Source organism: Clarias gariepinus, chromosome 25, assembly GCF_024256425.1.
Source record: "Clarias gariepinus isolate MV-2021 ecotype Netherlands chromosome 25, CGAR_prim_01v2, whole genome shotgun sequence".
NCBI lineage: Eukaryota > Metazoa > Chordata > Actinopteri > Siluriformes > Clariidae > Clarias > Clarias gariepinus.
The window spans coordinates 7,983,741-8,272,098 of record NC_071124.1 but is presented as its reverse complement, the minus strand read 5'-3'; the positions used below and the strand labels follow the sequence as shown (position 1 = coordinate 8,272,098).

The 288,358-nt window shown below is 38.3% G+C and overlaps 16 protein-coding genes across 23 annotated transcripts in view; 10 read left to right on the top strand and 6 right to left on the bottom strand.

The window, feature by feature from the left end:
• LOC128512837 (claudin-4-like) overlaps positions 1-3,001 on the bottom strand; it is a 14,265-nt gene extending 11,264 nt beyond the window's left edge. The window contains exon 1 of the mRNA XM_053486265.1: positions 2,464-3,001. Coding sequence (XP_053342240.1) covers positions 2,464-2,948 — 485 coding nt within the window. The 5' untranslated portion in view covers positions 2,949-3,001. The remainder of the gene's footprint in view (positions 1-2,463) is intronic.
• Positions 3,002-4,958: 1,957 nt separating this feature from the next.
• On the bottom strand, positions 4,959-5,743 carry LOC128512987 (claudin-4). Its single transcript, XM_053486559.1, has one exon. The coding sequence runs from the start codon at positions 5,673-5,675 to the stop codon at positions 5,022-5,024; it is 654 nt and encodes a 217-aa protein (XP_053342534.1). The 5' UTR covers positions 5,676-5,743; the 3' UTR covers positions 4,959-5,021.
• Positions 5,744-15,649: 9,906 nt separating this feature from the next.
• LOC128512963 (claudin-like protein ZF-A89) lies at positions 15,650-16,771 on the top strand. Its single transcript, XM_053486519.1, has one exon. It carries the CDS (start codon positions 15,719-15,721, stop codon positions 16,340-16,342), a length of 624 nt encoding a protein of 207 aa, XP_053342494.1. The 5' UTR covers positions 15,650-15,718; the 3' UTR covers positions 16,343-16,771.
• A 6,533-nt stretch (positions 16,772-23,304) lies between these two features.
• LOC128513429 (claudin-4-like) lies at positions 23,305-23,859 on the top strand. The gene has a single exon (XM_053487183.1). It carries the CDS (start codon positions 23,305-23,307, stop codon positions 23,857-23,859), a length of 555 nt encoding a protein of 184 aa, XP_053343158.1.
• Positions 23,860-28,597: 4,738 nt separating this feature from the next.
• On the top strand, positions 28,598-33,453 carry LOC128512964 (claudin-4-like). Its single transcript, XM_053486520.1, has 2 exons — positions 28,598-29,126; positions 32,133-33,453. Exons 1-2 carry the CDS (start codon positions 28,636-28,638, stop codon positions 32,878-32,880), a joined length of 1,239 nt encoding a protein of 412 aa, XP_053342495.1. The 5' UTR covers positions 28,598-28,635; the 3' UTR covers positions 32,881-33,453.
• A 1,543-nt stretch (positions 33,454-34,996) lies between these two features.
• On the top strand, positions 34,997-41,114 carry LOC128512965 (claudin-like protein ZF-A89). Its single transcript, XM_053486522.1, has 2 exons — positions 34,997-35,535; positions 38,803-41,114. Exons 1-2 carry the CDS (start codon positions 35,057-35,059, stop codon positions 39,488-39,490), a joined length of 1,167 nt encoding a protein of 388 aa, XP_053342497.1. The 5' UTR covers positions 34,997-35,056; the 3' UTR covers positions 39,491-41,114.
• Positions 41,115-42,521: 1,407 nt separating this feature from the next.
• Positions 42,522-43,157, top strand: cldnj (claudin j). Its single transcript, XM_053486708.1, has one exon. The coding sequence runs from the start codon at positions 42,525-42,527 to the stop codon at positions 43,155-43,157; it is 633 nt and encodes a 210-aa protein (XP_053342683.1). The 5' UTR covers positions 42,522-42,524.
• Positions 43,158-45,111: 1,954 nt separating this feature from the next.
• Positions 45,112-46,055, top strand: LOC128512764 (claudin-4-like). Its single transcript, XM_053486174.1, has one exon. It carries the CDS (start codon positions 45,136-45,138, stop codon positions 45,808-45,810), a length of 675 nt encoding a protein of 224 aa, XP_053342149.1. The 5' UTR covers positions 45,112-45,135; the 3' UTR covers positions 45,811-46,055.
• Positions 46,056-46,168: 113 nt separating this feature from the next.
• sbds (SBDS ribosome maturation factor) lies at positions 46,169-51,191 on the bottom strand. Its single transcript, XM_053486173.1, has 5 exons — positions 50,994-51,191; positions 50,703-50,832; positions 48,937-49,137; positions 48,211-48,375; positions 46,169-46,995 (listed from the first exon to the last, which is right to left on the bottom strand). Exons 1-5 carry the CDS (start codon positions 51,119-51,121, stop codon positions 46,867-46,869), a joined length of 753 nt encoding a protein of 250 aa, XP_053342148.1. The 5' UTR covers positions 51,122-51,191; the 3' UTR covers positions 46,169-46,866.
• Positions 51,192-53,185: 1,994 nt separating this feature from the next.
• Positions 53,186-78,405, top strand: porb (P450 (cytochrome) oxidoreductase b). Of its 2 annotated transcripts, XM_053486460.1 has the most exons (16): positions 53,186-53,328; positions 59,347-59,518; positions 68,189-68,237; positions 68,841-68,969; positions 69,104-69,253; positions 71,793-71,917; positions 72,026-72,115; positions 72,551-72,649; positions 72,786-72,902; positions 73,334-73,452; positions 74,014-74,195; positions 74,732-74,881; positions 74,963-75,230; positions 75,816-75,961; positions 76,218-76,303; positions 77,071-78,405. In XM_053486460.1, exons 2-16 carry the CDS (start codon positions 59,349-59,351, stop codon positions 77,213-77,215), a joined length of 2,025 nt encoding a protein of 674 aa, XP_053342435.1. In that variant the 5' UTR covers positions 53,186-53,328; positions 59,347-59,348; the 3' UTR covers positions 77,216-78,405. The 2 variants fall into 2 exon arrangements, with proteins under 2 accessions (XP_053342435.1, XP_053342436.1); XM_053486461.1 differs by lacking the exons at positions 53,186-53,328; positions 59,347-59,518 and adding an exon at positions 64,001-64,519.
• A 1,216-nt stretch (positions 78,406-79,621) lies between these two features.
• On the top strand, positions 79,622-86,035 carry taf15 (TAF15 RNA polymerase II, TATA box binding protein (TBP)-associated factor). Of its 4 annotated transcripts, none has more exons than XM_053487092.1 (16): positions 79,622-79,702; positions 80,387-80,420; positions 80,617-80,686; positions 80,809-80,821; positions 80,953-81,049; positions 81,139-81,305; positions 81,434-81,596; positions 83,208-83,242; positions 83,778-83,810; positions 83,888-83,997; positions 84,083-84,212; positions 84,305-84,409; positions 84,487-84,562; positions 85,139-85,218; positions 85,322-85,475; positions 85,755-86,034. In XM_053487092.1, exons 1-16 carry the CDS (start codon positions 79,693-79,695, stop codon positions 85,792-85,794), a joined length of 1,317 nt encoding a protein of 438 aa, XP_053343067.1. In that variant the 5' UTR covers positions 79,622-79,692; the 3' UTR covers positions 85,795-86,034. The 4 variants fall into 4 exon arrangements, with proteins under 4 accessions (XP_053343067.1, XP_053343066.1, XP_053343069.1 ...); XM_053487091.1 differs by having other exon boundaries at positions 80,809-80,875; XM_053487094.1 differs by lacking the exon at positions 83,208-83,242 and having other exon boundaries at positions 79,625-79,702; positions 85,755-86,035.
• A 474-nt stretch (positions 86,036-86,509) lies between these two features.
• Positions 86,510-107,663, top strand: mmp28 (matrix metallopeptidase 28). The gene is made up of 8 exons (XM_053487002.1): positions 86,510-87,052; positions 90,811-90,887; positions 91,420-91,607; positions 100,002-100,223; positions 100,430-100,675; positions 105,196-105,339; positions 106,433-106,600; positions 106,713-107,663. Exons 1-8 carry the CDS (start codon positions 86,951-86,953, stop codon positions 107,102-107,104), a joined length of 1,539 nt encoding a protein of 512 aa, XP_053342977.1. The 5' UTR covers positions 86,510-86,950; the 3' UTR covers positions 107,105-107,663.
• Positions 107,664-109,206: 1,543 nt separating this feature from the next.
• On the bottom strand, positions 109,207-116,124 carry LOC128512802 (protein FAM124B). The gene is made up of 4 exons (XM_053486225.1): positions 115,949-116,124; positions 113,233-113,264; positions 112,151-112,899; positions 109,207-111,120 (listed from the first exon to the last, which is right to left on the bottom strand). The coding sequence occupies exons 1-4, from the start codon at positions 116,020-116,022 to the stop codon at positions 110,566-110,568; spliced, it is 1,410 nt and encodes a 469-aa protein (XP_053342200.1). The 5' UTR covers positions 116,023-116,124; the 3' UTR covers positions 109,207-110,565.
• A 3,153-nt stretch (positions 116,125-119,277) lies between these two features.
• cul3b (cullin 3b) lies at positions 119,278-135,211 on the bottom strand. Of its 2 annotated transcripts, none has more exons than XM_053486764.1 (16): positions 134,997-135,211; positions 129,626-129,823; positions 129,215-129,328; positions 128,965-129,125; positions 128,752-128,866; positions 128,401-128,629; positions 128,135-128,280; positions 127,825-128,001; positions 127,331-127,501; positions 126,175-126,282; positions 125,902-126,026; positions 125,642-125,756; positions 124,919-125,053; positions 122,151-122,337; positions 121,615-121,760; positions 119,278-120,807 (listed from the first exon to the last, which is right to left on the bottom strand). In XM_053486764.1, exons 1-16 carry the CDS (start codon positions 135,057-135,059, stop codon positions 120,676-120,678), a joined length of 2,322 nt encoding a protein of 773 aa, XP_053342739.1. In that variant the 5' UTR covers positions 135,060-135,211; the 3' UTR covers positions 119,278-120,675. The 2 variants fall into 2 exon arrangements, with proteins under 2 accessions (XP_053342739.1, XP_053342740.1); XM_053486765.1 differs by having other exon boundaries at positions 125,660-125,756.
• Positions 135,212-136,967: 1,756 nt separating this feature from the next.
• Positions 136,968-152,318, top strand: LOC128513428 (guanylate cyclase soluble subunit beta-2-like). Its single transcript, XM_053487182.1, has 16 exons — positions 136,968-136,979; positions 139,995-140,068; positions 140,388-140,482; positions 141,590-141,750; positions 142,757-142,856; positions 144,111-144,334; positions 144,420-144,513; positions 145,457-145,560; positions 145,696-145,912; positions 146,500-146,820; positions 147,033-147,181; positions 148,826-148,972; positions 149,447-149,601; positions 149,750-149,964; positions 151,354-151,470; positions 152,149-152,318. Exons 1-16 carry the CDS (start codon positions 136,968-136,970, stop codon positions 152,316-152,318), a joined length of 2,355 nt encoding a protein of 784 aa, XP_053343157.1.
• An 11,579-nt stretch (positions 152,319-163,897) lies between these two features.
• On the bottom strand, positions 163,898-280,340 carry dock10 (dedicator of cytokinesis 10). Of its 3 annotated transcripts, none has more exons than XM_053487128.1 (56): positions 280,057-280,340; positions 224,341-224,460; positions 219,124-219,213; positions 215,566-215,648; positions 211,825-211,897; positions 211,518-211,658; positions 207,175-207,309; positions 206,816-207,002; positions 204,500-204,585; positions 204,322-204,405; positions 202,935-203,087; positions 202,057-202,311; positions 201,773-201,895; positions 199,249-199,331; positions 198,875-198,997; positions 198,698-198,777; positions 195,987-196,174; positions 193,879-193,944; positions 193,686-193,778; positions 193,479-193,602; positions 193,242-193,363; positions 191,545-191,628; positions 191,358-191,450; positions 191,146-191,264; positions 190,464-190,533; positions 188,558-188,671; positions 188,370-188,441; positions 188,050-188,196; positions 187,812-187,895; positions 187,595-187,691; positions 187,451-187,483; positions 187,050-187,228; positions 184,501-184,617; positions 183,185-183,302; positions 182,754-182,875; positions 182,563-182,677; positions 182,307-182,373; positions 180,863-180,910; positions 177,898-177,999; positions 176,391-176,500; positions 176,088-176,203; positions 174,886-175,023; positions 174,525-174,707; positions 172,322-172,432; positions 172,007-172,222; positions 171,859-171,916; positions 171,367-171,465; positions 169,694-169,800; positions 169,488-169,610; positions 169,278-169,391; positions 168,313-168,459; positions 168,003-168,213; positions 167,627-167,817; positions 165,186-165,286; positions 164,892-165,030; positions 163,898-164,748 (listed from the first exon to the last, which is right to left on the bottom strand). In XM_053487128.1, the coding sequence occupies exons 1-56, from the start codon at positions 280,165-280,167 to the stop codon at positions 164,701-164,703; spliced, it is 6,513 nt and encodes a 2,170-aa protein (XP_053343103.1). In that variant the 5' UTR covers positions 280,168-280,340; the 3' UTR covers positions 163,898-164,700. The 3 variants fall into 3 exon arrangements, with proteins under 3 accessions (XP_053343103.1, XP_053343102.1, XP_053343104.1); XM_053487127.1 differs by lacking the exon at positions 280,057-280,340 and adding an exon at positions 240,377-241,105; XM_053487129.1 differs by lacking the exon at positions 280,057-280,340 and adding an exon at positions 229,871-230,005.
• Between the last annotated feature and the right edge of the window lie 8,018 nt (positions 280,341-288,358).

Genomic DNA, 288,358 nt, shown 5'->3' with positions numbered 1-288,358 from the left:
GGGTTCAACTACAGTAGAGTGGTCGATAATCTTAAATCAGAATCACAAAGAAAGAGGTACATCACTTCTTCTGATAAAATGCAAACAAATACAACAAAATTGTTTAAATAAAACATACTATTTCATGAACTGTTTAAGCAAACATGTGGTACATGTACAAAGAGTATCACATAAGGGTTTATTTGGCTAGTAATTAAAGTGTCTGTAATTTATCATTTACAGGCAAAAAAAGTACAATTTGTTGTTTAAACATCAGTCCATCTAGAAACAAATTGCCTAATAAAATACAAAGTTGTGGTTTTGCCTGCGCATAGGGTCTTGTCTAATTAACTTAAATGAAAAAAAGACTGATGTATTTCATGATTTGCAGTAAATGAAAAGTAAAAAAAAAACATAATGATAAAATTAATAAAACTGTGTACCGATGAAAAAAAAAACGTTTTTTGAACCAAAAAGTTCATCATTGGACTTAATTCATTCTTCATAATTTATTCATTCTTGTAAATTATTTCCCTCAGGATGACAAAAATAGAAAATTCTAATTTGAAAACCACTGTATATCTCCTTTTTTTTTAAAGCATTGAACATGAAGATTTGTGGCAAAACACTAATAAACGCATTACAGGACCAAATGTGATCCATCTTTAAAGAACAAATCGCATTGCGTGGGGTATTTCTGTCATGTGATCAGTGAATAAACTAAATCAATTTAATGAACATTTGTAGAATGTTGAAGCCAAGAAAAATAAGTTATAGTCTTTTATAAAGAGTCAACAACTGAAGTCATGGAGGTGATGATGATGATGATGATGATGATGCAATATAAACTGAATCTTTTCTATTGTTTTTTAATGTTTCTCATGACCATCCATCATATTATTTTGTCTATTCACACTGGCACAAACATGATTACCTGCCGAGTTATCAATTTTAAAGAAACTGTAAGAGATGCTGTTATTCCATAGGAAAAAATGCAAGCAAAGAGAACATTTCTCTGTTTGAAGACCACAAGCTGAGGTTGTGTGGTTATTTGTACCTGTCTAGACCTTCTATTCTGATCTTTTCACATTTAGTCTCATTGTTTGCTTTGTGAGTCTCTTATGACCCTGTGACCTTACTTTGTTTGTGGAACATACAGGTGTTTGATCGTCATTTCAGCAGCCTTGAGGCTTTAACTACAGGGAGGGGCATTAGATATGGCTCAGAGACTCAGATAATGTGTTTTCCTGACATTCCACAGTATCAACCCCCCCACAACTGACCTCTGCCTGGCTACACTAAAACAGCTTCATTGTAGTGTGGACAGTTGGATTGAAGCCCTAACAAAGGCAAGATTCTTGTAGAGAAAGCTTGGAAAAGCAAAAAGATAACGAAAGGTCTGAAGCTCTAAATCAGCACCTTGCTGAGCACATTTTTAGGCTGTGTTCCCATATTCTGAACCAGTAGAAACCTGTTTTGAATCATTTTAGAGGACAAGTAGTGCAAAATGTACTTGGGTATCAGCATTTTGTGTGTGTGTGTGTGTGTGTGTGTGTGTGTGTGTGCGCGTGCGTGTGTTATAGTTGTCTCTTGGCAAGACAGACCAATAAAATGTGCGTGTTTGTCTATGCATGTTGCTTGGGTGTGTGCAATGGTGCATGTGTGTACTAGAACATACAATTTAGACCTGAGCACTGTATATTAAAAAATAAACCTAAAGTATTAAAAGAAATTGTGGCAATGTATTTAACACATTACCTGTATTTAACAATTATAGTCAATTACTTGTATTTAAATAAGGAACATGTCATTATATCAGTGTAGTTTATTATATTATGACACACAGCACAGTATATTAGACACATGGATTATATACATAACACACACTTAGTCGTGTTTGTTTGTTTGTTTGTTTGTTCATTTAAACATAATATATTTTTACATTTTATTTTAAAAAGCTGTTTAACCAAAAATATGTATTCATAAAATAAAGCAAGCCACATTTAAGTCTTGAAAGAATATTTAAAAAAACAAATGTTACAGTTGCGATCATTGCGATCATGCTCTACACTCCATATGCAAATCCCATCCAACATATACAAAAACAACGATTTCATAACATAACACAAACAAGACAAGCAGATAATCCAGTCAATCATGAAGGTAACCCTTACTGCATTTCTCAATTTTGACACATTGAGACGTCTTTCTCTCTGTTGGGCCAGAGTGATACCAGTCTCTCCTTTCCTTGTCTGATCAAACCAAGTACATGGTCAGATTCTAACTCTTCCTTCTTTATCAATCTCATTCGCTCAGACATAATCTTTTCTGTCGTAGGTATTGGAGGCTGCAGATCGTGTGGTTGAGTAGACCATCCTGTTTCCTGCACTGTACCTCTTCTCTTGATGAGGTGGGCAGCTGCAGCACAGAATCGCTCCACCTGTCAGCAGCAAAGCGGCAGCCGCCCATCCCAGATAGAGAGACGCTCCAATCTCTCGTTTCTGTGCCTGTGTTATTGCCGGGTTGTAGAAATCTGTGATGATCGTGTGGGCCGACCAGGACACCGGAATCAGCTCCATGACCGCAGCACAGATAAATGTCACCCCAGCAGAAATCATCACCTTGGCCTTCGTGCCTTCATCATCTATGCAGTTGGTGCACTTGGCCCCTGCGACAGAAACCAAGACTCCCAGCACTCCCAGCATGATGGCGATCACGCACAGAGCTCGAGCTGCCTGTAGGTCTTGGGGCAATGCCAGCATGGAGTCATAGACCTTACACTGCATCTGGCCCGTGCTCTGTACCACACAATCCATCCAGATGCCCTGCCAGATTATCTGTGCTGTCACAATGTTCGACCCGATGAAGGCAGTCACCCTCCACATTGGCAAAGCGCAGGACACGATGCCAACTATCCAGCCCAGTGTGGCCAACGTGACGCCCAATATCTCTAAACCCAGAGCTGCCATTGCGTTCTGCTTCACTATCCCAGAGAAATGAATACACAGGTCTGAGATGCTGAAGGAGGTTCTCGGCAATGACCCAATACTTTATGTACACTGGAAAAGGTGGAGTCTTGGGTAGATCTGGTCATGCAGTGATTGGTCAAATATTTTAAAATACTGTGGGGATTTTTGCGAGAATAACCTTGCCACAGAGCCTTTTTTTTTTTAATGATTGAACTATTTTAGACAAAGTAAGCACTGAAGTGATAACTGTAGCCTAGGGGTGTCTGGTTAAAACATAACTGCTAGGTTACACTTAAACCACAAAACAAAAAAGGCTCAGGAAACAGGCATGACCGAGGAGGAGGATTGAAACGTGAACAGGGGCGTATGTTGACACTGTGTCAAAGATGGTCATGCTATAACCTCTGAGTAATGTTGAGCAAAGCCACATAAAACTGCCATATAATGGTAATTGCTTGGCAGCGGTCAGTTTTAAGTATTGAAACTTAACTCCAATAGAAACTCACTGAATGAGAAGTTTCCTTGGGGCCATCAGATGATAGTTTCCACTAAAAAGTTAAGCAAACAGTAAAATGGTACAAATAAGAGCTGAGTGAAACTGAGTAGCTGATAGTGCTGGAATCCTTTCTCCAGTCTTTTTGTACAGGAAAACAAAACACAGAGAAACCAGTGTCCGTCAGCCACATCAGTGTGATTCTCAGTGACATAGAAACTCAATGATGTAGAACTTAATGTAGCTAGCGTTTTTGGTTTACAGCTCAAAAGGGTCATGTGGGTGATATGGAAATGTTGTTTTGCTTAAAAGCCCACATCCTATTCTAAGGTACTTATTGGCATAACTATACTGAAAGGTAATCAATTTACCGTTTTACACTCGAGAGGTTTACACACTGAATAAACTCATGTGATTAGAAGAATTTTCTCTTGTTTACGTATAATTGTAACATTACAAAGCTAGCAAACATTATTCTAATAATGGCTGAACTTACAGAGGTTGTGTGTGTGTGCAGAGTGGATTTAAATGAGAGAAGCCTTTAACACAAAAAAATGCAATGGGTTATTGTATATAAAGTTGGGTAAAAAGTATTTCTAACCTATGTTTGCTGCATAGGAGAATCTGACTTTAATGTTTCACCACACAAAATCTGTTATATATTACTGTTTTTTGTTATTTAGACTTCATCACATTTTTTTCCATTCCTTAATGTATTCTTTGCTTTAAATAGACCAAAATCTTAATATATTTAAAAATCTAAATTTCTAATTATAATGACTACAGTATTGACTAAAAAGTATCTTTTTTTTTTTTTTGTTAAAACTGAATTTGTCTAACAACTAAACAAGTGAATGTCACATCACAAAGACTTTGCAGTCTTAGCCCCAACAAAGCAAAAACTAAGGTGCTTTCCTCTCATGGCTAGTTTCAGTTACGCTCCCCTGAATTTAGGAATTGAGCAGTGGACACAAAGGAGCAAAAGAAGGTCTCAGAACAACGGTTGTATTGTACCCAGTCCTGTCTCCACTGACACAGGGAGGTAATTTCTAATGTGTAGCAGCCTCTCAAGAGCTGGGTAGATTTCATATGATATGGAACGCTTTGGACTAAGAATTCCTTTTTTCGGCTCATCCAGCTTACCTTTGCAAAGTCTCAGGTTTCCGGGAACGGTCATCCGTTTAGAAGTAGAAAAGCAGCTGAAATATATCAGGAAGCATTTATGTGCTGACAGACTTGTGATAAGAACTTTATTAACCTTCAGAAAATGTTTTATTACTAAATCGTGCAATGCCCATTAGCCATAACCATGTAAACTCTGCAACATAATAGACATGTGGGATACCTTTTCAGTCAATGTTGTTAACAGAAAAACCTATTACAAACCTTTTCACATTATTTTAAATCTACAGACAAAGGAACGTATGTATTTGCTTATTGTTGCTGACTGAATTTACTCTATGCCATAGCTCAGTCATGCATAGCCATTCATATGTCTCTGGTGTTTGTCCTAGTAAGTACATTTTCTGGCGCAGTTTTTATTGTCACTGAAAACACGCTTATTTACCAACCTACACCATTCAAACATAGTCCCTTCTGCAATATCCATTTGCAGACATTGATTTAACCGCTGAGTACTGTGCTCCAGTAGACACAGGATCCTTGGATGCTCTGGAAGGACACGAACAGGAAAGTATGGCTCCCCCTAGGATGAGCAGGCAGGAGGCACCCCAGCCGAAATACAGTGAGTTTCCAAACTCCCTCTTCTGCGTTTCCTGCAAAAGTGGGTCATGAAAGTCCAGCACAATGGTGTAGGCCGACCAGCAAATAGCCACAAGCAATAACAGCCCAGTGCTGCCGAACGATGCACCTGCACCCAGCATTATGCGAGGTTTGTTGGACACGTCCGATGTACAGTTGGTGCATTTGGCGCCTGCTACAGCCAGCGTCATGCCCACTACGCCAATAAACACAGCGATGACAACCAGCGCTCGTGCCGCCTGCAGATCATTGGGCAGCGCCAACATGGAATCATAGATCTGGCAATGCATCTGACCTGTACTTTGCACCACACAGCTCATCCATAGGCCCTCCCACACCACCTGTGTGATCACGATGTTCTGACCCACGTACGCCGCCACACGCCACATGGGCAGGCAGCAGGCTACCATTGCACCCAGCCAGCCAGCCACAGACAGAATCATGCCCAGGATTTCCAGGCCGGCTGAAGCCATCGTCTCGCCAGAGCTCTGCACACTGAGGTCCTCTGTGTCCAAGCACGATATTGGATTTCTCCAGCTCGCGGCACTGACTGGGGCTGAGATGGGAGGGAAGGAGAGGTAGAGAAACAGATTCTACCTTCTTTATACTTATAGTTCGAAGGTGGAGTCAGACCTTGATGGCATCATCTTTGCACTGGTATAAGAGCAGGGATTTGAGGATTCACCACTTTGTGACAGAGTAACATTATTAAAACAGCTTGAATAGTTAATGTACAGAAAAAAAGTGTTGTATTATCATCTTGGATGATCGAATAACAATAATTAAATTTTTAAAGGTTCGTTTTTTAAATATAATATTGTGGGTTTTGTATTTGTGCAAGTGACAATTTGTGCAATTTAATCTGATATTTTATAGCAAATCTATGTTGACCAGCAACAACAGGCTATTTCCAAAAGATAAAAAAAAAGGTCTCTGCCAGCACTAAAAACCCACAGTCAGGAAGAAGTTATGGGGAAATCTGAGAACAACTGTTCTTTAAACTGAGGTTTGGTAACAACCAAGCTAATTTCTCCAAGTAAAGTTTTTCATTGTGAATTTGGATGCACAGTTCTTATATTGTCCTTGAAGAAAAGCTGCTGTATCACCTTCTCAATAAGACATGTATAAAGGCAGGACAAGTCCACCCTTTGTCTCTGTTATATGATCTCATGCCTTCATCTTATGTCTGGTCTTTCAAGCTTCTACTCGCATCATTTAAAAAAAACTATATTTTTAGTCTGGCCATCATAAATATATTTTTTTATGTTTGTTATAAATAAAGTTTTTTGTTTGTTTGTTTGTTTGATTTTAATTCATTTTTTAGAAAAAGTTAAATTATGTAAAATCTGTTGTGACTTTTTAATCCTACACAAAGAAGTTAATGACCAATTCATGGTCAAGGGGGGCCTGGAGCCTACCGCCGGAGACTTAGCACACAGTACAGGTATGACTGCAGATGAATCCCTGTTATCTTTATCACGTTAATGAGGATGGGTTTCCTGTTGAGTCTGGTTCCTCTCAAGGTTTCCTCCTACTGCCATTTCAGGTAGTTAATCCTTGCCACTGTTGCCGTCGTCCTTGGCTTGCTCTCATAATGATTCATACATATTTACATTTCATACGAACTTCAATGATTCTTTTGATTGTGTATAGCTGCTTTGTGATAATGTCAATTGTTAAAAGGCCTAAGCAAATAAAATTGAATTGAATTGAATTGAATTTCTTTTTTTTCTGCACACACACACGCACATGCTTATTCACAAACTATGGACACCAATTAGTTTAATCTGCATTTCCTTGGACTGTGGGAGGAAACCAGAGTACCTGGAGGAAAACCACCAAGCACGGGGGGAACATGCAAACGCCATGCACACAGGCCCTGCAAGGCAACAGTAACCAACTACACCACCATGTCTCCTGCTAGAGTAAACAAACTCCTACAATTTGAGGTGTCTCCTTTGTGTTCCTTTGAAGAAAGATAAAAGATTTGCAAAAGTTAAACATTGAATGTTTGTAGAGACTTTGCGACAGTTTGGCATCACTTTGGCATGATTCATAGTGGAGTTGAAAAATAGACTTGAGGAAGACTCCATAATTTCATGGCTAATGCATAGCTCATTTATAGAAGATCCAGAATGTGATGTGACATGTAAGTTCAGTGACCAAGAACTATCAACAATTTTAATTCAGCATAATTTGGCACACTCTCACACAGGAATGTAAAAAAAATTTTTTTTCATTTTTTACATAATAGTTTACTTCTAAATAATTCTGGGTTAGAGGAAAGTCATGTAGAGTTTTGCCATGCTTGGTGGATTTTCTCATGGTCCTTCAGTTTCCTCCCACAGCCCAAAGACATACTGATTATAATAGTTGACATTTCCAGATTGCCCGTTGCATGTGAGTGAGTGCAATGCTTTTGCCCTGAAATGGACTGGCACCCCATCCAATGTGTATCCTGCCTTGTGCTCTGAGTTCCCTGGAATTGACTCCAGGCCTCTCCATGACCCTGTACAGGATAAGCAGCACAGAGAATTAGTGAGAGTAAGTAAGTTGACTTTATTAGACAACTTTGTAGCATTATAAAAAAATGCATTGTAGTATTTAATCATGCACACAGTATATAGCAAGCACATATAGACACTGATGAATGAATAATGTTTAACTACTGCTTTAAAGCAAGAATCATTTTAAAATTAATAATAACTACTATTAACATACAACATACATACAACATGGCAGCGACTTTATTTTTTTTAAATACATTTATTTTTGAAATACTTTGCTACATTTAGAAGTAGTAACTTTAACATTTTAATTTGAGAATATTTTTTATCTAAATAATGGAAGATTTTGATATACCTGTATTACATATATTTTCAATAAGAATTTTGAAAAAAAAAAACAAATTTTTAAGTATAATTTCAGTAAGGTTTCCACTCGCTATTCCTATATAACCTTGAGTCACAATTTAGAATGGTGATTTAAACTCCACAATTTAACAATGATCCATAATTATATTTATTCTAGATTCATGAAACTAAGATCAGGCCTTTAGGAGTAAATAAACCTTTCACTGTGTATCATTATCATGGAATGTTTAATTCGAACAGCGGTTTTTGAATCATCACAGCCATGCTGATTGGATGAGAGGGTTTGCTTGGGAGGATCTGTCTAACTGCAGATGGCACCAGGTGGAAGGGTATGCACACTCCAGCTGCTAAGTTTTCAGACCATTCACACTAGATGTTTTTCTTTAAATTTTACCAAGCAAAAATGTCTTATTTTTTAATGGCACCTTTTAGCATATTATAGTTTGAATTCATAGCAAAAAGTGTAAATATTAAACTCAAGCTTTTGTTCTGCATGTATTACTCAACCTGAGACTGCTTTTTTATTTATTCTTAGACATCTCAAATATTTGAGATTTAGGCCAGTTTCTAGCTTGGCAGAAAGAAGATAAGATAAATTTTCACCTTATCTGTAAATTCTGATAAACATTTCGGGAAAACCTGCGCTGTACTCTATTTATCTAGGCAAGCTAAGCTTTGTAAGCAAAAAGTATAAAAAATATTAAACTTTTAATACATCAAGAGGATGCTGTTTTTTTTTCCTGTCCTATGTCATCCCAAGTGTGTATGTGAATCAAATTAAATTTTGGTTTTCTTTACGTTATAATTACATATTACATATTATATATATAAGCATATATTCGTTGAAAAAAGGGATGTCACTCTATACTGCACAATTTTGAAGCCTATAGGTGTTTATTTAAAAAGAAAAACAGCAAAACAAATAATGGCTTTAACTACTTAACCCTAATGATAATGTACAACACAGCATGCTATAAAGCTGATGGTAATAATAATGGTGATAAAATACAACTGTCTATAGATATGAGAGTTTTTTATACCCAAGTTACTTATGAGTTCTTAGACCAGAAACAAATATAAATATGAGATTTTAATGTTTGAAACATTGCTGACAGGCATAAACCATAATGAGCATGTGATAACTGATGGATGTCCCTGTTGTCTGCTTTAAAAAAGCAATCCAAGACATATGTTGTTTTTTCTGTTTTGTTAAGTGAATATTTAACACAGCATCAGGACTGCACTTACTAAACCTTTCACATGTGCTTTAAAACATTTTGTGCTTTGAAGATCTTAGTTAAAAAAAAGCGGAAGGTTGCTCTTGTGTTCTTTAAAAGCCTGACTCCTTATTCTGGTCCATTTTCCTGTTCAGTAATGAATTTAGAAAAGCAGTTGTGTAGTTGCAAGTTTAAGGAATATAAATAAATGTTTTTCCAAAATAGTTATACTGGTAGCCCTCTGTTCTTCCACAAAGGACTGATGAAACCTTAAATGTGCCTAATTGTATGATGTTTATGACTGACATAAGTAGCGGATCATGCAGTGACTTACAGAAACAATAAACAGGGATTCTAAGAGCTTTCGTAAATCTGTTTTGTATCACACAAGGACATGTGTGTCTGATCAGGTACGCAATGTCATCTGTGTTAACACTGCTTGATTTACTGTGGGAATGGAAACCTGATTAGCCTGACTTTTTTTTTTCCTCTGGTGCAGGTACATTAATAAGTAACTGCCAGGAGCACTATGCAAACTTAATAACAGCTAGATGGATGACAAAAGTGATGGCCTATTTAGCCTTTATGTAATTAAAATACTACAGCAATCTTAACAGCAGAGGACTTGAGGCTGGTTAAGAAATAGGGGTTGCTGTTAAATAATGCAGGGTTTATTTCTCATTTTTCGATCGTCTTGCAAGTCCTAAGACAAAACGCATGAAGTTTGTCATGTTACAAGTGGAAATTCTGCCCTTCCTAACAATGTTTTGCACTTGCTTCTGCAGTATGTTTGTTGCTGCCAGTTACTGTTACTTTGCAGTTTGTAAGTCACAATAGTGACTCAGACGATAAGCTTTCCATCTTCTACATGAAATTTTTTTTAACATTTATTTAAACTACTGAGCAAAAAAAAACTGAGCAAAAAAAAAAAAAAAAAAAAACAGGTCACATAAGCTAAGAAATAGCACAGGTGCACATGATCACATTTTTTGTTGTTTTTGCATTTTTCCAACGTCATACCTATACTCTGCTAGTGGTAAAATTTACCCTTTATAAAAGAGTGATAACTTTTGTACTATTTGACATATCCGAAAACCCAAAAACACAGTTTGAAGCCTGAGGCCTCCCCATTAATACACACCAGCACTAAACAATAACAATGAACACCAAAGTGAAAATAACTGACAGATTGGAGCAAGACATTGTCATTTGTTTTTTAACCATCGGCATTATTCTATAGAACATGGGAGAGGTCATGGAACATGTAAGTTTTATACTTTGTGTAGCCAATTGAGTTAGTATCCTAGAACATAAACCATTTTCGTTGGACTTACAGTATGAACAAATTGGACTTATGAACGAGCTCTCGGAACGAAACTCAATCATATGTGGGGGACTTACTGTATTTATTTATTTATTTATTTATTTATTTATTTTTATCGTTATTGACCTATGCTGTGTTGCTGTGTTATATGTATGTGATGTGTATGTGCTGCTTAAATGTTCAATATCCCTCAAATCACTGCAATTTATTGCATTTTACTGTAAAGCAATTCACTGTACTTATTTCTCAATCATTTACAGTATCCTACAAAAAATCCTAAAGAATTCAAAAAAAAAAAGAAAAATTCATATAAACTTTTAATTATTTATCATTTTATATATTTTTACTGTGCATACAATGAATGATCAGATAGTAAATGGTAATATAATAAACCAGCGGTGGCTTTTAATTTAGTGACAGTACTGTATGTACAGTAAAATAATTGGTCTGTGTTCATTGTTGTTGTTGTTGCTTCATTATAACCTGAGGCGAGAGGTGGAGTAAGTATTATTTGTGTTGACAGGTAAATGAAGTTTACTATAAACTTTAAGTCTCGTAATGGCCTTGACTACCACTTGTAAACATAGTGACTACATCAGAATTTTTTTTTATTATGTAACAAAGTTAAAAAGTGACAATTCCACTTAAATGACAAAATATAACAAGCAATAACACAAGGCAATGAGGCATGCTGTTTTAGGAAACTACACAATAGTAAGTGGAAAGTATAAGCCAAAGCTTTCCATTTTTTTATTCATAAGTTGCCTTCACATTAAACAACGACTTATGATGAAATTTTATTCTTATTTTTATGATGAGGACTTTAGGCATAGCATGTTGATCTGAATCTTAGCCACAGTAACATATAAGAATGGTGCAAACGATTTAAAGAAGACTGTGCAGTATGTCCGTCAATGATGATCCCGCCCAAGGTGTCTCGGAACCAACTGCAGTCGTTCCTGTGGAGATTCAGCAATGGAACCCATGACTCTTAAAAATTGACAGATTGTCACCAACTTGCAGAAGAACCACCGCTGTCTGTGGGAAATGTAGACATAATCAATCATGAACACATTGCGCAGGAGATTGGCTCATTGGAGTTATTGCCACATTACCTGTACTGTCCTGACCTCGATCTGAGCAGTTTCAACATGTTTAGGGCCTTAAAGGAGTTTCTGGGAGGTCATCATTTTAGATGTGAAGCAGGCAGCCTGGCTTACTAAAACTTTTTACCTTGATTGTATCCAAGCATTCGTGTAGCAGGGAATTATATAGAAAAATAAAGGGAGTTTTAAAGTTATTCTGCACAATCAAAAGCCCTGGTTTGACCTGAAGACCCTTCGTATTTTAAAATCACAGCCTATAAATTATGTCTGTTCATGTTGTTGAATGTGTGCAAAACAACATAACAAAGGAGCGGTGAACAGTCTCGTCTTTATTCTGAGTCTATCTTTTAAGTTGGTACTGTATGAAAAAAACTGCAGCTTGTCATATCCATATCTATCCTGATGATGTTGCCATGTTCAGTAAACATCACAGGACATTTCTTTACAGAAGTTTGTACCAATTTCAGCAATTGCATTGTTATTCATTTACACTTGCACATACAGTAAACCCAAGATTTGCCGAAATATTAAATCCGTCTGTTTTCCCATTATCAGTAAGCATAAAACATGCTGTACATAACATCACATTATTTACGAGAACTGTTTACAGGAACTGTTATCTTCCAGAGGAAATACAGGTCAGAATGCAGGGGAAGTTGAATATTGATATCAACTTCTTAGTTTTATCATTTGTTGTGAATCTTGTCTTCTCCGAACATAGGCAACCACTGGGAATGTTGACGATTCATGGCAACAGCAAAGCCTCCTGTCAGTTGATGTAATTACTCACACTGCCCTACCTACTGTTCAACCCCTCAGGCATAAAAACCTAGTGACATCACACACACACACCGAAAGCACACATGATAGGAACCATTTAATGCCAGAGTTTCGTGACAAAAACATGACAATTTACACATTTTTAATCAGCAGTGCCGAGGAACATCAATTTGCTTTTTATCTTCATATATTCACCTTTCTAAGCCTGATATCAGCGATGATTTTATGAAAAATGTGTGCCAGACTTAGGCTTTCCCTAAGGTGTGTAATGTCAATGTGACTTGCCATAGCATGTTGTTTTTGTCACTGATGTGTTCCCCTTATAGGTATTTAATAATAAACCTGTTCTGTTTCACGTGCTTCTAAACATCCAGCTATCTGGGAACATTTTGGTATAATATAGTAAAAACTATTGAAAAAGTTGACATTAAATTGCCATTATTGCTGTTTTCTGTACTTTGACTATTTTCTTTTATTAGAATGTTTTAACATATGACAACTTTTTCAGCAAGAGAAATTTTAGATACATGCACTGTTTATAATAACATTCTGTGGCAAGAAAATAATTCTTTATAATAATAATTCTATTAAATAATAATAATTTAATTCATCATTTATAACTGTTATTTAAAAAAAACAACACACAAATATTATAAACTTACAATAAAAATAAATAAATAAACAGCATAAAAGCCAGACCTTGGAAGCTTGGAATTTATACTCCAAACAATCTAATACCACCCCCACCCCCACCCAACACCCCTGACACAACCATACACACACACACACACACACACACACACCCAACCACACATAAATAAATTATTAAATAAATAAATGCTGTAGATTTAACATAATATGTTTACCCCAAGAAGTTAAAAAAAAAAATGGGTTTACCCCATTTAAAAAATATACTTAAAAAAAATTATAATAATATTTAAAGAAGCATTCTGTGGCAAATATATAACATTATTATGATCAGACTAATAACATTCTTTTTTATATTATAATAACATTTTTAAAAAGCAAATACTTAAAATCGTTTGAAAGTGAATTCTACATTTTTTGGCTAATTTTTGCTTTTTTGTTTCATTTGAAAATATACTTTTATTTATTTATTTTTTTTACACTTTGTGTCCAAGGTGATTTTAGTGTTTGCATCTTAACATACGTGCAAAGTGAGTTAGCGAAATGTATTGATTTATTTACTTTAGTGTTCTTTAGTTCATTGTTTTTTAAGCAATATAAACGAGTTATATTGCAAAATCATACGCAGCCTAAAACACAACAAACAGTAACAGTGGAGACTGTATCTAGTGGAAGGCCTATATAACCAATTAAAGCTGTTTGTGCAGGCTTGTAGATCAGGTAATTTTTTTTTATTACATAACGTTATTACTTTACATAATAAAACAGGTGTTTAAGCATTGCGTGAATGGTGGACTGTTGTTATTGATGCTTTTTTAAAATATATATTTGTGTATACAGGTATATACATTTCAGAAAACACTTACTTTGTTAATGCATTTATTCTTTACTCTGGACTTCAAGTTAAAGGTTCAACTCATTTGTTTTTTTAAATTCACTTATGCAAAACACTTGAATTGTTGTTCCCTCTATAGTGAAGTATCCATAGTATCATTAGTACGTATTCAATTTTGTCTTACACATAAGTGTTGCATCAAAAAAGACCTTATTAACTAAAAGTATTTTAGTTCTGGTGGAATGACATGAATGACCAAGTATGCTAACGTGCACTCTCTGGTGTCTCACATTTCATCTGATATCCGATATTGTAGAACTGAATGAAGGTGATATTCTCCAAGCTGTCTTTCTTCAGCTGCTTAATTGTGGAAATTCCTTACCTGTTTACCTGTGCATGGAACTCTATCCACTGACCCTTTGCCAGGTAGATTTTAATGAGCTACCGTTCAAAAAAAAAAAAGAAAAAAAAAAAGAAAAAAGAGCCTTTATTGTCCATTTGGCTCCTGAACAGTGCTCTCTTTCTTTAATGAATGAATCAATATCTCTTACTCTCTCCCTCTCCTTCCTTTATTCCAAAGGAGCCAAAAAAACCTTGATTTGCTTTTATCCCCCTCCACCATGTCCTCCCTGTGTCCTTAATCTGCAGACTGCTGGACGACGAGCACTTAAAGCATATTGGACCGTTAAGACATATAGACTCTGTGGCCGGGATTTTCGAAAAGTCTGCATCCCTCAGGACAACGACTAAAAGGTCAGAATTTTTTCTCACTTTCTTACACATTTTTATCAGTGCTATTTTGAAACTCTGGCATTCTTTAGCAATGCTATCATTTTAAGTAATGAGATTAGGGAGGATACAGAAGGACAGCAAGCATCACATGCTTAATTAAGAAAAGGATGTGGTTGTGGTCAGATTATGAGGGAGAGAGGACACAAAAAGTTTGCTTTGACTTCCTGATGATTACTGGATGTACTATATTGTAGATAAGATATTACATTTGCCTTGTGTATGGTGTATAGAAAACAAGGTTTCACATATAAGTACACAGAAATAATATGTGCTAAATTGCAAGATATTTAACATTTTAAAGTCTTAGATTATTACTTAGTATCATAAAGCATCTTATTTATTTATTAATAGGAATAATTCAGCAAATCTAATAACTTAATGAATGTAAACATAAGAGTTGTACAGTATAGTTATATATCATGAAACTAAACCTTTTTTGCCATTTGAGTAAAAAAAACTTTAAAGAACTGTTAAAAATATGTAAAAAAAAATATGTTGAAATAAATATTAAAAGTAGATATTTAAGTTTGCAAGGTGGTATTACACTGACTGCATTCAAAAGACTAAAGATGGTATATAATTAGAATTGTATATATAAAATATAGAACCTAAATACTGGGAGTTACTATCTAATATATTTAGACTCTGGTTTTGTATGTCTGGTTTTGATGTGACTCACACAACCCATGTTTCCACCCCTCATTTTGAAATAGAAAAACCTGAAACTTGAGGGTTTTTTCAGGGTTGTGTGAAAGGGGAATGTGTGAGCAAATGAGTAAGTGAGTGAGTGAGTTGGTGCTTGGCCCCTCCCTATTTGAAGCATATAAAGGTATCCACTCTTACCCGTTGTCTCTGTCAATGCTTTTGGGACAAGACTACACATATATCTGGACTCCTTGTTGTTTGGACTAAGCCAAAAAAAAAAGAAAGAAACGGGAAGCATGGTATCTGCCGGGCTACAGATGTTGGGCACGGCCCTGGCCATTATTGGCTGGGTCATGACCATTGTGATTTGTGCCTTGCCCATGTGGAAGGTCACAGCTTTTATTGGAAACAACATTGTGACTGCACAGACCACTTGGGAAGGCATCTGGATGACCTGTGTTGTCCAAAGCACTGGACAGATGCAATGCAAGGTCTATGACTCTATGCTGGCCCTCAGCTCAGATCTGCAGGCTGCCCGTGCTCTTTGTGTTATTTCCATTTTGATCGGCATCATCGGGATCCTCCTGGCCATCGCTGGTGGCAAGTGCACCAACTGTGTGGAGGACGAGAGCTCCAAAGCAAAGGTGGGCATTTCGGCCGGCGTGGCTTTCCTCATCGCTGGGCTCCTGTGTCTGATTCCTGTCTGCTGGACAGCCAACAGCATCATCAGAGACTTCTACAACCCTATGATAAGTAACGCTCAGAAATATGAGCTCGGAGCTTCTCTGTACATCGGATGGGCTGCTGCTGCTCTGCTGTTAATTGGAGGAGGCTTGCTCTGCTGCAACTGTCCACCCAAAGACAACTACACAGCAAAGTATTCAGCACCCAAATCAGGAGGATCCAAAGGCTACGTGTGATCTTTTGACGGATGCCTCAATTCTGGACTTGATCTTCGTGATGTGCTATATTTTGAACAGCTGATATAAATGGTGCATTTTAATGTTTTGTGTATTATTGGCTGCTCACCAAAGTCATGAGAATACAAAGGTGTAGGGAAACATGCAGTGCCGTGACAAACCACAGGGTTTGTCAAAGTTGGGTGTTTCCCTTTGGATTTTTTTTATTTGTTTTTTGTTTTTTTTTAACCAAATGCTTTAACATAATGCTGTTTTGTTTTATATTTGACTCCATTTCACATTTGAACTGTATTAACTAATACACATGTACAACATTTACATTCTATATTTCATTGTTTTGATGGTTTACATTTCTGTGACATTCTGTATTGCAAGATTTGCATTCTATGTCTTTTGCTTTTTGTTACTGTTTTTATTACAATTCCTTTTAAATAAATATAAATAATTTTTTGAATTGAAAAACAACATTTGAATTTATTGACCCCACACATACGGAGGAAACCTGCACATCACTAGGTAACACCAATTTAATTGTTTGTGATAATTTACGTAACTTTAAAATAATGTAGTTTTATTATTTGATGTGTAAAAAATCAGTAAGAATGGCTAATATTTTTTAAAGAAAGGAATGGAAATGCTAGAATGGAATAGGAGAATAAAACATATCATATCAAATCATAAGCAACGCACCAGAAACTGAAATGCAGGCAGTGATATTTATTTATTTATTTATTTATTTATTTATTTGTTTGTTTGTTTGTTTGTTTGTTTGTTTAATTCATGTTTAATATTGGTATTTAAAAATTAATGTTTAAGACAGGTATTAAACATTAATAAATTAGATTGAAATTCCCAAATCATAAAATGTGTGTGTGTGTACACTGAGGGGTTTATGGGTTTTTTTTTTAGTAGTAGTTGAGCTAAAGGTTGATAATTTGGTACGGGAAAAAACAACTTTCAGGGATTCCTCAGAAATATGTACAGTATACAAGAGTGACACCCAGTGTTAGTTTAGCTGATCTTCAGGGGTCTCCTCCAGCAATAAGTCCCAAACCACACCCTAGAGTACATACAGCATTACTGCACTGTTTTTGACCACCATTTTGTAATCACATTTTAAAACAAACACCAGAACATCAGAAGTTTATTCCTGACAACCACTCATGCAGTAGGTAACAGGGAAATGGGAATATGTTGAAAAAAAACCATTCAAAGGCAGATACAGACCCCCTATTTTAATATTTACTACTGCTTACTCTATGCTGCTACAAGACAACTCAGACTTGTTATTTATTTTAAAAGCCCCATCATTTCTAAATGGTTGCTCCAAAGTGACTAAAACATATACAAACACAGATTATGTATTATTCGTATATTACCATAAAACTGTTTAAAGATAACAAAAAATAAGATCAACATATCTAGAATTTATTTGACCCCTTTACCTATTCCAGATAACCACCTGAGTAAAATCCCCAGTGTTGATTTGCCATTCTCATTCACTTGAGTTCACTTGAGTCTAACTGGACCTATAGGTTTAGTATATAAACATGGTATTTAAACACTGTACACTGTTTATTTACCATTCTGGGTGTTAATTTAACACTTTGAATACTGCTGTGTATTTATAAGAGTAAGCATAACTATTTAAATATTAGGCTCATTATTTGAACGTGTACAATAATAGTTCTTGGAACCTTGGAAACTTTTGTTTTTGATTTTTTTCCACCAACAGAACATACAGTATAGTTGGCCCATTTTGACAATATTTCCTAAATATTTTATGGTTACTAAGGTATAATCCATTCCCATTCAGTTCTGAAGGAAAATGCTAATATCTATATAAATATATCTAATATAACACATTAATAGTTATAGCATTAGCAATAATTTTGAATAAACTGATCGGCCATTACTATAACACATTACAACATTAACACAACAATACCTATCACCAACTATACACCAGCAAACTACAGAATTATAGGCTACAGGCATAGGTTATAGGATCATAGGCACCCAAGGCTTATATATATACTGTATATGCCCGCTATTACCAAAAGCCAGCAAGGCTGATCTGATCCCACAGAAAAGCCAGTGCCATAATAGGAAGGCACCAAAACACCCTGTGCACCACAATACAGCAGGCAAAGAGCCCAAGGCCACCAGCCAGTCCTAAAATCTTCTCAGATTCCAATTCATCACACCCATGGGATGCACAAGTCAAACAAGTCCCAACCCACAGCACCAACATCCTGATGCCAAACACCACAGCACACCCCAGAGGCCCTGTGATGCCAGTACCCAGGGGCTAGAACTTGCATCAGGAAGGACATCTGCTGTAAAGCCTGTTCCAAATTTTGTGTGAATTGAAAGGTCTGCTGTGGAGGATCAGGACAAAGCAGGACAGGATCAGCCTAAAGAGAAAAAAAACAGCTGTAGCCTTTCTGTCAACTCAAACTACTCTTGCTTTTCTTTTTTGACTTTTCCCATCAATGACGATTTTCTGTATAGAGTCCTTGTGGAAAGCTGTTTTCTTTACATAAAAGATTATGCCATTGAAATACTCAAACCAAAATCACTGTGATCTTTCCATCATTCTAATGGTTGATGTAAATCTGCATGGTTTTATGTATTGCACTGCTGAGATATAACTGTCTGATTAGATAATTGCACGAATAAGCGTGCAAAGAATACCTTGTGTTCGGAGATAAGGCTGTTACCTTTGGTTTCCAAACACTCAGCTTTCCCCAGTAATTTTACAAGCTCTCTTATTTTTGCCTCGTTCACTTCAGAGAGCAAAAAAGAGAGGGAAAAAAATAAAGGTTGATGAGGGAACTAGTTTTTAGATCTTTTGTGATGTAAGAGAAGACAGGAGAAAAGAAATTGTGATATTCTGCAACATTAAAAAATACTGAAAATAAGATAAATTCTGTATTGGAATAAGAGTTATAAAACTTCTTTTTTGCCATCTTGTAAGATTAATATCTTTACTTTCAATATCTTCATACTCAATACCTTTAAGCTTTGCATAAAAGTAAAAACTTTGCTTGTCTTTTTTGTTTCATCCTATGAGACCCTAGTTCTGATGCACACACCAATGTCAACAAGAATGTTTTTGGCAAACTTTCTAAAAAGACAAAAAAAAATTATTTGTACTTTCATGCCAGGATGAAACAGAAAAATAAAAACTAATAATATTCATTAACATCAATGATGCACAAAGTGTTTCCATAGTAACTGCCTGGTCAGAGTCATAGTTTGTAGCCCTTAAAACATCAAAGCATTTTAGCCATATTTTTGTAAACATATATAGGGTTTAGGATTGTGCAGTATACAGTAGAATGATGTCCTTTCTTCAGCACAACCTACAAAATATAATGAACTGAATTTTATTTCATTTTAACCATACAAACATGACATGCGAAAAAATAAAAGCAAGGCCCTTAACCCCTTAACTGCTCAGATGTATAATGAGATTTAAAAAAAAATAATAGTAAAAAAAAAAAAAAAGTGAGTCGCTCTGGATAAGAGCATCTGCCAAATGCCTAAATGTAAATTCACAGCTTGATGTATGAAGCCTCCCCATTAACACACACTGGCAAGACTTCCATATAAGCACATATTTTTTTTTTTCATCATTGACCTATGCTGTGTTGCCAGCAAAGATCTGCTTGGGTTTTAAGGTTATTAAATTAAGCTACTTGTTGTGCATATTTTGGGAACTGTTTAAAAAGTCATTATTATGAAATGATGCAAATGTGTACAAACACAGTTATTAAAAGTAATGAGTGAGATTAAAATGGGGGATAAGTAACAGTGAGAGTCCGAAGTCATAAACAGTGCTTGCAGTCCTACCTCTGTGTTCCTGTTTATCCAGTGTTTATAAACAGATATAAATATTATCAAGCATCATGAAGGCAGCAAGTAACTTAGCTTATTTGATGTCCTTCACGTTCTTGTTTTTGACTTGCAAGAAAAGGTTAGGGTGTGGTAGAGTAACAGGGTTGCTTGTTTCAGCACTTCCTTCCATAACGTTTTAGTCACTCTATTTCACGATACTTCACCCTATTATCAGACACAATCACTAGACTGTAAATGTAAAAAAAAAAAAAAAAAAAAATTTACAGACGCTTTTACAATGGCTTTTTTTTTATCTAGAATTTGTAGATATTTTCATTACATTCCTTATAGTCATGGTTTGAATTACGAGGAATTCAAAATCTCGCAGGCTTAACAGCCTTCCCTGAGACTTTTAGGGGGAGCTCTAAAACTTGTCCACTTTTGTGTTATAGTTTTTTTTTTTTTTTCTGTAAGCTCCTGAAATAAAAATAATAGTATAATAGTAAAATGTCAATGATATTAAAATGTCAATACCTGTAAAATGTCAATGTTGTGTGTTTATTTGCTCATTATATTCTATTTCCAAAAAATCTGTCTTCACCAATTCTCACAATTCTGTGTCTATTCCTGCTGCTGCATCTGAGCTTGGGGGCGTTGCCCTCGAATTACTGCCCTCGAATTACTGTACTAGATGTAGCCACCTGAGATGTAGCCACTTAAGTGGTTAAATTAAAAAAAAATCTTTTCATTCAATAATTTATGTAAGAATGAACATATGTACAATTCATGTATGTATTAATGTAAAAACAGAAACAACCTTGCCTGTTTTACATTTTGAAGCATTTAACAAAGACAACAACGTGTGACGAAGGGTTTTGTATAAGAAGCAGAAAGATATGTGCTCTCCTGAGGGAAAGAGATTTAAACAGGAATTTAAACAGGGCTAGATGGGATGTGAACTTCAGCATGAAATCCAAAATTAGTAATTTAGACTAGCAAACTGTTTAGCAGGACTTCCCAAGTGGCATGCACATTCACATACACACACACACACACACATATGTATATGCAATACCACATATTTGCATATTTGTTGCGCTTAAATGATTGAGATCAAACAAATTTTAATATTATAAAACGATAACCTCAAGTAAATACAAAATGCAGTTTTCAATTGATGATTTCATTTATTAAGGGGAAAAGGTTGCCCAAACATACTGTGATTTTTGGAAAGATGCGTCAAATTTTATATTTCTTGATTTAACAGATCTGGCAGTAATCAGGCCTGAGTGTTGGAGGTTCTATTTAAGTCATTTCTTTATTCAACAGATCTAGCAGTAATCAGACCTAAGACAAATTTCACCTTCCACTGATTACTGCCAGACCTGTTGAATAAAAAAAATCACTTATGGAGAAAACATAAAACAGTGGTGAACCTTCCCAGGAGTGACCAGCCTAACAAAATGACTCCATGAGCACAACAACGACTCATCCAGGAGGTTATGAAAAAAAAAAATCATAGAATGACATATAAAGTACTGCAGACCTCGATTTTCACAGTTTCACTGTTCGGTGTTCATGATTCAACAATAAGAAAGAGCCTGGGCAAAAATGGCATCCATAGGAGAGTTTTAAGTCACTGCTGACCAAAAAGAACATAAAGGCTCATCTCACATTTGCCATTAATATTTTGATTATCCCCAGGACTTATATAATTATATAGAAAATATTGTGTGGACTGATGAAACAAAAGTTACATCTGAAGTAAAACTAAAAACACTTGGTGGTGGTAGTGTGGTCTTGATGGTCTGGGGCTGCTTTGCCCCTTCAGGACCCGGACAACTTGCTATAATTAATGAAATCATGAATTCTGCACTCTTCCAGAAAATCCTGAAGGGGAATGTCTAGCCATCAGTTTGCGTTCTTAAGCTCAAGCGCTTTTGGGTAATGCAGCAGAACAATGATCTGTAACACACTAGCAGGTCCACCTCTGAATGTCTCAACAAAAGAAATGAATGTTTTAAAGCAGCCTAGTCAGTGGTCCAGACTTAAATCTGATTGAGATGACCTTAAACAGGTCTTGACAATGGAACATTGGAGGGTGCTTGAAAACCCCCCAACGTGGCTGAATTAAAACAATTCTGAAAAAGAAGAGTGGGCCCAAATTCCTCTATGGCGATGTGAAAGACAGTTATCAAAAACGCTTGATTGCCGTTGTTGCTGCTCATTATTAGGATTAGGGGGCAATTACTTTTTTGCATAGGACCAGATAGGTTTGGACAGCTTTTTTGCCTTATCAACTTAAATAATACAGTAATTTAAAATAGTTTTTTGTATTTATCTTTGTGTGATGTTAATATTTGTTTGATGATCTGAATCATTTAAGTGTGACAAATATGCAAGTTTCCTTAAAATTGCCTTTAGTTCTGCAGGTTTTTTAAGCATTAATTACAGCAAACATAACCCATCCTTATGCTTTTACAGTATGTACATTATTTAGCTGAGGCCAGCTCATTAGAAGCCATGGATAAGATAGCCTAGCTTAACAAAAAGTACAGATTACAAGCTTTCATAGATTTATCATTTTGTTTACCATCTCTGTCCTCTTTAGTGAACTGAAAAAACCCAGAATGTTTACTGATGAGTGAACAGACAAGTATGTGTTTATTCTCCCCATGACAAATGAGTTATGAGTCCATGGCGATTGAAAAAGCAATATACTCTACAGCCACTTTAAAATGTCCAATTTGTAGCCATGAACTAAGATTCATGGTTCGGAATTAAAATGTAGCTGTTGTTATCAATTACCCATGTTATTTTGTATAAAATAATTTTAATTTGACTAACGTAATACAAAAATGAAAGCTCTGGAAAATGCTCTGATGCACATTTCATTAAAAAGAAGCATTTATTTCTAAGATGACCTTGTAGCTCTTTGTTTGCTGGGGCCATTAGTTTATAGTGCATACAGAAGCCTTAGGAAGCATGAGGGCAGTGGTGTCAAGTGGTGTCAGATCATCTTGATCAAAAAGAGCTACATCAGCTCATAGCTATATAAACTGATGCTCTGCAGAACTCTTTATTTGGTTGTTGTTGTTGAATTGCTGAAAGTGAAAAGGATGGCATATAAGGGAATTCAGTACGTTGGTATTATCACAGCTTTCTTGGGATGGTTGGGAGTTGTCGTCGCCTGCAGCCTGCCTCACTGGAAAGTAACTCCATACATTACTGTAAGCTCTGAGTCAAGAAGGGTTATCTGGGAGGGAATTTGGAAGATTTGTGAAGTGCTGAACACCGGGAATATACACTGTGTGCCGTACTACGAAGAACAGGGTCCCAGCACGGACCTGCTGGTCATCCGAGCACTGATCCTTGTCTCCATTTCAGCTGGCATAATTGGCATCATGATGTTCATCCTGGGTGGAAAGTGCACCAAGTGTATTGAGAATTCACGTGTTAAACCCATAGCATCTATCCTAGCTGGAGTGTCATTCATAATCTCGGGTGTGCTCGGCGCAAGTTCTGTATCCTGGACAGCTTATGGCATCATCAAAGATTTTCATGATCCCCTTTTGATGAATGAACCACGCCGTGAACTGGGGGCTTCCTTGTACATTGGTTGGATAGCTGCAGGTTTTTTGTTGGTGGGAGGTGTGCTGGTTTGCCTGAACTGACCTACAAGAAAGCAACCTCTGACATACTCTAGACAGACTGGAGTATTCTGCCCAAATTGACTTTCCGCTCTCACAATGTACTGTACATCCGTGATTTCGCTTTCAATTTTTTAAAATTTTTGCTTTTCTTTTACAATAACTTATCCCCTTTGAAAAAAAAATATATTACTTGTGTTTTTTCTTTTGAACTAAAACTTTTATTAAATAATGTCTCAGCACAATATATGCTTGTCTGAGCTGGAGCATTAAAAAAAATAAGGATTTTGTGTATCTATATAAATAAAGGAAAGGTTTTGTCTCTACATTGGTCAGAACTCACTTTTTCAATGATATCTTTACGTTTTATACACTGAAGGACCCAGTTTGAGATTTTCTGTCTGTCTGTCTGTATATCTGTCCAGTCAGAATTTGTTACAGCGTCACACAAAACTGACTAGACAGAATTTAATTAAACTTTGCCAGTAGTGAAAGAATTATGAGTAAAAGAGAAGTTAAGAGAAATTATATACCAGATTTTGTCAGAGCATCTAATGTTTTTTTGTTTTTTTGTTATTCATTTAGCACTTTTCCCTTTGAGGTTTGGTTATGAGCATCACTCCACAGAGCGAATCAATGCAATAGTGTACAGAGAATGAGGAAGACACAGAAACAATGGTAATGCACTGCCAAAATCCTCAAGAAACAGAAATGATAGCATGACACAGCATGGCTTACTCCAAAAAAATATATTTTTTAATTAAACTATGAAAATTAAACCTTCGAAGATGAGTACAGATCAATTTTCATTTATTTTTTTAAGTTTAAAACCATTTTGTCTCATATGTTTCGAAACTGTGGCTCTAATTAAATCAGTAATGTGGAGCAGTACTAGAAGATAAAATAATATCGTTAGTTCAAACCTGCAGCAATCCGAGGTGAGAGCATGTAAAATACATGAATTAAGAGCGCTGAGCTGAATATTATGTACTGGGATTACATATCTTCACCATAAATAACGCTGGACTCGTTACAAAACCTAATCTTTATCTGATCTATGTTTTAGATTTCTCATCTGTGATTCACTCTCTAAATTACCAAACAGGGAGTGTTTTTGGCAGACGACAAAAGAAGTAATTTACTTAATAAAGGCGTGAGAAACCTTTTTGTGGGATTTTTATGGGAGCCGAACAGAAAGAGAGGCTTCATGAGCTTCAACCTGAAATAATAAGATCACTGATTACATTACAAGCTTTAACCTTTTAAAAAATTCTACAAACTCATTGCCGGTCAACAGGTACTTCAACTTTCTTTAAGATACACAAAAGGGACTTCAAGCTACACAACATAACCAGATGGATTAACAACATTAACAACTTGAATGTGTGGTATAAAAGTGCAACTCTTGCAGAAGCTTGTGGAGACCAATGGCAGAAATCAATACTCGAGACAACCTCGAAATGTTTGTCTATACTGAACATTTAACAGATTTATATTTTTCTCTTTTGGTGAGAAATAAGGATAAACATTTATGAAAGGAAAATTCAAAGAAATTTAAATAAAAATAGAAAAAGGAATCTATAAATATCATACAGGGAAATGTATCAGCAGGAGTTATGATTGTCATGACAAAGTGCAGATACGTACTGTACAGAGTATGTTCATGTTTTGTATTCTCATGATTTGTATGTTCATGTTTTGTTATATTTTTAAATAGAAGAGATCGCTGTGCAAAATCAGACTGAGGGACTTGTGGTAAATTGCCAAAATACTGTATGTAATGAGTAAATATTTATACATGTGGGGGAAACTTGTGTATTATCAATAATGCAGTCGGTGTTATGGGTGTTGTTAAAGCAGTCCAGGAGTTAAGTGCAAGGGCTGGTAGCTAGAGATGAACGAATCTGGATTCATCCGCATTAAATAACCCAATCATAAATATGACTCATGTATCACAAATCCTTTTCTTCATTTACTCGGATTGGTTGAGTCCTAGGTTATCTTGTTGCTAACAACAACATATATAAATATAAACTGAAAATTACACCATTCTGTTGTTCTAAGTAGTTTTTGGATAATAACTGTAGGAAAAAGCAGCTGACTGAAATGTTTAGAAAACTTCCTGCATGGTCAGAAATTCAATTCAATTTAATTTAATTCAATTTTATTTGCATAGCACTTTTAACAATTGTCATTGTCGCAAAGCAGCTTTACACAATGAAAAGAATTATGAGATTGCAATATGGAGAAACCTTGAGAGAAACTGGACTCAACAGGAAATCCATTTTCATTTGGGTGAAACAGAAAGCAGGAACTGATCTACATAATTAATTAAGAAACATAAGAGACTGAAAAATTGCAGGTAGTGATTTATCAAATTTATCTTCACCGTGATTCGGAAGGATTTGAAGCCGTTAATTGATCCGGGTTTCTACTGGTAGCTCCTTTGGTGTTGTTCAGGTGGAGGTTGTTTTCCTGGTACCATTTCTTCATTTTTTTTAGGTATTCCTTCTCTTCATTATCGATGATCAAACCATGTGGTCAGGAAACTTGATGGGGGTAGAGAAGTGGCCAGGTAGTTATAAGTGTACAATTAGTGCAGCAGGGGGTTCAGGACACAGACCTGGGGGCCACCAGTGCTGTGGGTGTGGGAGGGTGAGACATGTCTGCCCATCGCTACTGCTTATGGTCTGCCACGATCTTAGTGATCCACTGACACAGAGAGTCGCAGGTCCTTCAGCTTGGGGCAAGCACAAAGGGGATATTAGTGTTAAATGCTGAATTTTATTCAACAAAGAGCATTAGAATATAATTTCTCTTTCTGCTGTCCAAATGGCTCCGGCCTGATGTGTGTGATGGCATCATCAGTTAGTGATTTAAATAGCATGCAAAATGTAGTGGGTATTGTGTTGAGTAGTAAAGTGGTAAAGTGGTGATAAAATCTTAGACCAAACTTTCACAGCATTTTATTTTGTGAGGTTTAAGACAGGAACTATAATGGACTGTTTAAAGCTTATGAGGATTACCAGTTGTGGCAGGGAGAGATTGAATATCTCAATAAACACTGTGTTAGCTGGACAGAGCAGTCTCTAAGGACCCAACCTCTTAGATGCGACCTGGCCTTGCTGCCTTACAGGTGTTTACTTTCCTTAAGGCTTACCTTATATCATGATCAGAAATTATGAACACATTTCCCGAACACACTCGAAGCTGCCATTAGCATGTTACCAAAGCTTCTGAGAAGGCTGACAAAGACATTTATCATGCTTGCATGCTTGCCTAATCTCAAACTGCTTAATATAAGTTAAATTCAAGTTTAATTAAAAAATAAATAAATGAGAGTGTGATACATGTCGGTTTGTATCACATTATCTGTTCATTTTGAATATACATTACAAATCCAGAAACATCCATAATGTATACATAAATTTTTTTATCAGATCACCGAAATCTGCTATTTTTAATTACAAAAGTTAACTTAATCACCTTGTGACATTTCAAGTTGAAGTGTAACTCAATTCCAATTGAGCAATATCACATAAGGGGGAGCAATATCTAACTCAAGGTCGAGCTGTTGTGCTGAATATCAGCACGGCTGTGATCAAAGCCTTGCTAATATTCAGCACAACAACTCGACCTTAAGTTAGATATTGCTTTAATCCAACAGTTCCACAATTTGCTTATTTATGTAACCATTTTTTTTTTTGGTCACCTTTTTTCGCAAATGGTGAAACTGACAAACCACGACCGGTGGAGCTGGCAGCTGTAGCTGAAAGATAAGGAGAATAAACCATGTAGATGGTGGACAGTCCTGTAAATCTTCTATTTATCAAGGTTAAGAATATCAGCTGCATTAACTTTTGAAGATTCAGGGTTGAATCCCGTAAAAATGCGTAAAAATGGAAAGCAAATGTGCTATGTATGCTGCATTTTTACTTGTTCCACCCACAAAGTATTGTCCTTGATCAGATGTTAGAAAGAAGCAATTGTTGTTTAAGATGGCATCATATTATCAGATGTGTTTTCTTGCTGAAAGTGCTTCCATGACTAGTTTTAAATGTGGGTTTTGGCAGCACATTGCTCTCTCCTCTTCCCAGTACTGCAGACCATACTGACCTACTTTCACCCATGCAGGCAACCAACACTAAGTGTAGGTAACAATTGTTCAAACACCCATGAAACAGAGTAATATTTTTAGTTAAACCTCCCAAGGCTGTTACAGTCTATTATCACCACTTGTGTCATGGCTCTTGTCCAAACAGATTACTATGATTACTTTATTTATAGCACTTCTGACAGTAGATGTAGACAGAAAGCAGCTTTGCAAAAAAGCTGAATACTGATGTTCCTCTATATCAGTTTCATTGCACAATTTAATTCCAACCTTTCATGTTTGGACCTTATACCACCTTTCAAGCCAAATCTATGCTCACGCTTTAAGCAATCCTTTCAAGAGATACAAACAAATAATAAATAAGTCCTAATTCACTTTTTGGCAATATCCTTTTCAGCGAGACAAGCTGAAATGCACTTTTGCTTGTGCAACTCAAGCAAGATGGATGACCTTGAAGTACTTTGTCTATGTTTTTTAAACCTGTTACAGGTCATGTTTGTCATGTATATAGAAACCTAAGAAGCATGCGGGCAGTAGTGTCAGTTAGCAGTTTCTTGACCAAGATGAAATAATCCCACCCACAGCAGGCTCTACTCTATAAATACAAAATCCCAGCTAAATGCATGTATTTGGCTGTCTAAAGAAGATTCTCTGTACTTTTGTCTTGAATAATTGAAAGCGTGAAAATGGCATCTCAAGGAGTTCAGTTCATTGGCATTCTCACAGGATTCTTGGGATGGTTAGGAGTCGGGATTGCGTGTGGCCTGCCTCAGTGGAGTGTAACAGCATTTATTGGTGCAAACATTGTAACAGCGCAAATAATCTGGGAAGGAATTTGGATGACTTGTGCAGTTCAGAGCACCGGGCAAATGCAATGCAAGATTTATGACTCCATGCTCGCACTCACGCCTGACCTGCAGGCTGCCAGAGCAATGATCATCATCTCCATTTTGGCTGGTTTCATTGGATTTATGATGTCCATTGCTGGTGCCAAGTGCACCAACTGCATTGAGAATTCACGAGCAAAATCTATAGCATGCATTGTGGCTGGAGTGTCTTTTATAATCGCAGGTTTGCTCTGTTTGATCCCTGTATGCTGGTCAGCCCAGAGAATCATCGCTGATTTTTATAATCCTCTACTGGTGGATGCACAGCGAAGGGAATTGGGAACTTCCTTGTACATTGGCTGGGCAGCTGCAGGTCTTATGCTGTTGGGGGGAGCACTGCTCTGCTTGAACTGCCCTTCCAGAGAGGAGCACATCTACAACCCAAAGTACCCCAGTACAAGATTAACCTCTATCTCCAAGGAGTATGTCTAAGAGTGGCAGCTAAGAAATATCCTTCTCAAACTTGACTTTCAACTTTTACAATACCCCAATATATTCATCAGTTCTTTTAAGACTTATTATGACTTGTATTGGTTGGCATTCAGAATGCTTTCTTCTCATTATTGATCACTGTGTGTTAGGATTTGGTTGGCATTATAAATGTTTTCTGAAAATGTTCTTCTCATTACCAATTATTTGTTATTCATTATTCATGCTCTTTAGCTCTAGCTGTGGTTTAAAGAGAATTAAATAATAATATTAATTGAACTTATGCTTAAAGACTTCAATTTATATTAAAGCTTTTTAAATGTAAATGAAAGTAAAAACAATCATATTTTTCTACAATTATATAACACCATTTGAAGGACTCTTTAGAGGCAAAAAGGATAGGAAGGGAAAAAATGAGAATATGTTCTTAACTAATAAAGGTTAATATGTTTTAGTAAAATCTTCTTCTAGACCAGTGGTTCTTAATGCTGGTACAGGAGGGTCACATTTCAGCTCTTAGTTTAATTAATCGGTTAATTAACAAAGTGGGTATAATAAAGTAGGCAAATGCACAAGACACAGGATATTCCAGGACCAAGGTTGAGAACTATTGTTCTAAACCAGGGGTTAATGGATTGTTGTCTGGATGCAAGACCAAGTGAAAGTATACTTCTTAAAAATGGGTGTAACAAAGCTGTTAAATGTAAAAGAAAAAATGTAGTTGAGCAGCACATTTTGATAAAAAAAACAGAAAGGTTTAAGATTAAAGAACAGAGAAAGGTGTTTTTTCTTTTCTTTTGGTTACCAGTATGTATAAATAGATAAAAGTTGTAATGTGAAGTACATCTGCAAAACAAAACATCATCATTTTATATCTTATTTGTAGAAATAAATTTTAATCATTAATCTACTGATTTATTTTTTTATCGAACTTTGTATAACTTGACTTTTTTTTGGGGTTAAATTTCCCTGCTTTGGACAAAACTAATATAAGGTACATGTAAGAAAAATCAGAATCAGAATCATGCATTAGTACTACAGTATAATTACAGTATATGACCAAAATTAAATGTCCATGCATAATCATTCTATCGCAACAATATTTGCCTTCTTGGAAGGCTTTTCACTAGATTCTGGGATTTTGCAGGAGGGATTACACACATAGACAGACACTTAGTGAAGTTAGGCACTGATGTTTAATTAGAAAGACTCCTGCTCAGCTGGTATTCTATTTCCTACCAAACCTGTTCAGTGTGGATAAGGTCAGGGCTCCCTGTGCATGCTACTCAAGTTCCTCCTCACCAACCTTGGAAAACCATGGCTCCTTTATTAAACTAAAACGGAAATCTAAACCGTGCTGCATGCAAAGACATTTTAGATAATTTGTGGCAAATGTTTAAAAAGAGAACCACATATGAGTGTGGTGTATACATCAATTAGCCATAACATTACAATGCAAAACATTGTTATTTAATATCTTGTAGGTTCCCTTTGTGTCACCTGGGCAGGTCTGGACCTTTAGGGCATGACTCCACGAGACCTCTGGGATGTGCTATGGTGTCTGGCATGAGAATATTGTCAGCAGTTTTTTGGGGCTGCAGGGTGGGGCCTCCATGGGTCATGCTTGTTTATCTGGTGCATCCCATGGGTGCTTGATTGGGTTGGATTCTGGGAAGTTCGGAGGTCAGGTTGGCAGCATTGGGCTTTTTGTTTGTTGGGCCCATGTGTGGTTTTATGTGGTGCACTGGGTGTTCTGGTGCCTTTTTATCATGGCCAGCATTGACATTTTTCAACAAATTGTGCTGCTTTGACTGTTTTGACTGGTCTGTCTTTTGTCCCCGCAGACATGGGTAAGCCTTGGGTGCCCATGATCTTGTCACCTGTAATGAATTAATGTTATGTGATGTTAACAGTATGTCTTATCCGCATACTACATAATACATACAGTATTGTCATATAGTGTACATTATTATTCTGAATGACTTATCTAGTGACTTGTAATTTGGCTTGTTTTGTTTTGTAGGGTTAAAGGGTATATTGTGTGCCGTATGCCAATTCATGTTCACAGCTCCTTGATTCATCTGATTTGCATTTTTTTTTAAAAGAGCCACTGTCTTTTTTTCTTAATTTTGATCTTTTGATGTTCACTCTGCATAGACAACTGACTTTTACGTGCTGATGCATATTCCTTAAGTTATGTTGTGTCTTAACAAGTTTTTAAACCATGTGATTTCCTAAAAAAAAAAATGCATAAATAAATTTAAAAATAATTAACATGTCCAAGAGCCAATTGGTACATGGATCATTTTTACTTTTGCAATAATTTAACCAAACCTAAACCTTAAAGATCAACTCTCTAACACTTGGAACAGGTTCCATTACTCACTTTATTACCAATTCACTGCAAAAAGTATCATAGAAGGTTGTAATTAGAAGGTTCCATATAATCCCATGCTTGTCATATTTAGATTATAATAAGAAGTGATTGTTTGTGACCTTAACTTCCGATTTACATAATGAAACTAAGAAGAATAAAAAATTAAATAAAAAATTAAAAAATAATAATAATAATAACAAAAGAAGAAAGAAAATAAAAGAAGAAGAAGATAATGTGGACAGCACTTGATGTACTATAGTATTATCCTGTAAGAGCAGGCTATACGTGTGTAAATGTGCTTTTACTGGGATTCGTATTGCAAATGCTGTGTGCTGCTCAGTCTGTTGACAATGTGTGGAATCTGGCTTATCAGGAAAATTCGCTTTTACAGCTCCTCCCTGTGAAGTCCCTGTCTAACTGGCTGTCACTTCCTAATAGTCCCTCAGATTTGACTGTGGCACCGTGACAGCTCTGGTTATTTTTACCACAGAGCTTTGGAAATGGGGAGAATTGGCAAGGAGGTCTCAGGCCAGGTACTATGCATGTTAGGGGTAATCGGCTTGTGCGTGACGTGTGGCGTACCCATATGGCGTACAACCACCTACATTGGCGCCAACATCGTGACAGGACAGATCATCTGGGACGGCTTGTGGATGAACTGTGTGATGCAGAGTACAGGCCAGATGCAGTGCAAGATCCAGTCGTCCATCATGAGCCTGACGCAGGACCTGCAGGCCGCGCAAGCCCTCATAGTCATCGCAATTGTGGTTGGTTTTGCTGGAGTGCTCATGACTTTAATTGGTGGACGATGCACAACTTGCTTGAAGAATGAGTCCTCCATGGCCAAACTGGTCATATTAGGAGGTATACTGTGTATTGTCGCGGCTGTTCTGTGCCTTATTCCTTGCTGCTGGTCTGCAGCATACACAGTCTCCGATTACGACAGTCCTCTCGTACCTACGACGAGGAAAAGGGAGATAGGTCCTTGCATATACATCGGCTGGGGCACTTCTTTTCTTCTTCTTCTCGGCGGCATCATTTTGTGTACTGCGTGTCCTCCAAATGATCTGAATAACCCAAACACTTACCCCTACAAAGGACCTTACATGGCACCACCTGGATACTACATGCCTCCAAAACCACATCCACAGAGTGTTACATATTCTGGAACGTACGTTCCGGGTAAGACATACGCAGCTCCACGAGTCTATTCACCTGTTCCAAGGCAATACCTCTAAGCAAACAAATGTGGACTTTAATTTTTACTTCTATTTTAAATCACTGCTCCTTGATATGTTTTTTCTTGAATGATATGTGTGTCTCCAAATGAATGTTAGAACTAAATTAAATGTGTATAATATTGCTGTGTTCAAACTGCTAAAATGTTTTGTTGTCTTCGTTTCTAAACTTTGATTAGGAATCCTGTGTAAAGGAAATTGTATTAATTATTATTCCCTTATTATTAAATTTCCCTGAATATTTTTCTTTTTTATGTAAATCTCAGTGCTCATAAAAAAAGCTTTGTTGCTTCTCAACATCTACTTTAAGAATGGTTAAATAGCTCATGTATAAAGGCATATTTTTGAAGACTTTTCTCTTTATAGCACTGTGAAAAAAATAATCAAGAAATTGTTGTTTTGTACAGTAGATATGAGTTTTCAATATTTGTGTTTTTACTGTTACCTTTAAACACACTTCTCGTTGTTGATAACCAAAATAAAAAAAGGGTTGTCATGGAGAAGTGTGCTTATTCAGCTTTTCCTTGTAAATAAACACATTTCTTTTATAAAAATGCATGAGTATTTATTTTTATGATTAATACTGTATGTAATACAAAAACAATAACAAAAACAAATTTATCCTTACACAAATTCCTATCCTTGTTATTACCACATTAAAATGTAAACATTAGTTAGCCTTAACGTCTTAATGTTTAGAATGTTTAAACATATTAAAATACTGGAATTTGAATCATTTGGAAAAAGTACTTTTTTTAGTTATTTGAGTGCAGCTGCTTTTATTTAATGTCCTTGTTTAAATAATAGAGTTCACATACCTGGCAAACATGGTAAGATGTTTAAGAAACGACACAAATAAACATAGCATACAAAATAGGAAGCAAATGTAAAAAAAAAAAAAATGAAAATAATGTATATTTCAGTGTTTTTTTAGATATCTTCTCTGCAGTTTCTATTTGCCCTAAGAGGAGAGTGCCACCGCTCTCTTCTAGTAAGAATAAGGGAATTTGACTTAACAAATTTATAAGGTTGTTTTTTAAAAAACATCAATGAGAAAACCACTTGTTAGTGAAACTAATCAGCAAAAACGGGTTTCCGTTTGCTTGGGAGCATAAAGATTGGAGTTGATGGTCGTGTCGGGGTATGAAGGGAAGTGCATGGAGCGATGCAAACATCATGCATAGTTCCCACTGTACAAGCCTTTGGAAGCAGTGTTATAATCTGGGCTTGCTTAAGTTGCTCAGGTCTAGGCTCAGCAATGTTATGCAGCAATAAAATGAAGTCAGCTGACAACCTGAATGTACTGAATGACCAGGTTATCACATCTATGGGGTTTTTCATCCCTGATGGCATGTATTCCAGTTTTATATTCAAGCATATTCCATTATGAAAGTGTGTTTGTGGGAACATGAGGCATAATTATCACACATAAACTACACATTTTAAGAAAATGAAATGGAATCTTAAAGCGTGCGACTTTTTGGGGGCCAACAGTGTCGAGCAATTACAGTGACTCCAAAGCAATGGGGCAGGTTAAAAATAGTTTGTTTGTGGATATAAATTTTCACTGCTTATGTTTTTAGTTGTTATTACAAACTTTTCGTTGTTGAAAACCAAAATAAAGAGGCTTTATGGAGGAACATGCTCTCCCAGTCCTTGCAGAGTTTTTTGTGACATGTATTATTTTTTTTATAAAATACCAAAAATTAAACCAACATCTAAATACAATCCTTACGCCAAAAAAAAAACCAAAAAACTTTTTTTTTTACTGTACTAAAAAATTACTCATGATGACCTTACAAAATGTTTGGTAATAGTATACATGAGCCAGGAATAAAATTAAAAAACAAATACTACAACATAATTTTTTTTTATTATTTATTAGTTCACTTCCGTTTGAAGGGAATTTTTGCACCAATTACTGTTTACCTTCAAATGTAAGTAGACGGATACGCATCTCGTCGAAACTGTTTTGCATTTGGTGTTCCAGTGGAATCTCGTCTGTCCTGAAACCAAGCCTTGCAACTGGTTTCTGGCCAAACTATTAACTCCACCCTTCTTAAGTCCCATATAACCCCTTGGTCAAAGGATGCTTCTCATAGTTCTGCAACTGTAGCGCATTTACATAAGACGAGAATCTTTCAGAGCATCGAGTTCGCTCTTAGAGGAAACTAAAATGGTGTCCATGTGCAACCAGATGCTAGGCTTTAGCCTGGGCGTCATTGGGTTCTTGGGGGTCATCATTGTCTGTGCTCTTCCCATGTGGAAGGTTACAGCGTTCATCGGAGCCAACATTGTGACAGCGCAGATAATCTGGGAGGGATTGTGGATGACCTGTGTTATGCAGAGCACAGGCCAGATGCAGTGTAAAATCTACGACTCTATGTTGGCTCTACCCCAGGATCTGCAGGCTGCCCGAGCTCTGGTCATCATCTCCATCATCGTCTGCCTGTTCGCGCTGCTTCTGGGAATTGTTGGAGGCAAATGCACCAACTTTGTGGAGAACGAGGCCTCTAAGATTAAGGTGGCCATCATCAGTGGTATCACCTTCATCATTGCTGGAGTCCTGGTCCTTATCCCAGTCTGCTGGTCCACCAACACCATCGTTCGGGATTTCTACAATCCAGTCCTCACGTCTGCTCAGAAGAGAGAGCTGGGGGCTTCACTCTACATTGGCTTTGGTGCTGCTGCGCTTCTATTAATTGCTGGAGGTCTTCTCTGCAGTTCCTGTCCACCACAAGAAGAGAAGGGTTATAACGATGCCTACAAGTACTCCCAGCCACGATCCACCACCACCAGCAGAGCCTACGTCTGAGAGTGGAAACAACAAGCAAAGACTTTTTCTTTCTGCATTAATATGCTACTCCTTTTTCTTTTTGATCCAGCAAAGAACTGTGAAAGAGGATGAAATATGGATATCAGATGAGTGCCGTAAAAAAAACGTGTTTGTTCCAGAGCATTGTGTAGACTTTTATTTATACCAAACATAAGGATAATGTTGAAAGGAATCAGAAGGATAAAATTGTAAGGATTACAGAATGTGATAAGAAAGTATGACATAAACATAATGTAACATGGTATATGTAGTATACCTATTTATACTGTAAATCTGAAAAAGACTTTTATTTCACTGTTTCTTGATGTAAGAAAATGTTGATCAACAAATATTTTTCTGTATGTTAGAAGTTTTTATTTTAAAATTAAACTGTTGTACTACATGAACAGCTTTGTGTTGTGTTGTGTTGTGTTGTGTGTTACTAAATCTGCTTTAATCTTTGTCGTCAAATTGTGAGAACTTTTAAAGGAAAGGTGTCTGGGAATCCATATACAGGGTTTCTTTATGTTCAAAAGTACCAAAAGTGTTTGTTTGTTTTTTTGTTTTTTTGTTTTTTTAAATCTACATGCAATCTGAACCAGTTTTTTATTTTTATTTTCATTTTTGCATGATTGCAGTGTTTTTTCCTCTCTGTTTTTTGGTTGTGTAGATACATTAGCTTTAGTGTAATATCATTAAAATTCCAATGTTGTTGACAGACTTGTTTTTGAAGCTTTCAGAAACCATTCCTGCCAAACCAGTCTAACTTTACTCAATTACATCAACTGTCAAGGTACCATTGCTGTGCAAGCACAGCAATAAACAAACATAGCAGTTAGACAGTCTACTAAGTAGTGTAACATACTTTTTCTTTACTATCAACTACCAATCATCATATTTAGTTTGGTTTCATTGTTTGTGGTTCAACTGATACCACTCATGGTGTACTGACTCTAATTCCTGAGTTTCAACCATTAGCTTAAGAACAGAGCTCTGGTACGAAGTGTGACACCTCCACCCCCAGCCTACATTGTTCATTGTTCACACAGCAAAGAATCTGGTAAAACTGGTATTGTAAAGACTGTGACAGCCATAAATGACATCACAGAACTCTTCCTTCTAGCTGCACAGACCCTTAGGTTTGTAATGCACGTCATGGTTATATTGCAGTGACTGGCTACAAGAAGGTTGTAACTTCAGAAGGTTCAAATTGTTAATTTGCATCAAGAAAAGAAGACATTAAAATTACTGGAAAATAACTGTTTTAAAAAATATAATTGAATTGTCAACTTTGTGGAAGCAATGTGGTGGGGAGGATCATTAATGACTTGTGAGGTTGTGAAATCACAACAAACCAGAACTCACAGGACTGGGACTAAAGAGCTGAGTGACCATTAAAAAAAACTTGTTGGCTAGACTAATGAGAAAAAGACTTTGGTCTTCTATGGAGTAAAAAGATTGAACTTTGAAGCAATGGACCTTTTGAAAACGATCATGTGGTCTGACGGCTCCAGAATGACTCTGATCCAGACAGATGTGTGCATCAGGGTAAGAAGGAGCATAGTGCCCACTGTACAAGCTTTCGAAGGCAATGTTATCATCTGGGGTTGCCTCAGTTGGACAGGTCTAGGCTAAGTGATGTTATGTGTCAACAAAATGAAGTCAGCTCACTATCTCAATGTCCTGAATGTCCTTAATTTTGAATTAATCACCACATTGCATAAAGGCTAAATAAATAAACAAACAAAAGACTGGTTGGATATGTCACCGCTCTTCTTGACAGAACTTGTAATCCTTTCACTATCTAAAGGGCTTATCTTGTGTATGGTCATGGGGAAGCCTTGAACAGGGAAATGAACGCACAAAACAGGGAACACCATGGCACAAGCAAACATATTACATCACATGTTCCACTAAGCATGGGGGGAAAAATGCAAATCCCATGCACAAACACCAGAGGTAGAATTCAAACCCTGAACCATGAAGATGTAAGGCAACAGTGCTAAACACTGAGATGCCATAACTGGTGGTGTTCAATCAAACTTGTTGGTCTCCTGGCATGGACCTGCCTTTTAAGGATGATTCACAAATTCTTGATAGCGTTGAGGCCTCAAAAAAGTTAGCCTGACCTATTGTTTAAACTGATAAAGCTAGCCAGTTCCAGTTGTTTGAATGGATCTTGGAATCTGCAGTTTGCAAAAGGGGTTTAAGAGCAATTCCTGACCTAAAGTTACCATTCACTTTCTCAGATTTTTACTGAGCTTGTTGAACTTTTTTTCCTTTATATGTATGTATAGTTTTGATCTTGTGTGGATCACATTTATGTTGTACACTCAAAAAGTTCAAAGAAATAATTAAAAGCCCAATATTGCTAATGCACTCATGTTCGTGATGACTGTTTGCAAACCTCTGCCTGGAACTGTATCTCAGGTTGATTCTATGTCGGAGGGAGTAAAAGTGTGAACATGTGCACTGACGGGTCAGAACCTGCTAAGCACTATACGGCTACAAAGAGGAGAGCACTGTGTGTGGTCAGTTCATGTAATAGACCATACGTAAAACACTTGCATGGCCCAAGTGCAATGCATAGTCTATGATTTTGGTCAAAAAAAAAAATCCTTCTAAACTAGTTTGGCTTGCTCGATAGATCAACCATAGAACTGCCTACACTGGGTTTTGTTTTAATGCTGATTACATATAACATGGTAACTCAAAAATAAATATATCCATTATATCTTCTTGTTGCTTTCAACTCAACTAATCCACTGCATTTACTTATGAAAGTGTGTTTGTTGCAGACACGGTAAAACCAAAACTGGTCTAACTGCATATTTTGCACGCTAGCTGGGGGCCTTTTGAGTTTCCGTGAAGAGAGTTTCAACCACATGCTGGTAAAATGATCAGTGAGTAAACAGAGGGTGACCCCCACCCTGCATTGTCCATACCATAAAGAATCCAGTAAAGCTGGTATTGTCGTGGCTGAGACAACCCTAAATGTCAGCACACACCTCTTTCCTTAGCACTAATAGTCATCTGAACACAATCTCAAGCTGATTCTGTGCTGCAAAGAGAGATAGAGTATATCACTGCGTGGTGTGTACATCTAACGTGGAAATGGCTTCGATGGGAATGCAGATGCTGGCATGCACGCTGGCTATAATCGGCTACATCGGGTTGATCATTGTCTGTGCCCTGCCCATGTGGCGGGTCACTGCCTTCATCGGAAACAACATTGTGACGGCCCAGATCTACTGGGAGGGCATCTGGATGAGCTGCGTGGTTCAGAGCACAGGTCAGATGCAATGCAAGGTCTACGATTCCATGCTCGCTCTAACTTCGGACCTGCAGGCTGCCCGTGCACTGACGGTTGTTGCACTGGTGGTAGGGCTTGCAGGAGTATTTATGGCCTTTGCCGCCGGAAAGTGCACAAACTGTATTCCTCCTGGAAATGGCAAAATAAGGGCAGCTGTGGCTGCTGGAGTTGTCCTTATCATTACAGGCATCCTTTGCTTCATTCCTGTGTCCTGGACAGCCAGCAGTATCGTAAGAGATTTCTACAACCCCTTACTGGTTGATGCTCAAAAGCGTGAGCTGGGGGCTTCATTGTACATCGGGTGGGGAGCCGGACTTCTCCTGATGCTAGGAGGAGGACTTCTCTGCAGTTCCTGCCCGTCACAGGAAGATCAGGCACCATCTATCAAGTACCAGTCAGCCAAGTCAGCTGGGAATAATTCGATGCACAGCTATACCGCACCATCACAGAGGTCTATGACGCCACCTAAGACTTACATCTAAAAGCTTGTGAAGGACTTTATGCATATGACAATGCACACAATAATATTACATCAAGTGTCTTTTTAATTGTGAAGTCATTTTATACTATTACAACTGTCCACTGTAGTTTTTAATTTCTGTCCATTTTCTCACTGTATTAACTTTGTATATGTGCATATATTGTATGTATTTCACTCAATGTACTTTTTTTAGACGAACTCCCGTGACAATTAAAAAAAAAAGTTATTTTTAGTTTGGTTTCACTGTTTGTGTTTCAACTGATACCACTTATGCTGTACTTCATCTAATTACATCAACAAAACCTGCTTAGCAACCTGTATGGAACATGTGATAAGACACACCCATGCCACTAGCCATGTTAAGCTTTAAAAGTAAATAAATAATCAGTTTTGGAAAAGCTTAAGTATAGTCACTTAGTTTAATCTGAACAGTTATCAGGTAAACAACAGAACAGATAAAATAATTATTGCCATTTTTGGTTACTGGATGGTTATTCGACTAAAATAGTTGAGATGATCTTTGCTTTCATTCTTTTGTTCAAGAGGAAGTTTTTAAATGGCACCTTATTGTGTGTGGGAGCTAATGCATTCATTCGCAAAAAATCTGGGCCTTCTAGTTATATAATGATAAAAGAAGGATGACATCAGCTAGCATCAGTTTGGCATTAATCCATTATGTGCCTCAACACATAAGCTTTCAACAGGGATTATATCCAAACAAATGTAAATGACTTAGGATGGTCAGGATGTTGATTTCTATCTCTGAGGCTGGTTTTGCTACTTTTACATGTAACCTTAAGCCATGAACAATAATGACTAGTGTGTTGTAGGATAACAATCAACAAGACGATTTGGTAGTGTGACAGGCATAGCACTAGAAGTTGATTATTATCCAGTGCATCACAATGTCTTTTATTCATGCACCTCTATCACTGTCTGGTTTGAAGCAGCTACAAAACAGGCCAGGGACAGGAATCTCTACAGACCCCTCACACCCCCGACACAACCTTTGTCACCTTCTCACCTTCTCCCCAAAACTGCCAGGCACAGGAACAGTTTCTTATAAACAGTTAAACTGGACTATATGCAATACGCTTTAAAATGGACCAACATGCTTTTTACAAAATTTCTACACCCTTTTGTACATTACTGTTATTTTACACTAATCAAACATCTGGTACTATATATTGTGTAAAAGCACCACCATGCTTCCTAAAAACTCCTTGCCTCCTACTGCATATTTCTGCTACTCGCTATTTGTACTTATTATCATATATGTGATGCCACTTGCACTACCTTGCACACTCACTTTATGTACAGTTTATGTACAACTGTAATATGCTTAAGATCTTTATTTAATCTATAAAGTTGTGCACTTACTGTCTATAGTGTTTTGTCTACAACATATGTACAGTGTTTTATGTTGGTCTGTATTTTGAAAGCCACAAACAGCTGGAATATAATTCCTTGGGTGTCAACATACTTGGCGAATAAAACCCAATTCTGATTCTAATATGTGGACGCAGTTTAAAGCAGTTGTTCTGAACCCTAGTATTGGCGGACCCGCTGTTCTGCACATATCAGTGTTTTCCACAGTCAATTCAATTTAGAAAAAGGCTGTAAGCTTGGAGCTGAAAAATGGCTAAAATATGCAGGGCACTGGGTCCTCCAGGACCAAGGTAAAGTATCACAGTTGTATAAAACTGTAGGTTTCAAACCTTGTGATAAATGTTTGGGGGGAAAGCCGGTGTCTGTATACTTTTTACTATTAAATTTATGTTATTCCACATCTGTGAAACAGGTGTTGTTGTTTTTTGTCAACTTTACAGTATTGGAGCTATAAATAGTAATAGATGTCTCACCGCTTCCATTTATATATTTCTTTTGAAAAGTTAAGACGAAAAAAAAAAGCTTTTTATCAAGAAACCAAAAAGTCCACGGATGTTTAGACCCTTACATGGTGAAAAACACTAACTTCAGAGAGTCCTTCCATAAATAAATCTAATAATCTAATAATACAATAAGAAATGAAATTCATTAAAATAAAATAAAAAAATAAATAAATAAATAAAATATTTGCCATATAAATTCCTGTGAATACAAAGTTACTTCAGAGACAGTAACATGTCAGGCTTGAATTATAGCCATCCATGCTGTCAAAGCGTCTGTAATAGAAGACTGATCGATATCTTTTGACTGATCAGATTTAAGAATTTAACAGTGTTGTGCCAGTTGACGAGGGGTGCAAAAAGAGATCAGTTAAACACCCATACATTTTTATACAATACTGTCATCTAGTGGTTTAAAACCATAGTAGACTCCAAACCACAGCATATGAGATACAATATCCTTTTATTTGTTTAGATTTCTTACAAATATAATATGTATATTTCTTTTTATTGTATTGTATTTTTCGGTGATTGCATTTGTTGGGTTTATTTTAAATTATGCTACTTACTTCAGCAGCACGGTGGCTTAGTGGTTAGCACTGTTGCCTTACACCTCCAGGGTTCGAATCGCACCTCTGATCTGTGGTGCATATACTATTTTGTCATAATATACAAGTGAGTGTGTGTTTGTGACCTATAATGGGTTGGTACCCAATTAAGAGTTCCCAGGGATAGGCTCCAGGCCCCCAAGACCCTTCACAGAATAAGCAGTATACATAATGGATAAATGGGCCTTGTGCACTGAGTTCCCTGGGATATGGACCATAGGTTTATTCTATATCTTTTAAATGCTAAGTAACATGAAGCTAAATGAATAGTTAACATAGCAAACAACAGACTTATTCTTAATTTCTCAACTATACTAACCTTGACAATACAAACTAGCAGAATGCTAAATGCTAGCTAACGTTTAAGAGAACAAAAATTAGCCGAGACTAAATGAAACAGCTTTAGTCCCACCTGCTACTTGTTAGCTAGCATAATGGATGTCACCCTACCAAGTAAATTCCAGATGTCTAATGTCTGGAATTTGATAACTAAATGCATTTTGATATTTTATCTCATTTTTTCTTTTCTGTATCAGGTATGGCTCTGCAGGTGCTGGGCATCACACTATCTATGATCGGCCTAGCAGGTACCATCATCATCTGCGCCCTGCCCATGTGGAAGGTGACAGCGTTTGTGGGCACCAACATCGTGGTGGCGCAGGTTTTCTGGGAGGGCTTGTGGATGACCTGCGTGTATGAGCGCACAGGCCAGATGCAATGCAAGCTGTATGATGCTCTGCTAGACCTGGACCCAACACTGCAGGCCTCGCGTGGTCTTGTGGTCACCACCATGGCACTTGCATGTCTCGGGTTCCTCATCTTCCTGCTGGGAGCTGAGTGCACCAATTGCCTCAACAATCCGCAGGCCAAGGCTAGGATCGTGGTGGCATCTGGGGTCACTTTTATGCTCTCAGGGCTTGGGGCCGCAATTCCCGTTTCCTGGACAGCTGATAATATCATCAGGGACTTCCATAACCCTGTTGTGCATGAGGCACTGAAGAGAGAGATGGGTGCTGCAATATATGTGGGCTGGGTGACAGCAGGGTTCTTATTTGTCGGAGGGGCAGTTCTCTGCACCAGCTGCCCCCCAGAGAGGATCACACACTTTTCCAGGTATACAGCAACAAAGTCAGGCACCCACAGCAGCTATGCATTTAAAAACTATGTGTAAGTAAGACATAACGAGTTCATCGTTAAGGTGTAATGGCTTAAATGAAAATTCCAAGTTACATGTTACAAAAGGACATTCTTACAGACTGCCAGATGTTTCACAACAGACATTAATTATGTTTTTCCAGATTTAAAAAAGATTGTTTTTGCATTATACCATGATCACAGAGGGTGAAATCATGTGGCCAAAGGTTTAGGTTACTGTTTTTTACACTTATGCCTATTGATAAAACCTTATATAGAAATACAGTATATAATGTATAGTGGTGGCCAAAAGTATAAAGACAACATATGCCATGTATTGTGCACAAGTGATGTACCTAATGAGTTCTCGAGTACAGTATTTGGCTTAAGAGTTTTGCTAATTAGAATCAGCTGTTAATGAATGAAACTAATATGTGGCAGGACTTTTAAGCAAACCGGGGTGTCCGCACAAAAATGGCTAAAACAGGGAAATCTCAAGTGCATTGCAAACTTATGTGAATTCTACTGCGTTTCTGCTTAAAGGTCTAGACAAAATGGTGCAGAAAGGAAATCTTAAGATCTTAAGATATTGTAGTGCTCAGCGCTATAGGAACCACACCACCAGTACAAAACAATTGAGTTTTATTAACTTGGCTGTTGTCGGCCACAGCCACGCCAAAAACAACAACAACCAGAACCAGAATGGTATCCTGTCTCTCTCACTCAAAACCGGACATAACTTTCTCACACACACAGAAACTCTCACACGCATACACGACACACACAAAAGTGGTCCCTTTCCCTCTCTGCTCTACCCTTTTACACAAACTGTGCAGTGATAGCTATACTTATAATTTATAACCATACAACACTATTTAGAGTCATCTGCTGGTGGTGAGGCGAACTGCAGGCCAGAAGCCTTTACGTACTTCCCAAATAAGTAGATAGATAGATTGATAGATTGATAGAGTACTTAATTAATTCCAAAAAGGAAATTGTATTGACTTAACAAATTACTTCACTGCAACTTGCTGACCTGTAATTTGCCTTTCAAAGATATGGCAGGACATTCACTTTATGAAGCCGGGGTGTCCACCACTGCGCAAAAAAAAAAAAAAAAAAAAGGCTAAAAAAAAGCAAATCCCCAAGTGAATTACAAAGTTCTGTGGCAAAATTCTGTATATTCAGAAAGCTATCAAGCCGGCATGGATTGAGCAAGAGACCATGAAAATAGAAATCATTATTCTCTCGATTGCAAATTTTGACAGTGACATTAGGACCATGGATTTTGGTCTCAATACTTTTGGCCACTACTCCCAGATATTACATTTATGTAACATACAACTTAGAGAAATAGAAATAGTTATTAGAATTATTCTAAATGTTTAGATCTTTCCCTTTTTATAGAATCAACTTGAATTCTTGTCTTTATATGTGAAATATTTTGAGATGGTGTTAGATTTGCTTTATCAGTACAAATTTGATCTACCACTAAAAAAGTATTAAAAAGATATTACATTTTAAGTGATAGTGACAAGTTGGATTTTTTTTTACACACAGTGAAAAACAAGTTTACTGAAATTACAGGCGTTATATTGTTAATACTGTTTTCTTTTTTTTTATAAAGTGGAAGATCTTTTCTTCTTTTTAATAAAAAGGATGTTCTTTGTTAAGTACTTCCACCTATAAACATGTGTTCCTATTTGAATAAAATTTGTTTCCATTTTCATACTGTACGTTGTGGTGTTTTGAGCTTGCAACGAATTGTTGTGTCTCTGCTCACAAAAGAGGTCAAGTGAGAGGAGGTTGTTGATTTCACACAGTGACATCATTGTTAGCCTCCAGGCGAAAAAAAAAAAGAGAAAAGAGCCACTGAAAATGTTTTGAAACCATGGATGAAAAAACCCCAGCAGTGAATACTCTGTGGTTTCCACACCCACAGCTGGAATGCAGATAGGCTGGTTTGCTCCAGCAGCCAGCACTGTGTTTCTTTTTGTTCCTTACGGAATCTAAGCATGGAGAACTGGCGCAAGTGGTTCGAGCAGGCCAGTGTCTTGGTTTCCATCTCTGGCTGGATCTGCGCTATCTTTACCCGGACGTTGTCTGTGTGGATCGTCACCGGAGCTGTCGATAATTCCACAGACACTCTGTCACTGTACTGGGATGGAATCTGGTTGAGCTGGCAGGACCCGAGGATAGGAGACTTGCACTGCCACTTCTATCAGTCGCTTTTGTCTCTAGCTGGGCGCTTTAACTCCTGGAAAGTGTCGGTTAATGTTTTGATTGGAGTGGGAGTCATTCCCATAGTGCTTTACATCGTGGCCGTTTTTATGTTCTCTCAGAAGGTGAGAATCAAGGCAATAGCTGGATTTGTTTTCATTTTATCCGGGTTGCTGATGCTGGTGATTATGAGCTGGATCACTCATGCCACGTACAATAGTCTGGACACCCCGGTTCCTTTGAAAAGGGACTGGGGAGCAGCTTTATATTTCGGGTGGATTGGAACGGTGTTGTTTCTGATTGGAGGAGGAGTGCTGAGTACTTGGTGGTTTAAAGCAGCTCCAGAGCCACAGGAACAAACACGGACAACACAAGCAGCAGCAATGCCAGAAGCAGAGGATCCACTTTTTGCAAGGCATCATGCTGCATTCATTCCGAGTCCATACAGACAAACCACCAGACCGGTTTAACAAAAGACAGAGCTTGAACTCTTGCTGAAGTCATGATACTGTAACATCTGGGTCTTGCACTGCTGATGTAATTGTATACATTTGACACTGGTTGAATTGACTGAAACCCTGATAAACACTACTGATTATTTCATCTGATTATCCATTTCAAAAAGCTGTTATATTTGAAACTTTAAGATTTAAAACGTCTTGCTTTTTGTTATTTACCGGAGCAGTGTCCAATATTTCTAAAGGTTGGTTAAACTGCAGCTTCTAAATACATGGATTTTCTTATTGTAATACAGCCACTTTAAAGCAGGATACACTGTATGTAGTTTATTAATAAGTGGTGTGTAAAGAAGTAAGACATGGGAAGTGATGTACTTTAATGTTTATTTGCACGTTTCTGTACATTTTTATCCTTTATTTTGGATAAACAGATATATGGCACAAACTGAGATGCCTATACAAGGGTGCAGGATAGAATTCTTAGAAAGCAGCTTGTATTGTATTTAGAGCCATCTGCTGGCGGTGAGGTGAACTGCAGGTCTGAAACCTTTATGTACTTCCATACTGACTTTACTCCAACTGTTAAAACTTTGTCATTTGCCTTTGAAAGAAAAAGAAAAGCTGAGCAGTTCTATTCCTGCACCTTTAAAATTTAAAACAGCAGGGGGACAAGGTGTCAAGGGCAAGCGGGGTAACTACTCTCAGAAGTATCAGTGCTTTCTATGCTGCATGTTTGCATGTGTACTTGTATTTATTTTAATAAATCAATATGTCTAGCAGTCATACAAATCACTTTAATTTTCACAGAAAACAAACCTTTTCATTGTGATTTGAGTTGTGTTATTTATTTATTTTTTTTATTATTATTATTATTATTATTATAAATTCCCACCCATAAAAAACATCACAAGCTAGAAATTTCAGCTGATACTGCTTAAGGGTTCATTAATTTTCAGTTCCTTATAATATAAATCTTCTTTATATTAGTCTTGATGCATAAAAGAGAGAAATAATTTAATGTGGAAGTAGTTAGTGTAGGAAGTGGTGTAAAGGCAGATTCAGGACGGGTTATTCGAGCTTCTCATCGCCTTCTTCCACATCTTTCAGACTGAGGACCTCCACCGACCCCTTGCCTTTCGTCTCGAAGCGAATGAGATCATCGATTTCCCGGAAGCAGCCCGGATCTATCAAACAAACCTGTGGGGCGGGAACATGTAATTAAGTTTGGAAAAATTCTGTGAATATAAAGTTTAAGGTAGTCATACATGCTAGGTGAAGCTGTTGTTATTTTAGGACACCAACAGCGTTCTCACTTGGAAACACTGGCTAGACGATAAGGCAAAAGAAAAAAGAAAAATTTGTTTATGATATATTTTGCCATATTAATATTTATCAAATTATATATTGTGATAATTATCAATATGGCAAAAAACTACCATGTACATTTTTTTTGCCATATCGTCTAGTCTGATAATGAATAAAACCTTAAGAAATATGGTTTATTAGTTAAACTACATAATGTTTATTAAGGAAAAAATAATAACAGAAATCCTTTATCTGCCTTAACAAAATAACAAGCTAAATTGCCTAGTAAGTTATTAAAATAATATAAATAAAACTAAATGTTAGTTTAATGACTATTAAAATCTTTTTTGTCAGGACTGTAAACTTTTTTTTCTGTAGTTAAGGACAAAGAATTGAAATCAACAGAATTTTAAGTTTAATAAAAGTGATTCAAAATGGGATCATTTAATACGTCATGCAAGACAAACAATAAAACAACCTGAATTGTCTATGATCTCATTAAATTTTCAAATATTTTATTTAACAAAAAAATAATAATAATAAATTGACACACATTGCAAATGTGATTTAAACCGAGATGTGTAATAATTAAATGTCCTGTTTGGTATTCTCATATACAGTATGTATTGAAGCTAATTTTAATTAATGGCGCAAATGATCTCATTAAGAGGACATTTGGCAGATTTCATTAATCAGCTCAAAAAGTATTTAAAATAATAAGCAAATAGTTAAATCATTTAAGTATACATAAATTTCAGATGATGTATATATTCCCTGCATTTACTTTTTTTGATAAAATAATTGCACATGTTCATATTGCGATTTATATGTGATCGTGCAGCACTTATGTGTGTGTATGTGTGTGTGTGTGTGTGTGTGTGGGTGGGGGGGGGGCAGGGGGTTGAGACTGTGCTAAGACTTTTACACAGTACTGTATTTTTCACTATATGTTTCCATATATATCTTATATACATCTTAAAAAAAAAATTATATATATATATGAGAGAGAGAGAGAGACTGGAATGATAAATGAATATATAAATCATTCAAGTTTAAAAAAAACAAGAAATTTAAATAAAATAAATATATATATTTTTTTTAAATCACCATTTCCAGCTGTTCATCGAAGTCTTCACTCTCTACAACCTTTAGGATTGGTTTGAGCTTCTCCTTCACCCTTTTCCCGTCTTTGGCAGGCAGGATGAAGCGAAGTCGCATGTGAGCTCTCTGAATCTGGATGGATTCTTTCAACTGTTTAATGACTTCAAGTGCCTAGATGTTAAAGAGAATAAAAATAGTATTTAATTAAAATGATGCCTGTCATTATTAGTAGTTAATAAGTCTTTTATCAGGATAATAAGGTGTACCATCATTGCTTTGGATTTTATTGTGCAGCACTTTATTAACTACACATTATAGTAGCATTTAATTAATCATTTTGTTCTACTTAACATATTAAAAAAAGAACATTGTTGTTTTTAAAAAAAAATTAAAATAATAATAATAATAATAATAAATAAAGTCATAAACCTAAGCGCATACTATTTATGTCATAGAAATCATTCTTGCTTCCTCTTACTCACTCATGGGGCAGTGGTGGATCAGAGGGCTTAGGCACTGAGTTTACCGACCGGAAGATCGGTGGTTCAATTCCCAGCTCCACCAGGTTGCTGCTGTTGGGCCCTTGAGCAAGGCCCTTAACCCTATCTGCTTCAGGGGCGCTGTATCATGGCTGACCCTGCGCTCTGACCCCAGTTACGCTGGGATATGCGAAGAAGGAATTTCACTGTGCCGTAATGTATATGTGACAAATAAAGGCTTAACTTAACTCACCTGCTGTTTCGTGCTCTTAGTGGCCTTTACTGAGTAGTGAATGTCCTTCATAGCTCTTTCTATTAAGTTCACTGTATAAGGGCGCTTAGTTTCTGGATTTACACATTTCTCAGCCACGATCGTAGCGATGTCCCGGAACATCTGCTCTAGCTGAGTCTGTCGCTCCTTATCAGAAACCTGAAGTTCTCCTTTTGCTAAAATCTGGAACAGGAAAACCCAAGAATCACAACCAAGCTTAATAAAACTATTAGACTTATATCAGAGCTGCATAATTAATTGGTTTTTATTTCTAACCACTATTTTGGGCTTCCAATATTAATTAAAACCCTGTATAGGGTTAAAAGTGTATACACATTTTATTAGAAACAAGTAAGGCACAAACGCATAAAATCATGCACATAGAGATCATCCGGTTCCATTTGTGTTACCATTAATATTCATCATTAATATTCTGCTGTGGTGTCCCCTCACATGAAGCAGCCGAAAGACCAACACCACCATGCATATCAGACTCAGGAGTACAGATAGCAACTTAAATAATCATTATATACAACAATAATAAGCAGGAAAGCATCTCAGAACACTGAGATCAACGTCAAATGGTTAAGCTATAACAGCAAAAACCCACATCAGGGTCCAGTCCTGTCAGCCAAGAAAAGGAATCTAAGGCTAAAATAGACACAGGATCAATAAAAGTGGACAACTAAAGATCTGAACTGATGATTTACATTTGTGCTGCTACATGCAGATAGCAGGTTCAGAATTTGTTCTTGTTGTCAACAGCATGAACCCACAGACTCAAACTGCCTTTTGTCAACAGTTCAAGCTGCTGGTGGTGGTTGTGTGATGGTGTAGCCAAAGTTCATCAAGCCGCTCAACACCAATTCGAATGCTACAGCCTTCCTGAGTATTATTGTTGACCACTAGGATATATTTATGCAATGTACATTGATGGCTCAGTGGTAGGTTACACGCCTGCAACGCAGAAAGCCCAATTCCCACCCATCCAATTCGCACACAATTTGGCACAGGTTTTACACTGGATGCCCTTCCTAACGTAATCCTCCCAATATTATCTGGACTTAGGACCAGCACTGCATCCAGTGACTAGAGTTTGGATGGAAATTGCGTGGAAATTAACGGGAGCAGTTGAAAGACTAACAACAACATAGATATCTTTATGTGCGCGGAGTACCACTATAATGAAAACATGTTATACGCCTTCTAGCATGATAACAATACAAAGCACAAGCTGTTTCAGACTGGTCCTGTGCACAACACAGTGACTTCAGCACACCCCACATGGCCTTCCCAGTTTCCAGATCTGGATCCAATAGTGCATAATTACATGGATCAGAATCTCAAAATCAATGCTTACAAAAAGCTGAGAAACCTATGACATTAGGAAGTAAAACTTAAAAAAAGGGGGGTCATATACAGTAATTGTGTGTGATAAAGTACCTTTTAGTGTAGCCAGTTTGTGTTTGTACTAATTAGCAAATGGATCTTAAAGACTTTTAAAGAAATATCGATACACACTTAATAAACAGAGATGGCAAATCACATTGCGTTGCTTATACATGGTTGTAATAAGAATATTTTGGGTTCAATAATGAGAAATAAAGAAAAAATAATATAAAAAAAAAATATATATATATATATAACTGTAACTGAGATCAACTGTAACTATAATGAAGCCTTTCTATCAAAACAACCTTATCTATGAAGAACGTAAACATTTTACTTTCATCTCCAAACATAGTTACCTGTCTGCATATCTCTGTGACGTCATCTGTTCCGAACGCTTTAGACAGATCGTCCTTTTTCGCCACTTGGCCCTTTGACACGTTTATAAACACTGTGTGCGTCTGTAGTACTTCATCCAGGTCTTTCTCTCTGGCAAGGATAAAAACATTACACAACACAAATTATAAATCAATCGGATTGCTACACTAAATCGACAGATCAAACGCTGATACGTTGCTGCGTAATTACGTCATGTTTTTGACGTAGCTCGCTAAACTGCTAACTACAACTAGCAATAAAGCTCTACTTACGCTCCTGATCTCCAACTCATCACTTTATTTTTGTAACACGCTATTTCAAATCGTTTCCCTCCCTTTTTCATTCTGACGACCGCCACGTTGGTCAGGCGGATTTGATTCGTAGGCGTAAATATCGACATTTTGTCACCAGGTAAGTATAGACGCGACAGGCACTTCGCATAAGTATTTCTCTTCTTCTTATGAGCGTTAAGTCGGTGGTGCGGCGTCGGCCAAAAACGCCACAGCGCTCCCTAGTGGACTGGATGTTATACTCAATAACACGATCTACTCGTGACGTGTGCTTTACACTCTCAGCTTCATCCTTTGTACAGGGTCGCGCGGAGGGGTGCGGGGGGGGCAATCCATGGCAGGGCACACACGTACACTGATCAGCCATAACATTATGACCACCCTCCTGATATAGAGTAGGCAACAAAGCAGTAATGACCTGTATGTTCTGACACCTTTTTATTGTAACCAGTATTAATCTTTTATTTACACAAGCTCTTCTATTGGATCGGCCTACACGAGCCAGCCTTCGCTCTCCATATGCATCAGTAAGCTTTGGCCACCCATGACCCTGTTGCCATTCCATCCTTGAATCACATTTCGTACGTCCTGACTGCTGTACACTGGGACGCTGTACACAAGTTTTGGAGTTGCCATGACCCAGTGTCTAGCCTTTACAATTTGGCCCTTCTCACAGTAGCTACATTTTCATTATTGCATTAGTGCATAAGTGTGTGGGATATATTAGGCAGCAAGTGAACCTTTTTTCCTAAAGTTGATGTTTTGGAAACTGAAAAAATGGGCAAGCATAACGATTTAAGTAACTTTAACAAGTGGAAAATTGTGATGGCTAGAGGTGGTTAAAATAGATGGTCAGCACATACCAAAAGAAATAGAAGGAAGGAAAACTCATGAACGCAACAGGGTCATAGGTGGCCAGGTATGGAACTCCAAAGTGTTCAAAATTAAATAAATAAATAGGGCATGATAAAATAAATAACTCTATGAATAAAGAAGACACATCTATGTAATATGAGAATGATATTGTAAAATAATGGAACATATTTTGAAAAAAAGCTTATTATTGTGAAATATATTGCACTCTGCTATATAAATGTACTTATTATTATAAAATAATATTTCATGGTCATAATTTTTCCCAATAACAGAGATTATTGCAGAGGCTTTTTACTTAATTCATGCTGTTTTTATTTCAAAATGTCATTTAGAAATATTATTTTATAATAATAAGTAAATTTATATAGCAGAGTGCAATATATTTCACAATAATACGCTTTTTTCAAAATATGTTCCATTATTTCACAATATCATTCTCATATTACATATATGTGTCTTATTTATTTATAGAGTTATTTATTTCATCATGTCCTATTTATTTATTTAATTTTAAACACTTTGGAGTTCCATACCTACTGCGCTACTGTAGATCAAATTAATGAAAAGATTAATGATGGCTGTGATAGAAAGCTGTTATAACACACAGTTATGGCTGATCAGTGTACACACACACACACACGCACACACACACACACACATTTATTCATACACAACAGGCAATTTGGGAGGACATTGGAGAAAACCCACCAAGCACAGGGTAACCATGCGCACAGACCCCGAGTCGAGAACTAGTCTCAAAACTTTTTGATACCACCTTTGGTATTTTATTTAGCAGTATTATCTTCATTGATGATGTGAGATAAAAGTCAGATTTAAACAGATTTTTAAATCTGCAACAAAAAAAAGCAATAAAAAAGCATATATTTAAAGCATGACAAATGGTTTGTTATAATGAAACGTGACTGGGATTCAGGGACATGAAGACATATTGTACCGGCGAAATGATTGCTTAACCATGACCTCTGTCTCGCTGCACTTTGCTCAAACCAATCCGGTGAAGCCTCAATCCAGTGTGAAACACAACTGGACTGGTCCATTCTAACGAAAAATGGAAGTGCTGTTTATTTCGAAACTTAATTTAAAATAAACACAATTTTACAGTTGATATATTACACATGGATCAAATTTTCTAGACCTAGAGTTTGGTTATACAAATCATCATACATCCCCCAAAAAAGTCAATTAAATAATCTATCAGCCTGAAAATGTTCCACCCGACACCCCTGCTACAGAGTGGATCGTTCCGTGATTGCGTGTCGAGGCTGTGATGTCAGGCTTCCGTATCGCCGTGTAGCATGCCTGACAGGGGGGCAATTAGGCAGTAGATAAGATATCAACACCGTTTACAATTTTTTTATTCGTTCTCCGGACGGACACAGTTGGCGTCTGGTTAAAGGCACGGTGCACGCTCCGTATTAAGGTACGTCTAATTACCTGTTCTCCTTTGGTTTATCGTGTTTTTTTCCTCCGAAATACTAAGTTTACAATGGTTGTCAATGGTTACTTAATCACCAGATTTGCTCTTACAATCAATGCGCTATTAAAAAGCGATTTAAACACGATATATACTTAGTTCACTAAGAGAATTCCAGAAGCCGGGTTTTTTGGAATGCGACCTTCCTAGCCGGGCTCGCTAGGACAGCTCTGTTTACTGTTTGCGAAATTTAGCATTTTAGCACACAGTTAAAAATGTAACTGTTTAAAAGAGAAGACAGCTGCGTGGGAATAAACTACACAGCGGAAATGTTTGAGAAACCAACTTAGCTCGTTTAGCAAGTTCAATTATTTTGAAATATTTGGGAATGAGGAGCTAACCGGCTAACTTAGCGAGTTAGCCCTGCGTTGATTGTGGATGTTAGTAACTGAGCCCAAGTACTTATATGCAGTGGCGGGGGAGGGGAAATAATCTAATCTTTAATTAAATTATAAATAAAGAAGGAAAAATGTGAAACTAGGGTATTTGTTTAAAGGAGAAATATTTGTATATCTGCACTTCCTCTTTCTAATACTAATGTTTCTAATATTGTTTTGCTGTAATTATTGTTTATTTTATTTATTAAATTTATACATATAGCACTTAAAAGAGAAAAAAAAGAATAAAAAAATAGTTCACAACTATAAATGATCTATAAAAGATACTGTAATAGACCTGTATTTTTTATGTGATTTACCAAAATAGGCTTATAATAGATTATCAATATCCAATTATAGGGAAAGCATCCGGCGTAAAAACCTGTGCCAAGTTGTTGTGCGGACTGGAAATTCCGCTTTGGCGACCCCTTGTTGGGAGCAGCCAAAAGACCAACAACAACACAGGATGAAAATGTGTAAATAGTTCAGAGTGTAACACCTGTAGGATTATAAAGAAACAGCAACTTTTTACTGCCTCACATGCCTTTATCGGACTGGGTCGGTGTGATTTTATATTATGCGACGCCATAAAAATGCATTTTTGTCTTGCTAGCTTCTATGCTTGGTAGAGAAACATTTATATCTAAGGCTGATCAACCTATTACCGCTCACAGGAATAAAAAAAATTGAATAGTGAAATTCGTGAATCCCCACGTAATTGAATTAAATTCTTTTATGTGTTGATTCATGTATCGCTGCATTGACTCCAAAATTAAATTTATAATAGAGAAACACCGGTCAATACGCTAGTGACCTGAATTGCTTGTCACATATGTCACATTTTGGCTGTCAACATGTTTATATTGCTTTACATTACCCAAAGTTGCGCACCTTAAAAAGGCAAAATTGATTCCCTGTACTTTGCGAGAGAAATGGTCTTGAAACTCATTCATTACACACACACTAGTCTCAAAACACCACAAGCGATTTATTCTGAAACACTTGCATTAGCCAAGCCGCATGTGCCTGCATTAAAAGCTGTGCATTCTCACAAAAAGTTGTTTGCAGTGTGTTGACAATTGCTTAAGACCTTGGAGGCATTTGAGTCCCCTTGGTTTTTAAACGAGAAAAACAACATTATAAGGACTGGGCTTCATTTAATTACTTGTGTTTAATTCAGTTGTGAAGATGTTGAATAAAGCTAATGTACAACTTTAAAGTAATGACCACCATTTTTAAAGGTACATGGTTTTAAAAATTGTAACAATCGGGGGAAAAAAAAAATAATCAGGATATCTACAAAGTAATGATACTTTGAAACATCACCTAAGTATCGTGATAATATTGTTTCGGGTGGTGACTGGTGAGTCCCATCTCGTCTTAATAATAGTCTTAACTAAAGCAGGCTTTATACTGTATAACTTGGAAGTTGCGTTTTACTGATGCATACAAAATACACTCAATGGAAATAGTTACTTGTTCAGGGTTCTGAGGTCAGTGGTGGTATTATTATTATTATTATTATTATTATTATTAATTTGACATGCTCACTGACAGCAGGTTTAGTGTCACTGTGACTACGCAACGTACATCTGCTGTCTCTAAAGGTTAAAGGTCACCATTACTTCCCTTGTTCAAATCTGTTATTGTTTCTATTGTTACAGCTTACACAAAATTCGATTTGAATAATACATATTTAAAAGTGTGTTTTTCTACAAAATCTATTATTTTTTGATGTGATGGCTTTTTGTCAGGAATCATTTGTTTAACATCTTTTAGTAGGAGTTTTAAGCCTGGTTTATGATTCGTATGGAATAAAATCACTGTCAAAAATAATCGTGCATTAAAAAAAGGTTGGTGTAATTCTGTGTTTTGTCCGAGCTGGATTTTAAAATCTACGGCCACGACAGTTTACTGATACGAGATTTTGTGTGTTTGTTACAGTACAACTCTAAAATATATGACTCTGATCGTTTACAGACACAAAGCTCATTTTTACAACTTCTCTGTTGCCAAATTGCGAAATTACGCCCACAAATGTAGTGTGTTGCACCACTGTCAAAAATACGTCATCAAGGCCACATGCACAGGCACATTAATATCCGAGAAAAGAGGAATCGATTCGGCAGATGCGCCCCAACACTGTTTTAAACCACTGTCAGCAGCCGAGCGCACTCTCTTATTGTCTCGGGTAAATTCTTTTTTTCACAGATTTGGACATGTCACAGAATTGCACAGAAATATTTTTTTAACGCGCAGTTATTTTTGACAGTGATTTTTCAGTGACAGTTTTTTTCATAGATTCTGCGCCAAGTCTACACAGAGCCTGCTTTAGGTTACCCAAGTGGCCTGTGATGTGGGCATTTATACTTCAGTTTTGTCGCTCTGCAATTACACCGCCTAACCACTAGTTGGCGGTGGAATTTCTGTGCCTCTGTGTTAAATCTCTTGCCAGAAATGCATTGATACCTGAAGGACTAATCAGTTATTGCGGTCAATACAATGAATCTGATTTGATCCTTAATAAAAAGGCCAGAAGCAGTGGACCAAGGGAAAACACTATGATGTAAGGATTACACTTTTAGAAGAAATAGGAGCTGAGAGTTAAGAAGACAAAGACAAAGTGCGAGCATCACCTTCAGGAAACATAACCAAAATAAAGAGCACATAACAGTGTCACAATGCCAGCTGAATGTGCTCATGAACTCCCAAAGTCTTGGCCTTTACCTGGGAGAACAAATGCTTTGACTAAACAATTAGATTTTTACCCTAGCCTTAAAGATTTTGAAGTCCTGAGCTGTGAGCACTATTTTAAGGGCTGGTCTAAAACTGTGGACCATAACTTGGTAAAGAAATGCTCTGCTCCCTAATTATTCAAAGTACCAACAAAGAGCCTGCACATTTTTGATCAAAGTAGGATTGAAACCATTCAGTGCTTTGTAGGTCAATAGTAGTACTTTATAATTCATTTGAGTTTTGATTAAGAGCCAATATGGTGTGGAAAAGTAGGGGGTTATTATATATGTAAATCTTTGTTTTATTAAGGGCACTCAGCACTGCACTTTAAAGCTACCAAATCTACTGGAACAAACAGACATCAAGGAATTACAATGTTCCAATTTACAAAAGTGGCAAAAGTATGAGCTAGTTTTAATGTTCTATAGAGATCTTATCTTTCTTATCTTAGCATTATTTCTGAGATGAAAGAGATCCAGCAGGAGTTTCTTGAAACTGAGTTTTGCTGATGTTAATCGTTTACCCCAAATGCAGATTGGAATGTACGTCTTAACAGCACTTGAGGTACACTATGTACATCAAATGCTGTAAAGTGTCACGTTGTAATCTGAAATCTTGCTCCTAGTTGCCAAAATACACTGTGTCAAAAAATAAAAACCAAATGTTATACTGGTAAAAAAGAAAAAAAGAAGAAAACGACATGTTACTTGGGAAAAAAAAAAAAAAGTTTTTCCAAACTAGAAAAAAACTACTTGGGCTAAGAGACAAAGCAGTGCCTGTTTATGTATTAATTATTATGAGAACTAAGGGTACATTTTTCTTGGCCAACATATTAACAGTCAGTAACTGGATAATCATAAATAACAAATGATGATTAGCGCACATTTATTTTCTGTTAAAGTTTTATTTAAACTTTTCTAGAGGCACCATTCCAACTATTTAGTTATGTGAGATTGAATTAATGAAGCCATAACAGTTTAAACAAATAGAATAAAGGATGCTGCTTTTGTTTCTTATTATTAATTTAAAAATTAGGCTGGTAAAAATACTAAGTCTAATACTGCACATTACATAAACTGCAGGTGCACCCTTTTGTGGGGCACAAGCTAATGGATTTACAAGGGATGGAGGAATATTGTGTAAAAAAATATTTTTCAATTAATAAATTTTTTTGAATTGGTTCTTGTAAAACTTTTATCTTTCTTAGCAGCGTTTAATAATTCCTAGTATTATGAGCCTGTGAAGCTTTAGCGTCATGATCATGGTGCAACATGTATAGGCATGTTGTGTGTGTAAGTGCATGTGTACAGTAAGTGCGTGTGTCTATCCTTTCCTGTGTAAAGTGGGGATTTTCAATAAGACATTATTGGATTGACTCGCTGAGGGGATTTTTGCTTGTGCTAAGTGGATGACCAAGCTTTAAACCAAAAAAAAGGAAGTGTTTTTTTTCTTTTGTAAACTGTAGTACAGAATGATCCCACTCTTATATTTAAGTGAACCACTTAAATACTTGGTTTTTTTTGTGTGTGTGTTTTTTTAAAACTATTCTTTGTGTATGTGGTTCAAGTTCTGTCTTGCTGAACATAAGGAAACCAGTGTTTTCTAGTCTGGATTGGAATTTTAATCCTTAAGCTTTTGTTACACAGTTGTTCAGTTTAAAAGACGATTTTCTAAGAGCCAAGTAAGATGTGAGAAATGTGGTCCAACACAGGAAATACTAGTCATATGATATCACCATAAAATAGTACAGCAGTAGATTTTTATTTTAAAAAAAATGTAAATAGAAATAATATTATATCAAGATACTCTCTACTTGCTGATTCTGTAACACATGCACTCAGCTGCTGAGAGTGCAGCAGGATAGTTAATATATAAGTAAAAGTCATCTTTTTTTTCTTTTTTTAACCCCCAACTTGTCATTGTAGTTCATGGTCACAAAGTTCACAGCAGAATAGAAAGATCTCTGTTTCAGTTCCATACATGGGGACCTGCTTGAAAATATGTGTCTCAAGTAAATAAAAGTGTGCCTCAATCATTGGTGTAAATATTGGCATCATGATGTTGGTAACTTCACTGTTATATAAATTTATTGTCAGACTTGAGAGAATTTAAACCACAGATCGACTGAATTCTCAACTGATTGGTCAGAAGGTTAGAAAGTAAATCGATTGATTGATGAGAAAATCATTTATATGAACTTTTTAAGGATATATTTATTTAATATTTAAGGGAGGAGATTGTAACCATCACACAGTAAATGATAGACCATGACTGTGTATTGTTTATATCATTCAGCTATGTGCCCTAACTCGTCTAGCTGTTTCACAAGATCAAACCTGACTATAGATTGTTATAATGTAAGACATGATGTTGATAATGCATTAACATATCACTGTACGCAGAATAGCACACTGTAGATGAATGTGTGTGAGTATGTGTGCTTGAATGCACATGATGCCCTGGCAAGAACTGGCCTTTCTTGCCTGCACTGGATTCTTGCATCATGCCCGGAATTTCCGGTGTAACCTCCAATGATGAAGTGGTTATGAGGACTAAATGAATAACGATTTATACTTTTTTTTTCATTCAGTGCCTTAGAGCTATGAAGACTAACATCTTACAGAAAGCTACTGTTATATCAACACTGACAGCCAAGGTTTCATAGAGTTTAAACTTGTAATAGATGCAGCTGTTGATATATGAGCTGCATATACAGTAGTAACTTTAAATTTGCTGTAGTTTGGAAGTCAGTGTGCTGGGTTTGAATGAAATGAATATTTTTATTAAATAAAAATATTGTTATTTTTATACATTTGTTTTTCAATCATAGCAAAATCTTGTTCTTTCACAGAAATGGCGGATCAACAAGCAGAGGAGTCGGCGCAGGCCGAGCTAATAAACGAGCCTTTTCTCAGCAACCTAGATATCTTCCTTTTCTCCCTCATCGTTGGCCTGATCATATATTGGTTTGTGTTCCGTAAGAAGCCTGAAACCATCCCTGACTTTCGTCCCCTCGAACCCATGTGAGTACTGATGGTATAGTAGATGTAATACTATCGACTTGAGAAAGATCAAACCTCCTGTGTCTTTTTGTAATTGATGGTCAGTGTGTGAACAACTATCAATATCTATGGCAAGATGACTAGAGCTCAAACATCGGGGCTATATATAAAAAAGGGACAGAATCGCCTCTGTTTCCTGAGAATGTTCAGGTCCTTTGGAGTTTGCAGACCAATTTCGGATGCGTTTTATGCGTGTGCAATTTTTATTTATTAATTTAACTATGCTGTAGTGTGTTGGGGGAATGGTGTGAGTGTGGGAGATGCCGTAAAGTTGGTCTAAGGAGTGTTATGGGAGGTGGTTTAAAATGAAAAATGACTGATGTACTTGCATCCAATTAAATGCTCTTAATAATGCATTTGTTACACCTCCTATAAACACCACGCAGGTTTTTACTTTACGTATACAAATAAGTGTATACGTTTATATTCTACTTAATTAATTTCTTTCTCTTTCTCTCTCTCTCTCTGGGGAAATCTAAAACTGTGTGTTGCTTACCACCTTAGGAAAAAAAAATATTGGTAAAAAAAAAAAAAGACCCATGGCCACATGAGAAGTGGTTAGATTGGCAGTGAGACATTTTGTCCAGCTGAAAACAAGTTTGACCGCATTATTGAGTGAGTTTAAGCTTTAGATTTAGCAGGAGGTGTGTCTTGAAAGCTATTGGCTATTAATCAGAATCCTTGATGGTGTTTACATTTGTTCTGGTTTTAATGGAGCACCATTGTGGTTTTCTCTGACCATGATTTATCTTCCTTCAAAATCAATTATATGCATTTAGATGGTAATTACTGTAAATAGAACAGACACATTAAATGGCTACTGTAAAGTAGCCCACCGTTGACTAAGGACATGGGATCATTTTACCCAGCATATTGTTTTGTGCTGCATGTTTGTGCTATGTATTGTGAGATATTTCAGATTTCATATGCTGTTCTTAAATCATGCTGCCTTTTTTTCATTATAATGTCCTTATGTATTTGGCAAAACTGTATAGCTTAGTTGATTTATAATTTAGGAGTAAGTACTTGCACTGCTGGTAGTACTCTCGAGCATCTTTACTGAATAGGACCCCAAACCATGCTGTTAGATTTTGTTTCCTGCCCCAACTTATTAAAACATTAATGAGCTGGAGTGTTTATTACTGCGTGAGAGAAGGAAGAACAGTAAAATAAATGTCTGCTCAGGGAAGCCAGGAGAACTAGTAATTTTTTTTTTTTTTTGGGGTGGGGGGGGTACTAGGTTCAAATATTTTGTTTTACTAATGAAACTAAAATGACTATAGTTTATTATTAAATATTTGAATTGTATTTTATTCAAATATCTAGTTATTTTGCAGGTAATTGCTCCGATTCTGCTCTGTAGTGTTTAAATATGTCATTTATTTATTTGATAAGGTCACCAGAGTTTAATCCAGGTAGAAAAAAAAAAATCAATAAAGGTCTTGGCTTGGAAATTTTTCTGTGTGCACAGGTCGGGTGGGTTTAAAAAAAAGTGTGCTTTTTAAACATCCCATTGTACCTTTCACTGGATTTTGTGTGTAGGTTGTGTGCATTCATCAGCCAAAAGAGCGTTAGGAGGAGGCCTGTTATGTGTTGAGTTTTAGTTTATGCCAAAGATGTTCAGTGGGGTTTAGGTCAGGGTCCTGTGAAGGCCATTCGAGTTCATTCAGTCCAATCTTGGCTAACACTTCATAGAACTTGTTTTGTGTATTCGTTTGCCAAACACTTAAATCTAAAGCAAAAAAGTAGCAAATACATGGTTATTCTTGATCATTACCAGGTAGCATGTGTTGGCAAAAAATTTTAGTTACATACCTTACTGTGGTTGTATTAATGCTGAATACTGGCAAAGTGTTAAAAATTGCCAGGTTGTCTTCTTGGATGATTTCGTATTTGTTATAATCTCAGGTGGAGCACCACTCTCTAACACCTGTTGGACAACACATGGCAATCGACCTAAAACTCTGGCATTGAGCATAATAATCCCCAGACACACACACCCCCAACCTCCCAGTATGCGCACACACACAGACACACACATACGGGAGGAACTGTGTGGCTGGCTTTCTGAATGAATCTAGCAGCAAATCTTCTTTGATGTTTTGCCACATGTGTGCATCTGCAGATCACTCATTGTGCCAAAGACATGCTGGAGGACTTTGATTAGCCTTTAAAGGAAAACCTCAACAAGAATCTGTGCCAGACACAAAGGGAAGACATGAAAATATGCACTAATCGGTTCCACTGGCATATGACTGATGATAAATGTTATTGTTAAAAAGGAACATAGACACTTTCTGTAACCAATCCAGCTCTGACTAAGTGTATTAATGTTCTATATTCATAATTCTGTTACGTTGTCCAAGGTTTACACCTCTTTTAAAGTAATCAACGCTGTACAAAACATGGCAAGAGGTGTCTGAGTTTGTACAGAAAGCTTTAAATCATTTACAGAGTTAACCCAGTGCTGGGTTAATACTGCACTTAGATGTGTTATTAGTGAGGTGGATGATACACCAATGAGTGTGTACTTATGGGTTTTTCCTCCCTATTGCACCTGGTTTTACATTGCGCATGTCTTGGGACACACACACATACACATACTGGATCCAGCAACAAACTTTCTAACAGAGAAAGCATAATTGATGGATGCTTTTCACCTTGGTAAAAGTGGTGCTAATGTTTTGTATTGTTTGCTGTTGTCTGTGGGCTCATGCTTTATTGAACTCCTTTGTAATTCTATTGGGGTGTAACCACAAAAATGTGACCTACGATCCCCTCCGAAAGTATTGGAACAGCAAGACCAATCCTTATTTTGCTGTTTACTGTAGACTTTTGGGTTTGAGCTCAACAGATAAATATAAAATGAGAGATCAAAGGTTTAGCATGCCCTTTCTGATATATAACTTGGAACATACAACCCAGTTTCTGCCAAGCAAAAATATTGAAACAGACAACCTTAAAGTAAATAGCACTAAGTATTTGGTTGCATAATATCTGCGTCAAGCCAGTAAGCCCAATGAATTCAACAAATTGTTGAAGGAGTTTCTTTCAGCTGATGTCCAGTCTCCTCTTCAGGAGATAAAATGTCTGTTCAGTTGGGTTAAAGATTATTTGATCACAAACACAATGTTTGGCAAAAAAACAAGGCCTTGTTGTGCCAATACCTTTAAATAGGACTGTATACAGTATAATATGGCTAGGCTGTCAATGCAGGCGTTGAAGAGCTAGCGTTTCTGACATCATAACAAGGATCATACTTTAATTCACTGTTATTAGTGTTACACTTAATATTTACACTAATATTTAGTCCACAAGCTTTAGGTTTTATTGAGAACATGTGAGAAAGCACAAACATGTAACCATGTAAAAGCAGGAAGGGATCACACTTTGCTAGGGTGTCAGTAAGTTGTCTGCTGTTTCTTTCTCCCTTACTTTACTCAAATTTTATCAACCAAATTGAGGATAGGTTCCCTGATGACTCTGGTTCCTCTCATGGTTTCTTGCTAATCAAACTGATAGTTATATTTTATGCTTTTCTTTCTGCATGTTCTATTTTATTTTCAAAAAAAGTTTTAATACTGTAAAACTGCATTGTAACAATGACCACTGTTAAAAGTGCCACACAAATAAAATGTGATGAAATTTAATTAAGGTATTTTAGAAAAGCAGAAACCTGTATTTCCTTGGAATTCCTACATTAAAAAAAAAAAAAAACTACTAGGCTAACTTATTCTGTGCTTCATCTGTACAGTTTCCATTTTGTGCTTGTAAAATCTGTGTTAAGTCTGGTCTAGGCCCCCACTTGGTTTTCTTGTGTTTGAGAACCCCATTTGAGTGTTCCCTGGAGAGCGCGAGAGGAAAGGCCAGCCAGCACTTTTGCCAAAGGTGGAAAGTTGAGCAGAGAGACAAGCACACCATTCTGTTCTCCCTCGTTCTGTTTTTCTTCTCCCTCCTTTCTCAGAACAGACCATCGCTAATTTGCTCTCACTGCGTTCCTGAATGGCGCGGGGCCTGGCTTGTTGCGAGAGACTCCTTTTATGACTGATGGGGTTGCTATGGTAGTCCACGGCATCCAATAGGAGGGGAGCTAATGTGAGCGAGGGCTGGCCCTGGAAGCCTGGGGCATTCAATCATTCTCTCTCTCACAAAAAAAACAAAAAACATTAACATTGTCTTACTACTGTTGCCAGGGTTACATAAATGTAGGTTTTGTGCTGTTCTTTTTGTTTTTGAATGCTTCATTCCATGCAAAACAAGGCAGGAGCTGGTTGATTTTGAGTTTCTGTGTTAGAGCGCAGCTCTTGTTATTCGAGATTTCATTAAGCAGTCTGGGTTTCTTTCCCGGCATTGCAGCCATTGCGGTTGCCAGATGTTGCACACACGTGCATGTGTGTGCGTGAGCATGGAAAACAGAGAGGCTGCTCCTTCCTGCTCCAGCTCCTTTTCCTTCAGCTTCTTCAGTGACGCAGGAAATGAGCACTGTGCGCTCACTCGCTTCCTCTATGGCTGCTGAGATTGTGGAGCTCTTTTTTTGTCAAAAGACTCAACTAGTCTTTATTTCTGGATTTTGTTCATGACATCATCCCTATTGTGGAATACTGGGACAATTCCTTTGAGAGCATATGCTTGCATGACTTTTTTTTTTTTTTTTTTTGAATCCTCAACTGAAAAACTCTTTGCTCAGATTGCAGCTGCCATGCCAGTGTTGTACATCTCCTATTTTCAGGATCCAGCTTCATTGTCTTCGAGGTCTTAAGTATACTTTTAGGAGACATTTTTTCTGTGTCAGCATGAGGAAACTGACATACACATTAAATGTCAGCTTTGATCTTGGGAAATTTTAGTTCCCGTTTGAGTTGTTTTTATTGTTGGAGTTTCTCGTGTGGACTTATCAGGGCACTTTAAGACTATGGGTTGCGTGTTTAGCTTACCTGAGGAACGACTGGCCGCTGCTAACAGGTGGGTAATAAATCTGATTTCTTTAATAAACGTAGATTGAAGCTAAAAGAGCAGGTTAATAAGCCCATATCACATATGTGCTCATTGCTTACAAAGAAGTCCTAAACACATGGCTTGGAGTTACTGTTTCTTTGCGAATGTTTAACATTAGGGCGTTTTATATTTTGGCATACACTGCACAATATTCTTTAAAGTTCACAATGGCCATAGTCCAAAGTTAGAAGGAAACTAGGCCTGAACTGGTATGCAAAGCCAATGCGCTGCTCTTCATCCTGTTCTGTCTATTTGAATAAAATGATAGATTAAATAGAAAAGCATGGCTTTAGGGTTAAATTATATAAAGTGTTTATAAGCTTTGTGGATTTCACTTGTAAGAGAACTATGGCTAGCTATTTGTACTTTCTAATTCTTACTAATTCTTTGTACAGTTTTTCAACTCTTAGTAGAATTAGAGTAGAGTGCAAACCTGATTTCAAAAACATACATTTTATTTATTTAAAGGCATTATCTGTTTAAATGTTCAACCAACTTGTTTAAATACCTTAATATATGTATTTTAAATCATTCCTTAAAAGGTTTGGCATTCAGTGTTGGCGAAGGGTTATTTTTAAAGATGCCTATAGTAATGATTGTAATCCAAAACAAACAAACAAACAGTTATGTTATAAAGGACTTTTACAAAGATATAGAGAAAAACTTGACAGAGAGTAAAAAATAAATAAAAACCAGCTGATGTGAAATTTTTTAGGCACATCTTGAGCAGTGTTAACTTTTGAACCAGCCATTAAACCAGCTGTGTTTAGTAAAAGGATTGTTTGGTCTGATGAGATGAACATTTGGCTGTTTTTCGGCATAAAAAAAAAATCTGCCTGAATATGGTGAAGGCTCCCTATTGTTTTGTTTTTTTTGTTGTTGTCTGCCTGTCAAGCGCTGAGGTTCTGCAGAAAGCCAGTGATGGCAGGAACCCAGTACAAAATTAAAAGAAGTCTTGTATTCAGTCAAGAAGTTACAAATGAAGTGTGGGAGGATCCAGGAGCAAGACAATAATTCAGAAAGAGAGACAAAGCCTCTGAAATCCCGGCCTTATGAAATTCATAAATTAGGAAATCTCTAAAACAATTTGATTTTGAACAATGCATGTGAAAGATGGTGTTAGAAAGAATATTGTCATTAAAAATATGCAAATATTACAACTGAGAAGATCCATTAGTGGAAGGTGGTTATGAAGGAAAACAGTTTATTAGTGAATATTTAAACTACTTACAGACAGATTTTGCAAACTGTTAACTGATCTCATTTTAATCATTTGAATTGACCCTCGTTATGACTTTTGTTTGTTTGTTTTTTTAAGCAAAGAAACATTTAAATATAAAAAAAATTTAAGGGTTTTTGGGGTTTAAAAAAGGTGGGGTGCAAAAAAATGGGGTTCTTGTAAAATAAATAATTTATTATTTATCATTGGTATATGGTTGGTTAACATTGAGCGTTGTTAATCATTAATAAAAAAATATATAAATTTAAGTTAACATGTTAAAATGTAACTGTTGAATTAAAGCTTAGTTAAAACTTAAAATTGATTCATTGAAGGTGAATTTCAGTCACTAGTTCAAAGGTCATGAGACCGACATTTAGTGTCATTGTGCATGAAATTCACACAAAATGAATTCACAATGAAATGAAATGGACACCTGTTTCCTTGGTCTTTGTTTTTGTGTTTCAATACTAGGAAATGAGACTGCTTGAAAGACTGTAACAAATGAGGTATACTGTTCGATACATAATCTACATTTATATTACAGTATACACTCTGCGTTTAGTCTGCACTGGATGGTTTGGATTAGACAAAAGGTGTTGAATTATTTCTTGTAACATCGGCTCTTACCATGGTGCCAGGTCTAAGGTTCATATCAATGGGCTTGTTTTAATATGCTGTCATTTCTACAGTAACAACTTAAAAAAGCTGTATAAATATATGCGTATTGTGAATAATCTAGCTGTCCCACCATTGATTATTTTCCTATAGCACAATGCCTCCTAACAAGCCGACACCCACGCCCTCCGTACATCTGATTTCCACAGCCTTATATATAAATTTGTAATTATAAAGTAAATATTCCACTTAGATGCTGGCACGTAGGTTAGATGCTAACTGCATTTCATTGTCTTTTTAAATGTACTTTCCACAATGACAATTAGGTAAAATTTAAATAGTTCTAATAAAACCTATATGACCAGACTAGTCAATAATAGTTAAAAATCTAAACATTTAAAATTCCCTAGATTGTACTACTTGCTAGTTTAGTTTTAAATGCTCCTTTTGTGACCATTAATTTCCCAGTTTTACTTCCGTGTCCTCACCATTACCCAGCATCCTTGAGCTTCTTTGTTGTGTGTGACATTCGACTGAATGTTTAACAGTAAAATAAAACCAGACTGCTGATGAATGTAAAGACGTCCATAGTGTTGTCCCGCATATCTCGATCAGCTAGACATTTGTATTAAACAGACTGGTTTGTGTTTAACTGTTGCCCTCAAGGCTGTTGAAAACTGACTGCGTATTATTTATACAGGTTTAAGCATTTTCAGCTACATTGTATTTATTTGTGTTTTTGTATGACTAAAAGTTGAAGGATTAATCTAAAAGCCTATGGGAACTGTATTTTTTTTGTCATGGTACCCATCGTGACATAATAGATTTTTTTACTTGTTATAATTGAAAAACATGTATACAATTTAAATATTATGTTAAATTATTGTGAGACATTTTTTTCAATATCCTGGGTGTTGTGATGAAATTTCTTGTGAATGAAGGCATAAAACCGATTGACATTTACAGATGACTTCGAGCTCAAACACAGTGATGAGACACAGAGCTCCACTATTGCAAATGGTTTTTAGAAGGCTGACGATCCCAGTCGAGGTGGCTCTGAGCCCACTGCAGTCGTTCCACTGAACATTCAGAGAGTGGAAAGTCTTATCCTTGAATATTGACAGATAACTTGTTGGCAGTTTGCGGACGGGAGGTGGGAACTGTACACAATCATGCAGAAACACCCCTTGCACATTATAGGAACTTTTGCTGGGAGTTATTGTTACACCCTTATACAGTCCTGACCTTGATTTAGCAATTTCAACATGTTTGGTCCATTAAAGAAGTTCCTGGGAGGCCAGAGTTTCAGACGTGAAGCAGGTGGTCCCATCATGGCAAGATTTCTGCTTTGATGGTATCCAAGCACAAGTAAACACTGGGATGAGTGCATTAGCGTAGCAGGGTGTTATATAGAGAAGTAAAAGTTGTTTTTGCCATCATATGTTTTGTTTTAATGTATGTTTGAAATCAGGGAAAGACCTGATGCTGCACTTTATTTTGTGTATCTTAGAAGTGTCCTCTGATATCCTAATGTCATATATATTTATTTTTTTTGTCACATTAGCTGAGCTGAGTTTCTCTGTAGTTGTTGGCGAGTGCAGAGAAAAAGATGATTGAGTTTCTTTTTATATTTTTACAAGATCCCTTTTTTTTTCCCTTTTGACTGTTAAATGGCTTAAATGTAACTGATACTACTAATTGATAACTGATTACTGATTTTATGTATATGCATATGTATGTACTATATACCACACCAGTGGCGTATACTGTATCTTTACCATTTCCATTTTTTTTAATAGGCCAGCAGCTGCCAGGGACACCAGTTTCATTGAAAAAATGAAGAAAACAGTAAGCATATGTTTGCTATATATTTTTCAGTTTATACAGTACAGTAGCATTTAACATTTATGCTGGTTTTACATCAGGTCTACAAAGGGAAAAGTGCATTGTGTTTTATGTGGCTTGTATTTATGTTTGGTCTGATATTATGTCTGAAAACATCCTTTATAGATATAGACACTAGAAACACAAACAAATGAGACTGGTCTAAAAGAAACAGAAATGATGCATGTATAAGCTATTCCACAAGGCAAGTAAAGTGCCAGGATGCTATCAGGTCATATTTTGGTTGACATGGTGGCATGTCTTTTCTTAGCATGACATTCAATTTATTTAGTAAAACCTTCAGCTAGCTTACGTTCAGTGTGTGAGGATTTAAAAATGTGCTATAGTTATAGAGTGATAGTCTTAATGTTTAAGCATGTAGCTACAAATAAAGAGTCCAACAGTTGAACAAGAAATCTGCTTGTTTGGGATGCCTAGGCATTTGGTTTATTATTCAAGGCCATCCTAAATAATGTTGAAAATGTTGAACATTGTCTCTTCAGTTTCATTTTGTCCTTATTAAGTTAACTGGTATGGAATTAATGTTTTTTTGTTGATGATTACCAGGGCAAGAATATAGTAGTGTTCTACGGCTCACAAACTGGCACTGCTGAAGAATTTGCCAACAGGCTCTCTAAAGACGCCCAGCGTTATGGCATGAAGGGTATGGCAGCAGATCCAGAGGAATATGATATGGTAATGGCACAGTACTTTGATTTACCATCAGTGATGAGTATTTGAATGCCGATGTGACTCATGTTTAAAAGCAATTTCAAATTTTTCACTTAATGCAATATTCCTGTAAGCTTTTTTCCCCTTTCTTTTTACAGAATGAACTTTCTCGTTTAAAAGAAATCGACAACTCTCTGGCTATCTTTTGCATGGCCACATATGGAGAGGGGGACCCCACAGATAACTCCCAGGACTTTTATGACTTGCTACAGGAGGGAGACCTTGACTTGGATGGAGTCAAATTCACGGCAAGTGAAATTTGATTTCTTTTTTTTTTTTTTCTCATTTTCTGTGAGATCTTTTGTTTCCATAAACAGTGAAGTCTCGGTTCACGAACTTTATTCGTTCCTAAGCCCAATTCATTTTTTTTATAGAAATACATGTAAATAGAATTAATCTGTTCTCATATACTATATTTAACTTTTTATGTGTTTTGTTTATATCACAGAATATAACAAAACATGTGAAAAAGCCTTAATTGTAGCTTAACGCATTCATGTCTTTGTTAAGCTGGTAGCGGCAGCTTGGAATGGTGGTTTCTGGGTCGTATTCTGAGGAGAGATTTGTAAACAGAGACAAATTTTTGACAATTGTTTTGACCGTATACCAATTTGGTTGTACCCTTCGTGAACCAAAGTTCCATTGTAGTTTTTTTTTTTTTTTTTTTTTATTGGTAAAACTCGCTTGTGTAGTGTTGCACCCTTTTGGAATTTAGGTGTGACCATAAATTGCCAAAACAATTGGGATATGTCCAGTCATTACCCATTTTTTTTGCTGTAGGACAGGCAGGACAGTGAGACACGGAGTCAGAGTTATGTCACACTAAGAAAACCATTTGTTCTGTACAAAGATCTTGCGCAACTGCACAAAGCGTAAACTAAGCACAAAAAATGGAGGTTTAAGCAAAAATGGAAAGTTCATGCCATATTGTAGTGATTAATTTCAGTTGAAGGCAGACGGGAAATCACGTATTGCACATAGCATTATGACTGTGGAAAATATGGGCAGAGGAGGGTGACTAAGCAAATTTAGTTTCCGAAGACAAGAAGGGTGACTTAGCAGAATAAATGGCCTTTTTTTAAAGCCCGTAGTGTCTTTGCACATGTACAAAAGTGCAAGACAGCACAGAGCCACAAGCTTTGTAGTCATGAGACACAGGAACATGTGAGTAGAAAGGTGGACACGGCACCCTTGCTCAGCGTTGGCTCACAGCCCAATGACACAACCATTCTTTGAACATTAATGCCGGCACCATCTACAAAGGTCACAGTGTGTCGCAAACAAGAACTCGATGATAAAACGCCAGCTGTTGCTTTGTCTGTGTGATTTATTTTGCTTTGAGGCAGCTCAGCATCGCACACCAGATTAAAGATGAGCTAGAATGCATTAGCATCCGGAGATGATCAGCGCTCGTTGAAATCAGATTACAAAGGATTTTTCCTGGGTGTCAGGCACACTAGCCTTGCTCTGCTTAACTTAAAAACAGATCTTAAACTGGAAGTACTGACCTCTCTGTTCTACCCCGGTGTGCCTTACTCTTGCTTTTTACTGGAAAAATTAATTATTCTTAATTGGAGTTCATGGTATCCATGAAACTGGTCAGTGTTCTCCTGTTGAATTGATATTTATTGTGTAATTTTGAATTTTTAGGCTGATCATGGTCCTCATGCTGTTAATTTTTAAGACAGATTTGCATTTAATAGATTATTTTCCCACATACACAATGATCAGCCCTATATTCACCCGTGTGTCAGTGGATAATCTCAACTTGATATTGGAGACATTTAACTACAAACTGCTGCTGTAATCGTAAAGACTGTTATGTGCTCATTCCAGAACTCTTGATCACATTGTGCTCACATAGTGAAAGTTCTTTCAGTGTGTTCAGCAATATTTGTCATTATAGTATACAACTGTAGAGGAGTAAAGATTTATAATCACGCTATTCAGTTTTACCCAGAAGACAGAGGTTTCAGTTTGGAGTCTTGTTACTTTTAAGGTTTTTTCTGGTTGCCTCTCAGTCAATTGGTTCTTGTGACCGTTGCTTGGGGATCTACATTTATATCTGTTTTGTTAATCAACTTTCCTAAATGGAGTAAAAGTCAGCACCCTTAAACTGTTATAAACTGATATTGAGTTTACTGTCTTTTTTTGACAGTATTTTAAAAAAATATTTTTTCCCTCTCTTTTAAAATGATTTTGAATTACTGTTCTGCTGAAGTACAGCGTTCTATTCCTTAAGCTGTTTTTTTTTTAATGTTGCTAATCTGTACACGATTCTATTCTCGGCAGAATTTTATAGTAAAAAATATAAGATAAAGTATTCTTCATATTGGATCATACTTGTAAAATCATAAAATAACAATAGACTAAAATGTTTCAGCTGATGCTTACATTGTCAATCCAAACACCATCCATGTGCATAAACAGAAATGTTTAAAGTGCCCCTGAGGGAATAAAAACATTATTCATATGTTGTGCATACAGTTTGCATTCACCACTTAGTTTTGTAGCCATCTCATGGGTTCTGCTTAATCTTATTCCATTTGTGGATTTTTTTAGCAGTGCTCACACAAGTTTTTTTGTTGACTGTCCTTGGTCACGATGGCTCTGGAACAATATGTGGTTATTTGTTTTAGTTTTTCCCTCTTTTCTCCGTAACAACAAATTGAAAATGGATATAGTGTAAAATCAGTGATTAAAAAAACACTCCTTGTGAGTCCTTTGTATAGATTGCAGAAGCTGTACATGACGGTCAGTTTCTAAAGTGATGCTTTCTTTCTAAAGGTGTTTGCACTTGGCAATAAAACGTATGAGCATTATAATGCCATGGGCAAATATGTGGACAAAAGGTTAGCCGAGCTTGGTGCCCAGAGGATCTTTGACCTTGGCATGGGAGACGACGATGGCAAGTGAGTCTTAAACTTTTCGTTTCTGTCATGTGTTGGAATACCTGCAAATTCCAGTTAAAATTGTGCTCAGCTATAAGCTAACCATAAGGGACTTTTTTTCTCTTACAGCCTTGAGGAGGACTTTGTGTCATGGAGAGAGCAGTTCTGGCCAGCTGTGTGTGAACACTTTGGTGTTGAGCCTACTGGCGAAGAGTCCAGGTACATCACAGCAGTCATAATTTTATCTTCTTTTTTTTATGCTGTCCCGTTGCCTGGTCATTTCTTTAAAATGTTACTTATGTGAGAAGGGGAAAAAATTCTTATTGAATAATACATTGTTCAAGAGTCCTCCAATGTTAAAAATACATAACGGGACCGTGTATTATAGACATTTAAATATTTATCTTTGTATTTTTAATCTCGCCTCTCACTGGTGCCCACCTACAGTTTCTTCCCTTCTTACTCTGCTTTAGACCAAAGGTTGTGTTAAGGAGTTTTTGTTTCTAGTAGAGACTTGAAGTGGCAGCTGGAATGTACATTTACTTTCATTACGCAGTTGTTGTTGTTGTTGTTGTTTTTTTGTCCTCATGATGCAATCGCAGACAAGGACTCTCAGGATTACATCTCATATGTGGACTTTTCTTTCCCTTATAGCATTCGTCAGTATGAGCTGAAGGTCCACGAAGACTTAAACATGAATAAGGTTTACACCGGTGAACTGGGACGCTTAAAGAGCTTTGAAAACCAGAAACCGTACGTAATACTTCAGCAGTCTACTTGATTTTGTCCTGTGTGTGTTCTGTGCTACCACACCAGGTCAAACAGATCCACTGATTTATTCAGAGAGCATTTATTTAAGTCATTTAAAAATATATATTTTCTTCTACAGGCCATTTGATGCTAAGAACCCTTTCCTTGCTCCTGTCACTGTTAACCGCAAACTTAACAAAGGAGGTGACCGTCACTTGATGCATTTGGAGCTGGACATCACAGGGTCTAAGATCAGGTATCTGGGTGTAAATTGTTTCTTGAATTATATTCAGGCAACAGTTTGTTAAACTTGCTGTTGTTTATTCGTACAGAGCATGTGCATGTACATCGTACGTCGTTATATATAATATGCACTAAACATGCACATGCTCTGTACATAACATACATGCAATCCTTTTAAGGCTTTCTTTTAGCTCAACTAGAAGAGATGGGCGCTAGAAGTGATAAATATGTGTCTAAGTTCATGTAGTGTTATTACATCACAATATATAACGAAGGTGAATAATAAAATATAATAGAGATAACCGGGAGCAAAGGTAAACGCTTAGACTTAATTAACTAATACGTTCAAAGCAATAAGGCTAAAATGTACATTTACACACAGATCTTCATTAATGCTTAATTAAAATCAAGATTAAGCCAGAGCAATTGTGTTTATTTAACCAGGTACGAGTCAGGAGACCACGTGGCTGTGTTTCCCACCAATGACTCCAGCATTGTGAACAAACTGGGAGAAGTCCTCGGCGTAGACCTTGATATCATTATCTCACTAAACAACCTTGACGGTACGACCCTGACCTTTAAAAACGTGACTCATTTGTCTGTATAAATGTCTCAGAGCTGTTTTATTGACCACCTTCATTCAGAAAATGTTTAGCTAACCCTTGGCTGCTTTGATTAATGGACTTGTAGCAGCTTTAGTGCATTTAGAATGCAGCTAATTTAGAAAAATAGTTAATTAATTAAGTGGTGTAACATAATTAGAAGTGTTTTATGATCAAAATAAATTTGGTAGAAAGTACAGAGGTAACACAAAGTTGCAATAATTAAAGTGAAGGCAAAAAACTAAGGTATAACACTCATTAGATATATGAAAATAATGCTATTTTTGTATATTTTATTGATTTAAAAAAACTAAAGATAAAAAATGTTTAAAGCTGGTAAATTCCTAATGACAAAATAAAAAAGATTTATTTACAGCATAAAAATATTATTTTGTAAAAAGCCACAGATTTAAATTAATAAAGAAATACAAATCTGTGTTTGTTTTTATTACAAAATAATATTTTTCTATGCTGTAAACTTGATAGTTTTTTAAAATATGAGAATTTTTCTTCCCTTTTCAGAGGAGTCCAACAAGAAACATCCATTCCCATGCCCTACCACGTACCGCACAGCCCTGACACATTACCTGGACATCACCAACCCACCACGCACCAATGTTCTTTATGAGCTCGCTCAGTATGCCTCCGACCCCAAAGACCAGGAAAACATGCGCAAGATGGCGTCCTCGTCACCTGAGGGCAAGGTATGTTTACATTTTGGTGATCTAAAGAATCCTTTATTGCTTACCAACCTGTTTAACTTGAGTCAATTTGTAACTGCTATGTTTAAATCAAAGCTAAATGAAAGGTTTTATTCATTGGCCAAGTAATATAGCTTCACTGTATGTTGCATAACTTAATACCTATACCTCGGTTTTAGTAGGGGAATGTCCACCATAAGTTCATTATTATGAAAGTTTAAGTTTAGTCAAAAGACACAAATCTAATGTGACATATAAAATGATAAGACATGTTGTAAGCTATTATTCTACCTAGCATCATAAAATACTGAAACATGCTTTGATGTGATATAAAATTAGCTAAGTTTATAGCAATATTTGCAAGTGTGGAAGGTGATGATCAAACAGCTGTAAGTTATTTGTTTTGGACATAATCAGAAATGCCTAGGTATTTGCAGAGTATCTGAACACAAGGAAAAGTTATTACTTATTTCAATTATGTAAAAATAAAAAAAAAATTGTCTCTTTACTATCTGTGCATTGCATTATTTCTTCACTAGGCACTGTACCAGAACTGGGTCTTGGACTCGTGTCGGAATATTTTGGCCATCCTAGAAGACCTGCCATCCCTCCGGCCACCCATTGACCACCTGTGTGAGCTTTTGCCCCGTCTGCAGGCTCGTTATTACTCCATTGCTTCCTCCTCCAAGGTAAGTCCCTACTGCGTTTCTACTGCCATTTTTGTTTATCTTGTATTGTGCATGTTGCCGAACAGCACCCTCTCTTGACAGGTTCATCCCAACAGCATCCACATCTGTGCCGTAGTGGTCGAGTACAGGACCAAAACGAACCGCATCAACAAGGGTGTCGCTACAAATTGGCTTAAGAGCAAATTGCCCACTGACAACGGATGCAAAGCCACTGTACCCATGTACATCCGCAAATCACAATTCCGTCTACCCTTCAAGGCCAGCAACCCAGTCATCATGATTGGACCCGGCACAGGCATTGCCCCATTCATGGGCTTCATTCAGGAGCGCTCCTGGCTTAAAACACAAGGTAGACATGGCAGCTACTCCTTTGCCCTTAAAACAGCATTGAAAATCAGACACTAAATTATTCATAACTGTACTTACAGGTAAACCAGAAAATATTGGAACAGCAAAGTTTTTTTTTTTTTTTTTTCATTTTGCTTTACACTTTAGACATTTTAAAATTAAAAGATATATGATAAAATCTTATAAATTCTGCATAGTGTTGTGTATGTAACTTAAAACATGGCATCTTTGGTGGAAGACTATGTAATTCTTAAAATTGCCAGTACTATGTAAATTCTAGTAATTGATTTGGCCAGTTTAAAAACACTTCCACTTTCTTCTAATTTTCTTCCTAATATTGATAAGTAGGTTACGTTATTATTCTGTTCTTGAAGTCCTCTTCAAACAGCAGATAGTGATAGCTTCACCTCTGCCCTTTGAAGGTTGAATGGTGGATTATCCTTTTAACAACACCATGTCCTTTTGCTTTTCCTGCTATTTCTTCAGCACACACCAAACCAGTTTTTGATAGTACAGTACATCATGTATGATTTGCTTAAAGCTGTTTTTATTATTATTTAATATTTTTTAAACATTGTACTCTCAGGTAAGGATGTGGGAGAGACTGTTCTGTATTTCGGCTGCCGTCATAAAGCCGAAGACTATTTGTACCAGGAAGAGCTGGAGGCGTTTGAAAAGGCAGGAGCATTGACTCGACTCAGTGTGGCTTTCTCTCGGGACCAGGAGCATAAGGTAGAGCATTCTTCCAAAATGTTGAAGTTTGTAAGGGAGAGAAAATAGCAGCAGAAAGCATCAGGCATTGTAACAAAACTTTCTGATGCTAATTGAAGTTGTTTCTCAGAACGGTAGTAGTTCGAGGCCTGTAAACTCAACCATCTGGCTATTAAGCTTTTGGCCATATTTATTAATTACTAGAAATGTGAAATTTTAAAAACAGTCTTTTCTCTTAAAATGCTTGCTTTTGATAATTTCTGGCATTCATTTCTAGATATATGTGCAGCATCTCCTGACGAAGAACAAGGAAGAAGTCTGGAGACAGATACACTCAGAGAATGCGCACATCTACATCTGCGGGTGAGTGTCCAGGGAAGCCAACACATTGTGTACCTTCACTGTATATATCCGCTATCAAAATTTCTCACCATGTTTTTTGCCTGTCTCTGCTTGACATGGGTGAGTGCTGCAAAGTTTTTATGGGTTTGTTTGTCTGAGAGATATGAAGTATCAGGGTTTGAAATTTTCACAGGAATAAATTAGTTGGTTGGTTAGTAAATTAGGATTTTATTAAGTTCCGAGGGGCGAAGGCTCAGGCTTGCTTCATTCATATTAAGCCAGCCAGCTGTTGTTCATGCTCTGTCACGGATGGCATTACAAAGGAAAGTGCTATCTACCTCCTTCTGCATCCATAATATTATTGCTGTGATTGATAGGGGAGAAATGGTATTGCCTTCTACCCGGAGGGAGGGTGACTCCTGGACACAGATGTTTTTAATACTGTCAGGATTTTAACTCTGAATCTTTGGCTTTTCTGTTGCTTCATTCAGGACTCAGGAGTTGGCTTTTTTTAAAAACCTACCCTAGAATATTATATATTTTTCACATGACTTCAAAACCAAGATCGTAAAGAACTAAATGTTGCATGCTGTTATGTATAGTGTTACTATAGAAGTGATTTATTAGGTTTATTATAAACCTGTCGCAAATTGTTAGATAAACAAAAACAATGTGTTTGTTTTATCAACTCATGACATGAATTAAATGTCACTCTGCCAACTAGTCAAACTCTGCTAAACTTTAGCTCTTGTTGCATTTATGGACTGTTAAATATACCTTTCTTCCAGAGATGCGCGTAACATGGCGAGGGACGTACAGACTGCTTTCTACGAGATAGCTGAGGAACTCGGTGGCATGACCCGCACCCAGGCTACAGATTACATCAAGAAACTGATGACCAAAGGACGCTACTCGCAGGACGTCTGGAGTTAAAGAGCCTCCCTAACCTCTTCACATGTCCTTTGAGTTTTTAATAATTTGGAGGACTGCTTTAGATCGAATATTTTTGGAACTTGGTAAAGGACAAACAGGCACACATACACTTAGTCCCTAAATGAAGTTCATAGCAGGTGCTCATGTACTGACTCTGTCTCTACAGATTTACTCAGTGTACATAGATACGATTTCAAACTGTGCGTTGTAACATGTCGACCCAGATACTCAGCTGTCACACATGTAGTAGGCTCGCTGTAATTCAAACAGTGCAGTTCACTGGTATGTTTTTCTTAGAATATAATGTTGATGGAGAGCTACTCAAGGTATTGTTTAAGCTCATGCATAGACTTTATATTTAGAATCAAGTGAAAAATAACTAATTGGCACTAGGAACTGTCTTAAGTGGCCTATTATTGCCCCAACCATCAGCAGGCATACTTGTTTAATAACTGTAGATGGTGGTGGTGGTGATGAAGGCCCATTCAGTTAGAGCTATGCACTTGATGCTATCTGTAATGTAGCCAACATGCAGAAAATGGCTGTACTTTGCATAGTCAACTGTAAAGAAGATAATACAGGGCATCAAATAATAAATGATATCCTTTTCTTGCTAAAATCATGTCTCTTTTTTTTTTTTTTTTGTCCACGTTTTAGTAGCAGTGTTTCTCAAGTGTCAGACAATGGAATTTAAAGTTCTGTTATCCTTGTTTTACTTGTATGAAGCATTTTACCTCCTTTCATTTTTCCTTTTAATACATTGTGAAAATGTGTATCATGTCAGTTATATGTGAATAAAAATGTGTACGGTTATAAGTAGGACATTCCCACCTAGAATTTTAGTGTAATTAATGCAAATTATCTTTCTCAATGCTTAATGTCAAAACTATTCCTAACCTCATTTTTAAACATCCACTTACAAACTGTAAGGGACTGTCTGTGTTTGTTTACTAGTCAACTTGTGCCTTATTGAAAGCGTTTCTTGCCTTGTCATTATAAATGAAATTTGCAGATCAGAATTGCTTATAATGATTGTATTATTTTGGAAGAGAATATGCTCATGTAAATGCGTACTGTTGCTGTTACTTATTTTTGCCAGCATCATACAGTTTTATATGCAACTAAGGTTTCCTATAGTATTGCTACCTAAGCATGTCTTTTTAAATTAATAAAATTGACATTTAATTTCATTTAGCATTGCTCATCCTGGTTAATTTTTATGTCTTTGGTTTTACTTTTTGCTTCTGAACATAAATATACAACACCCACTCATCATCTTATACCGCAACTCTGTACACAGGATAAAGCGGTAGTGTGTGTTTGGGTGGGGGGGGGGATATGGAGCTCATTTTAGGAGACATGCAGGTTACTCCGTGAATGGGGTACAAATTAATTGCAGGGTGTGCGCACACACTCCTTCACAATTTGGAAACGTTGCATGTCTTTGGACTGTGGGAGAAAACCCACCAAGCTCAGAGAGAACATGCAAACTCCGTGCACGCAGACCCGAGGTGGGAATTGAACCCGGAACCTAGACAGGGCTAAAATTCTAATTTTTTTTGACACATACACAGTCATACCCAGTACGATATGCAGTGAAATGCTTAAAAGAGTACGGTGCTAACCACTGCACCGTACCGCAACAGTAAAATGTAATTAATTGCCTTGAGCTTCAGGGTCCCGTGTTTAATCCAGAACTCTGGTACCTATCAGTAGACTCTGTACTTGTTCTCCCCATACATTCATGGGGTTCCTCCAGGTTCTCTGGTATACTTCCACTTGCCACAAACATGCCAGTAGTGTTAGTGTAGTAGTGGTTAGCTAAAAACAAATTCTCCTGTGTGTGTGCATCCATTGGTAATGGACTGGAGTCTTGTCTAGGGTTATTCACATTTCACACTCAGGGATAAGACACTGATCCACCACAACTCTGACCAGGTTAAAGCAGTTAGAGAGTGGAAGTACAGCAACACAAAACAGCTACTGAATAACATTCAGCGATGTGCTCAATCTTAATGAGATAATCTCAATATTTTATTATTGCAAACCATATTAGCAGTAAACAAAAAACATAGTACGTCATATACGTAAATATAACGTAATACTATAGAATTAAGACTACTGTATATATTAACGTGAATGCCGGCCGGAGGGAAACGGTCACGTGATCTTTTTACGAAAAGGCGCTAAGACTGTACCAAGTTCCAATTGGAATTCCTCCGCCTAACAATTTAATATATAGATATTACATAATTTGTTTGTATAAACACACCTGTAACGTTTGATAATTTTATTATACGGTTTATTTACCCATTGTGTTGCTAATAAAAAAAAATACAAACGCACCCCTGGATCAGAGGACTTGGTATCTCCCGACAGCACGTCACAGTTCATAAATACTGCAGTGCGCGCGCTGATACTGTAGGGTTTTTTAACGTTAAGTCGCAGGCAGAGGAGTTTTAATTTAATACAAAATTATGTCTTCTGGTAAGCTATATTTTAACATTTTATTAATCTTCGGAACATTTCGTGTTATATTACTCTGAGAAGTGGCACATATTGTTTTATTTGTGCCGTAAATATTCATTTTTAAATATAATAGACGGTTAGCTAGTTAGTAAAGGCGGAGTCGCTGGCCTCGTGCATTTAGCTAGCTCTTTAGCTAGCGAAATCTACTTCAGATTAATCTATCGTTGATGTGTAAATATTTGTGTTGATTTTGGTTATTAGTTTGAAGGTTCATTTAAGTGCAGTAGTTTTAATGTTCGACCCGGGTAACGTGTAGCTTTACCTTCGTCTGTGTGTCGTCGCCATTTTTGTTCCGCGGCGTGGTGTTCTTTTATATATTAGCGAGCTAACCGGGCTGATTTAAGCTGAAGGTGATTTGGTGGCAAATTCACAGAAAGGTGGACTACATGAGACATAAAGTAAACGATTTGAAACTAGAGAAAAGGCTATATTCGATATTAATTTGTGTGTGTGTATACGAAAGTCTCTTTATCCAGCTAGCTCTGTAACGCTTTTGCGGAAGCCATTAGGCCTCCGCCTTCTTTCTGTCTTTAAACTGATAAGTTGCACCGTTTACCACCGGGTTAATCATATTGTAGATGTCGCGAGTTTTGCTACTGATTGTAAATGTAATATTATTGATTCGTCTTATTTGTTTCCTAGACTCAGGCTACGGGCAGCCTGGTGCCCCACAAAGGCAAGTACCCATCTTTTGTTGTTCTAAATGCAGTTTTGTTTTTTTTGTTTTTACTTAACATCAGGATTGTCTGACAATCCATTATATTTTTTTCCGCAACTGGTTTTACAAGTTTCCTGTAAACCCGTTTATATTCTATTCTACATATTGCAGTTTTGCCCAGTGCTTGACTTTAACTTTCTCCTAAACCTTTTAGCTATGGATCCTATGGTGGAGCTCAGGGCTATCAACATGGTGGTGGTGGTGGTGGTGGCGGCGGCGGACAGGTGAGAACCTATCAGATTGCACTGTTGTAATTATATTTTTTGCCAGTGTTTAGAGATTAATCCTAGAGAGGTGTTCGTCCTTGACTTTTTTTTTTCTTTTCTTTTTTTTCTACCTCAATTAGGGATACGGACAAGGTAATGGAAGCAGCTCGTATGGTGGACAGAATTATGAGGGCTATGGGCAGTCAGGTATGAATAAAAATCTTGCTCAAGCTTTTGTAACATTCTCGTTTTCTCTTTACATGGCTTCTTTGTTCGCTTTGCAGAGAGTTTTGGTCAGTCGTCACAAAGTTACTCTGGCTACGGACAGCAACCGCAGAGCTATGAAGGCTATGGGCAGCAAGGCTCTGATTCTTCATCAGGGTATAACTGTTTAGTTGTTAGCCATTTTGTTTAAAGTGACAAGTTAAATATTTTTTTTTGTACTCATTTTCCACTCTCTCTCTTTCAAGGTATGGGGACAAGTCTTATGGACAGCAAAGCTCCTATAGTCAACCAAGCTCTTATGGTCAGCAAGGTTCTTATGCGCAGCAAGGCTCATACGGGCAGCAGTCTGAAGGTGGACAGTCTGGGGCATCATACAGTGGTCCAGCAGGTGGTTATGGAAGACGTAATGAAGGTAAAGACTGCTTGTATCATGCATGGGGGGCTTCAGTAAACAATGTTTTCTTATAGAGCGGCCAGAATTATAATGCCATGTTATTTATGTAATCCTGCTTCAACTAGACTTTGTCGTCTTGTTTTCAGGTGAGAACAGGCGATTTGGTGGTGATGAAGGAGGTGACAGGTCTGAGGGGTACAGGGGCAGAGGGCGTGGTGGCTACGATCGTGGGGGCTATGACCGCGGGGGTTACGATCGTGGTGGTTTTGACCGAGGTGGAAGAGGAGGAGGACCACCCTCTGGTATGGGGTAAGTCTGAAAGCCTACCCCCCCTTCAGGTACCATTTATGTAATGCTAGTTTTGCTTGATTGAATTGCACAAATCTTCATCGAATTGTAGATAATTCAGTAATCCATAATTTCATCAGTCACATGTGCTTAAGCTGTTGAGAGTATTACATGGCTGTGGCTCATGTGGTTCACTTCAGTCAACACAACATGAACTTGGCCAGGGGAAAAAGGTATTGGTAGGTTACTACACTGCCTTTTTTTTTTTTTTTTTTTTTTTTTTTTTTTAAAGCAATGTTGGTGATGCCTTGTGTGTAATTATTGATCCGGCATAAACGTAATATTTGTGGAATTATTTTAGATATTATTTGGCTGAAGGGACACCTTCTGTGATTCTATCCAGAAACTAAGCTGCCTAAAATTAGTGCACTATATTATATATGCACCTATTACAATCCATTTTCCTATTGGGTTTTTATTTTTGTATATATAAATGGCAGATCACGGTATTTGCTCAGAATGCAGGTTGTTGCAACGTTCTCTGAGCTGGCCTGTAAATTTGCAAGCATCACCCTCCTAAAATGAGCAGTTCTGCTTGGAACAAGTTAATACTTGAACACAAGTGTGGTAGATGAAATGTAATGCTTTGTGTACTTAAAATAAAAATATTTTCTTCTCCATTCTTTAGATGCAAAGTAGATGCTTAGAACCTAAAATGCACAATATTGTACAGTAATTTCTGTATAAACAAAATGGCATGACTGTCATTTTACCCACCCAGCTAGCTCGATAATTCTAGATTTAACTAGTATCAGTCTCATGAACTGAAATATCCTCCTATTGTGCAAACTGTTTTATAGGGTTTTTTTTTATTTTTAATTTTTTATTAACTTTTGTTAGATCTTTAATGGAAGGGTTCATATTCAGGGCAGCTGAGGGTTATTTTTATCTATTTTGTTATACATTGCCCTTTTTTCATTAAGGAAATAGAAAATTGCTATTCTTTGGGCAGTCAGTAAAATCACGAAAGCCCTCGTTTTGTTTTTTAGGATATTTAACGCCACAAGCACAAGTTCATCATTCAGATATTCCCCATAGAACGGTGTAATGAAAGTGTTGTATTTCTTTTAAACATGGAGTCGAATGCTTTGTGTTAACATGGTCTACATTTTATACTACAGGTATCAAAGTGAATGAAATTAAACTTGGACCTCAACCATTGGAGCTCATAAGCACTCAATGGAAGAAAGTAGTGCGCTCGACTCGAGTGCCTCAGCTAGTGTATAGACCTCTAAATTTAGACACATTCCTGTTATGAGGGGGCTGCGAGGGAATCCTCCATGCCCTGCTCGGTTTTGGCAAAGAAGAGCAATTAATACTAACCCAGTTGATTTCACCCAATCCGTAATTGGAAGAAAGTAAAATGTCTCTCGATTTTCAATTATTGTCACTTGCACTATTGGCGCAAATCTTTAGCCAGTGTATTCATGGACGGGAGACATTGCCTGTTTAAAAAAAAAAAAAAAAAAAAAAGTTAAACCATGACAGGACACAATGCACATAAGTGGGGAGTCTTGAGCTCCCAGGTTGCAACAAAGGAAAGCCATCATATCTTCCATTTTTCCTCTGCAGTGGTGGTGACCGTGGTGGCTACAAAAATTTCGGTGGTAAGTGATGAGCATCAGAACTGTCTCAGTTGGGGAAAGTGAAGAGAAAAAAAAGCTTAACTGACAAAAGAACAGAACTCTTGACAGCCACCTGTTTGGACTGAAAAAAAATATTCTCCCGCCTTTGTTAGGTTTTCCTTTCTGGTAGATGCTGTTGGGTTTAAAAATGCCTCATTTTACTGGTAATGGTATTGTTGCATGAGGATTTTGACTTTATTAAAAAATAAATTAATTAAAATGCCAGCGTTCTGGATGCCAGCTGTGCCTATGGCGAAGAAGGAGCACATGGCTTTATCAGAGGCTTTATAAGGGGGTTTATTATTAATGCCCAAGAACATTTGTGGTAATACAAGGTGTTGACAAAGGATGCAGCCATTTGATGAAACCTGGTGTATAGCTGTCAAAAGTCAAGCATATATTTTATTTATTTTTTTATTTTTTTTTACTTTATTTTTTTTATAAATGATTTGTGGAGATTAAAATATACAATTTGCTTATGGGTTTTCCCTTCTTCTCCTGTCTTCGTGTTTTTCAGGACCCAGAGATTATGGTCAAAGGGATGATGCAGGTAAGGAGCAGCAATAATGTGACTGACTGTTTCTGTATGTCTGGTTTAGATGTATTAAAGGTTTGTCCTTTTTGTAGGTGAAGAACAGGACAACTCTGACAACAATACAATTTTTGTCCAAGGCCTTGGAGAGGATGTCACAACTCATGAAGTTGCTGACTTTTTCAAACAGATTGGAATTATTAAGGCAAGTTTATGGTTGTTAATAACTCCTTGAGCTTTCTAATGCCATACAGTCTGACATGATTTTTTTTAATATACGTTTTTTTTAGGTAAATAAAAAGACTGGCAAACCTATGATTAACCTGTACACTGATAAAGCTACTGGTAGACTAAAGGGTGAAGCCACGGTCTCATTTGATGATCCTCCTTCTGCTAAAGCTGCCATCGATTGGTTTGACGGTTAGTTTAAGTTTTGTTTATAGTTTGTGGTGTCTGGTTAAAAACCTCAATTAAGGGATGATTTTTGTTTTACCCTCATCTGTAAATTCCAGGCAAGGAGTTCAATGGAAAGCCCATTAAGGTGTCATTTGCCACAAGACGGGCAGAGTTCTCCCAGAGAGGAGGAGGAGGAGGAGGAGGAGGGAGAGGACGTGGAGGTACGTTGTTTGAAAATGAATACTGCTACTATAGTTTTTAATTTTACATGAGGTAACTTTCTTCCTCCCCCCAAAAGGTTTCAGAGGTCGAGGTGGCTTTGGTGGAGGCCCTAATTTTGATGTTAAGGGAGGAGACTGGCTTTGTCCCAACAGGTGAATGGATTATAATTTTTATAACTGGAATGAAATTCAGGGAGGCTTAAGATGCTCTTGGTAGCAGTAGAATGCCACATTGTTCCTATCCTGGTGCAAAGAGTCACTTGGTATGTGGCTGATTTGGCGGGCAGTTTTTTATAAACAGAGATGCCATCACTGTTGTGAGGACAGTTTTGCACTTAATTTTTGATGGTTCAGGAATACAGATTAAACACTTTATTAAATTTGAGATCAAAATGGGTCACCTACAAGGTGCCATTGTATAGATAAAATAAAGGGAGGTGCTCCTGGGTTCTATAACTTCATACACTTAAACGTGCTCATGGTTTTATGTTGACCAAAATGTCCACATTGGTGCAATACTAGATAATGCACTAGAGGGCAGTAAAGTACTGTATTTAGCACATCACTCAAACCAGTGTTTAATATTAAATATCTAACATTTATTTTTAAAGCTATTAATTTAAATAGTGTTCAAAATTCTGTTTAAATGTTTAAATTGCATGCTAAGTAATGTAGGTTTGTTTAATCCTTAAAAAAAAAAGATCACTTACTGAACTCTCACTGTTTTAGCTCTTGTGGAAACATGAACTTTGCACGGCGATATGAGTGCAACAAATGTGGTGCACCAAAACCCGGTGACAGTTTTGGAGGTTAGTAGATCTTTTTACACAGTAAAATATTTTCAGTTGCATACATTAGTCCAGAATGTCCTCTTACATATTGTGAAACTTTTGCCTGCTGCCTTCTCCTCAGACCGTGGTGGTAGAGGAGGCTTCAGTGGTGACCGTGGTGGTTTCAGAGGAGGAAGAGGAGGTGGCTTCAGAGGTGGGGACCGTGGTAGTTATGGTGGTGGTGGCGGCGGCGGCGATCGCGGCAGCTATGGGGGTGGATACAAGATGGGAGGAAGGTAAAATGGCTTCTTTTCTTTTTTTGCAGTATACCGGAAGCTACTTGTCGGCTTGCTTACACAGGGAACTGACCATTTTGACCATTTTGATTCATACAAATTCACAAAAAGAGCTAAAAGCTCTATACAAATAAAATTGAATTGAATTGAATGGGGTTACCCTTCCCAAAAAAAAAAAAGAAAAAAAAATCCATACACAAGTTACATTTTGTAGGTGGAAATCTTTAATGAAACATGCTTTTTATTAATTTCTTTTAAACTTGTGTTTTGTCTTTTTAGAGGTGAGCACAGAGAGGAAAGAAGAGACCGGCCCTATTAAAGGATTATTGTGGACTTTGTTGTAACCCATGAAGCTGGGGAGGGATGGTTGTAATATTGGGAATAAAGTAAAGGATGGGTCCATTGTTGTTTTTTTTTTTTTTTTTTTCTTTTTTTCCCCAATCTGTAACTTTTTGCCAGATTGTTTAGTGTATTGCTTCCAGTGGCTTTTTTTTTTTTTTTGTCCATTAGAATCACTGTCCATCTATGGTGGATGATGGGGAGCATGAAGGAGGGGGGGTTGGAGGGGGGGATGGGTGGTAGGTGGATTGCCTTTTTTTTTTTTTTTTTTTCTCTCTCTCTCTTTTTTTTTTATTTTTTTTCCCCCTTTTAATTTTCTTGATTGAATTCACATGTGTGTTAGACTTATCAAATATGTATAATTTTTGTTGTTTTGTAAGACTGAAATGAACTGTTTTACTTGGGTTTTCCTTTTTGGAATTGATATTAAACATGATTCGAATCTTACTGTGTGACTTTCTTTGGGTTTGTGAGTTGAGTTTGGGTTGCAGGTTTTTAGCCTGTTTTTCTAATAGGAAATCCAGTTTATTTTTTTTAAACATTGACATGTACACAACACTTGTAAAGTCATATTAGATGGTTGAATGCAAATGGTGTGTTCCTCTGTTCACATGTGCAAGTGCTGTATCTTTTTTTTATTTATTTTTTTTATTTATTTTTTTTATTATTTATTTTTCTTCCCCCCCCCTCTGGAATATTGTGAGGTTGGGGCGGGGGGTTTAAGTTATAGCTGGGATAAAAAGTTCAGTGACTGTTTTAAAATATGTATAGGTTAAACAACCGTGGTTTTACCCTGGGGTCTTTTAACTTTTGAATCCATGTCCTAGAAAACCCTGCAAATACTTCTAGTGAGATAAAATGGGCTGGATTTGTCCTGCCTGCGATGGAGGCGGGTCTTCTCTTCTGCTCGCGTGTGCATACACATACTAGCACTGCCATGAGCACTTGGCTTTCAGCTATGAAGGGGAAAATACTGCTTGCTTCTGTTAGATTCTTGAATAATGGTCAATTGCGATGTAAAATAAGCACACTAAGAAGGTGGTTTCGGTTGGACTAAATGACATTGGTTGACGTTCATACTGAACTTGTGAAATCTTGATCAGCTTTGCATGAGGGGATAAATCTGCAGCTCTGACATGGACTTACAGTTTTTAGTGCTTCTTCTAAATGTGAAGTTATTTCTGTGCAGCTCTTTAGCTAAAGCTCTGAGTGTCTCACTGAAGCCTGGAGATGCTGAGGTAAGTGCTCAGGATGCATGCATTTATAATCATTTATCTAGCACTTATTATACATTCTTAGAAGGAAGGAGTAATACAGTATACATGTGATTTGTCAAAGGAGTAGAACAATATTTTTGCAGTGAATGTTTAAAACTACTGAAAAAAATACTTCTCGGGTACAATTATTAAAATGCTAGGATAAATGTACAAAATATCCACAAGCTGTTACTACTGTATGAATTCTATTTTCTGTTCGAAGAACTGTAAATTAAAGCAAAAGCCTTAAAATATTTGTGTAATGAATTGTGTATCAGAATATAGGTTTCACTTTTTGAGTTACACTGCAATGGACAACTAGTGCTAGCACTAGTGCTTCTTAAACATGGGAATATTCAAAATCACTCAAATCCTTATGCTTGCCCATTTTTTCTGCTTCGAACACTTCAACTTTAGGGGAAAAAAATGCATTCCTTAAAAAATCCCACCCACTTCCAGCAGTCACATGTCGGAAAGGGTGAACAGATCAAGCCAGTTCGTTTTGTTTTCAGGTAATATTCGACAGATTTAATGCAGAGCCTGCATGTTACATAGGTCCTAATTATGTTAAGATTTAATTAGGGTTTCTGATTAACATCGAAAGAATTGAGCATGTAATTAGAAGTCATTTTAATAAATGTAAAAGCAAAATGCAGAAGTTGCATAATTTAATGTTGACTCTATACTACTAAATACAGTTTGGCCAAGCAAGTGTATGGGGTCAAATCGGTCAAATTACCACTTATCCTGTACAGGCTCATGGAAGGCCAGGAGCCAGGACAGGGTGTCGGTCAATTACAGTTCATGTTGACAAGCTCGCTCAAGTACTGTGGGGAGAGCAAGCTCCACACACACAGACCCAAGGCGGGAATCGAACCCCAACCATTAAGGTGCGATACCACAGTGTTATCTACTTCCACCACTGTGCTTCCTTCTATTCAACTCACTCACTCATTCATCCTCTATACCGCTTTATCCTGTATACATGGTTGCGTGGCACCTGGAGCGTAAGGCCAGGCACAAGGTTGGGTACACCCTGAACAGGGTGCCAATCCATCGTAGGGCACACACTCATTCACGCACTACATTAAATTTGGCAACAGATTAGCCTAATCTGCATGTTTTTGGACTGTGGGAGGAAACCCACCAAATATGGGGAGAACATGCAAACTCCATGTACACAGAGATGGAAATCGAACGCGAGAGTGCTAATCACTAAGCCACCCTGCCGCCTCTATTCAAATTCACTCTCTCACTCATTGTCATTACCGCTTAATCCTGTATTCAGGGTCACAGGGACCTGGAGCCTATCCCACTCACAAACTTATTCACACACTACGGGTAATTTGAGAACACCAATTATCCTAACCTACATGTATTTGGACTGTGGGAGGAAACCGGAGTACCCGGAGGAAACCAACCAAGCACAGGGAGAACATGCAAACAGAGACGGGAATCCAGCCTGGCTGGAAATCGAACCCGGACCCTGGAGGTGCAAGGTGACAGTGCTAACCACTACACAATTGGGAGGAACCAGATTTCTAAGGGAAACCCATCCACTACTGCACGCCTCTACATGAGTGATTATAAATCAATACTCTTCCACAACTATGAATTATACTGCCTGGTCAAATAAGGCACCAAGTAAAAGGGCATTTTCACACACACAATGCACATGAAAGGACATTTAAAAAAAGAAAAGAAAACCTGTTATTTAATCTTATCAGAAAAAAGGGATTCCGTTAGCTAGAGAGCATAAAGATTAAACATGGGAGTAACATGACAGATAAAAAAAAGAATTAGCGTAGTTGCCATTCAGGATAGGTGTACTGGAGTGTGAGGTTATGGGATGAGTTACGCGTGTGCCAGATTAAAGAGATGCGTCTTGAGTCTACTTTTAAACTGGAAAACTGTGTCTGAGCAATTCATGCACATTTACAGTACGTGGAAAGATATGCCTCTGAGGCTTCTCTCATTAAAGATAACAAAGAAAGAATCTTCTAGTTTCTATGAATCTCCCTGGTTTGGAGTGTTGGATTTCCCCCACTGAGTACTTTGTATATGTTTTTATACCATATATTGTAGAGATAGGTTGTTTGTGAGCAATGGGCCAAACAGTAAGTATGTTATAATGTAAGCTAGCTTGCTAACATGTGGTTAGCTGGTTAGGAATCATTCCTAGCAAGAACATACTGATAAAGAAGCTGGGTTTGTTTCCATGCAGCTAGGGAGCATTTTATTCATAGTTAAAGTAACAGCGTTTGTTTCTTTGTTTCAAATCATAACCTAGCAAATTTAGCCTCTAGCGGCTAATCTATCAAATACACCCTGTTAGTTTGAGGATTAGCCGCAGAGAGAGAGAGAGAAAGTGCAGGCACCTCTTCATGTTCACTAATGTTCTCTAACAAACCTTTGAGGACTTTATTTAGGTGACTTCTGAAGAAAATTGGATTTTAGTTAGGTGTATCATAATAATAGGGGCTAAATACAAAGACACACCACAATTTTCAGATTTTTAATTGTAGAGAAAAAAAAAATGTGCCACTTATCTGTGTTGGTCTATCACATAAAATCCCAATAAAATAAATTTACGCTTGTGTTTGTAACATGAAAAAATGTAAAAAAGATCAAACTGTTGGAAAGCGCTGTTTTGCATCCCATGCTTCTGCTTTTCTATGAACAGTTCTTGACCACCACATTCAAATACAGCTGCAGCCAGATGTAGAGAGAAATAAAGCTGTTTTAGGGAGGCTTTTGGATGTGACCCTTCATTTGACTTGCAGAAATCTTCTATTCAGGGCCAAAGCCACAAATTTAGATTATGTAAATGATACAAATTGAGCTCTTGTCACCCATTGCTCCCTTTTTCATACCACAAATAGAAAAAAAAATGTTTGACAGAAGAAAGAGGGGTCACATTTAGTTCATTATGTCAGTGCTGAAACCCAAAATGAGTTCAATGTGCTCTGTGGCTAAAGAGTCCCTAATAACAATTTTGGCAAGAGACAGAGTATGCAAGTTATTAATTTGGCTTTATTGATTTTCACAAGAAAACAGTCAATGGAACAATTACAGGACCGTAAAAGACAGGTCTATGAGAATAGTGCCAATATGTCAGGGATGAGTTCAAGCTGATTGTAAAAACAATTTAGTTGTGAATTCCTTTACCACCCTTAGTTTGGTTGGTGTTTCAATTATGTCCTCAGGTTTTAATATTTCTGGCTCTTCTAACAGGCTATACATTTTCTTCAGTGGATGTCATTCTCGGAAAAAAAAAAACACACACACAATGCTGTTTGCATCATCTCAGATACTCAATGACATTGCTGCGTTGCTGCGTCGCGATCTTGTAGCAACTCACTTTTTCTCAATCAGTAAGCAATGGAAAATGTCCTAAAAACATGCAATTAACTTGTTCTTCTTACATTGTAAATGTGAGCGTGCATACATTATTAAAACCCTTAGAAAGGAGACATTTCTCTGGACCTTGAGGCAGCAAACATTACGGCACTGCAGAATAAAATGCTGGACATCCAAAACTAATGCAACCCCTGGTTGGCTAAGGCCTCCATATTGGCTCAACCTATGAAGATCCAAGCTCAGTTTCACAATGAAAACAAACGAAAACAGAAGGGAAATCCATGCAGGATAAGATGCGTGTTTGGGTTGCTTTGAATAGTATCATTAGCGAATTGAGCATGAGGATGGATTTTAAAAATGTACTGTATATTTTTATGTAGGGATTTCTTGAGAAATATGGCTACCTCCATGAGCAGGATCACACACACAAGGCAGAGAAAGTCACATCGGCTGTCAGGTAACCTTAAATATATTTTGTCATTATCCGATTTCTGGTAATTTGATGTTAAAATGAATAACTGTGACATTTTACAGTATGTTTAAGTCATCTTTCAGTATATAACAATATACTGTATGGTCTTTATGGAACCTTATAAATCATTGAAATATCTACTATATCATTACCACGGAACATGTTCATCATACATTCACTCCACTTTAAAGTTAAGGTTTGTTATTTTGGCACTGTGAAATTTAATCTAGTTTATGTTACTTATGCGGAAAGTAACATCATTAGTCATGGTCATGTAGCTCTTGAAAGGAACCATTCTTAACATTAAACTCCACTTGTATGCTGTTGTGTCATCAAGTGGTCTTTTATTTTTTCATTGAAAATAGCTTAAAATAAAACTTGCTTATAATGAAATGCACATTTCTGATTACTCATGCATGTACGTTATATTACCAATGCATGGTTCTCAATGCTTCTTCCTGAAACTGGTTCACTGATTGCATAGTTTAGGTTTATTTTCCATCTTTTCCCAATTTAGGCAGTTTCAGTGGTTGTCCCATCTGCCAGTTACTGGTCAACTGGACAGTACCACGCTGTTGAAGATGGCATCACCACGCTGTGGGGTAAAAGACAGAGGTAGTAATGAAGCCTGGGCTCAGCGAGTTAACTCTGTTTTTACAGGGCAAAGCCAACAACACCTTCGCCAGAAGCGCTACACTCGGCCGGGTCAGTATGCGTTTAGTTTTCCCTAGTAAATTTATTTAAAAGGCAGATAATTTCACAAGTGCTTAAAATTTGTCAGTAAGAACCCATTTGTATTACAGCTAATGCAAAAAATACACAATATTCTATGTTGTTCAAATTTAGCCTGAGGATGCCCGTAAATATTTACGGTTGTAGCATGACCTGTTACAAAGGTCATCGTTAGACCTCGTTAGACTTCTTTGATGTGGCGAAACCAGATTCTGGCAAAAACCTAAACCATATCTGTGTATGGCCTGAATTGACTTCCTCTTCTATTGAAGAATTTCTGGTTTATGTCCATAAATAATGATATTCTGTTTGTAAAAACAAAAGTACCCTGGAGCAGACAGTGTTAAGGGCCATCTCAAGGGCCCAACAGCAGCAACCTGGCAGAGCCGGGGCTCGAACCACTGACCTTCTGATCAGCAACTTAGTCTTGGGCCAAGGTCACAGAACCGACCGTTCAGACAAGTCCAATTTACCCCACAAGGGACCACAGCTGCCCCAGCGGAACATGGGGGAACACAAACCTACTGTAGGTGGTTTTAATGTTAATGATTTTAATGTTATGGCTGATGAAAAAAAGCTAATTTCTCACACCTTTCTCATCTTCTAGTAAACTCAAAGACTCTGATGTTTGTAATAAGTTAGGTATTTTCATGTTAAATATTTTGTTAGTGATTTCTGTTGTTTGTTCTATCGATTTATCTCTGGAATCCAAATCCTGGATGATGCACGGCTTCTAGGCAAGGGTGTGTCTTTTTGTAGAATTTGAGGCCTACCATCATGGGGAGGAGTAATTGCCACCCGTTGCTCTGTTTTACAGACGTTCAGCAAAGAGGACAACAGTACCATACCTGCAGGGCTCAAAATGCACAGACACACAGTCATTACACAGCTTAACCACACCACCACAGCTTACCTGCATCCTAATCTAGGGTTTACAACGTTCTAAAACTTCTAATCATTTTCCCTATCAGCACCATCCACATTAAAGGCAGCATTCTGTTGATCGTGTTGGAAAGGATTAAAAAAAAAAAAAAAAAAGCTTTAAAACGGAAATTCAGATTTTCACTGGAAATCTAGACACGTCTGTTTTGTTTTGTTTTTTTTCATTAAAAACTTTCTTCAGAAAATGTTCTCCTGCCACTCTGGGGATTCGTAAGATACCAAGAATGCAGCCACAGCAGGATGTGTTTTGTGTCAGTTCCTGATGCAATCTATCTGTTTTCACTTTTAAACTAACTAACTAGCTGATTTGGCAGAGATTTGGAACAAACAAGCAGATTTTAGACTGTTGTAATGTTTATATATTTATAACAAAAATAAATGACTTTGAATTGAGCGCAGAACATTTGTTTTCCCTCTTGGTTTCTTAATTTACTTCTATTATAAAACTTTCTGTATATGAAATTATGTTTCTGTAGTAAAAATACAAAAGCTACAATATGGTATAAATATTGCAACAATTCAGTCTATCTAGACTAACTCTTATTTTTATTAGGAAACTTAAAACAGTACTGTACTTTATTGAAAACTGACATACTCATAGTTTAAACCAGTTTAAATATAGCAGACAGACATATATGTACAGTCTTAATGAAATATTGTGAAAATGTAAATATATACTTTAATATAGTCTAATTGGAGTGAAAATCAACTTAATCCTGATTAAATAATGTAAAAAAAAAATTCAATTCACTATGCATTTATTTCATCTATTCTTTTGTTTATTTTTTATTATTATTTAAGAGCATTGTCATTGAGCACAAGAAGGAATTTGTATTTATAGCAGTATAGTAGTAAGAATGCAGAGAAAGTCTTACTTACACTGATGACTGAGACACACGCATGCTTTCAAAATTATATCCTTTGCTCATGTACTTCACAGCATCTTGAGCTAATGTTTAACAGCACTGCTTGCTTGCTCTGTTTGACTGCGTATCTTTTAAACATACAGTATTGGGCAAAAGTTTTGAGTCTTTCTGTAGATGTGAGAAAAAAAAGGAGAAATAAATTGAGGTACACCCCTCATTTCTTCAGATTTTTTTTATGTAGTCTTGAGGAGCAGTTCTCCAAGCTTCCTATTGGCTCTCAATTTCAGGACCAGGACCATGAATGTTTTTTTTATTTTATTTATAGAAAAGCATGAACCAGTGAGAAACAGGTGCAGATGATGATAGATGATCAGACCGGTAATTAGTATACTGGTGGTACTGAATGCTGAGTAGTTGGGACCAGACGAGAGGGGAAATGAGGCTGCTGCTAAGCTTGTTACATAACCAATCAATTTTTAAATTGAATCTTTAGGCACTTTGTAGCCTGTCATAGTAAAACATAACATTTCTATAATTTAATTCACATCATTTAATTACTGAGGGGTGACTCATGACTTTTGCACAGTACTCTGTAAATGCTATAACATTTTAAATATAAAACTTAAACGTAATTAAAAAAACAAAATAATTCCATTGCTAGCAGCACATGATAGTCAGAAACTTTTGCCATAAATCCTATCTAGACATCAGTATCATTATAAACAAATAACAGAAAAAAAGAGAGAAAAAAAAGGAAAACAGATCATACTCATATCCAATGTGAAATATAGTACAATAATTTTGCTTTATCCTTAATCGCTTTAGATTGAACTCTTAACATGAAATGCATTGTAATGTGCAGTAAGTTATAGGACACAATTATGTAAACTGTTTCCAATTTTCTTCCTAATTTGGTCGTGGCTAATTTCTCCCTGTAGCTAGGGGGCTCCCACATTAAGGCTACTACTACCATTCAGCCGGGAGGGCCGAAGACTATCCCGTGTTTCCTCCGAACCGCGTGACGCCAGCCGACCGCATCTTTTCGAACTGCTTGCTCACGCACCATTAGGGGCGGAGTAACACACTCGGAGGAAAGCGCTAGCCACTCCTTTCGCGTGCGCGAGCTCACAGACGCCCCTGATTGGCTGTAGAGCCGTGATTAATGTGTGAGCACAAAGTACCTCTCATCCCTCCCCCCTGAGAGAGCTCGGCCAATCAGCTCTCTCTAGACCTCCGGCTGTGAGAGGTAACAGCATCAACCGGGAAACTGTTTTTTATGGTAGCAAAAGTAAGAAGTCCTGACCATGCTAAAATCAGAGTTCTCAAACACCAATTCTCAGAACACAACACTAACTAAAAACATGGTTGTCAAGAACTACAATTCCCAGCATGCACACTCCAATTCACCTAAGTTTTAATTACCATCGACTAAATACGCTATATCAACACATGTTATTTATGAACTCGTTTCATGAAATGAGGCATGGACTTTAATCCACTTACAATGACACTCACTCACTTACTCACTCATTGTCTATACCGCTTTATCCTGTATTCAGAGTCATGGGGACCTGGAGCCTATTCCAGGAGGCTTAGGGCACGAGGGTACACCCTGGACAGGTTGCCAATCCATCGCTGGGCACACACACACACACACACACACACACACACACACACACACACTTACACACCAATTCACACATTACAAGCAATTAGGGAACCAATGACACTTAAATGATATTTTTTAAAAGTGCAAAGGAAGGAACAGACCAATGAGAAAGCTCGGGCAGAGACAGGACTAGTCGAAAACCGAAGGAACCGCTAACAAGCTGCGTTTGTTACCATGGGGAACATTCATGTTAGTTCTTTTTTTTCCCAGTTAAGGTTAATTATTATGTAATCAATCTCTAGGAATGTTTACATGAAACACATATGGTGATTTTGCTGCTGTTTTCTGCTACATGGCACTTGCTTTCCTAGCTGAGTGATTTGTGTGATCGAGCTGCTCCGAGCTTGATCCCTTGGATCACTTGGAAGCATAAAATGACAAGGCGAATAAACAAAGTTATTTTTGGGCCAATAAAGCAGAGCTGGAAGGTCATGTTATTTGGTTGTCTGGGAATGTTCGTCAGTGATATGAAGAGGAACTTTGTCACTCTGATGACATTCTAAATGTGACATTTGAACCTGGAGTCTATTTTTTTCTCATTCTTAGAGAAAATTAAAAATAAAAACTGTTAAAAGTGACTATAAAGACAGACGAAACTAAAGGTGTAGTGTTTAGGCTCAGTTCCTAATCTATTTCATATATATATGGTAAGGAACTAAGCCTAAATACAGCAACAAAAGAAGTCAGATCTTTTTTTTTAAACATTTAATCACTTGGACCCCACTGAACTCTAAAGATTCTTTAACCACTCTAATGATAATTTATGAAACTGTATTCCAATCAATTCCAATCAATGAAAGTAAGGACTAGAGTGTTTTCTACATTTTAACTTAATGGCTCATACATCGCCACATTCTAGTCGTCACTTTCGTTGATTGGAATATTTTTTCAGAGAACTACAATTAGAGTTTTTAGTTCTTTAGAGTCTTTAGTTCTCTTTGTTGCCCATGGACAACACTACATTGGACAACATTGGACACTAGATGGAAATCACTACATGAGACATCACTACATTGGACTTCTATTCTTTCTTCTGCGAAACTTGATGAAATTCTTTGAAGTACCGTATCTTTCCTATGCTTCTTTTTTCAAATACAAAGCAAATTCCAAAAAAGTTGGGACAGTATGGAAATTCCCAATAAAAACAGAAAGGAGTCATCTGTAAAGACTTTTCACCTTACTTGTTTGTACTATATTGAACTAATAATTCATTTGAAATTTCACCATATGAATTTCATTTAGGTTGATTTTGAATTTATGTGAAAATATGCAATCTGTTGTAGCATCCTCCAAAAAAGCATGATCTCTGGTCCCTCAGACATCACTGTCTTAAAAACTATCATGTGTTTCATGTTCCGAGAAGTCCACCTTTTAAAGGTGAAGAGACTTTAAAGATTACTTCTTTTTGGTTTCATTGCCAATTTCCAACTTTCTCACGAGAGGCTCCCCTAGTCCAACTACATGATTCAGTCATTGTAGACATTTTTTATTTTATAATTTTCTACATACTGTATAGACTGCTTTAAATAATAGCTGGCAGAAAGTACTGTAGCTTTACAGTGATGTGACTCCAGACCTCTAGCAACCAAGGTGCAGAGAAAGAGACATTATTAAACCTTAAAATTTACATCCTGAGACAAACACCCACTCCGTCATTACAAGCATTTTTTGCATCTGTAATTGTTTCCAGGAGGGAAGTCTGAAGTGTTTCAGATTCAGATTAGTCTCTCTCTCTCTCTCTCTCTCTCTCCATGACCTTTCCTTGACAGTTAGTTTAAGTGCTGTAGTTAAATTTTAATCGAACTGCCCCATGAGATTCCTATATTTTGCGTAAAATTGTAAAACACTGACACAAATTGGGTTTTGCACAATTTTCCCGATCTGCATAGTAAATGCACACCTGCTTGCAGCATTAGCAGATGTTTCCAGGCGTACTTAGGGAAGGTTATCACTACATGCATTCTTGTGGCCTGGTCCTCCACAACTGTCTGCAGGCTTCTCAGTCCAGTGATCTCAGAGTGTACTTTTCCCTAAGAGAAATATAGTATCTGTAGATCTGGAACATGTATTAATTATGTGACTTGTAGTGTGACTTTGAAGTAAAATTTTGGTTTAATTGAACATACACTTTTAATTTAAAAAGTGTATTCAGTGTCAAAGAAGTGTTTTTGCTGCTTGTCTCTCTCCGGTCCGTTGATCTTGTGCTATCAGAGTGTTCCAAGTAAAACAGCCTTAAGGAGAAAGAAGTCTTTCTTTTAAGTATTTAAGAGCTTTAGTCATGTTTTTTTTGCCAGAAACAGTAAATAGTGATTTCATACCTCAAACTAAGCTATTCCTGTTCAAAGCATTTTTATAGGCATAGTTTCCCTGTTAACTCTTAATTCCAGTTCAATTACATTTTATTTGTATAGCTTTTAACAATGGTCATTGTTGCAAAGCAGCTTTACACAATCAAAAGAAAATTATGGATATATATATATATATATATATATATATATATATATATATATATATATATATATATATATATATATAATAGCAGTAACAAAAGATGCGGAAACACAATGCGGATGGTTCAAAGTCGACAAGGTGTTGATTGAGATGACATAATGCTTTTGGATCTGTTTTCCTAAAGAAAGTGCTTGTGCGACTGGTTAAAATTGTGGGTTTTATCACAGAGCTGCTTTCCATTCTTTCCATTATTGAGGACCACCAGTGAATCTTGTAATGGTACATACCAGACTGTACTAGCCTACTCTTATCCGTCTTCTTCCTTACTTCTTGCACTATGTGCATGTCTCTGATCATGTTCTTTTTTCAGAAAATTGCATTTATATATTACTATACCCAACCTGATCCTAAGCAGGAATAAAAAATAAATGAATGAATAAAACGTTTCCACATCATTATACATTTAATTATGACTACTTAGAGTTCCTAGACTGCCCCTCTTTTTTTGCTGGTGGTTTTGGTTTTCCTGTTCCTGTTCATTTTCCCATCATTAATGTTAAAGGACAAAATCACATGTCCCTTCTGGGATTTCTCAGTGACTCAGTCTGAGAATCTCATTGCTTTCTATTTTTGGTAGCTGAGCTTTAATAGTGTCATCTGGACTCTTTAGTATGTTCCATTTATTTCTCTTGGTTTAATTCTCAGCACATTAAAGTTCTCCCGGATTAATTCTTGTGTTTTTTTTTGTTTTATTGTAATTATGATGTGTACTCAACGCGACATATCATCTACGTGATATAAATAAGCCAGGGATATGAGCCAAATTTTGCAAAGACACTGACCATGCTGTCATTTTGATGACTAGAAAGCATGCAATTACATTTGAGTCACGTAACCGCTGTCATGTAAAGCAAATTGTTTACAGATCTTGCTGTGAGAAGCTCTTCCTGGTTTACATAGCTGAGAGAATGGATGTTAGTGTGTACTTTAATTCAGAGGATCTCAGGAAAGAGATTTGTTGTACACAAACCTAATGTTAACAATGGATTTTAAAAAAAACATCTTGTTGCAGGAAAATAATGAATGATGAGGAGTTTGAATTTTATTCCATTAAAGCAAGACAAGTTGCCAGTGATTGTCTGTATAGGGGTGCATGCTGTACTGTATATCAGCCATTAAATAAGTAATATTGCAAGAAATTCTCATTTTTTAACTCCAATCCTTTGCTTTTTTATTTTTCATTTTATTTTATAATTCCTTTAAAAATAATCCCTTCGAGTGTTTATTGGTTTAAACACGCACACATAAGCCACAGTTTTGTTGATTCACTTGCTTTACCAGCCAACCAGTAGTTTTATGCTAGCATCCACTAAATCCCAAGCATCCTTTATCAAATTAAATTGCAGTATGGTGGGTTAGTGGTTATAACTGTCGCCCTTGCACCTCCAGGTCCTGGGTTCGATTCCCATGTCAGGTCTGTTTGCATGTTCTCCTATTGCTTGGTGGGTTTTCCTCTGGTTCTGCAGTTTCCTCCCACAGTCCAAAGACATGCAGATTAGGCTAATTGGCGCTCCCAAATCGCCTGTGGTGCGTAATGAGTGTGCGAGTGTTGACCGGAGGTTGTACAAATGAGTATAAATACAATAGTCCCGATTGGCCTCCAGGTTCTGTAGTTGTACCACAGTGGTCCTAGATGGATGGATGGATGGATTAAATTCACTCACTCAGTCATCGTCATTACCGATTAATTAATCCTATTCCAGGAGTCCATCGCAGGGCACATACACACACACACGCTACAGCCCACAGACATACACACACTCATTCACAAACTATGGGCAATTTGAGAACACCTATTAACCTAACCTACATGTCTTTGGACTGTGGGAGGAAACCCACCAAGAACGGGGAGAACATGAAAACGCAAGAGTTTAAAACACAAAGACTGAAATCGAGCCTGTCCGGGAATCGAACCCAGACCCTTGAGGTACAAGGCGACAATGCTCCAAAATTTGTTCCACTATACAGATGTTTCCAAATTTTGTGCACTGATAGCAGTCAGAAACTACAGTTTTAAAGTTTCACTAGTCACCCTGGCTTTAAGCCCTAAGCTCTGAATTTGTTGAGAGATAAACATTTAAAACTGTAAATCCCACCTGTCACTCTAGGCATTTGTAATACACCAGGAATGCAGCAATGGCATGCTATGTTTGTTCGTTTTCATGTCAGTGCCTGATGCCAACCAGCTGCTGTTATTATAAAACAAACCAGCTCATCCGGGAAAAACATTCCTAAACGTTTTTAAAAGTCTATTAGTAGAACGTTGTTTCATTTTGCACAATGCAGTCACTAGTATCGTAAGAATTACTGCAAACTGTTATGCATCTAAAATGACTGAAGATGAGGTCTTGAAGTTTTCCAGTATTCTTTCTTTTGTAGGAGGGAAGTGGTACAAACAGCATCTGACGTACCAGATAGTGAACTGGCCGCGGCATCTCTCTCAGGGTCCTGTGCGACTGGCAGTGCGAATGGCTTTCCAGCTCTGGAGCAACGTTTCAGGATTGGTTTTCCACGAATGGGATGAGGGACAGACAGATATCCGGCTGGCTTTCTACGAAGGAGAGCACAATGATGGCACCAGCAATGCATTTGATGGTCCAGGTGCGATGATATTAATGTATTGCTTCTTTTGTTATCAGTACATTTTTAAATACTGATGTATTTATTAGCAAGACAATAATCATGCAATTTTTTTTATCCTAATGTGTTCTATGATAGGACAGTTTATGACGACATTGATGATAATGATGATGATGATGACATCTACCTTCTCTCACAGACGTTGCTATATTTCTTTTTGTCCTCAGGTGGTGCACTGGCGCACGCTTTTTTCCCCTGCCGGGGTGAGGCTCACTTTGATAAAGCTGAGCGCTGGACTCTGAGCGGTCACAAAGGTCATAACCTTTTCCTGGTAACCGCTCATGAAATTGGTCACACACTGGGATTAGAGCATTCACCAGTCCGGCACGCCCTTATGTCACCATACTATAAGAAGCTTGGCCGCAGTCTGCTGCTCAGCTGGGATGACATTACAGCTGTACAACAATTATACGGTAAACTTTTTGCATTTAATTACGCACAATTTTCATGTTCATGTTCATGTACTCAAGCTCATGTTATACCATCCAGGATCTTAAGATTTCCATTTTTTCATGTCTCATCTTTCTAAAAGTTAGAAATTTAGCAAATTAACTTAATAATTAACATTTTTAATGATTTTTTCCTCTTCATTTGCACAGTTAGCTGTTTAAATATTCCACAGAGCATTCTGACTGAATTCCACAGCCTCACATCCATAATAGCTTTATTTGTCCCTCTCACTGAGTGCCATTATGATACTGTAGTTCACAGTTCAAGGAATAAAATAAGGCTTTGTCCTGATTTGGAGTAGTAAGAAGCATTCTTGAGCCAACTCTAACCAGCGGCTCTAGTTTTCACTTTTTATCGCTAGCAACCGAGGACAAGAAAGTATCTCTGAGAAGAAAAACAAAGGCATAAATTAAGCAATAAATTGTTTCTATAATAACTCTGCTGCTACCTAATTTTATAAAATTAGTTGTAATTAGTTATAAATGCCCATAATATGTGCCGATAACTATCAAGTTCACATGGCATCATAATGCACTTAGCTTTTCACGTGTCATCCTAATGGTGATGAGGTGGTCAGTAAATAACTACATCCTGGATGGGACAGTCTGTCACAGGGCATGATGCACTCACACATCCTCAATCTTACACACAGAGTCAGTTCTGCATAGCTAATTCACAAACCGGCATGTTTTCGGGAGGTTTGAGGGCACTGGAGAACCAAGAAGAATCTCACATGAACATGGAGAGGACCTGAAACATGAAACTTTAGCACAGGATTATACTTGGAACACTGGACCTGTGTTATAAAACTAAAACAACGCAAAAATGCAGGTCATGGCAAAACCAGTTCATAAGAATGCAATACATTTTATGTAATCTATATAAATAAAAGCAAGGTTTTGTGTGTACGCTGGTCAGAACTCGCTGTTTCAATGATATGTTTACGTTTCATACATTGAAGGACCCGAATCCAGACTCTGAAAAATTTCTTTCTGTATGTCTGTATGTTCGTATGTCTGTCCAGCCAGCTTTTGTCATAGCATCACATAAAACTGGCTGGACAGAATTTAATGGATCTTTGCCAGTGCTTAGGTATTTGCTTAAAGTTAAACCTGCAACATATATTAAATGTAAATATTAAGTAGAGGTGAAATTATGAGTAGTTATGCGGCAGATTATAAACCGCAAGTTTCGACAGCGTATTGCGCATGCATCAAACTGGACAGACTTTACTGAAACTTTTGCAGTACTTAGGTATCTGCCTGCACCCATATTTATAAAGCTTCTTAAGGCTAAAAGTTACTCTTAGTGACAAAATTCTAAGAAAATCTAAATCTTAATAACGATAAAAATGAGACAAACACCTGCACCAATACGTATTAATTAGAAAAGCTAAACCGAATATTTTTTTATTGGGATTAGTTTATATTTTCACTGCTGGAACAGTGCTATAGTGGTATAAGTGGACTTTAATGTGGAGTCATTTTAAGACAAAACTTAGTCTTTTTTTTCAACCTTTTCAAATTCTCATCTGTAATTTACTAATAATGTCCTCCAGTTTATACATCAGGTGACTGAAGCAGCAGAAAAAATTGTTCCTGAAAAGCAGATACTCGTGATATTATATTTTAAACTCAGTAAGTATTTATCAGGCAGGTTTCCACATGCACCTCTACTCGTCCCTGTGTCTGTCCTGAAGCACTCAGGAAGGAATGCAGTCTTCTCTAGATGTGCTCTTTAGTCTTGTTAGTGCATCAGATTTTTCAGCCTTGTCTCTGGCATTCAAGCTCACTAGAAACACTTTATCTTTCCACGAGTACTCAAAACATGGACAAGTTTAACAGAGATGTTGGAGTGTGCTTTTGGGAGAGAAGGCGCTATCAGATCATGGCAGGCAATGGCACTTAGATAAAGAAGATACATTTTTGGAGATGTCTGGACTTTTTCACGTTTTTCAGTGAGGATTTTAGGTTTTGAAATTTGCCACTTCCTTACAGGAAACAACCTGGGAGGTCCGAAAGCCGGTTTTTACCTGCGTCCTCAAGGATGTGTCTGTGTGTGATACATAGACAGTTTTGAACGTGATATCAAACTGTATCTTGACTGCAAGAGCTGCTTGCACTATAAATCAGAATTTAACATGACGTTTGAATTGATTATGGCATTTTGAAACAGGAAAGAGGCGTAGAGGAATTTCCCAGCCAGACCCCAACCTAATTTCATTGTGTGCATTCTCGTTGATGCTTGTTGCCTGTTTGAGCTCGCTGCATGCTTGTGTCTAATGCCGCTGGGCCTCATTCTTTTTTTCCGGATCCCCAGGCTATCAATCTTAACGACAACTAGACACCAGATGAACCTAAATTGCACCCTTCTACACACACTGCTGTATCTCTTTTAACTATATCGGACAGTGTACAGAGAAACTTGATATTTTATCTTTCAAACCTAAACCCACATAATCTGCAAACATTATGACCACCTGCCTGATATTAAGTCAAAAACAGCGATCTGCTGTGTGGTTTCTCACTTTTCCATAATATTCAGTATTAACCTTTTGAACAATTTGAGCTACACCTAGCCTAGCCTAGCATAGCTACACAGGCTTCGCTCCCCACAAACATCAGTAAGCCTTGGCCAGCCATGACCCTGTCGCTGGTTTACTGGTTTCCCTTCCTTGCATCACTTTTAGTATTTCCTGACTACTGCAGACTGGGAACATCCCACAACAGGTGCAGTTTTGGAGTTGCTCTGACCATTCATATTACCCATCACAATTTGCCCCTTGTCACAGTAGCTACAGTTATAATATCTCATTAGAGTGGCACCTGGAAGTGGGTGGGGTATATTAGGCAGTGAGTGAACATTTTGTCCCTGAAGTTGACATGTTGGACGCAGAAAAAATGGCGACTTTGACAAGGGCCAGATTGTGATGACTAGATGACTAGATTTTTGGTCTGCAGATCCAAAAGTAGAAACTGTGACGACCATGGACGGCCAAGACTCACTGATGCATGTGGAGAGTGATGATTGGCCCGTGTAGTCCGATCCAATAGAAGAGCTACTGTTGCTTAAATTGCTGAAACGGTTAATGCTGGTGAGAAATATTAAGCAAAACAAATATTGTCAGTTAATCAACAGAGGTTAATCAATTCTTTATTACTTTTTAGGATCCCTAGTATACCGTCTACAATAAAAGCTCCTGACCACACATTCTATAGAAGAATGCTCTTAAGCATTTTCTTCTACTTAACTTTCTTAACAAATGATGGAACCATTTCGGGAATGAAAATCAGAAGTAGTTAACAATATCCCGTGCTCCACACATATCCAATGCTCAACCAACCAGAACAAAAGACGAGACATACAGTCTCCTACTGCGGAGCTCCACTCTCCATATCTTCAGCTGCTCCTCCAAACTGCCCCTTGGGGATGGAGATATTATCTGTGGTTAGCACAAATGTTTGCTCAGCCTTTTGCAAACAAAATCAGTGTGCGGCCATCCTGAGTCTTATCAGAGGAAGCATTGTGTAATACTTTGTGTTGGGGTTTCTGGCATTTTTCCTCCCTGCATCTAAACACAATCCTTGTTTTATATACCTTACATATTCGGTTTATTTTTGTTCTATTTTTATAGCATGTTTAACAACAGACTTAAAAAAAAAAATCTCGCCTATCTGGCTAAAGAGTTGTGCTAATTAACTGAAAAACTAGTGAAAAACTGGCTATGTGACACTGGTGTTCAGCTTCTGGAGCCATGGCCTGGGTCATTTCCAGACCTAAACCCAGTAGGAAATTGTTGGAGAGCGATGAAGAAGCAGTAGCAGTCAAGAAACCGTCTTCTGTATGTGATCTTCAGGAAGCAAGCACGGATTGAGCGGGTGACACCAGAGAACTGCAGAACTTTATGTCCAGCATGTTTTGAAGAATAAAGGACTTCATACTAAATATTAGTTGTTGTAAAGTAATTCCACTGCATAGAATTATTTGAAAAATTTAATAATGTAATTAAAAAGGTTGACATGGTGGCTAAGAGGTTAGCACTATCACCTTGTACCACCAGGGTCTATGTTCGAATCCTGACCAGGTTTGATTCCCGTCTCTGTGTGCATGGAGTTTGCATATCCTCCCAGTGCTTGATGGATTTCCTCCGGGTACTCCAGTTTCCTCCCACAGTCCAAAGACATGAAGATTAGGCTAATTCCCAAATTGCTTGTAGTCTGTGAATGAGTGTGTCTGTGCCCTGCGATCGATTGGCATCCTGTCCAAAGTGTCCCCCGCCTTGTGGCCTAAATCTCCTGGGATAGGCTCCAGACCCCTCGTGACCCTGAATACAGTATAAAGCTGTACAGACGATGAGTGAGTTTAAATTTCACTTTTGCCTCAATACTTTCGGCCTCCACTGTACATTCTTTGTTATATATTTTTAATTAAACACAAAATCCAGGCTTGATTTTTTTTTTCACATTTTATAAAATGTATGTAGGTAAACCATCTGGAGGTGCAGTCATCCAAATCCCAAGCCAAGATCTAGGCTGGACCATGCAAGATTGGGAGTTATCTGAGGAGTCTATGGGAGATCTTACACAGCCTCACTATTGCAGAAACACGTTTGATGCAGTCACCATGGGTAAGCCAACCGGAGCATATTAATTATTAATTAATAATTAGAACTTTATTAATCCCAGAGGGAAATTGCTTCTTCGCATATTCCAGCGTAAATGGGGTCAGAGCGAAGGTCAGCCATAATACGGCGCCCCTGGAGCAGTTAGGGTTAAGAGCCTTGCTCAAGGGCCCAACCGTGGCAACCTGGTGGAGCTGGGGATCGAACCGCCGATCTTCTGATCAATAACTCAGTGCCTTAACCCTTTCAGCTACCACTGCCCATAATTACAATTTTACGATTATTTTTTTATTTTATCTTTTCTTTTTCTTAAATACCAGCTCTAAATGAAAATAATGACAAAATGCTTGTGCTCATACTTTTAGTTTTTTATCCGGTTATACCACAGTGCTTCACATCAGGCTTTGCACATCACATGACACCAGAATTATTTCATATTCTGTGACTCATGCTTTTATGTGCCTAATAAACAGGGCCCGTATTCACAAAGCTTCTTATGCCTTAAAGTTGCTCCTAGTGACGAAAATCTAAGAAAATTCTTAGAATTATGACATTTTCTTAGAATTTCCCCTTAAATTTAGGACTAAATCTTAATAAATGAGACACACAATATTTGGCTGTTTTAATTAACTTAAAAAAAAATACTGCATTTGCTCTATAAAATTATAAAATGTATGATTATAAAATTTCTTTATATACAAACATTATGATTTCACTGTCTATTCTATTTTCACAAGGGGCGCATTTCAAGACCTTTACAGAGTTCAGAGATGATTTTTTTATCAATCAATCACTTTCCTTGAATTGCTGCATCATCCCTAGCAACTGGGTCGACCACACCTCCTCACTAAGATAAAGGTTTTTGTATTTTTCTTACTCGGAGTTGCTATGAGAGGTTTCCTACATCACTTTTAGTCTAGGATTCCCAGGTAGGACTTAAATCTAAGATAGGAGCTCTCTGGAAGAGAAGCTTTGTGAATACGGGTCCTGATCTTTTACTTCACATTAATGCTCATTGAGGATGCCTGTGTAGCCAGCAGCTCTGTATACCTGGCTAATACCTTTTTTTGTTAATGATTTAAATGTGCTCTTTTTAAAGATGGGAACGGCACACTGCTGGTCTTCAAAGGTGGTCTGTTCTGGACAGTGACATCAGAGGGTCATGGAAGTGCTCCTCTTCCTCTAAAGCAGCACTGGCCTCAGCTTCCTTTTGCCATCGAGGCTGCTGCCTTCTCTCCACTGGATGGCAAACTTTACTTTTTCAGTGGTGGGTTCTTATTTATGCAAACACCATTAAAAATAAGGATTTAAAATAAAAAAGATTTATATCATATTTTAATATCATAAGCCATAAGCATTAAACTCCTCCTTCTTGATAGGGAAGCGCATATGGCGTTATTCGGGCAGCGTTTTAGACCTCGGTTTCCCCAGGAAGAGCAGCGAGTGTGACATGCCGAGACACCCAGACTGCGCCTTCTTCTATGCTCCTCTGGGCCACATGGTGGTCTTCAAAGGCTCGCGTTACTTCGTATTAAACCTGGAGACACTGCGCTGTGAGCCATATTACCCTAGAGGCCTTGCTGATTGGAAGGGAGTGCCACGAAGGGCCAACGGCGCCGTCACAAGAGCCGACGGAAAGCTTTATTTTTTCCGTGAACAGCGGTACTGGAGGTTCGATCCAAGGAAACTACGTGTCACTGCAAGTGGACAATGGACAAAGAAACTGCCATGGACCGGCTGCCATAGAACTCCCTCAAATGATGTGCTATGAACAGACTTCATGTTCAAGTGAAATATCCTATGACAGAATGAGATTTACAAGAGCTACGTGCAATTCAAAAGAAAACTGAAAATGTCTTTTTATTCTGGCATTGTGATTATAATTTTTTTTTTCAGGTGTATGCCAGGGCAAAAGGACAGCTATCGCTATGAGTCTAGAACAAATGCATACAACATGTTGACATTTTAGGTGTTTTTACAGTTTACAAAATGCGAATTTTAGAATTTTCAAGTTACCTTACCACGCAATTATGTGTAAATGTCTATAGCACTAATAATGTAATTGTGTAAATGTCTATAGCACTAATTGTAAGTACCATAAAAACTAGTTTTTTATTAATATTGTAAATGAACGGATCTTGGATAGATGGCCGGTTTAGACAGGTTTCCATTTGCACATACAATATACCTCTGATCCATGAAGAAATGGATCATATTAATATTAGTATTTATATTAGTTTTTAGTATAGTTGAAATTGCAAAAACAAGAGCTAATTACCCCACTGCTTGTAATTTTCAAATAACTTTTTATACCTATTAAAGAAGTTCCACCTGAGCACCAGCCACAAGTCTGTGTATGATTTGCATTATGAACTCTTTTGTGTAACTTAAAAATCCTCCAGAGTGCCTATTGTGCAACTATGATACCTATGATATGATCAACTATGATAACCTTTAACAACCTATAACAAGAGTGAAAGTATTGTGTACCATTTGGGGCTGTACATTTTGCATGATCAGATTAACTTTAATTGTGGGGGGAAAAACTATAACTGCTTTTCTCAACTATAAGCAATGAGTATTATATACGGTTTAACTAATTATTCTTGCAGACTTGACATTCCAACAATTATGGTGCTGATCAACTCTATTAAGAGCAAAAAAAACATAAATTCAGAAGGTAACTAAAAGGACTAATGATTAAAATCTAGTTAAATGAAACTAAACATTTTTTTAGTCTCCATTAATAGGAGAAGAATAATCAGATAAATTATAAAACATTGAGAACGCCCCAGGTGGCACGATGACGGAGTGGTTAGCGCTGTTGCCTTAAACTTTCAGGTTCCGGGTTCGAGTCCCACCTTGGGTCTGTGTGCATGTTCTCTTTGTGCTTGGACGGTTTCCTCCTTGTACTCGGGTTTCCTCCCACATACCAAAGACATGCACATTAAGCTAATTGGTGTTCCCAAATTGCCCACAGTATATGTGTGTGCCCTGTGATGTTCAGGGTGTACCCCATCTCGTACCCCAAGTCTCTTGGGATAGGCTCCTGTACAGTATACAGGATATAACAGTATAGATGATAAGTAAGTGAGGGAGAATGTTCTCCCTCTGCTGGAGATTATTTAAAGTGCAGTTTATTTCAATTGTGCCTAATGTAAACTGCCTTATGTAAACTTTCCATTATTAGACTTTCCATTATTCTGCCTTTTTTTTTTTTTTTTTCAAAAACAAGATAGAACAAAACAAAAATCTGTGGGTTCAACTAACCTGACATGCTTTGGTAACAAATTTTAAGATGCAAATAAAATAAAATAATAAAACATTATTTTCAGTAAGAGACATGATAATAGTTTGCATATAAGACATTAATATTTAATTGTACAAGGCATTCTCTTAATGATTCTCTCATCTGTAAAAGAAAAGGTTCTCTCTGTATTTTTCTGTTTCTCTTTATTCTGATGTCTCCGTGTACCTGGAAGGCCCAAATATACCTGAAACATTTTTGGGGTGAGGGCTGGACTTACTTTCATATCTCACAGTGAAGTGTCTAACCACTGAGATAGTCTTTTTTTATTATTATTATTATCCATAACACTACAAAAATACCAGTGTTAAATACCAGATTTGTACTGGGATCCCTGCAGGATAATAAAATTATTATAAAAATTCCTGAAATTTCTGGGTTAAAATAAAACAGCACTGAAAAGTTCAGATTACATTAATGTTTTTGCCTTTAACATCAGGATGAGTTGATTTACTTTACAAGAAATCTGAGTGAGTAGACGTGGAAAGAATGAAAAAAAGGCCACAGTTTCCATTGATGGAAAAGACTCAGTGACATAAAACACAAGTTCAAGTTTATTTCGTCACATACTGGCCCATCTGATTCGCAATGGGTGTTTAAATTTAACAAAGAGTAGCAATGTAAAAATGAAATGTATTAAAGTATTTCACAAATAAAAAAAAAAAAAATTAAACATAAAATGCATTTCAGGACATTTTAAATAATTTTTTTATGTTACTTGCTAGCGTACAATTAAATGCTGCGAATCTTGAGGATCGTTATTGTATACAATACGGGGGTAAATTCTTCTAAAGGCAGGTGTGTGTTTTGCAAAATAAAAAAAAAAACAGACAGAAAAGATTCATTCAGTTTTCATTATACCACAGCATTGCTGCATTATCGTATGAGACATAATTCATGTCCTTCTCTGCAAACCACAAGATTAAATTAATGTGCTCTTTCGAATACATGATTATTCTGATGTAACAAAGACTCCACATCATATAATCTAACTCTAATAATAAACTGACTTTTAAAAAAATTATTCTGTTATAATAATATTATAAGAAACACATAAGGAGAAATGAGTCATTTATATAACATTATATAACAAGTCTTAGATGTTTCTTTATGTCTTGTTAAGTTCAAAACAGACTAGTAGGGGCTGGTGAGGTAATATCAGGTTTAGAGCTGCTATTACTAGCAATAACAGGTTCACTGATGCACCACAAGATTAAAAATATACAGCGAATAAAGATATAGTGATCTTTTAGTTGGCGTGCTTACACTGTAAGCTTATCTAGAGTATGCAGGTGTTTTTAGAGATTAGTGTTTAGTTTTTCTAAAATAACTTTTGTTTTTCTGAGATAAGTGTTTAGTTCTTCGGCTTGTCAAGAATAGTGACAATTGTGGTTGATAACTGTTCAAAGACTGGAGCTAAAAATCAACCTTATATAGTTGTGTCTTTGCTTTCAGAATTGACTTGAAGCAGGGTACAATCACCAAAATCAGTTGGGACTCTAAACCTTCAGACTCAACAACCTTTATTTATAATAAATTTGCTTACTCCTTACTATATACTGTATTTATAAACATATTCCTCAGGCAGGACAGTTTACAGCTCCTGTCTTAGTAAACAGAATTAGAGGAAAAAAGTAAAAGTAACAATGTCGTCAATACTGCCCAATATAATGGAGCAATAAAATCGAATCATTCCAAACTGGACAGACTAAAGATCCTGATTCCATAGGCAGCCTCGGAATTGCTGATAAATACTGATTTCATTATATTTAAGGGTGCAGCAATCCCATTTTCCCCCCCATTTTTGATAGCCCAGGCACTTCAGTATCTCGATCCATCATTTCAAGCCAGGCTTGCCGTGATAAGGATACTTATAGTATCAGATTGATACAGCTCAAATTAAATTGATCATTTACACTGATCAATCAGATAAAGAACTCATCGACTTGTTCTTGCTCTTGTGTAAGGCTCTGCCCTGCCATGGGGTCTGACAGTCTCTCTCTTTCCGATCCAGCCCACGTCCTATGTAATTCTGGCAGACAGCTCCTCAAATCTCTCGCTAGTGTGTCCAGAGCAGGCCTGTGTATATTGACAGCACGGCCTGTGTCTACGTTTGTCTCTGGCTCCTTCTCTTCTTCCTCCTGCAGCACGAGATGAGACGCAGATACACCAGAGGGTACGACCGGCTCGAAAGGATTGATGGACAGGAGAGCTGGGCTGCTGCACTGGGATGAGTAGCAGGAGCTGCCAGGAGGAGTACTACAAACACTGCTGGAGCCAAAGCTCTCTGTGGCACCTCCTGTCAATCTGTGCGACCCGGCGGTGCTACCCGGAGCACGGTCTTTAAGCTGGCACTGCCTGGTGCCAGGGGAGGCGGAGATGGGAACTGGGCACCTTAGCAGTGATCTGGGAGGAGGAGGAGGGCAGCTAAGGGGAAAAGCTGATGTGAAGAGCCTCTGTGGCTGTGTTACTCCTTTAACCTGTAAGGCAGTTTCATGTAGTTTAAATTTATTATAAATCTGTAACAGTTGCGTACAAATCAGAGTTAACAAAACCTGCCTGTAATCCCAGCAGAAATAAATAGAGTACAAATGTGTAAGAACGACAGTATTGTGCTGGTTAGATGGTTCAGAGTTTATTTAATATCAATAACATCGTTAATCACAATAACACTAGGCCACAAGGCTGAGCATGGTCTTAAAGTCTACTTTAAACGTGCCTTTAATAAATTAGGCTATGAATGCCTGGAGCAAAACCTATAAAATAGGATATCATCCAGGTCGTTGAGGCTTGCGGTGGTTATCCATCTTGAAATGTACTTTTGTACTTTTTTTTTAAGCTTGGTGCAGTTTCAGTTCCTATGGTGGTCTAGATTAGTTTCCAGCACACACATTTCTTTTCCATCAGGGAACGCTTTAACCATGAGACCGAATCAAAGGGAAGCAATAGCAGCTTTATCCCTACATATTGACTACCCTGGTTGTTAATTATGTTTCATAGCATTCAGCCTTTTGTGCCTCTTGAGCCTCTTAGAATGGCTTTTTGGCAGCTTTTCCCATGACCAAAAACCTACAAAGTTTCATGAGAAAAATGTTGTTCCACATATCTCAGCTCAATACTGCATATTTACAATTCAGACGAAAGGCCGATTAGGTTTCTGCTCTCGTCTGTTCGGCTTTTTGAGGTGCTCATTTGGTGTTTGCCAAAACAAGTCGAAAGGGGAAAATGTTCTTTGAGAGAAATTTTAGACTAAGACATGGGGAACGATCAGCTGCCTCGAAATCTCCAATTACACAAAGCATTATGCTAATGCATCACCTAGTTAATATACTAACTTTATAGTGACTCAACATGCATTTCAAAAAGCCATTTATATTCATTTGTATATAATGATGTATTTATAAAATAAAAACATATTTATATACATTTAATTAAAAATGTATTTATAAAAATTTATTTATATACATTTCATTTAAGCCATTTATATACCAAGAACTTTCTTCAACTCACCTGAAAGAGGATCTTGCTACCATCCAGGTCCTCTGTCTGCCAGCGGGTGGCGCTGATAGGTGAGCACGGGTTGGGCAGCAGGGGCACAAGTTGGCCAATCTCGCCCACCTTGAACTGCAACACAGCAGAATGGCATGTCTCTACCCGCACACCAGGCGCCAGTTGTTTGAGAGCTAGCTGTAGACTGAAAGTCCTCTCCGTCAGCAAAGAAAACCAGCAAAACCCAGCCTTCTGCTCCTCAGCTCTCATGCGCAGCACTGTCTCATAAAGTCTCACGGCATCCTCGAAATTCTCATGCCCACTGTGCAGAGTCACGCGCAACACTTCACCTCCGCAATGCACTGGACGCACGGCCCACAATGGCATTCCCGGGCCAAGACTGTAGAAATCCCGTCCGGGCAGCAGGTATGGTCTGAGTGTGCCATCAGAGTTGGCGTGGCCATCCTCAGAGTGGTGGTACTGCCATGGTGGGCGCTGGAGAAAGTCAAGGACCCGGAGGATGCGTTCTTCGCCGTAGGACTCGTGAAGGAAAAAGGTGACGGCTAAAGATGGATAGCTGGTTGACGGACACAAGTGAGCATGGGTGTACTCTCGTACCGGGCAGGCGCGTTCGGACACGTGGAAGAGGCGCAAGCCAGGACACACCCAATCAAGCAGGCGGTCTAAGGTGTGCTGGAGGAGGAGAGAGTCACCTGGGTTGGCAAGCAAGTGCATGGCAACTGGTAGGGGCTCACGAGTCATGAGGTCAACTAGTTGGGGAAGCAGAGGGTTAAATGTTAAAGTTATAAACACTGGTTTAAAAAACTTGTTACTGCATAAAAATAAAAAATATAGTCTTCCCAATGCAGTGGCCATAAAGAGGCAAACTCAGAGAAGGATTATAGAAAGGGTAAGGGGATGAAAAAGAAAAAAAAAAGGATGAAACGAGGTCCCATCCATGTCCTGCCATGAGGCTGGTAACATGCTGAAGGAGAAACATGCCGAGGCAAATAAAGAGAGAATTATGGAAAGAAAAGGAGTATTAAAATATTGTGGAAAAACATTTCATGCAAAATTAGAGTATGAATGAGTTTTGTACGTACTGCTGTTGCAAGACATTTTGCTGCAGTCTGATCTAAAAAGAAAAAAAAAAAACATTGGAGGACTGAAATATAGTTTGATATATCTAGGAATTCACTTCAATTAAATTTTATTTGTATAGCGCTTTTAACAGTTGGCATTGTCCCAAAGCAGCTTTACACAATCAAAAGAATTATTTAAGTTTGTATGGAATTTGAATGTGTATGAATCAAAATGGTCAGATAGTCCCTGGGACTAGGAATGTACTCTAGTAAGCTACATTTATCTTTAAAGATGTGCTTGTTTCACATCTGGTTGTCATATTAGTCTGGATTCATAGACAAAAATTTATTTAAATTCTAAATTGGAGCAAATGCTCAAATTGACTTTGCAGCATTCGATGACGAGAAAGCAAAAACTTAAGTAGTGTTACGTCATGTTCTATTAGACAGTTTATTGTTAGTCTCAAAGCCATATTGGAATTTAAAAAATAATAAAAAATCTAAAAAAGCGTAAAGATCCAGACCTTTGGGCCATGCTGTATGTCTCTCAGAGCTATTACAAGTTGAACAGTGCATTATACTGCAATAACAGCATAATAAGCAGGGTGCAGGCCAGAATATTACATAAAATTACATTTGTAATTTATTATTTTATGGGGGGGATATTGATCTATGTATATTCATCTATATAAGGCTAGTACTTAACGTACTCTCCATTGCAAGCAACCCATTGGCATCGTAGTTGAACCCAACAATCATATCATCTTGAAAATACAGTTTTTGGCTGTTGATGGTCTCTTACTGCATGGTTTCCACTTTGTTAAACTTATTCATCCATCTGTACACGTTGCGCTTGTCAATCGTGTCATCTTAATAAAACATTCTTTGGCACAGTGGGAGACCATCAACGACGACAAAGAATATTTTCAAAGAGGATTCATGAGTTGGGCAAATTCATCTCTTGTGATTGAGACCATGTTGAGTAGTACCTTTGTATGGACAAGAGTTACTCTACCAATATGTGCACATTTGAACAGCTTATGCCTGTCTGTTAATCAAAAAAGTTAAATCTACTTTTGCATTACGTTTAGTACTTCCGGTTCTCTAACTATGCTTACCTCAAAGGTGGTTTGAGCTAGAAAGAAATTAGTCCCAACCTCATCTACCACAGATGTCCAGAATAATTAATCTAAAATCTTTACATTATAAAAATGGATGTGGATGACAAGAATGAAACTTGATATTGATGTATTTTATTTTTTATTACATTTTTATTAGATATACAAGGAAGCATAAAAAAGTTTCGAGGTTAGCTTTGTTTACAAGGAAGTACTTAATTTATCTTCTTTTACATACTATCAACTTCAAAATAATCCCCTTGCACAGCAATACAGCCTTCCCAGTGATCCTGCCACATTTAGAATATGTCCAGAAAGTCTTCTTTTCAAAGAATGTCAAGCACCTCCTGCGACTCATGACTGATCGCCACAAGGGTGTAAAAACGGTGACCTGTGAAGATCTTCACTTTCAGGAAAATGGGTGAGTGCGGAAGTAAGATCATGTTATTCCTGACTGTGATGAGAATTCGGTGACAGGATGCATCATCATCATCATCATCATAGCGGAGCACCCAGTTTTTTCACGCATAATTAAATCACGTGAGGATTGCCTGGACTGCTCTGTATGACACGCTGATGGCAATGTTGTGGATTCTTGTTGTACGACGAGTTGCGAATGATTTTGTTGAAAGATTTCCTCAATCTCTCTGATGTTCTTCTGCCACTCCTGATGTACACAGGACGATGTCTTTTGGCACACGGATTTATGAAGGTTCGGTGTGTGTGACTGTGTGTGCAGCCTTGTGCTGCCATCTGTTGGTGTGTTACAAAACTAGTCTCGAAACTTTTTGATTCCACCTCGTATTGATGAGTTTTGCGTTCGAATAACATTTTCTTGAATATTGACATTGATTTATGGTCATTTATTTGTGTTTAGTCAACCATGTATTATTAATCCGTGACATTATGTGTGTGTGTGAAACTGTGAGGAAAAAGTCAATTTGTTTCATTAAAAATTTGTTTTAAGGGTTTAAAATGCTCAATTTTTTTTTAATCATTTATAAATTTGTTTAACACAAGCGTTTGCTTTAATTGCATTGTATTTCACGTACTTTAATGTTTTAGCTCAAGTGGGTTTTAGTGGTTTAAAGAGTAATATTTCTACTTTTAGTCAAATTGATGCCACTACTGTTTTTGGTTGCTCCTGGGCTGCGTTCAAGATCCTATGCAATTTACTGTTTTCTCACAGTCTCAAAGAGACAGAGATTTTGTGGCTTATTTATCATTTCAGTGTAAGATACCTTGTTTTACACGGCTCAGAAGATGCTTGGTGCTTGGAGGATGCCAAGACTGCTTTTCAGCAATTCAGAGGTTATTATTATTTTCATTATTTTTTTTAGATGTTGGTTAGTTAAACTATACATTACAAAACTTCAAAAAAAAAAAAATTGAACGCTCACTCGGCTCTGTAGTTACAGCGTGTTTATCCGTCTCCCGCTTGGAGACCCCAAACAAAGGCTGCGTCCGGGAAGCGCATACTAGCGCACTAAACAGAAGGGTGGACTGGCGGCGGCGTGGACGTTTTTGTCGCACTATTTAGTACTTAAGTATGCATTTTCCAGACGTATCCAAAGTGACCAATATCAACACAAAACGATTAGCATTGTAGGCTAACTCACCCTGCAGTTTCGGCTCCGGAGTCCGTGTTCCCATCCTCCACGCTCTTGTGGAGTATAAAGGGTCTGCGCAGCATTATTTCACCATTTCTTTTTCAGCGAAACTTGCCGTCGAGTGCGACACTTTCAAACTTTCCATTGCGGAATTAAAGTAGCGGTGTCGCCCTGCCCGCTGTCCGCTAGGCGTCGGTTCGGCTCAGTTTTGGCGCCCCCTAGCGACAGCGTATTTAATCCCAACTTCATTACTCACTCACAATGTTTTATCCTGTGGACAGGGTCACGTGGATTGGGGTGGGGGGGAAGGGGGGGGTAGTTAGAGTCTGGAGCCTATCCCAGGAGACAGGAAAAGAGGCTGGGTACACTGTGGATGGGGTGCTAATCCATCACACACACACACACACACACACACACACCATGGGCAATTTGGGAATGCCAAATAACCTAACTTGCATGTCTGGACTGTAAGAGGAAACCGAAGTACTCGGAGGAAACCCACCAAGCGCAGGAAGAACACACAACCAGACCAGAGACAGGAATCGATCCCGGACCCTAAAGGTGCAAGGCGACAGTGCTAACCACTACACCACCATGCTGCTGTGCTGAGCGTTGTTGGAGGTATCTGGGATTTACAACGCAATCTATATCAGAGCAGATGGCCACCGCGCTTTAACTGGATTAATACAAAAGACACCAGATGGGACTGAGGAAATGTAATTTAAGGGTGCATCCCTTTAAAAGAACGGTCCACTCAACAGTATATTGCATATATAGACGTAGACATATCTAGTGCAGTTACATTGGCATTTCTGACCTCAAAAACAAGAGATTAGAGTCACTCATTTAGCAATGATGTGTAGTGTCATCTCTAGACCGCTTATCTGATACAGGGTCATGAGGGGCCTGGAACCTATCCCAGGGGATCCGGGGCACACACTGGACTATGGCAGGCCACACAAGCATGCACACATCACACACACACACACACACTACGGGGCATTTGAAAACAGCAATCAGACTGATCTGTATGTCTTTGGACTGTGGGAGGAAACCAGAGAACCCGAAGGAAACCCACTAAGCACGAGTATAACATGCAAACTCCACGCACACAGACCAAAAAGTAGGACGCTTAATTTTACATTAACGAAAAACTTAGGTAGAAGTAGTGGAGGTTGGAATGATGTCATCATTGACTTTTGTGCATTTAAGCTATACAAAGTGAGGGGAAAAAACATCAACACATCCATATTTGTCTCGTTAGACCCTTGTCAAACTGAGTTCTGTACAGTAATAAGCAAAGTGCTACTTTCAAAATGAAATTTGGACCCCTATTAAAGATGTCCAGAAATAATGTATACACACATTAAAAAAATTATAAATATTTGAATACTGAATTTATTGCTATATGTAGAGATATATGTAAAAATATTATGATGTCATATTAATATTATATTAATATAATATACATCATACTATTTTTCTTTTCCTGAAGTGTGTATAGATAAGTGTGCATGGGTGCAGTTCCACAGTGAGAGACAGAATCTAAAAAGAAAAATCCGGAAATCACATTGTATGATTTTTTTACAATTTATTTGTGAATTACTATATCAAATAAGTATTTGATTACTTGCTGTGTCCTGTGGTCAGATGAGACCAAAGTAGAACTTTTTGGTCTTAACTCCATTCGCCATGTTTGGAGGAAGAAGAATGATGAGTAACATCTTATTAATACCATACCTACAGTGAAGCATGGGGCTGGAAGCATCATGTTCTGGGGGTGTTTTTCTGCACAGGGGACAGGACCAGTGCACTGTATTAAGGAGAGGATGAACGGAGCCATGTTTTGTGACATATTGGGCAAAAACCTCCTTTCCACAGCAAAATAACACGCAAAAATAACACGTCTTTGAGGAAAGAAAAAAAATGTGAAAAAAAGTGATCAAATACTTATTTTACACAGTAATTCACAATTGTTAAAAAAACATACAATGTGATTTCCGGATTTTTCTTTTTAGATTCTGTCTCTCACAGCGAAAATGCACCTATGGTAAAAAATTGTAGACCCCTCCATGATTTCTAAGTAATAGAACTTGCAAAATCACAGGGTGATCAAATACATATTGACCTCACTGTATATACTGTATATGCTCCTTTAAAACTCAAAGAGGTTGGAACTTGGAAAGGCAGGGGTTATATGTTATTATTTAAGCCTACATTATAGAAAATAGTAATATATATGTTATTATTTAAGCCTACATTAGTTATTAATTATTAATTGTTATTAATTAAGCCTAAATTACACTCCATGGTAGGTGTTTCGCCTGCCATGCGGAAGGCCCAGGTTCCGATTTCCAGCCAGTGCCCAAACCCCAGCCACTGGATGCAGTGCCGGTCCCAAGCCCGGATAAAAAAATTTGGAGGGTTGCGTCAGGAAGGACATCCGGCGTAAAACCTGTGCCAAATTGTAGTGCAGACTGGGTATTCCGCTGTGGCGACCCCTTGCCGGGAGCAGCCGAAAGACAACAACATATTACACTCTATGTACACGGATCTACCATAACTTTAAAACCATTAACATAAACACCACAAGGTATTAGATTTCGTTTGTGCCATAAAGGCAGCTTTGGTCCCTTGGGGATGGCTCCACAGGACCTCTAGAGGTATGCTGTGGTTTTTGACACTGGGATGATATTGGCAGATACTTTGGGTGCAGTTGATTGCGGGATGAGGCCTCCATGGATCGGGCTTGTTTGTCAAATGCATCCCATGGATGCTCGGATGATTGGGATCTGGAGAATTTAAAGCGTTGGACCGTTTGCCTGCTAACCCTCATAGTCAGCAAGCTGTAATGCACACTGAGTGTTCTGATGGCTTCCTTTCATTGCCAGCTTTGACTTTTTTAGCTGTTTGTGCTGCATTTACTTTTCTGTGGGATCCAGCTGGGTAAGCTGGCATTTGGTTCCCATGAGTGTAGATGGGCCTTTGTAGCCCATGATCGTGTCACCAGTTTACTGGTTTATAATTGATGATGTTATCAATTCACCTGGTGGTGTTAATATTATGGCTGATCGGTGTATATTCACTGTATAAACAAGTGGTAAATGAATGAAATATTAGTCCAAATCAAATAAGTTTATGGTTATCAGTTGTTACTTTTACTAAATTATGAATTAAAATATCTGATATTTGGATTTTATATATTAAATTTTATAAAAAATTACAATTATTTATTAATTAATAGATTTAGAGAAAATTCAGAACATACAGGTATTACGGATACATTGCAGAATTTAAAGCATTGACAATACTGAACAAAGACTGGAAAAAAATATGAATATCCTTATGGCAAAATATTTTTATTTAGTAGATGAGATCTCACATTATCACAAGTTCTAAAAAATAATGAAATATTATAAGTTAAGATTAGCAGTAGACGACGCTAAATTATGTCGTTTGCCTGCTGACTTTATTATTGGGTTTTGACTTCTTCCATATCCTCAGAGGCTTTTGGGATGATCCCCTAACACATATTTGAAATGGCTGTTATCACAGTCAGATGATATGGCAAAAAAAAAAAAAAAAAAAAAAAAAAAATCCTTTTGGTTTCTTCTCAAAACCAATTTGATTTTTTTGGTAATTATTTTTGTACATAATCTGTGAAATAGTAGTATGTATTCCATTCTTCACCCAGAATCGCATGGGTTTAACTTTCATTTTTAATTGTGAAATTTCAGAGATGCATGCCTAAAGCATTTCTTAGGACCATCCATCATTGGAAACCAAAAGATGACCTGAAGCAGCAAATCCATTTATTTTAACTCCTTTTCTACATTTAACAATGAGGAAAACAAGGCCCTGTACAGTCCACTTCAGCAAGTACAATAACAATTATTTTACAATTTGTACACATTTAGACACAATGCTCCAGAAGTTCCTTCTTCTGCCAAAAAAAAAAAAAGGGAACAAACACAAAACCCAACCCCCTATAATGGAACTGCATTAGAATGACCCTACAAAAAAAGATAATATTTAAATTTACATTTGGCCATGCCAAATACGAAATAGTTAAAACAAAGACTTGACCAAAGCATTTCTTTTAGAAATCTTGAAAGTTATTTTCCCCCTTGTCAGAAAAGGCATGCTCCAAAGCAACTTAATATGGCTCTCTGATACCCAGCCTGCATTTTTCTTAAAACTTCTGCTGGCAGGCAAGGGTTAAACCTGTACAACCAACATGGTGCTACAGACCACAATCACGTTTACACCAACATGGGGGGGGGGAAAAAAGCTCAATCTAACAAAAATAAATGTAAGAAGGTATACATATTTCACTGTAAATTGATTGGTCTCCAGAAGGCGTCCCCATGCTGGAAAGTTATTATTCTTCGTTTACTTGGGCACTTCTGTTGTTCTGCGTTCAGGATTATAGGCTCCGACTCTAACACAGTTCTCTCACAGAGAAGAACACCTTGTCTGCAAGCCCGAGCTGAATCTCATCCAGCTCCCTGGAGGCATTGGGAGGCTTCTGTGTGGATCGCTAAGAACGTTTTAAAATGAGTCCGTACAGAAGGTTAAAGGTTAACTTCTCAGTTTTCCCCCAGTAAGCGATGAAAAAAAAAAAAAAACCTAAACACAAAAACCTCCCAGTTCATGCTCAAGATCAAGTCCCAAAAATAACACTCTCACGCTTGCTTTCACCCCACACCAGGTTTCATTTGAAATTCATGCCACATTTATGCTACGTAAGTGTATACTTTGCGGTCTTCTGGCGTTCTTGCCAAGTATTCCCTCTCAATAAGTCCTTCGATGCGTTTTTTAATGACCACAGGACTAGGGAGGAATCGTGCTCGTAACTGCTGGGTGACCTGGAAAGACAAAACAGACAGCCGTTACTCTGTATAACATATTATCCATACAGTCACATTTCAAAAAGCAGATTTAGTATACCTACATGTATGATTCAAATTGGTAAATTGATAGCAATTTATTTTAACGTTACAACACAGTGCTTAAATAATTAATAAAACACAAGGAGGAAGCTTGTTAGAGGAAAATAACTAATAACTCGATGCTGCGAAAATACACCTCAACTTAAGGTACAGTTACTACATGTTTTATACCACAGCAGATACGGCAAGTCCCCAAATTAAGAACGGGAAAGAAGAATTCATTTCTCTCACACTCACATACAATCTACCAGACATTAGACATTTATACATTCACTTACGCACTAAGATTATTGTATATAATTGTAAATATTAGTATCTGGTGCACTGCAGTGTCTATTTTTTATATAACACACATGGGATACTTCTGCGATTTGTTCGCATCTAGATTCAAGATTTTAAGAACTTTATTAATCCCTGAGGGAAATTGCTTAACCAACAATCGTACACCTTCTTGCAGGTGCGGGCAGACACCCGCGGTCCATTCGTATCTGCAGAAATCTGTAACTCGAATGTTTGTAAGTCTGGGACTTACTGTTCTTTGCAGGACTTAAAAGTAATTTATAATTACAATGAAAAAAAAAATGATATATATATATTTTAACACAATTCTGACTAGCTAAAATAATTAATTTCACATGACCTTCTCCAAATCGCCCCCCTTTTTAAGTAACGATTATTCAGCCTAAAACACGTGATAGATTAAAAAGTAGTCATAAATCCTACCTCTGCTACCAGGACATTGTGCTGCATCTTCTTCCTGGACTTCATGATCCGAACGATGGCTGCTTCGATCTCGTGCTTCCTGTCGTCATCTACTTTCTGCCGTGTCTCTTTCCGTTCAGGATCTGACTCCCCCTGTTTAGCAGCAACTGCAAGCCAGATACAAATCAAGAGGAAAGAAAGATTGTGATTACAGTTATATAACTTTAAAAGTTAGCTGACCCCAACCACTAAGCGTTATTAGGCACATTCAAATAACATTAAAATTGAACAGTTTATTAGCTCTTTCAGGTTGTATTAAAAAAAATAATTTATGATAAGGTAATTAACTTGCTGATTAGTTTGCTAACCAAAGAGTCACAATATTTCCCTCTTTGCTGTAGCCCAACTAGGGCGTGAAATGGGGTAAATGGATAAACTGGTGGATTTGAACCATGACCCACTTTTTATGTGGTTGAAAGCATGCAATTTAAAAATGTCCTATGTAAAGATCAGCACTAATAAGAGTAAAATATATGAAAGGTTGTGTGTAACAGTACCTGTCTGGATCTTTACTCTGTGCAGTTTGGAGGTGAACTGGTCATTAACTGTAAATACATGCCCATTCTCAATCTCCTTAGATTTGGGCTCCTTTGTAAGCACTCGCTGAGTCGGCTTCCCACAGGCCAAAGACTGCAGCGCACGCACCAGCTCTCGCTCTGGGATGTCCGTCTCCTGTTGGATCTCCTGCAATGAGACGAAAAAGGCAAAGGGAAAGTTTTAGGACAGAGTATAAAAAAACTGATCATTTCAAGTTTCTTTATTAAGATCTCTCACAATACAGTTTTACCAAAAGTACCGCAAATAAAGTAAAATCGATATAAATAAAAGAGATTTTTTTTTGTCTGTACATTGGTCAAAACTCACTCTTTCAATATCTTTATGTTTAATACATTGGAGGACCCAAAACCAGTTTCAGGAAAGTTTCTGTCTGTATGGTTCTATGTTTGTTTGTATGTTTTTTTAGCTAGATTTTGCATGATGCTAGTCACAGCATCATGCAAACTGGCTGAACAGAATTTATTGAACCTTTGCCAGTCCTTCGGTGTTTGCCTGAAGTTAAACCTGTGCCAAGAAAATCAATCAAAATGTTGCATGGAAGGAAAGTTACATGCCAGATTAGCTCACAGCATCTAGTGTTTTTTTTTTGTTTTTTTTTAACCTCTTTTTATGCAGTCACCCATCAGAGCCAATCAACATGATAAGAGTATGCGGGAAGACACAGAACCGACCTTAATGCCGTCAAAATCCTAAATACACACACAAGCAGCGTGCGTGACTCATCATGGCTTACCATAAAAACATGGTATGTACACTATGAAAACTGAACCTTGCACGCCATAAATTAAATCAAAATTTTGAGTAGAAGGGAAGTTATGAGCAGCTCTGTGACAAATGCTAATCAGCTAATTTTTAGCTTTAGCCTATTAACTATTTCTACAAACTCTTTACCTGTCAACAACAGGTAATCACGCTACTTACATATAAAATATAAAGAGGGACTACAACTATATTTAACCAAGCAAAGTGTAGTTAATAAAAAGTAGTTAATAACCCTCCATTGCGTAATTACTGAACTAACTAATGCAACGAGTAGTTTTTTATTTCTTAAGCAACCATGTTAGAAGACGTTTCCTGCTGTGGCGGCGAAGATTGTACTTTCTTTCAGAAGCATTAAATCATTGTCCTGCATCAAAGCAAATAAAACAACTAAGGATTATTGCTGAAACTACTAAAACTGGGCTAAGAACTATCCAAGGCATTATTGAAACCTGGAAGGACAGAAGTGAACCGAGTCGACTTAGCAAAGAAAAAAGTTTGTGATCAGAGGTTCAATTAGATTCAATTCAATTAGATTCAATTCAATTAATTTAATAGGGCGCTCTTAACAGTAGTTAATGTCTCAAGGCAGCTTCACAAAAAAGAAAAAGTCACTAAATCGCTTGGTGAAATTGACAAAACTAAAGTGTAAATCGGGTATGTTTAATATTAAAATAAGAGCATTTCCACACACGCAATGCAAAAAAACCCTTAAGGTATTCAGACTAAACATAGCTGTGCAATATTAGTGAGGCTAATTGGGGAAAAAAGGCTTTAATTTACTAGGGAGCATAAAGAATGGACAATGGAGCATTCAGCAGAAAAGGCCATGTGGTCTGAAGAATCCAGATTTAGACTCCGTCCACACGAAGCCGGTGCGTTCCCCATCCGATCTTTTTTTTCGTGAACACGGCGTCGTCTCAAGAAATATCTGCCTACACACAAAACCACTAAAAACGGTGTAGTATATATGCCAGAACGGTATGGGGCGCTGTAATTCTGTCAAAGATACACTATACAAGGAGAAGAAGACTTTGAGCATGCGCATAACCTTGCACGCTGTATACGAACCAAGATTGTGTTGTCCATTATCGCTTGTTGCTCATAACAGTTGCATAGAAGCAATAGATTTTGCTGTAATAAAGCTAGTAGGCTTTGTAGCAACACGAACACAATCATGTAGTCCGCCATTATTGTTCTTGATGTTACGTGTGACGCAGCCGACACGTGATGTGATGACATCATCGTTTCACAAAATATACGGATTGGCCGTACACACGAAACCGCGAGGGTGGCGTTTTCAGATTTATTCACTTTGGGACCTGGTTTAAAAAAATAGCTGTTTCAGTCTCCTAAAACGCCGAATCCATGTGGACGAAACGCCAATACGATAAAAAATTTTTACGTATACAGCGAAACGCATCTCCGTGTGGACAGGCCCTTAGCCTGGTCCTCCAGTGTGATCAAGGTGAGAAGAGAGGTGGGTGAAGTGGGATACCCATCACGCCTATTGCCTAATCTGGGGTTGCTTCTGTTACTCAGGTCAAAGTTCAACACCATCATTTGATTAGTTTTTTCCTTCCCTGATGGGATGGACATATTCTGAGATGACAAAACCAAGATTCAAATCGTCAAAGACTGCTCCAGGGAGCATGAGACACATGGATTGTCTCATGCTCCCTGTCTAGACCTTAACCCCACTGAGAATCTTTAGGATTTTGTTGGAGAAGACTTTACACAGTGGACTCTCCTATCATCAACATAACATACTGGAGAGAAATTCATGTGACACGGGACGAAAATAAATGTAGTAACATTAACAGAAGCTTATCGAACAAAGCCATGGCAAACGCTGTTTGAAATGACATATTAGTGTGTATGACTTTTTATTTGGCTGTGTATAAAGGCAGTGTATAAAGACATAGGGTTTAGTTTTAAGTGTTCATACCTCAAATGTGAACTTCTCTCTGTTATTGAAGAGCATAAGGATGGTCATCTGAAAGGTGGACACTTGGAGAATGTGCTTCCTGGTGTTGGAGCCCGTCACCTGAGCACCACCTACGCCCACATCTGACCCATCCTCCTAGTGATGAACATAAAAATGAGAAGAGAAAATGCAATGCAGTATTATAGCACTTATTAATAACTTGGCTTATACACTTATAATTCAATATTACACAAATTTTGTCTTTTGTTTCAGAACAATGCAAGTTGTATCATATGCAAGCATCTATGCTTAATTTAGTTACACCTGTTATCCAGGTACCACACACGAAACAGGCAGAAAAGATCATTTAAACACACTTACGTATTCTAATAAGTTTCTTTTGTAAAACAAAATAGCAAGCTTTAGAAGTAGCTTAATGACATAAAAATGTAAGAGCGTTTTATGTACAATTTTTAATGGTAAGTTTTAATATTTGTGATGTCCTCTTTATTATTACTTATGAAAACATTTAGCAAACTATGATCTACAATATCATTTGTTACTACTCTATTACTAATCAATAGGTTACTACTCTTGCCTTTTAAAAAAGCTGTCAAACAAAATACAGCTATAAGAGCAACATTTAAAAGCATTCAAAATAATACGTGAAATATCAAAGTATAGCTAACTGCAGCATGCCTATATCTCACGGTTACTCAAAGTGTCCAAATGGTCTTGACTTACTAGCACTGACAATGATACCTTTTTGATCGGCCCGTAGAAAGTAGCATTGAGGTCTGCTGAGCCCATGTGGTGTTGCAGTGTGAGCTGCCGGCCACTGTGCTTGGCCAAATAAAACCTGAAAAATCATTACAGAATGTTTATTACAAAATTTTATTATTATTATTATTATTAAGTTTATTACAGCTTCTTCAGGTGGCAATAAAGTGGTGCATACAGGACTGCATACAGGACTTTTTTTCGTTTCACAATGATTGACATACCTTCGAAAAACCTCAAATGCGTGTCTGGGAGAGGGGGGGATGTTGCACTTGGGTGTGGCTGACTGAGTGGGCCAGTAACCTGTCGTTAACACCCTCACTGTGAGGTCAACACCACCCAAAGATACCTGAAGAAAAAAGAAAAAATTGAACAAAACCAATCAGTTATTTGTAATTAATCAGCAATATACATGCAGTGAGGTACAATTATAAATTGCCACCTAATGTTGTATCCCAATAGAGCTTTATAAGTTCAAGGCTTTTTTCCCCCCTTACCCCTGTTGATTGAAGGTGTTGACGAAACTCATCCATGGTTGTGTTTGAGATACTCATGTCCCTGAACATGCCTTCCAGTTTGGATGTGAACTGACAGCCACACTCCGTCTGCATGTTTAGAGAAATTCAGAGACAAACTGATTAGAATCCAGTCTCTACTGTCCATGTGAATTTTATTCGATTAAGTAAGGTAATAAATACATCCTGGCATTGAAACTTATTTACCCCGTCCTCCAGGATACAAAATACTTTGACTGATGTCTTAACGATACTAGTACTCCATTATATAGTGCGCCCAAAGACAACTGTTTTCTTCATGCCACTACAGAATTACAAATATTAAAGAACATATTCTACCAAGTTTGTGATGGGGAAACTTCTATAAAAAAATAATAAAAAATAAATATGTGTAAATAGCAGACCAGTCATGTCACAACCAATATTTAAAGCAATTACCATAAACCATATTCAGACATGCACTTTTAACACTAGGAATTCGAAAAGTGTTTAACTAGGACAGACTTAAGCAGGAACGCAATACAGAGACAAAATCTGCCTTGAAGCGACGCTTCGTTTCAACAGGATCGAAAAGGCACAAGCGTGAACAGGAACTGATGCATTATTGACTAAGATGTCAATCCACACATTGCCTTCTTTGAACGCAGTGGATTCAAAACACAAGAGGTGAAAAGGTTAAAAAAGAAGAGCAAACTAAAGGAGAAAATTTGAGATCCAAAAATTAAGGCACTGTTGGTAATTTGCAGGGCAGAAAAGAAATTCAGTCAAACGAATGGCATGCATTATTTAAGTGCAAATCAGCAGCAGGCCCTAAAAATGTGGCACAACCTGTTTTTGTAACGGTCTTACATTTACAAAAAGTTAAAGGCGATCTATCGCCATCTATCTACCTATCCATCTATTTACCCATGTTGCTAATTAAATGATATACTTCAAACTGAATAAATTTAAAACTATGCAAGACATTTAACCCCGCTATGACCTTGAGCCACTTCCTAAATCTAATCAGGTCCTCTGCTGGTTACAATGCCTATTTTGTGTAAATCCTAAAGGGTACCCATTCCTGAGATATTTTAGAAAACCTATTGATGGAAACTTAATAACGAAATGGCAGGTGATGTGAGCCAGTAGCACGTGCCTTCAGCTTTGAGATCATGTTCTTTTCTGAGTCGTCTGAGACGCTCTTGTTGGTTAGAAGCCTCCTGGCCAGGTGTTGTTTATAGTAACGCTCAAATACATCCTTCTCCTGCATGAACCTGAATAGCACCATCGCTTTATCCAGGATTGACTCCACCTCTTGCTCGGTCAACTGAAGGAAGGGAGGAGAGAAAGAAAGAAAACTTAAAATTGAGAAGACATATGAAGACAAAGTTGTACGCTTGTGTATACAATCAAAAGATACAGCCATGAATAAAAAATCAAAGATAAAGTCATAAACTCAAAAATTATGAAAATTGTTGCCAATTGTAAACACACTGTAATTGCTTCGAGCTCTCTAAATTTAGGGTGACACACTAAGATAATTAGTCACCATATGATGTTCTATAAACTGACATGAGGAAGTAGTTTAGTTTTTATTGGTGGCAAACAAAAAAGACATTATGACTAAAAGCCCAGGAAAAGGTGACTCACCCCTTTCACACCCTTTTTTAGCTTATCATCGATAAAGAGGGAGAGATACTCAGGCGACCGGGGATTTAGGTTAAGGAAGTATTCAAAGTCGCCAGCAATCGTTTGCTTGAACAAACGGTCATTATTGAAGGATTCCTGCAGGAAGCGGTCAAAGCGAGACTTGAGGTCCAGCAAACCCTAAGTCAGAGAATGGAGAGAGAGAGAGAGAGAGAAGGGAGAAAGATGGAGAGAGAGAGCACAAAGCTTATGCTCACTATGCACATTCACAGTTTAAAAATGTTTGGGGAATCATTCAGGGAACAGACAGTACCTGGATGTAGTCCACTGGGTTTTTGCCTTCTCCCTCTTCAGATACCAGCGCTTTGCCCTGCTCCCTCAGGTAGGCGCTCATACACTCGCACATCGTCTTTAGACCGTTTGGCACCCGACTGAACAACTTATACATACACGCCAGGTCTAAATACACACAAAGAGTTTGTCACTTTAAAAGTCACGCCTGAAAAAAAAAAAAAAACTCCTCGAAAATAAGAAACACATAACAGTCATTAAAAACTAAAATACTTCCAACAACTGTACCTTCTGTCTTTCCGTTCTTCAGCATGTGCACGAGCCCCGAGTTCTCCATCTCCACAATTGTCTTCATATGCTTTGAGATGAGCTCTCGCTCCACGACCTTCACAATGGGCTCCTCCGTTGACTTATCCAAACAGTGCATGACTCGCTCGATTTCCTCATTTATCCGCGCTTCAACCTTTTTTATATATACACTTGCGCTGTTCTCTGCCAAAAACTTTTGACTCTCCATCTGATGGTATTGAAAACGCAAAGACAGATCCATAGAAGCAGCACAACTCCTAAGCTTGTCATAGTTTTTTTTGGACTTTCATGGCCCTCTCATGATGAAACATGACATGATGGAATACAAACCTGAAAAAATTCTGCAGACATTTCTAAAAACGGGGCTTCGAAGTCCTCCTCGTAGACCGACCGTCCTTCAAGGCCTAAGATCATCAACATCTGGCAGGCATTACGTATGGCACCGCTGATGATGACAAAACGTTTATTCGTATGTATTTGAACATACATGAGAAAATTTCAAAAATAAAATCATAACATAAAAACACCATTTCTCCTTCTTACCGATCCACCACTTCGCCCTTCCTCTCGCGGGCGATCATGTCTAGCAGCGTCTGCCTGAGATGGTCCCGGATACACCCATAGCGGACCACCTGGTCCCGGAATATGATGAGCCCTAAGTTATAGACATTCTCCACGTTGTTCTGTTGTACATACACTCGATCCTGCAAAGCACAAAAGAAGCAAACTTCACGATCACAGACGAAAAGAACATAAGGGGAAACGTTTAACAAAGACCAAGCACTCAACTCACCATGTACATTAAAATATCTCTAATCATCACCATGGCAGTCTGGTGGTCATTCCAGGCTTGGTTTAATGTTTGTAGAAAGTTGTTGTTCAGTGAATTTAAAACATCCTCCCGTACCTGTGTGTGAGAAAGATTATGTTACGACAAAACAAATCTAACCGCTTTGAATTTTCACCAGGAAATTAAAATAAACCCTGCATATTTATTTTTTACCACACAACCTCATGTGCTTTTTTTATATATACAAAACGTGCTTTTGTCAAAATGTGCATTTTGTAGCGCACACACACAAAAAAAGCTGATATGGCTGATCTGATCTGCTGCACCTGCAGACCTGCTGAACGCATCATCATCATAAACCATTCCCTGCTTGACGCAGTCTAAACTGTACCTTCTCTGCTCTCTCTCTCTTACTTTGTATATCAGGTGCTCGGTGACGACCTCGCGTAGCCCTGTGTATAGCTTCTCGCCGTGTTTGTGCAGCACCATGGTGTAGGCGTTCCTGTACAGCTCTTCGAAACTCAGGCCACTGTTGTTCTTCCTCTGGATCTCCTGAATGGCGTTCTTGAGGAGGTCCCAGATGTTGTTGACGTACTTCTCGTCCATGGTCATCTGGGAGAAAAAAAAACAAAACACAATTATTATTACATTGATGCTTTATAACATAATTATGAAGGCACTATAATGAGTGTTCCATAAAACTTCTGCAGAGTGTCATTTAATTGATTTTCTGTTAAATCACCTGAAAATATCAGGACCAAAAAAAAAAAAAAAAAAACAACAACATGCTTTCCATGCTCTAGGAAAGAAATACATTGAGTCAATTGAGTCTATAATGACTAGACATGTGAGGAAAAAAAATTAATTGTTATGAATTGTGATTCTTTAGTGTGCCAATTCACGTATCGCCACACTGACTGCAAGTATTTATTATGTCTATAATAGACATGCACTGGTCTATCAGCCAGTGACAGGAATTGGCCTACATGCATGTGTGAAAAGTTTGACAGCAAAATGTGATAAAGTCAAGACTGTCTATAAAACACAAGGTTGTCTATAATAACTTCCACAATTTAAAGCAAAAGCCAGTGCATTATCATGCCAATCACGTCACTTCTTTTAGTCACGTAATCAGTTAAGCGAAACTACCAGCTGTGCAAAACAAAGAATGCCATAAATTAATTAAACATGACTTTAAATTAATAAATTTCTGGAGAGTGATGTTTACTCTTCGGTTTCTATATTATTAAACTCTGGGACACAGTATGTCTCGCTTAACATCTGTAATACATTATATGGAAAAAATATAATGTATTTTAGTTGTTGTTCGACCACATTTTATACCTAACAAAGCTGCAGTTGAACCCTCTTTGTTTCACTTCCAAATCATTACTTCTCTTTTGGTTCCTCTTGCTCCTACTTTCACTAGCACAGGTTTTAGCACTGCTAAACCAAAACCACTAAAAATGACAAAAAACAACCATAATGCACTTTTGGTAATATGTTCGAGAAAAAAAAAAAATAAGCAGAGTGAGTTTTACAACACTCCAAAGAAATGCAAACCTTGCGTAAAAAGAGACGTGAAATACCAAAGCGATGTGGCGGAAGATCCTGCGTTTGCTATGTTAGGTCCTGTTTTTTTATTTCTTTTTCCATCAGGATTTCTAAACTATGATATACCTACGACGCCTAAGATTTCACCAGTTTTGCTTTTTAACACCCCTTTAAAAGAAAACATGCACAAAATATTCTCCATTAGTTTGCAATACCTCTTCCCTGATTGTTTTTCTTGAAACTGAGAACTAGAGTTTTCATGACTTTTGCGTCTTGATACACTTCTGATATGTGTGTAACATGCTAATTAAGAGATGGTTTGTGGAATTTGGATAAATTTTACACACAGAATATAAATGTAAAATAATATAAACAATATGTATAAAACAATTTTTTTATATTATATATAATAATTGATGGCCACTGTGGATAAAATTGATGGCCACCTGTGTGTTCGCACCTGCCCATTTCAAAATTAACGACCAGAATAAAATACCCTTTCATTAATATGAAAGAATAAATTACAAGCACGAAATGAATCATTGACCAGCGCAGGCATTTCTCCTGAACTGACTCATGAAATACTGCAGTGTGTTGTTTCAGCTAAGTAGGAGCAATTAATTTTACTTGTTTTATCAACTGGCCTCAATCTTCAAGTCATTCATGACTTGTGGCATCTGTAATAGGGAATCTGTAAACAGCTATGATTTATTTAAGAAATACACAATGATGGGAACGTTGTTAAAGAAACATAATTAGCATTCAGATGCAAAGTGGAGTTACTATTAGCAACATAATAATTATTTTCCAATACACCAATTACATTTTAATTACTCTTACAATACAGCAATTTTTTTTTTTTTTTTTTTTTGGGGGGGGGGGGGGGGGGATACAACAGATTATGCTGTTTAAACGCCTATTTTTAATCCTTGGAAACCTTTACCATCATCCTGTTGGTCACTTGTAGATGATGATGTCATAACGAAACCCCAGGTCCCAATTTAACAATAATGTCGGGTTCAAAAACTATCCACGACATCTTGAATTCAGTGTGGTCTGATGTCTCTGGCTACAGCGCAGTAACAAAGCACTCAAGCAGCATTAAGACAAAATACATGTGTCTGTAAGGGGACAAAAAAATGAATGATTTGGTACAGTAAGGCCACGGATACTCACTCTCAAATAGTTCTATGTTACGCTCTGATGGGCTACATATCTATACAAAGAGACCTCAGATAATCAAAGTGCTATAATATGCATGGGGTCGTTCAAGTCAACCTGGAAATTGTGATGAACTTTTTCATAAATGTACAGAAGACTCAACACTATGGTGAGTCTTTAGTTGTGGATGAGTCTTAGAAATGTAGTATTAAAGAAGGCTGTACATTCCAAGAATGATGAGCCAGCCGAGGTGGCTCGGAGAGCACTACAGTAGTTTCCATGAACGTTCGGAGAGCGGTATGCATGATCCTTGAAAACTGACAGATAACTTGTCGCCAACTTGAAGATACATACGGTATCGGTGACAACTGTTCATTCACCAAACCAACTTGAACATTACAGGAACTCAGCTGCTAGTTATTGTCATATTAATTGTAAAGTCCTGGCCTCGCTCCAAGCCATTTTCACATGTTTGGGGCACTAAAGGAGTTCCTGGGAGGCCAGCGCTTTAGATGTAAAGCAGGCGGTCTGATCAAGGCTTCTTGAAACCGCTTTCCTTGGCGGTATCCAAGCACTGGTGAAATGCCGGGATAAGTGCATTAGTGGATTAATGCGTTTAAATGCGTTTAATGCTCCGGAATTGGGCGCAACACCGCCATTCGGTCACAAAGACCGAATACTAAAAGGACTACTGGTGAGCACAAAGTGTATATGTATTAGCAATCCGAAATCACATCCAAACAATTCTTCTATACCATGCGCTTTTCGTCTCCAATGACAAAATCAAGCTAAAAATCGTACAGCATTATTAAGGTGTTGTCACAGTCTGAATTCATTTGTGTCGTGCCCAGAAACAATTCTTCATTTCCCAATCCCCCCGGCTAATGTTGATTTACATATTTACACTTACCGACACAGCAGGCAGCAGTATGCACCTATTTAGTTTGTGAGCTACCATTAAACACAAAAGAAGATGAGAACAAGGATTTTATAATATTATTTTTTTATATAATATATAATTGATATTTCGAAAAACGCTCCCCGTTTCTACTTTTTTGGGGGGAGGTGAACTTTCCCGATTTTCTACCGAATTTAGCAGCGTCCAATTCCCACCCGTCATTAGGTTCCTCTCAAGGTTTCGTCCTAGTGCCATCTCAGGGAGTTTTTCCTTGACACCGTCGCCCTCAGCTTATTCAACAGGGACAATTTTATTATTTTGTCGCATACACATTCACATTTTAAACTAACTTCCATAATTTTTATTGTGTAAAGCTGCTTTGTGACAATAACAGTTGTTAAAAGCGCCATACAAATAAAATTGTATTGAATTGAATCATTAGAGCACTTCATTAAAGCTCCTACTACCAGTCTGGGAAGGCCAAAGAACATCACGTGCTTCCTCAGAACCACGTGGTGCCAGCCTATCACATCTTTTAAACTGCTCACTCGTGCACCATTGGGAGAGGCGTAGCACACACAGAGGACAGCAGCTATTCGCTCTGTCTGCCTGGGTGAGCTCACAAACGCTAAAGATTGGCTCCCATCCCTCCCCTCCGAGAGACCTCGGCCATGACTGCCTGCGCCACTTAATCTTATGTGCCTTTCTACATTATCTACTATGGCTGTGTAGGTCAGAAGATGAGATTGGCGCATGCTATGCGCACACCATGATTTTGGAGAAGGCACTGATGATCTAATTCCATTCTCAGGTATGACTGGCTTCCATATCTGATTCGTTCCATGCCAAGTAAGACTACCTCTTCACAAGCAGACCCGGGCAGGGTTCCCAAGCCAGGAACAATTGTGTTCTCACTGATCGAAATGAACCAGACTTCAGAGTCAAGTGTTCTCGTAAACTCTTCCCGGGGTCCTTATGTAAAACGCCAAAGTGTGACCGGTCTGGCAACATTTATCATTATAAAGCCACCAAAAACAAGATGACAAACAAAAAAGGAAAGATAGCCTTATTACCCTAACCTCACTTTCAAGATGTTTTGTTACAGGAGCTTCATAATGCACAGTTAGTTATAACCAAAATTTTACTGGGATCGAGTCAAACAACGAGACGATAAAATAATCTCAAAAAACTGTTGAAATCACGATGTAAAACTAGCTCAAGTAGGTAACCTGAGAAGAAACTTCTCTAATAACACATGGACTCGAACAGATCATGCTTTAATAGTTACTGTCAAACATTCTACTAAATCATTGACTGTACGGCCCTTTGCTCTACAGGACATTCACTTTTGTCCCCTGAAACACATCAGCAATAAAATACAGCAAAAAACATACCATAATAAAATTCTGAAATTATTAATTATTCAACTATGAAAAATGTCATAACCTTGAAGTAAACAACTTTTTTGCAGTTATGACAAATGCTTGAGTTTTAGGACAGACAGTTTCAGAGGACAAAAAACAGTGATTAGCTGATATATAAAGTTGCCAAGCATTAATCATATTTGCAAAAAACGTTCTATCTAAATCAGACGATGCTCAATGTAGAAATCCAAAAGAAAAATGCTTTAAGAAATCCTTGCTTTGCCTAAGGCTAACTGTCAGTTCAGTAACTAATGTTCAGTCTAACTCAGCTAACTAGCGCTGCTTCCTAATGACCCGCATATTACAATATAGTTATAATAAAAGTCAAATTAATTCAACATTAGGGCTGAAAGTTAGTCTATTGGTATTTGAAACCGACCTTCGTAAAAACAGCTGGGCAAAAAAACTGGAGGAACTAACGCTAACTAACGGTAGCTAGTTTTCTAGCGTTAGCCGGCTAGCTGGTTTAGCCTTTAGCTACCATTTGTTGTCATCTCCTTATAAAACAAGTGACTAGCGAGGGCCACAGAAATCAATCTTCACCTAATGGATACTCGAATATTAACCTCGCCGCAATAACCATTATGTTCGGTCTAATTGTGTATTTGTGACATTATTTAACTTTTGCATTTGTGACAATGTTTTTTTCTTGCGCGGTGGAACAACGCGGACAGGCCTCGATCAAAGCCTCGGTGTGGCAGTGACGGTCCGGCCGGCTCAAGCCTCACTATACGCCGGCAGTACTCACAGGAAAAGCACGTATCCTCATCTTGGTGTCCTTTTTGGTGCCGCCTTTGCTCAGATTTGACATGTTTGGTGATCTCCTCCCGGTATTCTCTACGTTCACATGAAAGTCGTCTCCTAACGCGGGCACGGGAATAAAATCGAAGAGCCTATAATTAGTATTGTTACGTTTGATTCCAAAAGCTCCGAAGCTTGTGTCGAGCAAAAGGGGCGGTTCCAAATAAAGCCTCGCTTCGAGGCCTGTGTCCTTTCCCTGAGTGTGACGTGACGAATGACATCACCAAATGACGTGACCAATCAGAATGCTTTGAGGCTCCTAGCAGTTATTTTGTTACGTGTATTTTCGAATTAATACGTAGCTAGAACAAGTTATAGGTGTCGAGCAGAACGTGTGCTTTCACATGGCAATGAAATTACAACTAGCAGAAAATATGCGCCGTATAGTTAAATATAGCCATTAGATGTTAAAACAGCTTGCAGTGGAACTAAAACCAGTTATAACCTCACTTTGAATATGACTTTATCAGTGACATCACCAAGTGACGGACTAGTAAGCATATTGTGTGGCCCTAGTAGTAATTTGTTACATATGACATTGAATGCATACGTTAAAAGTCGATTAAATTAGGGAGTAATTAATCAGGGAAGGAAGCATTTAATGTTGTTTTTATTGTATTTTTAAAGAAAAAACTGGACGGTAAAGAACGGGAAAGCTGAGAACAGCGAGATTTGTGGATGGCGATGATGCAGCTTACACAACTCCAATTAAAGACGCACAGTGGTACAGAGAAGATGTGTCGAGAAGAAAGAGTGTCTGGATGTGAATAAAACAGAAAAAGAGTTCAAGACACAGAAGAAGACAAGACACAGAACAGAGATGGAAGTATCAGATGTTTTTAAGGAAGGCTGGACTTGACAAGGGAGATGAGGGGAAATGAGACTTTTAGTTGGCGGTATTGCAACCGACTGGATTCCAACCACAACAAAGAAAAAAAATTAATAAGTAACAATAACATGTCATACTGTATATGTCAAGCACAAGGCCAGATAGTAGAATTTGAAACTACGGCTTGCCATAGTTCCAAGTAAAACCTCGCTTCGTAAGTATGACATGTGCTAACACTGCTTACACAGCTGTTCTATTTAAATGATGGCGCCAAGAATCTTAACATCAAAATAAAACAAATAAATAAGAGAGGTAATGCAACTTACTGGATGCCAACCACCATAAAACAAGAAGAAGAAGCATGTAAGTTTTGCCATGAAAGTGAGAGTTCAAGCATGTACTGCTCTCGTGCAGGAAATATACAGACTTATGCAAAAGTTTAGGCACCCCTTGATAAAAAAAAATAGATTTTTTTAAATAGATCAAAACCTCAATTTGACTGCAAAAAACCTGCAAGAAGATTTAGCAGACTCAAAAATGGTGGTGCACCGTTTCACTGTGCAACGATGCTTGCACAGACAAGACCTTCAAGCAGAAGAAATCCTTCTTATATTCTTTGGTCATCTTGCATAAACAGCTTTTTTAAGATCTACCAACAAATTTTCAATGATGTTTAAAGCGGGTACTGTGATGGCCATTCCAAACCTTTAGCTTGCGTCTCTTGAGCTATTCCATAGTGGACTTCGAGGTATGTTGAAGATCATTGTCCTGTTGTAGAAGTCATCCTCTTTTCAGCTTCAGCTTTTTTACAGATGGTGTGATGTTTGCTTTCGGAATTTTCTGGTATTTAGTGGAATCCATTCTTCCCTCCACCCGTGCAATGTTTCTTGTGCCACTGGCTGCAAAACATAATAGATCCACCCTCATGCTTAATAGTTGGCAAGGTGTTCTTTTCATAAAATGCTGCTCCTTTTTTCTCCAAACATGCCTTTGCTTATTGTGGTCAAAGAGTTCTATTATAACTTGTTTCCAGAACGCATCAGGCTTCTGTAGATGTTATGTTGCATACCTCTGACGTTGGATTTTATAATGGGGACGCAGGTAAGGTTTTACTAATGACAGCTGTACAAGCCGATTGAGGTCTGAAACCTTGCAAAAAGTATCAGCGACTCTGGAACTCTTAGGGTACCCAAACTTTTGCACAGTGCCATAATAATGTTTAAATTTTTTAATTTTTGTTAAAAGTTCTGTTTATGGCATAGGAAGTAACTATGCATCAATGTTTGCTGAAAATATTCTGCATTTTTTCCATTTTCAAGAGAGAAAAAGTGTTAACATTTTTTCAATTAAAAAAATCATTTAAAAAAGTTATTTATCAAGGGGTGTCTAAACTTTTGCATAAGACTGTATTTAATTAAGTCGGCTGTCCAGCGGAAGGTTTTGAATGACGAGTTTATCACATCTATGTATTTTTCTCCCCTGATGAAACAGGCATTACATTGTTAAAGTTGTGAAAGAGTGGTTCTGGGAGAATAAAGAATTATTTTTACACATGAATAAACCCACCACATTGTGTGCTGTAATCAAAGATTAATGTAATTGAACAAAATATTAGTGTGTGCGACCTTTTTTGGCCAAGCGTATTATTACATCCGACAGCGAGGGTGACCATCCTTCAGAAAAGTGGTTGGTTAAATATAATGTATTTACTAAGTGAATCAGTCAGATTTACAGTCACGTTTAAAAGTTAGGACCCCTATTTTATTTTTCGTAAAACAACACAATAAAAATATTCTGATCAAGTCTTAGTATCGGGAAAATACAACCTTAGATAAACAACAACATATAAAGTTTTTTTTCTGATTAGGTGCTGCTAATCATTGGCTTTTAATTGATCATCAGCAGATATGCACACTCTATACAATCAGGAGTTTAGACAGTTTTTTGGTCTGGAGCATTCAAGTGTCTTTGTTCACACAATGCCAAGAGGGAATGACACAGGCAAACACAAACACAAACAAAATCAAGAGTCAGACACTACAGGCCTCACTGAGCATGGTAAATGTTAAAGTTCATGACAGCAAAGTTAGAAGAAGACTAAACAAGTATGGAGAGAAAGCTTGATGCAAAACTTTAAATACACCAAATTGCTTCTAGAGTAACGATCAGAGACTGATAAAGTCATACAGGAAACGATTACTTCAAGTTATTGTTACTAAAGGTGGATCTACAGCCTATTAAATGAGGGTACATACTGTAGTATTGCCCACATGTTTTTTTTTTCATGTTTGTAATTAAATTCATTTTTGTTAAGTAAATAATTGCATTGTGAAAGCAGCATCCAATTGTCCAGATACTTTTGTTACAACTTTGTTTTACAACTTTTGGAATGTGGGTATCATCCTCAGTAACTTAAACAAGAACTGATCTTCAACCTTTATGCATACAAATAAAGCAAGTTAATAAATAAAGCAAGGTATCTATAAGGCCAGTAACCACTGAGAAGGAATTATGTATTAAAATTTATTTGTAAATTTATTTAAATGAATAGTTTTTATTTAATTGCATTTAATATTTTGATTCATGTCAAGAAATATTTAATGCAAGACAATTAATATCTCCTTTTTTAAACGGACATATCACAATAAAAAAAGTGGCTTGCTAAAAGTTTACAAGAATTTCTATATTGAAACTCTAAAAAGAAATGTACATTATTTATGCATATTAGATCCTGTCCAATTGTTTATGCTTATGGGCACCTTTTAGAACCTTTTAAAACAATGACACTTTACATATGATAAACTTAGCATATATTTTAATATATTCAAACCATTTATTTTCACATGATATCACACAATGAATCAATGAATGAATGAATGAATGAACAAAAAATTTTTAATATTAAATGTGATTTCACAGAATTACATTTATTTTCATATTTGGCCTTGGTATTTATTTTCACATATGAATTAACACAAATTTATTATTACATGATATAATAGTAGATTTGTTCATTTTCACATGTTGCTTTACACACAGTTCATTTATTGTTCACATGTGCTTTTACACAAGTAATTCACTTTCATATGTGATTTTTACGTGACATTAATTTTCTTTTGTGATTTTACACTGTCATTCATTTTTACATCTAGTTTTTACACAATTCATAAATTTAATATTTAATTTTAAAAACAATTATTATAATTATTTTACATTGTTTGCACAGAATTTACTTCCTTTTGCACGATTTTTACAAGATTCCTTTATTTCTATATAATTTCATACACAATTACCCCCTTAAGCATGATTTAAACATGTTTAACCCCCCCCAAAAAACACCATATTAAACATATTAATCACACATGGGGAAAGGAAAAAAATTTCATGAATAATGAATGTTATTTTATTTTTCCAGGAGTTTTGTAAAGTTAGTGACTTATTGAGAAAAAGTAATCAAAGTTATTATCTGTTAGCACCATAGCACATCACAACTTTGATTGGTTTGTACATGCAATCTTTGGCTAATATTAGGCCTAACTTAAAAAAAAAAAAAAAAAAATCTAACTGCATGAAGTACTGTATCTTGTGTAGGTTGCATTTTCAGTAGTGGCCTTTCTGTATTTCTAACTGTGTTGTTAAACTAATAATTGATGCTAAATTGATGAGCTCTGATGCGCACGAGCCAAAAGTGCCACAGTAAGGGCGACTCAGTAAAATAAAATAAATAAATAAATAAATCTCTTTAATATATATTTTCATGCATACATACAAGGGTTTAATTAGTAAACTGACCTCTAATTTAAATGGCGAAATTATGCATGCAAGTGTAGACCGCGCGCACACTGCGACGTGAAGCTCGCTCGCTTGCTGTTGCATCGTTCTGTCAGTCCTGGAACTGAAAATGAATGATCCACTCCTCTGCACAACAACACAAACCTAATGAAATGGTAAGATTTGGGCAGAATTTAATGATTTGTCTTACTGTGTACGTTTTAATATTAAGTGCAATAGTTAAACGGGGTGTTTAGATTCTTATAGTGCTGTTTTAACTGGTCTTTAATATATGTACCATGCATTTAATGAAATTTTTACATTTATTTTTTATTATTATGACAGTACGGATTTATTAACACGTGTCTGAAGTCGCTGGTGATCGATAAATTCGGCGAAGACACATGGAATAAACTCAGGTAATTAACTGATCTGACTAAAATAATACCAGGTTTGTCCACAAGATGGCGGAAAAGAGTACAGACTAGGTGACTGGAACTTGCCTTGAAACTTAACTTGTTGGTTGTATAGTATACACACTATGTATACATTATATATACATATATATTATTCTTATAAAAAGAGAAAAAAAAAGTCTGTTAATACCTTAACATAGAAAATATGTTTTTGTTGTCCATATTCGGCTGACAACATATTATTGATATAAATGTAAGTTACATTATGGTCATCCTTTATGTTGTTTCCTAATTTAAAGCATGAATGCTGTTTTTTTTAAAGAAACGAAGCAGGCGTCCAAGACACCTTCATGACGTATGAGGTGTACAAAGATGACATCACCATGCGTCTTGTGGCAGAGGCATGCAAGCTTCTTGGTAAAATCAGTTCCATTTTTGTTTTCATTCTGTCTTTATACTGTACATACAGTATGCAGTCTATTTTTAGAAACATTCTTCAGTAACGCTGGTGCAGAAAACAACAACATGGAGAAGGATAAAGGAAAAAGTGTTATAGTGTATATACAGTAATAATATAATAAACTGTGAAAGTGAGGGATTTAGTGTAAACTGAGTACACAGAACCATGGAAAAAAACGTAGAGTTGTATAATAAATGATACAGGTATTAACAGTTATAAAGCACAGTTTGCAGTAGACATTAAATTGAAATATGTTATTTTTAAACAAAAGAGAATTCACATTGTTTTGCAATCGTGTGAATTTTGCTATAATTAGCATTTATGGACTTTATTTCACTTTATCACTGTAGATTTAAAATTGCCTTACATATTAATATAATAACTAACTAACTAATAATTAACCTGGATGAGTTTATATTTATATAATTTTTATCTAACAAATATCCCCCCCCAAAAAATTCATATATATATATATATATATATATATAAAGATCCAGTTTTGGTGGCACGGTAGCTTAGTAGTTGCCTTGCACCTCCAGGGTCTGGGTTCAATTCCGTCCAAAGACATGCAGATTAGGCTAATTGGCGTTCACAAATTGTGATTGTGCGTGTATAATTGTGTGTGTGCCCTGCAATGGATTGGCACCCCATGTAGGGTGTATGCCACCTCAAGCCCGAAGATTCCTGGGATAGGATCCAAACCCCTGTCCTGTGTACAGGATAAAGAGATCTAGATGTTGAGTGAGTGAGTGAGTGACTGAGTAAATATCCAATGTTCATAACATTATTGGATAAGGTCCCAATAACCAGCATTAATAACACCTTAATAAAAATGTTTAAATACAAAACAATTCTAAATTGCAAGTTCCAATATTTATACCGGTTGATTTAGTCAATACTTAAACAAGACTTAAACGTCACTTAATACGTACATGTGATAATTGACTTTTTTTATCATGAACAGGCATGGCTTGTGCAACAGTTCTACAGTTCTTTTTGTCCAGCTATATTTATGTGTGATCTGTTGAGATTTGACTTTTCTGTTTGCCTCTGTTGCTTCGAAGACCTGGAAGCGAGTGCCGTGCTCAGGCAGTTTGGAGAATACTTCTTTGAGTTCTGTAAAAGATCAGGATATGACCACATGCTGCGCACACTGGGAGGAAACCTGTTCGAGTTTATAGAAAATCTGGATGCGCTGCACGGTTACCTCTCGCTCTCTTATAAGGTAGGCGAGCATCTCATGTGTCTGAAAGGGAATTTTAATGAAAGGCCCTTTTTACGTTAAGGTACATAAAATAATGTAGTATGTTGGTAATGTGGTGATTAAGGAAAGAATCACGCAGCATATCAGCAATTAAATATACTGTACACTTATTGAACATGCAGTATTGTATTTAAATGCTTTCAGTTTTGCTTCAAATTTATCATTAACCATTATTTTTTTAATAAACCAGGTTGCCAGGTTGCTAAATGTCAACCCTACGTACATATAACATAAAAGTTGTGAAATAAGTTTGAAGAATCCAGTAGTGTAAAAGGGATGTAATGTTGTCTTCTTCTTCTCAGCCTTGCATGGGATTGAGGTCACTCTGGGGCAATTCGTTATGTATCCACTATGTTATCCACTTTTGTTATCCCTGTTGCAATCCCTATTTTGACTTTCACTCTGTCACTCACTCATCATTTATACCGCTTTATTCTGCAGAGAGGGTCTGGGGTGGAGTCTATGCCAGGAGACTTAGGGCATGAGGCAGGGTACACCCTGGATGGAGTGCCAATCAGAGTGCAGGGCACACACACATACACACTCACACACTCATTTACATACTACGGGCAATTTGGGAATGCCAATCAGCCTAATCTGCATGTTTTTGGACTGTTGGAGGAAACCGGAGTTCCCGGAGGAAACCCACCGAGCACGGGAGAACATGCCAACTCTGTGCACAAGCGGCCGGAATCGAACCCGGGTGGGAATCGAACCCGCATCCTGGATGTGCCCAGCTACTCTATGTAGCTAAATGGCAGTAACGCAACCAATTCGAAGGAATAATGACGTATCTGTCAAATAAACAATGAAAAAAAATGGCATTTAAAAGTAGAAGCTTGTATTTCATAGCAATTTTAAATACATAGAGTTGTGAGCAAGGATTAAAATATGTTGAATGGGTGATGTACCTTACATGCTTCAGATGATTTATCACTGTATATTGATAAAAACATCCTTTTCGCAGGAGATGAATGCACCATCATTTCGTGTAGAAAAGAACTGTGATGGCAGTATGCTCTTACACTATTACTCTGACCGCAGTGGGCTCTGTCACATTGTCCCAGGTGAGACAGTTAGCTGTTTAGGCTGCTTCTTCAAACACCTGATAATTAACATAGATCTGGTTCCACTCGCGTGCCATTTATACTTGTACATACATTAAGCTTTCAGATCTAAATACATATAAAGTGAGGTCAATAAGTATTTGATCACCCTGTGATTTTGCAAATTTTCTTACTTAGAGATCATGGAGGGGTCTACAATTTTCAGCATAGGTGCATTTCCACTGTGAGAGTCAGAATCTAAAAAGAAAAATCCGGAAATCCGTTTACATTGTATGATTTTTTAACAATTTATTTGTGAATTACTATGTCAAATAAGTATTTGATCACTTGCTTATCAGCCAGATTTCTGACCCTCACAGACCTGTTATTTTGCTTTTAAATAGTCCAGCTACATTCTGCTCATGATTGTAAATTAGTAACACCTGTTTAAGGTCGTTAGCTGTCATAAAGACACCTGTGCACCCCACAATCAGCCAAAGTCTAAGTAGATACATGGGGTATCAATAGGTTTAAAATCTTGCATCGCACGGAAGGTTCCCCTGCTTAAGTCAGCTCATGTCCAGGCTCGTCTGAAGTTTTCCAGGGACCATCTGGATGATTTAGAGGAGGCATGGAAGAAAGTCCTGTGGTCAGATGAGACCAAAGTAAAAGTTTTTGGTTTTAACTCTAAACATTCGCCATGTTTGGAGAAAGAAGAATGATGAGTATCATCCCAATAATACCATACCTAGAGTGAAGCATGGGGCTGGAAGCATCAGGCTCTGGGGGTGTTTTTCTGCACAGGGGACAGGATGACTGCACTGTATTAAGGAGAGGATGAACGGGGCCATGTTTTGTGACATATTGGGCAAAAACCTCCCTCCCACAGTCAGAGCATTAAAGATGGGTTTTGGCTGGATCTTCTAACATGACAATGACCCAAAGCACACAGCCAGGAAAACCAAGGAGTGGCTCCGTGAGAAGCATATGGACTATTTAAAAGCAAAATAACACGTCTTTGAGGAAAGAAAATCTGGCTGATAAGCAAGTGATCAAATACTTATTTGACACAGTAATTCACAAATAAATTTTTTTTTAAATCATACAATGTGATTTCCTGATTTTTCTTTTTAGATTCTGTCTCTCACAGTGGAAATGCACCTATGCTGAAAACTGTAGACCCCTCCATGATTTCTAAGTAATAGAACTTGCAAAATCACAGCGTGATCAAATACTTCAATAACTGACTTGTCCAGCTGTCCTCTGACATTTTAGGCATCATTGGAGCAGTAGCAAAGGACTTCTTTAACAGCCAAATAGACATAAAGATTGTGAATCGGATGGAGGAGGAGGAAAGGACAGGAAAGAAAGAGCATGTTGTTTTTCTCATAAGCAACAATCCTGCTTCTTCCAAAAATCTAGGCAGCAAAAGTGCACCAGTATTACGGGCCAATCACACCTCAGCATGCAGGAATGACGCAGTACGTATGAACAAGCATGTAAAATGTATCCTTTTGTTGTAAAATTAATTTTTCAGTACTTAATTAATTTTTTCACTGTAAATTTCAAAATTATTTTTCCAAGGAGGTGGAGCAATCAAGAAAGAGCAAGAAGCTCACATACGCCACCTGTAGGAACCACTGGAAGACTGTCAGATGCTTGGTTCAGCTGGGAAAAGGTAAAAGTCAAATAAAAATAAAATTTTAAACTCTTTTTGAAGTGTAATCAGAGCGTGGCGCAGTGGGTTGCACTGTCAGGGGGGTTTCTCTCTGTGTGTACATGTTCTCCTCATGTTTTGTGAGTTTACTCTGGGTACTCCAGTTTCCCTCGAGAGTCTAATGACATGTACACTAGGTTGATTGTTGTTTGCAAATTGCCCATAGTGTTTGTGTTCTACAATTGGTACAGTAGCCAACCCTTCCAAGGTGTACCCCACCTTCTGCCTTAAGTTCCCTTGAGGTAGATTCCTGGACCCATGCCATCCCACACATGATAAGCGGTATAAAGTATAAATTAATAAATGAATGAAAGAAATGTAGGGTGGCATGGTGGTGTAGTGGTTAGCACTGTCGCCTTGCACCTCCAGGGTCCGGGCTTGATTCCCGGCCAGGTTTGATTCCTGTCTCTGTGTGCATGGAGTTTGCATGTTCTCCCCATGCTTGGTAGGTTTTCTCTGGGTACTTCAGTTTCCTCCCACAGTCCAAAGACATGATTAGGCTAATTGGCATTCCCAAATTGCCCATAGTGAGTGTGTGCATGTGTGTGCCCTGCGATGGATTGGCACCGTGTCCAGGGTGTACCTTACATGTCTTTTTTTACATTCCAAAGATTTGGGCTGTCTTTGTAAGTGTAAGTATAAGAAACATTTGCAGAACCCAATGATTTCCCAACGAATAAACCTCATCTCATGAGGAGCCATGAGGACCCCATGTGTTTGCATGGAGAGCACATAATGACTCAGGAACTCCCAGTGATAACACATCCATGAAATCCAATTGGAGTTTTCCGTATGGCTGCAAAAAGGTTTTTTTGTTCCATGTGTTGTTGAGATGCAAGAATAATGTAAAGTCAATCATTTCTGCTTACATGTTTTTCCCTCTATTTGATTGTTGTAACCTCAGGCAAACTATTAAGAGGATTTGAGCCGATGTATCCAGATGAACTGTGCATAGACCTGAAGACATTCTGCACTGCCTTCCCATTTCATATCGTGTTTGATGAACAAGTGAGACCCAATGACTATATCGTACCATATGCATGTTGAGAATTTAGGTTAGGCATATGGTGAATTATCTGTTTAAGAAAAACTATACAGAGCAATACTGAACTTCCTAAAAGCTTCATTTCTCTATTCATCTAGCTGAGGGTAAGGCAGGCAGGAGTGACAGTGCAAAAGATCGTCCCTGGATTACAAACCACAGGGATTCGGCTGGATGAGTATTTTACCATTCTGCATCCGGAGGTCACGTTTACCATTGCTAGCATTCGCAAGTTCATCAACAGCCATTTTGTCCTGCAAACCCGGAGAGAGATGATGCCTCAGGACTGGAAAGAGATGCCCATGCTTGAGCTCGGAGGTGGGAACCAAGGCATGATCACACTCAACACATTACACACATTCACACAAGGTGTGTCTTTGTCATAAAATACATAAAATACAACCAATTTGTTAATTTTTGCCTGCATTTTGACTGGATCATCACTATTTAACTTTGCCTGCCTGTATCTGGACCCTTTATATGGACATTGATTATGATTCCAGCAACAAAATATTGACGTGTATATGTATATGATGAAACTTCTTGTGATTAAAACCGATTGACATTTACAGAACCATTCCAGCACAGCACGGTGATGAAACTCTTAGCCGCAGTAAAACATTTGAATGATGCAAACATTTTAAAAAAGGCCAGGAATAACAATCCCAACTAAGGTGGCTTGGAGCCTCAGTGTTCCGCATGAACATTCAGCAATGACCTTTGAAAATCAATGGATAACAGGGGATTATTCTGTTACTCTATTATTCTGTACAACCAAAAGTCCCGGTTTGACTTGAACGGCGCTCATATTAAGGTTCCTAGATATCTGTATAATTCCTAAGTTTTAACTGAGCCAACGTCCATTAATTATAACCTCATATCTCTCCATTTCGCGTTTTTCCCAGGTCAGATGATGTGGATGGCCCCTCTGCAGTGCATGCTGTACCAGGCGTCCCCTTTACTGCGCAGCTTGCAGGAGCTGGAGGAAAGGCACATGTATCTTTCTGATATCGCTCCACATGACGCTACACGCCACCTCATTTTACTCAACCAGCAGCGCCTGGCCGAGATGGAGCTCTCCAGCCAGCTGGAGCGCAAGAAGGAACAGCTAGACCAGCTTTCTCAGCATCTCCAGCATGAGAAACAGAAGACTGAGAACCTGCTGTACGCCATGCTTCCCAAGCATGTGGCCAATCAGCTGAAGGAGGGCAAAAGAGTAGAGGCAGGTGAATGAAAACATTTTATATAGTAATCTATACATAGGGTGGAGATGTGTACTTGTTGCATTATAATGCTGCAGATAAAAATAGACATATTGGGGGAGGTATTTTTATAGATCCCCTCTAATACATTGCTGTTCTACATAGAGGAGCTATGTAGCTATTCTAAATTGCAGTTCTTTACAGATATTAGTTCCAGGTTTGTTTTTGTTCTTCAGGTGAGTTTAAGGAGTGCACCGTCCTGTTCAGTGACGTGGTAACCTTCACCAACATTTGCTCACAGTGTGAACCAATACAGATCGTCAACATGCTCAACTCCATGTACCTAAAATTCGACCGTCTCACCACCGTTCACAATGTTTACAAGGTGAACCATACATACACTCCAGACTCTTTTCTAAATGTTCAGTGTTTATAGTATTCTCTCCTTAAAGCACTAAATCTCTTAATGTTTACATTTTTATATTCTGCAATGATATATTATTGATTTGCCAAGGATTATACTGTATGTGATAGGTTTAACACCAAAAAATTGCTCGAAAGTATAAATATAAACTAAAGCCATGTACATGTCAATCTAGAGTGTTTTTTTTTTGCTATTTAAAAACATATATTGTTTGCATATACTGTATTATATATATGTTAGAATACGTTTTGACCATGGGTGAAAATGATGAATGATTTGGTGGCGTACAGAGTGAAGAGCACCTGCCTGCCAAAACCCACATCCAAAACCAGTCACCTAAGCACTTTCAGCAAAAAAAAAAAAACACATCTGATAATGATAATGTCATCTCAAACAATACTTTGTTTTCTAAGGAAATGCTTCTAAGTCAATTAAAATTGCCTTTGAACTGTCCATGTTATCTTTCTTACAGCTAGTTAACATCAATGCAAGCTTCTGTCAATGTGTTGATGGGTTCATGATTTGTTCACAGCTAATGTGAGCTGCAAAACTAACTAGTTGGTCCGTGGAACAAAGGATTCTATACACTGTAAAAAATGTCCGTAGTTTTAACAGAGATACTGTATAAATGCCACAGAATCAAATCGTATTTCACAAAACTTGGGATAACCGTAGAATTTACAGTGAAAAACTGTAATTAGTTTTACAAAGTGAGACCTTAAATTTAACAGTTAAAAACATATGAAAATATGGTTTATTGCAGGAAAATTAAAAAAAGTTATGGATGTAACATATAAACTCTCAAAGAAGGTATTTGTTACTAATATACTGAAGCATCAGTTCATATTTTACTAATTAATAGGGGTTAAAAATCAAAAAAATATCTGCTTTGTAAAAAAAATCCGTAAATTTTATGGTAAAAAAACATAATTTTGCCAGAAATTTACCGTAAAAAATACGGTAGCAACATTATTGGTTGTACGGGATTGCAGTCATTATACTGTATATTTTACGGATTTTAATATTGTTTCCTACAGTTTACAGCCGTCTAATTTACATTAACCAATGACTTCAAATTTGTGAATGGTATTTCGCCCTTTGATCACTGTGGCAAGGAGAGCCGCTAGCATGTGCCACTTTGCCCGCCGCCACCGCTCACCAGCCTGTGCCCACATGCCAGCAGGGCACTGCCCACCAGACATGCACACCTTTCCTTCCCTTTTTCCCCTTCCTCCCTCCTTTAACCCTTTCCTTCCCTAAGTAAAATTACACGTTTTCCGTAAGGCCTCGCCACATGTCTGTGTTTGTTGTCGCCCTCCTTGTGCCAAACCCATTACAAAATACATGAACATATTTAACACCCCAGTGCAGTGTTCACTTAAAAACCACAATGCAGGACAGAGGACATAAACAATTTTAACATGTGTGTGATAAAATAATTTTTTTTGTGTAAAGTTAAAGTAAAATTTTTTTTAAGTAAAATCCAAATTCTGCCACCACCAGGGTCCGGGTTCGAATCCCGGCCAGGCTCGATTCCCGTCTCTGTGTGCATGGAGTTACACCCTATGTTGTGCTTTAGCTCCCCATTTCATGTTTCTCTTATAGGTTGAAACAATAGGGGATGCCTATATGGTGGTGGGTGGTGTTCCAATCCCAGTAACCAGTCACGCTGAGCGGGTGGCTAACTTTGCCCTCGGGATGATCATCGCTGCCAAAGAGGTCACCAATCCTGTCACAGGAGGACCAATTCAGGTGACAATACAAGCAGTAAATATAAAAAGAAATTTTAACTACTGTCTTATGTCCCATACACATCAACTAATTATTGTTGAAAGTATAAATATAAATTAAAGTGTTTGCTTATGTGTTGTGGAAGTTATGTTTTTAGACTTGAATGTTGCACACGAATTAGTTCACTGGTGGCTCAGTGGTAGGTGTTTCGCCTGCCATGTGGAAGGCCGGGTTCAATTCCCAGCCAGCGCCCAAACCCCACCCACTGGATGCAGTGCTCGTCCCAAGCCCGGATAAAATGAGGGGGTGGCGTTAGGAATGGCATCCGGCATAAAACCTGTGTCTAGATTGCATGTGTAGAAATTTATGCCGAAAGAACAACAACAACACTGTTGGACCTGAATTCTTCTATCTGAAGAGTATGTAGATAGAAGAGTATGATCAAGTTTTAAGAGCGTCACTGATTGGATTCATCCCCTCCCCTTGTGACTCCAGATTCGAGTAGGCTTGCACTGTGGTCCAGTTCTGGCGGGTGTTGTTGGAGAGAAGATGCCGCGCTATTGCCTGTTCGGAGACACTGTAAATACGGCTTCTCGCATGGAGAGTCACGGCCTGCCCAACAAAATCCACCTCAGCCCCAGCGTACATCAGTGAGTTTCCTAGCCAATTCTAAATACACCCCTAAGTCCTCATGTACAGTATATGCAGCATATCAGTTGTAATTGTTACCACTGTTGGAAGTTATCCATTAATTACTCAACGTAGTTCTTAACATTCAGTTCTTAACATCGTTCCCAGTGCTCTTCAGGACAAGCAGTTCCAGCTAGAGGAACGGGGAGAGATCGAGGTGAAGGGGAAAGGCAGGATGCGCACTTTTTTTCTTCTAAAAAACCTCAGAGCTTCAGACAATGAACTCATAGGCTGCCAGACAAGGGAAGCAGGCTCCGGACACGAGTCACTTCAGTCCAGTGAAGACTGCAGCACTGAGCTTCCTTCTTTTAGACCATCTCGAGGTATGCTTGGAAGTTTTAAGGAAGTAATTGAATATGATTAATATTCTAACTAACATTAAGGATTCGCATTATGTATAGGTAAAAGCAACTGAGTGGAACTATGCTTCCCGTGGTCTGTGAAACGTGTTCACAGTGATCTTATTTGCATTCTTTTTAGCAAGACTTGCTTAGCTCCTCTGTAAATCGTTTTCATTTCACATTGTTTTAAAATCTTCATTCTCCTTTAACGGGAACATCTGTACACTTGATCATTTACACAGTTACCCAACCAGCCAATTATAAGACATCGTATCTTACATTCACAGTTTAAGCACTTTGGGTAATGTCTACAGCAAACCTCAGAATGGAGAAAACATGTGATCTTCTTGACTTTAACCATGGCATTGTTACTCGTGCCAGCTACAGTAGGTTGGTTTGAGTATTTCATTAACTTCTGATCTTCTGTGATTTTCACTCATATAGTTTATAGTAAGAAACACATCTCAGAACACACATAATCCCTTGAGGTGGATGGAATACAACAGCTGAAGACCACGTCAGGTTCCACTCCTGTCAGTTCAGTCAAGAACAGGAATCTGAGGTTGTAATGGGGACAGCTTCATCTTTTCGAGACGGAAAAGAGATCATGTGTTTTTTCCCTTCTAATCCTTAACTGTCCAGTTTGGTTGAGTTTATGTTCTTAACAGGATTGGAATCTGATGTGGTCTTCTGCTATCGTGGCCCACTCATCTCCAGGTGAGTTACTGTTACTGATTATTTGAGTTAGTGTTTCTGGACATTTTTCTCCGACCTGATTATTCAATCCACCTACAGACCAGTTGCTTACTCATTTTTTTTTTTGGATTTCTCTTGGCTTATGATTGGCTGATTGTAGATTTTACTGGCATTCTTAATAAAGTGGATGGCGAGTGTGTATTCTTATATAAAATTTTTATAGGTAAATCTTTATTCTCTAAGAAGCTTATTTCCTCTTAATCCAATGTAAGCTTGCTGATTAAAATCAGATTGCTAATGTCAATCTTTAATCACTGATAAGCTGAGTTATATTGCAGCATGGTGGTTTAGTGCTTAGCACTGTCGCCCAGGGTCCGGGTTGGATTCCCACCTTGGGTCTGTGTGCAGTGGGTTTGCATGTTCTCCTCGTGCTTGGTGTGTTCACTCAGTTTTTTTCCGGTTTCTTCCCACTGTCTAAAGACATTTATGCTAATTGGCGTTCCCAAATTGCCTGTAGTTTGTGTGTGTGTGTGCCATGTGATGGATTGGTACACTGTCTAGAATGTACCACGCCTCAAGCCCTAAGTCTCCTGGGATACGCCAGGATGAAGCGGTATAGACGATGAGTGAGAGTGTGTAGCTGACTTACTAGTTTCTTTCTACTTTTTCAAAAAGCTTTTCAGAGCCAGGAAAGATGCAACACCGTAGCCATGAGATACAGTGATAGTCTAACTGACAACAAGCCTTCGTCTCCGTTTCCTGAAGCCCAGGCCAGCAGTAATTCTCTAACAGGTGATATCATTTACTTTCCTAGATTACGACAATTCTTTTCATTATTGGTATGTATTTACAATGTTCATATATTTGTTTTCTTAAAAATGTTCTGTATGAAAAGTAAGGTATAGACATAGTTCTTCAAATATCTTGATGATAAAGATTCCAGAGCATGATCTAGAACTGACACTGTCTCGCCAAATATATTCCAGGAGAGTGAAATTATTGACCTGCATTGGCTAGCAAAGACAACAACTAAGGATATTAAACTACCAAAATTGGGATGAGAACACCTTATTATAATCTGTAAGGTTCATGCCGAACCGTTGGTTTATGGGATTAGGATTAAACAGATGTGTGGCCTTGTTAGAAAACTTGTTAGTGAGACTACTCAGAAGAAAAGCTTTTAATTTACCCTGTGATGAAAATAGGGATGCACACGAAGCGAGAATGTATAGAGAATGAATGGGTGAATAAGATTATGTCAATTTATAATGCACTAAAAAATATGGTCTCATGTGGCTTTTAAGTATTGATATACATGATTAATTTACTTTACTAATAAAAAAATTGTGTAAATGTATGTAATTCTATTTAATGAGTTACCATCATCACATTTGATCCTTAATTTCGATATGTTGCTAGATGAATCATTTTATTCAGTTCACGTACTTGTACATTTAAATTTAAATACAGGCAACTCAAATAATGGAAGTCTTCACAGTGGAAGCAGGTCTGAGGACGAGGTGTTTGAGGTGAATGAGGTGAATGAGGGGGCTGGACGCCGAGGTCCTGATGGAGCTGAACCTCTCCCACCTACTACAAATAAAAAGCATGTTTACAGCAGGTTCTGTGTGGTGACCTGAAACACATCGTGAGCCCAGATTCGTTTTGGTATTGACAAATACTATATGCATGCACACACAAACAGCCTTACCATTACCACCACTGCCAGCTGAATTGAATAACACTGATTATTCTGGTGACAGGATCATGAACACCCAAGGCTTGTGGTTACCCAAGGCCAGCCACAGAAAAGCGGATGCAGCACAAATCGCCAAAACATGGCCTCCAAATTCCCCAGATCCCAATCTGATCCACTGAGACCCCACCCTGCAACCCATGCCACCCAAAGGATCCGCTGCAAACGTCCTGGTGCCAGACATGCTGTGTCATATCCCAAGGGGCCAGAGCAAATTTTCATTTTTAAAATTTTAAAATCATTTTATAGTATGTATAGAGAATTTCATGTTTTCATCATTTTAATAGTTTAATTTATAACAATACCATAGAACGGTTGTGTAATTATCATGTTATAATAAATATGGACCATCCTAAAGTATTAACTGAGTTTATTTATTAAACCTATTTATTTATTGTACTCTGTTTTCTCTTGCACTGGGTATACAGGCATAATAAAACAGCACATGACTGTCACAAATTACAGTTAGATTTACCGATTACATATGTAAAACAGATACACAATAAAAAAAAAATCTGAAATTAAAGAAGTTAAATTAGTAAATATTTACAGTAAGCAGAATTGCAAGAGTTCACCTGATTTCCCTCAACTGTTCACATTTAACCTCAATTCGAAGGAATGATTAAGTCCCACAGTCTCAGCGCTCAACGTCTCTTCTGTCTCTATTTAATTGCACCAAATCAGGTACAATCACAGCTTCTGTACCATATGCACTACAAGTAAACTATGGCATTGCTGAGATCTGACACCTGATTGCTCCATGCAGTGAAAAGCCACTCGCAGAAAGAATTCATGAAACTGAATCTGTAATTGGATTCAGTTTGGAGGAGGTCGAGTGTGGAAATCAAATATCACTGTGACCTGAAAAATGCAGCAGTGCAGGGCGATAACGCTCCTCTGGATTAAAAAGTGAGACCGTATCATTTGTCCTTTTTCTTTGTTCTTGCCTCACGAATCAATTTCTGATATCACCTGAAGATATCACCGGAGCTGGTGTCGCTCAGCTGGTCAGGCATAACGGGCCGGTTAGTGTAGATGTCATCCACCGGCAGCAGGAACGTGACCGTCTTCTCTTTGGCTCTGAAACATCAGTGCAACTGGGTTCAAGAAATCTAAATGTTGCTTGAAAATATGAGTTTAAAAATTAATTTATATGACGGTTTTGAGACTTTTGTTGAAATTGTATTTAAAACATGACCTGCAGCCAAAATCGATGGCGTCTCTCACACCTGGCTTTGTTGACGCAATGCTGAAGCGTGCGCCTCGTTGCTGGTCTGCACTCGGTTTTGTCTCCGTCTTCTGTAGTCATGTGGCTGATCCCACGTGCTCCTTCATGCCGTCCGCCCAAGTCGCTGTCTCTCCGAGGCTTGTGCGAGCTCACATTCTTACAGGGCACATGAATTGCGTTTGAGGATATGGAATACCTCCGGACAGTCATGATCATGTTTTCTGTTGGAGAAAAGCACAAGGTTTTAAACTGCATTTATTCATCAAGGAGCAGATCATATTCAATGTCACTGTCACTAGTGCAATGACAATAAACCGAACCTTGATATTGCATAGTTATTATATGTAGAGATAATTATCCCATTATATTATATTTTCAGCACAGTACACCTTGGACAGGAGTGCTTCTGGGAAATACAAATCATGGGTTCATATAAATATGTTAAAATTTACAGTGTTTACGCAGTGGTTAGTGTTGCACCTCCAGGGTTGAGGGGAGGGTCTGTGTGCATGGAGTTTGCATGTTCTCCCCATGCTTGGTTGGTTTCCTCTTGGTACTCTGGTTTTCTTCCACAGTCCAAAGACATGCAGATTAGGCTAATTAATGTCCCCAAACATCCTTTGATGGATTGGTACTTCCCCCAGGGTGTACCCCACTTCGTACCCTAAGTCTCCTAGGATGGGCCCCCTATGACTCTATATACAGAATAAAGCGGTTTAGACGATGAGTGAGCGACCTTTCTCTTGTTATCCAACAAACAAATTTAGCGGTTGTTTGGTTTCAGCACAACACTGAATGATAATGCGACAGAGCTCTGATGGTGGCGTAGTGTTTAACACTGTGGCCTCGCACCTCCAAGGTCAAGGGTTCCATTCGTACCTCAGGTCTGTGGAGTTTGGATGTTCTACCCATGCTTAGTGGATTTCCAGGGTATACCCTGTCCATACCCTACAGTAGGTTTTCTGGGATTGTCCCCCAGGCCCCTGCAACCCTTGGTGGATAACACAACCAATTTACATACTGCCTAACTCAACTACAGTAATTTAATTCTAATAACAACAAAGTAGCTGGTATTCTTGGTTCAAATTTCAGCAGTTCTTTTGCAAAAATATGATCACATCTGCCTTATCGGGAACCCAACTCTACTGGTTTTGGTACCCAACTCTACATAGCTCAGGGTCAGCCGTTATACCACGTCCCTGGAAGTGAGGGTATATTATAACGTCATTTTTAATAAGGAAAATAAGAACTTCCCCAGATCCCTGCTTTAAAAAGATTATATTTTTTTTTTACCCTAAACAAGCTCTAATAATAATAAAAAAATAAAAAAAAACTGAAGATTGAAGTCCATAAAGGACATACACACACACACACACACACGTCAGATATTATAATAACTATAATAAGTGACGAGTACGCCTTTCGGAAATAAGTGAAACAATTGCATATATATATATATATATATATATATATATATATATATATATATATATATATATATAAAATTAATCCTAATTTTTATATTATAATACATTTATTGATCTACCTGATTTGTCATGGTATACAAATTGTTTTAACTAAATAAATTTTAGTTATTCTTTTTTTTCATTAAAATATCATATTCTGATAAATGTCTACGTATGTATATATAGTAGAGGTAACATTGAAATACACCTCACTCTGCTGGGCTGTACTGTACCTCTGTACTGGCCCTCCAGCGCTGGTGCCGAAACGTTCCGTCTCAGGTGCGCGTGGTTCTCCGGGGTTCCATCTCTCCCTTCAGTCTCAGCAGGTGATGTCTCGGTGAGTGGCAGGCTGAGCTGCCCGCGCAGAGTCTTGTTCTCCGTCTCCAGCTTCCTGATTTCATCCTGCAGCTGCTGGATGACGTGCGCAAGGCCGCGGCTGCTCTCCATGATGCAACTAGCCTCCTCTGCTAACAGACTTTTTTATCTTTACACCGCGCCGCCACGTCCATTTCACTCTGCGCTTATTGTGGTCCTGCTCGTTTTGTCCGTTCAAATCTCGGCCGTGATCGTGTACCTGAGAGATTATGTCGCCTTTCACCGCTTGTACAGCTCAGAGGCTTCTGGGACTCGGCGCCATGGTTTATTCATGGGCTGGATAAAGTTTCGGAGCTGTTTTTTTGTTTGTTTTGGGGATGTGAAATAGTCTCTTAAAGCACGTGGGGATAAACGGGAGGATGTGTGGAGTTTCATTTCGCGACTTTGCTGCGTATCAGAAGAGGAAGACGCATGAAAGTTTCATCATGCGCAGATAAAACGCAGATAAAGCAAGTAACCGATGCGTGGTTCTCAGGGCGCTGAAATATTTATCGGGTCTGGACTGTCAGTGTCAAGAAAGCATCAATTGATATAAAGTGGAAAAAAAGACTTTTTAAATTGTTTTACTGCAAGGAATCTCTAAAATCTATGATCAGGCTATGAGTCTTAGATCTACTCACTCAATCATCATCTATATGGTTTTATCCTGTGTTCTGGGTTTCGGGGGGCCTAGAGCCTATCCCAGGAGACCTAGGGTACATGGCAGGGTACACCCTGGAGTGGGTGCCAATTCATTGCACACTACGGGCGATTTGAGAATGCCAATTTGCTTAATCTGCATGTCTTTGGACTGTGGGAGGAAACCGGAGTACCCAGAGGAAACCCACCAAGCACGGAGAGAACATGCAAACTCCATGCACACAGACTCCAGGTGGGAATCGAACCCAAACCCTGGTGGGAAGTGTAATCCCCATTTTCCCAGCTGCTAATTTCAAGGAATAACAAAAAAACTAATAATGAAAAGTTAACTAATATGCCTAATCTGTATGACCAACTCATATATTTGGGGAAAGCTTGATTATAGTTTAAAGATTTTTTTTTTTTATTCCATCTATCTAACTATCTAGGTCTCCCCAGTCACTGGCCCAGACTGCATAGTCCTAGTCTTGTTCCATCAGGAACTCACCTGTTTGCTCTAACAGCCCCACTAGAATTAACAGTGGTGCATTTGTGGGACGCAACTCCTCCTAAAATATATTTTAATGAGGGAATATGAATGCTTGTTTATGAATGGAAACAGTGTATTAAAAAGCAAGGAGATTATATCGAAAAAATTATGCATTTATTTTTTTCTAAACTTTACTTGAAATAAATTCTACAGCTTTACTGTAATACTGTATGTGGCTACCTGACCATCACACCCATCTGGGTTCCTTCCCCAAATTGTTGACACAAACTTGAAAACACACAATTGTCCAGAATGTCTTTGTATACTGTAGACCTACTGTGTCCTTTCAGGTGAATTAAATTAAAAGCCCTAAACCTGTTCACAAAGTGATGTCTATGAAGACATTTGCAAAAGTTGGAACACAAGCTCTTGAGTGACCTGAGGGGGATTTTTCATTCATAGATTAACTTACAGTAACTATGACCAAAAAGAAAAAAAGAAAGAATGAATGAAAAACTGACCATAAATCTTTTTTTTTTTAGGAATTTCACAAGGGAGTGGGATCCACACTAGAGGTAGAATGTAACAAATTACAATTACTGTACAGTACGTGATGCTTTTTACTTATACTCGTTACATGTTTGATCAAAAATTTACAACACTACATTTAAAAAAACCCTCACTTTTCAACTAAGGATCCTACAAAAGTGCTTTAATTTTTTAATGTAAACAATTGTTTATGGTCACTTACACTATATCACTACTAAGTTACACTGCACATGGGAAGGACAGAAACAAAACAATTCTACCAACCCTAGCTTACAGAAACGACCAAAGTGGTTGACCGAGGTGATCCCATCCGTTTGATCTCTGGGCTGTGGATTCTTTTGGCTCCTTTTCAAGCATCTCAAATGGGCGCACTTGTCAAGGAGACAACGATTTAGCTAACTGGCTAAAACAATTATGCATTTGCATAAGTTTTATGCCAATAACAACATTATTTTTTATAACAAGCCTGTAATTTTTATATATTAGCATGTCTTTTGTATTCTGTATGCTTGCAGTATGCCTATGTTTAATTGCATAGACTATTTGCATTATACTGTGCAGAGTAGCAATGGTAGCAACTGGCTAGCTAAGCCACTGAAATAATGAAAGAGGCTAAAAGTTACTGTAGATATCAAGAAAAATCTGTTTCTTTATGGAGTGCTTTTTCTTTTAAAGTACAAAATAAAGGTTTTTTTCCTTGAGTAAAAATTTGAAGTGGTACTTGTGGAGTACATTTTTAGACAAATACTTTCATATGAGGATTGAGTTTGTTTACTCCTGCCACCTGTGATCTTTTGTATGTCCAACACTTCTAACATATCCACAGCATGACACGCCATGACATGTCAACAAATCCATGGTATTAAATCTAATGTAAAATAGATGGCGAGGAAACAACAAACAAAACATTTGCAAAGTCACATAAATGTTTAATCAAAGAAGATCTGTAATTAGCACCTTGCTTTGTTCTGACAAATTGTCTGAATATGAATTGGCAAGAAGAGCATAAACCACAGGTTACAGTATGTGTGCTGGTTTATACTGAAGGGAAAATAAATTGAAAAAGAATTGGGCCAACTTTAAAACACAGACACAATGGGTGGAATTTACAGCAAGGGGAGAGCTGAAGTTTGCAAGGTTTACTAAGTGACCTTCAATGCTTTCTTGCGTGCATTAAATATCACACATCAAAAGTGGAAAAGCAGATTGCTGTATTGCATTCGATTTAAAATGTTAAGCAAATGATGAACAGCATATACAGTATGGCCAGAACATAGTGTTAAATATTTAAGCCTATTATAAATCAATCAATTTACATTATAAATACATTGGGCCCTAAGGGCATCAAAGATGGCACAATATGATCACTGATTACTATTCAAGAGGTGGTTAATTCTATCATGAATGAAATAAAGTAGCGACATGATTGCCATTGTTTTGAATCAGGCTGAAAGATGCGCTGGCAACAAGAGACACCTGATTCCCCTGTGTTTTCCCCACTGACTATGAATCATGCATGACTCTGTCTGTGGGAGAGAGAAACTCTATCAGCCTAACATTAAGCTTGCTGCTCATGCTAGATGAGCATATGTGTCTGTATGTGTTTGTGTGTATGTCTGTCACAATGTCTAGAAATGATAATCGACGTCAAGGTGAGTAGGTAAATGTCGGATCAAAGGATTATAAGATCCTTGAGTATTTTCACTTACTACTAAACCAGAGCAAACCACAAATGAGCACAAAGCTCAGATCAATAGTTTTGACCTTGACATTATCTACAGAGCGTTCAGAGAATGCCTTAAACCCCGTTCTGGTGTAACCTATTGTATAAGCACATTCGAACCAGTTTATCAGGATTAACCTACTTAGATATAAACTGCTGTGTTAGAGATCACAGGGGCACTTAACCTGCTTCAGTGGGCCATCCTGTCGTATACACCATGGCATGAATTAGTCAAAAGGCATTCTGCTCCACGGCTAGTCCGTAGCCAGTAATTATACCACTGAAATGGAAAAAGAGCTTAGAGATGCGACTCTATAAGATTTCAGCCCGAGGGCACAAGTATTGATTGCACAAATCTGCAGCATCTACCTGGCCCTCTGGAGTGCTTGGCATTTTTTTTTTTTTGCCAGATGCACCGCAGTATAATCTGTAATCTGAAACATTGCATTGTATTGCAACCAAGTGACTGAATAAAATGTCACTGAATAAAAGAAGTACAGCACTGAAGCAGGACTGTCTTGTGCCTATAGGCATATGGAAGCAAACCAAGAAGAAAATGTTGATCATGCATACTACAGAGCTATTGAATACAGGTATGATTCTGCTACATTGAGCTTTTTATAGGAATTGTATGGAACATTTATAGCAGGAGCCTACTGTATCAGCACTTTGTAAGTAATAAAGAGAGAGAGAGAGAGAGAGAGAGAGAGAGAGAGAAAGAGAAATGGGTGAGAAAATCAATTATTCATGTATCATTCATTGATAATTTTATTAATATGATCGTTTGCAATTCACTAAAAATAAAAGGAATTAAACACTCAAGGAAGTAATGCTACTGGTAAGTAAATGATTATTTGATTATTTTTTACTTTAACAGTATACACCATTTTTTCCTCTTAAAATAAAATTGAATGGACAGAGACAGATGGACGAAGAGACAAGAAGAAAGGAAGGAAAGGAAGAAGGAAAGATGTTTGGCTCGGTTCTTATTAGACCTTTCGCACTGACTTTGTTCTGACCATCTCAATCTTTAAAATGGAAATCAACACCTCAAAAGACTTGTCGAACATGTTTTTGTTCCACCAAGTCTATTATTTCCAGCATACCTAATTTATGTCTATATCTATTTTATATGTGAAGGTAGTTCTGTGACACAAGGATTTTAATCAGGAAGGAATACTTGAGTATTTTAATTTGATGGTAATGTAAATCATAGCATGATATAATGCTGATAATAACAATGATGAAATACACTGTTATAGTAAGAAATGGCTTTACCCCCCCCCCCCCCCATACTGTATATGGTATCTCTGCATTTGTTTCCCCTGGGTTCTCCATCTTTCCACTGTTTGAAAACATGCTTTATTAAATGTTGCAAAAGTTCTAAAATAATTTACATTCTATCAAGTGGATGTCAAAATTGGCAAACAAAAAACTGAAAAATCTTATCAAACTGTTGTTTACCAGAAGAGATAAGCATATAACCACTATCTTATCCACATTGCATTGACTCCCAGTAAAATTTTACATTTGCATAAACACTAATGTATACCACAGTACCTGTGTGAACTGTTAATGCTTTGAGATCCAAAGTATTATGAAAACTACAGAAAAGTTTTTTTTTCCCACAAAGACACAAAGTTACTGAATAAACTTCCAGTTAATATTAGGGACTCAGACAGCGTTTCAGTCTTTGCCTTGACAGAAAACCTATTTATTTATTCTAGATTTGTCTAAGGTAAATATGCGTTTCTTGTTGCTTGTGTCTATAGTCGCTAAATAGTATATTTCTGAAACAATTCAACTTGAACAACTTTCCCTTATAATGAACCTTCAGTCTTAGAGCACACAAATAAACTCAGGCATGATTTCTGGTCATACTATCTGATATCTCCCAAATGAGAATGGGTTCCCTGTTTAGTCTGGTTCCTCTCAAGGTTTCTTCCTATCGTCGTCTCAGGAGGTTTTTCCTTGCCACCGCTGCCCCTGGCTTGCTTATCAGGGACAAAACTGATAATTACAGTATATTTTATATATACTTCCTTACATTTAATAATTTATTTCCATAATTTAAAAATTCTGTGAAGCTGCTTTATTACAGTTGATCATTGTTAAAAGCACTATATAAATATAATTATAATTAAATAATTATAATAATTTTTTTAACCCTTGAACATTCTGCTCATTTTTTTATAAAGCACATTTTGAGACAATATTTCTGATTCACATTGAAAATGTGTTGAACTTAACCTGACATATCCATCTTCACCACTCACATCGAGGCATGCTACGTGTTAAAAAAAATTACACTACAACATTACAACATTATGATGATGATGATAATGATGATGATGACGATTATTATTATTATTATTATTATTTTATTAGTATTATTTATTTACCAGATTAAAAAATCTTGATTGCTGTTTGCAATTATTGCCTCAAGGAAAAAAAAAAGCAAAGAAAAAAACTGGATCTTTTTTCAAGAGGAAAAAACTGTCAATGTTGACATCTCCATATAACACAAATTGTTACATTTTAATTTAATACCACCTCTAATAATTTAAACTTTTGAGTTGCAAGCGTTTCATTAAAAGCACAAGCGAAACAAGTTATAATGCAGTATTATCTGTGGAAATAAAACAGTAAACAAAGTGACTTCATCATGGCCTCTACGATGTCAGAGTGGCCTCTTGATCAAAGCCTAGTTGACCTCTTTGATGGACTCTGCTTTGAAGTCACCATTTAAATAGAGTGATGCCTGTTGAGGTGACTTGATTAATAGAAATGAGGCATGTCAAGTCAAAAGGCCAGAAAAGCAAATGCAGTTCCATTTCAAAGAGGTATGGCACAGAGAAAGAATAAAACATTGCAATATCATTTGAAAGACCTGGTCTTATGTCCTCCAGCATTATTTTGGTCTTAGGAAGAAATGGCACAGAGATGGGACGTAAAAGTCATTATTTTCCTATATAATAATGTTCCAGAAATGTTTTATTCTTCCTATACCACAGTAATTTGCCAATCATTAAAATTTCTGCAAAATTCTGCAAAAAAAAGCTATATATAAATACACTGGCCCCTGTCCAAAAACAAAAAAACAAAAACACACACACATTTAAATACTTTGTTTGACCACCCTGATCAGTGATAACTGATCGATAATTTAGTATTTACAGGTCTGACTCATTTTATTGCCATATAATGTTGCTAAGCCTACACCTGATTATACTCCAGATCATAACACTGCCTCCGGAGACTTTGTCCAGTGCATTTAGTATGAAATCTTCTTGCTTTTACTATTAAACATAGCTATGATATTTTATGCCTTTACCATGGTTATTTGACTCATTCGTGTATTTAGTGATGTGTATTTTGCCTGAGGCATATTAGTCATGTCTTCCATTAATTATAACCTTGTCATAAATCATCCATTACAACACAATGACCACAACCATGTTTATGCACTATATCAAACTAACACAATTACAGACTCACTATCTAATGTAATAGACAATTCACTATCTTGAGGATGGGAAGATAAATATATATTGTTTTTCAGCACTAGGATACAAAAGGCTTTCGTCACCTCATTTTCTCAGGCCGTGACAGATATTGTGCAAGCAGATTGTGATGATCAATTCATACAGGTCTTTTTCACCAGGCGACTGAAAAGCCCAGCAATTATCTATAATTACGCTGTCTCAGGGAAAAAAGGCGGAGGAAATTAACAGCACACAGCTGGATAATAGCTGCACCCGAAGCGTCTAAATTGCAACATTGAGATGGAAAATTGGTTGAGTTTGTCCTTAGTAATACTGATGTAAATTACAGGTTGGATCCTTGATCAGTTACAGCACCAGGAAAACCTGTGACTATAAACCTACAGCACAACGCATTAGAAGAAACAGAATACGTTCATTACATGGCGGATAAAAATAGTTAAGCTTTTGTTAAATTTCCAGATGAAGCCAGGAAGAAGGCATGGTGCGCTGTTAAAGAAGAATAATTAGTGATAGAAAAGTGTGATATGGCATACTGTACATCAAGATGGATAAGCAAATCAAAATTTACTTAGCAGGGACTAGCTCAAGAGAAAATACCTCTACGCTTGTGAGTGTTAGACACTTTAAAAAATACTGTAGCATCAGTCACTTGAGAAGGCGACACAGGAATCTGCATTTTATTACTGTATAACAATGTGGACATTAAAGTCATCCTGATTAGGTTGCCTTAGCATTGCCAGACAACTTGAGGGACCTGGACGTAAATTGTCAGAATCTCTGTAACACCGATACGGCCACCAGGACGCAATGCTAATATTCTACTACCACATTACCTACATGCTACTTTAATTATCTTAAGACCGCTAGAAAAATTAATTCATTCATTCATCTTCTATACCACTTATCCTATAGAGGGTCGCAGGGGCCTGGAGCCTATACTAGGAGATTTTTCCATTACAGGGCACACACAAACACAAACTACAGGCAATTTGGGAACGGCAATTAGTCTAATCTGTATGTCTTTTGACTGTTAAACATTCCGCCACTGTGCCACCCTGAAGAACAAGTCTTGACCTCAATATATAAGTGCAAGGGGAAAAAAAAAAGGGGGGGGGGGTTAGGGCTCATTTTTAGCACTGGTACTGGTACTGGTTTAAGTGTAAGGGCTTAAATCCCACCTCTGATTTTTTTTCTGTCTATTTTTTTTCTTGATTTCCACGAAGTTAATGTTTCAACACTATCCTTTCAGGTTCTGATAAAGTACTGAAGAGTTCTTAATTCCCCTAGTTCCCAATTCCAGTAATTTGAAGTTCCCATAGATGTCTTTTTTGCTTGACGCAGCCCAATACCTTCTGAAATAGTGACATTTTGGGCCAGCAGTGTAGATGGATGGATGGATAGATGGATAGATGGATATATATATATTTTTTTTGTTGTTGTTGTTGTTTTAGAGTTTTTCAGTAAATACAATAATACATTCATTTATTCAAACAAACATAAAAGCCAAATTCTTTCATTTTTCTTTAATTTATCAAAACAACAAAATGTCATATATTGTTTATATATTTATATAAAACAAAACATTTTAAATATTATTAATTCTTATATACAAATTTTAAACAATACATGACATAATAACACATTTTCAGTCATAAAAAGCTTACAAAGCGGTAAATTTCTGTTTCCAAAATGTGTGAGTCGAGAGATTTGTGAATGTTAGGATACAATGTTGTTATTTGAAGCATGTCTACATTCATACACAAACTAGAGGTGTGTTTATCAAGACAATCTGGGATACACTAGAAAAAAATGAAACCTGACATTAATGACACCTTTTAAATTCCTAAAACAGCCGATGATCTATCGAGTGAATGTAAATCACAATGGGATTCAGGAATGTAAAAGCCCTCTAATGAGATTGTAAGAAAGTCTTGCGTAGTTGAACACACCTCAAGCTAATTAAGGTCACTGTTTTCTAGAGGAACAGGGTCTAGGAGAGAAGGCATATGTGAATTTGAGTGTATATAAGAGGAGTGTGTCTGTGTGTGCATGTACGAGTGGTAGTACAAGAAGTACGGGAAAGAAAAAGAAAAAAAATAATCATACTGTGTCCACAGCTGCCTGGTCTGCGTCATCCACAGGACTGTAACCTTTTAAACACATATCACTCTTACTGAGACTTACTCTTACTGAGACTCCTTTCCAGTTTGTTCATTTACCTTACAATGTCCTCAAGGTTTAAACTGGGTGTAACACTGACAAGATTCTTGAAGTAAAAAAAAAATCATCTTCCTGGATGGCGAGTGGCAGCTCAGAAGGCGTTGGGTCGTTCTATGACTGACTGTCTTCCATGTGAGATCTTAACATGGCAAAAGAGACAAAACATATAAATAACCAGACACAAAAATGTGTTTTGTGTACTTTTCGTCTTACTGAGGTAAACAGACAGTATTGGAGTAATAACTTAAGTAAACTCCTGAGCTAGTGAGCAAGATTACGGACCTGTTCGTTCATAATGGCCGAGAGCTCGTTCAGCATGTCTTTGTAGTGAGCTCTCATTTCCTCCTGGTACTCTAGCTGGTCCTCCTTTATCAGACGCTCGTTCACATCCAGGGCTTGACCGCATGCATCTGCAAACTGCCTGCAAGAGGACGCAAAGACTGGGATTATAATGCAATTCATTAAATACTATTATTAAACATAGACATAATAAATAATAATACATATGAAAGCATTTCACACCTATTTAAGTTCTAATACCAAACATCGAAAGCGTAGAGAGCCGTGAAAGGTTACCTGAAGATCTCTTTGAGCAGTTTGACCTGGTTGTCTGGGTATTTCTTTGCATTTTTCTCCTCCAAAAACGCTCGAGCGTAAGCCATTGGTCCGGCGTTTACCTGCAGAGAATGTTCAAAATACCTATAGATCAACATTGTTCTCACTGCTGACAGGTCAGAAAGTGTTTAAGGTGCTATGATATGGGTTTGTATTAATGGAGCTTGTTTTAATAGCTTATTGTTTCTATACTAAGTACTGTATATTACAATTAATTGACGAGACTTTTTAATACATCTACTGTATTTAGCATTTTAACATCTGAGCAAACAAAAAATACATGTCATACTTAAATAAAATAATTACATCATTGGCAATTTGGATTAAGATGAGCACTTTGAACTCAGTATGCCGCCTAGCCAACTTCACCAGGTGTTTAAGTGATCTCCAATTGTGAATTGTTTTCCTCCATAAAGTTGGTTCAACACTATTCTTACAGGTTTTAATAATATGTTAAAGTGTCATTAACCCAATTCTAGTAGTTTAAAATATCCTTAAATGTTTTCTTTGCTTGATGCACAACAATAATTTGACCCCTCTGAAATGGTGACCTTTTGTTGGTCAGGCAGTGCCCAACAAAAAGTTCACAAGCTTGGTCACTATGCTCCACTTGAACAACATGTGTAACATAAGTCAAGAGTTAAGAACTCTTGTCCAAATCAACATCAAAAAGTTGAAAAGTTAGGTGTGGATTATACCACCCAACAAGTATTGAGCGAAATACAGCAGGCCACAATGCCAAAGAATCATTGCAGATGATCCAGATGGAGAACTGATGAGCCTGTTGGACAGCAACCTTTAAAATAATAAAAAAGAAAGGAAAACTCTTTCATCATACAAATCACCCACTGGTGCTTCAGCTATCCAAGAAGCATAAAGACCTCAGACTGCATATCTATCATCAACCTGAAAGCCAAGCTCGTTCAGACCTACCGTATCCTGTGCTTCATATCAACTAGGCCTTGCTACAGAAAAAGCAGACACTTTGGCAGAGGGAAATCACATTTACTGATGACTGCGGGATGATGTTAAGCACAGCCAGATACCTGTAATTAATAACGCCACTATCCCCCAAGTAAAGTTTATAATACAAAGGGGAAATTTGGTAATCACAGACAAGGATAAAGCAGAGATAACAAAACACTGGTTCCAGAAGCAGTTCACAGATCATCATGGTCTGCCACTCAGGTCATTACTGCCATCTTGGCACTGTGAAATAGTCATGCAGCCATCCTTGATAACATCAACAAGTAACTCTTTAAACATGCAAAAGACATTGTGGGAGGCCCCATCACATGCATAATCAATATGTCCTTTGAACTACAGAAGCCCAAGGAAACACTGCACTATGATCACATTGCCAGAATCAAAGAAGCACTATAGTCCGCCAGCAAATCTTAGACCCATCATTAAGAGAAATCCTGTCCATCGCCACCATATTAAAGAGGATCCGAAAGAGGTAGGAAGTGTGTGGGGCCGCAGGCTTGCTGGATTAGCAATCACCATCAAGTGCAAAAAGATCCCAGATGTCCTCTTCCGAGCTGTGTGTGATTAAGAGAAACCGCAAACAATACAGTACATTCCCTTCTAGCAGGTACAAGACATATAAATTCTGAAATGCCTGCAGAATTTGGGACATCCGTTAAGACTCCTCTAAAAGACAGCCTTTCTCCCGTTCACCTCACCTGGTATCCTCCTGCTGCCAGACTCTACACTGGCATTCCACCAGACCCAATGTCTCTGTTTCTGAAATTTGAATGCAATTAGAACCTTAGTAGGTAACTGATGGGGATTTCTTGGCTGAGGAAAACTCACATCATAGAGAGCTACATCCCAAAGACACGGACCACCTCAAAGTCTTCATGAATGAAACAAAGACCATATTCACTCACACATATATCTTGCCAGGAAGTCAAAACAGGTGCAGATGGTCATGTTGGCTAAGAAAATGAGGAACAGCATAAGATCAAGTCCATTGATTGACGACCAGCCTGAGATACAAGATAGCACTGAAGACAAGATTCAACAGACTAGATGCATGTCATCAGAAACACCTGAGGACCATCACAGGACACAGCTGGCCAGAAAGACTCATTTCAAACAAGATGTGCAAACAAGGATGAGACCTCTCTCATGTATTGACGTTGAAACCCTAACCAACAGTGCCTGCCATTGTAAGGCAAGGAACTGTCCACAAAAAAAGACTAGTGTGCTCTCATGGAGTTTACTGATCAGGAATGGAAGCTCGTCATGTCACCCAATATTACCCCCACATAAGGCAAATGTGCAAGAAAAAAAAACTTATTCAGAGAAGAGAAAACTAATCAAGTGGAAATAAGTTGCACTGATATGTTCAAGATAAATCATCCAGTATGTGTGTGTGTGTGTTTGTGGATGCGTACCTTTACACTGACACTGCCCTGAAGCTTGAGCTGTAGCCGGATCATGTCCACCTCGTCCATCTTGCAGAGCTGGTTAAGTTCAGACACTTTGCGGCTCATCTCATCGATCGCCACCTCGATGGGGTTCATCTCCGTGCTCTGCTGCTTCACCACCTGGATCCGCTTCTTCAGGTACGGGAACATGGAGCTTGCTATTTATTGTTTCAACAGAATAGAGGGATCAGTGTGGAGGAAGTGGGAAAACTGGCACAAGGCTCTAAATCTTACAAACAGCTCCATTATTTATTTGTGTCTTCTAGTAAAAAAAAAAAGAAAAAGAAAACCAAGCGTTTATATAAATAGCACCTATTTTTCCAAGAAATTTAGTTGGACTTACTGGTCAGGATGGTGCGCCTCTTGCACTGTTCCTCCACGTCGCCATGCTTTTTGCCAGACAGAGTAAAGGGTGTCTCGAAGACGAAGCGATTGATGTTGTGATTCCTTTCAAAATCAGTCTTCTTTTCTTGTTGCTCCTTCTCATCAAAGTACGGCACCACGTACGTGACCTGAATGTAGGCAAATCTCGGATCCAGATCTTTGGGGTTCACCTGAACCAAGACAAACGTCGCATTAAAAGATGGAACGACCAATACTTTTCATAATAGTTTGAAATTACATTTTAGTGAAGGAATAATCAGAACATGCACCTTGTTGGAGTCCTGAATCATTTTGACATTGTCTGCTCCAAACTTGTCAGAATAGAGTTTGAGGAGCCTTTGAGAAATCTCCGAAAGGCCTGTGAGCTTCGGCTCTTTGTAGATAAACTCCTTACTCTCCTCCTCTTCAAAGAATCCCTATCAGACAGACCACTGTTAGTATTGATATCAGGTTGCTTGAATTCTTGGTGTACAGTGTCCTCATGTGGCAGCGACGTTAATAACTGTCTGTCTTGCATTATGCTTCTTTGTCATGGCTGTAACCTGTGATTATTTAAATGCAAGCACAAACATCTTTCACATGGTCCAAATGTTAAAGCAGTTAATACAACTTTTGCAAAGACATCGCTATTAGTTGTGGGCTGTAATGACTGAAACAGCATGGATTAAACCACACTTAGATACCTCTGTCTGACCTGAGAGCCTTAGTATCTATAAAAGTATACTGTAGTTACAGTATATCTCCATATTCCACATACACACAGTTAGGCATAGACATAAGGGTGACTTATGGGAGAAATACAGCGTTACATACATATGTATGCAAATATGTATGTAAAAAAAAAACTAATTTAAAAATTAGCTGTGTAGGAGGAAGACGTATGGTTAAGTTGTTTAGAGCAGGAAACGGGGAAGAAAATGTCATAAAGTGAACGGAACGTACCAAACTTACCACTGCCTGACACAGAAAACCGAAAGGAAGAAGAGAACAGACGGAGGATTTAAAGAAATCAATGTGAGAGATGATCACGTGAGATCATCCTCAAAACCGACAATGAAGAGCATACATTTTCTGTAACTGCATCATTATTGCCACAACTAAAGTACCATTAATGCTTGTTTTTTTTCTGTACAGTAAAATCCTGCCACGTTACTCCAACAGGAGTATATATATATTTTTTTTATTGGGAAATCCAAAATCTGCGTACGCTCATCCTTCTTATACATGGCCTTACCTGTCCGTAAAAAGCCACGCGGTAGTATCGCCCAAAAAGACGCTTCTCTGAGTTCACGACCTCGTTCACCTTCAGATATGAGCGATGAATGTCGTAGTACAGTTCGGACAGCCTCTGTAAAAATGCATACACACACACAGAATTAAAATGGTTCAGTTTGCAAAGGAAAATGTTCTCAGCAGGGAACTCGCTCGCAGGTCTGGGACTCACCTTGAAATCTCGTCTCTTCTCAAAAACGGCGATGATGGGCTTATTTATATCCGCTATCAGTTCGTGCCGTTCAGATTTCCACAGATAATCCACACACAGCTCGAGCTGCTCCACCAGTGTGTCCTATAAAACAGACACCCCAGAATACCTTTAGTCATAATAAATAGCAAAATACCACAGCTACTGTAAGACAGTTCGTTCAGTACCTCGGTGTACGGCGTATCCTGGGTGCCAGTGTCCTCTTTCATGGCTCCTTCCTCCTGCACGTTGGGTGAGATGTTCATAAATGCAGGCCAGCCCATACTAAATGAGGCTGCAGGTCCCAAGAAAGAAAGTAAGAGCGAATGATTATCCCAGTATAAACTCACTCAAGCACAACTTTATATCTTAGCAACCATTCATCCACTCACATTTTCATGTTTTTATTCCAAGAACTATGTATAATTTGCACAGTTTTATAATATTCAGTGCACATGTGATCTGTGACTAGCATGCAGTCACGGTTGACACACTGGGTGGACAGCAAGGTGAATGTCAGCCAACACTGTTTCATTCGCTACTTAACAAAAAGTCCTTTCTTTTTCACCAACAGCACAAGTTTAGATCAAACACTGTGCAAATAAAAGAGTCTATACCGTCTCATCTACATCATCTACAGGCGCATCAACTGGTGGAACGCAGGAACTAGAAAGACTTGGATCAGAAGCTGTTTAAAGAGTCAGAGTCAGTCTATAATTTTATTTAGGTTTTCTGGTCTGATCAGTGACATCATCAAATGAATGGAAAGAGAAGTATGTGTTTATTCTTGCTGCTTGAAGCTCAAAATAGACAGATAGACAATAGAGGTGTGCATAAGTGGGTGTTTTTTTTTTTATTTAAGGTTAAAAATAATTACTTTTTAGTCATTAAATGGGTCTCCACAAACAAACTACTGTGTGTACTGTAAGGAAACAAATGATCAGCTTTTGGTGATTTTTCTTTTTTTTGGATTGGCTAGAGCATAAACATGTAATTGAAATCTCTCCTTTTGTGACCTCATATAAGAAGATACTCTTCCTTGCTGCTCAGCTTTGCTGTTCCCGGTTGTGGCGTGGCCCAGCAGTAGCTCATTTATAAAGACACAATAATGCCTATGGTAAATTGCTAAAGAAATTGTAAAATATGAGACCCTTTCATATAGGCCGTCAGATATAAAGCCTCAGGAAAAAAAAAGTCATGTAAGTGTACTGGGAGCCTCTTTACACTGTGGTTTAAACTATGAAATTTGCTTCCATTTGAGAAACGACTAAATATAATATATAAAACACCACCAGCATGCACAGTACATTTTTTCATCAGTTTATACATATTAATAATAATCATAATTATTTTGGGAATTTGGGAATTTAAAAGTTACTTTTTATAATTTAACCTTTATTTCAGAATCTTAATCACTAATCAAATGTGGTGAACTAAATCACCGTTGCTGCATCACTAATAATTAAGCACTAAGTGGTAACAGTGCTAACGATCTGTCTGGAAAACTGGAATCTGTTAAATGACGCTAAACATAAATCACCTTTCTTAAGCTTTTAAGCCTCAGCACTCACCATAAGATATAAAAGTTCATACTCGAGAATATCTGTTATAGCAGTGGTCCCCAACCACCGGTACTGGACGGTGTATGATTTGGTACCCGCCCTTACAGGAATCCTGCTTCCATTGCCAACACCGTATCTACAGTATGTCAAGCGTGGTTGTATTTAGTGACAGCAGTAAAAACTAAATTACGGAGCAGGTTGGAGACCACTGTGTTAGATCTTAGTCCAGGACGTACAACACATTCAACACCTACTAGACTGGAAAGATTTGAAGACATGGTAAGTTTAGGAACACTCACTTTCTCCTTCTTGGGGGGTTAGTAAAGGGCAACAGTTAACTACATTGGCCTCCTCTGTGCTCACGCTTGAGATCCGTGCCTTTTCAGGCTTCCAGTAACCTGTGATTGCAAAGGGGCAGGAGGTTTAACACAGGTTCACTTCTGTTGTTTGGTCTCTTAGCTACTTCATTTTAGCTCATGCTTCAACAGGCGAAAATGAAGAGAAAGCGGAAGCATGCACGGAAGCTGTGGCACTCGTTCTCAATCATGCACACACACAAAAACCAAGGCCTCATTATACTGTAGCTACAGGGCGTGCGTGGGGGGTGAGGCAAGAAAATGTGACACTATAAGAGCTTGCAGTATTTTACGCGAAAAGAGAAGCAGAGGTTAAAAGAAGATAGCGGTTACTGTTACTGTGTTGAGAAAAAGGCATGCCACAGATGTTCCAGTTAAAACCAAGCAACTGCCAGTGAGCGCATGCAGATTTTCTGGCCACCAGGGGGAACTCACCTCTCCTCTTCAGTGACTCTGCTATGAGGGCAGAGATATGGATGTAGCACATGGCAGCCTGAAACACACAGCATTCGTTTATTTTTTTTCCTTTATCTATTAACATTTTGGTTATAGGTGCTCATCTTTACAACCCACTGTCTCTTACCTCAGACAGGTCTCCATTACGGACGTGGATCTTGGCCATGCTTTCTAACCAGGTTCGCCGGAGCTCAGGGGTGCTGGCATACGAGTTGGCAAGGCTGTACTGCAAGTCTACCAGCATCTCCGGGTCCTTCTCGTGCTCCTTCATTTGCGAAGTGGCCATCAGGACGGTACGGATTCGCTTCGTCAAGTCCTTCACCTCAGCCGGGAATGTCGTGTTCTGACAAGAAACAAAAATAAAAGTTTTTATTTTTTTATTTTGGGTAATACAAGAGCAAAGTCTGTAAATGTCAAAAGTCTAAGGAAGTGTGCCACTTACTTTTAGAGGTGCATCACCATTGGCAAAATTGTTGATAATGGCCAGAGACTGCTGAAAACGTGAGCCTCCTATACCTGCATCTGCAATTAGCTGACTTACAGCCTTGATGACCTGCATGATAAAAAAAAGTGTATTCTGTAAAACCAGCCATGTTTCCTAAAAATAAATATTCTCTCATGCTCTACATACTGTATAGTGCTGTGTGTCAACTATTAATTCTGTGTATCCTGTACAGGGTGGCAGAAAGCATGGAGCCTATCCAAGAAAGACTTTGGGCGTGAAGGCAATCCAGGGCGCACATGCACACACACTCACACACTCCGGGAAATTCGGGAATGCCTGCACCTAATCTGCATGTCTCAGGACTGTGGGAGGGGATCAGGGTACCAGGAGGAAACCCACCAAGCATGCAAACTCCACGCATACAGAGCCAATGCAGAACCCTTGATGATGGAGGTGTAAGACCACTGGGCTTAACCATTACACCAAGCAAAAATAATTTATACAAAAAGTAGTTGCACCAAATATAAGCTTTAATTTTATTAATTTTATTTATTTTATGCATAAACACATTTAATTTGATTAATGAAAAAACAACTCCTCATGTACCTAAGTCTACACACTTTTGTATAATGTAGAAAACTTCACTAAAATATTTATAATATTCATCAAATTAACTGTGAAGTTGTTTCCTACTTGAAAAATTTTCAGTTTTCTAATGTTTTTCACAACTCATTGGAAAGGCCAGTATACACAGGATGCACTGGCTGTCACGGAAACACCAGGCTCCACCCTCAACCTCCGTTCCTAATCACCCGAGTTCTGACCACACACCTGATACACATTAGCACCATACCTTAAATACAACTCACTTCCCCTAACTCAGCGTCTGACCTCACATATGGAAACAGACTCTCCAGTTAGCCTCAGTGGAGGCCCAGACCAGCCAGGGAGCCCTGCTGAGGGCCCAGTCAACCCAGAAAGCGCTGCACTACTGCTCGCTCCTCCGCCCGGCTTCGAGGAAGTCGTGCTTCCACCTCCGCCGCCCGGCTTCGACAACCCAGTGTTCGCTCCACCGCCCGGCTTCGACGACCCAGTGTTCGCTCCACCGCCCGGCTTCGACGACCCAGTGTTCGCTTCACCGCCCGGCTTCGACGACCCAGTGCTTTCGCCTCCGCCACCCAGCTTCGACGACCCAGTGCTCACTCCGCCGCCCGGCTTCGGCCTTTGTCTTGCATCTGTTCTGTTTTGTTAAGATGTTGTGTTTGACCCATGTCTACTGCTGTATTTGGGTTTTTCATCGTTTCTTAGTTTATGCTTCCATAGTTCCACTGTTTGAGTTTGTTTGTTTATGTTCTATTTTCATTATTAAAGTGTTTCAACTGCTTCACTGCTTCAATTCCTTGAAAAAGGAAAAATACACAATGATGTGGATATAAAATAATAATTGAGGCAACTTCAATTCCCCCAACGTTCTGGACTAAAATAAATTTTTAGGAATTTCCTGAGATTGCCAAAAATCCTGCTTCCATTGCCAACACCGTATCTACAGTATGTCAAGCGTGGTTGTCTTTAGTGACAGCAGTAAAAAGTAAATTACGGAGCAGGTTGGAGACCACTGTGTTAGATCTTAGTCCAGGACGTACAACACATTAAACACCTACTAGACTGGAAAGATTTGAAGACATGGTAAGTTTAGGAACACTCACTTTCTCCTTCTTGGGGGGTTAGTAAAGGGAAACAGTTAACTACATTGGCCTCCTCTGTGCTCACGCTTGAGATCCTTTTCACCTCTGAGATTATGCCTCGCCTACAGCCCACACACAACACACGTGACACTGGCTTGATAAAGAAGTGATGAACTGCAGCAGTAAAGCTCAACATATTTTTGCCACAGCGCCTAACTAACATCTGCAGGAGTCCAACCTCCTCAATTAACCATTCAGCACGCGCTAAATTCAGCATGTGCGCGTGAGATAATCCGGTGAAGCGAAGCAAAACAGATGAGTGATGAGGTAGTGACGCTGGACTAAATTGGTAAACAATTATTCTGTAAGTGACACTGCAGTTATTCATGTCGGTCAGCCAGATGTGATTTGGAATGCACTAGAAAGAACATGAGCCTTACTTAGGACACTCCTGTTAAAGAGGAAGATGACATTCTGAAAAAAAAAATGATTGCGGTGCACAAACAGGGACTGACCTGGAGGTGAGAACGGACGATACACTTGCCCTTGGTGAACTCAAAATTCTTCCTCATGAGGAAATAGAGAAGAGCAGCGGCTTCGGTCTGTGTGCTACTGGAGCGATGGTTACAGCATTTCAGGATCTCGTAGCACAGACAGCCACATAAGTCGGCCTTCCCCTGGAAAAACACGCAAGGGAACTACAGAGAGAGAGGAAGAGAGTGAGAGATGTTTTAAAATTACAAACAAATAATCAATGTGCTATTTTATTTTGAAACCCAGACCACTCTAATGAAGATAACTGAGATGGTAATATAATAAGCTTTTTAATTTAACAAGTGAGCTTTGTAGGACATGCATGTTTGTGTGTGTGTGTACCTTCTGTATAAAGAGGCGCAATGCAGCAAAGACGTGTCTAAGAGTGGTTGTAGACTGGTTTATTTGGAAGAAGAGCAGATAGGTGTCAAACACTTTCTTCATCAGAGAGTTCTGACCATCATCCTGCAGCAGCTGTTTCTGTACAGGGCGAGAGGAGAGAAGATGTTGGACACAATAAACATTTGCAGTTATTTAATAAAAAAATATATGAATACATATTACTTATATATAAATTTTGTTACGTTGGTAACAAGAACAAGGTGTTGTTGATGCAATGCAGCACTACTGAACAAGATTCCAGGGTAAAAAGTATAGTGCCTTTCATACTGTATATAACGATCACCTTCTTAAAAATGAGCAAAAGCTTTTTTGGTATAATATAAAGATGACACTTTAGGGGAAATGATCTGTCTGTGTTTTAAGAAAATCATTCTGATTAGAACTAATTTTGTAAAAATGGTATTTTGTACTCTTTACTGTATAAAATGTACTGTATATGTGCCAAGCCTATTAAAAACCCATAAGGGATACATAAATACTCTCAGTTACTAGGAACTCTACTGCTGCTTTTTTTCCAAGTTGTCTTGTCCTGGGTTATAAATATTATATGTAAAGTCCTTTTGTCATCCATCACCATGGAAAAGAACAAAGAACTTTCGAAACAAAAGAGACAGATGGCTGGACTATATATTAAAAATTAAAAAGCTGTTAAAAATACTTATAAAGCCGGTACAAACGTGACAAAAAGTTAGAAAGGTGGTGAAACTCAGAACCCGCTCTATTGGTGTTATTCTTGTATATGGCATGAGTAATTCTGAGGAGCTGACCTAAATTTGCAATAAAAGCAACTGTAGGCATTCGATAATACATAAAACGTAAACTGTTGCTATTATGTGTGATTACAACACAAAAGTGATTAAAAGCCTAACACACTGGATCTAAGTAGAATGGCAAATGCTTATACCATTAGGCCACTCATGTGATCATTGTCGTTTTGGGGAAAAAACAAGCAAAATCTGAACTGAGTAACGCCTGCACGGTTGCATTTTCTGCCTACCAAACATGTGAACCCCTCTTGTTTATTTTATCCACCAGATGGCACTGCTGTGTGAAAAATATCTTGGCTTTAAAAAGAAATCCACAGCTACCAGCTCATTAATTAAACTTGCACAGCTCCACAAAATGGATGAGTGCCTACCGACCTTGTGGTGCTGCACGAACAGTCCCAGGACATCGAGCACAGTGAGGGACACTTCTGTGGATAGATTGGCTTCGATGTCTGTCGGGTTGAAGTTCTCATTCTCAGACGAATTTCCATCTAATACACACATGAACAAGATTATCAACATACTATATAAGGGTGCACATTAATTTTAATAGTTTAAAGGTGTAGATATGGTGCATTCTAAGACTTTAAACAACGAAACAGACCTTAGATCAAAGTATTTTGGATTTTTTAACCATTAACCTTAAGGTATTTAAAGTTGAGCTTAATAGGTGGATACCTGTTTCCATCATTTGCAGCAGTTTGGGGTTGGTAAGGGCATTCTTTCCCCGAAGAATGGGCATGGTGTGGGAACGGGCGTGTCTGTGCCCGTCCTGACCTGACGTCATCCTGATTGTCGAGAATAAGGGACACAGCATGGGTCATGACTTTAACCATCCAGCGCAATTCACTCTTTAAAGCATGAACGCTAAGAAGACTAGCATATACAGCTGAACGGGATGCACTTTCCTTCACTGACAGCGTTAAAGCATATCTCATTTGACTATTGGTTCAATCCTGATGTAATATATGTTCATCACTTTCTGTTCTTATAAACCATGATGTTATTGCTAATTTGAATGTGATTGCTAATTACCTCAGCGCTAGAAATGTGAAAGGCAATTTTTACATTTTTAGTCTCTCACACAGGCTACAAAAAGTTAATAAAACATGGTTTTAGCATATTAGCTCTTTTGTTATGAACAGAGATTTATTTACATACAAAAATAAGAGAATACACAAAGACTAGCCATTCACAGGATACCACAGACAGAAGGTCAAAGGAGACGGCCATGCTGGATACAGACAAAATGGCTGCCACTTTGTGTCACAGGAAAACGCTGTATACTATAGTGGAGATTGGTATTGCACCACATCATGAAACTGTGATGAAAAATGATGAAACTGAAATGTCACACTGGACAAATGATGGATACATGAGCTATTGATACCATCAATTCTGCTCCTTTGGTTATATGAGCATTACAGCATTTTGCTAGGGTATGAAATAAAAAAATTTGGTAATATAAAGGGTCTAAAACATTGGCATGTCATAAAAAACTTGTCACTTAAAAAAAATTGTAATTTGGTTTAAGGTGAGGCTGAGGCAAGATCAATTAAACTGTTCAATAATAGGAACATGCTAATAAGGCTAACATTTTCTGGTTCTGTTTAAAAAAAAAAGTAAGCCCTGGCGATCAATACATCACTGAGGCATAAGGTCTGAGCTTTAAGAATAAAATGATCATTTATATCGGTCTTGCCTATGGCTGTTTGTGATAGCGCACAGCTTTATCGCTGCTAGATTTAATGCTAATGGAAACATGCTAACACCTCTGACATGTCAAGCTTGGTGTGATTAGAAGAACAGGCCTTGGGATCTGTGTATAATTTGGATAGAAACCTCTGGCATATAATTACTATCCTGTTTTGTAGCAATTAAAGCTATGAAAAATTATTATAAAACTTTAGCTAGATTTGTTGATAACAGGAACATGCTAATAGCCGTAACACCTGTGTAAAAAGGTTCCTCAGTGAGAAAGGTGGGATTAATAGTAATAATAGTAATAATAATAATAATAATAATAATAATAATAATAATAAAATCAGTTGTGGCATAGCTACATCTGTGACAATAAACAACTTCTAATAGATTTGTAGCTAACAGGAATCCTAAGTGCTAATACTGTTACTCTGCTCAGAATGAAATCCAGGCTCTATGGGGAATGTATTCCTGGGGTGTTTACCATTGGGGCAGAAGCCCTGAGGACTGGGTGGAAGCATTCGAACCCTTCAGAGTGCCAGTGTTCTGCGTGGCCTGCGCCAGCTTAACCGCAGCTGCTAACTTCCTGTGCACAACGACCCAATCACAGCAGGGGTTAAGGGCACCATTATCATTATCATTATCATTATAACCATCCTCAAGTTCTTTATCACATTTGAAGCAGCCAGGTACAAAAAAAAAGAAAAAGAAAAAAAAAGCTTAGCACTAATTTAGCAGGCTGGCATTCAGAGAAGGGCAGCGTTCAAGCTAGTTCAACTTGCAAATGTCAGTGTAAAATAATCAAGCACCTTATGTGATGCTAACTATGTCCTGTTGGCATGTGCGTACTAGCAAAAGAATTTAAATTTTAAATAAGAGTACTTTAGAATGAAGTGGATTTGGTTTGGAAGGCAGTCCAGGGGACGATAATGGAGAAAGAGATGGAGTGAAAAGCAGAATTAAGTGTGTAAGGTTTGCTTAAACATGAAATGGAAATGAGAAAGCAAAGCCAGGCAATATATACAGCACACCAAAACTCATTCACAGATTACAGAACAAGCGGCAGCAAAATTACATGAAGGTATAATTATGCTTTACACATTAACATATAAATTACATATCATTCCAGGGCAGATTACAATGTGTCAGTATATGATAAGTAGATGATGTGTAACACTGTAATAAATACCACCTTCGCTGACTAGAGCAATATTACGTATACTATCCAAATTTGTACTGAAATATAATCATACTCATATATTAAAGGTGCAAAGGACAATAGTTAAATTTTAGTTTTATCTTTTTATTGGGAATAATGTGAAAAATAATTGTTAAATAATGTGATACTCCTTGATACTTCATACTCCTTATCGTATCCTGTACAGGGTTGCAGAAAGTCTGGAGCCTACTGGATCCCAGAGGTTTCTGGGCACAAGGCATGGTACATCCATGGTACACGCCAATTCATCATTTCATATTCTTACACACTACAGGCAATTTGGAAATGGCAAGTGGCCTAACCTGAACGTTTTTGGATTGTGGGAGGAAACCGGAGTACACCCGGAGAAAACCCACCAAGCATGGGGAGAACATACAGACCCCAGAAAGGACCCAGACCTTTGACCCTGGAGGTCCGGGGCCAAAGTGCTAACCACTACTATTGACCATTCATGTTTTTGTAAAGTGGGAGGAAAATAAGGCCCATCTGTGCCACCAAAAAGTATGTTTACTATAGATGTTATCTAAAAGAAAATGACAAAAAAGCTAAAAAATCTTCAAATGTTTTTGTATTTTACTTTTTAACAACTAAAATACAAAATTGCCCAATGCACCTTCAATTAAAGAGAGAGACAGAGAGAGAGAGAGAGAGAGAGAGAGATTAAGAGAAAGAGGGGGGTAGTAGGCATAAAAGGATAAAAAAAAAATCAATAAGTGACCAGAGAGAGACAGAAAGATGGAATAAAAGACAGCTACAAATGCATCAATAAGCTAAAGAAGTGGAAGGAGTGTAGATGAGGAAACCAGAACAGAAACCCATCTACAAAGGGCGTTTAAGTCAAACCAGGACTTTTGATTGTGCAGCATAATAGAATACAGTTGTGAGAGTAAAAACTACCTTTATTTCCCTATATTATCCCCTGCTACACTAATGCACTTATCCAAGCATTTCTAGTACTTGGATACCAGCACCATAGCAAGTTTTCTCATTACGATGAAGCCATGGAGGCGTTCACTTCTGAAATGCTGAGCTTCCAGGAACTCCTTTAAAGGTCCCCACCATAGGCAGAACAATGACCACCACATGACACATATACATTACAGGCACTTGACTGAGAGCTATTGCCTCAGTCTTGACCTCACTCCGAGCCATTTCCACATTTTAGGAGTTCCTGAAAGGCCAGGGTTTGTAATGTGAAGCAAGCAGTCTGATCATGGCTCTGGCAAACTGAGAAAACTATCTTCCTTGATGGTTTCCAAACACTAGTGTAACGCTGGGAGAAGTACATTAGTGTAGCAGGAGATTATATTGCAAAATAAAGGGCATTTTTACTCTGAAATCTGTGTTTTGTTATCTAGCACAATAAAAAGTTCCAGGTTGACTATTGATCGATATCAATATATTTATATATCAATACTTTATGCTTTCATAACACAGCCACAAAAATAGTGTGACTTATGGAGTAGGTTTTTATTCTTATAAACCTTAATTCAACCTGCTTTGAAATATAACAGCTACGTTATTTTACATGCTTATGCCATTAGTTTTAGTACTGGGTTTATAGTCCACCAGTTCCAATAGACTGATCGTGTGTAGTAGTGTATTTATAAAAAATGAAACATGAATACAAGTTAATCTAACAGGCAGGGCTGTGTGAGGTAAAAAAAAGAGGAGGGCGGACAAAAGAAGTGAGAAAAATAGCTGATTTCTTACTTTTTCCGACTTATTCATGGTTAAAGTATGTGGGAACTAATTTAATACTTGAGGAATTGATAAGAGACATGGTCATTTATAATTATATTTGCAATGCACCGTGACGGTAACTAGATTGGCGTTTGAGAGTTATTTCAAATGATTGCATGTCTTTGCCTTGTATAATGACCATGAAAAACTGTGATGAAAAGCATATGAGATACAATGTGCCATAAATAATAAACCTATCCTCGCCTGCCTCTTTCCAACTCCAAGCTCCAAATAGAAATAGTTCCTTTTTTCTCAGCTTTATCCGTTTTTTTTTCCTTTTTACTCTTTTTCTTTCTTCTCTTTTCCTTCTCCTCATACAAAGACTTTGACACATACACAGGGACACAAACTACCTAATGTAATGCAGTGGTTTTACAATCAAGCTATGAAAAACATGTCGGGTTTCAAATGGAACAAAAAGGAAAAAAAAAATTATACAAATTATTTTTTTTGAGCTCATAAGTGATCCACTTTAGACTTTAGTTACCTGGCTATGTGTCGCTTTCCCAAGAACCTAAAGTGCTGGAGACAGAGTCTGTCAGAGAGAGATGGAGAGATTAGAGAGAGTGAATGCTGACATGCAAAAAGAATACGCAGTGTACCGAAAACAGGAAACAGCACAGAGAAATGCTGTGAAGTTATCTGTTAAGTGATCGTCATATCCTCAGTAGAGACATGTGTCCCAACAAAAGAATGTGTCTATAAAAACTAATCGGAAGCGCTATAAAGTTATAAAAGGAGCGATTTATCACAAGACCAAAAGTTTTTTAAAGTCATGTAAGTTTAATAGGTTTCGGTTTCTGATTGCATGTTTTCTTTTTACTCACTTATCTTCTATACTGCTTTATCCTGTATTCAAGGTCGCGGGGACCTGGAGCCTATCCCAGAAGGCTTAGGGCACGAGGCAGGGTACACCTGGGACAAGGTGCTAATCCATCGCAGGGCACACACACGTACACTCACACTTTCATTCACATACTACGAGCAATTTTGGAATGGCAATTAGCCTAACCTGCCTATCTTTGGACTGTGGAAGAAAACCGGTGTACCCAGAGGAAACCCAACAAGCACGGGGAGAACATGCAAACTCCATGAACACAGACACGGAAATCGAAACCGGACCCTGAAGGTGCAAGGCGACAGGGCTAACCACTACACCACTATGCCGTCCATGTTTTATTTTGATCTATTTCAATTTTATTTACACACTTGAATGAACTTACCTCACCGCTCACACGCCATCCATGCATCTGCAATTTGTCAATCACTCTATCTTTCCATCTTTATACATTACATGGACTAAAGTATTTGTCCAAACACAGTGATATTGTATTCAAATACATATATTTCAATATGGAGTCGGCCCCCCTTTTGCAGCTAATCCTTTTCTTGAAAGGATGGCAACAAGATTTTGGAGTGTTTCTGTAGGAGTTCATGCCCATTCATTCTGTAGAGCATTTGTGAGGTTGGACGTGAAGGGCTGGCTCACAATCTTCGTTCCAGTTCATCCCAAAGGTGCTTTATGGGGTTGTGGTCAAGGCTCTGTGCTCGGGCCAGTCAAGTTCTTCCACACCGAACTCAACAAAGTCCACTGGGGCATAGTCATGTTGGAATAGAAAGGCGCCTTCCCCAAACTGTTCCCATAAAGTTGGAAGCATAGCATTGTCTAAGATGAATGTTTCGGTATGCTGAAGCATTAGGATTGCCAAAGGTCTGATTGCAACACCTGAATTGAATAATTAACAGGTTTGGCCAAATACTTTTGTCCATATAGTGTATCTACTGATAATTGTGGATATTAAGTCAACATTTATTAAAGATAACTTGGTACCACCAAGTTTCCACTGTTGGAACCTTAAGCAAGGCCCTTAACTGCTTAACTCGCTCTGGATAGGGGTGTCTACCAAATGCCTTGAATGTGCATAACTTACTCTAAGATGTTGAAGAAGTCCGAAATCTCCTGATGAATGGCTCGGTGCCAGTATGCAACCATGACCTCTGTAGCACAAAGAACAAGTCACACCCACTCATATCATCATACAGTACATCAATCATCAGAAAGAAAAAAAATATATATGTATATATAAACACTGGAATTGAACTGTTATTGATAGTGATATTTTCTGATTAGTGTGTATGTGTGTATAATGTACAGTACTGTATGTACTGTAAGCCCTGACCCCTTACCTTCTGATATGGTTTTCATAATATGCAGGAAGCACATAAGCAGACCGCGTGTCTCTGCCTGGTCCAGTTTGTCAAACCGTGAGCCAAAGCCAATCAAGGACTGCGGCCTGGCAAACTACACAAAGCATATCAATGTCATGTAAGGAATCTGTGTAGATGTACAGGGATAATACTGAGAATGAACTTCTCACCTTTTCACATCCGTCCATCTTCTCGCTGTTGCGGTCACTGTTGCTGGGGTTGGACTCGATGCTGATGAGCGAGCCTCGCGAATCGGTGTTGTTAGCCGTGGACACAGCAAGTGATGAGAACACTAAAGGAAAAGATTTTTGAGTGGACGCTTAGCTGCTTAAGTTCCCCGCCTGATTTTATGCATTGTGCTTCTCCAACATCCTTAACTGATCGCATATGTTTAAATAGGAAGAAGTACAGATGTTCCTAATAAACTGATTTCTGAGGATATATGTTACGCAAAAAAACAATCAACACCAACTTACAGTCAAAAAAACTGAACTATATTTGCAATACTTAATATAAAACACATTGTACAAGGCTTGAACAAGGCAGAGCCAGAGTTGAGATGATTTGACATGAAGGTGACCTGTTTTAATCCCACACACACCTGTAATAGAGTTGAGCACTTCCTTGGATAAGGCAGCGTCTACTGAGTTTGCAGGACGATTGCTGTGGCTACTCTGGCTGAGCAGTCCTCCTCCTACACTCACGTCATCTTTCGAACCCTAGAAAGAAAATCCGATTAAGACACTTGAAAAGTTGATTTAAGATTTCATTTAAGTGCATGACAGATATACAGGAGGGTCTGATTAACAGATTCATTTTTATTCATGACTAAAACAAAATATTAAGGATTGTTCAAGCACATCAATACAATAAAAGTTACAGCATTTAAGCCGAATTGTTTTAGATTAAAAAACTACATGAAGGACCTAAAAAAATGTTTGTGCAGGACAGAACTGGGTCATCTGCTGAAGTTAATAATTTACATACTATTTAACAGCAAACCTTGCCATGTGTTAATCTTCCTATACAACATTGACAAAAAGGATTATAACTAATAACAGCTGTAAACAATAATTTCCCCCAAAAGCATTTTTTTCTTCTCTCACAGACTTAATAAACCTCAAAGCATAGAGGGAGTTTTTTGCAACATCTCCTGTACAGTCCTGCCTTTGCTTCAATCCATTTCCACATGTTTGGGCCATTCAAGCAGTTCCTAGGAGGCCAGCGTTCGATCGATCGTGTCTCCGCTGTACTGGGTAAACGTTCTACCCTAATGGCAGTAGTGAAACGCTGGCATGAATGCAATAGTGTAGCAATTAAATTTATAGAGAAATAAAGGTAATCTCATAACCGCGTTCTGCACGATCAAAAGTCCCAGTTTGACTTGAATGCTATTTGTACATGAAAAAGCCAGCATTTATCATACAAATCCCTGTATAAGCTAATACGATTGATATAATGACATATTATTTCAATACACTGGAGAAAAATGATCCATGTTTAAACATATTAAAATGAAAGGAAAAATTTATCTTAATAAAATAGACATAGACACAATTAAGTATTCAACAGCACTATCATACATTTACCTTGTCTGTTTCTCAATACATAAGACAATTCAAAGTGAGTTTTCTGCGTTTTTGTGAATAGATGTCTAAGGAGTCCACCAGTACATCCAGATTAAAAACGTTTGTACCGACTTCTTTAGAAATAAAGCCTCTGGGGTGGATTTTTATTGGAATATGCTACAATTACAAATAATAAACCGTGAAGAATGTTCTGGTCTTTTGGAAGGCTGTATCTGTCCAGAAGACGGATACTCAACACTACTCATTTCTACTGTACTTTAAAGTTAAAAGCCAAAATCATCACAACTTCTCCATATTCCCAAATGTATGTGTACAGTATTTGTTTTACCTGGTCACTAGAGTTCAGGTAAATGGGGAACAGGTCTCTGAGGAAGAAGCGTGGCATGTTGTCCAGGATAAGACCATACAGCGGCAGATAAAGGGAAGCGATCCTGGCCTGCTTCTCCTAAATGCACACAGACACATATAGAATTGTTGTTTACACACAGATTACTGCAATACATTAGGTATAAAACAATAGGTATACTAGGGACAGCATATATAGTGTTTATTTTAGCATGGTTTTAACAATCTGTCAACCTGGCTATAGCTCTCTCTCTCTCACACACACACACACACACACACACACGCACACACACGTCCCAGTCTCTGCACATACATGGGTGGAGGCACCGAGCTTTAATATTTTCCTGCTGTTTCTGTGCTTTTCTTTCCAGCATTGTTCCTCACACACACACACACACACACACACACACACACAGTGTTTAAAGTGGCATACTACATAATAGCTTGATTTGATCTGCTGGAAACTAGAATACTAGTTTCGCTGAAAATCCATCATAGTGCCTTATTAGATAAAACCCAATGCATTTTCATCAAGAGGAAACTGATGTGAGTTAGCAGTCTCTGGCATATGCAAGGCTTTTGCAGGAATTCTGTCAATAACCCCGATGGAAAATTCCCCATATGATTCCCACTGGAGTTCATGGGGCAGTATCTACGTAAAGTCAAAGGATGGGGGGGCTACTAGTTTGAGATACTGCAGTACGGTCATGGGAAATGACAACTGCGTATATGGGACACTGCTAAAATGAATGGTTCCCTCCTCAAATAACTAACTCATAAAAATCCAATTGGAATCCTGTGGAATTTTAAATCCTACTTAAAAGTAAGCTCCACAAAAGTGTATCAGAAAACCCATAGAAATGAGACCATGTTCCAGTGGGTAAGCTTTAAATGAAATCCATTTGGACTATAAGCTAATAACAAACAATAAACTGCCATTAAAATCCCATATGCAGCGGTTCATCCAAGTTCCCAACGGATTCCGATTAAATACTCATTACGTATACACTGATTAGGCATAACATTTGGTGAGCTTGGGGAGTTCTTACATTGTGCGGAGACACAGACTCCATAACACCACTGAAGGAGTGCTGTGGAATCTAACACCAAGATGTTAAATGAATGTTCGCATGGGGCCTCCATCCAACAGGCGTCCGCTTCGAACTGGGGAGTCTGGAGGCCAAATCAAAATCAACACCTTGAACAATTCCTGAAGGATTTTTTTCACAGTGGAAGGGGGCATTATCCAGCTGAAAGAAGCCACTGCCCTTAGGGAATACCACTGCCATAAAGAGGTGCAGGTACAATAGATAGTAAATGGCAAATAACATCCATATGAATGCCAGAATCCAAGGTTTCCCAACAGAACATTGCTCAGAGCATCACAATGCATTCACCAGCTCACCTTCTTGCCATAATACAGGTCATCGGGTAAGCAATGCAAACTACTGTACCTGGTCATCCGCACGATACATCAGACCAGGCCACCTTCTTCTCTTGCTCCATGGTTCAGTTCTTATGCTCACATTTCAATTATAGGTCAGCACGGACACTCTGACTACACAGACCCATACAGAACAAGCTGTGAAGCACTGCGCATCCTGACACCTTCTATCATACAGTAGCCAGCATTAATTTTGTCAGCAATTTGTGCTATAGGAGCTCTTCTGTGGGATCGAAACATACAAGCTAGTATGTACTCCCATGCACATCTACTGTAAGAGCCTTGGGCATCCATGACCCGGAAAAACCTGCAGTTTTGGAGATGCTCTGACTCAGTCGTCTGGCCATCACCCGTCTCAAAATATTTCCTACTTGCAAATTATGAACTGATTATTCACTGATAAATTCCACCACTTGACAGATGGCATTGAACTAGATGATGGCTGATCAGTGAATATCTGTAAAAATCAACTGTAAATATTCAAAAACATAAACACCGCATGAGAAATGAAGACCTAAAGTATAGATCATGGATATGATCATGCTTGGGTTCACTACTTACTTACCGATAAATTTCTACGAACACACACACACACACACACACACACACACACACACACAAAACACTACATACTACAAGAAAATATACGTAAGTCTTTGATCCAAACTATCACGGATCCATTCTTCATCTTACAGTTCCCATGGAGACAAGGTTTGGTTCCTGTTTCCGTCCTGATCCGGTTTCCCCTGTAGTGCTCAATTGTGTCTTTGTAGCAAGTCTTATCATGCATTATTGTCATAAATCTCAGTTTTTCTTTTTGTTTTGTAAACATAGTGTTTCATAGTTCTGCTAATTTACTGATTTTTGACTCTAGTTCTCATTTCTGGGAAACCTGTCAGTGTTTTGACCCCTGCGATGGACCAACAAAAGATTTGCTCTAAATAAACCAACTATCAAGTTTACGCACTTGCTTCTACTGAAATACAATTTTGAGCTATGCAAAAGAGTATTTCTTTAAATATATATTTAAATAGTGGTATATTAATACATTAATACACAGCATGGATTAAAGAAGGTTTTACGGTTACCTTTAGGGCGTAACGGGAATCCAGGGAGTGCTTGGCCATCAGGCTCTTCAGACTGGCCAGAGCTAGGTGCCTGATATCCTGTTCATCTTGGAGAGCCAAGCCGAGTTCCCTCAACAGCAGACCTGTCAGGAAATGTTTTCTGCAGAACTCCCCAGTCAGGCTGTACTCTGGCATATCCACTAGGGGGTGACAGAGAGCAAGACAGAGTCATTTGACATTTAAAGAGGAAATCAACCAAATGTCAGATATTTACAGCCCTTAACAAGATGATATGATGAGCTGAAACAATTGGAGCTTGAGATGCATGATGTTGTAAAACAGTATGTATCACAAGACCTAACCTGAATGTGATTATTCCAATAAACACAATTTAATAAAATTACTTAATGCTTAATAATTACCCTGAGCACTTTGTGATTCCGGCGAGGCCTTGTCTGATGGGATGAACAGAAATGGAGGAAAGAATGTTAATGGAATGCTGTATGTGATAAATGAGGACAAGACCAATGAGGTAAGAGCAAAGCCTGGCTTTGGAGCTGGCTGACCTGTGATTCGTGCAGAAGGAATGGGCAAGCTGAGAGGGATATAGTGCTCGTGGTTGCACACCTCCCTCAAGAAGTCAAACTTGAACTCGCAGAGCATCTGCGCAAAAACAAAAAATAGAATCAGTCAAACTTGGGGACTCGTATAATGCAGATAGAAGAGGAATGCGAACCGAACTTCATATGCAAAGGTTTAGAAGTTCCATGTGGATTGTGCTACCTTGTTGTCACTGTTTGTGATCATGTTGATGTAGTTGCTGATGAGTTTGAAAGTAAAACCCCTGTCCATCAGAGTGAAGCAGCGCTGTGAAAGAACACACACTGTTACATGAGAAATGCAAAAAGTACACTCAATGACATCACGTGAAAAAGGCCAAAATGCTAAACACTAAAGCTCAACATCCATGTGAAACCACCTCCATCAGGGGCTTGAACTAGCGTAAAGCACAAGCACTCACTTTTACAAAGGCAGCAATAGCCTGGCTGGCACTGCGAGTCTCATCAGGCAGATCCTTGCTCTTCCAGAAGATGTGATCTGACATCGTCATGATGAGGGTCTCCAAGTGGCTCAGGAAGGTGCCTGGGAACCGCTGCGACCGATGAGCCTGTTGATATACACAGATGACCTTTTATACTGAAGTGAATGTGGGTGTGCATGAGATAGGAAGTCAAACACAAGGCACAATCTTTAGAACTAGTTCTGCAAGATAAGAATACAATGCCTCAAAAAAAACCAAAAAAAAAAAAACCACGTATTATGTGAAAGATGGGTATTTACGTTTAATTTTTCGGAATCGACCAGCTGCTGGGCCATGGACTTCACTATGATTTCCAGAAAGAACCAAGAAAACTGTAGAAGAAAAAAAAATGAATGAAATGTGAAATGTGAAATAAAGTTATTAATGAAAAATTGTACCTTGTGCCAGGTATGTATTGCAGGAAGAATGTGCGACTGTGTTGTCTAACCTTGAGGATGTTTTTCACAGCCGAGTGCTCGTTGCTCTTGAGGTCAGAGTTCATGCCTTTCGCCAGCTCCTCATGCACGGTCCGGAATCCGTGCGCCTCAGTCTTAAACACAAACTGAAGCACACATTCAAAACAAGGAAAAAAAAAATGAAGGGCTTCATTTTAAAACATTTAACCCTGCATGCCATGCATGTTTGAAGCTGTAAACTGTTAAAACATAAAATTTACAAAATAAAACGTAAATTTATTATTAAAAAAACATAAAACTAAAAATATTAAAAGTCATTCTAAAAAAAGTGCATCTTAAGTTTTGCCTAAAAAAGCAATAAGATAGCAAACAAAATAGAACAAATTTATAAAAGACATACATTATGATGTTATGATGGTATCAAAAGTGCTCAGCTTGTATTTTGTAGCACACAATAGCTTTTTCATAGGAAAAATATCTCTATTTCTCTTTCTACTTCTTTTCGTCTCTGTATGCAACTAACTCTGCCTCTGATTTCAAACACCTGTAACCTTATTAAGTGCGTCCCAAAAAGGAACACACAAGTATGCATAACGGTCAGAGCGGGTGACGAAATACCCGCTTTAAATACCGTACACCACTGTAAATATGTGACACAACAGACACAGGGCCATGCAGATATGTAGTGAGGTAAAAGTACAAATATATGCTGTAGGATGTAGTGGAGTAAAAGTAAAGCATATCATATAATAAAACCTTTCTAGTAAATTACAGGCTGAAAATAACCTTTTTATTTCACCTCTGGCTGCTGATACAGTTAGCTGGCTTTACCAACCTAGTACAATGCCTCATGCATTTAATATGTAAATCAAACATAAATACAAACCCAAAGTGATGTGTAGAAATGTTGTTTAGGACTAATTATTTATAATGATTACTGATTTTCATCAGAACCCTGGATGTGGATTTATGATCATAAAAACATTCTATACAATGAAAATTCTGACTCTAATAAGGAACTGCTCGACCCCACAGCAGAGATCTTTTGTTCTCTGTCTTCATTCAGGGTGCGAGGCACTGCTGGCTCATCCACAAACAACACTGTACGCATAGTGTTTACAAGACACGATAATACCAGAGTGAGTAATCTCAGTGCTCTCTTTCCCTTTTTCTTATTTATTTCCTCCTTCGACGCACACACCCACCCCGACGCGCGCACACACACATACACACACACACACACAAATGATGCAGGATGTGGCTGTTTTTCATGGCTGCTGTTTTTATTCTCTGCTACACCTCACATCCTCTTAATACGCGTTGAGCGTTCGTATTTAAAGCTGAGCGTCACAGTGACCCTGTGAAACACCGCACACATACACACATATACACATACATGCATACACACCCCGCAATGCAGAACACTAGCAGAGCAAAAACCTCTTGACTGGTTACAAGCGCAGACACCATACCAATCAGTTGCCATGGTTACGTACGCTGCCCTGCTCATCGGTTTACCCTCCCTCCTTTCTCCTCTCTCTCAGCGTCCTCCGAAGATCGAGTGTCTCCTTGGTCGTTTGCACAGAACATGAAACAGGTCCTGTTTTACCCTCTTGCTTTCTAGCTCTCTCTACCATTTAAAAAAAAATAAAAGAATTGTTTCACATTTGTCACCCAGAGATATGAGTGTCTGTAGGTGCATGTCCAAATGACATGCTTCCTGTCCAGGGCTGCCTTTGGTCAAGCATGCCTCACTGCTACAGTAATTGCAAATGCAATATTCTTTTAAACTGGTATTCTGGGAAACATTTATTTTTTTTATGCGGTATATACAGTAAGCATGGCATTTCCTAGAAGGCCATGTGCATAAGAGTGAACGGGAGGACACGGTACTACTTAGCATTCTCGTGCAACATTCGATATGGTCAATGTACACACCTTTATGTAGGAGTGCATATAGTGGTCCAGATTTTCTTCATGGCACTTGGCAAGGATGTGAACTAGAACTCTGAAGAAAACAAAAAAAGGAAGTGAAAAGGCGGTCATGACGCATAACTGCAAATCAAAATCCTCAGTGATGCAAACAAACATATTTTTAAAAAAAGTGAAAAAGAAAATAATAATATGAAGGTCGTTCAGGTCAAACCGAGACTTTTGATCATTCAGAATAACAAAACAGATGTATGAGAGGAAAAACCTCCTTTATTTCTTTGTATGTTTCCCTGCTACACTAATGCCCCTATCCCAGCTCTTCACTAACGCTTGGATACCATCAAGGTCGAAAGTTTTCTCAGGAACGTTGAATCGCTGGCCTCCCAGGAACTCCTTTAATGACCCAAACATGTCAAAATGGCTTGGCGCGAGGTCAGGACTGTATAGGTTCTTTAAAATGTTTGCACAATACTGTGCTTAAAGTTTTCTATAAATGTTAATCACCTTCATACATGAGAAATTAAATCATAAGTCCCGGTCTGACTTGAATGTCCATCTTTTTTTTTTACAGTCCAAATCAGATGCTCTACCCTGATTTACTGCATCATATAATTATCGAAAAATCTCAAAGCTATTTTTATGCTTCTTTCAACTGATAGTTGTGGCTTCTCTAATAGACCTTCTATACCTAGTGGTGGTAGTGGTGACATCATCCGAGTCGTTCTGAATGAGGACTTTGAACAGCTGGTTAAAGAGGATGGGCAGGAAGCGAATAATTACGTGGTTCCTCTCCATACTAAGGAGGCCCTGATGAGATAAACCGAGCAGAATCAGATTTGGAGTCAAAAGAAATGATTAGTCTAACATTTTTAAAGAACAGTCAGTAGATTATCTTTTTACCTTTAGGCAGTTGAGAAAGTTTGAGGTAGGTGGTTGTGAGAGATCTGTCTCTCGTTTTTGGCACTGCTGGAAGAACCGGTTAAGATGGGGGTCCTGCAAAGGTCCATACAATATTCCAACTCTGTTCATGTTGACAACACCTAGGTATTTTAAATACAAATGAAAGTAAAGCTGCTTGTTTTCTTACCTGAGTGTATACTGTGGACAGTACCAGTGTTGACACCTTGAAAACAGGCTTTCCTCCATCTACCCATTTCACATCTGATCCGTTCTGGGAAAATAACAGTTAAACAGATGTGCTTTGATGTTAATATCAGTCAAAACTTTGCTTCTGCCAATCCTGACTAGTTCCAAAATATGAGATAATTTAACTGGAGGAATCAACTACAATCGGAGACAGGAGAGTTGAATTATTTTCAGACACGCTAATCAGAAACTAAATCGTTCTTTCTTTCTTTCATGTTAAGTAACCGGTATCGTATTCTGGGAACTCTGGGAGTGCAAGAGTGGAACATGCCTTATGAGTCCCAGGGGACCGTGCACACACATTCACACCTGTATACACAACCACAGTGATTAAAAGGAGCCAATCTAATCCCTATTAGTATTATTTTCTTTATTGGAAGGTGGAAAACAAAATGTAAACCTATAGGAAACCCATAAGGACCTGGTGAGAACATTGCTACACCACATTAACTCTACTGTAGTGTTTACTAAGAAGAAGAGTATCATTGAGCTCATCAGTGAATAAATACGTGATATGATTATTAGAAAGGATGGTACAAGTACAGTCCTTCGGGTTTAATTTGGCCACATACTGGGCACTTGTTTATGTGAGTTACCATATAGGTTATAATTGTTTTCTCTATAGCTACTATTAATTATACAGTATATTATGATGTTTTATGATGTAAAGCCTCTTAATCAACTTTAAGTTTTAATTTGCATTTAAATGTAATCACTTGCATTTCTTCAGTCTTGCATGTTTTTAGTTCTAGTGGGTAGGGTGTGGTTAGTTCAGGCAAAACCAAAGTGCTATGCATTTGCATCCTGAAAAGGTGGAAATTTCTGCTGGAGTCAGAAATTAGACAATAACATCGCACACAGGTAAGTGAAAATCAGAAAGCAATATAAAGTCAATATATTGTAAGAGTAAATAAACTGGAACATATGAGGAAATAAGAAACCGTGGTTTAGACGTAAAACAAAGGGGTGTTCAGGTCAAACAGGGACTTTTGCTTCTGCAGAATAACAGAACACAGTTATGAGATTAAATACTCTACACTAAAGCAACATATCCCAAGTGCTTGAAAACTATCTAAGGTAAAGGTTTCGTTCATAATCAGAATGCCTGCTTCACAACCGAAACGCTTGCCTCCCAGGAACTCCACTGTTGGGCCCTTGAGCAAGGCCCTTAACCCTCAACTGCTCAGATGTATAATGAAATAAAATTGTAAGTCTCTCTGAATAAGAGCGTCTGCCAAATGCCTAAATGTAAAATGTAAATGGTTTTAAAGGGATTTTATGCCTACATGAGAAATTTAATCACAGATCCCAGTTTGACTTGACATAAACATAACTCACTTACATAAAAGACAACAGGGATTTTCATAGACTAACTAAATACAAAACAATGCGATTATCCAATGATAGAACAGGATGGGCAAGCATTGTTTGGTACAGTTTCAGAAATAGTTCTTGATAGTTACTGTAAATGTTCTTGGATTCATACAAGGGTGTTATACGAAAGCACTCACTTATACAGTATGGACAACCAAAGAAACTTTATCAGTCCCAAATTTAACCTTGTGTGTATCACAACATGCTCTTCAGTAGCACAGGAAGAGCTAAAACAGATACCAATTTTCAACCATTTGCTCTTACCTTATTGGATGAAGGCTCTTTAATAAGCAGGTACCCACTGGGTAGAGTGCATGAGACTGGCACATTAAACTCCTGAGATGTCAGACGGCCATCTTTAAGAAGCGGCAGCCATGCATAGCCCACTGATTCACCCGCAGACACAAACACACACACAGAATGTATAACAGGTACATTTTATAGCTTTTTATCAAAGAGCTTACAGCTTTCTACTGTATGTACATAGTCTGTTTCTTATACCTGGAGTTTCAAGAGCCTCTTTCTTTTTAGAATTGGTCTTGGCATTGATATCACAGGTCACGTGAAAAAACGAGAAGAGGAGATGGTGCTTCTCATGGAGCTGTGTGGGCAGCTCGATTTTCACCTATTATCAGAGAAAAATTAAATTCAGAATCCTCAAACAAAACAATAATGAGTCTGAATACAGGTGTGGTTAAAGCAAAGAACCTCATCATAAAAGTCGGGGTTCTGCGAGTGGTGAAGAACTATAGAGGAGGCAGCTGTGGTGAAAACTGGGCCTCCCGGTTTTCCATAGATGCACTGTGTGTAGAAACAGAATGGACATCTTAGTCTCTATTTCTGAATAATACAGAAATGGAAAAAAAGGACAGAAAAGAGATGGAACCTTTGGTTTCTTTACCTTTAGTGGTTTGGCATACTCTTCATCAGAATTTCGAAACTCTACATAAACTGCAATATTCCGGGCCTGTAAAGAAAAAAACAAAACAAAACAAATAAAAATTTTAAAAGTATAAATGATCCACATTTTTTATGAATATTTTATCAATGAAAAACACACTTTAACGGCTTAGAAATCACACTTATGGTTAAGCACTTGTTGCATTTATGAGGGGCGTTCAAATGTTTTTGTTAGTTTTGGACTGCGTTTCCCAGGATGCACCTCGTCAGGTGATGGGAACACTCACCTGAACCGAGATGGCTCATTAGTTTTGTTATAAATAGCCTGTCTAAGTTCAATTCAATTTAATTGTATTTATTTAACGCTTTAAACATTGTTCATTGTCTCAAAGCAGCTTCACAAAAATGAAAGAAATTTTTAAAAAGAAAATTGTTCTAAGTTTTGTTTCGGGTTCTTGCATATGTTTGTTTTCTCCAGGGCCTGTTTCTGTTTTAGGGGGCTGTGACAGTGACGCCGTGGCGAGCTGACTTTGTGGCCAGTCGACTTGCCATCCGGAGTAACATCATGAAGCGCACAGGTGCGAGTGGAGCAATATACTGTGAAGCGCCTCAAAGAGAGACTGGACAAGGTGAGCGAGCAGCCAACCATGATGAAGCTCGGGGTGACGTGATTTCCCACACCGAACATGAGGTACGGGCCAGGAGGTCTATGGGTGGCAGTGACCAGGGTGAAGAGGCAACCAGGACTGTGTGTCATTGGAGGGCAGAGAGCAAGGAGTATCGAGTATTAGAACTCCAACAGCAAGCAGGTGAGCTCATCATGGAGATCAACGTGTGCCGTGCTGCTAAAGATCTTAAACGTATTCAACCCCTGGTGGAGAAGGGTGAACAGCTCCAAAGACAGCTTGTCCAGGTTAACAAAAAGGCAGGTAAATCTAGTTAGCTGAGGTGGAGGACCTGCCGGAGAGTCAAGCTGGATACCCAGACCTGCCAGTTAGCCTCGGTGGAGGCCCACACCTGCCAGAGAGCCTCTGTGGAGGCCCAGACCTGCCAGAAAGCCTCGGTGGAGGCCCAGACCAGTCAGAGAGCCTCGGTGGAGGTCCAGACCAGTCAGGGAGCCTCGGTGGAGACCCAGACCAGCCAGAGAGCGGGGGTGGTGGCCCAGACCTGCCAGTTAGCTTTGGTGGAGGCCCAGACCAGCCAGAGAGCCTCTGTGGAGGCCCAGACCTGCCAGAAAGCCTCGGTGGAGGCCCAGACCAGTCAGAGAGCCTCGGGGGAGGTCCAGACCAGTCAGAGAGCGGGGGTGGAGACCCAGACCAGCCAGAGAGCGGGGGTGGTGGCCCAGACCTGCCAGTTAGCTTCGGTGGAGGCCCAGACCAGCCAGAGAACCTCGGTGGAGGCCCAGACCAGCCAGAGAGCCTCGGTGGAGGCCCAGACCTGCCAGAAAGCCTCGGTGAAGGCCCAGACCAGTCAGAGAGCCTCGGTGGAGGCCCAGACCTGCCAGAGAGCTGGGGTGGAGGCCCAGACCTGCCAGTTAGCCTTGGGGGAGGCCCAGACCAGCCAGAGAGCCTCGGTGGAGGCACAGACCAACCAGAAAGCCCTGCTGTAGGCCCAGTTAACCTATAAATCTCTGCACTGCTTGAACCACTGCTCGCTCTTTAGCCCGGCTTTGAGGACGTCGTGCTTCCGTCTCCGCCCAGCTTTGAGGATGTCATGCTTGCGCTTCCACTCGGCTTTAAGGACGTTGTGCTGTTGCACACTCCACCGGCCAGGCTTAAGGACAACCCAGTTCCTGCTCTGGTGCCCACCGGCTTCGTCGACTCAGTACCCGCTCGGCTCCCACCTGACTTAATCCTCTGCTTTCTACATAAAGCACTTTTCCCAGTGTTTCACTAGTGAATATATATATATATATATATATATATATATATATATTAATTTTTTTTTTTATAAATCTTTTTTGATTTGAACATCCCTCAAACCTACAGTCTTATTATAATGCTTATATTTAGAAAATCAATAGATCTCACAGCAAATATTTTATTAACATTTCTTTACTGGCCGACACTCTTGCCTTTAAAAAAAATAATACCTTTAGTCATACTGTACCTTGGCAAAACTTTTCTGGCTATCATATTTAAGGTGTTTGGGGTAGACGTAAATGTGGTTCTTGTAAACACGGTAAGGTTGAGCGAATTTGGCTGAGTCTTGCAGGAACTCGTCGACCTCCACGGTGGGAGCGTGTAGACTGCAATCCTCGAACGGTTTCACAGGAACATATGACGATGTCACAGAGTCTGGAGGATAAAAATGTCATGTGTTACGACAGTGAATATTTTTCTTAGCGAAGCTTAGTGGACGCAGTTTGCAACTGAGCAGAACAAATGAGCAGGATCGCATTTAACTGTCAGTTACTACGAGCAAAAAAAGCTTTGTAAATTTTGTACTACCAGCTGTTGCATCTCTTTCCAATTTGTAGTAAGGTGATTGTAAAGCCAGTGTGTAAAGATGCTTAACATGCTACATCTTAATATAAGATTTATTTTAAATTAATCTTAAGCTAAATCATCCATGATACTGTATAATACCAGATTTGTTCATTACTTGGTGTCACAACAAAGGAAATAACTATTAATCATGTAATGACTTGATGTACAGTGAACACATAAGGACAGTAACTAATGTGAAAGCTACTTTAAAAAATAATCTGGACAATATTACCAATATGCTATATTAATTATTTGCTTTTATGAGTGCTGATATAGTGCATAACAGCACTGAGTAATCTACCTAGTGTATATATATCACTCTGTGTTACAGGTTTTCTGATAATCATTAATTAAACTACTGTAAATGTCGGTCGCCGACATGGATAAAAATAGGTAACAAGTAAGTATGTATATTACATTAATGATATTAATATCACAATGACAATATCACGTCAGGGAGTGCTGTTGTGCTGAATATCACAACAAACTCATCATCGTCTTATCATCTATACACCTTTATCTTGTATACGGGATCATGGGTGGCCTGGACCCTTTTCCTGAAGACTTAGGGCACAAGGTGGTGTACACCCTGAAGAGGGTGCCAACCATCACAGTGCACACACACATACTGTACACATTCATTCACACATTACGGGCAATCTGGGAAGACCAATTAACCTATTTTGCATGTCTTGGCTTCAATTATATTTCCACTTTAGAATATCAGCTAACATGCGGAATTGTGAGGTTGAATAAGGCATAGTGTTTAAAGGAATGGTAGTGTGCTACTGTATGTCCTTGTCCCACACACCAAGTAGTTCCCTTGATCAGGGGTTACAGAGGAATTTTGAATTTGTATTAGAAAATAGTTAGCTTTGTATGGTTCAGAGACAATTCAGTAAAAAAATAGAATCAGTTACTATGGAGACAAAATGTTGTTTAAGATGACAATGTTATCGAATCTTGCTGAAAGTGCTTCTGTGACTGGTTTCTAATGTGGATTTTGGCAGGCAGCTGTTCTCCCCTCTTTCCAGTACTGCAAACCACACTGACCTACTTTGACCCATGCCGGCACCCGACATTTAAGTAACACAGAGTAATACATATACACTATGTAATGTAGATATCCCGGTGCTGTTATGCGCTATATCAGTACTCATCCAATCAGATTCCTCGGTCAGAAATAACTGTTGTGAAATTATTATTGTGAAATTAAATTGTTATCACTAATATTCAGTCACTCATCGTCTATACCGCCTGTATTCAGGGTCACGGAGGGGGTTGGGGGGATGGGGGCTTGAGCCTATTCCAGGAGACTTAGGGTACGAGGCGGGGTACAGCCTGGACAGGGGGCCTATCTATCGCAGAGAACAAACACATACACATATTACGGGCAATTTGGTAATGCCAATCAGCCTAATCTACAGGTTTTTGGACCGTGGGAGTAAACTGGAGTACCAGGGGAAACCCACCAAGCACGGGGAGAACATGCAAACTCCATGCCACCCACTAATATTCGATTAAATTTATATAGCACTTGGTGGCTTGCATTGTGTCCAAATATGTATCTTCGCCTCTGTGTATTTATATTTCTGACCTTCAAAGTGGGCAAGTCATGTTTCTGTGGTGCCGTACAGTAAGTCACATTGACAATCTTGTAATAGTTATCTACTGTATAGCCAGTGCTGTGTCAGGAGTTTCAGGGTACAAACTGGTTCTCAAATATCATGCGTCAGTTTAGATACAGTACATCAGACAACTTTGTCTAACTTTAGGCAATAAAAGAAGTCTGACTACAGAGTGACAGATAATGCCATCAGCCAATCCTGGGAGGAAGAGAGTAAGACAGTTCAATATAATTAAATCGATTGTGTTTTAGCCTTTTTTTCCCCTTGCTGTACTAGTAAGGCATTGATTTGTTCCTTCATTATGTGGGAAGCTAGTACAGATAGTCAGCCAGCTGCAGAACTGTTTTAGCTAAAGGGATCTTGATACGCATACTGTAACTTTAAATGTTGCATTTTTTATTTCTCTTGTTACCACATTTTTATAGCAGAAATGTACTGTAATGATGTATGGGAACTGCTGCTTCATGAGACAGTCATAGCAACCATGACATTTACAGCTGTGAGATTGTTATAACACTACTGTAACTGTGAGTAACTGTAAGGCATGAATACTTGGGCTGCGTTCCAAACTGCACACGCACTAAATAACATGTGGGAACGAACATTTTTGGTGCCCTTAATACTTAGGCGTATTATATTACTTTGTACATACTGTATGTAGCAGCTTTATGTTCTTGATAGCGTTTATTTGAGTAAGTCTTACTGGGATGTTCCATTGGGACACAGTCCACACTGATCTCTAGGCTACCAGGGATGGTCTGGAGTTTACTGGTTTTCTCTGCCCTGGAAAAAAAAAAAAAGCACATGAGTTAGACACTTGTACTGTAAGTCAGCGATGCATTGTGAAATTGAAATTTTGTGAAATTGACTTTTTTTGTACCGTCTGTACTCTGTGATGAGCTTGACCAGGTCTTCAGTGGAAATCTTGTTGCTCTCCTGCTTGAACAGAGGAGAGAAGCGAGATTCCCGATCCACTGTGCCCTGGTTATCCTTAAATACCGACCTGAGAGACAGACAGACAGAAGGAATGAGAGGCTTTTGTTACACAGAAACGACTTTGCAAACTGGCTGACATTACAAATTCCACCATAAGTTCTTCACTCCATAACAACAGTATGCATTCAATTTATCTTAAGCGAAACCGAGTCACATTTTCCACATCGGTGTGTTTGAGCCGTTGCAGTTTTTGCAGCTTTCCTGTTTCCGGGACAAAATATTTATGGCTGTGAGTGAATAAAAGGTGATTACACTTACCTTACCGACCACGCAAAAGGCATGCGGTACTTCCCCAGCTTGCTGCAGAACTGCTTGTTGGATTTCAGCATCTTTTGAACAGTCTGAAATACAAGACACAGAACTGTAAAAGAGGAAATAAAAAAAAAAAAACTGGTTTTTATAACGTTTAAAAAGTGTCCTGAACATTTTTTATAATTTTTTTTTTATTTTGCTCTGACACCTACAGTATACAGTGCGAGTTTAATGGTTCAAAGGTGCCTCGTTTTTGGCAAGCTGCTATAAAGTCTGTGCGATCCATTTAGTCTAGGGATCCAGTTTTTTGTAAGGAGGTTCGGGGTATTTTAGGTCAATTTGAAGAATTCTTAAACCATCTGCGCTCTGAATGATGAAGCACTTAAAATAGGACTTTACAAGATATTTCTTCTGGAGCTCTTCGAGGGGAAGGAATGCACAAACACAACCATGTTTCCAATCGTATGGCTTTGTAAGTACAACAGAGACTCCTGTGCTGGACCATTATTAGTGCCTTTACACAGCATTCCTGGGGAAATATATGGAGGAAGGATGAAATCTACTGTAGCATATATTATGCAGTTCAAAGGAATGAATACCCGCTCCTTTGAGGAAAGCAAGAATGTTGGGAGACATTTTCCAAGCTGAAGAGACTCCCCTTCCCTTAAAATAAAAAAATAAATAAATCCACAACTATGTTCCAGCAGCATAGAGCTAGATAGCGTACATTTGCAGGATTACACATCAAATTGACATTGTAACTTGCTTTTTTATTGATGCATAGTTGTTAGTTTTTAAAAAATGAGTGAAGAATCGAATGATGTCTCCGCTGCACCTCAACACTCTCACTGGACAGCTCCGACACGCTTGCCAACCGGGAGGGAAAAACACGCACATGACCATCACGTGTCTTAATGTTCTCTCTGGTTTATTCACATGACAAAGCGATTTAAACGCACTGATCCATTTCCCGAGTCTACTACTGTACATCAAAGCCGTTTGCATGTTCTCCATGTGATCCAGGGAAGCGAAAGGGTTCCGGCAAGCCACGTAGAAGGAACGAGAAGGTGGAGATGTGAGGATGGAAAGAGAAACCTAGTAAATTTAATACTGTCTCGGTAAAATGTAAGAAGATAAACAACCTAACAGCGGGTTAATATGCATGATTTGGCCACCAGAGGACCACCACTTACGAGTCCAGTTGGCAATGCTTTGTTAAAGCAATACTTTACTGGATAAATTTTTATTTTTTTTATAGATGGCTAGAAAAAAAAGTCACACACAATCGTTGGACTGCCTTTACTTTACTTTTATTTCCATATTTAGCCTCTGTATTATTAATATTGTATTATTAATTTACAGTGTTGTGGTGTAACTTGTGAGTACTTGGATTACTTTTTTGATGTAATAAGTAAGATAATGCATTATGTCCGCCATTTCTCAATTATTTAGTTATTTTTTCAAAAATGTAATCCGTTATTCAGACAATTTATGTAATCCGTGAGCCGGAGAGCAGTGATTTACAATCCGTTTGTGTGTGTGTAAAAGTCACCCTACAAGCCCCGCCCCTGATAACCCGCCCCCCCTCTGTTATTCCTGCTGTTATACCTCTATCTCACCTATGTGGTTTGACTATGCGAGGGCCGACGCGCGGAAAGATGGAAACCTAATCACAGCGCAGCACAACCTAAACTCGCTGTGAATCATGATGCACTGTACTTACAGCCACCGCGCGAAACCGCGTAGGTGAGATAGGGGTTTTAATAGTTAATAGATTATGGCCCAAACTTTGCTGAGTGATGATGGTAGAATAATTATAAAGGTCTTGACTAAAACAACATGCATGAGAAATCACAAAGGAGTTTTTTTTATTTTCTGCAATGGAAAAGTACTCGAACTAGTTACTTTTATCAGAAGGTAACGCTGTAATGTAACTGATTACTTTTTAAAGACGGTAATTTTGTAATGTAATTAGTTACTTTAAAAAGGAACTTCCATACATTGGAAGACCAGGAACCAGTCTCAGAAAAATTTCTGTCTGTGCGTCTTTATGTCTGTATATCTGTATGTCTGTCCAGATGATTTTGTTTCAAAATATCGCGCAAAACAGGCTCAATAGAATTTTTGCCAGTTCTTAGACATTTGCTTGAAGAAGAATCTGCGCCATAAGTTAAAGCAAATTGTTGAGTAGAAGGGATGTTATGACCAGATCATGTCACAGCAGCCATCGCTTTTGCCCTTGAGGTGGAGCCAGAGCCAAGGAGCCGAGCCAGTCAACGTGATAGTTTATCGTAAATACATGAAGTATGCCGACCACACTGAAACGATCGTAATGCCCCACAAGGTGCCCAAATCCTTATCCTCACAGCATGGCTTACTCCCCAATAAAAAACATATCCGCAGCAGAGGTGAAAGTGTGTAAAATACCCAAACTGAGCCCTGAGTTCTGCCGTACAGAAAGACAGGGAGACATGTACGTGGGCTTCACCATGAAATAATAATATCACTGAATATTATTGTAAAACGTTACCTTGCTGTTGTCTGTGTTCTTAATGTAGGGCTCTGTTCCACTTGTAATATTACCCATGAGCACTTTCTCTATTCGGGCCACCATGACGATATCCGTGTGAGGATTTGTGATGGAGAAGATAGCCTGAATCCACCCACACACACACACACACACACACACACACGCAAACACCCACACAGATCAAAATGGCTCAGATGTTAAGATAAACCTCCAAAGCATTTCCTGTGTGCGTGTGTGTGTGTGTTGTATTTAGTCAAACCCTTACACCCAAATGACTCTGATACCTGTTTAGGGAAGCATAACCAGTCCTCCAGTTCCTGACTGAGCTGGCAGTCACCACTTCTCTTCTCTGTCGGGGACTTCAGACCATTCTCCTGCACGCCGCCGTTAACTCCAGGTGTACCCTGAGATCCGGGGCTTCCCGAGCCGCTGAGCATTTTGCGGACGATCTCATGATTGAGGTCCACGTGAAAGTCAGCCGAAACCTTTCTGTTCTCTCGCATGTCCAGCAATGCCACAGTTACAAAGAAAGGCTCGATCTATAGAGAGACAACAGAGACAGTAGATAGAGATATACTGGGAAAAACAATGAATACACCACTGAACCAAAGTCACAAATTAATAAGTGGATGCAATATGTGGTTACATTAAGTAATCAAGAGTAAATACTAATTATTGAATAAATTAATGGAGGCCCTTATTTTCTGTGCTCGACTGATTGTCTACAATAAACTGTCTTTAGGTTTTAAACATTGTGTGAATATGAGTGCATGGTGATCTGCGATGGCCTGGCATCCAATCTGTTACACAGGCTCCAGATCCACTGTTCCGTGACCAGAATAAAGTGATTTATCATTAAATTGCTTTGGAGATACAGTATATTGTTTGGCTTTTTAGGCATTTGTGTAAAACTCTACCATTTTCAGTTTGTCTTTATACAGTAGTCCAAATCTCACTCAGGCAAAATCACAAAGGGGATCAACATAGTGCACATAGCCCAGTAAAAACAAGCACTTGAAATTGTTTAAAAATGTCAAAATAAATGATACACCAACTTGAACCCCCAAGATGAGAATGTGCCTTTGAAAATGTAACAATATTTCATTTCATCAGTCATGTACATGTTCTCTGCTTATGTGCATCCGTGTGTGTGTGATCTTACGTTAGTCACAGGTTCCGTCTCGACCTCGTTCACACAGCCCTGCAGTGTGAGGTTGAGAGAGCGGCAGTAAATCATTAATCTCTTTCCCAGCTTCTCCTCGAAAGGTCGGATAGGCGGCGGCTCCCCACAATCCCCACGTGGACTCCGCAAAACCTACAACACACACCACAGACTTTTATAGCAAGCAGCATTCAAAGCTTAATAGATAATAATAGAAAAGTATAACATTTGTATTGCCATTTTTTATTGGGACACTTTTTACAGTTGTGGCCGAAAGTATTGAGACAAAAGGGAAATTCTATGTTTTAATAACAACATTCTTTTGTCACGTGACTCCCAGAGATGCTATGCAGTGCATTACACAGGGACAGAATTGAGCGGTTCATCTCATGAGTCTTCTGTTCTTTTGTCCCGTGACTCCCAGAGACGCTGAGCACTGCAAAACGACTCGGAACAGAAGATATGAGAGGTGAGCTGCTCATTCTGTTTATCATAATATGTCCTTAGCTGCATTGTAATATTTTCATTACTGGAACTATAGCCAAAATTACTTCAATGACTTGAAAAAATATTTGTTTATTTTGATGAACGAGGTTCAAAGAACCAAGTCACTACTCTTGGGTCAACGCATAAAGTTATGCCACATATTTGTTCCATCCATTAACTAAACCAGCTGATTCAACAGTTAGTTCTAACCGAGCATTCTGATTGGATGAGAAGCATTCCACAAGTGTTTATAATGGACGATAACGCCACTATATACTGTAGGATTATAATCGTATGATCGTTTATGATTCCTCTTGGCATCGGCTGCTTTGAAAACAAAAATAAACTAAAAATGCCTCTCTTTTCTTCTTGCTAACATTCATGGTGCTACTGTATTCCTTCACTAATACTCCTATCTCACCTACGGGATTTGACTTGCGGTGAGATAGGGTGTTAGGCACCATGAGCCGCCTGGAATGACCGCCCTACGTTCCCATGAAATTGTGCAAGGTTTGCGAGCTTCCGCGAGGACTGGCAAAAATGTTCAACATGTTCAATTTTTCATGTGGAAAGATGGAAACGTAATCACAGCGCCAAAACACGTGGTGAATCTTGATGAACCATACTTACAGCGAGATAGGGGTATAAACCTTGAACGAAATGAAAAAAAACAAAAACAAAATTTTTTACATTTTAAACGGCTTCCGGACGTATGGCGCAACTTAGCTGGCATTCAGTTCGGCTTGGTTCGTTTGCTTATATGCCAAAAACTTCCTTTCTTGCAAAATTCCAGTTCTTACAGTAGGTCAAAATTTTGTGAGGCGGGGCGTTCGTATGCTCGACAGAGTCGCTAAATTAACTAGAGGTACTATATATTGTATGTGTATGATGGGAGACCTACAGGAGTGTCAGGGTCCAGGGAGAACAAATTCAGTCTCTCTTCTCTTCTGGCTGCTCTGACCACCTCATCAGTTTCAGTGATGTACTGAGGAAACAATAACAAATGTTCCTTTAATGCAGTGATGTTAAATGTATTCAATGTATATGAAGAATTTTTATTTCAGAGAGAAAAACCTTACCTTAGCTAATTCAGGATTGATACCGTTTTCTGTTGTTTCCTCGTTTTCAGCAAGACAACCGTTATTCAAGGACAGATCAAAAACATCTGAAAAAGTACACATAAATGTTCATATTATTGTCTGAGTAACGCTTCTGTAAAGATTTCCTGTAAACCTGCTATTCCTCTTTACCACACAGAAAAATGATCTACCTTTCACTTTCAGATCCACAAACTATTTTAAGCCTGGTCTGTGAACAGGTCTAACTTTTATACGCATCAAAGCCTCTATACAAAGGGATGTTACAAGTAGAAAGGCTTGCTTGTCTACGGCAAAGACCGAGTATGCAGGACCACGGTGCTGAATGAACACCTACAAGTCTACAAACACCACCTGCAGTGTTTATTTGTGTCCAGCTGGACTGTAGGTGTTCATTCAGTGCTGAGAACTGGACTGCGTAGACGGAGCGGAGACAGTACGAGGCTAAAAGGAGTCATTCTGCTTCAGAGCACAGGCTGAATCAACTCATCTTTAGACCAGAGTCTGCTCGTTGACATTTTTTTACTTTCTTTTTGCCTGAAGAAAGCACTCAATGAAAGAGGAAAATAGGCAAATTTTGCTTTCAACTGCTTTCAGTTACAGTCAATCCCTAAGAATTTTACTCTATTATACCCACTTCCTATTAATTAGTTGATCAGTTAAATAAGGTGTGCTGAGGGATGAGAAAGCACTGAAATGTTCAGGGCAGTGGTTCTCCAGGAGTAAGGTTGGGAACCAGAGGTCAGTGACCTCAAAGAAACATCAAAACTGGTTGTAGGATGGATAAAACCATATCTTATACAGTATATAGTCATAACCCTATGGACATTTTTTTGCACCATGGTTAAAGGTCACATGGAAACCAACAAATATAATTCAACACTATCAGGGGCACTGGTGGCTTAGTGGTACAGTAGATGTTTCGCCTGCCATGCGGAAGACCTGGGTTCGATTCCCAGTCAGTGCCCACACAGAACCATAGTATCAGAACACTTAATTTTTTTCCATGTCTTAAATTAAGAATACTGAGATCCATCTTCTTCAATTTTCTATTCAGTTTGTGAAATACACCATGTCCACTGGTGGCAAAACAGCCCCAAAGCATGATGATGCTGCTACCACCACCACCACCATGCATAACAGCTAGTACAGCATTCTTTGGTTTAAATATCTCAACTTTACTCGTCCAAACATACCACTGATGAAAAAACTTCTAGCCAGGAGACTTTTTCTTTGTTCATGTAGTCAGGATTTTGGAGCAGGGGCTTTTTTCCTTGGACAGCACCCTTTCAGTCCATAATGATGTAAAATGCTCTAGACTGTAGACAGTGACACTGGGGTTCCAGCAGGTTCTTATGCACTGGCCAGTGCATTGATGGTTCCTGGGTTCCTCTCAGCTAAGGGTGACTGTGTGAGTCTTCTTTCAGATCCTTCCCAACTTGAACTTATATACAGTACATCTTAGGATCTGAGAAATGGCTCCAGTAGATCCTGACTTGTGTTAATCTGCCATTCTCTTGTAGAGCACAGTATATCTGTACTGAGCTTCCTGGACCTTTTCTGGGCAACCGATGAGTGCTTGTCAAACAAATCCTTTTTATATTAGCACAGAGAAGCTAACAGTTTCTAGTCTATCATAATCACTAACAGGACATCTAGCGACCTCTGACTTGGCAAACTGAAAGACATTTGTGTGTGTGTATACATTTTGAGCCTGTGTTGATCAGAAAACCCCAATTAAAGTAAACCTTGGGTTCTTTTGATTTTCTTCGATTAAAGCTGTATGTTGTATAACTATTCTGTGCCAGCAAAAGACCAGATTAAACAAATTATTAAAAGCACAATGATGCCAGTGTATGCATGGTTATAGTGAGTGTATGTAAACTACGGACCACAACTGTAAATCTACACCAGACTTTTCCTCCTGTCATGTTGTGGAACATCGGTGTTATCCTGTTTCCTGTTATCACTAATGTTATAGCCGTTGTAAAACGCCTTTCTCTGCTGCTCAGGCTCAGCTTTTCCCTTTCTTGCCCGAACATACAGCACCTTGTCATTTTTATTGGGCTAACACCACAGTATTTTGAGCTTCTGCCATAGACTCTAAACAATGTTCACTTTAATGCGAACAATAAAGTACTAAAAGTAGTGCATTGCTATCAATTCATGATTTGGCTTAGCTTTATAGCCGGTGTTAACAAAAAATGTACACCTTCTGGCAAATCAACTTAGAGAATCTAATAATGCAGCCTATCTTTTACATGGATACGCATTCGGTGCTACAAGTTCTAGACTCACCCTGTTTGCTGTCTGTCAGATCCAGGCTTTTACGGTCCTGTGCCGAACTCTCAGGCGGGCTGATCTGGAGGATACGATTTAACGTATTGATCCAGTCCTCCATGTCCTGCTCGCTCTCTGCTGCAAGCACGAAATAGGTCACCTCGTTCATCTTCAGCTCAAAGGCGTGCTTCCTTAACCGGTTGTTCTGTAAGGACAAACAATGATCAATTGCAAGGATCTTGTACAGGACATTAAATGTCTATGTAAGCTTAACCGACCACCTTCTGGCTTACCAAAAATGTAATGAATATTTTTACAGTATTAGTACTAAGCCTTAATTTGTTGTGTTGTGTTGCTGATACATATTCGGTACTTACCTGAACTACCCCTGTGCACGAGTCCAGAAATATGCAACCTTTAGGCTCCTTTGAGATTTTCTCATCTTTGTAAAAGTTCATAATGTAAGAGTTGTCAGTTAGTTGTGTCAGTTGGAAATATCTCCTCTTGAACGACTACAAAGACAAAAGTATAGGCATAAGCATAAACAACAAACCACATGCATTTATAAACCACTCAGAAAGTGCTGCTGTAAAACAAAAGACCTTTATGTTACAGCCTCTAGACTGACTGCTTAAACCCGAAGGTTACTTAAGGGCAGACATGTTTTTAGTTCTACAGTAGTTCTGGTCAGTGATTTTGGTGGGAGTAAATTGAAACTAATAGTTTGGAACCTCAAACTTCTCACAAATATACCAATTTCATACTGTGTTTTCTTGGGAGATGGAAAAATATGTAATTTATTGAACTTAACTTGTTAGTTAGTTTGCTCTGCAGTGAGACAGGGTATGTGGGCCAAACTGTGGTTAATGCACTTCCACAATTCCTCATGTTAACTTCCTTAAACTTTTATACTTTTTCACTAATTAGTCCCACGACAAAAAAAAGGTAACATACTGTTATTGCTTGTTTACAAAAACATTATATATTGTTTAGTCTATGTTTACTCCATCAAGTACATTTTTATTTAGTAAATAATTTCTGGTATGAAAAATAATTCAGCTGACGTCAGTGGAAACTGGCTAGGTGTAAAAAGGGGCGTTCAAGTTAAGCCGGGACTTTTGATAGGAATAACAGAAAACAGTTATGAGAGTAAAAATAATTTCTCTGTATAATCTACGGCTACACTAACGCACTTATCCCGGTGTTCCACTAGTACTTGGGTACCATCAAGGTAGAAAGTTTTCTCAGTACACCAGAGCCATGATCCACGTCTGAAACGCTGGCCTCCCAGTGACTCCTTTAATTGCCCAAATCATTTAGAGCAAGTGGGTGTGGCAATCACTCCCAGCCAAATTCCTGTAATGTGCAAGTGGTGTTTGTAAATAATTGTGTGTACAGTTCCTACAGGCAAATGCTTCTTTTCTACAAGTTGGCGACAAATTATCCATCGATTTTCAAGAATCCGGGATCCTCTTCATGAATGGTTACCGCAATGGACTCTGAGCCACCTCGGCCAGGATCGTCGTTCCCTTACGGATGGCCTTCTTTTAAAATGTTTGCACCATTAAAATGTTTTACTGCGACTAGGAGTCTCATCATCGTACTGTGTTGGAAGTCTTTCGTAAACGTCATTCAGGTTTATTCTTTCTTCGCGAGGTATTTCATCATCAAGTTCTGGTTTGACTATTTCTGCATTTCAACACACTGTTCAGTCAATGTGGCCTTTTTGAATATCTGAAGTAAAACAGATTTCACTTGTTGTCCGTTCAATAATGTACTTCCGCTCCGTAAAAACAGTATGTGTTGGCTGATTCTAACTCGAATATAACATTCTTAATAGATAATCGACTGGCAGCTAATTCCAGCTAACATAATCAGTTAAGCTGCAGAGCTATAAAATCTCAGATGTCCTAATAATTATTGATTACCCTAATTAATGATTATTATCACCAACAAAGGTGAAAGTAGGTTGGTACGGTTCGCCATACTGAGGAGAGAGCACCTACCTGCCAAAACCAACATTCAAACCCAGTCATCTAAAGCATTTTCATCCAAAAAACACATCTCATAATGTTATGTTATCATAAACAAGAAGTTGTCTACTTAATAATTGCTTTGAAATTGTCTCATATTTTTCCTTGCGTTGTTTTTTCTTCATGCTTTAGCTGAGCTACAAAGATAACTAGCTTCAAACACAGGGCTGAATCCTAAATCCTTCTGACACCCCTAATCAAGAGCAGTGTGGAACAAGCAATTGTACCCCTAAATAAACTAGCTTTCCTTTAAATTAATTTTGGGATTTAACCCCAGAACCTGGAAGGTAACATAGCTGATATTCTACAGTGATAATATAAAGAGGAACCTGTGATATTTATTGGTCTGTTCATCACCTCCAAAAATTTTAACTACTTTCACACCTGTTTATTGGTTGCTAATTGACTGGCGCCAACTCCGCCAATTGCAGTTAGTTGTTTCGTCGGATATGTGTTCGCGGAGCAAAATATCTTGTTAAATAAAGAAACAAATCATAATATGCTAATAATAAATCGGGTTTTTGGAACTTTTGCATAAATGCAATATCAAACTCAAGATCATACTGTTGTGCTGGATATCATCATGACTGTGATGCCTTAGTTAGACGTTGCTTCATCAATGTTCTTTCGTTCCAAGAACACCAGAAGTGATATACTGTAGTAAAACAAGCGTTTCTTTAAAGCAACTTACTTCACAAGGTAGTTTAAAATAAGTGTGAGGTACGTGCATAATGTGAGATTCACATCTAAAAATAAGCATGCAAATACACCAACTCACTACACAAGCATGCATGTCCCATAAAATGTGTTAACCTTAAAGCAGAAAGAAAGGGTTTAAGCTTTATTTGACTCTTACAATGTGACTTAATTTTACAGTAAACTTAAAAATGTTGAAATAATCTGAGAAAAGAAAAACAATGGTAGACCAAAAGCTAAGTTTAGCTCGAGTTTAGCTGTGTGGTACGGGAATTCCATGCCAGAAAGGTTTATGGAGCAGGAACGGAATTTGTGCATTTTAAAAATGCATTGAGACTACCCATATAAAATGTACGGTATACATCAGGAGCAGTTTTATAAGCTCGGTTTGTGCACTCTTCAACTTTTCTCACACATCAATAACAGCTCAGACACAAAGCCACACTCAATGCAATGCATTTCTAGCAAACCAAACATGTACCAGATCACATTAGCTGGAAAGCTGAAATGGAAGATGATGGTTTAACAATGAGCTTGCTGACATAATGGAAAAACAAATGTGGTTTTAATGCAGCAAAAAAAGTTCAACTGCATTAGTACAATGACCCGAGTAATTGGGAGGTTCCTGTTTATTTTATACGTACGGTAAACTTAATCAAAACCATGTCCTAATGTTTGTCATAATGTGGGTCTTCATGTCATCATGTTGCTTCGCTAAAATTTATATATTCATTTGTGCCACTTAAAGCCTCAGTTCACACATTATCACTGCGTATCCTGTATGTATTCGTGGTGAGCGTCTCGGGTTACGAGATGCTGCATGAAAACGCTATGGGAACATCTTTTCATGTTGCCGGTTGTGAAGCATGTGTGTATCAAACACGCCAAATTTTGGCCTATATAACCTCTGTAGGGTGACGTCATCTGATTAGATGCACCTGCAGGTTATAAATACAGGTGAACCGGAAACATTCCTCAGATCTTTTGTCTTCACCGCTTTGTACGCGTGTGTGTGTCAACAAGCATACAAAAAATCTAACAGCAGAATTTAAAGCTTATAAAACTCACCACCCGTATTTTTGTTCCATCGACTTTGTTTTATTCGAATATCGTGGATGCAAAAGCAGGAGGCTACACCATGATGCCCCAGATAGAAGAGACGCTTGCGGGCTATCTCTCTCCTGCGGCATCATCTTCATTAAAGAAACCAACACTTCCCTCCAAGCCGTGTAGAACTTCTTCTACCCTTGTAGGGAAAGCGTTTCAATCAGCAGGTCAGGCCGGCGCTTACTTGCGCACCATGGCGGTTTTGCAGGCGTACCAGGCTGATCTGCTAAAAGATCTGAGCACGAGCAGCACGGTGAATCAAGAAGCATTCACTGGAAGGATGTTCCCATAGCGTTTTCATGCAGCATCGAGTGTAGCCCTTGAAAGGGAACCTGGAACCTAGCCTAGCACGCTTATGGCACATGGTGGGATACGCCGTGGACGGGGTGCCAGTCCATTGCACAGCACAAGCACAGACACATCATACTTTAAAAAACATTTTTTGTACATACATCCGACACTAAAGACGCTTTCCACAAATGATAATAAATGTCTCCTTACAGAAACGTTTATCAAATCAAGGACTATAATCAGTTTTAATATCTGTTTATTATTATGTCTGCCAGGCAATTATGTAAATGAGTTGTTACTATAGAGCTGCTGTTGTAGGAAATGAATTGATTACTAACACCTTCTGCCCAATCAGATTGTATTATAGAATTTAAGAGCGCTGTGATATAATTAGGTTCATTATATCTTAGGCCAATCTGTGCCTTTCATATCCAGCTGAATATGATTATACAGACAAGAGTGCTGATGTGAGAGAACCACTTGATTGAACTACACAGAGACACCCTCTGAGCTTGATTAAATTTCCTGATTAGTTGATTAGTTAGTCCAGCTGAGAGATCTCGCCGAACCAAGTGTCTGGCTCACGCTCTTACCCGAACAGTGATGCTGTTGTTGACTGTGCTGTTAAAGTTGCCCTTGTAAAGCCAGCCAGACTTGAAGACACCTGTTCCTCCACCTCCACTTCCTCCACCTCCCCCTCCTCCACCTTTGGACGATGACAACGACGTCGTGTCCTGCGATAAAGAGACAGATAGTGCTTCAAATGTTCCGGTGCACTCGGTGCACAGGAAACCATGAGATCTGTTATCTGCTTTGAGCCGAGACAGAAGAAGGTGAAGATGTATGATACTGAAAGTATCTGTAGTGAATACACTCTGAAGGTGCAACACTCTGACTGACCTCATCTTTATCTACGTCTTCATGGTCGATCTCGAATGAGTGGGTGGGCAATTTCTGAGCCTTATACAATTTCCTGTTGTATAGAGAGACAGAGAGAGAGAGAGAGAGAGAGAGAGAGAGCAAACGGAAGGATAATAATTAGCGAAGAACACCCACCGTAAGTTCAACAGCACAGAAGGAGAAAGTGCACTGCAGTTCGTCATCGTTAGTTTTTTAGAGACGATGCATCGGAGGACGAGGCATCAGGACACGGAGAGGATGAGATGAAGACGTCCATTACATTAGCAGCCGAGCACCATTTCCACCACTCCACATCTTACCCCTCAAACCCATCCTCTATGATGAAGCTGACCATTCTGAATCCTGTTCTTGATCTAATTTTTCCTCTCTTCTCTATTTCTTTCCATTCCTCTTTCCCCCTGATGGCTGGAGAGCTGATAAATGGACAGCGTGTAACCTGATTTGACTGGTCCAATTCGCAGGCTCTGCGTTGGGCCGCCATTAAGAGGGCACAGAACAGCAAGACTATTTCCTATTACTCATTATATAGCCACTTTATTTTCTATTATATACCAGTCTGTTATTTTCCATGTGTTTTAAGAGCGTGTAGGGAATCAGAGAGATTCAGCATGTCATCCTGGACCTCGACTATGTTTATTTGCGTGTTTAATGTGCGTGTTCTATTGTGAAATCTATATATACAGTAGGATCTAGCCTGAATCTTTTACATGCATAACAAATATAACAATATACCCCGATCAGCCATAACATTGAAAACATGACAATAGGAGGAACACCTCCTCCACAAGAGCTCTGAAGGTGTTCGATGGTATCTGGCAGCAGGATGTCAGCAGCAGTGTGGAGCCGCCATGGATCAGATCTTACGAGGCCAGATTAACAACCTTGAACTTAGCCGCATACACAGCAAGCTGTGATGTACTGTGTGTCCTGATATCTTTCAATCACAACCAGCATTGCCTCTTTTTTTTTTACCGCTTTTTTGTGGGATTGGACCAGACGGGCTGGCCTTCAGTCAAAGGCATGCATGAGCCTTGGATGCCCATGATCCTGGTATATAGTTGATAATCAATTGAATCATTATTCAATTCACTTGCCGGTGATGTTAATGTTCCTAATAGCTGATCGCTATATATAACACCCTATCAATCATTGAAAAGATAGCACGATAGGACCTCTGAGGACCAGATGTTGCAACATCTGATCACTTTTCATCAGGCAGATGTTTGTGTTTCCCAGCTGTTTGTGATCTTCCATGACACTTGCATAAGAACCCCATTGGTTCTCCATGCACTATTTTTTTGCATTCATTCTTTTCTAGAAAACTCAATTAGTGTTTAGCTGTAATAGAATCGTTGCATGAAGAATCACGTAAGAAATTAAATATGACAGAGTGTGCACTGTTATGGGAAAATAATAAGTGTGATTTAGCCTGATGCAAAGCAGAGATACTGTTATGCCCTTTGAAGCTGGATATTTTTCTATAGGAGGAATATTGTAAAGTGATTTGGTTCTTTTATCTCTTAGATTATTATTTTTCTTACACAGTACCAGTCAAAAGTTTAAACACACCTTCCAATCCCATAGTGTATCCTGATCCTGATTTTCCACATTGTAAAACACTGATGAAGGCATCCGAAATCTACTTTGATATTAAGATGTATCTGCTACCTAAGCCAGTTTCATCATAGTGCTTGAAGGGTTATGCAAATGTATTCGACGATACTGTCCTTGCAAGAACTGTTTGAGAAGAGCCGACCTCGATGTCTTAAAATAAATCAACAGTACTGCTGTATATAATACCCTTATAATCTTATACTGTTATGGTCACAGTTGTGAAAGTACTGTAACACTGCTTGAAATATCAATGCGTTTATATGGAAACACACAAATGGTTAGAACGATTACTGTTGGTTGGTAATAAATGATGCCACCAATGCACAAGCATCATGCATTTTTTTTTTATTAAAAATAAAAATCTACTTTTGTATGCTAACTCACTAAATTTATAGCCTAACGCCCTGTGTGCTACTGCATCTTTTATATCATTTGGAGGTGAAGTTTTAACAGCGTTCTCTCCCCGCAGCGTCGCTCACTCTGACGGAACCCCACATTCAGGTGTCCTTCACTGTGCCTGTCTGAATGCTCCTAACACTCAGCCTGCCTTTGTTTGTGTCCAAGGAGCTGGAGACACCTTGGCTGGCAATTCAGTGCCTACCGTACACATGTGCACACACACACACACACACTCACTGTGCACACACAGGCTTCAAAACACAAAATCAAAATGTTCTCAAACCTAGCAACCTAGCATAACTAAGCATTGGTCTCAGAGTTACCATTAACCATTAGTATTTTATCCATCTAGAATGGGCTCCAAATGTTGGAGAGCACTAGTGAAACTGCTTCATTTATGCATTAGGAAGATAGCAAGGTGACAGATATGATATGGTGCCCCTACAGAAGAGACGGTTAGTTTTCTTGCTTAAGTGGAAGCATGGTGATGGGGCTTTGTAATCAGTAACCCAAAGAGCCACCACTGACAGAACGAACAGACAACAAAATGAGATAACTGCATTTTGTCATTGTTTTAAGGGTGTTAAATAGCACAAAGGCTATTAGAGGATTTTGCAAAACACTATAACCTGTCCCTGTCTGGTCCCAATGGACAAATCAGATTGCAGTTGTGTTTGTTGACATGTGAATATGCAATTAATTATCAATGGTAATGTTGGTTGAGTTTCAATTTTAATAATGCTATACAGTATATATCAAAAGATCACCTCTATTTCCCTAACCATTTCAGTTTCGCCTTTTTTTTGTTTTAAAAAAATATATTTGAGGAATAGTTTTCCAGGCTTCCTAAAGGACTTTTTTAAAAATTTTTTTATCTAATTATTAATCGAGTCCCTGTACTGTACCTGTCCAGTTTCATGAATCATTGAAGCCTAAAATGATTATGACATGATTAGTATACTGCTGATGCTGAATGCTGAGTGGTTGGAACAGACGAGAGGGGAAGTGAGGTCGTTACGTAAACTACAGTATATGTACAGTATATATCTTTAGGCTCTTTATCTTTAGGCACTTTTCAGCCTGTTGTAGTAAAGCATTTGCTCCCATTTCTTTATTTTGATCTACATAATTTAACTTCCTTTATTATAAAAAAAATGAGGTGTGGCTCAAGACATCATGCACAGTATTGTATGTCTCTGGACCCACAAGGTTGTGAGTTCAGAAATAACAGCTGAAGAACAAAGCATAGTAGACATAACCCGGAGTACCAAATTGCAAAAGCTTCTCTCTTGTACAAAGAGTGATTGTGGGTCTCCTTAGCATTGCAGCATTGTCTTTCTGCACTCTCACTCTCATGCTAGCAATGGTTCTAATCTTCTAAAAGAGCGATTTTCAACAACAACAACAACAACAACAACAAAATTATCATTGACAACTATTTTGCCTGCAAACAATTTTTAATTTGTCAAAATTGGTGAAAGTCTGAAAATCACATTTTGCTGTCAAACATTTCATGTCATCCCACATGAGTATGATTTAACTGTTCGTGGATGCCAGCAGCATTTTTAAGATTTGAACTTTCAAATTCAAAAGTTCAAATCTTAATTAATTATTTTTTAAATTATTTTTAATTTTTTAATTATTTTTTAATTATTTTATTATTTTTTAATTATTTTATTAATTAAAAATTAGTAAAATGGCAGGTACCTGGGCAGCGTGCGGTAGTCCCCAGCATACTCCTGATATGCGTACTCGACCACATGCAGATGGGAATTGTAGTACTGGCAGGCCTGAAAAGTAATTGCAGAGGAACTCAGGTTAGACCAAAAATCCCTTGCCTAATTTAATCACACAGCGGAAGATGGAAAAATGGGCGATCAAAGCATGAAGTTTGCAGGTATATGTGGTCAAAATTTCTGTTCAGGTAAATGTCCTGTGAGTGGGTGTTAACATTTGGATATGAGCCTGAGACAATGTGAAAGTAACACCTTAGCTGACTTAAAGCTTGACTTGTCTTTTGTGTCATTTCTTTTATTTGCTTGAAGAAACAAGCCACTGCTTCGTGAAGAGTAGAAGGAATTCATGAAAAAATAAGAAAACATTTTATAGTGGTCGAAGATGGTTTATAACGGATTGTGCTGGTCAAGTAATATTTGTCTAAATCAGTCCTTGTTCATGCAGCTACGCTCTACAATCTAGTACTACACATTGACATTTATGGCATTTGGCAGACACCCTTATCCAGAGCGACTTACTGTATAGCATTGCAGTCTCTATTGATAAATATCTCCTGATAGGTGACGAGTGATAAGAGCGAATACTATCAGTCTAAAGAAACTCTGTTGGGGAGGTGATATAGTAAGAAATCACACTGACATTATTTTATTAAAAATAATGTGCTTGTAATGTGTGTGTACATTTAGGTTTTTCATCAGTGTGTACTCTAGTAACCTACAGTAAAAACTAATTTGTCACTATCAGAAAGTTAACGGTTTATGTGGAGCCGTTTCTTATCATCAAACTAGGTTCCAAGTTAAATACATGAATAACCTGTTTTCAAAATTTTATCATACAAAGATTCCATGAGTAACTTAAATGCTTGTGGTAGTCTTACCAACTACAGATTCCCTTTTGCTTTTATAATTTAATTATAATTAATTATAATTATAATTTTATTATAATTATTTTTAAATAATTCTTTTGACTGTGTAAAGCTGCTTTGCGGCAATGAAAATTGCTAAAAGCGCTATACAAACAAAATTGAATTGAATTGAATTGAATTGAATTATAGAGTGACAACACATGGGCATAGCTTAAAGTCTTATGAAAAGCATAAAGTCTGTCTTTGGAAAATGAGTTTATAAAATTATTAGGTTTCGATCCTATTTATTAGGATCAGTTTATAAACAGACGCATAGCTTGGTTAAATCTATATTAATAACTGTTTCCACATGCTGTTGTAAAGGTTTTTTTTGTTTCTTTCCCAACAGCACACACTGAACAGCAAAATACAATATACAGTAACGATTTGCCAATCTACCCTTAAAAAAAAAACATGAATGCAGCCTTTATCTCTGAAAGGATTTTAGCAGACTTTGCATTTTGGAGCTTTTATTATTTTTCTGTACCATTATGACCTTTCAGTAATTAGCAGTTCCACAATAGTTACTACTGAGGTAGTGAGCTTTAAAACATTTCTGAGCTTTTAGCTAGAGAATGCAGAATTGTCCTAATTTGAAATTCTTGATGGTTGTAGGTCACTCGACTCTGTGACATCACTTGCATTAAGTCAACTTGTGGACTGACTACACACTAGCTACTGTACAAAAGGCTAAGATATACTTAAGAATCTCCTAGGACTCCATTATAAATCATGCCATATTAATGCCCAACTATCACCTACTTCGTTTCATAATGTGCCATAAACTGGCAAGAACTGTAAGAATGTGTTTTCGAGACCTTTCCTCGCACTTCCATAATAAACATCACCATAATGTAGTATCTGGTAAGACATACTAAATATTAAGTGGTGTAGCGCACAATTTGGATTCAGTGATTTTAGTGAACACAAGAAACACAAGAAACTCAGAATATTTTTAAGACTCAAAATTATAATAATGACGTGCGCTAAAGTCGAACAGGGACTTTTTTATTGTGCAGAATACCACCCAGCATTTCACTAGAACTTGGATACTATCAAGATAGAAAATTTTCTCAGCTCTCCAGAGCCATGATTGGACTGCCTGCTTCACGTATGAAATCCCAGGAACTCCTTTAATCGCCCAAAATATGTGGAAATCGCTTGGGTCAGGACCGTACAGGGGAACTGGCAATAACTTTCAATCGAGGTCCTGTAATGTGCAAGTGGTGTTCGTGAATGTTTGTGTGTACAGTTTCCACAGACAGATGCGTCTCTTCAGCAGGCTGGCGACAAGTTATTCAAGGATTAAGTATTTCCCTCGCTGAATGTTTACGGGAATGACTGCAGTGATCTTCGTGCCAACTAGGCCGGGATAGTCAACAGTTCTTTAAAATGTTTTCACCATTCAAAGAGTGCAGAAAAAGTACTGATTTGACCTAAACACCACATGTATATTGACTTACTACTATTTTAATGTAGCAGCATGTTGGGCTTGTGGGTAGCGTTGGCGCCATGTACCACCAGAGCTGAGGAATTAAATCTCACCTCTGGTTTGTGTGGAGTTTGCATGTTCTTTCTGACTTTTCTCCACGGTCCAAAGTAAATTTATTGTAGGCAGACTGGTCTCGATTGCCCATAGAAGATGATAGGTTGCATAAGTGTGTAAGTTGTTTGAGGTTGAGGTCTTCAACAATGCAACGTCCCATTACAGCATTTACCGCTGTCGAGAATGTCACTGCTGCACAGTGCGAATGGTCGAAAGGGTTTTCTGAATGTACTGTATGCAAGGCTAAGATGATCACCAGATATAATTCATGATTATAAGTAATTAAACCACAGAATTATGGGGTTAGGGACACAGCAACTATTATTATGTAAAAAATATATTTAAGATAGCCAAGACACTCTTTGGACTGAAAGGTTTTGGATTATAGTATATTATTATTATTATTATTATTATTATTATTATTTACATCAAAGTAATTACAGGGTTATAGTCGTAGTCACAGGATGGTTTGGGTAATATATAAATACATAAATGAATGAATGAATGAATGAGTTTTTACCAGTACAAGACAACAATGGTGGCAAAGCCATTGATATTTGACAGGGAATAAAAACACACACACAGAGTCAAGCTGTCACACTGGCCTGGTTTGTTTCTAAACTTGCTCAGAGCTCTTAAACATGTCTGATATACAGAACTGAACAGAAATTTAAACTTCCTCCTGAACCATACACGAAGGCACATACACACACACTTCTACTCAAGCAAATTGCAAGCATTTTCATAATCAGTTAAGGCCTGTGTTAGAGCACTCCTCAGCACAGTAATGGCGTGCAGCCATTTCCTCTACATCATCACATTTACACACTCACGCACACAGATACAGAATTAGGTCAAACCTCCGACAATTCCTGGCTGTAGCCAGGCTGGGAGGTACATCGGCAACCAAACCTACATTTGACACGTGGTCACCAAGGCAGCTAAGACACAATACACATAAACATACATGGCTTTTAGCTTTACGCGGAGCTTGTCATCACACCCGCTGTCTGACAGAAGAGCAAACACAAACACACACACACACAGACACATACGGAAAACACATGCACCAACTCACATGTCTGACCAGCAGACTTTCAGCCTGTTCCTCTGCCCCCTCGGGCACAGTGGATTGCTGCGTTCGTCTCTCCTGAGGAAGCGTAGACACCTGTGTGAAAGCAGAAGTATAAAAACAGTTTCATATTCTGAGCATAAGCATTCTCAAATAGTTACACATGCGTGCAATGAACGTTCATTCAAGCAACTAAATAGAATTGTCTTTAAACCAGGGTTGCCAACTTCCTGAAACGGCAATAAGGGGAAAAAATTTATTTAGCTTTAACTTTGCTAACGTTATGACATAAAATATTGTGTATGAAATTATATACAATGTTCTGTTAGCTAGCAACAAACATCAGTGTTAAACTCGCCTATTTCAATACATGCATAAAGAGATAACTGCTACACATATCTTTATATTATATCCGCTTTTTTTATTTTCTTTCCAAACTGTAACCCTAACGGCTTTGATCTTTTTCATTTTAAAGCATCAGGACATTACCCACCCCAATTAAGAGTCAAGGCTAAACCCTTTCACCTCGCGAGTATGTGGTTATATAGCATACTTCACACAAAACAGAAGAATAAAATATGCCTGTGAAACTGTACAGTACAATATACACTTAGTCTTCTAAATTATCTGTGGTTTATGCTACAACATTTCGTAGTGTGATACAAAACCAGTCTCGCAAGTGTTTTTATTATTCTGAACCCTGGGCCAAACCCTACCAAGATGCCACCCTGGGTGGCAAGTCTCAAGAAGTGTAGTCTCTGTTCTCTATTTTGGTAGAGCCCATGATAGACAGGCTAGGAGAAAGGTTTTCCTTCTGTCCACTGACTGTATGCTTCTATGTCATACACATCAGTCTTTGTAGTCTAACTTGTAATATTTCTCTTAAAAAATACATAACAAAGAGCGTTATTACGTAAAATTACAGGACAATTCCATATGTAACAACCCTACTTTAAACACTCTACACAATCTGACACTGTATTTGTATTATGTACAGTATATTATGCCTGACATGTTAACTTGACTAAGAAGACAGGTTTGCTGGTCAGGTAGCCTTACTGTTAGCGCAAACAAGTCTGGTCAATACTTTAATTAAAATCTGAGACAAATCCAAATAAAACCACAGTGCTATATTGCAAACAGTTTTGCAATAAAGCAGTAGTTTTGCTTTGCTAATGTTAGCTTTCAAGCAGCAGCTGTTTGAGCTTAGTAAAGATAACTTTGCTACGAACAAAAAAATGTACAACCTTAATCAGCTTTCAAAACATTATGCATTATACTTATACAGCAATTCATTTCAATTAAATTTTATTTGTACAGTATAGCGCTTCTAACAATTGACATTGCCGCAAAGCAGCTTTACACAATCAAAAGAATTATTTAAGTTTGTATGAAATGTGAATGTGTATGAATCAAAATGATAAGATCGCAATCTAGTTTATAATATGTAAACCAGTTGACAGGGTTGCTACCAAGCTAATTCAGGCTCAGATACTCTGTGGTGCAGTTTAGTTCACTGTTTGCACCTTTTTGTGGTAGTTTTCAATCTACATTATAATACAATATTTTTAAGAGGGTTACTAGCAACACTGTCAACTGGTTTTTACAGAGTATGAGTTACCTTGCTATATAAGCTAGCATATTTGTTTGCTAGCTTACCACTGTAAACACTATATTTATGCCAGCAGTTAAGCTAATGTTAGTGTTCTAACAGTAGGTATTTGAGTTTAGTAGTTAAGGTGACAATACCAATACAATGTAAACCATTAGCAAACTTGATACTAGCTTACTAATAGCAACTAACTAACTAGCAAGCTAGTTCATAATGTGTGAACCAGAGGCCAGGGTTAATAGCAAGCTAACCCTGCCTCAGACACTGTTTAGCCCTCTTTAAGATAGCTTTCTGTGAGACAACAATATTTTTGATTTTTTTTTTTAGAAAAAAGGTAGTTCATGCATTTAAAAAAAAAACATAGAAACTTTTATTGAAGAGTTCTCTGGGAAGTAAGAAAAAGGAATTTTGTTGGTCTGCCATGTCAGTCAAATTTGCTGTATGTGTAAAAACAGGTCAAATGTTTTCATAAAAGGTCCTAGAATACCTAGCACATGCTAGAAGTCTGAACTGTGCAGCAGGCTATAAGACATGCTAGCTACTGAATGACATTGTTTAGGTTGGTAGCCTTGTCTTAACCCTCATCCTTCAGAGAGTACCTTGCTACAAATACTGAGGTAGTGTGTGGAGAAAGACAATACAGTGATTAAACTGAATGAAACTGGCATACATTCTCAGCTAGTCAGCTAATACTTTCACCAGTCACCTAAAGAATGATAGATGCTAAAAATTCAATTTGTAGCCTGTGTATGGGTGTTAAATAAAGTGCAGTTTAATGTATTGCTGTCATTCATCAATTTTTATTTTAATTATAAAGATGATGAGTCATTTCAATTTTGCTTGATGAGTAAAAATGTCTAATCAGTTGATGGAGAAAATCTTTAAAACAAATGAATTTGAGTGAGGTTTTAATTTCAGACTGCTGCACATCATGTGCCTAAAGGCAAGTGCTGATTTAGCGCTAACTGTCAGCACAGAGTTGTACACACATATTGTCTATGATCAAAAAGAATGATTTAAACTCTGTACATCCTGTTTAGGCGGTACATCCCAAACATCCAATTACAGAGACTTCATTTGAACCGCTGATCTAATGATGTGCATTAGTGCGCTAATGAAGTCGCTAACGAGCAAACATTCAAGATAATTAGCACTGGGGAAATCAAGAGATCAGAATGTAGAGTGCTGTATGGATGTGTGGTTTGGTAAACTGGGACAACACACTGCTGTGGGCATTTTTTTTTTTTTTGGAGTATACTTGCCCTTCTACTTCCTGTCTAATCAGCCGAGATCAAGTGGCTTATCCAAAGTGTATGTCGCTTCTAATGTGTGTGCAAGTTTTGCATGTGTGTGTAAATAAATGCAGTCATGCTTGTGCTTCAAACTGTGGCTATGTCTGTAGCTGTGCCTGAAAGAGGATGTGGTTGTTTGACTGGGCCTCTGCCTTCTGGCTGTGTTCACTGGGCCGTGCCTGGAGAAACGCAGCACGCTGATCTCACTCATACAAGCACACGTTGCTATAAATGTAAGCACACACATCAGACTGAAGTGTACGCTTTTGTCTCCGTAAGGATCAATTCGCTGACTGTCTCCATGCAACATCAACACAATGGAGAGACAAACTTACTGTATACTTCAATAGAAACATTTATATGAACATTCATACAAATATCTAATCGCCCAGTCATGTTGTAGCAGCACAGCGCATAAATCATGCATGCACAGATCATGAGCGTTGGATAATCTTCATATCTGAATGGGAAAAAAAATGTGTTATCATCTTCTCTTTTTGTGGCACAGTCGTGGGTGCTAGACAGGCTGGTTTTAGCATTTCACAAACTGATAAACATGTGGGATTTTCACATTCAACAGTCTGTAGTGTTTTCACAGAATGGTTTGAAAGAGGGAAAAAAAATTCAGTGAGAAGTAGTCTTGCAAAACAGAAATGCCTACTCCATACAGTAGGAATGATTAGAGGAGAATGGCCAGGCTGGTTTGCATTAACAGGAAGGCTACAGGAAATCTTTCTTAAAAACCACTCTTTATACAGTAGTTGTGGTGAGCAGAAAAGCATCTCAGATACATAATGCACAACACACAGAACTTGGAGGCTAATGCTCAGGTTCCATATTTGTCAGCCAAGAACAAATATATAAAGATATAAAATGGAAGGTTACAAATATAGCCAGGTTTTACCGCTATTGTAACAAATGCTGTTTTTTTTTTTTTATTGTTTGCGAGAAAAAGAGGAAACTCTACTTGTTTAGAAGTGAACTGTCTTCTAATAAAACACAATAGTAGACTTGATACCCAGATAGGCTGTAACGCTCAGTCAGCTGTTTGTTACGGTAACTAAAACAGACTTGGTAAACTGTGTCACAACTTTAAGTACCATGATACCATTGAACCCTTATAAAACATTTATTTTACAGAAGGTTAAAAAACAACCTAGTTAGAAAAATAATTGTCTTAGTAAGCACAACTGGATTGTTTAGTGTATTGTAGTGTATCGCCCAGCTCTTCTGCTTAACATGTAAAAGATTTACAGTATACCCATGGGTGAAATTGGGTCGGTATGATCCAGTGCTACATACCATTAAGAGATTCAGTGGTACTAGAAAGAGGGGAAAGCAGCCGCCACATTTAAAACCAGACAGGAAAGCACTTTCAGCAAGAAAACTTGCGGAAAATCAAAGCTAACTAGTTTTAAACACAATGGTGAATTTCAATAGAGAAATTCCCCTTTAACCCCTGAACAAGGCCATACTTGGGTGGAAAAAGGAATTCTAAAACATACATTTCAATTTAACGCTATTTGGGGTTTAATACTGAAACAGCTGGTTAACTATCTAATCGCCCAGTCATTCCAAAGTGAAATAAGTAGAGACATAAAGAGAAACCTAAGAAATGAAACTTAGCTTTTTATACTGAGGAAAGAGCAGCTACCTGCCGAAACCCACATTCATAGAAGCATTTTCAGCAGGAAAACATATCCAATAACATTACCTTATCCAATGCTTTGTCTACTTAATAAATGTGTATAAGTTCCGAATATAAGTTACTTATAAATTCCGAATTGCCTTTACAGTATGTTGTTACATTTATGCCGTACACAAGCTACAAAGCTAACTAGCTTTAACAGGCTGAATCCCAAATCCTTCTCTAACTCCTAATCAAGGGTACTAATTGGGGTGTTGAACAAGTGATTGTACACTCTTTCCATTTGGGACTCAATCCTGGAACTCGGAAGTTAATGTAGCTAATGAGCAATGAGTGGAAATATAAAGAGAAACTTATGAGATTTACAGGTCTGTTCATGGATTATTCTCTTCATCTCTTGGCTACAGACTACCAGTAAGAATTTAAAACTACTTTCACCCTACTGATACACTGCATTGCCATATATTTAGTTTGCCAAATCCGTGTCATGGTATAAAAAGTGAAAACACTTCCTGTGTTTGTGGTAGTATGCAACTATAGATACAGCATGATACATTTATATGATATAAACATACTGTATTAGGACAGTCCCTTCCTTGCATTTATAAATGTGGGTAAGAGTGAAATTTAAGCATGTGCACACACACACACACACAAATAGATATACTCACAGTGAAATCATGGTCTGGGAAGAGCAGCAGCTCTTGTAGCGGGTCCTCCTTAAGCTCTGGCTCCAGTTCCGAAATCACAGCCTCATAGTCCAGAGGATCAATTAGCTTCGGCTTCTCCTGCTGCATGCACAGAAAGAGAGGGGATAAGCAATCAAACTTTTCATCAGCTTTTTACACTTTAGTCAAATCTACAGTGTGTAGTTTCTTGGTCCATGTTTTTCTCCGATTAATTACATACTTTTAAGTGATTCATGTTCTGCATGGTGTGTATATAACGCTATTTTTTTTTTCAACAGTTGCCGGAACACTTTTACATTTCACTAACATCACTACACATATTACTAGCTATAAAATCCCAGCAGACAAAGAGAAAAACACAGGTCAGTGAAAGAGACTGTCCCAATGTAAACTATCAATTAAAATTCAGAAGCAACTAATGAAGTGTATATGCTTATTGTGTACAAGTATTACAAAAATTCCAGAAATAACACATCTGTTATGCAGTCCATGTCCGCATAATAATAAACCGTCTCCAGCTGAAGCGATATGTACTGCTGATTTGCTGACTTGTTTCCTAGTCCCAGTGGGTGTGATTTAGGAATCACAGCGGTAACATTTCTACCCAGATGTGCGCAAAGCAAACAGCAGAACAATACAAAAGCAATCAAAAACAGAATCGAATGGATATTCCCATCCATTGTCATTTCATTTTTTCTAATTTTTGAGATGAGTTGAGTTTAAGTTGCGATTGGTCTTTCTTCTGCATTAGATAACAAAAAACAAACCATGAACACTGGCATCTCTCCAGTAAAGCCATTAATTCACACCCTTCATCACACCTTACATCACACCTACACGCCTATTTATCTCACTATTTGAACTTTATCAACTGAAGGCTGAAATAGACAAAGTCATCATAAGCATCTGAAGTTGCAATGGTCTAAAAGTGTTTTCCATACAATCAACAAAAACATAATAGCTAGCTTAGGTATTAACTGCCTGATATGTTATGAATATTTCAGTTTACGAATTCAAAAATAAATAATCACTAACAAAGAAATTTTTAACGTCTCGTTAAAATTAGAAGCTTGTCTCAGGTATTATGTCATAAACCCATTTTGTTCTATGACTAGGTTGCAAGGAAAAAGTAAGACATGAGATCACAGAATATATTTTCGGTATTTTCATCACTATGCAAATGGTGAGCAAAGCTGGCAATTTCCGACCCCCAAAAAAGAGTCCGGATGGAAATTACAAAATTAGGTCAATAATGAATGGTCATCACCACCACCACCATCATTATCATCATCATCATCGTTACTGCTTAATGTCAGATTTTACCGAACAAATACCATGCTACCTGACTAGCCTTTCCACTACGTACCTTTTCACTCAAGCAGCTTTCCGTTCGACTTCATTTACTTGTTTAAAGGCAAATTTCTTCAACTCAGAACACAAACAGAAAGGACTGCCAGATTGCTTCCATAGTTACTCAAGCACAATCAGGGTATGGATGTGTTAGCAATTAAGTCTTAGATCGGCTGTTAACACAGCTGGGGCAGAATTTCTTTTTTGTCTTTGATGTTTTATAAAAATCTGTAGAGCATCCAAAGAAAACGAACTGTACAAGATATACAGGCTGTGTAATAGTTTTAAAGTTCAGCCTAACATTGTAACATGTACATAAAAAGTGAGAAGTTTGGACACTCTGACTCGATGTCATAATGTTTAGTTATTTAGCTTCTCGATGAAGCTTTGCATACACTAAGCATCTTTGGGTCTTCACATACAACATGTTAAATAAGTACACTTTAAAACAGTAGTGAGGGAAACACTCTCAACAATTCAGAAAAACTTCTAAATTCGGGATGAAAACCACTTTATCTGGAGGGAAAAAAAGGAAAGGTTCTGCATTATATTTATTTTCAAACAAAGTTAACAAAAGTCTTAAAGGTCTGGATGTATTCCAGCTGAAATACAGCTCAGATCATGATCTGGCATTCTTGACATTCATTTATTCACTCCTATTTTTAAAACACTGTTTTTCTGTCTGTAGCTTTAAATGTAATTGAGCTACTGAGCCTTTAAAACTCCCATTGAAACAGTGCATTTTTTAAACCAATGAGAATGCAGGAAAAGGGACTTCCATGAAAATATTGGCCAGAATTCCAGCTCCACCAAACCCCATCCCTTTTTTCTTCTTTCCTAGTGCCTGAAGTGATGTCATATATGGGAGAAAATTTAAATGGGGTGGACAAATATAGGGTCATCCATTAAAATTTTTTTGATGGATGACCCTATACTTTTCCCTACATTTTAAATAGACACTCGTTACTTTTCAGGTGACCATCACACAAAAAAGTGAATTGATTTTCGAATCCAAAATAAACATTGACGTTGTCACTTACACCTTCTCACAATTGAGTTACACCTCATGTGGGAAAAACAGGAATAACACAGTTTCTTCAGTTCAAGCTGTCTAAGTTCTAGCTGAACTAGCAGGTCATTATGAAAGTGCAGATTGGTTAGCGCTACAAAGTGATTGATTGTTACATGGGCAAAGCATGCCACAAACTTGATTGATCCTATTTTTCGATTCTCTCAAACGGGTGCACTAGGAAGGGATCTACCTAGTTGGCCTTATATTATCAACAACCACAGCTTCAAATGTGTTGAATAATGTTTAACAGTAAGTCAGTTGAATAGATATTAAAAAAAAAAAACAGTTCCTTTGTGGATTACTAGTATTTTTCTTAACTTGAAGTGCATTGTAGAGCATGTACTTAGTACATCAACTTGAGTAAAAGTTTAAAGTGATATTTCTATTTGTAGTGAAGTACATGTAAGGCAGGTACTTGTGATTGTGATTGTAATAGGGGCCCTTTAATTTAATATATTTCAATTCAGAATTTTCTTCATACCATACATGGCCATATGTCTCATTAACTGCTTAGATCATGGTCATAAGATTTAAGACTATACTACGCAAAGACATTCAACTGTGTGTGTCCAAGTTTTGAGTCATAGTGTATAACATTATGACCGTGCAAGTTTAAAAAGAAATCCCAGTCACATCTTGTTCCAATATTTTAAAATATATTGCATAGCAAAGCAATACTGTGGACACTGAAGGTTTATGATATAACCCAAGTGCAAATAAATCACTATGGCAGCTTTTATTGTGCACAGAGTTAAAAACACCTGCACTACACACAAGGAGTTAATGGTGCTTCCTGTTTTAGAAACATCCCAGTGCAGGTTTCTAAATCATCACATTGCACTTCTACTGTTGCCAATATTTTGAATAAAGATGACGTTCTAAAAACAGCCAGGACAAAAGCCCTAAGAGTATATACAACTTTGACTTATCTAACATTTAAAGAACCCCATGAAGGTTGTGCCTTTATATAGTCCTTTTTTTCTTTTTTCATTTTTAGTATCTGGTGACTTCCCCACGTCATCTTAAGGTATATATATATATATATATATATATATATATATATAAATATATATATATATATATAAAAATTCCACTAGAGGCAAACATTTCTTAGATGAAATCACACACACATTTTGGTGTTCCCAGATCTTTCCACAGCACACACATCATGCAAATTTCTCCTATTTATGTCAGATAATGAAAAAAAGAGAGATATAACACATCCCACAACAAATACAGTCCTACACACACATATCCACCTTCTGTGAGCAACAAAACTGCAGAATAGGATATGTAGAAATCACTAGAGACAAGTAAGGAGTAAATTATAATAAAAAACTCTGTAACAGAAAAACAATCAATAATGATGTGTTAGAGTTACTATCGCAAACTTCAATATTTGCCATCAACAACAAAGTGTAACACTCAAAGTGTTTTCTTTCACTTATATAAAGTAACTGAAACTTGCAATAGGTTTAACGCCTATTACCTTTATTTAATGTTGTGGAATGTCCATAAAAAGAAACCCTTACGTACGCTATTTTCACTTACATTTCAGCAGTTATGAATGTTAGTTTAATTACCAACCGTTTGTTATTTTACATCAATGTTAATGAGACAAATTTGCAGCTTGGTAAGTCACGAGAAACGTCAAAGCCCTCTATTGTTAAGGTTTGCCAACCTTCAAAAATCCAAACCTTCAGATTGTTACAAAGTGCTGGAAGAAATGTTGTATCCTTACATTCACTCACTTTCACTCATTGTCTATAATGCTTTATCCTGTGTACAGGGTGGTGGGGGGTGGGGGGGTTGGGGGCTGGAGCCTATCCCAGGAAGCTTAGGGCGCATGGTGGGGCACACCCAATCCATCGCAGGGCACACACATACACACACTTTCACACAGTGGCCAAACTGGGAATGACAATTAGCCTAATTAGTATATCTTTGGACTGTGGGAAGAAACCGGAGTACTTGGAGGAAACCCACCAACCACAGGAAGAACATGTAAACTCCATGCACACAGAGACGGGAACAGAGCCTGGACAGGAATCTAACCTGGACCATGGAGGTGCAAGGCGACAGTGCTAACCACTACACCACCATGCCGCCTATAACCCAAATGCTAAATAAACATTTCACGAGAAAATTAAAAAAAATTTAAACAAGGTAACAATGCAAACCAGCAAAAAATAACACATATACAGTACGATATATAAAGACTTAAACAAAACTAAAGAGAGAAAATTATTAGATTATTTATACTACGTTCAAAAACGGGAGATGTGTGATTTAAAAGGCGTTTCACTATTAACCATATTAACATACAGAACATATCGCTACTAGAGAAACATCTATGAACCCTAGCGCACCAAATGTCTGATTGCTCAATCAACACTAGCTTCTTTAGCATTTTGACAGTATGCTAATTTTGCACTCAGCTGTTTGCTCTACCTCATTCCTACAAACGGCCCTAAAGGGGAAGACCGTATACCGGCTTCTCAGGGGCATCCCCAGTTTCCATGGTAACGAGTGTTATTTCACGTCAGCTTGGTATGTCTATGGTGCGAAACTTCTATATCTCCTATAAGGAGAGGAACTTGTCACCACAATGTGCCAACACATGTTTAACTCAAATGAGGTATACACACACTCGAATACGCACTTAATGCGAACCCAAATAAATATAAAAAAATAAAGAATGAAAGTGTAAAGTATAGAGGATTAGAAGATTAAAACAGTAAAAATAAAAAAACTGGAAACTTTGAAATGCTATGAAAGTCATAAAGGGAAGTTCAAGAAGAAGTGAACAATTCACATGAAACACAGTTACAGTACATGGAAACGATGCAGAAAAAAGGTCAATTTTCTATAATCAGGCTTTTAAAGTTGAACATGACCATCATGTTTAACAATATTTCTGTATATTTATGAACAGGTTTTACAAATGAAATAAAACTCTAAATTTCACATATCGTATAAGACGTACTGTTTCATGAGCACAAGAGCATAGCTAAAACCATAAAGAAAGTTAGTCAGTGTGTGGGTGAAACAGGTAAAGATGGAGAGACAGATACAGATACAGATACGTACACAGCTTATTCGGCTGAAATCTGCTCGAGCTCGTCTCGTTTTGATCCTCTTCCGAAAAGTGATTTTACTTCGAAAACTCATCCCGACAAGTGCTATGTACGCACAAGATATTGAAAGACACGGCCGATGAACAGGTCCACGGCTTGAAGCCACGCGTTATAAAGAGGAGAAGTACAACTTTCCGGACCACATGTGAAACCTGTCAGTGCTCATGCACAGAATGTGTGGTCAGGAGAGGAAGTAGGTCTGAACTGCTGCATGATGTCACTAACAGAGTGAGACAGGCTGACAGCGAATGTACTGTATATGTTTAACTTAACAGGACAATTTTTTGTGTTTAAAGTGTTTAATGTATAGTAAAGGTTTCTTTATGTAGAACAGATACGAGAACCGAAACAGGAACATTCTTATCAACTAGATTCTAAACGGTAGTTATATCGGCCAGTTCTCTCGCACCGTGCTGTATGTGGGTGTGTATACTCGCCTGTCCTTGTACACACACGCTATCAACTGTTAATAGTCATAACAGTACACAAACAGTACTGTTATGAACTCTCATGAACAGCAACACAAAAATCAGGAATAGTAAAAGAATTATGTTTCTTTTTTTGTCATGAAAATTACATTTGAAAAAATCCCTTTACGGAACAGTTTGATCCATTTACAATTATGGTGTTAGCGCAAACCTTTGCTAACTCATGAAAAGGCTTGTATATTAATATGGCTTCTGTTTTTAATCAGTAGTTAGCATAATATTGGCTAGCTTGACTATTTGGTTTAAGCTACTTACATGATAATTATTACTGTGACTATATTTTAAAAATCTAAATAAAATAAATAAATAAAAATAAAAACCTGACTAGATGCTAGTCATGTCAGTTAGCTAATGTTTCCTCACAAGAACTAGCAATCTGATATTAGCAACTGGCCAGGTTTTATTTTTAATTTGATTAATTTATTTTTATTTATATTTTTATTGATTTTATTTATATTATTTTTATTTATATAAGACTATTGTGTAAGTAGCTAAAACCAAACAGTCAAGCTAGCTAACAACATTTATGTTTATTTAATTAAAAACAGAAGCCACATTGTGTAGCAGGGGGTGTTGATGGAGTGATAGGGGAAAACAGCCATTGGGGGAATTAGCAATGACTAAATTCTAATTCAAGTAAGCCACGCTACTTTAAAATGAAACAAAAATTATTTGCATCTGGTTGCGCATGACTTCAGCTGTGATTTCATTCTGTATGGCAGTGTATTTTCTTTTAAAACAGGAAGTCAGGCAGGTAGAATGGCAGACAGAAAAAAAAACAGATAACAGTGTCTGAGATCTAAACAAAGTCAGCACGGGTATAATATCCAATCGAGGGTTCGGAGAATGCTTGTTTTAGCAGTGTATATACCATTTTATGGGCAATTTGCCCCCATTCTGACAACCAAAACTTTATTAGTATTGTCACAAGCAATAGCAGAAAATGAATACAGAGGGCACTAGGATAGTTGGCATTTAACAAATGGAAGTGAAGTAACACTGTATTGTAATCTTAAACACACACATGTTCATCTTACTATCATTGTGAGGACCTTTTAATATCACATTCAGTAAGGTGGTTAATGAGAGTTCTATCTATGCCTAAATCTCACCGTAAATTTAGATATAGTACCCACAAGAACACTATTAAAACAGCGGAAGTTCCCACAAGGTCAAAACTACTGGATATTTTTATCCTTCTGGGGATGTTTGGTACCCACCAAACTATAAAACATGCCACCATATTTAAACTAATTGGAAAATAACTAATGACAGACTGATTCAATTGTATTTATTTTGTATAGCGCTTTTAACAATTGTCATTGTTGCAAAGAATACTAATAACTAATGCTCCCTTGCTTACTCTTTGTGTTACCTGGAGCAAATCAGGCAAGTTTTCCATTCCTTAATGTAAAATGTGTTTAAAAAATAAAATGTACAGAGCTGTGGAATGAAAGAAATTATTAAATTAAATGTCTCTTGTTGCTCTGTCATTATGCCACTCATGCCAAAGTTTTCATCAAATGACAGATCAGAGACAAGTAGTCCATCATTTGTAGTGGGGAAACACCGGGGGTTACACCACCTTATAGGAGATGTAAAATTTTGGACTTACCAGATGAATAAAAAAGAATCCTTTTGACTACTGTAGCAATAGCACACTTGGAAGTGATGTGTTTTAGCCCAAAAAAATTTACAAGTAGTGACTGATCAGGCGGCACGGTTGTGTAGTGGTTAGCACTGTTGCCTTGAACCTCTGGGGTCCAGGTTCGATTCCTGGCCAAGCTTGATTCCCGTCTTGATTCCTGTGCATGGAGTTTGCATGTTCTTGGTGGGTTTTCTCCCACAGTCCAAAGACATGTAGGTTAGGTTAATTGGTGTTCCCAAATTGCCCATAGTGTGTGTGTATGAGTGCCCTGTGATGGATTGGCACCCTGTCCAGGGTGTACCCCGCCTTGTACCCTAAGTCTGAGATAGGCTCCAGGCTTTCCGCGACCCTGAATACAGGATTAAGCAGTAATGACGATGAGTGAATGATCAACATATAAAACTAAAAAGGTTATTCATATTTTCATAACGTATGGACAGTTTGACAGACAAATAAGTAATCTCCATTTTGGCATTTTTTTAAAGGAAGCAGGAAGAATTGTAAAATGTCAAAGTACATTTTGTTCATAGCTTCGTTGAGTCATAAAGTGATTAAAAAGCACAAATGCCAAAATGTTATTTCAAAATTGGTTTGGTGATATTAGTGTAAAATTTGACAACCTAACCCTGCTTTAAGCTTCTCTACAACTTTATTCCTAAATTGTCTGGTGTGTTCCTTAGGATTGATGATGTTTTCATCTTCTAAGGGCTTTACCAAACAGCTGTACAATATTTATACTAAAATCAAATTACATACAGGTGGACTCTATTTAATAATTAGGTGACTTCTCAAGGCAATTGGTTCCACTGGATTTTGGTTAGGTGCAGTTAAAGTGGGCTGAATACAAATGCCTACCACAATTTTTAGATTTTTATTTGTTAAAATCTTTAAAACCATTTATCATTGTCCTTCCACTTCACAATTATATGCCACTTTATGTTTGGTCTATCATATAAAATTTCAATAAAATACATTTACGTGTTTGGGTGCAACAAGACAAAATGTCTAAAAATCTAAGGGGTCATGGGAACGACCTGGAACAAGAAAAAAAAGTGTAAAGTTTTGTTGCACACAAAATTTTGTGGATTACGAAACAAAGATTACTGAAGATCATGAGAAATACTAAAAACAATACATAATGTTCACAATGCATTACCAGCCTTATCCTCCTACTCTACCAGTTCAGTTTCACTTTTGGTTTTTGCAGGTTCGCTCAGGCATCACCCAACCACACATACTGTATGTCTGTAGTCCCATCAGGTTAGTTCAGAAATCTCTACTGGAGATGGGGATGTAGCAGACATAACCTGGCATAGCAAGCACAACAGCTTTCCCACACACAACCCGTGTATCTAAGGCCTCTTGTACACAAAGCGATTGTGTGTCTCCATAGTCGTGTAGCATTTTCTCTCTTACTGCTGCTTACTTAATAAGTTTCAAGAATTTTTTTTATGGGCAACCATTATTGCCTATGAATAGTAAAAATGAGTAAAATCCTGGAAAATAGTGTTTATCTCGTTTTGCTGTCAAACTATTTATATAGAATCACCAACTACATTTTGACTAGCGAATCATGTAGTATCAGCACAATGCATAAAATCATGTAATACGGGGCAAAAGCTTTAGCTAGTGTTCACATCAGAATGTGATCTCAGGATACAATATGGTCTTAATGACATTGACCATGGCGATTTGTTGGTGCCAGATGGGCTGGCTTGAATATATATCTGCTCATGTTCTTGGAGTTTCAGTCTGAACAGTCTCTAGAGTTTACATAGAATTCTGCGAATAGAAAAAAAAAATTCCAGTAAGGGTCCAGTCCCATAGACGGAAATGCTTTGTTGATGAGTAGGGTCAGAGGAGAATGGCCAAACTGGATTGACCTCATGAAAGTCAATAACTCTTTAAAAGCATGGTAAGCATGAAGACAATCTCAGAACACAACACATTAAACCTTGAGGTGGATGAACTACAACAGTACAAGATCCCACCATGTTCCACTCCTGTCAGTCAAGAACCGGAACCTGAGGCTACAATGGGCACAGGTTTACCGGAACTGGACAGTTGAAGAGTGGAAACTCATCACCTGGACCTCTTCAAGGTCTTCTGTTGTCTGGTGTGGTCTTCTGCTGTTAAAGCCCATCTGCTATACGTTATAAACTAACATGTTCAGGTTTCTTGGAAAGTAGATTGAGTTTTCTGTTAGACCACAAACCACACATTTTCCAGAGTGACTGTGTAGCCACACATGCACTTCAAGAGTTGAATAAAACACACAGAGATACACGCATAAAAATAATATTCTGAAACAAAGTTACTTTGCATTTACATAATCTCGCATTTTAATTCTGAATGGACTACTTTGTAGCTTTTCCGCTGTTAGATCAGGTGTTCCACTCGCTAAATGTTCACAGGAACGACTGATTACACTTCAATAGGCACATGACTGGCTCAGACAGTTAAGAATCTGGGTGTCTGATTGGTGGGTGTGGGGCTCGAGCCCTGCCACCAATGAGTCACCACTGTTGGGCCCTTAAACAAGGCCCTTAACCCCTGCTGAAATACTTACCCAGCCACTGACATTCAGTCCAGATCCCAAGCCTGGAAAAATTTGGTGGGTTGTGACAGGAAGGCTATCTGGCATAAAACCTGTGCCAGATCTTAAGAATCAAATGACTCCCTGACTAAATGGATAAAGCCCAAGGGAAAAATGACTGGAATGTACAGCCAGTGAGGTTGGGAAAACTGGGGTTTCCACCCCTCTGTGAAATTATGTTTTGAGAAAAGGGTCTCAGAAAACAGCTGGCCCAGACTGATCATGAAACTGCATTTAAAAACTATCGTGTTACAGTATATAGATGCACGTGTATAGTATGACTAATTACACTACATTGTCTGAATATTGTTATGATTAGATATGATTCTATGACTAAGGTGAACATTTGCAACGCATATGTTTATTAAACCATACATGGATACTGTAATACTGTAAAATTCTCCAAAAATATTGATTAATCAAAAAGATGTTGATTAATTTTCTATTACAACAACTTTAGTCTATAGTACAGGTCTAATCTGACTATGTTATTATATCTTTAGTAGTAATCACATACACATGAACTTGTATGGTGGATATTCTTTATAATAATTTCATGTGTATTTTATATATTTGGTGAAGATTGCCATGATGTCTATTTAGCATTTTCAGAAGGAGTCTCCAGTGTCAGCTAAACATTTCGTACTTGTTCTTTCAGAAGTTTCCTTAATATACTTTTGATTTGAGGATTTGATTTGATTTGAATCAGCGTCTTCTATCTCACTGCCTCATGCAATTCCTGGACATCATTGTGGCGTCCCATTTAGTGTGTCGCATTCATTCATTTACGGTTTTAACCTCATTAAATAAAAATCTCAGGCTGCTATAGCATAGACAAAACATGAATACAAACCAGTAAATTAAACTAAACAAAATTCCCTCACTGTGTATTGGAATTTCACTGTAGACCCATTAACGCCAAACCGACCAACAAGAAGCATGCTAATGCTAATGATTAACTGTGAATGCTATGCTGAAAATAGTGCTAACAAGCACTTGTACACATAAACCTCCTACACACTGGCTTATTTTCATTTACATCTCTTCCTCCATCACTCAGTAACTCCAACTGCAATCTCCTCTCTAATTCTGGCCCTTACCCTCTTCCAGTTCATTAGGCAGCATCTACATACTCACTTCTTTTATTCCCTTCATCCTGCCCTCCCGCTGTGCAGGAGGAGTGATAGCGCTGATTATGTCTGCAAACTACAGCTGCGTGGGATCAAAATAGAAGCCGAGGGGTGTGTGATTAACGCTCACACTCATCAAACGCTGACACGAGAGAAAGAAAGAAAGAGAGAGAGAGAGGGAGAGAGAGAGGGAACGAGAGACTGAGGCCGGTGACAATAAGCAGTGAGCACCATCTGCTCTCCATCACTCTTGATCGACTATAAGCATCAGACGAGACACACAGTGACACAGTGGAGGAGATGGAGATGGAGAGAGAGAGAGTGAGAGAGAGAGAGAGAGAATAAGTGATGGGGAGCATATGGAGTTGGCAATGCTCTGTGTTTGTAAGTGACAACCAGGCACACATATGTCTGGCTCTCTGACTCACTCACACACACACACACACACACACACACACACACACACACACACACACACACACACACACACAAATCTCTCTCTCTCTCTCTCTTTCTCTCTTTGAGTCTCATAAAACGATCTTCATTCACTGAAATATATACGAACTATTCCAAAAACACTGACAAAAACAGGGGTGAAACTTAAAGGTACTCTCCCTCTATTTCACCTCAAACAGTCCCTGGCATGCAAGTACACAATGCTCACACCCTGCTGCTGCTTCTCTCATTTAATCTTAGGGGGCTTTCCGTCGTTCCCGAACTTTTGCGCTAGAGCACGCTGAACTTTTCTCAACTGAAACAAGCTCCTCTATGCTCGATGAGTCTTGAAATCTGACTATGCATTAGTCTGGCCCGGACTGTCAAGAATGATCTAAGATTTTTCATGACTTACCTACTGTGATGAATAAAAGTACCTACTACTACCTACCTTTTCTAAATGTCATTATAGGCAGTTCTTATTCATTAGAGAATACTGTTTAGTAGTTTAGTTGCCATGGATTTAGTAACTATAAAGGCATAATATTTAGTATTTTATTGCTATTTAGTAATCAAGGTTTAATAAGTGATTATGTATTTATTTTCCATTTTATCTTTGGACTTTTGTCCAAAGCAGTGCATACTATTTAGAAGTTTAGACTGCAGGATTTGATTTTGTGAGGTTTTTACGAGTGTTCCAGGAGTAACAGGTCTACTCTGTGTAATTTAACACCATATGATTCATTATGGAGTGGCACAAGCTACAGTACGTACAAACTGTTACAATCCACCTTTAACTTAAGAAATGCGACAATGTTTTTTTTAGTTTGTTACTAAATTTAAAAAACTTACACAACGGATCAAAATCTTTTCCCCGGCTAGGAATTCTCCTGAACCACGACTCGTCTGACTAAACTCAACTCGACAAACTTTCTCCTTATAATTGAATATAGACTTAAGATCACGTCATTTCCGGATTAACCTTCAGAACGTGGAAAACCTACAGTACTACCTACTACACCTCTGGAAATGCTGTGAGTTATGATTTGTTAGAAACTATGAGTTGACCTTTCTTTTTTTATGTCTTCAATCAGGTCTACTTCAGATTTTCTACAGTCAACAAGAAACTGTGTAGGATTTTTCTCATCTATCTTTGTTTGAAAATAAATGTTATCACTATGATATCACTATGTATGAAGTGTAGCGGTGGGCTCGGGACTGTCTGTTTTCCCACACGCAGTGGAAAAATTCTGACCGATCACATTTGTTCCAGACTTGTTTTTAAATGACGGTTGCACTTGGTGCTTCACCTCCAACAACACCCTCGCATGCAGAGCTTTGATCATTAGAGCTGTGAATCGTAGGTAGATTGTTGATTTGATTCAATTAGATTTTTGTGCACTGTGATTTTTGAATAAGGCAGCACGGTGGCGTAGTGGTTAGAGCTGTTGCGTTGTAACACCTGGGTTCGATTCCTGCAGCAGGTCTGTGTGCATGAAGTTTGCATGTTTTCCCCATGCTTGGTGGGTTTCCTCTAGGTTCTCCGGTTTCCTCCCACAGTCCAAAGACATGCAGTTGTTGGTGTTCCCAAATTGACCGTTGACCAGCGGTCCTACTATGGTCATACAAAATGGGATTAAATTCGATGGTCACCATTGGCCTCCACGGCCCCTAGTTGGACTACAGAGGTTCCTAGATGGATGGATTGATGGATTTTTGAATAGATTAAAGTCGCAAACAGCTATATTACAGGTATTAAGGTTTTGAAAACTACAAAAAGTATCTGGTTAAATATCATGTCTTGCACAGAGCGATAATCTTTTTTTGTCAATGTCGCCAGAAAGTGTGAGTATTGCATCCCACTAGCCATAAATACTCTCACAAAATGTGAGTATTTGCTACTTTCTAAACCATTTAACATTTGCAAGTTTACCTAAATTGTTTAAAAAGCATGAACCCACTCTAAATCATGAATCAATGATTTAAATCAATAATTATCAATTATTAAATCATTATTATTAAAATGACACAGCTCTAGTAATCTGAGCACTCTATTTCCAAGCAAGTCAGCCCGGTAAGCTATAAGGAAGACGCTGTTAATGGACCTCAGCTTCCTTGCTGTGCATTTACATCTTTAGACTCAACAATTTTATTTAATCCAGGGATCTAAATGAGTCATTCAAAGAATTGGTGCCACCACAATACAGACTTACTATTTTGCACATTTGAGTTATTTCTGTTTGTTATTCATAATAAAACATAAATAAGCATTGAAGTTTGTGGTTTAAACTGTTAAAGCGCATTCCGATGCTTTCTTTATAATACTGTCGTAACGGAATCAAATCACTTGTGGGTTTATTTTCAGTACCAAGAATCAGACAAACTTTTCGACGGGGGGATCGGCCTCCAGTTCCTCGGGATGTAAACCGAGAGCGTGATGGAGACTTGATGACGCAGAACATACATCCAAAAAGATCAATGTATGGTTTATTAATATCTAAATGCCAACATGCATTATGAAACATTACTGAAACGCTACTGAAACACTAGCATTTAAGTGCTACCGAAGTGTATTATCTGGAGTAGCTGCAAATATGATTACGGGAGATATGAGGATGTGGATTGAAGCCTTCCAGCAACACTCTTTTATGTAATAAAACACATCCTATGGGTGAGTGAAGAAAGATTAATGAGGTACGAGGACCCATAAATGTAAAGGGGAGGGGAAGAGGGGGTAGAAAAGAATTCTATCCAAAAACATACAAAATAAAAATGTGTGTTTATTTTTCCCGCTAACCACTTCAGTGCTATAGTTAAAATATGTACACGCAACCTAAAATCTCTAACCCCTTCTTACAGGATGTTGTATGTTGTTGAGGTTTAGACTGACAAAGGTCAGGAGTTTCACAGCCAGTGATCTCAATTTGGGAAACCAAACAGCTCGCCCAAGATGGCTGCCACCGTAAAGTTCCAGTGTCTACCTGCAGATTTGTTTCTGTTTAGAGACTACAGTGAGTCACACTCGGTTCGAGACCACATCGGTAAGTCTGTGTGAGCTATTTTCGGACAAGAATTTGCATAAGACTGGATGGACTTCACTTACTTGTTAGCTACATTAGGACGCACCATGTGTTGGCATGAAATTTGCGAGACAGTTTACTTTTTTAATACCTGGACGTCCTCAACTATTATATGAATTTGACCAACAGATTTATTTCATCTCCTCACTCACACCATGTGAGAAGTCCAAGTTTCCTTCACACAACTTTCCACTCATGATTAATCAACATAGCCTACTTTTCTTGTTTAGCCAGGTTGCACACAGCTGACTACAGTCAGTAAGTCAACAGATATTTCTAAACTAACTCAAATGCTGCTTTAAAGAGACAACATACTATACAGCATGGCTGTTTATTTAAACTAACATACAGGTAATAATATCTTATCAATTGCATAAAGATCAATTACTAATTGAAAAAAATGATATTGTTATTTTGTGTGAGTGTGTGTGTGTGTGCGTCTTTGATGACGCATCAACCAGCTTACAATGTGGAGACATTGCATGACCCATTCAACCCCAACACACACACATGCACACACTCTCCCAGATGAGCAGCCCATTCACAAAACATACAAACACAGATGCAGCATTTTCCCACAGAACCCCACATTCCCATAGTCTAATCCCCTCCGGCCATGCCTTATTATTTCTCTCTCCCCCTTCTCTCTCTCTCTCTCTCTCTCTCCGTCAGCTGTGCCGGATGCAGCTCTGACTGCTGGATAATGCATTACGCTCTCTCTGCCCATACTTCTGCAACAGATCTTTAACACAAGATCCAGCCAGATACGCTCTACAGTATAAGAGCCAACACATAACCCCATATTAGACATTTCACTTTTTTCCTCTGGTAATTCTGGTGCACGACAACCTCAAATCATCTTCCTAAAATGACCAGCGCTAATATAGATCCTGGGTTCATGTATCAAGCTCTGTAGAGTCCAAGAAGCAAAAAATAACAACAACAAGCGGTACAGGAGGAAAGCATATGGCAAAACTGAATACACCCTAAAATGTTGCCATGAAAAGTTCAGCAAAATTTGCGCATATATTGGCTGCATGTCCAGCAGGAAACCATACAACAAACAAGTAAAACCTCATTACCGTGAAAATTATGGTGCGTGGCCGACTGTCCAACTCGCTCTCCAATGATTGTAGGACTTCCAGGGATATCTGCTCCTGTCCGTTTGAGCAGGTCCGAGCACAGCTACCTCTCATCAACGTCCGGAGAGCCTGGAGATGTACCACACTGGCCGTGCAACCCATACCTGGTCTCCTAAACTCCGGTCCTGTAACTGTCCCTGGAGCTTTATAAGATGCACCCCAATAGTGACCAGGAAGTCCTGACAAACCAACCAAGAACACACCTTGTAGAGGGCCAGCTCTGGATATTTTTCCAGTAAAGGTCCCTGTCAAGATGCACCCCAATAGAATGCAGATCTCACAGTGCGCCAAAACATAGACCAGCCCTCAGGTGGTACCTCAACGGAGATTGCTCTCAAGATGGATTGTAACAAACAGCAAGCCCCGGGAATGCACCACAAGTTAGAACAGCAGTCGGGATCTCATTGGAAACCATGCTCACACTCCAGCTTGACAAGGTAGCAGTTTCACAATGTCAGTCCTGCATGAAGACGATCTATGATTGGCTCTGGTTAATAAAAAACATGTTCCTTTAACACGGAAACTCCGGCAACAAGTAAACATCAATCATCAGGTCTCCGGAAAAGTCTTAAACTCCAGCTCTTGCAGCTCTTCTCTCCACTGGTTCTTGAGGCTGAGCTTGAGCCTTGGGAGCACTGCTGTTGCATCCACAGACATGCACTCTCTCTCTCTCTCTCTCTCTCTCTCTTACTCACACACACACTCAGCCACTGGCAGAGTGGAGTCAAGGAGGAGACACTGGCAGCCTTGTCTCATGCAAATCTGCCTACACTGCAGCTGTGCACAACTGGATCTTCCAATCACAGACCACCCTTGCGATCAGCTGACTGGATCAAATAGCCAAAACACACCAAGCATACACTCGGTGTCCCAGAGACACCACTTTTCCTTACCTCTCCTTCCTCCGAGACACCCTCTCTCGGTCTGAGGGACTTTACAAATGCTCGCAACTGCTCGAGAACGTCTCATATCGCTTGGAAAAAATGAGGAGCGAAACCAGAATATTCTCAGTCACCCGAAGTGCACACATCTGTATGTTAATCTGTCAGAGCAGCGATGTCATTTTTACCGCTAAATTCTGGCAAGGACGTTTTGTGTTTCTTTTTTTGTAGCTGGCTTAAATTGGAGTGCTCTAAAGACATGGGAATAAGTCCTTGAAATGTTTTACAATCTCAATTTAAATTTCTGTACCACATCTAAAAATAGATATCCCACTGATGCAATAAATGTCCATGCATCAGCATTAAACTCTGACCGCAACTCTGAAGTTATAATGGGATGAAGGGCAATGAAAAAAAAAAGCAAAAGCAAAAAAGGTTGCACAATCAAGTGTACCAGAAAAACAACACTATAATTGCCTACAGGATATCCTTGCCTAAAAGCAGAAACCAAGCATTTACAGTTATAAGCAAACTAATTAATAAAATATGTGTTAATTTACCGGATAATAGAGCATGGATCTGTTGTGTCAGAGCCGTGCATGCATGCTTTAGAAATCTCAGATGTTCTAGATCTACTCTGATGAAAAACAGGTCATCCAGTCTGCCAAACTGTAGGCATCTGTAAACTATTAGTTACTGTACAGAAACGTCAGTTGTAAATGACAAACATATTGACAAGATACAAGTTAAGATAATTTCAATTGCACCACAAAACAGGATGAAGAAAAATAAAAAGGAATACGATCCATTTAGCAAAGCCACATTCCTATTCTAAAAGAAGAAAAAAGAGAAAGACTGAAGACTGAAAACTGAAAACTGGACAATTATTTTTCCCTGGCTTAAGGAGAACAGATGGTGTGATCAACTCTAAACTTGTCTCCAGTCCTTACGTGACATTTTCCCGAGTTAGTTTTTAATGCAAATTGTTTATACATATTATATATTCTTCTCTCAAAACATCTAAAATTAAAAAGTTGTAATAATGTCAACTTGTTTCATAGTAATCGTGGATGACTTTCAAAACAACTACACAATAAGCAGCAAATAACTGGTATGGTATACCTCAAGGGACAGTTCTAAGACCTTTACAATATATGGTGTATATTTTTAGTAATATAGCGTATAGCGTATATTGCATAAGTATTCACTTGCCTTGATCTGGACCACATTTTGTAGAGTTATAGCCTCACACTGAACTGACCTCTGGCTGCTTCTTAGACTAATCCTCTCATTACTCAGTCACTGAAATCTGGCGGACAGCCTCATAGACAGAGTCATGTTTGTGCCATAATCGTTTTTCCGTTTTTCTATCAATTGACTTGAGATCAACATGATATTTTTAATAACCATAGCCTAATGATATATTTTTCTCCTGGACATTTTAGAGCCTTCTTTTTTTCTGTTAAACTCAGAGGGTCTTCCAGGAACAGATCAGTTGGATTTTACACTTTTGATATTTAATCATGTGACTTTTAATGTGAACTCGTTGCTCCATAACAAATTTATGAATTTTATACCAAAAAGCACTTGAAAAATCAATTTATATACCGCTGGGAATGGGGAGCTATTCCTTTTCTATGGAATCAGACCAACAGTTATCCCAAAAGCTTAATTTTTTCCCAATTTAGAACTGGGTGGCTGTGTCCCCATCAATTTTTTACACACCCCTACAAAACCTAAAAATCTAAACGTTTAACTGGGTCCTTCTGAGCACCATGGTAGGAATTCAACCTTGGCCAATATGGACAATTTTCGAGTTACAGTATGAAGATTCTGCAACATTTTCAAGTTAATGAGTCCCTTTACACCTCTGACTCGGAAAAAGAGGCACATCATGTCAAAGAATTCACCATTTTAAACATGGCCACAAACTTGCCCCAAACTCGCTCCTTACAGAATGGACTGCATCTTACAGTGGAGATGCAATAGCTCAGCAAAAAACTTCAACCATCGCACACTCTCCCTGATGCTTGCTTAAGTTTTCATAGACCCATCATGGACCAAGTTTTCATAGATTGATACATTCATGTGTCTACTTCACAATTTTATGAGGGATTCTCGCTAATTACAGTTTGTTCTGAATGCTGAAAGAAGCAAACTAAACTACAAATATAAATCCTTTACACATTTTCCATCAATAAGAGTCATTGTATATGCAGCTGACATATGATGATATCCAGTGGCACAGACTTTGCTGGATAATGTTAGAATCCCGTTCCAAGTTTATAATACAGTATTATAGAAGATGTCATGAACTGCATGGTGATGTCTGGATCTGGTCCAATTTAATTAGATTTATTAAAACATATAGCAGACCCCAATTGCTAAAGAAACTATTAGTCTAATCCATTATTTCTGTTCTACCTGCATGACTGTCCGCAAGTGTGTGGTTTGAGAAGAAGATGAAACATAACCGCTCTTTCCATGAACGCTGGTTCTACACTGATTCCAAAAGATACAGACACTTGCTAATCATGACTTTGAAGCTCAAAAGTTAACATTCTTAGTTTTAGCCAAAGAACAAAAAAACAAAACCCCGTGAGGAAACTGAAGTGTAAGTTCTTAAACTTTATTAGTTTTCTAGTACAATCCAATGTGTGAAGGATTAATGTTAAAGCTGAAACTGAAAGTGACTAAATGCGTACAATTCTGAAGCCTTTTGGTAGTTTTATTATTTATTATTGAAATAATCACTTATCCTCTATACTGCTTATCTATGGGTGCCAAACCATTGAAGGGCTCAAGTAAGCATACACTGTGCAGGTCTTTGAAGTGTGGGAGGAAGCTAAAGTACCTGGAGGAAACCCACCAAGCACCTGGAGACACAAGGCTGATGTGCACTAGTTCTAACCACCACCCACTGTGCCCCATTTAATTATTAATTTATTTGTTAATATGCTAATACATATGGCAATTCAAATCAAACAAGGAGTTGTAATGAAATTCATTATGAATTAAGGTATAAAACCGGTTAAAATTTTGAAAAAACTTTAAGTACAGAACGGTGATAAGACTTTTAACATTTGAACGGTGCAAACGTTTTAAAAGAAAGCCGTATTGTACATTCTGCCAGAGGTGGCGCTGAGTCCATTCAGCAAGTGCAATGCCTGATCCTTGAAAATCACCAACTTGTGAAAAAGACGCATCTGTCTGTGGGAACTGTATATACAATCATTCACAACCAGCATTTGGACGTTAAAGGAACTTTCCTGACCTTGCTCCAAGTCATTTCCTAATGTTTGGGCCATTTAAGGAGTTCATGAGAGGCGACGATTATGGCTCTGATGTGATAAGAAAACTTTGATGGTATCCAAGCACTAGTAAAATGCTGTGATAAGTCAAAGAGAAATAGAGAGAAATTTTACTCTCATATCTGTAAAAAAAAAACCAGTGACTTGAACACCCCTATATATACAATACATATACTATATATATTTACATGATGTGTATGATGCTATAGTTTACTTCTATGATATAATAACACTACAATATTTTATATCACTTTGATTTCCTGCCATTTGCTGCATTTAAAATAATTGCAAATTGAAATACTATAAATAATAACAATATTGCTGATTAAATTATATAGACTTTTCAGTTTCAATTTAATTAAAGTGGTGGTAATGGATATTAACTCTCTTCCTAAAGACAGTGATGCAGCAGTGCTTTCGTCCTTTATTCTGGATATTTATTCTCCACTATGCTTTTAAAAAAAAAAATGTTGTAAAGCATTGCTGGTAAAATGGTAACATTGATTTTAAATGTTCTAGATGTTCTTCCACTGTGACATAACCGCTAACTTCTGTTCCACGGAATAGCAAAAATACAGCGCCAACCAACAAACTACTACCAGCAAGGCTAAACACATCCGAAATATTTCAATATAAACATGCTTAATAAGTTTCAGTCTGGAGTTTTGCTTTCAAGCTGTGCTGAAGTTAAGAGGACACACTGAAAGGATCCTCTGGAGAGCGGAATTTCAGTATTTTGAAGGTTGTGGTCAAGTGGCCAGTTCTATTAACACCCAGCCAATGCATAATCGCTGAAATGCACCATGCACCGGATTACCTGGAAATATACCCAGACTAAAGCTGGTTGCAATTGCCGCAATAAGAGCTTCTCCACAAATTATAAGAAAATCCTGTCGTTTTTAACATCGCTGCATTCCTGCCTCGCTCATCTCTTATTTCATCCAGAATCATGTTACTGGCTTTAAAAGCTTTTTATCAGGTTCAATACTTTCATACGTCTCTAAACGCCTGATATTTTTACAGGCTGCTCTGGTTTAAGTCTCGCGAAAAATGGTGACATAGCTTCCAAATATCTGGAATCACTCGATCTGACCCTCAATTAAAGTCTTTTCACAATACGGTTCTAATCATCATAATCACATTTTGCCCCCCATATTTTTATATTTACATTTTTTTGTTACTTCACCTGTCTTCTAATAATCCACACCACTAGAGGTCTCCATCACCAGAGTACTTCTGAGTCATCTAATTCATATTATTCTGCTCACATCCTTACACACGGTTTTGTGTACACCTCCTGCCTTCTTTGCCTTCTTTGCCCTCTGCACCTCTAATCCATTTTTGCATTATGATTCTCTACAACTCCTATATTCTTTTGGTACCTTGGTGGTGCTTGGATAGCATCAAGGTAAAACATTTTCTCAGTACACCAGAACCATGATCAGACTGCCTACTTCACGTCTGATACGCTGGCCTCCCAGGAACTCCTTCATCTCAAAACATGTGGAAATAGCTTGGAGCAATGTCCAGGTGATGTGGCAATAACTTACAGCTGTGTTCCAGTAAAGTGCAAGTCATCCATACAGTTTCCACATGCAAGCTGGTGCCAAGTTCTCAGGGCTCTGAATGTTTTTACCAGAACGAATGCAGTGGGTTCCAAGCCACCTAGTTCAGGATCGTCGTGCACGGATATACAGCCTTCTTTAAAATGTCTGCACTGCGTTTTAATAATTTAAGTTTTATCACAGTACTGTTATTGAAATTTTCTGGAAAATGGTTAAAGTCAATCAGTTTTACGCTTCCATTCAAGAGAAGTCCGGTTTCCAAGGTTTGACGTGAACACCACTTATATCATATATGTATATATGCTTATACGTATACGTTATATATATAACTTTTATACCGTAATGGCAGTGTGGCATAGTGGTTACCACTCTTGGCTCACACTTCTAAGACTGGGATGTTCAATTTAATTTAATTCAATTTTATTTGTATAGCTCTTTTAACAATTGACATTGTCGCAAAGCAACTTTACACAATCAAAAGAATTATTTAAGTTTGTATGAGATGTGAACATGTATAAATCAAAATGATAAGACTGTCCCTGATGAGCAAGCCGAGGATGATGGCGACAATGGCAAGAAAAAACTCCCTGAGATGGTAATAGGAAGAAACCTAGAGAGGAACCGGACTGAACAGGCAACCCATCCTCATTTGGGTGAAACGGATAGCAGGGATTAATCTGCATTATACTGTACTGTGTGAGACTGTGTGAGATACTGGAAGTTCAGTATAACAGGAGAAAATCTGCATGTTCTCGCCATGCTCTGTGGGTTTCCACTACATACTCCGGTTTCCTCCAACAGTCCAAAGACAAGCGCTGATGTTCATTCACAAATTGTGTACAGTATGACTGTGTGTGTGAGTATGCTGTGTGAGTCATACATTCCCTGGAATAGGCTTTATTCCCCTCGAATAGATTATGAAAAAAATATGTCTTGTACAGTATGTATGTATTTTCTATATAATGTCAAGTCATTCCCAACTGGACTGACAGGACAGCTGTATTATGGAAGTGCGTGTCCTTAAACAATGTTGGTACAAGAATACAGTCTAACATGTGTTCATTATTTAGTCATGATATAATGATGTTGGCTTTTTTCGGCTACTCCCATGGAAGGGTCGCGACAGCATACTATCTGATCTGCACACCGACTTGGCACAGGCCCTTCCTGACACAACCCTCCAATTTCATCTGGACTTGGGACCGGTACTACATCCAGTGGCTGGGGTTTGGGCAAAATACAATAAAACCAGTTGTAAGTAAACTAACCCACAGTGACATATTACAAGAGTAAACAAGAGATAACCAAGCACTTACAGGACATATCTTACATTCCAAAGCTTAAACACAAAACATTTACATTTAGGCATTTGGCAGACGCTCTTATCCAGAGCGACTTACATTTCTTTTTAAAATCTTATTACACATCTAAGCAGTTGAGGGTTAAGGGCCTTGATCAAGGGCCCAACAGTGGCAACTTGGTGGTTGTGGGGTTTGAACCTAGGATCTTCCGAACCGTAGTCCAATGCCTTAACCACTGAGCTGGCCCCGATCCAACATAAAGTGACTTCCTTTTTGACCATACAAGCTTTTTCATAGACTCAAATCCTCTTTTTCCCCTGAAGACCTTCCTGATTCATCTTGCTACTTCTTCCACTTTTAGATTCTACGCTTGTGATACACTCGAGTTGTGTATGTGCATACGACTTCCCCTCCAAAAAACAGGATAATCTGCCCATTATTTAAACACACTTAACACTGTCTGACTTGGTATACAGCTCTATAAATCATTACAAGAGCCTCATGTCATCTAGAAGTAAATGCTGTCTCGTTTGAGTCTGGGTTCTCTCAAGGTTTCTTCCTGATGTTGTCTTATGGGCTTTTTTCTCACCATTCTTAACCTCTGGCTCGCTTGTTATGGATTTAAATCTACAGTATATCTAGATGTATGTAAAGCTGCTATGTGACAATGTGTATTATTAGAAGTGCTATATAAAAGAAACTGGGGTAAACAAAATTTATGATGACACAATTGTATACACAGGGGACTGGTGGCTCAGTGGTACAGTAGGTTTCTCGCCTACCATGTGAAAGGCCCGAGTTCAGTTCCCACCCAAACGCCAGCCACTGCGGTGCGGTGCCAGGACCAAGCCCGGATAAAATGGGACGGTTGCGTCAGGAAGGACATCCGGTGTAAAACCTGCGCAAAGTTGTGTGTGGATTGGAGCAGCCGGAAGTCTAACAACAACATGTACTCCAAGGTCAAAGATCAACATGCACTTGTATACTTTGTGTTATATACAGTATGTAGTATGCGTGTGTATGCATACCAAAAGCCTGAATAGCCAACACCATGAAACACACTCCTTCCTGAAAACAGTACGTGCACCTCTATATTAGGGTGAATGTAATTATGTCGCTATTAACCAGAATCCATCAAAGCATGGAGACTGTTCCGTGCAACTTCTCGAATATATCAGGCTCATCTTTCAATCCCGAGGTTTGTATAAGAACGATTCTATCATTAACCCAGCACCAGAGACAAAAGATTACCTCAGACATAGCTCAGCTGAGCCAGACCTGTGTGTGACGTGGATTTAGTTAACATTTCGCAGCTGTGAGCCTCTTGAAGAACCCCATCCCCCCTCTGTAGCATCACGCTAAATCGGCATATGCTAACGGAAAGGACGCCAAGCGTAGCTGGAGAGGAAGAAGATGAGCTAGATCCATTCTCGTCTTCTCACTCATGTCTGCTTACTGTCACAGTTTTCGCTCTCTCTGCATTCCGGTATGTGCGTGTACACTCAAATGTCCTTTAGCGGTTTTACAGTGAGTTGTGCTGGATAGGTTTGATAAACCTGAGCTTAGACAAAGCAGGAAACACTGGGCTGTTGCTATGGAGATGGCTACCAAGTGCTGTCAGTCAAAACTCTGAGCCCTATTCACCACCTGGTCTGTGAAATTGATGGATCACCGAGGGCAAGCTGAGGGCAGGCGGATCCAGGAGAGACACGCAGACTGGAATACAAAAAGAAAGTAAAGGCTTGAAAATTATGATAAATTCTTCGTTCCAGATGACTGCGCTGATCGATTGCATTTCGCGCAAATGGTTTTGATTAGGCGAGCAGGCCCAGAAGCTACACGTCATGCTGCACAGTATGAAGCTGCAACTGAAAGTAGAAATCATTGAAAAGGGCTAAGTTGCTCCAAAGATATATCGATGAATGGCACATTATTCATTTTCTGCATTTCGAGCATACATCTTTAGTCGCTCAGTTGTTTCCGACTCTTCGTGACCTCATGGACCATACTGTAGCACACCAGGCAGTCCAAGATGACGTCCAGGGTGTTTTCTTGGCAAGGAAACAAAAAAATGCACACACTTTTCTTTTTTTTTTTTTTTTATAAAACATGCATGTACAGTAGAATACCTCTGTAGAGCAACTAGAGACCGTGAAGGCCAATGGTGAGCATTTATTCCTATTTTTATAACCAGTCATCATACAGACTTCTTAAGACAAAACATTTATATTAAACAAAACAGTTATGATTGCATTTTATGTCCAAAAAAAAAAAAAATTAAAAATACTACACAGCAGCCAGAGAGAATAATACTCAGATAATCATTTGTGCCGTTCAAGTCAAACCGGGACTTGTGATGTAAAATTTCTCATGCATGAAGGCGGAAAACTGATTTCAAGCATAATATGGTGATGGGATTTTTAATGATGAGAATGGTGTAAAGATCATGAATAAAGATCCCGGCTGAGGTGGCTTTGAGCCCACTGCAATGGTTTCACACACGAGCACCGCTGGTACATTACAGGGACTTGCCTGGAATTAACTGTCACATCCCCAGTACATCCATTTCCACATTTCCTGGGCCATTAAAGGACTTCCTGGGAGGCCAGTGTTTCAGACAGGAAGCGGGAAGTCCGATCATGGCTCTAGCATACTAGGAAAACTTTCTGCCTTGATGGTTTCCAAGCACTAGTAAAACGCTGAAATAAGTGCATTAGTGTAGCAGCGGATTATATAGAGAAATAAATGTAATTTTGACTCTTAGAACTAGAATCTGTCATTCTAAGAGTGTTTGACCTAAGCACTCCTCACTCTTCCATCACTTTCATGAAGGGTTATTCTGCCGTCGAATACACACTTACTGTACAGTTTTGTCCGCCAGCTTTAAATGATCATCACTTACTACGATCAAGCATCACATACTGTATGCCAGAATAAAGCCGCAGGACTGTAGCCTGGCATGAACACGCATATACAGTAAAGACACATACACACGCAAACACTCAGACGCACACACTCACACACACAGACATCAGTAAAAATACTAGGTACAAGCTTTTAGCAGGAGAGTAGGTTAATGCGGTGTGTATCTTTGAGCGCAAAAACCTCAACCAACAGGATATCACACACCTAACCAAATTGTTTCTGAGAAACAGAAAGACAGAAAAAGTACTTTAAACAAATCTTCTTAAAGGTGTCAGGTTGATGCGAACAAACGTTAGAAAAAAATCGTACCCAATTTTCAGTTTTAAAAAAGTATATCCTGAACGCATGTGCGATCTTCAGGAATAAATGATAGAGGGATTATCCTGAGCTTTTTAAGATAATTAAAGACATGATAAGACTAAAATATGTAACAAATTAGGCACCGTTTAAGAAAAATCCTTAATGACAAGGTGTCATGACATGAGCAGACAGTTACTGTTAACACCCTAAATTTAATTACATCCCATAACAACACATCCTACAGTGTTGATTCTTTTTATAGCATGTTTCAAACACTAGTAATCAGCATGTTATACTATATTATATGCTGTCTGCTTATTTTATTTTGTGCGATGTCTGTTAAACAGTTTTATTACTTCTCTCTCTCTCTCTCTCTCTCTCTCTTAAACGTTCTAAGTCAAATAAAATTGCAGGATGTTATTTTGCAAGTGAACAGTGCCAATATTCCGAAGAACTGCACTCTTGCTTGTTACTGGGGATGGGGGGGGGGCCCCAAAAGATATATTTTTTTAATGTATTATTAGATATTTTTCATTTATATATGCGAGCATGACGCCACAATGGCTTAGTGGTTAGCAATGTCGCCTTGCACCTCTAGGGTCGGGGTTTAATTCCCGCCTCGGGGTCTGTGTGCATGGTTCTTTTCGTGTTTGGTGGGGTTCCTCAGGGAACTCTGGTTTCCTCTCAAAGTCCGAGGACATGTGTGTGCCCTGCGATGAAATGGCACCATGTCCAGGGTGTCCCCCACCTCATGCCCTATATACGTAGGCTACAGGCCTCTGCGACCCTGTATACAGGATAAGCAGGATAGAAGTTGAACGAATAAATGAATTAATGAATATTCTTGCATATACAAATGGTAATATGTTGCAGTTCCTCTATACTCCTAAAAGGAGTCCACTGTAAACTATTCACACATTGGCAGACAGCTCAGGATCCTGGTTCGAATTTTTATACGATGTAATAGTATTTGTAATTGTATTATAATTTAACAATAATAATTGTATGTTTATTTATGTATAATTGTATTTATATATATGTACTGTATATCCATCCATCCATCCATCCATGATGATCCATCTAGGAACCTCTGTAGTCCCACTAGTGGCCAGTGGTGACCGTTGCATTTATTCCCATTTTTATGACAGTGGTAGGACCTCCAGTCAACATTCACACACTCATTCACATACTACAAGCAATTTGGGAAAGGCAATTAGCCTAATCTGCATGTCATGGACCGTGAGAGTAAACCGGAGTACCCGGAGTACCCAGAGTACCCATACCCACAAAAACACTGGGAAAACATGCACACAGACCGTCCAAGGGGGCATTGAACCCAGACGCTGGAGGCGTGTGTGTGTGTGTGTGTGTGTGTGGCATGTGTGTGTATAATATTTACAGACGGACTATGAACCTAGGTCCGTTATTGCTTAATTATACACTGTTTACTGTTTATTAAACAAATCTCTATGAAAAGCTGTTGCTATGGAAACAATAATGTATTAGACCTGTAGTGCCTGTAGATCTACTGTCCACTGTCCGAGTCAAGATGTTCTTCTGACCAATCAGTTATTAATTAACTAATTCAATTACTACAAATCTGCACAAGTCTCAAACCAAAAAGACCTAGTGTTAAATCATCATAATGTGTTAGTACCACTGTGTGCACAGAGAGCAGTGTCAGGGGTGAGCAACTCCAGTTCATACCTCCTGTGCCATCTAGTGATGACCGATCCATACAACAAGCATCAGCACTAACGGCTTAAAAGTCAGCTGAGATTAGTGACACTACAGTAGGTGCATGTGAGATTCTATTACGAGATGGGATAAATTTATTGAAAAAAGTATTAAACAAAGTTGTCGAACATGTGCTGTATCCTCGGTGTGTGTGCGGGACTGTAAAGTAGGGTACACTACGTACGTGTGTGTGTATGTGAATGACGTGAACCGAGCTCCGATTGCTGCCTGTAGATGGCAGTGTGACCTTTAGATGCCTACAGTCTCGATCAGGCTGGCTCAGCAAGAGTTTGTTTATGGAAGGAAGTTATTAAAGTGTCTTTAGTGAGGAATTAAAAGTCCTGGGGGGGTTTCACATACAAAATGGAGGATGTCAAGAGCTTCCTTCTTTTCTCCAGATCAGTGAACCGAGGAGCACTTCTCGTCCTTTACGCAAGACAGGAGCTTTGAAATGAATGCAAATGAAGAACGGGGAGGTGAAAAAAAAAAAAGAAACAAAAGTTGAGCAAGGAATTGAAATTTCCACTTTAACATACAACACGGACTTTCACGTCGGGGGTTCACACAAACAGCATTCACCCATCGTCCCACGTGCATACAAGCGTTTTTCTTTGACCCCAGAGTCACATGGTGTTCGGATTTTACACCGATTACGACTCACTTTTTCTCACTCAGACTGTGACTTTAGTCACACCATGTCATACCTGACCTTTGCGTACAGTCATAAGGTTCCCACCAGTAGAAGATAAAAACACTCTTTCTTTGTCTTTCAAAAATCCCTCGTCTGGTCTCCTTTTCCCTTCTCTTTCTCCACAGTTACACGGCTTGCTCCCCTTTCATCCTTTATGGACTGAATTTTCCCTCAATCTAATATACAGTCTCCATTAATTACCTGGCTCGTGTACAGTAACAAAAAAACACAGCCAATGGGAACGGAATAGCTCACTGAGATCTATTAGCTGTGTGATACTCTACAAGAACCACAACTCAGCCACTGCTCGAGTTTATGTGACCAAAAAAATCCAACCAGTGATTTACGCGGGTTACTTAAACGACATGCGATCTCTCCGCCATTCGCCTTGCTAACAAGATCGGAATTGGTTTTATAGCTCAAAGTTCTGGTGTTAAAGCAATCCCATGTAAACAGGCAACTTCTTGGTGTCAGTTACATCCGAAATGTGGTAGAATCAGTTAACTGCTTCATACAACCAATGGGCTCCAAGCGAAAGGATGGAGACAGTTGAAAAGAGGCAGGTTTGTTACCCAGCAGAGTTTTTGTGTCCTTCTTTGACTCTCAGAATTGGGTAATTAGATCCAGACCGAAAATCAAGCTGACGGCTGCAATTGGGCACGTGGCCATTGTTGCTATAAAAGAGTGAACCCAGTGGGGACAGAGAAGGAGAAAAGGAGAAAGAGAGACACAGAGAAACAGAGAGAGAAAGAGAGATTCACGGAACCGACTAAGAAAACATGAAAGCAGAACATCAAGAGGGAAAGTGGAATAGGGAATAAAGAAAATTAAATGCAGAACGAGAAAGAAAGTGAACGTGTGTTATGTAAGTTCGGCAGTTGAGGGAGAACTTGGAAAGTGAATTCTTATTCCGGAGCGATTTCTATACTTCCCAGCCCAGTAACTACTAAACATGTCAGTCAAATAATTCACCTACTGTAGTATAAAACACAAATCTGCATTATTATTATTATTATTATTATTAATAATAATAATAATAATACCAATAATAATAATAATAATAATAATAATAATAATAATAATACCAATAATAATAATAATAAACACAGAAAAAGGTCAATGCATCAACCTTAAATTATCTAGAAAATACACTGCATTTATTAAAAAAAAATTACAATAAAAAACAATTTTTGGTTATTATTATTATTATTATTATTAATAATAATAATAATAATAATAATAATAATAATCCCTTGTTTTCTCCCTAATTTTATTCTGGAAAAAAAAAGAATGTAACAATGAAAAAATATATATTTTAGGTAATTATTATTATTATTATTATTATTATTATTATCCCTTTTTTTCCTCCTAATTTAATTTAGGCAAATTCCCAGCCACCTGCAAGCTACATTAGATCTCCTCTATGTTCTAGTCCACAGATACACAGGTATTAAAAAAATTCTTTGTTCTTAAAATTTTTTTTACATTGTCCACTTAAAAACACCAAACCAGCAGGTGGTGATATGACCCTAACCGTAACACTTTGTCAGAAGCCTGAAAAAGTTATCATCGAGTACATCAGACTCTGACGTCAGACACAGGAGATACGATGCATGCTCTTACAAGCCAAAAAACGCCCATAAATGGCATTCGTGTGATGACGAAAGGCCCAAATTAACTGAAAACAAAAAAACTGTGCTTTTCTAACACAAGAGCACACTGTGTTTCTTTCTTTTATGTACATGACACCTACACTGTACGATTGTTTAGTGTTGCTGTGATCGACATGGCTGAGGGTATGCCACCCCTTAATTCCAGATACCACGGCCAATTTTCCTCCCTTGGCCTGCCAAGCCCATGAGAGCTTAGCCATCTGACCGCAACACACAATGCCAGTTATCATTCGAATGATGCTTGTATTTTTTGTTGAGATTATAGAATAGCATAAAATAGAACAGATCCTATTATTTGTTACATGTACTATACATTATAGCACAGTCAACTTTTTTTTAATGTCCCAGTTCAGAAACTGGGGTCAGAGCGCAGGGTCAGCCATGATACAGAAAGGGTTAAAGGCATTACTCAAAGACTTAACAGTGGTAGCTTGGCAGCGCTGGGGTTTGAATCTGTGACCTGCCAATCAATAACCCAGAGTCTTAACCATTTGTGCCACCACCATAACAAATGTCACTGATGGGATTCAAGCCCACGCCTTCAGGGGAGATGGTGAAATGAGATCTGTAGACCCTTAGACCACTGAGGTCATCCTGCCATTATATTGCAGTATTTTTTTCTTCTTTTGATTCTCTAAGGTTTCTTCCTTGCAATGCCCCTCGAATATTGTCATGGATGCAACATTTAATATCTGACCTTGAACCTGCTTAGACAGATGAATAAATGCAGTGGTGGTTCAAGGTTAAGATTTGTGGTTTAATGATCAAATTCTGACTCTTTAGTGATGCCAACCTGCCCTCACTAAGTCCTCGAAATGATATTTACCCCAGGGGAGTTACAGTATCCCCAGCTGGCTAACAAACTGTACTGTAATCTATGTAATATATATACACAGTATACTAGGGATATCAATATTATTGTGTTAATCTAGAAATTTTAAATCATTACTATTTTTAAATGCAAATTAATCATATGACCAAGTTTTACCCTAATGGCTTTCAATAACCGCAGTGTGGTTACTCGGGTGTGTCTGATAATGGTAGTTGAACGTGGATAATAAGATGACCGAGGAAACATCACAAATGTGTTGAAAGGCAAGTTTCACAATAAAAAGCTTCTAGATAGAAGTTCTACATTCTATTACATCTACATCTATTTTTACAAGTACACGGTAAAAGTAACCTCCAAAAGTGGAAGTGACTAAGGCTCTAGGTTTTGGATTTTTGGATCTGAGGTCCGGGTTCAAGCCTTATTTTTTTTAAATATGGGCGTAATTGATAATTAATAATGGGCGTGTTTAGTGGTATTTGTAATCCCATTTTATGTTTGGTTATGTCCATTACTTTAATTTTTTTACAGCCCAACAACTGTCTGTCCAGAATGGTTAAGGCACATACTGTAAGGTTACCCATAACCCAATTACCCAGTAGTAAAGTATGTAAAGTAAGCAGCTTCTTTATTTATATTCTTTTTTAAATAATTCAAAAATCCTCTCTGTAGTCTAGAGCAGAGGGCAAAATACAGGCAGGAAAAGTTAGAAAAGATTTATCTGTAATAACAACAAAAGTAACAAACCATGGAAAAAACTGGCTCGTTTAAAGCACATTAACTGGACAAGACTTTGCCAAGACGTACAAACACAGAAGGCTATTAATAGAAAGACTAATTAAAGGCTAAACTAAAAACAGATGAACACAATGGGAAAACCAACCAGCGACAAAACAGTGGTGAAGACAGGACTAGGAAGTGAAAACACAAACATGTCATGGTAAGAGCAGGGACAGTGCACTTACAACCCATCATCATTATGCCATTTATTTTAAATACAGCTAAGGTGTATAAATACTTAAAACTGTTTCTGGTGAAATGGTTAGCCCTGTCGCCTTGCACCCCCAGGGGCGAGGGTTCGATTCCCCCCTCGGGTTTAGGTGCATGGAGTTTGCATGTTCTCTTCATGCTTGGTGGGTTTTCTCCCAAAGACTTGCAGATAAGGTTAATTGGTGTTCCCAAAGTGCCCTGCAATGTATTGGCGCTCTGGTCTGGGTGTAACCCACCTCATGCCCCAAAAATTCTAATGTCCATCTAAGCTCATACAGAAGGTAAGAAGGGCAACTACTGAACTATTGAACACCATCTCATTCCAAAGGTTAAGTCGAATGTTAACAATTTGCATTATACACATAATAACAACTACAAAAATTTGCCAGAGTGCGTGTCTCATCCGGGAGTAGCACAGGACAATTCCTCACACAGATACATCGCCAACCTGGCACGCAGCACTACTTTGTGCTTCTCACAATCCAGCCTAGAAGCATTGACATTTGGGTGCAGAGAAAACCACAGTGTAACCCAACACAGCCTCAATCCAGAATCTCCAAGCACCAGTCCAACTGATCAAATCCAGCAATTCCAACCAATCCATCTTCCATCCTCCATCAACCTCCCTAGTACAAAATCCAGGTCGTCAAATCTATCCAGAAGCTCTTAGTGAAGCTGGATGTTACAGCTGAACGTTCCCACAACCTCTAGAGAACGCTTTCTAGGATTGAGAGAGCCCTAAAGGCTTGACAGAGCTGCAACTGAAGACTTTTCCTTATGGCTTCCTCGGGATACATTATTTTCTCCCGTTTCTTTCTCCTTATATTTTTTCCTTCTGGCCTCCCATCATCTGACCCCCCTCTCCTTCCCTTTCAGCTTTTATTCTTTTAACAGATCCATGCTAAGTGCTCGCCAGCACAGAGCGCCGGCTGCCAAAAGATCCTCAGACAACAGTCGAGCGCACGCATGCACACGCTAACCCTCGAGCCATACGCAAACCTTTTCCATGAGTAGGCAACGCAACATTCCTTTTTGGCTCGTGGTGTCGTTAGCGTCCGCGCTTTGCTTAGCATTCTTTTAAAATTCGTTTCCCAGGTGCCACTGATTAGCGCTGCGGCCGCCGTTGTCTCTACTGGCGGGGAGTGAGGATGGTTGGTTGAGACGCTGGAAATGTTTATAATCTGTAATCTGTTTGTTTGTAACAAGGATTTATGAGAGAGCAGCACACACGGCATCATTGCAACACACACACACACACACACACATACTCACACACATACAGACTGTACAAATTAACATACCAATGCAGGTTATATCTCACCGATTGATTGCTTAAGGCAACTAATTCTTGTGTCTAAGGTTTGCAGGGAGTACCATCCAAACACACACACACACACACACACACACTCAGCACAAGATACACAGTATCTTTTATATTTGACCGGCCAACCCGAGTAAGTGTTGCTTATTATAGAAGCTCTTGGGGCATTCTGGAGTGTTTTAATTCTGCAAATGTGTATGTATGAAATCCAGTAATAGGGTGCAGGTAGACGGCACTCCCACTTAGTAGCCCTGTTTTTTAGTACACCAAAGCACTCATGTCCAGGTCATGTGCTGCTCCTCTAAGGTCAGCGTCTCGGCTCCATGGTGGAGATCCGAGGTTGATCGGTGTGATGCAAGGGTGCCTTTAATGTTCACTTTACACTGAATTTAGCAGTTAGTGCTGCTCCATACGTGTGATTTGATTAATAATAAACATGACCTGTGTAGTATTCAATTCAATTTAATTTAATTGAATTAAAAAAAAAACTTTTTTTTATCCGCTTGGGGCATATTAAGGCAGGCAGAGTAGTTAATAAAAAAAAGCTATCAGTGCAAATACCAAATAAAATAACAAATAAAAAACAACTGTTGGAATGATGGCAAATGGAATTCGTCCGTTAGTGCAAAAAGCTTGAATAAACATCTGTATAAAATCTGTAAAAGTAAACATCTGTATAAAATATCTGTAAATAAATATAAATTGTATAAACTGTGAAAAAAAAAAAAAAAACGGTACTGCATAATAACCAAAACAAAGTAGAAGAGGAAAAGCCTTTTTGAAGGAGTGGGGTTTTGGACCGGCACTGCATTCAGTGGCTTGGTTTTATGGGGTGTGGCATCCCCTCGATGGCAGGGCTCAAACCCGGGTTTGTCAGATCCCCAACAACCTAGAACCTTAGAAGCATGAGGTATCACTACTGTGGTGACCCCTCAATGGGAGCAGCCAAAAGACTAACAACAGTGATTCGGTGGTGAAAGAGGGTTATAATGTGGATTATAGTGTGGAGAATGGTGGTTAATGAGTTGAAGGGATTGAGTTGAACAGCCCTGGGAACAAAGGTTGTTCTCCTAAATCCTGCAGCTGGGGCATCATAGCCGTCGTCCTGATGGGAGCCACGCAAATGGAATGAAACCAACAAATGAAAGAGAGGGTGAGTACACTTTCAAAGAAGGCGAAGAATGTTTGCAGGATGGCCTTGCTGACTCCAAAAAAGTTTAGCTTCCTCAGAAGATACTGCCGCTGTTGGCATTTCCCGAGGATCTCCTCTGTGTTGGAGGCGAATCTCAGCAGCTGGTTGAAGATTATGCCCAGATACTGGTACTTCTCGACGATTTCCAGTGATCTTCCTTGGATGGTTGTGGTGACTGCTGCAGCCAATTCCCGCTGTTTTTTGGAAAACGTCACCACCATCTTTTCCATGTTCTTTTGCAAACAGGAGCTGTCGCTGTGCTGCTCAGCACAGTACCTCAGAGTCTGAGGGCTCTCACCACGTCCTCTATGTTAAAGGGTACAGCAGAGTGGCTTGGTTTGAGTGAAGAAATAATTTCTTTGAACTGAGTGCTGTTATCTGTCTCAAATCTGGAATAGAAGGAGTCAAGGTCATTAAGTAATGTTGCTGGATTATAACCTGCAACCTGGATGGTTCTGCTGGTGGAGGGAGCAGTATTCATGGTTGCCATATTCTTGAGGCCCTGCCGGGCTAAGCAGAGGTTACTGTACATTCAGCAAAGGATTGTTCGATTTTGTTCTTATATTTCAACTTGGCAGTTTTAATGACACACCTCACCTCCCTGTTAACCTCCTTCTTTTCCACCTACGATCTCTTTTCATGGTTTGGGATTTCCTTAGGAGGTTTATCGTTGGGGAAGATTGTGACAGTTTTGGTCAGGATGATAGGGTCCACACAGAAGAAAATGTATGACAAGACCATGACTACATGCTTATTTATAATAGAAGATGTGAATATGAGGCTGTTCCAATGGCTCCAAAGCATCCCTGTAATCTAATAATAATGCTGTCACTAGTCCACTGTTTGATACCTGCCACCACCTTCTCTGCCCTCCTTACTGCTGGAGTGTATGCTGGTGCAAGCACTATGAAGTGATGGTCAGCAGAGCCGATAGGGGTTCTGTATGCGTTACTCTAGGTACTGAGCCATAGCATTTGTCCAGGGTTTTTCCAAAGCGGGTCGTGCATGTGCTGTAAAATATTGGTGAAAACCTTTCAATGAAGTCTCCCAGGATGAATTTGAGAGAGTCAGGAGATATAGTTTCAAATCTGTCCAGTACTCTTTTAATATTGTCCGGGGCTGTGTCTGCATTAGCTCTGGGGTGGTTATAAACCAGAAATAAAGATGAGTATGTCAGGATTGCTCATTAATTAATTCATAATAAGCGTAATTAACAGATTTGCGCTTGCTTAATTAATGAAACTTCATATGCTACAGTTTCAGCTGTACTTCAAACCACAGATATAAATGTAGGCGTCTATAGCAACAAAAAAAAATCATGAAATACCAGCCTAAAGTGAGTCAAATCAGATTAATGTGGCACAGATCAAATTTGTTTTAGGAATAAAAGTAATATTAATAGTAATATAGTAGTAATGGTAATATTTTTGGGTGTCTGGAACAGATTATTTGCATTTACATTATTTTTTAGGGGAAAATGCGTTTTGCAATACGAGCCTTTACCTTATGAACTCGCCTCTGGAACGTATAAGATGTCTTTTTTCTGTTTATTGGATATGATTTTTTCCCCAATATTTAATATATTAACTGTAGGGAGTCCTTAAGATACAGACAAATATATTATGGCAAATCGACTGTATGTTGCACTTCGTATTATTATTAAACATACAAACAAGCACTGACCCAGACACACACACAAAATACAGTAGCAACCATATCAGTGTGTGTCCATACAGCTATTCCACTATCAACCCGCGTGAATGTTGTAGCCGTTTACCCGTGTGTAGGCATAGCTCTATCTTCACACACACATGCACACACATATATACTGCCTGTCTCTCCGCACCCCGGCCTGCTTTTCATCACACAGCGCTGTGTGTCATCAGACTCTGCTTTGACCTTGACATCAAAACTGCAGGTGTGAGACATTTCCCCTGAACTATCAGTTTAACCTTGGAACAGCCGACACCAAGAGAGCAAAGTGGCGAAAGACAGACAGGAAGAACATTAAAATTCATTCGAGGCCAAAAGGAGCATCACAATTCGACCCAATTCATTCAGCATGGAGTTTTTTTTAATCACATTCTAACTCAACCAGTCGGGGGTACACATCAGCATGTTTGGTGTGTGGGGGTATGTTAAAATATGTATTAGTGTGTGTGTGTTTTCTAAGGTCTGTTGATCACAAATTCAGCACAGCGGCTGCACAAGGGGGAGGAATGGCAGTAGCAGCGTCTTGAGCCCTCCTACTCAGGAATGCAGCAGGCCCTTAGAGAACGCAGGAATTTGTTTAAAGAGCGCTATGAGACTGCACGACTATTAATACACTCCTCGGATCTACACACACACACATACACATCCAGGGCATAAAGGGTTATCCTAACCGTGATAAGAGATAAGTATGTGTGTGAGAGATGTTCTATGCTGCAAACCGGACCATTTCCAAACAGAAACACGTCACGTGCGTGGATATGATACAAACCCAAACAAGGGCAATGCTGGTAAACGTGAACAGTTCAACACGACCATGAGGAAATGAAAGTGTCTGCTGGAGGACGGCTTGTGTCGCAATGAATCAACTCAACTTATGTTACGTTATTACAGTAACATGGGTGATGAATCTCGACCTTCCATCATGTGTGTTTTCCCTGGAAACTACAGTAACAACCCAGTCGGGTGATTAATTTTCTTGAAAAGCAACTTTCAAAATCTCGGCTATAATTCGAAACACAGATTTACATTAACATGCTCTTTTCTAATACTCTTCCAAAGTAGCAGCTGATTTAGAGAATTTCATGATGGACGCCCTACAAACTGTATATATATATATATATATATATATATATATATATATATATCAAAAAATATATATATACTATACATTTAATGCCAACACCTGTTCATCTGCTCGTTAATGCAAATATCTAATCAGCCAATCATGTCGGTAGGCATGTAGGCATGGTCAAGACCATCTGCAAAAGTTTAAACCAAGCATCAGAATCAGGTAACTGACCTATTAGTCATTCAATGTAACTCGAATGCTTGTATGTAGGGGACTGTTGATCCGAAACTACTAATGAAATGGGCAGGTAAGTGTGTATGACTGTTTATCTGTTTGTATGTTAAGGAAAATACGTTAGACGTCAGATATAAAGATGCAAGAATTCATGATGGAGAACATCTCGGACTTTTTCGGGCTGCATTTTATTGTTTTATTAACTTCAATAAAAAGATCAAAAGTAGCTGGTCAGGAAGCCGTCTAAATGATAACAGGAATTCATTGACATGGACCTCCAACAACATTTAATGTAAGTGGAAATTGATACAAAATTACATCATGTGCTCCCACCATCGTTCATTATTTTCCCTCATACAACTTGTTCTATTTTATTACTCACAGTCACTTGCTCATTGTCCCATGTACAGGGTCACGGGCACACACATCGCATGGCACACTCACATACACACACTCACTCACACACTCCGGGCAATTTGGGAACGCCAATGATTAGCCTAATCTGCTTGTCTTTAGACTGTGGGAGGAAACCCGGAGTAGCTGGAGGAAACCCACCGAGCACGGGGAGAACATACAAACTCTATGTACACGGTGGGAATCGAACCTGCACCCTGGAGTTGCAAGGCGACAGCGCTAACCGTGAAGCTGTCTTATTTTATTATTAACGCATTACTGAATATTATGGCGAATAAGAAGAAAAAAAAAAATCAAAGTAATGAAATAGTAAAAAAAAAAAAACAGTAGCAGAGTTTAAGGGGATGCTTTTCACTTCATCAGTGTAAAAGCTTGCTTTTGATGGAACAGGCAACCCTGAGTACAACAGACCACTTCAGCCAGTGAAGCCACTTTAGCTATTGTGAAAGCAAACATGAAGACAAAGCAGAGTACTCATGGTGAAGTGTAGGTGTGTGTGTGTGTGTGTGTGTGTGTGTGTGTGTGGTCTGTATATGAGGTCAAAGTCACGTGCAATAAGAACAAACATTCAGTTCTGTTAGTAAATGTGCATCCGAGTGTTATCCTCCCTCTCTCGAGTACTCATCTCGTTTTCTAATAATCATCAGAGGCAAGCTTTAACCCTGCAGTGTGTCAGAATCAGTGTGTTAATCCCTAAATCTGGCACACGCCGTGCTGAGCAAAGTGTCACACACACACACACACACACACACACACACCCCAGTCTGTATCAGGGATTAGCGTCTACAAGTTTGCAGTCCCCAGGATATACACAGAGACACAGACGTATACACACACACACACACACACACACACAATACAGAAGCCGCTCTGTGAAACGGGACACAGGAAATAGACAATCGCTGACAGAAGAAACAACCACATAAAACAAAATATACAATACATATCATTCCAACCTCTGCAGACACACACACACACACACACACACACAAGATATGCGAGAGGAGTGAAGAGGCATGAGAGAACGTGAGGATCCAAGACCCGCTCTGAGATCACACAGCATTCAAACACTGGAGCAATTCATCCCTCAGTCATTCATACATACACACACACCACACACACACACCACACACACACACACCACACACAGAAACTACTGTCACAATATTCTCTTGTTGCGAGTGTACTAACACAAGTGACATCATCACAAGCCCGAGCATAACAAAATGGGATCGTGGATAAGTGATGGAGAGAGAGAGAGAGAGAGAGAGAAAGAGATAATAAAATAGCATGAGGATCGTTCTGATGAAGTTATAAACCACTGGTGTAAGTCGCTCTGGATAAGGCCATCTGCTGAATGTGTTGAGTTTAAATATAAAATGTGTGTGTGTGTGTGTGTACATGTTTATGCATGAGTTCATTTTTTTTACCACTAATATTTACTTACTTTTTAATATTTCAAAAGCTGGAAACTTCTTTCAAAAAAGTTAAATAGACTTCTAATGTACAGTAGAAATTATATATATAATATATAAAATAGCAACATATTTTAATAAAGACATTTATGATATACTCTGTATGATCCATTCACCCAATCATACATACTGCCAATCAGACTACACCACATGGAGTGGTTAGCGGCAACAATGCTAACCACTAAGACACCACGCTACCTACTGAAGATTGACAGATGTAGGGAAAGTTGTCCTTTTATTGCTCAATTCCTACACTGGTACAGAATATGTCAGGATAGAAAAAAAATTTAACATGCAGAATACTTTTTTATATATACCTACCACTAACATTTAAAATAGTTATAATTAAGTAGACATCTATAATAGTTCTTTAGGGGCAGTGGTGGTTCAGGTGATTGACAATTAGATTAGATAAAATTTTATGGTCATTGTGCAGAGTACATGTACAGAGCCAATGAAATGATCAGAGAGTTGGTGGTTCAAGCCCCACCACCACCAGGGTGCCAATGTTAGGCCCTTAGGCAAGGCCCTCTACCGTATGACCATACTGTACAAAATCACTCCGCCATCGCCGGTCCCAAAGCCTGGATGAGAAAGATGTATATATGGTATAGAAATAACAGAATCTGTCGCTCGATGTTGTTGTATCCACACTCCGATTATATTTAAACTTCTTTCGCCGCACTACTGTGTAGGTGTGAACGTGTTACATCAGTTAATTTGTAACTGCAATGCAAGCAAAAAAAGGCGCCCCACAATGTGCAGTGACTTGTTTTTTGTGGTCTGAGGGTGTACCTGGTGCTGAAACAACACACCGAAGAGCATAAACAGAAGCGTTTGATTATCTGCAAACAAAATTTGGACTGATACTCTAAGAAAGATGAACGTTTCCTAAAGGGAATCAATACTGGTGGTGAGGCAAGGATTCATCACTACGATCATTAGAGTGAATGGCAAAGTATGGAACAGACACATCCTCAATCACCGACCAAAAAAAAAGTTCAAAAGTCTTATAGTTTTCTGGGATTCTCAAAGGTCAGTATTGAAAAACGATCAGGAAAAAGGTTTAACAATCAAATTGCTCATTACCGAGAGATGCTGATTGAAGAGCTGAAATCTAAACCTTGTATTAAACGGAGAGGACTGCTATCCAAGGGCATGTGATCGTGGATGACGTCCGCACACTTTTGCCCATGTGCCCAAATCATCCTCCTTAGAGTTCTGATCTTTCCCTATCACCTGTTTCTGTTTGGTCCCCTGAAAGCAGCCCAACAAGGACAAAGATTCACTTCTGATGAAGAAGTGAAGACAGTGGTGCAATCATGGCTCGCAGCTCAGCCTAAACCATTTTTTTAAAGGGAAAAGTAAGCCTGTTGACAGATGGACTTGAAGTGTATTGAAAAACAAGTTGATTCTGTCGAAAAAATAATTATGTGTTTGTCTTTTAAAAGTTAATTAAAAGTAATTCTATAGCCAGACTGCAAATAATTTTTGACTCACCCTTATACAGTATATCAAGTAGTCCCATGTGTGGGTGTTACCCCATTTTGAGTTTGGCACAAGTGGCTGGGATACAAATCCACATGGCAAGTGAGGAACCTACCACTGCACCACCAATGCCCCAACCCACGATATAGGATTTAATATCTTTTTTGATTATTACCATCCAAAGTCTAGTGCTATCAAGGAAAATGTCTGCTGACAGAAATGAGGAGTCCTGGCTTGAGCAGTAACTGACCGAGCCTTCAGATAAAAAGACGAGTTGGAGGTCTCACTCATCCTGTTTAAGTCTGGATATATGGTAAAAAAAGATGATGCGACGAAAAGAACAAAGGAGAGACGCTCATCTTATCCAACAAAATTGTTGCCAGATGTAGTGTGAAAAACACTGACCATTTTAGGATGCGTGTGAACTTTTGTTTGGGTTATAAAGTGTCATTTACAAACGGAAAACTTATGAGGCTTAACAGTCTCCCATTTTGTTGTGTCTGAACCTTTTACAGACTTTACAATTCTTTTTTATGTATTTTTTAAGACTAAATATAATAGAAATGATTGCAACATTAAAAACAAGCAAAAAAAAAAAACAGCCAAAGTGTGCAGTGTGTAGCCAAACGTTTTGCATAGTGACATAAAAACACTGGCTCGAGAATTCCTAAATGAAGTCGTATGGAAGGAGGGGCATTGATCTAACCCGTGCATTTTATATATTGCATGTGATAATGAAACTGCTTTGCTTTTTTTAAAACTGCGGAAAGATTTTCTCCTTCAGTGTGCATCATCTCAAACCTTATTTTAGCTGAGCTGGTTCGGTTGGTTTTGCACTTTCATTCTGAAACTGTGCACTTTAAGACTACAAATAACAAGTGGCACATTTAAGACGTCATTTAAGACTTTGATGACCCAAGATAAAAGTACATGTTTTGTTAAGTGCATTGCTTTAGCGTATTTATATACCTTGGGTGTTGAGCTCAATCACAATCTCCTCTTACAGTATATTCATCAGCATGCTCTTCTTCAGTCTTTCACAATCATCTTTCTTCGTGTCATTTCACATCCTGTGGTTGATACTTACAAGAAGCGATGTGATCACACTGACTATCGCTATCTAACCTGTCTAAATGAACTTCCTGTTCTGAGCTTGATCATGTGGCTCAAGTTTCTCAAGCTAAGTCAGGTTATGGGTTTTAAGAGTGGAAGAAAGAAAAAAAAACTGATTGTGTTGATAGTGTAGAAGAAGTTGAGAGAACAGTAGAACAGTATTATGGAACATTACACCTGTGTACTTTACACTATGTTGTACTGTGAAATGAAGTCAAAATTTGATTGGGTGTAAACTACAGCCTTGCTGTTCCCCTAGTCACTATTTTCGTACTAAAAACTTTATATGTGGCAGAAGTGTCAGTACAAAGATGATGAGCTGATAGAGATCCAAAGCCTTTCTTTCTACTGTACGCATTTAGACTCGGACATTTACATTTAGGTAGCCCTAGTTCACCTCTGTCAGTGGTCATAAAAATAAGAGTGCAAGTGCTGTACCATACATTAACCTTTGTGATATAATCATAAACATAGAAGCCAGAACACAAGAGGATCAGCATATTTGAAATGGCATAGCATAAATCCCAAGAGGAAGCCTTGTCTCTGAGGATGGGAGGAGCAGGAAACAAATCCCCCCCCCCCCCCCCCCCCGAAAAAAATGAGACAGGGAGGATTTGCGTCATTCTTCTAACCAACAAAATTAATGCAGAGTGCTGCCAATGTAAACCCCTTTCCCATGAACATTCAATATGATTAAAACACAGAAGAGCTGTTAAAACCACAAATCTATGTTCTTGTATCATTTGTATAGTAACATCTACAGTAAGTCTCACTGTGCAGAATAATAGAATACAGTAATGAGAGTAAAAACTACAATTAAAATTTAATCCCTTGCTACACTAAAGCAGTGAAACGCTGGCCTCCCAGGAACTCCTTTAATGGCCCAAACCTGTAGAAATGGCTTAGGGCGAGGTTAGGGCTGTAGGAGAGGGGTGGCAAGAACTCCCAGGTGAGTTCCTGTAATGTGTAAGTAGTGTTCATCAGTGATTGAATGTACAGATTTCGTGCATTTCATCTGTTTGATAAGTTACAAGGATCAGGCATTTTACCCACTGAAAGTAGGAATGAAATGAAAGCAGTGGAATGAAAGCAGTGGGCTCAGAGCTACCTCGGTCATTCCTGGATGTACAACTTGTTAAGTGGACATCGCACAATGTTAAATCTAATTGTTTTTTTTTTAAATATAACCTTCACTACAACATTGTATGTGCTGCGAACCACACTTCGTAGTATCTTGCTGAAATGAAACTCTAGTTCAATAGACACACGGTGGCCCTTCACACACTTTCATGTCATAGGGCTGATGTCATTGCCCTCAAAGGGTGAACTGTTTGTAATTATACAGTCTAAGTGATATTCATGAATATTAAGTGGAACCATCCTCAGTTATGACGAGTCCCTAAGTACTGTAGGCCATCTCTGCTTCTGATTGTAAACACATGGTACATGATCGGGCATATCAGCGTGGGGAGGCAAATGTCAGTTGGGTATAATTGGTGATATCTTCTGTATCGGTTTCCTTCCCAAAATGAAATATCCTGGTTAAGGTAAAAGTATGGAATTTCTTCATGATTGTATCTGAGTAGAAAGTAAAAGTTATAGACTAGTTATCAAGTAGTCTGCTAATAGACTCAGAATATAGCAACATTAAGTAAACAGGGCAAGGATTGGTTACTCCTTGCATGTGACAAGAATCTTTCATATACTTCATGCCTGGACTATGGGGTAGTCTGTATTTTTCTTCATAAGAAATTGACATCCATGCCCACCTAAATAACCTAAAATCAGACTAAAGTAGAACTTCTTGGACATAAATTTAAAAGACAATATGCTTGGTACAAAAACAAGACCATTCAATGAACAACATTCCCTGGGTGAAGCACGGTGGTGGCAGCATCATGCTACGTGAGTTCTTCTCTACAGCTGGGAAATGAAGCCCTAAGCAAGAAATAAATAATCATGACCAGCTCTAAATACCAGTCTATTTTGGCACATTTTTGGTTAGGCAACCAGCACAATAGCAACCCAAAGCACAGGCCATTTCCTTTTTTCTTATATTTTTTTATTAAAAACATTGCATCAAAACGACAAATCTTTGGTTTACAGTAAAACCCTTGTCTGATGTTACCATGTGTTTAAGGATAAAAAAAAAGCAGCAGGCTCTCTATTACTTCTAGCTCCACCACACGCGATGGGTTCACTTTTGCTTTTCTCACCATCTTTCTTTTTTTGCCTCTTCCTTTGTTAAATTCAAATGCAACATATGGTTTGCTTTTGGGTAGAGTTGCCAAAGTTATCTGACCACACGCAGCAGCCAAAGGGGGGGCCGGTCTATCTTACTCATGCTATCTCGACTCGGACCACTTGCTTGGACAGCAGGGCTGCTAGTATTCATCATCTGCATTAGATCATACAGTGACTGTTTGTGTATGTGTGTATCAGGACAAACTCTGAAACTGGTCATGTATTTGACTCTTTCTCCATAAGACACTGACATTAGTTAGATACAGAGACTGCTTGTTCTTACATGCTACATGGCAGAGAAGAACAAGCGTGCCTGAATATGAGCATGGTACAGACAGAGCAACTTTGAAAGAAAGACACTGTCTGTGGATAAGGAGGTCATCTTTTACCATGCTTTTGGGGGTGATGATGGTTGAAGTTGCATGGGAGGCTGTAAAAACTAGGGCACACACACACACAGTTATAAGCACTGAGTTGAATAACATGAAACTGGCCATCAGACGCAGTACACAGTACACACACTCACTGACACACACACTTTAATCTACATCTGTCATGATAAGATGCTTGGTTAGAGATTATGACGGCTGCCCTGGTTCACTCGGTGCTTTCAAATGCTATGAGAATTTCAGTGCTAGATTATTCAACAAGATAGAGGCACACACATAATAATATTGTAATTGCTGAAAAGTTATTTATAAATTACTGAAATTAGGTTTATGACTTATCCAGTGCGTTATTAAAACCTAGAGGGACAATAATGAACCATTAACTTCTACGAAAAACTGTGTATAGTATATAATGTAACTAATGTATACGTTAGAGCGATTCCACATGCAAAGTGTAATAAGAACTCACAGGATTGGGACTAAACAGCTGTGTTTCCATAAGAAAACCACTTGTTAGTCAGACTCATCAGAAAAAAGGGCTTTAATTTGCGAGGGGGCATAAAGATTCAACTTTGGAGCCTTAGGCTCGTCAGGGTAAGAAGGGGTGAAGCAATAAATCCATGCACCCATCATGCATAGCTGCTACTGTACAAGCCTTTGGAGGTAGTGTTATGATGTGGGATTGCTTTAGTTGGTCAGGTCTAGACTCGGCAAGATTATGTGGCAATAAAATGAAGTCAGCTGACGACCTGAATGTACTGACTGACCAGGTTAGCATATCTATGGATTTGTTTTTCTATAATTTTAGATGCATAGGAGATGTTCTGGGAGCATCAGGAATAAATTATACACATAAATTGGCCTCTACATTTCACACTGTAATCAAAGCGTTGGGCTGTTCAACAAAATATTCGGCTGATGTTAACAATATGGGAGACTTTAGAGACAAATTAAATGTCAATTGAGCTTTATTCGGTATTTTTTAAAGTATTCTCACACTTATGCTAGCATAGTTTAATGTTAAAGGGCCTATTCAAAATGAATTCATGAAAATGAAATCATTGAAGTAAATATCACTGGATGTCGTGGGAGTGTAGAGACGATTCAATAAAAGTTTTTACTTATGCTTAGTAGTAGCCAGAAGACTTTTATCCTAACCTACTCAGACGTTTCGTTGATTTCTTTGTCTCTTGTTTATTTTCAACATCAAAAACAACGGTTGTTACAGTTTCTTGCATAAATCCACTGTCATCACGACAAGTCGCTTGCTGTGTTCTGTAGCTTCGATAGATTACAGTTACAACAACTTATTTTACTGTATTCCTTTTAGCTTACTGTCTCACGTAGAGCTGACGGGTTGCTCTGGCTCAAGGTCCACCTGAAGTCATCCATGGTGACGGCCAGAGAGTTCATAACCTCAGCGTCGATTGTCTCGTCCTCCAAGTCAATGAGGTCCATCTTCTTGCGGATGGCCTGCAGTGCAGCTTCCGAGCACAGGGCAGCCAAATCAGCTCCTACATGACCATGGGTCTTGTTGGCAACTTGCTCCAGATCAACATCATCAGCTAGCTTCATGTTCTTTGTGTGGATCTGCAGGATTTCCAGTCTTCCTGTAGCATCAGGAATGCCGATGTCCACCTCTCGGTCAAAGCGTCCAAATCTCCTGAGGGCTGGGTCAATGCTGTTGGGTCTGTTGGTAGCAGCCATCACGATGACGTGAGCCCGCTGCTTCAGTCCGTCCATCAGGGTGAGCAGCCGAGATACGATGCGCCTCTCTACTTCACCATGAGTCTTTTCTCTTTTGGGTGCAATAGCATCCAGTTCATCAATGAAAATGATGGCAGGAGCGTTCTTCGAAAGCTTTACGCAGGTTGCTCTCAGACTCGCCAGCCAGCTTACTCATAATTTTAGGGCCATTGATCAGGAAGAAGAATGCTCCAGTTTCGTTTGCAACAGCACGAGCAATCAGAGTTTTTCCAGTTCCAGGAGGTCCATACAGGAGAATACCACGGGGAGGCTTCACACCGATGGCCTTGAAGAGTGCTGGGTGCCTGAGAGGCAGCTCTACCATTTCTTTGATCTGAGCCAACTGCTTCCTTACCCCGCCAATGTCATCATAGCCTACTTCATTTAGAGATTCCTCTTCATCCTCACGCTTAATAGGCTCTCCTTCACAGTGAATGACAGTGTCTGGAGCCACTATGCAGTAAGGGCTGGGGTCAGTCTCCACCACTTTAAACTCAACAGCACGCTGTATTCAGACTGTATTCTACCTACCTCCTTTTGAGTCACTTTGCTTAATTCTTTTTTAATCGTAAATGCATGCTATTGAGTGAACAAAGATTGACGATGACTGATGATTCAGCTCTAATGATCTCTCAAGTCCAAATTTAAAAACTTTAACAGAGTTTGCGAGAGGCGAACCTCCACATACTGTAATGCGGTCCACAGACCTTCATTTCTCATTACTGGCAGCTTAATACATCCCACTTCATTAGATTATTTGTAATCTATTTAAGCTTGGAACACTGGAGTTCATTTCTCGTTTTCCTTCAGGAACATCGGCATGAGGTGAAACGCTCCTTTGCTGAAGCGAGTGCTTCTATTTGTGCACGCATATGAATTACAAAGGTCCTGACAAGTGAATCGTGTATCCTCGGGAAAATAAACTTCAATAGCACCAGGATCGAATTCGGGACAGTTCGTAAAGACGGTTTCAGCAGTAGACAACGTAACCCAGGCTGACCCTGCTCGAAATGATGGGGGGCTGTGTGTGTGTGTGTATGAATTAGGTAGGAGGGACACACTGAGTTCTTTGAGACTCGTGTAGCTTTTGGCTCTCTCTGGTTATCATTCAAAAAAGCAGTCAGAGAAGAAGAAACAGTACGAGAAAGAACATGCAAACATGAAAGAGAGAGGCCACGTCTAGGTGGGAAAATACTGTACAGCATGTCTTTGTGAAATAAAGCTGGTGAAATGTGAAGAAAAAGAAAATGAATCATTTTCAATAGTAAAAGGAAAGAATGAAAAAAAGTCCTGCAGCTTTGCATCCCTTCCCCCAGAACACACCGAAATACAACAAAACCCCAAATAGAACCTCAAATTGACCTTTGATCTTTTGCATGAGCTCCCCAGTGGCCTTTAGGACTGGGGTGTGGGTGTGTGTGTGTCTGTGTGTGTGTGTGTGTGTTGTTGGGTTTTTTTTTTTTTTTGGGGGGGGGGGGGTGTTTGTGGCGCACAAACACAGACTAACACACACACACACACACACATACACACACACACACACACTAGATGAAGAATGTAGATAGGGACAGTGAAAAGCTAAGATGCAAAAGAAGATAAAAAATTAGGAGGCTGGACGAATGAAGATTAAACGTTATAATTGAGATAAATGATTTGGCTGTTTGCTTTAAGGCACTTTCCAAATACATTTATAAGAGTATCATAATAATACACATGCATGATCTTCTATTAACACTTGTATTTGAAAAAAAGGTTAAAATGTAAAGAATGTGCATAAAGCTTATTGTGAAATATCTGATTTTTTTTTTACTGTACAGCAAACAACATACAACATTACACAATTACTAATCGATATTAATGTAGTAAATTCTGTATAATACATATTCTATGTATCTATAATATTGCACTTAATATTATAATAGAACACTCGAAGAACAGGGCAGTGTGATGCAGCTCAAAAGTAAAGCTTAAGTGAGTGAAAAAAGAGCTTACCTCCCGTACACTTGTCATACCACAGCAACGTGATAACATTATACAAATATCTCTCGTTTCTCAGGCAGTTCCTTAGAGGCCAGATTGGCAGATCAACACCTGCAAACTCAATGCACACAGACCCGAGGTGGGAATCGAACCCGGACCCTGGAGGTGCAAGACGACATTGCCAACCACTAAGCCACCATGCCGCCGTAAAAGGAAATGACTCATTTTTTTTTACTTATGTTATAGCACCTATAAGAAGTATTTCCTCTCACCAGCGTATGATTTTTTTTCTCTTTAACTTGAAAGTAACATGACAAATGTTTCCTCTGTCCTGAACACTTGCAAAGCACCACTACGAAAGCTAATTCTACTAGAGAACCCATAATCTTACAGAAATCTTTACAATTGGTCCACAAAAAAAGATACGGCCTGGCGTTGAGCCTATCCCAGGAGACCTATGGCATGAGGCGGGGTACATCCTGGGTACTCATTCAAACACTATGTGCAATTTGGTAATGCCAATTACCAAACGGCTAATCAGCATGTCTTTAGACTGGGGGAAACCCACCAAGCACAGGGAGAACATGCAAATTTTAAGCACATAGACCCGAGGCGGTAATTAAATTGATCCTAAAGGTGCAAGGCGACACTGCTAAACATTACTACTTTTAGGGCCCAAGCACCCTACTGTATGTTGTCATAGTGTGTGAAGGGCCCTATTGTTTTGCTGAGGATTTTTTTTCAAACATTTTGAGTTTTTTGGGGCCCCGGGGGCCTTACACAAGATTTTGCTGCATAGCTCATAGACACTTGCATGTATGCACACGAAACCCAGTATACATTTAGAGCTCACTGAGCTGAACAACTTTCATATTGCATGTCATGGGCTCAACTCAAGACTCAACCACCAGAGGTCTAAAATATTAGTATCTAAAATATTATCTATAATATTAATAATATGTATTTAGGGTCGCGGGGGCCTGCAGCCTATTATAGGAGACTTAGGGAATGAGGCAGGGTACACCCTGGACAGGGTGCCAATCCATTACAGGGGACACACACACATACACTCATTCACACACTACGGGCAGTTTGGGAACGCCAATCAACCTAACCCATGTCTTTGGACTGTGGGAGGAAACCCACCAAGCACGGGGAGAACATGCACACAGATTGCTAACCACTACACCACTGTGCCACCTGCTATCATTCTGTATTAGCGATATATTTGAATTGCAGTTACTATCAGAGGTTCTGGTATCGAACATTACTGCACACTCACGCTTGATCTGAATCAAGAACTGAACAGCTCTGTGGTGTAATAACAACTAACCAGTATGCTCACAATACTGTAATCACATGTAATAATTACAACTGTTATAAGATCTAAAAAAGCATCCAAAGTGGAAGTAAAAAATTTCTTAGAATGAAACAAAACAAAAGAAAGAAAACTAATGTGCCAATGTAACCTTTTTTTGTTATACATCCTGATTCTGACCTGTAGCCAAGACACACACTATATACTGTATGTAGATCTGCAGTCATTCAGGGTCTCGCTGTTCGCATTCCCGTAATGACTTTGTCGAGCCACAGGAAGCGGGAACGCATGGTCGAGTGGCGTCACCACCGCACTTGGCTGGGAGAACGCATGTTATATTTCTGTCTGTAAATCCCCATGCACTTTTTTTCCTCCTCTACAGTATTGTAAGAGCTTGGCTGTATTGCAAGAATGTACTATTACTCTTTGGCCACACATTCTATCCATGCCTATCTACACAAAATCCCACACCACAGAATCTATCCTGGCATGTACAGTACATCGGAGATCATCCATGTTAATTCTTCTACTCTAATAAACCCTATAGCAAACTGTTTCTTCTCTCTTCTTTAGAAAGTCTGGTACTGTAGGTTTAGACCGAAAAAAGAACGGACTACTTTTAACAGCAAGAAGTATTTCTACTGACGTATTGGACGACCGATCACAGACGTTTTCCTATCAGCAAACGTGCAAGAAAACCATTTGCTCACTATGACTTGCTTGGACGTTCTGTTAACAGTTTTTACTGTCGGCGTAAAAAGATTCAAATAGAGGACACGAGTAGAAAACAGATGTGTAGAAAACCAATCATACACAAGATCCTGAAGCTTTTGGCCAGAAAAGTGCACAAAACCTAGCAGATGTTCTAACCCCCGTGGGTAGATGGTCTGTGGCTGAGACTTTCTTAGATATCTTGTGTACCTAAAAGCATCTTTCCATGTGAACTGAGTAAACCAAATTCATCTATAATGCCTTATCCCATGTCCAGGATTGTGGGGGGGCCTGGAGCCTATCCCAGGGGCCTGGAGCCTATACCTACAGTAGAGCCTATCCCAGCCTATCCTTACTTACAGTAGGTCACGAGGTGGGTTACAACCTGGACAGGGTGCCAATTTACTTACAGACCAACTAGCTTAATCTGCATGTTTTTGGACTGTGGGGGGAAACCGGAATACCTGTAAGGAAACCCACCTTGCATGGGGATAACATGCACACAGAGGCGGGAATCGAACCCAGACCTCAAAGACGCAAGGCGACAGTGCTAACCACTAAGCCCCCATGCTGTCCTGAGAAAACTAGTGAATGCAAAGAAGCATACATGCATTTGAAAGAAAACGAGTTTCTTATACAGATGCACACTAAACCAATAATAAAAGTGAAGTAAAGAGGGAAGGAAGCGAGGTTGAGGCTGTTTACACGGCCGTAATTTCCATGGCTCACTCTCTCATGTCCGCATTAATATTCCGATCACAACCTCCGTTCGTTCATACTGTAAATATGCTTGGACAGAGTGGTTATCATACACACACATACTGTACACAATCACTAAAGTTAGTTTCTCTATTATGTGGCACATCTGCAAAAAATACTTTTCTCAATTTATCCTGATAAAGAAGATCTGGAAAACATTCCAAAAAAAGAAAAAAGAAAAAAAAATCAAAGCCTGGGTACTGAAAGAGTAAGAGAGGACGTTGGGTTGGTTACATGCGGAAGCTGTGATCGGGAAGAGGTAAATAAAAGCCTCTAGTTTGCAACACTGGCACCCCTGTGGATACGGGCATTAACCCAAGACATCATTTCGACAGATCTGACTGTGTCCAGGCTTCAGGTCGGTGGGAGACTCATTCAGACTCGAACTGACCACAGCCGCTGTCCAAGAGAAAGCGGAAACCAGCAGACGTCTTCTATTCCAAAACGGCGTGCTTCCCATGAATCTCTGACACGTCTGAGACTGCTCAATAATGTGCTCTCTGTTTATACGAAGACGAACAGATTTCACGGACGCAGAAAGTCACATTTTTTCTACAAGAAGCCAAATAATGAAGCAGAGATTTCTCCAGTGAAATCATCTTTTATACTGTCAACAGCGCAGTTTGTTTGCTTTTCAGTTGTCATGGAGAATTAACAGTTTGGTTACGTTTGTACACTAATATGAGCAAATATTTAAGCAAATACCAGATGGCAGACATGTAGAAGCACTTATCAACCATTTTGTATGCTAGACAAAAAAAACAAAACCAATCATTCAACAAGGACAAAGCAGCTGTCAGATACGGTGCTTATTCATAAGGCAACAATAAAATAACAGTCATGTTGATTATTTTCCTATTATAGCATAATAAATAATTTATCACAGAATGAGATCTTTTATGCTAGAGATAGGGAGACAACCGATTTAGTTACATATCATCGTTCTTTTGTGTGATAATTCATGTATCGCCAAACTGACCCCAAAATATTTTTATTTTACCAAATTGCAATTTATATATGTTTGCATTTGAGGTGGTTGGAGGGTGTCATTCCTTGATAATCCTACAGGTGGTGAACTCTAAACTATTCAAACCATAAAAGTGCCTAAACATGCAGTTCCTCAAATGACCACTAGGATAAGGACCACTAGCTGGCTCCAAAAGACATGTCATTGGACATTTTAAATTGTCCAAATTTACAACAATTTAAATCAAAGTGTCTACAGCCTGGTATAGAAAAATGGTTTTGGCCTCTATATTCAGATTTCCCATGCATGACACCTGTACAGGGATAAAGTATTGTGTAACTCGTGAGTTAAAATTATATCAAGCCACAAATTTTGCATAATTGGGGAATGAGAGCTACACTGCAGGTGTCAAACCGCTAGCTGTCTGCTATGCATCACTTAACCAACAGCTAAATGGAAATGTTGTAGTTTAACTTGCAAAAGATTGTTGGAGTTGACATGGAACGATGTGCAGGATATAAATGGCGGAGTTCAATCAGATGCAAAGTAATGTTAGCCACCTTCGCATTTTAGCTAAGCTTAATCTAAGCTAGATATCTTGTGGAAACTAGATATCTTGTATGTTTCATAAAACATCCAGGCTCCATTTGTTCCACCCATTTGCCTACTGTATTTATGGATGGACCTGGATTTCGGTGGAGTCAGCTCATGCCAAAATGGCAATGACCAAACCTCCTACAGTTCAAGACTGCTCTTCATAAAACCTATAAGTGGATGGTTTGTTCAGCTCTTATACAATTTATCATAACAGCAACAAACAGGCAGCTTGTAGTGCATGAAGTTTGCATGTTCTCTCTGTGCTTGGTAGGTTTCCTTCGGGTACCCTGGTTTTCTCTCACAGTCCAAAGACATGAAGATTAGGCTAATTGGCGTTCCCAAATTGCCCATGGTGTATAAATGGATGTGGGTTGGTGTGTATGAGTGTGCCCTGCAATGGGTTGGCACCCCGTCCAGGGTGTACCCTGCCCCGTGCCCTACTTTTCCTGATATAGGCTCCAGGCCCCCCGTGACCCTGTATACAGGATAAAGTGTTATAGACGATGTATGAATGAATAATATAAACTAAATTCTGAAATACAACAACAACAAAAAATGAACCCGAGTGCTGACCCTGTCACTGAATAAACAAACCATTCATACCTAAACACTCTCGTGGCCCAGTGACACCAATCTGTTCTTCTTGAGGAAGCTTCAATCCTCCCTGATGAGAAGGGGTGACCTTCACTTGTAAATCACCACAGGAGTTAGATCTGCTCATGAATATAAAAGTCTGTCCATGCTGTAAGAAGGAACCTGTCACCACCATGTACAGTATGTAGTAATAACACAACCACAACACGACATATAAAAATAGAATAAAATTTCCCTTTTGCTGCTTGCTGAACATTTTTTAGTGATGTACAGTCAAGTAAGTTGGGTTTTTCCCCTTGTGTTGAGACAAAACATGGGTCTGGGTTGGTGACAGATGCAAACGTTCAGCAGTGACACGCTTCTGCCAACAGACCCATTGAAATGCTGATAATATAACCGGGAATAGATGAACAATCCGAGTGCCAGTCGAATGCCACTTAACTGGGAGATGGAGAAGGATGGAAAGATTGAGACGGAATGAGAGGATCAAAGCAAACATTCAAGCGTGCAAACCACCTCAAAGCCCAGAGCGCATGAGAGATCTGCGTAAAAAACAGTAATTACCTTGAGGTCAAGGATGCACTCAATTAGGCTCCAGTGTGAATGGCATTTCTTCAGACTCTAACAACATCGGTATAAATTATAAATTAATTTCATTCAAAATAAGTGACCTTCTAATTCCTCAAACACGTCAATAAAACCATTATCTTTTTTCTCATTTTTATTCGAATAACAGTGGGCAAGCCGTACAAACTGGATCCATAGTAAAATGTCAGAAAATACAGAGGTATTAAAAAACAACTTCAGGGAAACGTTATATTCTCTGTAACCATGCTGTGATGTGTGTAACCCGGGTGTGTGTCAGACAGCGGCGTCCTGCAGAGGTAACACTGCAAACATGCTAAACACATCCACATGTAGACGGGCACTGTCTGCGCAGAGCGAAACGACTGAAACTAATGAATTATCACTGCTTCTGCAGTATAGCAGAATCACCCCACTGTCAGTAATTCTGACCCCACAAAGACAGATACAGTAGATAGATAGATAGATAGATAGATAGATAGATAGATAGATAGACAGACAAGTGATGTGCATACAGAAAGCAACAGAACAGACTGACAGAGATGGACAGCCTGACAGCTAAGCAAATAAGACAGACACACAGATACACAGACAGGTCAACAGACAGACAGACGGATCATTATAAAAGACATATACATACAAACAGAAACAGAATATAGAGACAAAAAAGGATAGGTAAGCAAATAATAGAGATAGATAGATAGATAGATAGATAGATAGATAGATAGATAGATAAATAGATAGATAGATAGATAGATAGATAGATAGATAGATAGATAGATAATTGCTATTCTGTGCACGAATACACATGACAGTGCAGACAGCGCTACCACACTGTACTGTACCCCCACACACACTGTTATATCTCTACAGCAGTGATGAAGGTTCGGTGGTCTACCGGCATAAAGAGTGTGTGTCTGCATGTATTAGTGTAGACTATTAGTGTGTATTGCTTTGTATACCGATATGCATTGTTGTGTATGGATGTGTAAGCTGGTGTGTATATTGATATGTACTGTTTTATGTATGTGTGTGTTTGTCTGTGTAGACTGGTGTGTATTAGGGGGTGTGTATTAATATGTGAGTGCACTGATGTGTGTAGATGCGTATTGGCATCTATACTGGTGTGTACTGTACAGTATATTGGTCCCTGTGTATTAGGTATATATTGGTGTGTATATTGCTGTGTCTACTGGTTTGTAGTAATGTGCGGGTCATTGTGTAAATGTGGACTGGTGTATGTGTATGTGTGTGTGCACTAGTGTATACACTGGTATGCATTAATGTATGTGTGTATACTTGTGAGAATGGGTGTGTATAAATGTACACTGGTGTGTAAACTGGTATTTATTCATTTGTATGAATGTGCATACTGGTGTGTGAGCATGTGTGTATTTATGTGTGTGTGTGTGTGTGTATACTGGTGTGAATGGGTGTGTATTGAACGTGTATACTGCTGTGAGAGCTGGTGTGTGTGTGTGTGTGTGTGCTGATGGAGCGCAGGGTACCGTTAGAGCAGAGATCCTCACCGCACTGGACGCGGTCTGGCGGATCTCGGCGGCGCTGCCGGGCTTCAGCAGGTTCTTGGTGAATCTCCGGGTCGACGGTTCCGCTGCCATTTGTTCATCAGCGCGGTCCGACAGATGAGCTCCGATCAGAGGAGAAACACTAATCCCTTTTGAGAAGAAAATAATAATAACAATAATAATAATATATGTATCAGGTTTAATCAAGCGACTGCTGTTCCAGACAGCAACAGCGCGTCTCTCTCTCTCTCTCTCTCTCTCTGTCTCTCTCTGCGGGCAGGGCTTCTTTCCTCTCCTCTCCTCTCCTCTGTTCATTCAGCAGCTCAGCTCTCCCCTACAGATGAGAGTCAGACAGACTGAATTAAATACCCTGTTTTTTTTTTTCTGCGCCATGTTTATTGTAAAGGTTTCTGATTCCTCAGTGATATCAGTGCACGTGCGTAAAATGTAGCTAATTTGTAACCATCTTGTCTTTTCAAAGCGTCATTAATATAAACATAGTATCCAAAATTCAAAAGAATTTATAGTCTGGCTCTAGGATTTTTTTTTATTATTCCCATTTGAAAATATGATCATATAGCGCCCTCTGCTGGGCATTAAGGCTAAAGCTACGACAGTAAGCGTGCTGTCTGAGAGATATACAGTATAATAATAATAATAATAATAATAATAATAATAATATCTTGCTTGCTTTTTTTCAACTGTTTATCTAAGGACTAACTGCACTCTCAGAGTTTATCATTTGTCCCCCTGCATAATTTATACAATATACAAACTTCATTTTAATTCTATTTTATTTTGGTAACCTTGTAAATATTGTCACACTGTCAAACCATTATGACATCATATACTTATGGTGATAGCTTCCTTAATTACTGTATACAGGTATATATAAGGATATTAAGTCATAATGGAATTGATATTTCCCCTTTCAACGCATGTGCCCCTTCTGTCCAATGTCTTTCTGTCTTATTGTTAATAATAATATCTTTTCCCGAAATGTGTATATATTTCTGCATTTTTTCCCTGTAATGTGCTACAGTCAATTCCTCCTGCAAAATGTATACACCTTATACACTTTTTGCTGAGAAATCAGCATATTCATGAAGAAATCATGATGAGCATACTGTGTATAGATGCGTAAGTGACGAATAAAATTTTTATATAAATATATGTAAATATTTTTTATATTAATTTCTGTAAAGAGAGAGAGAGAGAGAGAGAGAGAGACTAAAGTCTGTGTGTGTGTGTGTGTGTGTGTGTGTGTGTGTGTGTGTGTGTGTGTGTGTGTGTGTGTGTAGGAGAAAAGGTGGTTATTTGGCACCATCGTGTGATAATGCTGCAAAATAACTTCCTGCACACTTTATTAGTAACAATAAAGAAAAAGAATGAAAAATGGTAATTGTATGCCCTACAGTATGTCAGCAGAAATAAAAAGGAAGACAGACAGACATAAGGACGAAGAAGCAGACAGTAAACATTCAGCAATATGCCAGACGGCATCTAGACAAAACCACACACACACACACACTATCCTTATTTACTATTTTAATTAGTAAGGTGCATGGTCTTTCTCGTCTCTGTGTGCATGGAGTTTGCAGATCTTCTCCCTGTGCTTGGTGGGTTTCCTCCGGGTACTCAGGTGTCCTCCCACAGTCCAAAAACCTGCAGATTAGGCTAATTCACGTTCCCAAATTGCCCGTAGTGTGTGAGAAAGGGTGTGAGTGTGTGTATGTGTGTGCCCTGGAATGAATTGGCACCCTATCCAGGGTGTACCCCGCTTCATGCCCTAAGTCTCCTGGGATAGGCTTTAGGTTCCCCACAACCCTGAATACGGGATAACGCGGTATAGACGATGATTAAGTGAGTGAGGTGCATGGTCTTGACCATACTGCATGGAGCGGAAAAGAATACAAGAATCCACAGAACGTGGTGGGCATTTTTTTTAGACTCCACATAAGCCTATAGGAATAGAAAGAGTTTTGATAGCTACCACAGGTCATATACAACATGCAGATAACTCATTTAGATACTTGATGTTACTTTTTGTGGACATGGGAGAAAAGAAATGAAAGAAGAGGTAGATTATATTAGAAGATTACATAAGAAGAATGGAGATAAGTAAAGCAGACAAATAAAAATAAAATAGTGGATATACAGTATGGACAGATAACCTGTTCTGTCAATCAGTGGATTGACTTTGCTTTCCCTACACATCATGTACTGTGTGCCATGATAGAATACAGAAAACCCCAAGAGAGGCAACACAAGAGTATGAAAAACACTTTTTCGATTAAAAAAAAATTACCCAATAGTTGTCTCTTTCATTTAGTATCAATAAAACAAATGGCCCTGGCTATATGACAAACACTAGTATGTGCACATCAGTAAATTTAGATTAGACAGTTCCAAAGTACAGCCACCCTTTAAGATAACTACTTAAAAGGGACATGGCTACCCAGTTTAGACTAACATACGTACAGTATATACAGTAGGTAATCTATCCAAATACTGTGACATGATGTCAGATACAAAGGCATACAAAATTTACTGAGATGTAGTCAAAAGGTGACAGTGTCCTCCCATGCTGCTGGAAAGTCCTCACTGAGGGACATCTTCTGGTATCACAAGCAATGAATAGCATGTCAACTCTACTATAGATGGGAGGATGGTGCACCCTGGTGTTACTTTCAGGAAAACGGACAGTCATCCAGATTGATGTTTTAACTACAGAATAATCAACATCAAAGGGTAACAAGAACTTGGAAGACTGGTAGAGAAACCAGTCTATGTGGACTAAAGATGAGTCAGTGTATGAGCTCCAGATGAGCACAGTGCTATGGGGCCCCCCAGGATCAGCAACTTTTTTCTTACCCTAGAGACAGATTGGCAGAAATGCCAGATTAATAAAATAAATTTAATACAATCAGCGATGTTTTATAAATTACACCAAGCTTAGTGAAAGAGCAACTGTAAGCCATGTCAACCATGGAACTACAAATTATGTTCATCTGACACCATAAGAGCACTAGATGAAGGTGACTACAATGTTTGCACTTATACTCAAATGCATACAGCACCAGGTGTGAATTTGAGTAAGATAATAATTGAATTGAGAGAACTATTACAAGCCACAGGATACTGGTTTTCCTGGTTGTTTTCATTAAAATGGGGAGCTACACTGGTGAGACCGAAGAATTTAATCCATTTTATAGAATAAGGCTGTGACATAACAAAATGTGGAAAAAGTGATTGGATGTGAATACTTTCCGGATGCAATAATTTGTTGCAATAGCTGGGTGAATATACTGTAAATAAGTACATTTTGGTGAATACATGCATGCATTTATGAATGCATTTATACCTACTGTAGATGTATTTTTCAGTTTTTATTATTAAATGGAAATTTCCCAGAATAGAAATTAATAGAAGTAAAGTTACTTGCATGTTTTTTAGGTTGCCACGACGTATTATTTGATCCGTAAGACCTGGAACAGGGCCTTTCTTGTCACGGCCCTACCTTTTCTAACCATGCTTGAGACTAGTGACACATTCTGGGGCTGGATTATATAAAGCACAGGGTTATGGGTGTTGCACAATGACCCAACAGTCATGACCCAGATCCATAATCTCCTCATCTACCACTGCCTCATCAGTAAAGTAACTTAATGTTGTTAATGACTAAAATTTGAGCTTGTTCCCTGGCCTGCCTAATGCATGTGTCAGTAAGGGGATAATTTTTATCAAACTTTCTGGTGTCTCCAGGTGACCTTTGATACTTTATATTTTCAGTGACCTTTGTAAGAATTTTTGAGATTGTTAACAATAATAATGAAGAAGTCCAATCAAGTCTATTTCACAAGAAATTGACTCATATTCTGCTCTGTTTGTGGGGGGTCTGCAGCATGATTTGACCAAGGTGATGCTTTCAAATTCTCGCTGTCCATCTCTGCATGCAAAGATTGACCAACCCCTTCTTTGGTTACGCTTTGATTAACTTTTTAGCATCGAGTTGACCCAGCTGTTGAGACAGTTTCAGTTGTAGATAGTGTCCCAGCTGTTGAAACATTCCCAGCTCTAGGCAGTGGCCCAGCAACACATAGTGGCCCAGCTGTCAAGACAGTTCCATCAGTGGAGCGTGTCTCAGGTTTTGAGACAGTTCCATCACTCCAGTTGAGTGCGTTCCAGCTGTTGAGTGAGTTCCAGCTGCAGTTCCAGCTGCTGATGAAGTTTAGGCTACATCAGTTCCAGATGCAGTTGAAGTGGCTTCTACATCTGTGTGTGGAGAGAAGCAGGACAAGGATACCACATTAAGTCAAAATTGAACACACACACACACACACGCACACACACACACACACACACACACACACACACACACACACACACACACACACTATATTCTACAGACTTAAAATGATAATTTATTGCATAAATAAGTCATGATACTAATGTACATGTGTGATGATAATAATAATAATAATAATAATAATAGGTCTAACCATAATAGCCTGTAGCCTCAATAACAGTGCCAACAAAAAGTCTGGAGCCCCGCCCATCTTACATAATTAGATGCCTGAGAGAACTCAGTTCTGACTTCTGCACATCTCTTTCAGAAAACCATAAAAAACAATCTATAACAACAGTAACAACAAAAATAAAAAGAGAAGAGAAGGAAATTAATAGGAAAAGTAATTAATACATACCACATTTATTATATTTTTTCAGATCACATTTCACCTTACTTCTTAGGTAAAGTGTTTGGTCATTCCTATTGGTGTTTTTACTAACATATAAATATATATACAGTATAGCTTTGAACCATGCTTAATCACGTTCAAGAAGTGTCATGCTGACATCTGTCAAGTTGCTGCCAAACTTTGTCAGTGGACCACACAACCCCATGGGCACCATACTTCTCTAATGCATCACAAAGCACTGGAAACATAAAAAGTTTGTACACTGTTCCACATCTTGACATAAAGTTTTCCCAGGAGACTGAGAAATATAATTACTAAAGTTATTAAAACAAACCCTATTCTTTCCTCAGAAGCAGTGGAGGGCAGTATCGCCTCTGGTTTGAGAGGATACCAAGACTGCACACTTAAACACTCAACTTAGCTGCCATCTTATTTTAAGCAACACAGAAAGCTCTCCTATGTTTTTTTTTTTTTTAGTTAAATCTGGCTTTTAATCAGTCATTAATCTGACTCACTCAAGTGTGGATCATCTGACAGCTCTGGGTCTCTTTATGCTCAGTGTTATATTTTAGCAGAGCTTTTATCCCAGTCTTTTTTGCAATGGATGAGGAATTTGATGCAAAAAGGAATGGGGTGAAAAGGGGGTTTGCACTCCACCCTATACCCCCTTAATGAATTATGATATTCTATGATATTTTACTCACTAATATTTTTGATAGATAGACAAATCATTGACCTTTGATGCAAGGTGCTCCAATTACAAGTATACAATCCACATCTTGCACAGAAGTGCATTAATATTTCACCACTTAGGTTCAGACAGTTACTGTATGCCCCTTCGACTATAAAACTTGTTCCCTCTATAGAATAAGCACCGGATAAACCCCAGTAGTACAGTAAGGTTGTAGCCCTCGAGCACCTCCACCACCATTTCCGAGAAATCTGAATAACTGGCTCATATGTGCAAACAACATTCATTATTGCATGTAATAAACTACAAAGTCCAGCTGAAACGATATATCAGTACAGTTGCAGCAATTCTTCAACATAATGCTTGTAATTTAAGTGTATCATCTTTTAAGGCCCATGAGCTGGGGTACAACAAGCATGTGACAAATTAGAATCTAAGAAAAGGCACATTTTTGCATTTGATTTCTCTGTCCCTAGATGGAGCCAAAGTGTTATAAAATGATTGTTTCATGCCCCCCCCCCCCCCCCCCCCCCCCCCCCCCATACTCTAAACTCAATTTGGCAACTGTAGTATCAAGACTAAAGTATTTACAAACTGATTTCTAAAGCTTAAGGTATTAATTACTGTGGTAGGTTGGTTAGGAAAGGTGATTAAACAAAATGGGCAGAGCATGGCACTAAGACGCACCAATATATGAAATCATGAAACTTCATTTTTGAGAACCACATACAATCATGGCCAAATGTTTTGAGAATGACCCAAATATCTAATATTAATTTTCACAAGTCTGCTGTCTCAGTGTTTTTAGATCAGATGTCAGATGTTACTGCAATATAATGATGTATAATTACAAATGTAAGGTAATTGTCGAAAGCTTTTATTGACAATTACATTTAGTTTACGCAAAGTGTCAATATTTGCAGTGTTGACCCGTCTTTTTTAAGACCATTGCAATTTGCCCTGCCATGCCGTCAATCTGTTTCTGGGCCACATCCTGACTGATAGCAGCCCGTTTTGGATTTTGGATTTTGCAAAATTTGGATTTGTTCCAAAAAGATCTTAAAAAAAAAAAAAAAAGAAACGAAACAAAACACTGAAGCACATTTGACTCTTTGTGAAAATTTATATTTGTGTCATTCTCAAAACCTTTGGTCAGGCTGTATAATAGATGAGGATTAGTATCAGGAGCAAACTGTTAGCATTAACCAGGAATATTAATGTATTGCCAAACTGTTTCATTTTGGAAATAATACAGAAACGAGTATAAAATAAAACAAATTGCAACAATAGAAAAATTTCTAATAAACTATTCAAACATAAACTTGTATGGTACTTATGAAATAGAAGCAATTCTTTAATTTAATACAAATAATTACATTGATTGTACTTTAAACATACAGTATATATACAGTACAGTATTTATATGTGTGGTTTGTTTTTTGTCAGTTGTTTTGTACTTAATCTAATTTAAATGTATGACCTGTAAAGCAATATCTGCATTACTGTATGTTTAAAAATCATGTAAAAGATATGTTAAATAAAATAAAATGTGCTTCTTGTCCAAGTAAATACAATATAAATATTAAAATCTTGAATCTGGTGCTATTTACAATTTTCCCCAAAAGATTACTGCCTTCTGCATACATCATAAATGAATGATTACCATCACAGAGGGCATCGAGGGCTGAATATCTTACTCAGACTGAACATCAAGCCTCTGTTTGCTTTTTTGACATTTTGACCTTGCAGAGAATATTGTACGCATTATACTGTATGCCCAAGGTAACAGCGCCTCACTGTGGTCATTTTAACATAGTACTGTACATTCTCTTTTGAGAGAAGCCACTGCTTTGTGAATAACTGTCGTAAATATTAGTACTTATTACTATATAAGTATATAAGTACTTATATACTAATAAGTATTTGAAATTAATTGTTTGATTAGTTTGGAATTCTTAATTTGTTCTAAGCTGTATTGAAAATTTTATAAACACACAAGGATGTGGAATGGATTGAGAGGATTTGTGTGTGTTTAGTAAACATTTGTTAAAGTCCACTTTCCATGTTATTGATTTAATTTAAGTCTCTGAATTCTGACTTTGAACTCAGAATTCTAGAATCTCAGAATTCTAACTTTAATCCAGAATTTGGAGTTTACTCTGTGAATCCTGTGAATTTTTTTTTTTAGTTTTTTTTTTCTTTTTAAGAATTCTGACTTTGTTTTCTCTCAGAATTTCCTTTAATTCTGAAAAAAATAAGCCAGAACTCAAATACATTTCTATGCTGACCCCGATTCTCTTCCGTTAAATGAAAAATTTAGCGATTAATATTAGTCATTTTTACATGGCATTATTTTAATACAAATATCATATGTTCTTAATTGTTCTTATAGGAATATATTAATCAGTACCTAGCTCCGAAAGATCTTATTTAAGAGGAAAAATAAAACACATTTAAACAACAATGACAACAACTTCATACAAAATAGAGAGAAATTTTATAATTGTTTAATTGCAAAATCTGCCTACTATGCATAACACTGTAACACTTTTTTATATTATACAGACAGTTTAATCCATTGTATTGAAGGGTGCCAATAACTCTGGAGATTACAGTGCCTGTAAGCAAGTGAGAGAGCACTTAAACAGCTCTTAACAAGAGCAAGCATTACAACCACAGCCGAACCCTGTGTGCTCTCTGACTCTCCCTCTCTCTCTAATGTGGTACCTGCCGGCATGTTAAACTTACCTTAAGTCCTATTTAAAGAGGCACAAAACACAGAACCTGTGATCTCTGAGCAAGCCTTCAGTGTAAATGGCCTTTTAAATACACACAAGACTGTTAGTTGCTCAGGATGACAAAGTGAGCTGAGACAGGCCATCGCAATCATATT

Excerpts from the sequence above, each read along its gene's own strand:
- porb (XM_053486460.1), top strand. The coding sequence starts at position 59,349 with ATGGCGGATCAACAAGCAGAGGAGTCGGCGCAGGCCGAGCTAATAAAC. Across the intron at positions 59,519-68,188 it reads TTTCGTCCCCTCGAACCCAT|GCCAGCAGCTGCCAGGGACA; the intron begins GTGAGTACTGAT and ends TTTTTTTAATAG. Across the intron at positions 69,254-71,792 it reads TGGATGGAGTCAAATTCACG|GTGTTTGCACTTGGCAATAA; the intron begins GCAAGTGAAATT and ends TTCTTTCTAAAG.
- sbds (XM_053486173.1), bottom strand. The coding sequence starts at position 51,121 with ATGTCGATATTTACGCCTACGAATCAAATCCGCCTGACCAACGTGGCG. Across the intron at positions 49,138-50,702 it reads TCACAGAGATATGCAGACAG|ATTTTAGCAAAAGGAGAACT; the intron begins GTAACTATGTTT and ends TTCCTGTTCCAG. Across the intron at positions 48,376-48,936 it reads CTAAGAGCACGAAACAGCAG|GCACTTGAAGTCATTAAACA; the intron begins GTGAGTTAAGTT and ends TTTAACATCTAG.
- LOC128513428 (XM_053487182.1), top strand. Across the intron at positions 142,857-144,110 it reads GCTCTGTCACATTGTCCCAG|GCATCATTGGAGCAGTAGCA; the intron begins GTGAGACAGTTA and ends CTGACATTTTAG. Across the intron at positions 147,182-148,825 it reads CCGTTCACAATGTTTACAAG|GTTGAAACAATAGGGGATGC; the intron begins GTGAACCATACA and ends TTTCTCTTATAG.
- LOC128512965 (XM_053486522.1), top strand. The coding sequence starts at position 35,057 with ATGGTGTCCATGTGCAACCAGATGCTAGGCTTTAGCCTGGGCGTCATT. Across the intron at positions 35,536-38,802 it reads TCTGCTCAGAAGAGAGAGCT|CGTGGAAATGGCTTCGATGG; the intron begins GGGGGCTTCACT and ends GTGTACATCTAA.
- cul3b (XM_053486764.1), bottom strand. The coding sequence starts at position 135,059 with ATGTCAAATCTGAGCAAAGGCGGCACCAAAAAGGACACCAAGATGAGG. Across the intron at positions 128,867-128,964 it reads AAGGGCGAAGTGGTGGATCG|CGGTGCCATACGTAATGCCT; the intron begins GTAAGAAGGAGA and ends TGTCATCATCAG. Across the intron at positions 128,002-128,134 it reads ACCCAGTGGACTACATCCAG|GGTTTGCTGGACCTCAAGTC; the intron begins GTACTGTCTGTT and ends TCTCTGACTTAG.
- LOC128512964 (XM_053486520.1), top strand. The coding sequence starts at position 28,636 with ATGGCATCTCAAGGAGTTCAGTTCATTGGCATTCTCACAGGATTCTTG. Across the intron at positions 29,127-32,132 it reads AGGGAATTGGGAACTTCCTT|AGCTTTGGAAATGGGGAGAA; the intron begins GTACATTGGCTG and ends TTTTTACCACAG.
- LOC128512963 (XM_053486519.1), top strand. The coding sequence starts at position 15,719 with ATGGTATCTGCCGGGCTACAGATGTTGGGCACGGCCCTGGCCATTATT.
- LOC128512987 (XM_053486559.1), bottom strand. The coding sequence starts at position 5,675 with ATGGCTTCAGCCGGCCTGGAAATCCTGGGCATGATTCTGTCTGTGGCT.
- LOC128512764 (XM_053486174.1), top strand. The coding sequence starts at position 45,136 with ATGGAGAACTGGCGCAAGTGGTTCGAGCAGGCCAGTGTCTTGGTTTCC.
- cldnj (XM_053486708.1), top strand. The coding sequence starts at position 42,525 with ATGGCTCTGCAGGTGCTGGGCATCACACTATCTATGATCGGCCTAGCA.
- dock10 (XM_053487127.1), bottom strand. The coding sequence starts at position 240,538 with ATGGGTTGCACGGCCAGTGTGGTACATCTCCAGGCTCTCCGGACGTTG. Across the intron at positions 191,629-193,241 it reads AAGAGCCTTCATCCAATAAG|AACGGATCAGATGTGAAATG; the intron begins GTAAGAGCAAAT and ends TTATTTTCCCAG. Across the intron at positions 176,204-176,390 it reads GCTGCAAATGATGGAAACAG|ATGGAAATTCGTCTGAGAAT; the intron begins GTATCCACCTAT and ends TGTGTGTATTAG.
- mmp28 (XM_053487002.1), top strand. The coding sequence starts at position 86,951 with ATGGACTTACAGTTTTTAGTGCTTCTTCTAAATGTGAAGTTATTTCTG. Across the intron at positions 100,676-105,195 it reads AGCTGTACAACAATTATACG|GTAAACCATCTGGAGGTGCA; the intron begins GTAAACTTTTTG and ends AAATGTATGTAG. Across the intron at positions 106,601-106,712 it reads CAAACTTTACTTTTTCAGTG|GGAAGCGCATATGGCGTTAT; the intron begins GTGGGTTCTTAT and ends CCTTCTTGATAG.
- LOC128512802 (XM_053486225.1), bottom strand. The coding sequence starts at position 116,022 with ATGCTGCGCAGACCCTTTATACTCCACAAGAGCGTGGAGGATGGGAAC. Across the intron at positions 112,900-113,232 it reads CAAAATGTCTTGCAACAGCA|TTGACCTCATGACTCGTGAG; the intron begins GTACGTACAAAA and ends TTCCCCAACTAG. Across the intron at positions 111,121-112,150 it reads GTAGCAAGATCCTCTTTCAG|GTTAAAGGAGTAACACAGCC; the intron begins GTGAGTTGAAGA and ends ACTGCCTTACAG.
- taf15 (XM_053487091.1), top strand. Across the intron at positions 80,421-80,616 it reads CAGCCTGGTGCCCCACAAAG|CTATGGATCCTATGGTGGAG; the intron begins GCAAGTACCCAT and ends TAAACCTTTTAG. Across the intron at positions 84,410-84,486 it reads AGGAGGGAGAGGACGTGGAG|GTTTCAGAGGTCGAGGTGGC; the intron begins GTACGTTGTTTG and ends TCCCCCCAAAAG.
- LOC128513429 (XM_053487183.1), top strand. The coding sequence starts at position 23,305 with ATGGCATATAAGGGAATTCAGTACGTTGGTATTATCACAGCTTTCTTG.